Source organism: Diabrotica virgifera, chromosome 8 (assembly GCF_917563875.1).
Source record: "Diabrotica virgifera virgifera chromosome 8, PGI_DIABVI_V3a".
Classification (NCBI taxonomy): Eukaryota; Metazoa; Arthropoda; class Insecta; order Coleoptera; family Chrysomelidae; genus Diabrotica; species Diabrotica virgifera.
In genome coordinates, this window is record NC_065450.1 from 73,870,085 (window position 1) to 74,113,877 (window position 243,793).

General features: G+C 32.9%; 6 protein-coding genes and 1 long non-coding RNA gene across 8 annotated transcripts; 4 read left to right on the plus strand and 3 right to left on the minus strand.

Annotated features, from left to right (window-relative positions):
• Window positions 1-78,347: 78,347 nt before the first annotated feature.
• LOC126889780 (protein CREG1) lies at window positions 78,348-115,926 on the plus strand. Its single transcript, XM_050658369.1, has 6 exons — window positions 78,348-78,470; window positions 93,219-93,352; window positions 102,959-103,113; window positions 111,131-111,250; window positions 113,995-114,076; window positions 115,674-115,926. Exons 2-6 carry the CDS (start codon window positions 93,220-93,222, stop codon window positions 115,850-115,852), a joined length of 669 nt encoding a protein of 222 aa, XP_050514326.1. The 5' UTR covers window positions 78,348-78,470; window position 93,219; the 3' UTR covers window positions 115,853-115,926.
• A 785-nt stretch (window positions 115,927-116,711) lies between these two features.
• On the minus strand, window positions 116,712-117,698 carry LOC126889779 (gamma-secretase subunit Aph-1). Its single transcript, XM_050658368.1, has one exon. It carries the CDS (start codon window positions 117,557-117,559, stop codon window positions 116,831-116,833), a length of 729 nt encoding a protein of 242 aa, XP_050514325.1. The 5' UTR covers window positions 117,560-117,698; the 3' UTR covers window positions 116,712-116,830.
• Window positions 117,699-118,685: 987 nt separating this feature from the next.
• On the plus strand, window positions 118,686-140,973 carry LOC126889781 (puff-specific protein Bx42). Its single transcript, XM_050658370.1, has 4 exons — window positions 118,686-119,613; window positions 132,886-133,137; window positions 137,112-137,508; window positions 140,599-140,973. The coding sequence occupies exons 1-4, from the start codon at window positions 118,839-118,841 to the stop codon at window positions 140,783-140,785; spliced, it is 1,611 nt and encodes a 536-aa protein (XP_050514327.1). The 5' UTR covers window positions 118,686-118,838; the 3' UTR covers window positions 140,786-140,973.
• A 7,091-nt stretch (window positions 140,974-148,064) lies between these two features.
• On the plus strand, window positions 148,065-157,155 carry LOC126889783 (ribosome biogenesis protein WDR12 homolog). Its single transcript, XM_050658372.1, has 5 exons — window positions 148,065-148,198; window positions 148,254-148,553; window positions 153,249-153,433; window positions 153,665-153,981; window positions 156,751-157,155. Exons 1-5 carry the CDS (start codon window positions 148,143-148,145, stop codon window positions 157,144-157,146), a joined length of 1,254 nt encoding a protein of 417 aa, XP_050514329.1. The 5' UTR covers window positions 148,065-148,142; the 3' UTR covers window positions 157,147-157,155.
• LOC126889782 (nuclear pore complex protein Nup214) lies at window positions 157,124-210,070 on the minus strand. The gene is made up of 12 exons (XM_050658371.1): window positions 209,883-210,070; window positions 209,684-209,825; window positions 207,512-207,847; window positions 198,069-198,429; window positions 197,435-197,805; window positions 188,854-189,179; window positions 183,651-184,193; window positions 177,536-177,763; window positions 173,605-173,697; window positions 167,804-171,224; window positions 157,382-157,502; window positions 157,124-157,243 (listed from the first exon to the last, which is right to left on the minus strand). Exons 1-12 carry the CDS (start codon window positions 209,916-209,918, stop codon window positions 157,216-157,218), a joined length of 6,006 nt encoding a protein of 2,001 aa, XP_050514328.1. The 5' UTR covers window positions 209,919-210,070; the 3' UTR covers window positions 157,124-157,215.
• Window positions 210,071-220,586: 10,516 nt separating this feature from the next.
• On the minus strand, window positions 220,587-222,319 carry LOC126889785 (uncharacterized). The gene is made up of 2 exons (XR_007700175.1): window positions 221,746-222,319; window positions 220,587-220,869 (listed from the first exon to the last, which is right to left on the minus strand). It is a non-coding gene; the product is annotated as an uncharacterized LOC126889785 (long non-coding RNA).
• A 201-nt stretch (window positions 222,320-222,520) lies between these two features.
• On the plus strand, window positions 222,521-240,926 carry LOC126889784 (glia maturation factor beta). 2 transcript variants are annotated; one of them, XR_007700174.1, is made up of 5 exons: window positions 222,521-222,818; window positions 222,876-222,975; window positions 226,458-226,787; window positions 230,966-238,915; window positions 240,435-240,926. XR_007700174.1 is itself a non-coding variant. In XM_050658373.1 (4 exons), the coding sequence occupies exons 1-3, from the start codon at window positions 222,816-222,818 to the stop codon at window positions 226,778-226,780; spliced, it is 426 nt and encodes a 141-aa protein (XP_050514330.1). In that variant the 5' UTR covers window positions 222,521-222,815; the 3' UTR covers window positions 226,781-226,787; window positions 230,966-240,926. The 2 variants fall into 2 exon arrangements, 1 of the variants encoding a protein (XP_050514330.1); XM_050658373.1 differs by having other exon boundaries at window positions 230,966-240,926.
• Window positions 240,927-243,793: the final 2,867 nt, after the last annotated feature.

Genomic DNA, 243,793 nt, shown 5'->3' on the forward strand with positions numbered 1-243,793 from the left:
CGTAGAATTCTGCTTTATCTTCTTGGTTTGCTTCTTCGGTGGGTGCATAGCAATTGACTATCGAGATGTTGGCTTGTTTATTTTCTTATGTAAGATATTATCCTTTCATTAACTGCTTTGAACTGTATCACTTTTCCCTCATTTTTTTGTTCACCATAAATGCCGTACCATTCGTTCCCTGTTTGTTTTCTCCCGAATAATACATGCTAAAGTTTTTTTTCTCAATTTTTCCTTCTTTCTTCCATCGTATTTCCTGTAGGGCTATGATTTCTAGTTGGTATTTTTTCATTTCAAGAGCTATTTCTTGCATCTTACCTACTGCCAGCATGGTTCTAATATTCCAAGATCCCATTCTAATGGGTTTTGTTCTTTTCTTCTTATTGAGATTATTTCTTTATTTTGTGTGCGTTATTTTGTTTTCGTTAACCGTTTGCATTTCCGAGTCTTTTTTTGCCATGTCAATATCATATTTCAGCCGCTGTTCTTCGTTTATTAGTTTTTTGAATTTTCTATCAGCTGTTCTCTCTCTTCGTCCCATATCTAGATTTTGCCATTCACTATTAATTTCTTGTAGCCGATTTTCGTTTGCTTACCTTTGCTTCTTTTGTCCTTTGCTATTTTAGTTATTTCCTTTTGTATTTCTTTTTCTTTGGATGTCCAATCGTTGTTTATATAGATACGATCTTTATGCTGTTTTAGTTTACGTTTCTTGTTTAGGATTTCCATTTTATCCGTGAGGGCTTCTGTTTCTATTGCGCATACTGTTTCTCCTATTTTTTTTGCACTTCTTAGTTTTATTTGTATTTGCAACTCTTGGGCTATGAAATTTTCCATTTCTTCTTTCAATTTCTTATAATCATTTGTTTCTACTTTCAACCCAGTTACGATCAAGCTTTTCTTTTTGCTAAATTTCTCCAGTTGCTCCATTCTTTCATGTAGCTGTTTTACTTCTTTTTTTAGTTTTTGATTCTCTGATTTACATCCATTAACTCTTTATTGGTTTGTTGTTATTCTTTCCTAATTTGTTTTATTTCCTGAAGCATTTCATCGTTTTTATTCATTAGCTCTTTCATTATTGTAATCATAACATTTTCCATGTCTTCCTTGTTTTCGTTGCCTGCTTTGCTTGGTGACCGTTTTTTAATTTTACTTCTATTAAAACAATCATCCAAGTTTTCTCTTTTGCGTTTCGTTTCATCATCGGTTTCACTTCCTGTGCCATTTTTTCCATTTTCTAGGAGTGCAGCTAAATACCTGGAATCCCGATATTAGATTATCAACAATACTTAAAAAATGAAAGTTATCAATTCACCGGTAGTTAATGGGTTATCTAAAAATTAGCTGCGCACCAGAGTTGCCAGTTGGCCTGTAATTAGGATGGGGGATTAAAATAGATACGAATTCACCGGGACCCGGAAATATGCACACCCTGATATTCTAGTTACGTAAGCTCGTCCGATTGGCGCATGACGTCAGCAACAGAGTAAAGCATAGTCCCGTCTATGCGTTCGTAATACGAACGCGAATGAAATTTGAGAATAGTACAAATGAATGAATTATGACTAAAAGAAACTAAGTGATTTTTATAGTTTAGAGGAAAATTATTAAACTATTTACTTTTATTTAAATTGATTTTCAGTTATTAGTTCCCAGTTTCTTGATTATATTGGTATCCGGAAAATAAAAATATTCATATAATCGATATCTAATAAAATTATTATATTTCGTTAGTTGGCAAAAATTGATTAGTGGCCTACACATTAGTAAATATAATTTTTACCAAGGGGAAGAAAAGCCCCAAAATAAAACCATAAATTTAATGGATTGATAAAAAAACAAAAATTTTTACTTTTTAAATAATGTATTTCATCAGATTTAAGTTAGAGGCTTGGAAAAGACAAAAATAAGTTTTGCAGTTTTCATGCCATACACTTTATTTAAATTTTGTGCATGTGAAATAGACGTACACCTGGTTCCAAAAAAAACTGATACGACTCTTGACGCGTATTTTGTAGAAAATTGAGCAGTGTATTTTGAAGGATAAATACTTAATATTTACATACTGTCAATGTCACTGCCAAATCTTAAAATTTGTCAGATAGCTTATTCTGTTCCACGGTTATTAGACTTTATTATTAATCTTTATTATTAACACTTTCTCCGCAACTGAGGGTATCTTATCAACTGTATTGTTTTTAAACAACAGATGATAAAATAAAAATATTGACAGTTCAAAAATGTGAACATTATCGCATTGTGTGTGGCCTAAGTTTGGGCTGAAAACTGAAATGTATTACATTTTTACAAAATTTTGGAATAGGTTTAATTACGTAGAACAATTTTAACAGTTGTTTTCAATACAGATTTCAATCATCTACAAATAGTTTCTAATGTCTTTTGATGTCAAATAATTAGGGAAGCTGGAATTCAACAGTTTAAAATTTTACATTGAGTTAATGCAAAATTGTGACGCATGTCAAAATTCTCAATGTATTTTAATTGTATTAATTTTTTTTTCGAATCCTGAGAAAACTAATAAATATTTTTGAAAAATTTAAACTCAGAATGAAAGACTACATTATTACCGAGGGCTGAAAGTCCCTGAAAAATTATATAATATTTATTTTAATAAGTTACAGGGCTGAAAATAAAAAAAAGTGTGATATTTAATTTCAAATATTTCATTCAATAGAAACTGCTTGTTTATTCTAAGGCAGCGTTTCCCAACCGGTGGGTCGCGATCCACTAGTGGGTCGCGGGCGGCTTTAAGGTGGGTCGCGGCGTGGGTCTTACAGTAGCTGAGTAGCGTACAGTGACCGTGCTCCTTATTTTTTTTCTATCATAATGAGTGAGGGATGGGTCGCAAATATGAAAAAACATCAGAAGGTGGGTCGCCAGACATAAAAGATTGGGAACCACTGTTCTAAGGGACTTTCCGCCCTCGGTAATAATGTAATCTTTCATCCTGCGTTTAAATTTTTCTAAAATACTTATTAGTTTTTTCATGAATCAGTTGTTTGTTGTTTGTTTATTTTATTATTTGTCTGTCATAATCAATATAATGTCAGATCAATCAAATACACTGCTCAACATGATCAAATCTTACTAAGAGTCGTATCAGTTTTTTTAGGAACCGGCTGTACATACAGCAACTATGTAGCAGTTTTCATAATTTTTCTTTTATGCAATGTCAGGTTGTCAAGAGACTTGTTTAATTCTTTAATTCGGAAGTACATCCGAGACCTAAAAAATAACTTGTTTGCTTTGTTAGAACAGTCTACAGTTACACTTTTGGACATAAGGTTTTCTAAATAATTTTTAGTTACCAAAATGGAATCACCATTCATGTGGAAGGAAAAATTGTCTCCAGTTACTTAATATATGACAAGAGAGTGTCTGATGGTTTACATAAACCACACTTACTCAAATGATCAACCCACGTGTACGTTGAAACATCTTCGGATTGAATACTGGAGTCCTTCAATTTATGGCAGATATAACCAGCCAAATTCTCCAAACCATCATACTCGAGGTCACTGTTTTTTCATTCTGACTCTCATTGAGAACTTGAAAATCCACAACTGTTTCGTTGTTAGAATCTAGCCTTTGGATCAATTGTCCAGAAATTGGTAAATCTGGGATGTCGTCTGTTTAAACGTTCGAAAATTCGTTCCGTTGTCTTTCCTACCCGTATATAACTTTTATAAAATATAACAAACCTTTTTGTAAACACTTTAAAAAAATTTTAATGGGTTTTCCCCGAAAAGAGCTTCATTTTTTGGTACTATGTATCACGTTAAAATATTTGATTTGGAATTTGAAGGATAAGATCGTCTTTTTTATGAGCTACAAATTTACTTTTACTGGTTCTATAGACTAAGGATATACCATTTTTTCGTTTTTTGTTTATATGCTACATTTTTTCTAAGAATATTTTTTCGATAAAATACTTACTTTTTAAGTATTTGCGAAAAACCGCCGAAAAACGTGTTTTTTTTTATTGAAAAGTAAACATTTTTAGTCGCAAGTGACTCTAGTACCTACTACTGAATTAACCTAGTACCTAAGTTAAAAAAAACTCTATAGAACAAAAGTTGCTTAAAGTTAGTCAGATCTGTTTCCGGACTTATTTTAAACGTATATTTTTTCACCCTCCAAGTAAAAGCAATCAACGGCACAAATTCAACTTTGAAGTGGGGGATGGGTAGAATCTAAATCCAAATTTTCAGGCAATTAGGAGTTGACCCTGAAAATTATGTGTGTTTCTTTTTATCTTTTAAATCATTTTACTTAAAATCATTTTTTAACTACCAAATAATAATTACATATTGAGTTATTTTATTTTTTAAACTTTAATAATAATTATAAAAATTTTTACTTTCTTGTAATGTATTTTTAAAACAAGCAATCATTTAAATAATTATTTTGTAATAATTTGTATTATTTAAGAATATAATAATTACATTTTGGTTTCGTAGTAAGTGTTTTTTAAGAATATTAATGTATAGTTTTAAAATATTGTATTGCAAATAATTATCATTATTAAATGGTTATTATTTGTGAAGTATTCTTTTTCTTTTTTCACACCCTTATGTATGTAACAAAACTAAGGGACCTTCTGAAAGGTAAATCGTAGACGTTAAAGACACAAAAGAAGCGATACTTAAAAGTTACATAAAGAATTCGAGACAACGCTGTTGGTGCCGTCATTGACTCCGCCCGCTATATATCTGTATATCGTGGGAAATATACAATACAACACGAGCTCCAATCGCTCGACTAATACTCTTTAGAGCTGGCATCAGTGTGTGATCTCGCGTTGATCGGTAAATATCTAAAATTTCGTATATAAGTCCTCCCCTTTACTTTTCAGCTACGGATCTCGTTTCGCTGTAAATTTATCAGAAAAATTTAAGTACAAAAATCTTTTCCCCTCTAAGTGTGCCATGATTAATATGTTAATTATAAAGATAGTTATGAACAATATACTCCAATAATTAATTTCCTATTGGTGGATCTCGGGTTGTCCTCGATTTAGTAGGATCTCGCCTTGATATGAAGACGTATATATATATATATATATATATATATATATATATATATATATATATATATATATATATATATATATATTGTTGTGATCTTGATTATTGATATGAGATAATAATTTTATATGTCATTTAATTTAATCAATGCTTTAATAATAATCTAATTAATTTACCAGATCATATATCAATATGTTTTCAATCTCAGGGCTTTTTATAAATTAAGTACTTACATACGTGGCTTCTAAGTATTTCTTAATGGTTCCTAATCGGGATAGGAAAGAAAAGAGTAAAATAATAACACATATGGGTTACAATTGTAATCAAAATATTGTTTATTTTATTTAAATGGCAATCACTGCTTAATATTTGCTATATCTTATTATTCTTAAACATAACATTTACACATGGGAATCTTATTTCCTTTTGGATTCCAATTGAAAGTTTTTATTAACATTTAACTATTATGATTTATTAGCAACAATGCTATTTAAGTTTGATGAAGCTTTTCTGATATTATTGATTATGTTTCTTCAATTTTAAATGTGGTATTTAATACGAAAAACCCATACATTCATGTCCAAACAAATGAGACTGACCTTTTTCTGGTGAACTGAGAATGTCTTCACACAAGACCCGTTTCCTGCTATCCTTGGCTGCAATCAAAACCTCGTCCTGGCTTCCAGTAATGTTCTCCTCTGAAACTAGCTCGTATAGCTCTCGCTTCCTGCTTCTGTCGTGATGCTGTGTTCTACCTTTTTCGAAACTGCAATCAGCTACCGGGAACTCTTGGCCCAAGGAGGTTCTTTTACTCTCAACCTGGCCTACCTCTCGTTCCACGATAGATACTCCACACTCACGGAACTACACCGGCTTTCTCACTCTCCGTACACTACCGTCTACGACTCGACTTCACTTCTCGACAGCTCAAAACATTCTGATCTCTATTTGTCATTCATTCCCCTACTTTCTAAATATCCCTTCCAGATTCACAAATCAAACTTCCACCACCAACTCTCATTCGCAGTATTCCTCAAAACCAATTTTTAAACTTTCTAAATATGCTTAATGGATTTCAAAGAAAATAGTTAATTCCCATTCTAAAATTACTTTCTACTATATACAAATTTTAATGACCTATTCTCTATTTCCACTTAGTCTTATTTAGCATCGGCTAATGATCGATCCTTCCGCGAACAACGATAATGACCTATTAACGATTTCACTTGAGTCTTATTTAATCACTTCTTAAAATTAAATATAACAATTTGTTGTATACAGGTTGTTCTAAATTTATATGCCCGTGGTTGAGAAAATTGAAAATATTTTATATTAAATTGAATTCTGTTTATAATTATCAAATTTTAATTTTCATATCAAATAGAAATATAACAAATCCCCGCCTTGTATTCGATAAAATTTATCTGCATTTTTAAATAAATTTTCTCGAGGCAAAACCAACTCCCTGTATATTTCCTTACTTTAATCTACGTCTTATACCCCTTCTTCTTGTATTACTCTAATTAGTCCCACCTGTAGAGTAATTGTTTCCTTATTTTCAGTGTCCTCATCCTGTGTTAGAGTGTCGGCTATTATGTTGTCTTTCCCTTTTTCCCATATCAATCTTCTGTCTTTTTCCTCAGATTTTTCACACACTTTTACCGTGTATTCTGGATCCTCGTTTTCATATGCCTCCTCTTCAAATGCCACTGTTTCGATCATATCTTTTTCGCTTTCATTTGTTAGCTTTATTTCTTCTTCTCCTGAGCTCATCTCTTCTTTTGAGGAATCCCAGTTTTCTTTTGCTTTTGATACTCTCAATTTTTCTTCTTCTGGGCTCAACTCTTCTTTTGAGGAGCCACAGGTTTCATTTTCTTTTGTCTTTTTCTGACTTTTTCTCTTTTTTTCTTCTTTGTCCTTGCTTCGTTGCCAAATTCATTTCCACTGTTTGTTCTTTACCTGATTCGTCCGTATTTTGTTTCTCCTGTTCCTTGTTCTGTTCTTCTTCTTTTTCTTCTGTTAGATTCATCGTATTATTTTTAAAATCTATCACTACATGTTTTTCTGCCAATTCGTCAACTCCTACTATCATGTCCTGTGACATGTTTGGCATTATTACACATTGTAGTGCATACATCTTCTTACCCAGTCGTACCATTACTCGTTTTGCTTCATCCATTTTTTGTGACTGGAGTTGCATAAGTTGTAATAGTTTATCTATTCCTGATAATTCTTGCTGTTCTGATGCCATGATTGTCGTGTCTAAAATATCTTCTTGGTCTGAATGTTCTTTTTGTTTTTTGTTGTCCTTGCTTTGGCTTCTTGTCACTGACATTTGTTTTCAAGAAGTACTGTCCCCGCCAAATATGAAATTTTACTAGTATGTTACCAAGACGACTTTTTCTCACCCAAATATTATAAATTGTCAATAAATATATCAAATGTAAATATCGTAAAAATAAAATATTAAATCAGTTATGTAAAATTTGTACCTAAAGAGATCTAAAATTTTATGTTATCAAATGTAAGTATCTCACTTTTTACCACAGGCATATAAATTTTCAAATACCGGCTTTACTCTTTCTATCCTTCAAATTTGCCACTAGAAATACTTTACAATGCCCTCCACGTTGGACGACAGTTGTTGTGATCTTGATTATTGATATGAGATAATAATTTTATATGTCATTTAATTTAATCAATGCTTTAATAATAATCTAATTAATTTACCAGATCATATATCAATATGTTTTCAATCTCAGGGCTTTTTATAAATTAAGTACTTACATACGTGGCTTCTAAGTATTTCTTAATGGTTCCTAATCGGGATAGGAAAGAAAAGAGTAAAATAATAACACATATGGGTTACAATTGTAATCAAAATATTGTTTATTTTATTTAAATGGCAATCACTGCTTAATATTTGCTATATCTTATTATTCTTAAACATAACATTTACACATGGGAATCTTATTTCCTTTTGGATTCCAATTGAAAGTTTTTATTAACATTTAACTATTATGATTTATTAGCAACAATGCTATTTAAGTTTGATGAAGCTTTTCTGATATTATTGATTATGTTTCTTCAATTTTAAATGTGGTATTTAATACGAAAAACCCATACATTCATGTCCAAACAAATGAGACTGACCTTTTTCTGGTGAACTGAGAATGTCTTCACACAAGACCCGTTTCCTGCTATCCTTGGCTGCAATCAAAACCTCGTCCTGGCTTCCAGTAATGTTCTCCTCTGAAACTAGCTCGTATAGCTCTCGCTTCCTGCTTCTGTCGTGATGCTGTGTTCTACCTTTTTCGAAACTGCAATCAGCTACCGGGAACTCTTGGCCCAAGGAGGTTCTTTTACTCTCAACCTGGCCTACCTCTCGTTCCACGATAGATACTCCACACTCACGGAACTACACCGGCTTTCTCACTCTCCGTACACTACCGTCTACGACTCGACTTCACTTCTCGACAGCTCAAAACATTCTGATCTCTATTTGTCATTCATTCCCCTACTTTCTAAATATCCCTTCCAGATTCACAAATCAAACTTCCACCACCAACTCTCATTCGCAGTATTCCTCAAAACCAATTTTTAAACTTTCTAAATATGCTTAATGGATTTCAAAGAAAATAGTTAATTCCCATTCTAAAATTACTTTCTACTATATACAAATTTTAATGACCTATTCTCTATTTCCACTTAGTCTTATTTAGCATCGGCTAATGATCGATCCTTCCGCGAACAACGATAATGACCTATTAACGATTTCACTTGAGTCTTATTTAATCACTTCTTAAAATTAAATATAACAATTTGTTGTATACAGGTTGTTCTAAATTTATATGCCCGTGGTTGAGAAAATTGAAAATATTTTATATTAAATTGAATTCTGTTTATAATTATCAAATTTTAATTTTCATATCAAATAGAAATATAACAATATATATATATATATATATATATATATATATATATATATATATATATATAACAAGGAGAGGTTAGCGCGAGTTAATAAATATCGGCATGGCTCGCAATAAGTATGAAAAACAAAATATGCACAAGATGGAATGCAATCATAGACACGTGTTTCTGACTTATTAGTCGTCATCAGTATGATATAGCTAAACAGGAGCAATGCAACCAATTTGTGGCTATAATGTTAGAAGACCCTCAGGATTCGAGAGCAACAACTAACAAATCCACGGAGGAAGCTACAGCTACCTGAGGCGAGGAATGCCAAACGTTTAGAACGTTTTAAACAATCAAACAAGGAGAGGTTAGCGCGAGTTAATAAATATCGGCATGGCTCGCAATAAGTATGAAAAACAAAATATGCACAAGATGGAATGCAATCATAGACACGTGTTTCTGACTTATTAGTCGTCATCAGTATGATATAGCTAAACAGGAGCAATGCAACCAATTTGTGGCTATAATGTTAGAAGACCCTCAGGATTCGAGAGCAACAACTAACAAATCCACGGAGGAAGCTACAGCTACCTGAGTCAAGGAATGCCAAACGTTTAGAACGTTTTAAACAATCAAACAAGGAGAGGTTAGCGCGAGTTAATAAATATCGGCATGGCTCGCAATAAGTATGAAAAACAAAATATGCACAAGATGGAATGCAATCATAGACACGTGTTTCTGACTTATTAGTCGTCATATATATATATATATATATATATATATATATATATATATATATATATATATATATATATATATATATATATATATAATCGGTTCATAACGTTCTACGACGTCTTCCGATTCCCAATCGCCATTGCTCTCGATCGTAGCACATGTCTTCGTTCAAGCCTCTTTCTCCGATTTCCCTATGGATTCCTTCTATCCAGCTTTTCCTAGGTCTTCCTCTCTTCCGCCGTCCTTTTGGTGCCCATCGTAGCACTTGCTTGGGTAATCTGTCTTCTTCCATACGTTGTACGTGGCCAAACCATCTTAGTTGCTTTGTTTTTATATCGTCCATTATTGTATGCTTTACATCCATTATCTCCAATATTCTTGTATTTCTGATTTTTTGTATTCTTGATATACCAGCAGATCTTCTCCAGAAGTCCATTTCAGTTGTTCTGAGCATATTTTCGGATTTTTCTTTAAGTGGCCAAACTTCGCTGCTGTATGTTATAATGCTCTTAACAATGCTGTTATAGATGTTACGTTTATTTTCTTTGGAGATACTTTGGTCCCATAGGATTTTGTTCAATAATGCGATAGCTTTCCTTCCTTGTGTGCACCTTTCTTGGATATTCTTGTCCAACGTTCCATCTTGTGTAATTGTAAGACCCAAGTATTTATATTCCTGACAGTGATTAATAGTTATTTCATTTTCCAACGCTAGATCCTGCTGTATACCTCCAACGCACATATATTCCGTTTTCTTGGTATTCACTTCTAAAAGAAAATTTTAACGGCACGGAAAAGAAAGTACCTATCTATATGGAGGATAAAGTAAAGTGTCTGCACATTTCATGTGCATATTTTTAAATGTTTGTCCTTATTATGTTGCATTGATCGTTGTCGTAAGGTCCATCCAGCTTACTTAGCTGTAAATCACTTAACAATGTGTTTTTTTACTGGAAAGAGTTATAAGCCCAAAGACCAACCTCAAACTTATTGTTGTAACAATTATATTATATTTATACTTTATACATTTTGTCGTAATACACTGTGTACATGATATCATTTCAACACTTTAAGCAAGACGAACTTTCTTAGACATTGATTTTCTTGGGCTTGGGATACAAAACTATTAGGACTTGTGGACGAAATTTTTAGTTTTGGAGTAATTGTAAACAGTCAATTAGTGTCTAGTAGTCAATCTAAAAAAAAAACAAATAGTAAAACATTATGTTATAAAAACAATCACAATTTTCATTCCGTTATTTGATTTTTTGTGGCAAAAATTAATTTACCACAATTTCTAAAACAAAATCATTATAAAAGCTAATTTTTACCCTAAAACTATACGTATGAGGGAAGCAAAGGTGTTCACGTGTAGATGACAGAAGGTGGAGGTGGAGACATGAAAGAAACAGCTGAGGAAGATGAAGCGGTTATCTTAGTATGTTACCTCTCTTTGCCGGATACAGATTTGAAATGTATGACTTCCACCCCTCTTAACACTTGTCTTCACTTTTCATAACAGTGGCGTCACGTAATATGAGTATGGAAAAAATTCTCAAAAATTATTTCCAGTTTTATTTTATAAATTTCCCATAACAGAATTTTTTAAGCAATAGTACCTATCCTGTTTTTTCAGCTAAAAATTATAGTACATTGTGCAACAAGTGCAGAAAGGTACTAATTTCTCACGAGTTTGAAAAGTTGCGGTACGAGCGCAAGCGAGTGCTGCAATTCAAACGTGTGAGAAATTACGTTTCTGCACGTGTTACACACTATACTTTTTCTACAACCACAGTTTTTGCTAAAAATAAAAATCACAATTTCCAAACGAAGATTTAGTATAATAATAAATTATAAATAATTTTAAACTGTATTTAATTAATACTAATCAATTTAAATTCCTTATACTTAAACAAATTACACAGAAATCAGTTAACAAATTAATGCACTGCCTTAATTTGTTTGAATTTAAACTATTTTAAATAATTATTATAAAATAATGTCACATTTAGTTATATTTAGTTAAAATTTTTCCACCAATTATTGTTCAGAAATCATTTTTGTGGCATTTTTCAGTGTGTTTGTGTGTGTGTGTTATTCTTTTATTTTTTAATTTTTGGTATTGTTTTAATTAAAATTTTTGAAAAGTAGTAAGTGTTAAAAATTAGTTTAATATTTAAATAAAATATAAATAAACTGTTTAAACTATATTAATTTCGTTGAAATCATAATAATATAAGTATAACTTCTTACGTGCGTACAAAGTACACACACATTTTTTTTTTTTTTTTCTATAACGGACTCAAGTGTATTAGCTCGAAATGGTGACACATGCTGACTAGTGATGTTGATTATAGTTACTTTCGAGTATTCGTTACAAATCGTTACTTTTGTATAAAGTAATCATTTACAGTATTCGTTACTTTGATTACTATGATTACTTTTGTATTTGAGTACCGGTAATCATATCGAGAATCGTATTTCTCAGTAGGTAGATATTTTGTATAGGTATTCCGATATAACAACGACCTTCACCGATCTTTTTAAGGGATAAAAATGATTTGATTACTATGATTACTTTTGTTACTTTTGCATTTGAGTACCGGTAATCATATCGAGAATCGTATTTCTCAGTAGGTAGGTATTTTGTATAGGTATTCCGATATAATAACGACCTTCACGAAGTAATCAGAGTAATCAAAACAGATACAATAGTCGTTACTCGCTCTGTTACGATTGGTACGAAGTAATCAGAGTAATCAAAGTAGATATAATAGTCGTTACTCGCTCTAATACGATTGGTATGAAGTAACGAAGTAATCAGAGTAATCAAAGTAGATACAATAGTCGTTACTAGCTCTGATACGATTGGTACGAAGTAATCAGAGTAATCAAAGTAACGATTTGCCTCTCTGTATAGTAATCGTTACTTTCGGTATTCGTAAGTAACGAGTACTTTGTAACGAATAGTTACTTTTTCAACATCACTAATGCTGACGATATAGTTATCTCTAACTACTGTTGCAATGTAAGAGCAAGACCAACAATTATTGTTCAGAAATCATTTTTGTGGCATTTTTCAATGTGTTTGTGTGTGTTTTATTTTTTAATTTTTTTTAATTTTTGGTATTGTTTTAATAAAATTTTTTGAAAAGTAGTAAGTGTTAAAATTAGTTTAATATTTAAATAAAATATAAATAAACTTTTTAAACTATATTAATTTCGTTGAAATCATAATAATAGAAGTATAACTTCTTACGTGCGTACAAAGTACACACACATTCTTTTTTTTTTCTTTTATAGTTATCTCATACTACTGTTGCAATGTAAGATCAAGATCAGAACACGATGACGGAATCGAAATTTTTTCAGTCTCGCAAATCTCGCGGATCGCGCGCCTGTAATCCCGCATCACGCGGGATTGGTAAATCACGCGGGATCCTGCAATACCAAGATCTCGGTATTCCAGGATTGGAAACCCTAGATCTGATTGTATTTCATGAAGAATTGGACAGCACAAGACCTCCAAACCTTAATAATAAGAAAAATAGAGGATATAGACGAATTTGCGAAACTCATGAACAACCTGCATTAGAGACGACGCATGTCGTCATGTCGAGTACCAGATTCTAAAGATATTGTGCCCATAAATTCGTAAATCTGACACAAAATTCAAAAACATAACCCATGCTCATGAGAGACTTGCAGGCTTAGCGCTGCTCCATGTCCTATAAAACGAAACCTTTGCCAACCGGCAATGTCGATCGGCATAATGTGAACATTGTGAACGCATCTTTACAGTATAAATTTGGAAGTCAAAGTTTTCAACCTAATAGAAATATTAAAAATATTGAAAAATATTAAAAATATTCCTAAAAGATATTTAATTGAAAACTTATTGGACCATTTTCCTGGTAACACCTTCATGGCTTCTAAAAATTGCAAGCCAAATGGATGCTGAAGCGAAGAATACAAGAGGGAATTCAAAAAACTTACAATTCACGACCCCGTCTGTTCAGCTGGTAAATTCCACAGACGGGGGTCGTGAATTGTAAGTTTTTTGAATTCCCTCTTTTCTTCTTCGCTTCAGCATCCATCTGGCTTGCAATTTTTAGAAGTCATGGAGGTGTTACCACGAAAATGGTCCAATAAGTTTTTAATTAAATATATTTTAGGAATATTTTTAATATTTTTAATATTTCTATTAGGTTGAAAACTTTGACTTTCAGTTGCTAGATGTCGCTAGACACCTACTCCATAAACGTCAGTTGCAATGCGGAGATAAGCTCTCGGAGTTTCGTCACTTGGGACAGAGAGCAGCAAACCTACGCCTACGCCTACGCCTACGCCCGAAAAATAAGACAGTTTTGCCTTCGCATTGCAACTGAATAAAAATGATATACATTTTTATTTTATTTTATAAATTTGGGTTTATTTTAGCTTTTCATTTTTATTTTTCTTGTATTTTTTTCTGGAACTTTGTATGACCAGCACTAGGACTAAGAGGTCCTAGTGCTGGACTTCTTAATCCAACCAGATATTGTCGGAATCAATTACATCGAAGTGGTAAATCATTATATGCATTTGGGAACCGTCATAACCAATTCCGGAGGATGCACCAAAGAAATAAAAAGAAGGTCAGCCATGGCCAAAGGAGTAATGACAAAGCTCACCAAAATATGGAAAACCCACATCATCACCATGGATATAAAGATAAGGCTTGTAAAAACAATGGTATTCTCGATTTTTCTATATGAATCTGAATGCTGGTCTTTGAAGAAAGTTGATAAACGCACTATAGACGCGTTTGAAATGTTTTTCTGGCGAAGAAACATTGTGACCGAAAAAATCACCGCTTACTTTGGTCATGTGGTGCGTAGAGATAGTCTGAAGAAGCTGACATAAGGAATGGTGCAAGGAACGAAGGTATGTTTACCACATTACAAAAAACGTCGGAGCTCCACTAAACCTTAGCTTCAGAGTTGCAGAGGGTAGAGAAAAATTGAGAGAGCTTAAGAGACATCACTGAAAAGTCTAGGTGGCACAATGTTCGAGTCGGACGACCTACTAATAGCCACTTTACACTATGGTACATAGTATTTTCTTGCGCAAGAACATTGTGCAATAAGTTGCAACTAAGTTTCTGCAATAAAGTGATTACACGGTGCAAAAAATTGCATAAATTGACATGGAATCACATGAAATAGACAGAAACTTTGACAAAATAGCATAAATATAAGGTTATGTTCTTTTTATAAATTAAATGTAATTTTTTGAGTGGAGTTATCAGATTTTAGATTAAAAATGTTAGATTATAATTTGAGAAAATTATAATAAAATGTATTATAACAAAATCAATTAATACTTAATGGAAGTATATACCCTATTCCACCAATATATGACTGTTGTGGATTATCTCGACAACGAATATTTTACTGTGCAAATTATGAAGAACAAAAGTAAATTGCAAAATACATTGTTGTTTATTGGAACAATATTAGAGCCATTTACTTTCGCACTTCTTATGTTGCACACTAAAATATTCTTGTCGAGATAATCCAAAACAGTCATATATTCGTGGAATAGCCCATATCTATAAATACATTATTCATTTACAAAAGGAAACAAGTTGTAAGAAATACAAATAGAAAATAGTTTTTTTAATCCTTATGTTGCATAATTAAAGTTATCCACCAGAATAATGTTATCTGTGCAGCGTGAAAGAGTTCCTCTAGTTTTGTTAAGAAATTGTTTAGTTTGAAATTTAGGATGACAGAATGTCAATGTAGTAAAAACAAACAGAGTGTATCCTTAAAAGCCACTAAAAATATAACCAAATTGCAGAAAAAATTGCATGAAAATAGGACATATTATTCTATTTAACTGCAACTTCTTGCAGCAAGAAGTTGCTGCAAGAAGTGCAGCTTTTCTGTGCAATTTTCGTATGACACGATGCAATTTCTATTGCTGCAAGAAATTGTGAAATTAATTGCGCAATTAGTTGCATCGTGTAAAGTGGCTATAAGAAGAAGGACTTCTTATTGTTCTTAATTTTTATTAAATATACTTTAAGGGTTTTTATCAATGTATGAAATAATTGAAATGTTTATTGGGGACGCCGCTGTATCGAGTTCACCACCCCTGCCCATGCGTTCACACCCCTCATTTAGTGCTAAATACTTGAATAGTATTTACTAAACAAGATATTTTACTCAAACTTGCCGACGACTACTGAGCTCTTAAAAATGTCAAACATTAATCATCGGATGGTACTAAAAGGACCGCCACGAAGTGGATGTTGAAGTCAATTTGATATACAAGGTAATTTTCAAATACTTAACTATTCTGTTTAATGATTAAACTCTTTTCTACAAATTTCTATCAAGAGGTGTACAGTTTTTTATCTGGTAATTAAATTAAAAAAAAAATAAGTTGTTTCACATTCAACCAAAACTGATCAAATTAATGAAAACTAAGCGAAAGGCCACACGGGCGATAATTTAAGGCGCCGTAAGAGCAGTAAACCTGACGAGGCATTGGTTGACTAACCAATTGTAGATGAAATAGTTAGTCAACCAATGCCTCGTCAGGTTTACTGCTCTTACGGCGCCGTAAATTATCGCCCGTGTGGCCTTTCGCTAACTTGGTTAGGAAAAGAATATTTTCTTCATTCTTTTCTTCTCCTTATTCTTCTTTCCTTCCTTCTATAGATGTTATCCGTTATAGGACGTAGGCCTACCCTTCTTTGTCTGCATTTGTCTCTGTCCTGTGCTAAGTTCATCCATCTGGGACCGGCTTGCCTCTTCAAGTCATCAACCCATCTCATCGTGGTCTTTCTCTACTCATTTTGTATTCGTATGGTCTCCAGTGTCGTATTTCCTTGTTCCACCTATCGTCTCTGTGTCTGATTTAATGCTCCACAAATTTCCATTTAGATTCGGGTACTTCTTTTACCGATTGGTGATTTATCTTTTGCTATCTTGACCTATGGGTAAAGAATGAGAAATAATAAACACAATAAAAATAAGAAAGTTACAATATCTGAGACACGTAATGAGGGGACCGCGATATGAAATGCTAAGACTGATAATACAGGGAAATATAAGAGGCGGAAGGAGTATAGTATAGGAAGAAGGAGAATGTCATGGTTTTAAAGAATTTAAGGGACTGTTAAGAACTCTTTAGAGCAGCGGTGGATAGAGTAAAGATAGTGATGATGATATCCAACCTCCGATTAGGAGACGGCACTTGAAGAAGAAGATTTTGACCACATTTGGCTCCCCCATTCTGCTTATGTGATTATTACATTCTTTTGTTTCTATTTAGTTTCCATTCATTTATACACTGTACATTTACATTTACTTACTTCTAATGTCTTCACTCCTCTTTCGATGTCTCAGCGTAGTTCCTGTAATTCTTCTCATTACTCCCATTTCTGCTGTTTCTAGTAGCCTTTGTGTTGTGGCTATGTCGGGTCTTGTTTCTAATGCAAATGTCATTATTGGTCTTACACTGACTTTATAAATTCTTGACTTCATCTCAGTGTTGATATGTCGGTTTCGCCATATAGTGTTATTAAAACATCCTGCCAGTCCATTTGCTTTTGTGCTTAATCTCTCACTTTTTTCTGCAGGTATCCATAGCTAGACAGTAGGTAATTCCAAGTATTTTATTTACATTACTTGATCAATACTGATTCCATCAATTTCTATTTTACATCTGATTGGTTCTTTGTTGATTTGCTAGTAATGCTTTGTGATGCTAGTCTTTGCCCTTTGCAGACACTTTTCATCCTGGGCTATTAATATTGCATCGTCTAACTAACAGAATGTATTTTTACTTCTTTGTTTCCTATTCTGAATCCTCTTTATTTGTTGACACTTGTGATGATTTTATCTAATATTAAATTGAAAAGGATAGCACTCAATGAGTCTTATTCCGCTACGTACCTATATCTATAGGTTCTATAAGTTGTCCATCCAGTTCGAATTCTTTAGGCAAAGTGACCAGTCGTATTCGAGTTTTGTGCGTTTATTATTGCGGAAGTGATTTAAAAAAAGAGACAATATAAATTTAGTTTTGATAGGATTTAGTTTAACACAATTATTAATTAGTAAGTAGTAATGTCCGAAAAAAGGGCGGCCGATAAGCCGCCCGATCAAAAAAACAGTGAAACTGATAACACGGAGAACAGGTATGTACAAATCGATTTTAATAATAAATATAGACCAGGCGATAAAGGGCCCTTTTTTGTTTTCGTGCAGCATAAAAATTTGAACCTAGGAAGGTTATTCCCCATTAAGATTGGCCATTTTCTTCTTGTTGATGAGAAATTGAAGAATAATGTAATTGACATTAAACCCGTTGGAATTAATAGAGTTAAAGTTATTTTCAATTCATTAGAAATAGCAAATTCATTAGTTAATCACGATGTTATTCTTAAAAATGATTTAATAGCATTTATTCCTAAATTCTACACTCATAAAAAAGGGGTGGTCAAAATGGTAGATACTTTCTTTTCCGAAGAATATTTATTAACTGCAATCAAATCAAACAGAGAGGTAGTGGGTGTTCAGCGTATGAAAAGGCGGATTATCGACTCTGATGGAAATGCGTGCTTAATTGATAGACAAATGATCATTATTGAATTTTTAGGGAATGAAATTCCTCAATGTGTACAAATAAATTTATGTAACTTCCGCGTTGAACCTTATGTACAACCCGTTGTACAGTGTTTCAAATGTTTGCATTACGGCCACACAGCCAAGCAATGCAAATCAAAAAATCAGAGATGCCGAAGGTGTGCAGATACCAGTCATACGGAAGAAGAATGTAAGGAAGAAAACATGTGCATTTATTGTAATAATACCAGCCATCCTTCAGTATCACGTGTCTGTCCTGTATACACAAAACAAAAAGGGATAAAACAAATTATGGCCTTAGAAAATATATCTTTTAAAGAAGCAGAACACATATATAACAACCCATCATATGCAAAAGTAACGACTAATAATAGATTTTCAATATTAAGTAATGATAATAATTTTCCGTCCCTACCAAACACTTCAGGTAATAGCTCATCTACTTTCACTATTAAAAAACCAAAATCAATGCCTAAACCAAACATTACAAAATCCATTAAGCGATCACATCCAACCTCTCCTACAGCTGATAATATGCCACCTAAAAAATCAAATAAACCTAGTCAAAAATCTAAACCCATTATTCCTAACCCCTACAGAGAAGAGTTTATAGATTATAAAGAAAAAACTATAATGCTAATTACATCTTTTATAAATAAGTTTCAAAAAAATTCTCAATTTTCACTTAATACTCTTACGGAATCCAACATCAGGGATTTTGTTGAGAATGCCTTCGTTTCAAACGATCCGACTGATATTATGGATACATTTAGTGAATCTGATTCAAGTGAAAAACAATTTTTTTAATAAGTACTTTTAATGGCTAACAAACAAATATTTAGAAGTCAATTAGTTATTTTACAGTGGAACAGTAGATCAATAACAACTAACAAAGGTAGTTTATTAAATTACCTTAATACAAACCACGTTGACGTAATCATTGTTTCCGAAACTTGGCTAAAGTCTAATAGTAATTTTTATATAAAAGGTTACAATTTCTATAAAAAATGTCGAGATAATGGTTATGGAGGCGTTGGTATTTTTATTTTACAAACCATAAACTATCAAGAATGTGTAATAGTCCCAAATTTTGAAAACGGCATTGAAGTATGTGCAGTATTTATTCCGGATATGAATATTTCTTTTGTCTCAATATACAAACCCTCTGATATAGTTGTGACAAAGAAGGATTGGTTAAATTTATTTCAACAGTTTAATATTTCTCGTACAATTTTTTGTGGTGATTTTAATGTACACCATTACAGGTGGGGTCCTATCCCGGAAGATCGTGGTGGAAAGGTTTTAATAGAAGTTATAGATATTTTGGAACTAGTTACTTTAAATGATGGATCACCCACTAGGGTAAATCCAAATGGCAACCACTCTGCAGTCGATTTAACCATTGTCTCTCCTTTCTTGGCGGATTTGATAAATTGGTCCGTACGAGAAGATACACTAGGTTCTGACCACTATCCTATACAATTTGAACTTCAGATTTCCCCTACATCTTTCGAAATAAATCCTGCATCCAAATGGAACGACTCTCGGGCTGATTGGTCTTTTTTCCAAGCACTTATTGAAAATGAAATAAATATTAACTTTCCTGTCAATGATCTAGATAACTGTCAACTGACAGAACATTTATTTGACGTTATATCTTCAGCAGCTTCTAAATCAATGCCTGTTAAAAAACCATTTCTTCCTTCTTCGCCAAGGCCCTACTGGTGGGACGAAGAGTGTTCAAAAATAGTAGAAGCTCGTTCCCAAGCCCTTAAGGTTTTTAAAAGACAAGGAAATTTTCCCAATTACCTGGTCTATCAAAATATTTCTGCAAAGGCTAAACGCATTTTCAAATTAAAACAAAGAAATAGCTGGGTGAATTTTATTAATGAACTTAATAGATCTACTCCACTTTCTAAAATTTGGAATTATATAAAATCAATCAGAAACAAATATCACCAACAAAAGAGACCTCCATTAAATAACGATTTAATTGAGGATGTTTTGAATCAGCTTGCCCCGCCCTCAGCCTCCAATGTCAACGTGGAAGATCTAAATAATTTTCATTTTCGGTCTACTTTTGATAGTACTTCTGAAGCTTTCACCTTTTCAGAGCTTTCTTTGGCACTAAAACAAACCAAGAACACGGCTCCTGGTTTGGACGGTTTTACCTATAAAATTTTACACAATCTTCCAGACTCAGCAAAACAAATCATTTTAAAAGTTTTCAACAACTGGTGGTTGAAACAAGATTATGCTGAGAGTCTTAAAAACATTGTCATATGTCTAATACAAAAGCCATATAAAGATCCAAAATTACCGTCATCATTTCGTCCTATATCACTTATGTCGTGTCTTACTAAAACATTTGAACGAATGATTAAATTTCGACTAGAATATTTTATTGAAAGCAATTCTCTTCTACCCATTGCACAGTACGGATTTCGTAGAGGTCATAGTACTATTGATGCATTGACTCATTTGGTTACTGATGCACAAATATGTTTTTCTGGAAATAAATACATGTTATGTTTATTTGTCGACTTAAAAGGTGCGTATGATGTGGTTGATTTGAGTAGGTATCTTAAAACTAAAATTGTGTGGAATGGGTATCAGCAAATGGGTAGCAACTAATATAATAAACTTGTTTTTAAACAGGAAAATATATATTCGTGATCACAAAAATGTACTCCACGGACCAAGAACGGTATGTAACGGTTTACCGCAGGGATCTATATTGAGTCCACTTTTATTTAACGTATACACAGCTGAACTGCATGGTTTGATGGATGACACTATAAAAATTATCCAATACGCGGACGATATTTGTTTTTATACCATCCAAGATTCATATGAACAATGTATTAGAGACTTAAAGCATATTTTCTACTGCATGCGTGATTGGTTTAATAATATGGGTTTTAGTATTTCACAGGACAAGACAGCGGTAATGTGTCTTACCAGACACAGACTAAAAACCTCTGATCTTTGTACCATAGGTGACATTACTATTCCCTTAGTGACAGAATATAAATATCTAGGTGTCCATATTGATAATAAGCTTTTATGGACGAGTCACATAAAACACGTAAAGCAGAAATGTGAAAAAGGGCTTAACCTTCTGCGCGTAGTTTCCAAATATAAATTTGGTGCAGATGTTAATATATCCCTTACATTTTATAAGTCCTACATTCGATCAATAATGGATTATGGATGTACACTTTACGCCTCAACTAGTAAGTCAAATTTATTAATTTTAGACAGAATACAGTATAAAGCAATAAAGATATGTCTAGGAACTATGGTCTCCTCACCAAATAGTGCAATTCTTGCTGAAGCACAAGAACCGCCCTTGTGTTTTCGTAGACAATATTTAGCGAACAAACAAATTATAAAATACAGGACGTTTAGTACATTTATGGTCAAGAAAATCGCAGATGTAGCAGTTCAGAGTTTTATAAACAAATATTGGAGAATTAAAAATTCTCCTCCACTTGCTGATGCCTTTATTTATACAGAAAAGCATAAAAAACTTATATATACCCTAAATAACTATCCATTATACGAAACAAACTTTGAAGCTTTAATACTTAAACCAACCATTATCATACCAAACTATCCGGATAATTCAAATCTCACAAAATTAATGTTCAAATCTGTACTTGGTAATCTAGGAGAAAATAAAACAGTCATATATACGGATGGATCAAAAAATAAAAATAAAACAGGCTGTGCATTTCTCGTTTCAGACACCAATCATGTTGAGGAATTTAAAGTTCCATATTATTTAACAGTTTTTAGTGCAGAAGCGATAGCCATAGGGAAAGCTCTAGATTGGTGCGAGGCTAATGTAACTTCATCTGTGATAATTGTAAGTGACTCTCTTTCAGTGTTGCAGGCAATTAATAGTTCCCCAATAAAACACTATAAAAATAATCTTATATTATCTATAAGAAATAGTATATTTAAACTGCAAGAGCGTGGTATAGGAGTTACACTAGTTTGGGTAAGGGGTCACTCAGGGATATCTGGAAATGAAGCTGTTGATCTTGCAGCCAAAAAAGCATTGAATTCAGAATTGAGTTTAAATATTTATAACTCATTAGATATTATTAATTTGTATAAGGAAGATGTTAGGGATAGATGGGAGGCTCATTACAGAACATCTTCATCCAATTCTGAAAGTCATTATTTTAAAATTCACCCAGCATTACCAAAAATTATTCCACATATTAACACTTGGAATTATAATAGGCGACATTCGTCTATAGTATCTCGTTTAAAATTGAATCATGGACGTTTCCCAGCCCATTTGTTTCGGATAGGTATCATTGACTATCCGCATTGTACCCATTGTCCGGAAAATCCTGTAGCCGATATAAATCATATTTTCTTAGAGTGTCAAAAATATACTGCATATACAGATACGCTGTATCAAGAACTAAGAAAACTTACAAGTCTACCGATTAGTATCACTACTCTATTAGCACAACAAGACAAAGGAATTTACGATATTTTAATTAAATTTATCTTAGAAGCTAAAATAGATATATGAAAAAGTAATTATACCTAGAAGATACAATCAATTTTAAATTAAAAAATTCTGTGGCAAATAGACATGGTCTAATGCCATCCACTCTCTCATCACACACACACACAAGTTGTCCATCTATTCTTAGTTCCTTTTTTTGTAGATGTTTTTAATAGTTTTTATGATACCTAGAGAAACTTGTCTATTATACAGAAGATGGATTACACCATTGAGTCTTCCAGAGTCTTCAAGTTAATCCGACACAGAAATGCGAGTCTACTATACTTTAAAGATTTCTCAGTACATAATTTGCTTTATGGAGAATATTGCATCTGTACACAATCAACAATCATCCAATAGGAGAACCCTGCTGATTATTGCTAAACTTATCCTCTGATTAATTAGTTTTGTTAAGTTGAAGAAGAACTAATTAATCAAATCAAATAATGCAAAGTCTTGTTTAGTTGTAAGATTTAGGGTAGTTAGTATTTAAAAAGTTTACTCGTCTGTAGTTTTCTGGCTGTTTTTATCTCTTTTTTTTATAGTAAAATTAGTTCGCTAGTTCTCCATTCTTCCGGTATTTGATTGTATTTTATAATTCTGTTAATTACTGATATTAATTATTGTTGTTATTGCTACTCAACAATATTCCAGTAATTAGTTTGTTATTCCGTCTTTACATGCAGCTTTCTGTTCCTCAGCTTTTCAATTTTCAAGTTTTTCTCGAACTTCCTATTTATTTATATTAGCTTCGTAATGTGTGGTAATTTCTGGTGTTTCCGGCTCTAAGTCATTTGTTCTTCCTCTGCTGACTGCTTAGAGGTTTTTTAGATAGTCAATCCATGTATCCTTTCCTATGTGTTTTGGTTCTATTGAGTGGTGAGGTCAACCAACTCAGAGTTGTTCGTTTACCTCTCACTTGAGCACTATGTGCAATTTCAAGAAAGGATGAAGTACATCCACATGGTACTCGTATATCATTAATCTTATTACATCGACTTAATGTCGACTACTTTACCATGTTAAATATATCAATAATGTAATTTAGAAGTTTTTACACCTAATGAAATGGCTAGTTTCAAATACTTGTACACCGGACGTTCACACTGATGATGGTCAGTTTTGACCGAAAACGTTTTGTGTATTTTACACTTCCTTTTGGATAAATTTTAAGGAATTTTTTAATAAATGCATATACCTACATCCTACATACAACAGAAGTGTTTGTATTTGTATGATATAAAGTGTGTACAAAAGGGTTTGTACAAAATTGTATGATACTGCAGACTAATCTAGGACAGGGGTAAATACCAAACGTATGGGGGCTAATAAGGGTGGCTTTTGTACCTCAACTTGGCAAAATCGAACAGGAGAAGGCTAAGTCACTGAGGCCTATACGTCTAATGTCATTCGTAATGAAGACATATTGGGATGGTGTATTGGTTGTACGTGTACACGTATCGAGCAGGAGTCTCCAGGGCCGCCGCTACTATGTGTGCAAAGTGTGCATCGCACACGGGCGGCCGATTATAGGGGCGGCCAAAAGCAGTCCACTGATGATAATATTTTTTTAAACGAAAATAAATTCAAAAAACAAATAGTAATGATTCAGATATTTCTATAAACTCTAATATTCCAAACAATCTAAACAAAAATTATTTATGTCAAAATGTTATTTATTATATGAACTGCTCTTTTGCAGCTATAGTAATAAAGTAGTTCCGGGAATGCTTTTACATTCAAAGTGGCTGGCGGTTTTCGGACTTTAAGGATATTTTTACCTACGTGGTCCATATGCGAATTTTTCAAATTCTGAACATTTATGATTTGTTAAGAGTATGGCACGACAATAGGATACTTTCCTAGAATTTAGATAAGTGTTTGTTGAGTTGCTCTCATTGAGTAATAAAAAAGTGTTTTTTATTACTCGATGGTTTAAAAAATCTTTTTTATTACTCGATGGTTGCTGTGTTATAATATTGTTCCTTTATGCTTACGTATGGTTATAGATGGGTTATAGTTCAGTCTAAGTTGAGAATTTGATGATTTTAGACACGCTTTTGATAAACGATTTTGTTTGTAATAGATATATAGTAGTGTACCCGTTTCTTTTGCACACTACTGTATTTCAAATAGGCCTGGATCCCGCGTGCCAAAAAAGTCGATTAATAGCAAGCTGAAAATTTGTTAATAGCTTAACGGTGTCTAGTCGTGCAAACTTTGATGTACGGGAACACTGGAACAGGGGAAGTTTTAATTGTGGAACAGTTTAAAAATTTGGAAAGTCAGATTACGAAAACGTCCCATGTATTTTGTTGGACAGAACATCCAATTGATTTGTTACCCTTTCATTAAACTCTCATGCAAAAATGAAACTGCTATTACTAACCAACATGATTCCTGTTATTTGACATGTTCTTCGTGTTTCATTCATTAAAATGCCCAGTTGGTGATAGACACCAGTCTGATTTTTGCATGAGAGTTTAATGAAATTGTAACAAATCAATTGGAAGTTATGTCCGACAAAATACATGGAACGTTTTCGTAGTCTGACATTCCAAATTTTTAACCAGTTCCACAATAGGGAACTTGCATAAATTTTTAAATATTAAAATGATATTAAAAAACATAAGGTAACATGACCTTAAAACGCTTGCATGCGAAAAAAACAAATATTTTTAACCCGTACGCTAATTACGACGCTTTGAAAATGCTATAAAATTCAAATATCTTAGGAGGCTCTTGAACGTCCTTCTATTGGTTCGACGTCACGGGCCACGGCCAACCGGGCCTAGCAGTCGGAAATAACGCGATTAGGGTAGGTATCACGGGTATAATACATTTTAATCGTCGTTAATGGAAAATTCCTAGGTATTATTTATGTTCATCTTATACATCTGTATATTGTAATAAGTAGTTCCCCAATCAGCTTAGTTTTAAACTGAAATTGATAAAGTTGAGTGCTACTTTGTAAAGGGTTTAAAACGCATAATATGACGGACGACGGACGAGGGTTTTTCAAAAGGTCAATCTGACTAACTTACCTACCGTTGATGTCTTCATGGTGGCAACTTTTATAAAAAGTAGTGAAAGCTATTCTATTGGAGAAATGCGAGGTGTCAAGGCAAATAAGTAAGAGTTATTAATAAGCATGTTTAAACCGTTTATAACAATAGTTTTGTACCATTATATTATAGTATACGGTTTACCCCGTGGGTTTGATCTACCTACCTCTAATCGAAGGATTTCGTATATCCTGGAAAAGATTACGGTGTAATTTGCATTATAAAAAAGATTATATTTTATTGTAACGTTTATTAGTACCTACTGGAGCCTTTCATTATTGTGTTTAAAGCCTTCTTAGAAAAGATTATGGTGATTAGCAGACGTACCGAGAGAACGTGTACATAGCCAACAAAATCCTTACAAAGAAGTATACAAAGTTAATAATACGCATAAATAAGAAGAATCATTATTGTAATTTTACAAGTTAATATCTTTATCATCATAGCTTATACTTATACCGCATCCCTCGGTAGACCGCAAGCTATAGTAGAAACCCGACTGTAGACCGCATACTATAGTAGCACCAATACTTTTTAGTTACTCTTACTTTTATTACTAAAAGTTTTGTTTATTTTTAAGTTACTTGTTTCTTCTTTGTTCTTCAACACAAGAAACGACAAAAGTAATTCCATAAAAAAGAACTTTTTGATACATGTCAACAGAGATAAAATGTTAATATTTTGCCTGTCACAGAATTAATCATTTTTGACAAGATATTTCAACTATATTATTTTTATCTATGGGCAAACTGCATTACATGCAATAGCCCACCGAACGGGCAAACGATTCGAGTGGCCTGTGACGTCAGACCCCAGCTCTCGCTTTTGAAGTTGTTTGAAACGGAAATTTTAGGCGCGGAACTTTGACCATATGTTGTACGTACACTATTCATTGTTAAGACGTAATATTTTGAATATAACATTTTAAAACATAAATTAACAATTTTATGCAAAAAAAATTTTTAGTGCAAGTTCCCTATTAAAACTTCCCCTGTTCCAGTGTTCCCATACATCAAAGTTTGTCCGACTAGACACCGTTAAGCTATTAACAAATTTTCAGCTTGCTATTTATCAACTTTTATATGGTACGCGGGATCCAGGTCTAAAAGTAACGTCGAGATCAGAGCAAGTATTTTTCATATACCCGTTACGGTTACGATGTATCTCCTGCACATTTCTTTAAATACTAGTACCTATGTTGAAACGACTAAAGTGTTAAAAGGGGGGCGGCAAATATTAAGTAGCACACGGGCGGCCAACACTTTAGCGGCGGCCCTGGGAGTCTCTACAGTAACGGCACTGCTTCATCTCGTACAGAGGGTGGAGCACCTTACCTAAGTTCTGGATAACGAAAAGGTAATGTTGGTGAAAAATAAAGATAATACATCCTAACATTTTTTCCTACTTCCACCTTAGCAGAAGTTAAGTATCTGTCTTATGGCTACCCACCTTAAAAATCAAAACTTTTCGGTAGAAATATTTACCTTTTTGTAACATTTGACCGCCTCTATTTTTAAAAAATCTCAATGACAAGTATTACAAATTGACGGATCTTTGTTTTATAAAAATTCAGTCCAGTGCACATTAAAACGTAAAAATACCGATCTATCACTAGAACTAATGCCTGCCTGTTAAATCTGTGGACAAATAAATTTATCGTAATGTCACTCCCACTCCATGAATCCAGTTGTTTCGAATAAATTACTAACTAGTAGAAATTTTATTTTTATCGTAAGGCGTGGTGCCTAACAAAATATCATTTAGGCCAGTAAGAGTAGTGGAATAAAACTGGAATATTTGGGTCACATAACCAGAGGAGAAAAATGTGAGTTGCTGAGAATTATTATGCAAGAAAGGATCCAAGGAAGAAGAAGCAAAGGAAGAATACGCATCTCCTGGCTGAGGAACCTTAGAGAATGGTTTAACTGTAGTCCATTACAACTATTCAGAGCAGCAGCCAACAAAGTGATCATAGCCATTATAATATCCAACCTCCGGTAGGAGATGGAACTTTAAGAAGAAGAAGAGTAGAGCAGTCGCTAACACAAGCAGGAAAATGGTAGAATATTATAAAAATTTGAGATAAGTCGAGAGAAATAGGGTAAAAAAGTAACCTGTTAGGGACTTTGACCTGGCCAGTTACCTGATGAATTTGTTGACTTTTATGGACATCTATAACCAAACCTGGATATAGAGGTAATTTAGTCCTTTTTTCAAATCGGCGATATCGAAAAAGCTATAAAAAAAAATCTCCTGTTTTAGATCATGGATTCTGACGTTTCTTTTTATAATTTGAATATATAGTATTTTTACTACAAAAGCGATATTACGTAGGTCAAAATTTTTGACGTAAGAGAACTGTCAAAACATTAGAATGTGACTTTTCATTATTGCCATGTTTATTATAACATGGCATATATAAACATGGCAATAATGAAAAGTCACAATCTAATGTTTTGACAGTTCTCTTACGTCAAAAATTTTGACCTACATAATATCACTTTTGTAGTAAAAATACTATATAGTATTTTTACTACAAAAACGTTATTACGTAGGTCAAAATTTTTGACGTAAGAGAACTGTCAAAACATTAGAATGTGACTTTTCATTATTGCTATGTTGGATATTGAACTTAAATAATTGGTTTAGAAAATTTATATTATTGATAACAATAAATGTTTTTGGTTATTTAATTAATATAATTAAAAAAATTCTCAATGCAATCGCGATTACGTTTTTCTTATTAAAATACCATGTGGACGCTTATTGGGACCGTGCAAGTTCGGCAAAGCGACCCCTATTTCCACGCTCTATACTAAAATTCGCACTTTTAATTATATTGGCCAATTATATTAGTCCTGGATACTGGATAATTGTCAAGGCCATAGTCCAAAAAAATAATAAGAAGAAAAAATAAGGTTCAGGTTATGTTATGAAAACGTCAACAATTGTATGTAGTAAATAAAATTAGTTATTAAAATGCAGTACTGCAAGCAAAATAAAATGAATTAAATTTACCTTTATATAATAATTGCATATCATATCAATATTGTGGAGCAATATATAATTTTTCTGCTTCATTGACAGAAGGTATGAAATATACGTCAATTTGACAATTTCAATTGACAATATGAATTATTTAAGATAGTTGCAATATTTCTCCGCGACTCGCGCAGGGTCGTTTCTCGTTTCCCCTTCCAAGTACTTGCACTCCGCGAATACAAGATCGGGCAGTTCCGTGTTGGTGTCGTATTTTAGCTGTGCTAGAGAAATTCAATTCTAGAGTTGATGTTATGGAATATCATTATGTATTTTCGTTAACATTAACAAATATTTTGGGATATGAATAATATATTTCCGCAATTGATGAAATGCGATTGACATCATTAATTAGAATAAAGAACTAGAGATATTATTTGTACAGTAAACAAAAACAAATAAAAATATCTCTGACAAGTAATGACATTAACGTGGCCATGATGAAAAGTCACATTCTAATGTTTTGACAGTTCTCTTACGTCAAAAATTTTGACCTACGTAATAACGTTTTTGTAGTAAAAATACTATACCTACGATTTACGTACATTACGAATATGCCGTTTGTAAATTGTAAATTGTTTCATGTTTTTAATGCACTATATGTATAACAGTGGAGTAATTCCCACAGACTGGCTCAAGTCCATCTTTGTCGCAACACCTAAAAACACAAGGCTAGAAAATAGTCAGATTATCAATTAATTAGCCTAATGACCTCACTTATTAAGATTTTCTTAGGAATACGTCACGACAGGATTGGACGCAAATGCATGCGAAGATCTCGAAAATACCCAATTTGGTTTTAGTCCAAGAAGATTTTTTAAACAAATTTGAGAATAATAAACTCATAAATCATATAAAAAACTTCAATATGGCGTTCGCTGAATGTCTATCGTTATTTGTTGCTTAGAAAATTGCAAAATAAATAATAAATTTTGAGATTTTATAAATGTTCATAACTTATGTAAAATTTAAGTTAGAACCTTCTTATTACACGGAATGCTTAGACTTCTTGTGCTTAAATTATATTTTAAATTTCAAAGAAATTGGTCAAATAGTTTAAAAGTTATTTAATTTGTTTATCTCAAATTCATTTTTTTTGCAACACTATAAGTCAGAAAATTATGAGGTTACAGTAATACTTAGGACAGTTTATGAAAGAAGAACATTTATACTATTAACTTAATTTAAAAAATGAGAAAAAGTAATTTTAAATAGTGTAAAATTATTTTGCAAAAACATGTCGATTTTTTGCTTACTTATAAACAATTAGAATAACTTTTTAACCGTTACCCGTAGAAAAATTATTTTTTCATATTTAGAAAGACTGAATTTTTATACACATTTAGAAAGAAAAACAATTGTCCTAGGACAATTAGGGACGAAGTTAGCCCCCCTTTTTTTAATTCAATGTTCTTGCAAAATAATTTTGCAATATTTATAATTACTTTTTGTCATTTTTTTAAATTAAGTTAATAGTGTAAATCTTCTTCTTTCATAAACTATCCAAAGTATTACTGTAACTTCATCATTTTCTGACTTATATTGTTGCATAAAAAATTAATTTGGGATAAACAAATTAAATAACTTTTAACCTTTTAACTATTTGACCAATTGCTTTTAAATGTAGGGTATGATTTAAGCACCAGAAGTCTCAGCATTCCGTGTAATAAGAAGGTTCTAAGTTCATTTTTACATAAGTTATAAATATTTATAAAAACTCAAAATTTATGATTTATTTTGCAATTTTCTAAGCAACCAATAAGGATAAACATATTCAGTGAACGCCATATTGAAGATTTTTATACGATTTATGAGTTTCTTACTCTAAAATTTGTTTAAAATGCTTAACTTTTTGGTAATAGACGAAAAAAGCGAAAATTTACCGTTTTTTATCTTCATTTGTTTATAACTATGTATATCATCAAAATCGGCTGCAGGAAACATATAGGTTATTATTATAGATGTCCATGCTACTCAAAAATTTGGTTTCGGCCTGGAGGGGGAGGGGGTTGTGTCACCAACAGGATATTTTTTCCTTATTTCTCTGAACTAGAAGAAAACAAGTTAATTGGTTAAAATTCATTCGTGAATAGGCTCAGATATCAAACGCAGGACAATTATTTCATGTTGCGGAAGATCAAGAAGCCTTCGCAATGACGTCAGATAATTCTGATATGGTACGTCAAGAAGAAGAAATTTTTTAAACCAGATGAGTCCACCTTTCTTTTAAACGGACACTTTGTAGCGTTTTATTTTTCTTGAATTTAAAAATTTGGTGAGCACTGTACACTGTACACATATAATATTTCGTAGACTGTTTTTATTATTGTATTTGTAATTTTTGCTAAATTAAATTATGTAATACGACACACACCTGGCCTAATTTCCGTGGAGCAAATAGTCATTTTGCTTTCAACAACACCGTTTTATACAATTAATTCAACCTAGAGTGGTCTTGTTAACGTTGACAGACTTTTTCCAAAATGACATATAATACCAGTCACTATTAAAAATGGTTTAGAAATCAGTTACAGACGTTACAATGTTTGTTATTGCATTACGCTTTTGTTTCACTGTAGAATTACAAAATTAATTTATTTCCTTCATTGAATATGCGCTCTTTGGGAAACATGCATTTACACATAATTTGCACAGCATAATTTCTGTGTTAGTTAATTGAAAATTTTACGAGAACTGTAAAAAAAATTCCTGGCACCTTGGAAGTTATTTTTATTCAAACTTGTACTGATCTTTGGTTTTTCTATTCCTTTTATAAGTTCAATTTTTTTTAATAAAATAATAATAAGAATAATAAAATAAAATAAAATACAGGCCAGAATTAACAACAAGCCTGATACCAGTGGAAAGAGGCATACGACAAGGAGACTCATCGAGCCCGGTGTTGTTTAACATCATCTTGGATGAAATTATTCATAAAGTCAAAAGCCTGAGTATTTTGACCGTGCAAGTTCGGAAAAGCGACACCTGGTTTCATAGCTCGGCAACATTTTTCGTACTTTTAATTATATTGGCCAATCATATTGGCCCTGGTTACTGGACAATTGTCAAGGTCAGAGCCCAAAAAAATTATAAGAAAAAAAAGTAATATTAAGGTTTGTTACTAAAAGGTAAACAATTGTATGTAGTAAATAAAATGAATTATTAAAATGCATTACTACAGGCAAAATACAGTTAATTCAATTTACTTTTATATAATAATTGCATATCATATCAATATTGTGGAGCAACATATAATTTTTCTTCTTCATTGACAGTAGATATGAAATATACGTTAATTTGACAATTTCAATGGACGGCCGGAGTGATGACGTAGAAGTGTCAATTTTTATTGACATATGTCATGTCAGATTTTTCCAAACAAACGTTGTTTAGTGTGGCAAATTTGTATTTTTTGTTGTTTTTTCAGTTTTTACAGAGAATATTTCCGTTTTTTGCAATATGTAAGTATTATTATAGTTACTACAACAATTTTACAAGGTTGTGTAAATAATAAAGTATGATGTTTTATATTAATAGCAATAAAATGTATGTATGGGTGAAGTAAGGTTAGAATTTATTTGATTTTTAGAAATTTTAGATTTTATATTTTATTTTATTTTTTTAGATTTTATACTAATTAAAAAGTCTTGAGATTCGGTAAAACCTTACTTTTCAACGTGTTTACAATCTTTGTTTGGAAAGTGATCATCATAACACTGAATATAGCCGCAGTTGGCCGTGACGTCACACTCCGGCCGTCTATTGAAAATGGATTATTTAAGAAAGTTGCAAGATGTCTCCGCTATTCGCACACGATCGTTTCTCGTATCCCCTCCAAGTACTTGCACACGGCGAATAGGGTACAGCCCACGTAACAATGATGTTCGTATCATGTTCTAAGCATATACTACCAACATCCGTCAGAGTATATTCTTTTTAGTATATGCGTAGTACAAGCATAGCATGTACCTTAAAAAACATTCTAAATTTCATGTTCTTTGCACATACTTTAAAGTATATTCTCGTACCGAATATACTGAGTACATTCGTGTACGTAGTAACTTGGAATATTCGTAAAAGTTTATTCTTAGAATGTACCTTTACCGAATATTCTTAGCACATACTTATAAGTACATTCTTAACACATACTTATAAGTAGATACTATTCTCAGAATATACTTTTACCGAATATTCTTAGCACATACTTATAAGTACATTCTTAACACATACTTATAAGTATAAAAGTATAAAAGTATAAAAATTTATGTATGTAGGTACTATTAATTAAACTACCGAATTCATTATTTAAAATTGTTTTAATTGTATGGTAAAAATGTTTAAGAATTAATTGTATTAACGAAAAAGGAGAAATTGTCGTTTCGCTTTCATAACTGAAATGCATTTACTATTTTGATTAAGTTTATTGAGTATTCTTATGAAGAATTTTATTTTTACATGGAATTGACATTCAGGTAAGCTGTGTGGCTGAGCCAAAATCCACAAACAAAGCGGAAACGACCGCTGCATTGGCTGTGAGTTTCGACGGTAGCGCTATCTCGCGGTTTGAAACTTATACTTTTCTGATAAAATTTATGTATGTGAAATATACAAAACGAGAAAAATAGATACTTATCTAGAAAGACACAAATTATGAACTGAAATATTATTGTAACCTGATTACTAAACGAATACACAGAATTAATAGTAAAATTAATTATGTTTTTTTATTTTATTCATTATAATTTTAATATTTAATATATAAGTTCGTGCGACTGGATGATGCTTACGCAAGAGACCATAAAGGTTACCTCTGTTTATTTTTGTGTGCTTACTGCTTTGCTTATTAAAATTTGTAATTTGTATGAATTGTAATTTGTTTGAATTCTATCAAAATGGATATTAAACAGTATACTGGATTCAAGTCTTATTTCCCATGATATCCAATTTCAATCAGCAACACCAAAAAAGGAACGGATTTAGTTGATACAGGACATGTACGCAATGTTTCCGAATATAATAACTACATCCAGTACTGTTATATTCAATATTTTTACATGAATCAATACAAGAGCTGCAATATCTTGTTTTCTTTTTTGAAAAATCTATATTACCCGCCATTTCAGTTTGTGAAGTTTATCAAATGCACAAAACAAAACTGCCAACTGCCACTAACACAGCGTTGCCACATTTTATTTAGAAAATCTACTGTAAGTTTAGCTTACTAAAATCTACTTATCAAAAACTAAAATATGCTATAAAACTTTATTAATCTATTTGTATATAATTTAGGACTTTTTATAATAAAAATAACAGCTGACTAACTAGAAATTTTTTTTATTTAGCTAATGCCTCGACAACTAATGGGCATTGGCATGGTGATGGTACAGTGGATTTTACCAATTAGGTAGCTAGTGTTATATGTAGTGTGTGTGTTGAGTAAGTGTCTTGTTACTTTGCAAAGTCGATGTCATTGTCTTTGCAGAGACGCTAATTATATCCGAACGTCTGCGGTCCCTCCGATGGGTACCGATCACACAAGGATAGAAACTATTTTCATTTATTAATTTAAAATAAACGAAAAATTCTCTACCCTGGTGAGATTCGAGTTCACGACCATTCGGACCTTTCGATCCAAAGGTAGGCGCTCTTACCACTGAGCCACAGAGGGAGTTTAACTAGAAATTAATACGACTGTTTGTAAACAAAAACCAAACTTTTTTATATTTTAACTGGGGAACAAAATGACCAACTATAATTAATTTTTATCAGTTTCATATTTAATATTTTGTATATAATATTTTGTCATCCACTGATTTTAACATCTGCATGTCTGGATCACATTCTTCAAACAATTATTTCGCATTTTACATTAGAAACACGCAAACACAACATTTGTTGTTTTGCAAATATTTTAGTTTTCCATCGTTAGCTTCTAACAGGCTCACCGAATACCAGAACTCTTCAATAACGCCTGAAATAGGTACTGATTGCACTGCTACTTGAAATCTGTAAGTTTGTTACACCAGAATCCAGTTTCATTTCTGTTTAATATTCATCATCTACGTCCTGGGGCTAGATTCCGTGCACTGTAGATATCTACACTTCGCTTTCTATCGATGTCAATTGTCGTGAAAATATTTGAATTTTTAGCTTTAATTGAATTATTTTCTAGTTTTGCTAGTTGATGCTGAAGTGACACTTAGTAAAACAAGAAAATATTTGAATTAAAACTAAAAATTCAAATATATTGACATTGATAGAAAGCGGTCGGCGGTGTTAGCGATTGTACACAGAATCCCACCCCTGAATCTTATTTTCGGTAATGACATTGGGAAATTGTAACAAAATGTCTAAGAATTAATTTAGAAATGGGGTAAATACTATTAAAAAGCAAATTTTATTTTAGTCATAAGAAAATGTTGAAATATACCAAAAATCTACTAAAAAATATTGCCTACTAGAATTTTTTAAAAATTATTAAAAATCTACCAAAAAAGTAGAAATCTACTAAATGTGGCAACGCTGCACTACCAGCGCTGGTGAAAACCGTCAAATCCCCTCTCCTCTACCCATGGCGCGCCATTTAAATTTATCAGATAAATGCACAAAACTGCCACTAACAGCGCTGGCGAAAGCTGTCAAATCCCCTCTACCCATCGGCTCATGGCCAATACCTGCATAGGGGTTAGCGGGTAGGGGGTTGGGAACAAAGGAAAAATACAAAATATGAAAATAGTTACTGAATAGGCATTTGGCATTTGTGTCTACACTTAACACTAACAATGTCTATGCTGTGTTGTGAGGAAGACCAAGTATTTCAACCAGGAATAGGAACATGCATAATTAAACGTTTTATTTTGTTTGCGGTCAACTTACAAATAGAAAATTAATTTTGGTACTTCAATATTACTTAAATAGTAAGTATGTATATAGGTACATATAAGCAACATATAAATTTTAGTTATTTACATACATATGTTACATAATATTTATTTGAGTACGATAGGTATATGAATATGAATATATAAATTTATATATTCAGCATTTTTATTTTTATATGCACATAATAACTAAATATATATACCTACTTACCTATATAATATTGATATAACTAACTAAAATTTATATAATATTTTATATTTACTTTTTAAGTAATATTGTAGAATGTACTAACTACATTCTCATATGTAATATGTAAATTTAGTAGAAAGTAGAACCTAGGATGAGATTCGGTGATGCTGAAAACATGCTTCTGAGCAATATAGCACTTCCTTGTAATATTCTTCCCATATACTAAAAAGTACATTCTTCCTATATACTAAAAGATGTGATGTAGTACATTCTAAGTATATAAATAGAAGGTTTATAGGACCTTCTTAGAATATCCTAAAAAGTATATTCTTGGTATATACTGAGAAGAAGTGCGGTAGTACATTCTAAGTATATACATAGAACGTTTAAGTACTGTAATGTAGTATATACTCAGTATGTGCTCTGCACATTCGCAATGGTAATTACGCATATTCTTAGTATATACTTTTTCTGAAAAGTATGTTCTATGAATCTACTAAGAACATGAAATTGTTATGTGGGAGAATGGGTAAAGAAATGATCTCTGTAGTATGCTATGTAGATGATGCCATACTTATTGCAGAGTGAAGATGACCTTCAGAGACGTTTATATCCATTTAATATAACAGCAAGAAAGTTTAACATGATAATATCACCAAATAAAACAAAAAGTATGGTAATCTCTAAAGATCCAATAAGGTGAAAGCAGGAAGTGGTCAGCCAAATAATCTAGCATAAAGGAAGTATCAGCTATTAGGGAGGACTAATGCACAGTTATGGAGATACAGAAGCGGAAGTTGCCCAACAAATATACAAAGCCAACAGAATAGCAAGATGTCTTAAACACACTATCTGGCACAACGCACAGAGACAAAGGCCAATATTTATAGGACAGTAGTTAGGCAATGAGATAAAAAGAGCACTCAAGGAGATGAAGAATAATAAATCGCCAGGAAAAGAAGGGAAAACTGTAGAAATGCTAAAAAATGGTGGGAAAACAACTAGATAAGTTTTATACATACTTATGAATAAAATTTTAATGGCAAAACAAATACCCAACATTTGGATCGAAGCAGTAACACTGTTACTATTTAAGAAAGGAGATAAAAGGGATCTAAAGAATTACAGACCCATAACTTTACTAAATGTGATGTACATACTATTAACAGTATTAACCAAGATATTAACAAACAGATTAACAACTGAATTAGATGGATACCAGGCAAGAGAACAAGCCGGATTTAGAAAAAACTTCATTACAAGTGACCACCTTTTAACGATGAAGATACCTATTAATCGAAAAAGCTAACGAATATCATATCCCGCTAAACATGGTTTTTATTGACTTCGAAAAAGCATTTGATAATGTGGAACACTGGACAGTAAAGAATTCCCTACAAAACAGCAGAATAGACTGCAGATATACCGACTTAATTACAAATATATACAGGGTGTTTCATTAATAATTGTCCATATAGTAACTGGAGAAACCTTAGCATAAAGTACGAAGATTTAACCTAAAACACTTAAATAAAATGTGGTTACTTACTGAGTTACCGGGTGTTTTATCTACAAATTTAAAAACTATTTTTGCTCAGCATTTTAAAACTATTCGACGTATTCTTGACATACTTGGCATAAAGTGCGACTACTAGACACCCTACTAAATTATGATAAACAAACGTTTTTAACTACTACCAGAGGCGTACGACAGGGGATGGTGAATGGTTAACTCTTCTCAAATTCTACGCCACTGAAGGAATTACTATTTTAGTGCCATTTTCAAATTCTCCAATATGTTCTACGTAAATAATGTACTCTTCATTGGTAACGATAAAGTCATTAGTTTTCGAGATATTTGAAGTTAAATATGAAACGGCACAGTTATTTTGATTAATAATTTATGATATGATTCATATAATTAAAATTTAAAAATTATTTGTACCCAGTACTAAAACTATTTGGCGTATCCTTATCATACTTAGCAGAAAGTGTAGGTACGGTACACCCTACTAAATTAAGATAAATTAACGTTTTTAGCTACTACCAGAGGCGTAGGACAGGGGATGATAGTGGCTGGTTGACCCTTCCCAAATTCTACGCCACTGACGAAATTGCTATTTTAGTGTAATTTTTCGATTTTGCAATACTTTTTATGTAAATATTATACACTTCATTCGTAATTATATATATATCGATATTTGAAATTAAAAGTGAAGCGACACAATACATTAATCAAAATATCCGTGTCGATTCATTTTTAACTTCAAAGATCTCGAAAACTAATGAATTTATCGTTAATAATGAAGAGTATATTATTTTTATAGAAAGTATTGGAGAATCTAAAAATTGAACTAAAATAGCAATTTCACCAGTGGCGTAGAATTTGGAAAGGGTCAACCATTCCCTTTCCCCCGTCGTACGCCTCTGGTAATAGCCAGAAACCTTTGTTTAACATAATTTAGTAGTTTCTGCAGTACCTATACTACGTGCCAAGTATGAAAAGGATATGTTGAATAGTTTTAAAATTCTGAACAAAAATAGTTTTTAAATTTTTAGATAAAACACCCTGTAACTCAGTAAGGAACCACATTTTATTTAAGTGTTTTAGCTTAAATCTTCGTATTTTGTGCTAAGGTTTCTCCAGTTATTATATGGACAATTATTATTGAAACACCCTGTATAATAAGGCAGCAACAACTATTAAGCTAATGAAGCAAACGGAGCCTATAAAAATAAACCGAGGAGTAAGACAAGGAGATAACATCTCGCCCAAGCTATTCAACCAAGCGCTAGAAGATGTGTTCAAACAACTACACTGGGATGGCTTGGGTATAAACATAAACGGGCAATATCTGAATCACTAACGATATGCTGATGATATTGTATTAATAACAGAAAGAAGTGAAGAACTACAAAGAATGATGAAAGAACTAGATAAAGAATCGACAAAGATAGGACTGAAGATGAGTTACAGTAAAACAATAACCATGACCAATCAACAAGAAGAACTAATAATTACAGTGACACAAACAAGAATAGAGCAAGTAAAAGAGTATATATATATATATATATATATATATATATATATATATATATATATATATATATATATATATATATAGTGGATATAGTGGATGTGTGAGTTATTCGTAAGGGGATTTTTCCACATTCTCTATTTCATTTGTTTGATTTCGTACGAGTGGTCGTTAAACCAGTACATGTGGATCTTTTGATCACTGAGTGTGTTTCAAAGATCTACATCTTTTGTTTTTTCATAAACATTATCTTACTTACTCTAAAGTAATTAGGGAATTAAAACTTGAGACTGTCATTTTCAGGTTGGGCGTAGATTTACGCTCCTGTTATGTCTATGTCTCGGATGTTGTTTTTTGATGGAATGTGTCTAAAGATATTCAACCTCTCATCTTTACCGATGAGCCCACGGAGGTTGAAGAGGGCGAAACACATTTCTAAGAACTGGTGTTTGGATCTTTGATTCTATTCGAAAAATTTTTCCCAGCCAGAAATAGTGGATGTGTGAGTTATTCTTAAGGGGATTTTTCCACATTCTCTATTTCATTTGTTTGATTTCGTACGAGTGGTCGTTAAACCAGTACATGTGGATCTTTTGATCACTGAGTGTGTTTCAAAGATCTACATCTTTTGTTTTTTCATATATATATATATTGATGTGATCTTGATTATTGATATGAGATAATAATTTTATATGTCATTTAATTTAATCAATGCTTTAATAATAATCTAATTAATTTACCAGATCATATATCAATATGTTTTCAATCTCAGGGCTTTTTATAAAATTAAGTACTTACATACGTGGCTTCTAAGTATTTCTTAATGGTTCCTAATCGGGATAGGAAAGAAAAGAGTAAAATAATAACACATATGGGTTACAATTGTAATCAAAATATTGTTTATTTTATTTAAATGGCAATCACTGCTTAATATTTGCTATATCTTATTATTCTTAAACATAACATTTACACATGGGAATCTTATTTCCTTTTGATTTCCAAATTGAAAGTTTTTATTAATATTTAACTATTATGATTTATCAGCAACAATTCTATTTAAGTTTGATGAAGCTTTTCTGATATTATTGATTATGTTTCTTCAATTTTAAATGTGGTATTTAATACGAAAAACCCATACATTCATGTCCAAACAAATGAGACTGACCTTTTTCTGGTGAACTGAGAATGTCTTCACACAAGACCCGTTTCCTGCTATCCTTGGCTGCAATCAAAACCTCGTCCTGGCTTCCAGTAATGTTCTCCTCTGAAACTAGCTCGTATAGCTCTCGCTTCCTGCTTCTGTCGTGATGCTGTGTTCTACCTTTTTCGAAACTGCAATCAGCTACCGGAAAACTTTTGGCCCAAGGAGGTTCTTTTACTCTCAACCTGGCCTACCTCTCGTTCCACGATAGATACTCCACACTCACGGAACTACACCGGCTTTCTCACTCTCCGTACACTACCGTCTACGACTCGACTTCACTTCTCGACAGCTCAAAACATTCTGATCTCTATTTGTCATTCATTCCCCTACTTTCTAAATATCCCTTCCAGATTCACAAATCAAAATTCCACCACCAACTCTCATTCGCAGTATTCCTCAAAACCAATTTTTAAACTTTCTAAATATGCTTAATGGATTTCAAAGAAAATAGTTAATTCCCATTCTAAAATTACTTTCTACTATATACAAATTTTAATGACCTATTCTCTATTTCCACTTAGTCTTATTTAGCATCGGCTAATGATCGATCCTTCCGCGAACAACGATAATGACCTATTAACGATTTCACTTGAGTCTTATTTAATCACTTCTTAAAATTAAATATAACAATTTGTTGTATACAGGTTGTTCTAAATTTATATGCCCGTGGTTGAGAAAATTGAAAATATTTTATATTAAATTGAATTCTGTTTATAATTATCAAAATTTAATTTTCATATCAAATAGAAATATAACAAATCCCCGCCTTGTATTCGATAAAATTTATCTGCATTTTTAAATAAATTTTCTCGAGGCAAAACCAACTCCCTGTATATTTCCTTACTTTAATCTACGTCTTGTATCCTAACTTACTATCTACTTCATGGAATTCTGTATTTTATTCGTGATATTTGTATACATCGTGAATATTATAAATTCCTCGGATCTTTTCCGAGTTCCTGTGCCTCAACTCATAACTATTTATCCCATTTTCATTATTCACGATGTACGGGCCTTCGAAAACAGGCATCAACTTTGCGCAAATGCCCCCAGGAAGATTTGATACTCGTAATGCCCTCACGAGTACTTTTTCACCCTTTTGGAAAGTCACTGGTCTTCTTTTTCTATTTTGTTCCTGTCTTTGGATATATTTTTCGTTGCTTCGCCGTAATCTTCTCTGTACGGTTTCAATCACCTGGTGATATTCTTTTGGCTCTTGGTCTTCCCATGGCCTTATCGGCAGTACACCCTTCATGATGTATTCTGGGGTCTCTTTTGTCACTGTGCTCGGAATTGTATTTAGATACCTTTCTATTTCCGCCATTTTCCTGTCCCAGTGGCGATGTTGACCATCTGTTGCAATGCGGAGAAATTTCGTCACTTCCTGTATGAATCGTTCCGAAGGATTACTCTGTGGATGCCTGATGCTGACAAAATTTGTCTCTATTCCTCGTTCTCGAAGTTGTCCCTTGAAACGATCATTTCGGAAATACGTTGCATTGTCCAGTAGAATCTTTTTTGGTGTTCCTACTATGGCTATAAAATTGTCGATTTTTCTTAATATTTCTTCCCCCTTTGTGGTGCGGCAACTATATAATTTTACGTATTTTGAAAACACATCCACCATTACCAGAATATGTTTGTTCCTTTTAGTGGTCATAATTAGATCGCTTAACATATCTATTGCTACCATGTCTAGTTTGTTTCGGGCTTCAATATTTTTGGCAACATTTTCGTTTTTGAAATTCCGACTCTTATATTTTTGACATACATCGCACTTCTGGGTAATTTCCTTTGCAATGCGGTAATCCTGTCGGCTTATGTAATTTTCCCTAAAAACGAGCCAAACTTTTCTGCTACCGATATGCCCATTGTCCTCATGTAATTTCTTTATTATCTTTTCGGCCAATGTCTGTGTCACTAAATATAGTTCCTTTCCGTCTATTCTCTTAAAATATATGTTATTTTCTACTTCCGCTCTTCTTTTCTCTCTTTCCTCTAGGTCTTCCTGGTTTGTCCTTATCTCATTTAATGAATATATCCCTTCTTCTTGTATTAATCTATTTAGTCCCACCTGTAGAGTAATTGTTTCCTTTTTTCCGGTGTCCTCATCCCGTGTTAGAGCGTCGGCTATTATGTTGTCTTTTCCTTTTATATATCGGAACTCAAAATCATACTCCTGTAATAACAGAATGCCTCTATGTATTCTATTATTTACTAATCTATTCTTCATGATATGTACTAAAGCTGCATGGTCTGTTTCGATTGTGAATTTTGCTCCCAATAAGTAAAACCTCAATTTGTTTACGCAATATAGTACACTGGCAAACTCCAATTCTGTAACACTATATTTTCTCTCATGCGTTTTAGTCACTCGAGATATAAAACATATCGGTACTTCTTGGTCGTTTTGTATTTGAGACAGAACTCCTGCAAATTTTTGTATGGACGCATCAGTTCGGAGTATAAAAGGTAAATTGTAAATGGGGTGGTATATTTTCGTTCCTTTTGAGAATTCTCGTTTTAATGTTTCGAAAGCTTCCTCCTGTTCTTCTTTCCAATTCCATTTTATTCCTTTTTTAAGCAATTTTATCAGAGGGATTTCCTTTTGGCTCAAATCGGGAATCAGCTTTTTAAAATAATTTATCGTGCCAAGAAAACCTCTCAATGTTTTCAAATTCGTTGGTCTTGGGTATTCATCTATGAGCTTGACTCTGTCTTCGGCTAATCTTACTGTTTTGGTGTCCAATTGAAAACCCAAATAAATGACTTCTTTTTGAAAAAATTGACATTTTTCAATGTTTAATTTCAATCCCGCTGTGTCCAATTCTTTCAGAATTATTTCTATGTGTTCCAGATGACTCTGAGTATCTTGTGAAAAAATTAATAAATCATCGATATAATGAACTATGAAATCTTCATGGCGATTCAAAATGGTATGTAGAGCTCGGACGAGTGCAGCACAAGCACTCTGCAATCCAAATGGCACTACCTTAAACCGGTAGACAATACCATCAATAGAAAAAGCGGTGTAGTTTCTACACTTTTCAGCTAACGGTATCAACCAAAAACTGTGTTTTAAGTCAATTTTCGAAAATATGTGTGACCCGGTGATTCTTCCAAAAATGGCCTCGATGTTTAGAGGTGATTCATATTGTGATACAGTGTGCTGGTTGATATTCCTGGCATCTAAACATAATCTCAATTCTCCATTGCTTTTCTTTACTATCACAATCGGGTTAACATACGGTGAATCACATCTTTCGATGATTTGATCTTCCAACATTTTATTTATTTCTTCTTTCACCCCTTGTCGATACTTGTATGGAATCGGGTAAGTCTTTGATCGAAAATTTCCCAAGTTTTTCACCTCAAATGAATGTTCGTACTTTTTCGCCACTCTGTTTTCCTCATTGATCAAATTTTCGTAGTTTCTTAACATCAACCGCAATTCTTTTTCTTTCCCTTCTCCACATATCAATTTTCTGTCTTTTTTTTCTGATTCTTCACACATGTTTACCGTGCATTCTGTATCCTCGTTTGCATATACCTCCTCTTCAAATACTACTGTTTCAATCATATTCTTTTCACTTTCATTTTTTAGCTTTATTTCTTCTTCTCCTGAGCTCGTCTCTTCTTTTGAGGAATCCCAGGTTTCCTTTGTTTCTGATACTCTCAAACTTTCTTCTTCTGGGCTCAACTCTTCTTTTGAGGAGCCACAGGTTTCATTTTCTTTTATCCTTTTCCGACCTTTTCTCCTTTTTTTTCTTTGTCCTTGCTTCGCTGCCAAATTCATTTCCACTGTTTGTTCTTTACCTGATTCGTCCGTATTTTGTTTCTCATGTTCCTTGTCCTGTTCTTTTTCTTTTTCTTCTGTTAGTTTCATCGTATTATTTTTAAAATCTATCACTACATGTTTTTCTGCCAATTCGTCAACTCCTACTATCATGTCATGTGACATATTTGGCATTATTACACATTGTAGTGCATACATATTCTTACCCAGTCGTACCATTACTCGTATGCCTTCATTTATAGTTGCCAATGTCCGTTTGTTTGCGCCCACTAAATTTACCCTAGGTATTTTGTAAATTAAATTTGTTAAGTTAACTTCTTCTATTAGTTTTCTGTTGACCAATGTTATTTCAGATCCAGTGTCTATCATAATTTTAATTGGTTTCTCGTTGATAAATCCATCCACAAATTTTAAATTAACTCCATTTTTCTTTTCGTTGTTTCCTGCCAATTTAATAAACTCCTTGGGGTGACAAAAGATTCCTGTTTGATTTTTGGTTTTTAGTGAGCGCCGTCGTGAAAAAACGCCGGTTGCTCATCGTTGTTTATATTTTCGTCATACTGTCTCTCTCCGTCATATTCATCTGTCTGGGTATTATTTACTTCTCTTCTATTTTCTCTTGGTCTGTCGGATCTGTTTCGGTTTTCTCGATATCCCTGTTCATTTTGTCTACCATTATTTCTGTTTTCTTGATTTGAGCGTGTGGTGTTTCTATTCTGGTATTCTCGATTTCTATCCTCATTCCATTGCCTATTTCTTTGTTCATAATTTCCTCTTCCGTTGTCTCTATTTTCGTTTTCCCTTCTGGGATTAAAATCTCGTCTTGTATAGTCCCTCCTATTTTGATTTCTATCTCTGTAATCTTGTGTTTCTCGGGGCCTGTAATCTTCTCGCGACCTTCTTGATTTTCTTTCTCTTAGACGTGATTCTCTTATTTGTAGGAATTGGCATAAACTATCTATGTCTTTGTAATTTTGCAATGTGATATGGTCTTCCAGCGTTTCCTCGAAATGTCTTGCAATCAGTTCGACTAATTGTTCCGATGAGTAATTATATTGTAAATGCTTTGCATTATTGTAAATTTGTAAAGCATATGTCCTTTCTGATACCCCCATCCTATCATTGTATTTCCCATTTTGCAATTCCTTGTTAATTTCCAATTGTTGGACTTTTCCCCAGAAATAATTCAAAAATTTTTGTTCAAATTGTTGCCAATTGCTGAATTCTTCTTCTTTACTATCGAACCATAGGCTTGCTTCATATTTGAGATGGTTTCTGATAGTTTCTTTTGCTGTTTCGAAATTTCCGATGTGCTGTATTTTCTTTTTCAGGCTATTTATGAACGGCACTGGGTGTAATCTTCTTACATCCCCGCCAAACCTTATCTTCACGTCATCTGTGCTATGTATAACCATTTCTCTTCTTTCTCCGACATTCTGTTGCGTCCTGTTTTCGGTGACTTGTTTTTCTATTTCTGTGATTCTTTTTTCCACTTCTTCTCTGTCTACTTGAATAGCATTTTCTAACTTATTTTCCAAATTTTCTAGTTCCTTTTTCTGGCCATTCGTTAACTCCTCCATTTTGTTTTGAATTATCATTTCTTGTTCTTTCATGTGGTCCTTCATTTTCATTTCTTGCTGTTCTATCTCGTTTTTCATTGTTGTCAAACATCCTTTTATTTCCTTTTCATACTTTTCTATGCGTTCCTCTATTTTCTTATTGTTCTCTTCTATTGCTTGTTTTGTTTCCTTTTGATTATCATCCATTTTCTTTGATGTTTCTTCCTGATTTTTATCCATTTTTTGTTGTGTTTCATCCATTTTCTGTTCCATTCTTTGTGACTGGAGTTGCATCATTTGTAATATTTTATCTATTCCTGATAATTCTTGCTGTTCTGATGCCATGATTGTCTTGTCTAAAATATCTTCTTGGCCTGAATTATTCTCTTGATTTGAATGTTCTTTTTGTTTTTTGTTGTCTTTGCTTTGGCTTCTTGTCACAGACATTTGTTTTCAAGAAGTACTGTCCCCGCCAAATATGAAATTTTACTAGTATGTTACCAAGACGACTTTTTCTCACCCAAATATTATAAATTGTCAATAAATATATCAAATGTAAATATCGTAAAAATAAAATATTAAATCAGTTATGTAAAATTTGTACCTAAAGAGATCTAAAATTTTATGTTATCAAATGTAAGTATCTCACTTTTTACCACAGGCATATAAATTTTCAAATACCGGCTTTACTCTTTCTATCCTTCAAATTTGCCACTAGAAATACTTTACAATGCCCTCCACGTTGGACGACAGTTGATGTGATCTTGATTATTGATATGAGATAATAATTTTATATGTCATTTAATTTAATCAATGCTTTAATAATAATCTAATTAATTTACCAGATCATATATCAATATGTTTTCAATCTCAGGGCTTTTTATAAAATTAAGTACTTACATACGTGGCTTCTAAGTATTTCTTAATGGTTCCTAATCGGGATAGGAAAGAAAAGAGTAAAATAATAACACATATGGGTTACAATTGTAATCAAAATATTGTTTATTTTATTTAAATGGCAATCACTGCTTAATATTTGCTATATCTTATTATTCTTAAACATAACATTTACACATGGGAATCTTATTTTCTTTTGATTTCCAAATTGAAAGTTTTTATTAACATTTAACTATTATGATTTATCAGCAACAATTCTATTTAAGTTTGATGAAGCTTTTCTGATATTATTGATTATGTTTCTTCAATTTTAAATGTGGTATTTAATACGAAAAACCCATACATTCATGTCCAAACAAATGAGACTGACCTTTTTCTGGTGAACTGAGAATGTCTTCACACAAGACCCGTTTCCTGCTATCCTTGGCTGCAATCAAAACCTCGTCCTGGCTTCCAGTAATGTTCTCCTCTGAAACTAGCTCGTATAGCTCTCGCTTCCTGCTTCTGTCGTGATGCTGTGTTCTACCTTTTTCGAAACTGCAATCAGCTACCGGAAAACTTTTGGCCCAAGGAGGTTCTTTTACTCTCAACCTGGCCTACCTCTCGTTCCACGATAGATACTCCACACTCACGGAACTACACCGGCTTTCTCACTCTCCGTACACTACCGTCTACGACTCGACTTCACTTCTCGACAGCTCAAAACATTCTGATCTCTATTTGTCATTCATTCCCCTACTTTCTAAATATCCCTTCCAGATTCACAAATCAAAATTCCACCACCAACTCTCATTCGCAGTATTCCTCAAAACCAATTTTTAAACTTTCTAAATATGCTTAATGGATTTCAAAGAAAATAGTTAATTCCCATTCTAAAATTACTTTCTACTATATACAAATTTTAATGACCTATTCTCTATTTCCACTTAGTCTTATTTAGCATCGGCTAATGATCGATCCTTCCGCGAACAACGATAATGACCTATTAACGATTTCACTTGAGTCTTATTTAATCACTTCTTAAAATTAAATATAACAATTTGTTGTATACAGGTTGTTCTAAATTTATATGCCCGTGGTTGAGAAAATTGAAAATATTTTATATTAAATTGAATTCTGTTTATAATTATCAAAATTTAATTTTCATATCAAATAGAAATATAACAATATATATATATATATATATATATATATATATATATATATATATATATATATATCTAGGAAAAATCACTAGATTAAATAAAGAAAATCAGACCGAAGAAATAAAGAGAAGAGTAAGATTGGCCTGGGCATCATTAGCAAAACTGTCTTATATTCTAAAGAACAGAACATACCCCCAATATCTAAAAACAAGAGTCTTCAATCAATGTATACTCCCTGTTCTAATATATGGCTCTCAGACATGGACATTTACAAAGGAAATATGGAAAAAATATCAAGACAGAAAGATCCATGGAAAGACAAATGCTGAACATTAAACTATCAGACAGGAAAATAAACGAATGGATCCGTAACAAAACAAAAGTGAAAGATGTCTCAACCCAAGTAGCAAAGCTTAAATGGAAGTTCGCCGGACACACCCTACATCAGAAGGATGAAAGATGGACTAAGACGAAAAGGGGGAAGGCCACAAATGCGATGGTCAGATGACCTGAAGAAGCACACTGGGTCAAAATAGATGCAAATTGCCCAAGATAGAGAAGCATGGAAGAAGGAAGAGGAGGCCTATATCCAAGGATGGATGTTTAGGGCTGATTAGATAGATAGATAGACCAATTATGACTTACACTGCGGAAACAAGACCTGACACCACAACGACAAAAAGACTGATGAAAACGTGTGAAATAAAAATAGTCCGAGATATCACAGGAACATCATTATGGGACAGACAACGTAGCGCAGACCTCAAGCAAAGCTGCAATACCTATAGAGAACATACGTAAATGACTGGACACTGAAAAGAAAAAAGAATGGTATAGCCATATTGCCATATAAGCAGAATGGGAGAAGGAGGACGGTAAAGATATCACGAGACAGATCACCAAACGGCCGAAGGAGTATAGGAAGGCCAAGGAAGAGATGGAGTGACAATCTGGATATCTGATGAGGAGACATCCGAAGATGGAACAGGCGCGAGCCTATTAAGGAAGCAGGAAGAAGAAGAAGAAATTTTTTCTACAATTTCCTAGTAACAAATTGAACGATAATTTATAAGCTTCTTCTTCTTATATAAATGCTACTAAGTCCATTTTCTTTTTCCATATTAGTCTTCTGCATTGTTTATATTATCACACCATCTCTTCCTTGGTCTTTATGTTTTCAATAAGTTTGCTGTCCTAGTTTTGTTGCTCTTTCTACATTTATTTTTTCATTTAGGATTTATTCTTATAAAACTCATCATATCTTCTTTGATTTTCTCCTTTTCGTTTGTATTAATCTTTAATTCAGCTACTGCAATACCTACAGTTCCTTTTCGAGTCTTTCCAAACTATTTTCCACTTAATTTAGAAGCTACATTGTTTTTCTACTTCCTCCTTTATTTTCAGCTTAAAGATTTTTATGAGTTTTTATTTAGCTGAAATTATATTTCTGTATAACTTATATATTTAGACCGAAAGAAAAATGAAAATTGCTAGCACAGATCTTAGACACTGCTTTCAATGTTGTAGAGTAAATTAGTTGCCGTTGACATTTGGCCACTTACAGTTACATACCACTAGGAGTTGAGTCTCATCACTCACTATAACACATCTTTCTGCTTTTTCCAAGTCTTCAGGGACTCAGCTGTTGGCAGTCAGTCTTGTCAACTCTCGGGAGATGGGTCTTTCGCGCTGTGCCGCTTATGCGTTGCTATTTTAAAAGAATATCCACCTCATAAACATTCCTATTTAATCCCTATACACGGTTTTATACAGTAGCGGATCAAAAAATCAGGAGTTTGTTGTCTTTAATACGTTCATTACACTGAGAAACAATTAAAAAAGTGTGTGTACTTTGTACTTGTACACACGTAAAAAGGTCTTATCGTAAGAAGAATCATATAATACTTCTATTATATGATTGCAATGAAATAAACATATTTCAAACAGTTAATTTGTACTTTATTTAAATATTAAACTAATTTAAATACTTATACTACTTACCAAAAAAATTTCTAAAAATAATACCAAAAATTAACAAAAAAGTAAGGCAAACAACATGAGGTGTTTCCAAGCGGTCATCCATCCAAAACATAACCGCGCTTGACACGGTTATTGGACGACAACCGGTGTAAGTCAGTGTGCTATGGCCGTATCTAGATACAAAAATGAATGATTTTGACAGATTTTACAAATAATATTAAGATCGTTTTTTAAACTTACTTTCATCATATTTTAATACTTATTATTCTATTCCCGACGAAGACGAATTCTATAATAAATATATTTACTAAGAACACCAATATATTTTTTTCACGCTTTATAGGCTATTGATTATGTACTATAGAAAGGAACTACAACGTTAACGGGTTTTTATTATTTCATATGGTCAATGAATCTATACATATAAAAAAACCGGGGAGTGCTACTATTTAAAGGGGTGCGTTTTTGAGAAATGGGTGAATTAGTCCCTGGGCACGGGCACAGGTTACATTAGGGTGAGTTCTATGCACTTTTGGTACAAACACGTCTACATAAAAATTGTTCCTGGTTAAATTTCCTATCTAAATATAACTTTTTAAAGTCAAAGATACTCATTTTTAACAAAAATATATTCAAAAGAAAAAGCACAAAGAAACCCAAAAGCAATTTTGTTTTTGTCCCATAACTTTTGTCCACGAGAATATAGCTATAGACATTGCTTCACAGAAAAAAACTTACATATTTATTTTCTCTTTAAAATGATGTTTGGTAGATGTCATTAGGATTTACAGTTTTCGAAATATGATTTTTTTAAAGTTCGACACTCACAGAAATTTTGGGCAATTTTCCTTGTTATTTCGCAAATATTGTTCTGCAACTTTTTTCTACGTAACCTTAGGCATATGCAATGGTACATGTAAGAAGAATATAAATCAATTACCTTTAAAATGTTCTACTGTATAATGTTGTACGACTTCTTTTAAAGAGGTTATCTTTTTCAAGACTTTATACTTTTAACGAGTTTTTATATTTTTTACGATTATTTTTTAAATTTCCCATTATAATTTTTTTTTTTACATTTAGGTATATATTATATAATAAAAAAAGCTTATTCTGTTTACTTTAAAATGGTGTATTACAAAAAATTCTAGGATTATTTTGGAATAAAATATGCTTTTTCAAAATGTAATAAATACTTGCAACGATTTTTGATTTTAGGATTATTTTTTAAATTCCTCATTATAACTTTTTTATGTGATTGTGTGTTATGATTGAATCTTATTTTTATAGGTAATACTTTGGATCCACTTGATTCGGCCGGGCAAACCTCAAAATATGGATTAATTCCAATATTTACTGTCAAAGCTCCTGCACCACAAGCTTTGCTTGAAAAAATAGCATGTAAATGTACCAAAGGATGTACAAAAAACTGCGGTTGTAGGAAGATAGGAATTAGTTGTTCAATATTCTGCAAAGGGTGAATGTGTATTAGGGTGGAGTGAAAATAAAACAAAATTTTTTTTTTCTCAAATTTTTTCGCCTGTATGCGGAAAAGTGGTCTCACGTGTAGTGTAAGTAGCTTGCAAAAAATGAATTTGATGGGATAATTTTTTCCGGTGCCCCAAGCCACCTAAAAATTAAGATAACGTGAAAATAAAACAAAAATTTTTTTTTCTCAAATTTTTTCGCCTGTATGTGGAAAAGTGGTCTCACGTGTAGTGTAAGTAGCTTGCAAAAAATGAATTTGATGCGATAATTTTTTCCGGTGCCCCGAGCCACCTAAAAATTAAAATAAAGTGATTTTTTTTGCAGCTCTTCGCTTGTTTTCCGTGAAAACAACCCAGAACTCACCACGAGGAGGTGGCTGCAATTCGAGTTCCACCCACCCACCCACCTTTAAAACGTTTATGATTTAATGCTTGAGATTAGCTAAAAACTCAACTTTTGTGTTAAATTTAGGTAATGCTTGTCGGGAAACTATTTGGGACCTTATGAAGCCATCTCTTGCTTCAGGCCCACATACTTTTAAGGATGCCTCTGTTACCAACTTAACGCAGCGTTCTATAGCTTGGGAGTGACAGGGAAAACGTAGTATCTCCATTTCTTCAGGAACATCTTTAATCATCTGTTTTAGATCTTCTGTTGAAATTTTTTTTGTCATTGGAGGTTCGCTTATCACTAATTGTTGCCAGTCAATCATTTCAATGTAGTCATTTGCGTTAAAGTTAATTTCTGGGACTTTAAATTTTCTTATTTCATGGGAGTTTCTGGATTTTAAGATTCGCCGCAAACCTAACTCTCTGATATGCTGCCGTTCATCACAAAGCATTGCTATCAACACATTTTCAGGATGTGCAAAATAACCATTAATTTGTATTATCCTGTCCACTATTTTTTGCAGTTCAGGTGACAAATACCTCGTCCTTTTTACTAAATTAAATAAATGTACTGGTCCATCAAAACAAAATGGTCTTGCTTTAATCTCGAACCACAGTGGGGCATATACGTTTTGTATATAGCATACCAAAGATTTTAGGTTTTCCGAAGGAGGATCTGTTGCTACGTAAAGACGAAGAATTCTGCTTGCAGTTGTTAGCCATCTAGCATGTGAAATTTTTCCCGGTTGTCTTCTTGCTAAGTCACTCGAGATTTTACCGTTAGATACTGAATTACTAATTTCAAATAAATATTTCTGATCCGTGCTAAGCTTCTCGATTTCCTTTGCATCATATTTGGGTAAAACTGATCGAATTTGCTCAAATTTAACTACAGGAAGATGCTCGCAGTTTTGTAGTCCTTTTCCAATTTGTCCTGAAAACTCACGTGGTCCGGTAGTTTCTCCATCCAAGTGCTTTATTAGATGGCGCAGAGGTAGTTCATTGGTATGTAATATGCAAATAAACCATTGCATTGATCGACCAATTGCAAGTTCTACTTTACGGATAACACCATTGTGAATACCTGTATTGACAGCAGTTCCGTCGCATCCAACAGCTACCAAATTATCAAGGTCTACATTTTTATTTAGAAAGTCCAACATTGTCTTGCTGATTTCTTCTGCACTACCCGACGATACACTAATATGTCCTATATATTTTGACTTGGGCTCAGAGACTAAGACAATATGTTCTTCAGATATGGTAGTTTTGTAGTATTTATTATCCTTCATTTCATTTTGTAGAGTTCTATCTTTTCTACCATCAAAATAGATTCCATGAAGAAATTTAAAAATTTTTGTATCATCAATTTTAATCTGGTTGCGCCTTTTTTTTCTCTCCCGCCTAATTTTACTCCGATCTATGATTTTGTCATGACTTTCTACCGAGATGAAACTTAGATCTTGCAACACCGAGTTTGTTATTATGGATGCTACTCTATCAGATACTCCTGTACGATCGCATGCTTGAGCTAAGTTTGGCAAACTAATTCGCATTTGTTTTGTTTTTTTTGTATTCGGTAAATCGTCTTTTGTTCCGGTTTTTGTATTTTTCTCGTAGACACTTGTGGCACTTTCATCTGAAGACTCACTTATAATTTGTTCTACTGGAAGATGTGTTTCGGATCTTGATGAAGAAGATGTAGCTATTGGAGATTGTGTTTCCACAATTTTCCGGTAAATAGAGCGTTCTAGTTTTTTGGTAATTACTTTATCCACCGAACCAATTACCATTTTTCTATCATGCCTCTGATCTTTAATGAAGTCATGCTCTCGAGCCGGTATTTTATTTTTGCATTTGCATAATAAATAGTCAGAACATTTGCATGATGCAATATCAAACAATTTCTTTTCCAATAAATCTCTAAAATCTTTAACCTTTCTTTGCATATTGGCTGAGTTTCTACTTTTCATAGGTTTTTTAATATTTCTGTATTTTTGATGTAATTCCTTTAATTTAGATTTAATTTGTTGATCGGATATTATCGGAATGGATGCTTTAACCCACAGCAATTTTAATTCAACAAGAAGAATTTCATTAATGTCACTAACAGTTGGTTCAGCATTATTTGCTGCAGCTTCTTTCATAAACTGGCGAATACACAAAAAGTTTCTGATAACATCAGCACAGGTCGGTAACATATTGTCTTTAAACTTCCTTGGTGCTCCAAAAACACAACAAGCGACGTCTGTTCGTGTTTTAGGCATGTTTTCTTTTTTTACGGATCTCACGGACACAGTTTAACAACACAGAATAAAACAACGGTTCACTGTATTGCATCTAAATTGATACTAATACAAGAAACGCAGTTTGCTCTCGAATCGAACTACTACCAAAATTAACCAAGTAAGTATTAACGAAGGCGGGCGCATCGGCGCATTACTTTAGTGGGAGGCCAATAGCCTCAAATTTCGAAGTAGTGGGGGCACCGCTAAACGAAGTCCGATCGATTTGAAATTTTGCAGGGTATTACAACAAATATGCAGACCACTTTTCCGCATACAGGCATTTTAAATTTTAAAAGTTGATTTTTTCGCTCCACCCTAATGTGTATGGGTACTAAGTGTGTGAACTCTAAGATAACTGAGGTGTCAGAGGAAGATATTGAAGCTAATGCTAACGAAGAGATGGACTTTGATTTTGAAAATTGTTTAAATGTCAACGTTTAAATAATTTTAACTAAAGTGATATTTTCTAAGACTAATGTTTATGTAATTTTTGTAAAAGAAATAATTTTAAATAATACAGGTAAAAAAATATCAAAGAATCACTCGGTTTCCATTACATATTTAAATATAGATGATACACATATATTCGTGTACAAGAAAAAAAAGTTATAATGAGAAATTTCAAAAACAATCGTAAAAAATGTAAAAAGTAATATTTTTTTATATTAAGTATAACATATAATAATATATAATTTAATATTATATTATATATACTATATATAATATAATATTATATAATATATAATATATTATATAATAATATTATTTTATTTTTAGATTATATTATAACAAATCATTAAAAGTATAAAACTTTGAAAAACCATAATCTCTTTAAAAAAGTCTTACAACGTTATACAGTAGACCATTTTAAAAGTAATTGATTTCTATTCCTCTTACATGTACCATTGCATATACCTAAAGTTACGTTGAAAAAAGTTACAGATCAATATTTGCGAAATAACAAGGAAAATTGCCCAAAATTGCTGTGAGTGGCGAACTTTGAAAAATCATATATTTCGAAAACTATAAATCCTAATTACTAAAAAAAAAATTTTAAAGAATAAATATGTAGGTTTTTTTCTGTAAAGCAATGTCTATACCTATATCCTCGTGGACAAAAGTTATGGGACAAAAAACAAAATTTCCTTCTTTTGGGTTTCTTTGTGCTTTTTCTTTTGAAAATATTTTTGTAAAAAAAATATCATTGACTTTAAAAAGTCATATTTAGATAGGAAATTTAACCAGGAACAATTTTTATGTAGATATGTTTGTACCAAAAGTGTATAGAACTCACCCTAATGTAACCTGTGCCCAGGGACTAATTCACCTATTTCTCAAAAACGCACCCCTTTAAATGGTAGCACTCCGCGGTTTTTTCATATATAGATGTCCATTGACCATATGAAATAATAAAAACCCGTTAACGTTGTAGTTCCTTTTAGCTATCTTATTTTGAATATAATCAATAGCCTATTATTTGCACTGACACAAACGTAACTTGAAAGATTTAGCAACTAGGTAACTTCAGACTGTCCGTGTGCGCGTACTTCTTTTTCTCTTTCATTTTTATAAAAATTCACCCTCACATTTTCCTCAATCGCGCCTAAAGAAGTATAATTTCAAAAAAATTTCTGTTGGATTTGATTTTTCAGCTGTTTTGATATTTACAGTCGGAAAAATGAAATATTACCCATGAACGATCACATCAATCACATATTTTGTATTTGCTGTTTTTTTTCATAAATAACAAACGAGAGAGATAGATTATTAATAATCTGATTAATATGTGATTGATGTGATCGTTCATGGGTATTCTTTCATTTTTCCGACTGTGGGCATGGTGGATTCAAAGCTGAAATACAGTTACATTTTACATCAAGAATTGACAGTCGATCATTATTATCGCAGATTAGTTATTTTTCAATAGTTTCAGCAACAAGTGCTGCTGAGAACGATTTTTTTTCGATTGTGTGCTTTTTGGAGATTAAGATTTGTTGATGAATTTCACAAAAATTGTTTCAGAAAATCCGCATAATTTTCATTACTATACCTACATGAAGCTAAATAGTGCGGCAGATTCATGCAAATATTATAAGAATTGCACATTTAATGATACAAGCATATAATTTGGTACACGTATACAATACACATAAACTTTCAAATTTAGATATGAGACCATCTCAGATTTTGCCTTTTACAAAAATGGCAGGCATTCAAAATGGCGACTATACTATACATATATGTCTAATAGAACGATAACTCTTGAACGAAAAGTCCGATTTCAACCAAATTTGGTATATAGGTATTTTTTTGATGTGTAAGATCGAGGTCTTGAACCGGAAGAATCGGTTTACCAGAAGTTGTGTTCTTCCTGATTTTTTATGTAAAAAAAATGTTGTTTCTTTTTTCATTTTTTTCACACTGTATATATCAATTTTTCAAAAACGTAATACCGCCGTTGAAAAAAGCTTAAAAATATTTTTTAGGGATATTTTGAACTCTTTGGTTATGTTAATTACCAATTAATAAATACATAATCTATCTTCACATGTACCTATGAACCTATATGCGACAGATTCGTGCAAATAATATAAGAATTATTGTGTATTTAATGGTAGAAGCATATAATTTGGACCCCACACACTTCACATACTACAAAGATTCAAATTTATATATGAGGCCCTCTCAGATTTTGTCTTTTACAAAAATGGCGGGGATTCAAAATGAATCTGCCGCATATAGGTACATGTGATGATACGTTATGCATTTAGTAAATGGTAATTAATATAACTAAAAAGTTCAAAATATTTTCTAAACAATATTTTTACACTCTTTTCAATGGCGGTATTACCTTTTTGAAAAATTAATATATACAGGGTGAAAGAATTGAAAAAAAAACAACATATTTTTACATAAAAAAAAAAACAGTAAAAACCAACTTTTGGTAAACCGATTCTTTCGGATCAAGACCTCGATCTTCTTCTTCTTCACGTGCCATATCAGAATTATCCGACGTTGGCGATCACCATTGCGAAGGCTTCTCGATTTTCTACAATATGGAATAATTGTCCTGCATTTGATATCTGAGTCCATTCACGAATGTTTTTTAACCAAGAAACTTGTTTTCTTTCTAAACCTCTACGGCCCTCTATTTTGCCTTTAAGGATCAGTTGTAATATTTTATATTGACTTCCCCTCACTATAATATAGTGTCCCAGATATTATTATGTCCCAGATAAGACATTTTTCGATGTTTAACAGTCTTTAGCAGTTCTCTATCTTTGTTGACCTTCCTTAGTAGTTCTTCATTAGTTTTTCTTGCTGTCCAGGGTATCTTCAGCATCCGTCTATGAATCCACATTTCCAATGCTTCAATTCTGTTCATGATCGATACTTTTAGTGTCCACACTTCTGCACTATACAAAAGTACGGACCAAACATAGCACTTGACCGTTCTTTGTCTTAGTTCTAAACTGAGATGATTATTGCAAAGAAATGACTTCATTTTCATAAAAGTAGTTTTAGTCAATGCTATTCCTCGATCTTACTCATCAAAAAACCTTGATGCCAAATTTGGCTGAAATCGGACTTTTCGTTCAAAAGTTATCGTGCTATTAGTCACATATTATGTATAGTCGCCATTTTAAATGCCCGCCATTTTTGTAAAAGGCAAAATCTGAGATGACCTTATATCTAAATTTGAACCTTTATAGGTGTAGTATATGTGGTAAAAATTATATGCTTCTACCCAACAAACAGATTTGGGCCCAGTTACGTGATGATTACGTTAAATTTACGGCAAATTTCAACGGATACGTAACTCGGTGATTTATGACGGGAAAAAAACGTATTTCAGTGCCAAATCATTCACCTATATATTAGTGCTTCCTTTATACATGTTTAACATTAGAATAATATAAAATCATAATGACGAATATAGTATATGTTTTTTATTATAGATGTGAATGTCGGATACATCGCAAAGGTACGTTTATTTCACGTAATAATCACAAAACAGAAATAACTTCCTTTGGTTAAATTTTAAGAAATATTTTGGAAAACAAAATTTTACAACGGTGTTGGTTAAATACGTATCGCTTGAATTTTAATCACTGTATTTTTTGGACGTCGAAAGTTAGATGTATTTCACGTAAAAGTAATGTAAATAACACCAATATTTAAACAAAAAGTTTATGATTTTGCTTTTAAAATCATTTAGCATAACTATTTCAATCCAACCTTGATTTGAAGCTATTTTTGCTATTTTTTTCTTTAAAAATATCACAGGAGCTAAAATGATGTTGAGTCTAATTTTCAAGTCGCGCGCGGTGATGACGTATTACCAAGCCTTTCTCCTCCTTTAAATACTATCACGTGACCACGGTACGTGACTAACATAGTTGGTTTAAAAACCAAATTAATCGATTTATCGGATAATAGATACGTTTTGATAAGATTATTTTTTTATATTATTCTGGTATTGAAATAGGTTTTTAGTAAGACCAATTAGTTAATAGTAGAAGAAATTTAAAAACAAAAAGAAAATACGTAATACTAATTTAAAGTAAGTAGAATAGTTTAACTGTAATTTAAAAATAATCGATTTTTATAATCGATGATCATAATCTCTAATATCAGCTGCTCACATTTCTCACAACAAAAAGTGAAACGTGAAACGTGAAGAGCTTTATTTCCCTCGTTTTATTTTAGGCGGGTTTATTTATAATAATGTCTTTCGTATTAACGTTTACCTCACTGCTCGAGGGTTGAAGTGCCGATGATGCAATTAGAAAAAACAAGAAAGTGTCCTCCTCAAAATAAAAAGTGACCTACTATGTTGTGCTTTGTGTTGGCAAATTTTTTAATGTGACTTTAGGTTGGTACCATTTTTGGTTCATTATCTTGTATAATAATTATACAAGACAAATGTTTTAAAGTCTCTAAATTCTACTAAATAAATACATTGTTAATACTTTATTTTATATGCTTGTTTTATTTATATCATATGAGGATAATAATTACGTGATTCATAAGTTAATTAAGGTCGAATTATTTACGTGAACCGAGGACGTATCTTTCACGTGAATACTAATATATACATTCCCTAAAAGATATGTTAATCAACACGTATTTGCAACGTGAATTTCCCGAAACATTTTATTGCTATTTAAGGTAAATAACACGTCTATTGAAGACGAGTTATTCACGTAATTTAAAGACGTATTTTCAATGTGACATTCCAACCAAATTTTCACGTGAAATTCACGTAAGCAATTTACGTATATTGGTGACAAATGTACCCAAAATTCACGTAATTAACACGTCGGTCTGTTTGCTGGGTAACTTTCAATGCACAATAATTCTTATATTTGCACGAATCTGCCGCACATAGGTACATGTGAAGATACATTATGCATTTATTAAATGGTAATTAACATAACTAAAAAGTTTAAAATATTTCCTGAAAAACATTTTTACGCTCTTTTCGATAGCGGTATTAACTTTTTGAAAAATTAATATATACAGCGTGAAAGTTTTGAAAAACAAAAACATATTTTTACATAAAAACCAGGAAAAATACAAGTTTTGGTAAACCGATTCTTCCGGTTCAAAACCTAGATCTTATACATCAAAAAAAGAACCTATATACCAAATTTGGTTAAAATCGGAAGTCTCGTTCAAAAGTTATCGTGCTATTAGTCACATATGTATAGTCGCCATTTTGAATGCCCGTCATTTTTGTAAAAGGCAAAATCTGACATGACCTCATATCTAAATTTGAACCTTTATATGTGTAGTATATGTGGTCCAAATTATATGCTTGTATCATTAAACGCTCAATTGTTTCACATATCGGCCGCACTAATATACTATACAAAATTATACATTACTATACTTTAATAACAACAGTCATAGTCAAACTAGGTGGTCTATAAATATTTGAGATGGTATTGTTGGGGACTATATTTATGATTGGCCCACATTTTTAACGACTGTATGAATCGGATAAAAGATACCATACCAGTGAGAAGAGAGTGGGAAGCAAAAATATTGAGAAACAAAAAAGGGGAAGACCAAGACAAAACGGGAAAAGCTGAACAATAAAAAGAAGAAGACTCCCTGATATTTCATAAATTCAGGAGTTCTTGGTATTATGTACTGTATTTCTTATTAAACATTTACTGTTCTATTTTACATTTATTCCCAATTTTCAACTGACATCGATGATTTTTTTCTTCTTTCATTTTCATGATATACAGTGCGTCCATAAAGTAACGCATAAATTCGTTATTTCGTAAACCGGCGATTTTAGGGAAAAATCCCAAAAGAGGTCAATTTTTGTTTTTAAATTACAATTTTTTGGCATATATATCATACTAGTGACATCATCCATCTGGGCGTTATGACGTAATCGATGATTTTTTAAATGAGAATAGGGGTCATGTGATAGCTCATTTGAAAGGGTATTCAATTCTCTATCCAATAATATAAACATTAACATAATTCTTTATACAGGGTGTTCAAAAAACATTTTTTTAATTAAAATAAGTGAGACAAAAAGAAGAATATATGTAATTTATTTAATTCAAAATACATTTTACTACTGTCAGAAAACAGAAAAAAAATTATTTGACAAATAAACATTGACTTTCGCTTAAACGAAATGTTCAAACTGCCAAGAGACAGGTGGGTGGCAGCTTTAACATTGAATTTAAGCGAAAAACAATATTTATTTGTCAAATAAACATTTTTTTCCTGTTTTCTGACAACATTAAAACGTATTTTGAATTAAGTAAATTACATACATTCTTCTTTTTGTCTCAATTATTTTAATTAACAAAATGTGTTTTTGAACACCTTGTATAAATAATTATGTTAATGTTTATATTAGTAAATAGAGAATTGAATACCCTTTCAAATGAGCTATCACATAACTCCTATTCTCATTTAAAAAAATCATCGATTACGTCATCACACCCAGATGGATGACGTCACCAGTATGATATATATGTCAAAAAATCGGAATTTAAAAATAAAAATCAACCTGTTTCGGGATTTTTCCTTAATGTCGCCGGTTTACGAAATAATGAATTTATGCGTTACTTTATGGACGCACTGTATTATGTTTTATTAATAAAATTATTTTTGAAGTTATACTGCTTTAGGTGCGATTGGGAAAAATGCTGAGAGAGATTTTTTATAAAAACGACTGTATGAACTACGCTCACACAGACAGTATAAACTTAGTTGCTAAATATTTCAAGTTACGTATGTATCAGTACAAATAAAGTGCGAAAAAAAAAGATATTGGTGTTTTTAGTGAATTTATTTATTATAATTTTTGTGTCTTTGGATTTGTCTTCCGATAAGTATTAAAATATGATCAAAAGAAGATTAAAAAGCATCCTTAATAATATTTGTAGGTACAATCTGTCAAAATAATTCATATTGGTATCAATTTTACGGCCATATTACACTGACGTACACGGTTGTCACCCGATAACCGTAGTCAAGCAGTGTTTACTGCGATTATGTTTTGAATTTAGGAACACCGCTTTAGGAACACCTCATGTTGTTGCCTTGCTTTACTTTTTTTTTTTTAATTTTTGGTATTGTTTTAATAATTTTTTTTTAATTAGTAAGTATTAAAATTAGTTAATATTTAAATAAAATACAAATAAACTATTTAAAGTATATTTATTTCGTTGAAATCATATAGTAGAAGTATAACTTCTTTACGTGCGTATGAAGTACACACACATTCTTTTTTCTTTTATTTAACTGTTCTTTTATTGTTCTTTAAATTCAGCATAGTATTCATGAAGAGGTCAATATCTTTTTAAACAGTCTTGTAACTTAGGCTTCCTATTAAATAGGAATTTATTTTTCAGTGTCAAGATTAAGTTATTTACGTATTTCAATTTTCTGGGGTAGTTTATCGTGACACAAACTACGAATATAATCCACATTGGAGTTTATAGAACGGATAAAGGCGAGTTGGTGGGGTCATTTACACCGGATAAAAGAATCCATACCAGTGAGAAGAGTGTGGGAAGCCAAAATATTGAAAAATATTGAAGACTAAGACAGAAAGGGAAAAGCTGGAGAATAAAATGAAACAATAATCCCTGTTTCTTCATAAATCCAGGGGTGTTTTGTATTATATTATTATTATGTTCTGTACTTCTTATTAAACATTTAGGTAGTGTTCTATTTTACATTTTTATTTCAGATCTACACCTGCCATCGATGATTTTTTTCGTACATTTTCATGATGTTTATTAGTTTTAATAAAATTATTTTTTCTTTTATTTGACTGTTCTTTTATTGTTCTTTAAATTCAGCATAGTATTCATGAAGGGGTCAATATCTTTTAAACAGTCTTGTAACTTGGGATTCCTATTAAATAGGAATTTATTTTTCAGTGTCAAGATTAAGTTATTTACGTTGAAATGTTTTCCAGTGTTAATCCCAAGTATATTTTTAAATGTACCACAATGGCTATAGATATAATTTTAAACGATTTAACAGTATAAATGCTCCCATAAGATACTCTAAATACTTTAATCTCGATTTCACAATCCCGAGATCCCCTATTAATAAACACAGTCATCACTAAATCTCACCAAATGTAATACAATTTCACTTTTTAATTCCCAAACTCTCGAATGTTTACTGTTTCTTCTGAAAATAACACCATTATTGTGGTATTTTTCTGGCAGTTGTTTTCTAATAAATTTTATAGCGATTTGCAGTCGTTTAACAAAAGAGCTGGTCAACGGTTTAAGACAATGCTCATTTAATTACCTTGTGTATAAAAACCGTCAAACTTTTATTATACTCGTACATTTCTATAGAATTATGAAGTCCTCTTCTTGTGGTGTTTTCTCCTTTAGTGGAGGTTAGAGACTACACTGCCAAATCTGTCACTGTCCAATGCGGCTCTAAACAAAAATATTGAATTAAGGCCGGCCCAGTCTCTAATATTTTTATGCCATGAAATCTGACGCCTACCGGGACACCGTTTTCCTTCAATCTTCCCCTGGATGATCAGTTGTTGCGCGAGGCGGTACTTTTCGTTTTTCACTATGTGCCCTAGCTGTTCTAACTTTGATGATCTTTAGTAGCTCTATATCAGAATCTGTACCTATTCTCCTCAGACATAGGCGTAACCAGGATGATCCAAAGGGGGGGTTACAACTACTGGAAGGTCTCTGAGGGGTATGGTGTTAAGCGTATAGAGCGCAAAGTACATCCCAATGGGGGGGGGTTATAATCCCCAAAACCCCCCTGGTTACGACTATGTCCTCAGAACATTTTTGTTGGTAGTGTGAGTTGTCTAAGGTAATTTCAAGATTATTATGTAAAGTTTATTATTCAAAGGCTTCTAACTTCATTATCAGCGTTATGTTGAGCGTCCAATGAATTGAGAAATAGAACAAGCTATTAATAATTGTAGAATAGATTCGAGATACAGGCAACTAATACATAATATACAGGGTGTTTCATTAATAATTGTCCATATAGTAACTGGAGAAACCTTAGCACAAAATACGAAGATTCAACGTAAAACACTTAAATAAAATGTGGTTTCTTACTGAGTTACAGGGTGTTTTATCTAAAAATTTAAAAACTATTTTTGCTCAGCATTTTAAAACTATTCGACGTATCCCTTTCATACTTGTTAGGAAGTATAGGTAGGTACTGTACAAACTACTAAATTATGATAAACAAACGTTTCTGTCTATTATCAGAGTCGTACGACTGGGGAAAGTGAATTGTTGACACTTTCCAAATTCTACGCCACTGGCGAAATTCCTATTTTAGTTCAATTTTTGGATTCTCCAATACTTTCTATCAAAATAATATACTCTTCATTCATAACGATAAAGTCATTCGTTTTCGAGATCTTTGAAGTTAAAAATGAAACGACACGGTCATTTTGATTAATGTATTGTGTCGCTTCATTTTTAATTTCAAATATCTCGAAAACTAATCATTTTATCGTTAAGAATGAAGAGTATATTATGTACATAAAAAGTATTGAAAATCAAAAAATTACACTAAAATCGCAATTTCGTCAGTGGCGTAGAATTTGGGAAGGGTCAACCAGCCACTATCCCCTGTCCTACGCCTCTGGTAGTAGATAGAAACATTTATCTTAATTTAGTAGGGTGTACAAGTACCTACACTTTCTGCCAAGTATGATAAGGATACGCCAAATAGTTTTAAAGTATTGGGTACAAATAATTTTTAAATTTTAATTAATCAAAATAACTGTGCCGTTTCATATTTAACTTCAAATATCTCGAAAACTAATTACCTTATCGTTACCAATGAAGAGTATATTATTTACATAGAAAGTATTGGAGAATCTAAAAATGGCACTAAAATAGTAATTCCTCCAGTGGCGTAGAATTTGAGAAGGGTCAACCATTCACTATCCCCTGTAGTACGCCTCTGGTAGTAGCTAGAAACGTTTGTTTATCATAATTTAGTAGGGTGTATAGTAGTCGCACATTCTGCCAAGTATGAAAAGGATACGTCGAATAGTTTTAAAATGCTGAGCAAAAATAGTTTTTAAATTTTTAGATAAAACACCCTGTAACTCAGTAACGTACCACATTTTATTTAAGTGTTTTAGGTTAAATCTTCGTATTTTGTGCTAAGGTTTCTCCAGTTATTATATGGACAATTATTAATGAAACACCCGTATATATGAAAATGCAACTATGATAGTACAACTAGACGAAAATACAAATCCCATCCCCATTAAGAGAGGAGTGCGACAAGGAGACGTAATATCTCCAAAGCTTTTCAACCTAGCCCTAGAAGACGTCTTCAAAACTGCAAATTGGTCAACCTATGGCATTATCGTTAATGGCAACAAGCAATCCACCTCAGATTCGCTGAAGACATTGTGATTATAGCGACCTCATTCGAGGAACTGCATAATATGATGGAGGAACTCGCAGGCAGCTCCCAATACGTCGGCATAAAAATGAATATGAGAAAAACAAAAATAATGACAAACATAGATGACCGCAGACGTACAATAATTATTATAAATGGCAGTGAGATAAAAAAAGTCCAGGAATATATCTACCTAGGCCAAATCTGAAGCTTGACAAAGAGAACCAAAGTGCGGAAATTACTAGGAGAGCAAGACTAGCATAAACAGGATTTGGCAAACTTAGTTGGATACTAGTCGGTTCTTAAGTCTTAAGAACCGAAAAATACCCCAATACTTGAGGAGCAAAGTGTTCAACCAGTGTATCCTTCCGATCGTGACGTAGGGGAGACCGGGACAGAACGGGATACTTAAGAAAGAAAAAATCATAGAAACAAAACTAAACTGTGTATTAAAAAATAACAAAGTCAGACAGGATCACTTGCTATTAAGCTTCATAGAAATGACTTTATTTATAATCCACGTTGCTTATTTATTTGGTTATAAATAGGGCTTCCAATCCCGCAGCCTGAGTTCAATCTCGGTATTTGCGGGACTACGAATTTTCAATCCCGCGGGATGTCGGTATTTGCGGGATCCCGCATATTGAAAATAGTCATATTTTCATATAGTCATATATTCAAACAATAACAAATACTGAAAAAACAAAAAATCTATCTTCTTCAAAAAATACACCAACAAAATTTTAAAAATCGACCAAAAAAACCCATTTTCAATTAAAACCGGGAGCATAAACTCCGAGTACGTTCTCATGAGTATGAGCATAATATATAAGTTTATACTACATTGCACATGAATAAAAATATGTTGATGTGATGAGTTTCTACCATAGATATAATAACCTGTAGATTAGGCTAGCTATGGGCCGCTCTGTGCATCGAGGTGTAACGCCGATATCAAGGACACCATTGGTCAATATTCATTTTGAGTGATCTAGCCATCTTTGTCCGTCATATGAGCGGTATCGCTTAGTACAAGAGATCGATAGACCACCGATCAACTGCCGCACGTTACGCTTTTTTGCTCAGTATGCATTGTCTACGGTTAACATGTGTCTGGTTTCTACTCACCGTACATAAGAGTAGATACTACCGCGTGGAGTATGTACTACAAAATTTGGAGTATAAACTACATTCTCATTTTTATTCATACGAGCCAATATCTAAATCTAAACTGTCATCTGCCAAACTCCTGCGTATTTTAGACACAATATAGCCAGCAGCAGAAAATGCCCTTTCGGTTTCCATACGTCGACGGTATTCCTTTTTAGGCTTTATATTAAGGTATTTTCCCATTGACTCCCCAGATTCATTTCTATTTTAATAATGGACTCAAGCGTATTAGCTCGAGATGGCGACGGGCAAAGTAAATACATTACATGCTGACGATATAGTAAACTCTAACTCCTGTTCCAATGTAAGATCAAGATCGGAACCCAATGATGGAACCTTTACATTGTTTCTCACGTGTTTCTTACTTGATCAGCCTCTTTGTCATAATTGCTCTCAGATGAATTTAAAAGGCTGAAGTTCATTCCCGTTACAAAATCATTAATTTCTTTTCGAAGTAAACTTTTCGGTGGTAGGAAAAGTTTCATCGTCACACGAGGCTTGGTAACTACGAGGCTTTTGGAGATAAATCAGTAGTGCAGTCACATTTCTATGTCATTGTAAAATACGGCGCAAAGACAGTTTTTTGATAATTTTAAGCGTAGCTACAGCAGTAATGTACGCTTTTCTAGTCCCGCAAATCCCGCGGATCCCGCGCCTGTTATCCCGCATCACGCGGGATTGGAAAATGACGCGGTATCCCGCAATACCGAGATCTTGGTTTTGCGGGATTGGAAGCCCTAGTTATAAAGAACTTAACTTATCAGTGCGAAATTCCCGTTTTGCCCCGGTTACGGGGCAAAATGGGAAATGCTACGGGGCAAAATGGGAATGTATTTTAGTCAAGCTGGCAGAGTTCACAAATATGAGCACCTTCGTCTTCATCCTCAACATATGCGCAGAAATTATGAGCCCATCCATGGCAGACACTACACACTACCCATCATTCAGTTGACTGCAAATATAAGTATCCGCAGTGGATGCAACCACAATCTTCATCATCTTCTGATGAGTCAGTGTCCATCTCGTTTTCTTCTTTAGTTTTCTTTGATTTTTTTTATTAGTTTCAGTTTTAGTCAGATTCTTCTTACAAAGTTTCAATTATGTAAAATAGTGGCAATTTAGGAGAGGGGCAAGCTGGGATAATATCCCGTCTTGCCCCAACAGACATTATTTCAAATAAAATTAGTAATTTCTAACGTAAAAGCTATAAAACGGTTCGCAGCACGCAATATTAAAACAGTAACATATCTATCATATTTGAATGAAAACCGTGATAAAACTTGCTTACTCATCTTATAGCACTTCTATAAATATGACCAAAATTTTTAAGAAAACAGAAGAAAACGGATTTTATGTCTGTAAAGAAGCAAACTACGTGATTAAGAGTTTCTTTCTAATGACTGAGGTGAGTCAACGCACGTTCGTTCGAATGGCGCTATTGCCGATATTATGACGACTGTAAGTTATGCACACCGATGCATTTCCCGTTCTGCCCCGAGCCTCGTTTTGCCCCGGTCTCCCCTATGGATGTCAAACCTGGACCCTAACCAAGGCAAATACGAATAAACTAGTCACAACAGAAAGAGCAATGGAATGAGCAATGTTAGGTATACAACTGTCACATAAAAGGAGGAACGACTGGGTAAGATCAAAAACAAAAGTCGAGGACATAACAACAAAAGTTTCTAAACTTAATTGGAGCTTCGCAGGCCACACTGCTAGACTAAAAGACCAACGTTGGACGGTTGGAATGCAACAATACAACAATGGATACCTTATGAAAATAAACGACCGAGAGCAAGACCACAGATGAGATGGGTTGATGATATTAAAAGAGTAGCCGGAACAAATTGAAAATATGTTGGTCAGGATCAGGCCCGGACTGGGCCGCCGGCCCACCGGCCCGCGGGCCGGTGCGCCTTTTGCCTCCGTTAGTATCTATCCATTAAAAAAATTAAACGCTGAAATTTTTTTTAATCTTTACACAAAGATTAGGCGGCTACAATTCCCCTAAAAACTGTTTTTACTTAATGAAGAAACAGAAACTGCTACAGAAACCTACATAATAAAGCTAGTAGATACAACAAAATATAACTTGTATCAGGTATCAGATAATCAAATAGCACAAATACGACGCGCGGCGCCCTCGAAGACCATTTTTACGATTCGGGCGCCTTTCGTATGTATCAATATTCGCTGTGTTTATTATAATACATAGGCGCCCTCGAAGACCATTCCTACGATTTGGGTGCCTTTCGCAGGTATCAATTTCCGCTGTTTCTGTTATAATAAATAACTTAGATTCGACGCGCAGCGCCCTTGAAGATCATTTTTAGATTCTGTCGCCTTTTGTAAGTATCAATATCCGCTGTTTCTATTGTAATAAATCGCTTAGATACGACGCGCGGCGCCCTCGAAGATAATTTTTACGTGATGGGCGCCTTTCGTAGGTATCAATTTCCGCTGTTTATATTACCTATTTATAAAAATGGTCTTCGAGGGAGCTGCGCGTCGAATCTAATCCATTTGATTATCTGATACTTGATACAAACAGTGTTACATCCCACAACTGGCCTATAATAGATATGTGTACTTTTCTGCGCTCCATAACTACATTATACATATAGGATTGTTATGCCCCAGAATCCTAAATAATGAAGCCAGTGGGTACAACAAAATACAACTTGTAACCTTGTATCAGGTATTTTCCGATTCAGGCGCCTTTCTATCCGCTCTTTCTATTATAATATAAGAGTGTTACATCTCACAATTGGCCTAAAATATGAGTGCATTCTTCTACGCTCCATAACTACATTATCCATATAGGATTGGTGCACCCTACAATCCTACACAATGAAGCCAGTGGGCATAGTAGAAACGCAACTTTGTCAGAATGCGCAAAAAGTGGGCATTTCAATGTTTGGTATAAATGTTTAAGAAATTCGATACGCCGCCTTTAAAAATACGAGCTTGCCGATATTGTAACATCCCATTAATCATTAGTAGTCAACTTGCATATTAGTACAGTTAAAATTATTAAAGCGTAAATTATTAAGCAAGAGAAATTTTACTTTTTTTCTACTTTTAAGGACAAAAATTTCATTTCCCAATTTCATTAGCGAAACCGAATTCAAAATTATTATACGCATCATTTTTGAAACGCTATTTGGTTAAAATATCTCATATGTATTTGTTGGTAAAAAAATATATTAATTTTTCTGGACTAAATTACGGTTTTGTTGATATCAGAGGATTTGATATTCACACAATGTTGCCAAACTCAATTTTGTTATATTCTGTTTAAATTTTCTAGCGAATACAACAAAATTTAACACACAGCTCGAAAATAGCACGGTTTATGTTACTCACATCCTCGCATCTCTGACCAATCAAGCCGAAAGCATCCTTCTCAAAAACCTCCTCATTTAAAAACCTTTTTAGATCGATATCCCCATCTTTCCGTTTCTTCCTTTTGCTCGTTAATTCAAAACTCACATACTTTTGTAAACTGAGCGATTCTTCTTCAAAAAGAGTCCAAATTATGACCCGATTTAGAAGTGACGTTGAAACCAGCGAGATGTCCAGAAAGGATTCACTATTACCTCTCTCCGAACGTAGGATTGATGTGTGATATTTTCTGCTGCCGGTATACCTTCGAACCTGTCTCAGGATTTCTTTCTTTGTGATATCCCTGTCTATATCAAATATGCCCCCCTGGTCCTGACAGTCCCGGACGTTCTCTATTACGTTTCCCTCCGTGCAGGCCACGATTGTCTTCTTTAGGCGCTCGGCCTGTTCTTTCCATGCCACTTCGAAGTTTAGGCCCCGTTAGTTAGTTTAGGTCCGGTTAGTCTTCTTAGCGCTTTTAACGCCAATTTGACTCTTTCTCGTGTCTGCACTACTTTAGTTTAGCTTGAGGATTACTCTGCGTAGGATTTTCCACTTCCCTTCACGATCACCTTCTGCGTCACTAAGTTCATACTCCTCCAGCGCGAGGTGAAGGTCCATAACCATAAAGACGACTTCCAGGAGCTTCCCGAGGTTCCTACTTCTGTAGCCTTCAGGGACGCCTCTCTAGTCTCCAGTGTCTCCATGTCTTCCCTCAATTTAGAAATAATTGCCAGTAGTGTCTTGTCCCTTTCCATTTCCGTCACCCCTTTCTCTACAGGGACCATAAAAATATTCTGACGATTTCCCCGGTTCTTTTTTTTCTGATTCTACCTTGTAATTGTGATCATAGAATCCTCCGGCAAAAAATTTCGGTTTTTTCCTGATCAGGCTGTGGGACCTTTCCCCCTCACCTAAAAGTCCAGGTTCCAAGACCACTACTAAGTCGCCTGTAGGTTTATTTCCTCTTCCCGGTTTGGCGGCCGTAGAGTAAAGTGATCATCTTCCAACTCGACTTTATAGTGTCGTTAATTTTTTCAAAGCCTCTTTCCCCTGAATTCAGGACCGTTGCGATCATTTGTATCTTTCTTTCACAAGTTATTGGGGGAAGAACTCTTCTTCTGCGTGGACACGCTTGCCGCCTTATAGTCGTTCCTCTTTCACCGCTTTTCTCCACTATTCTTTTTTGGTTCTCAATGCTGCCGAGGGCGACTTCTCTGAAAGTGCCCTCCATGTTTTCGGTGACTCTTTTAAGGTTTTTACCTCATTCTTTATTTCGACTTTCGCATTTGTATGGTCGAACATTAATTTCACTAATGCTCCTTTCAGCTCCTTTACAAGGTTGCCTCCGCTGAAAGATCCGTCTTGTTCAGGTCCCTGACCGGAATTCCTTCAACAGATCCCCTTTTTCCGAAGTCTGCTCCTTCCTCTTTTCTTCTTCGCTGAGTACTTTCCCTTCGTCCCCTTCACTACTTTGAACACCATATTATCATCTATTTCATAGCTTGTTCCAGCTGCATCACCACTGGTGACTCGCTCCATTGTCCCTTCGTTTTGTTTTATTTTTTCCTACGTGATTAAATACTTATCCATATAGTTCCCACGAGTAGGGGCGAATTATACTGTCCGGCGAGGCAGTGCGCCCTTGCCCACGCTAAGGCTTGAATTTCAAAGGGTTTCGTCAGTTCTCCGAGTGCTCCGTTTGCTGCCGTCTGACCTAGGTCATTCACCACTCAGGCATGGATCGTCTGACACCGTATTGTTGCTTATTTTTTATCGAGGTTTACTCTTCTATTATATAGAGTTTCATAGCGCTCTAAAAATTTGAAAAAAATCAAAAAGTGACTTCTATTGAACACCAATCATGATTTTTGTTAAATGTTTTTGAACCAGTAAATTTCTCTGTAGAAGAAGTTGAAAAATTACTCAAACTTTTCAAAATTTTTTTTGGAGTCTCCAGAGAGCACCAAAAAATGTAACGGAGTTAAAGGGATACTGGGAAATAGAAGCTATATTTTTATGGTATCGTAATATAATTTACTATTCTCAACAAAAATAGGAAATTACTTTATGGATTTAAAATAAAATTGAACTTAAAAAAAAATCACAAGTAATATTTACTTATCTACTTTACATGCGCTAGGATTTGAAAAAAATTTGATGTAAAGAAAGGGGTTTTAACACCTTTGTTTAGAGATTCGGTTGGCGCCTTTTTTAGGATTTGGGTTGGCGCCTTTTTTAGGAACCAGTCCGGCCCTGGTCAGGATAGAGACCAATGGAAGGAGTTGGGAGAAGCTTATGTCCAAACGTGGACGATAGAGGGCTAAGAAGAAGAAGAAGAAGTTGAGCATCCAAGCCTCCGTTCCATACAAAAGTATTGACCATACATAGCAATGCATAAAACGACATCTATTAGCCTTGTGACATCCAATATTGGACATAGGCCTCCCCTTCGCTCCTCCATCTTTCTCTATCCTGAGCCATGTGCATCCATTTTGAGCCGGCTTGGTGTTTTAGGTCATCTACCCATCTCATCTGTGGTCTCCCTCTCTTTCGTTTATATGTCCATGGTCTCCACTCTGTAATAATTTTATTCCATCTTTCGTCTTTTTGTCTAATCGTATGACCGGCGAATTTCCATTTTAGTTTAGCTGTTTGACGAGTAGATAAAACGACATATAAGGCTGATATTAATGCTGCTGTTACAAATAAGTTTTTCATTTTGATAAAGCCTTGTCGGGCTACCTCTATCCTCCCTCTTATTTCTTGTTTATAATCAAGTTGATTGTTGAAGCAGCAGCCAAGATATTTGTATTGGTTTAAGTATTCAAGCTGCTGGTTGTTCACATAATATTGGAAGGGGTAAATTTTTGTTCCTTGATATTTTCATAACTTTGGTTTTCGCAGTATTGATTTTCATCCCCATTTTTCACAACTCTCAGTAACCCTATTTAACAGTATCTGCAGACTACGATCCGAATCAGGCATTAATACCGTGTCATCTGCATAGCGAATGCTATTTACTCTTTGTCCATTTATCCTGATACCTTCTGAAGAGTCCGATAAGACGTTCGCAAATATTACCTCCGAGTGCACGTTAAATAGTATCGGTGATAGCACACAACCCTGTCTAACACCTAGCTAGTATTTCAATTGGCCTTGACGTGTTACCATTGGTCTTTATGACGGTTGCTGTCACATTCCAATAAATAGCTTTTATAATTTGAGAATCTCTATTCTTGACTCCGATGTCGTTCAATCTTCCTATCAAGGTCCTGTGCTGCAGCCGGTCGAACGCCTTTTCAAAATCTATACAACAGACAAAAAGGTCTGTTTGTTGACTGTGCAACTTTGTATGAGAGTTTGAAGACAGAATATTGCTTCTCGTGTCCCCATGCCTTTCCTGAAGTCAAATTGTTCTTGATCGGTGACCTTTTCACATCTATGATAAACTGCTCGTCAAAAGTTAGGGATATAGAAAATTCTGCTGAATTTTCATAGTAGATTTTTTCGTGAACAAATTAACAAATTCCGCTAATTTTTTTTTTAGTATTTTAGATTTTTCTTTAGTATTTACACAGTTATGCAAAGGTTTACTCAAACTTTTTTTTGTACTTATACCGGGTGGAAGAAAAGAAATGTTTTTCTTATGTTAAGTTTGAGACGCCCTCTAGGGAGGACGAGGTACAAATGTGAGTATACATCGAAATCGTATTGTAGTCTTATGTTTTCTGGACATTTTGTTTTTTGAATATCCCTGATATCTTCAGAAACAAAAAAAATAGACGGTTTTGTAATTTAACATGTGTTTTAACCGAAACAAAAGTTTGAGACACCTTGTAGGGAGAAAAAGGCACAAAGGTGAGTATACCTCGATATTATGTTGTAGTCTCATATTTTGTGAATATTTTATTTTTTTTAATTTCTCTAATATCTTTAATAACAAAGAAACTAGACGGTATTACTCTTTAATATGTGTTTTAACTGACGACATGCATCACATCACACATGTGAAACATAGAAACACATATTAACGAGTAATACCCTCTAGTTTCTTTGTTATTAAAGATATCAGAGAAATTAAAAAAATAAAATATTCACAAAATACGAGACTACAACATAATATCGAGGTATACTCCTCACCTTTGTGCCTTTTTCTCCCTACAAGGTGTCTCAAACTTTTGTTTCGGTTAAAACACATGTTAAATTACAAAACCGTCTATTTTTTTTGTATCTAAAGATATCAGGAACATTCAGCCAACAACATGTTCACAAAACATAAGACTACAATAGGATTCTGATGTATACTCACATTTGTACCTCGTTCTCCCTACAGGGTGTCTCAAACTTAACATAAGAAAAACATTTCTTTTCTTCCACCCGGTATAGGTACAGAAAATAAGTTTGAGTAAACCTTTTCACAATTGTGTAAATACTAAAGAAAAATCTAAAATAAAAAAAATAGCGGAATCCGTCTGTTCGCGAAAAAATCAACTATGAAAATCAGCATAATTTTCTATATCCCTAACTTTTGATGAGCAGTTTATATTCTGTTAGATATGATTCGGTGGATAACATTAATAACTGGGTAAGAAACAGAAGAATAGAATGGAATGACCACATAAGCCGAATGACAACAAATAGGGTAGTTAGGACAGCGACAGACGGTTCCCCAATAGGAAGACGATCAGTGGGAAGACCACGAAAACGATGGAACGACAACTTACTAGAGGCACATTGAAAAAACAGTCATGTCTATACAAAAAGAAGAAGAGAAAAATATATATGATTCGCAAGAAAAGCTTCAGAATCTTATTTAGTAGACTTGTAAGACGTGAAGATGTTGCACATTAATTATATTTTGTATACTTTGGATAAGCATAAGCATATACATAATATAGTTCAAAGCACCCGAAAAGCTAGGGTGAAAGTCCTGGCATGATTTGGCGTTCTTTTTTGGCAGTGGTATGAAGACGTATTCCAGCCATATTTTAGGGATAGCTCCTGTACTGTAAATGTTATTAAATAGGCCAAGGAGAAGATCTAAGTTTTCCTCGTTGGTTAACTTCAGTAGCTCAGCTGGTATTTTGTCTTTTCCTACAGATTTGTTGTTTTTTAGTTGACGTAGAGCATGTTCCAATTCGGACTTCAGTATTAGAGGACCTTCGTCGTTTTCTTTATTTAATGTAGGAGGGTCCTGATATCATAGAAGAGTTCCTTTATATACTTAGTTTTCTCACATGTTTATTTGTTCTTCCTGGCTTGAAATCAGTTTGCCTTCTGCGTTGGTTAGATTATTTGGTTTTTGTGAGAATAGCATGCCTGTTTCTTAAGTTTCTTATGAAGATGGAAGTCATCAAGATTTTTATTTTAGTCTTCGATCACTGCACATTGTTCTGATATACATTTCTCTTTTGCAGTTCTTATTTTTTGTTTGATAGTTCTGTTTATTTATCTGTTGATTGTTTTGTGTTGTTTTGCATTTTGTTCTATCATCCATTAAGTCTAATATTTCATCTGTCATCCATCGTTGCCTCCGATACTTCGTTGCAACTGTCGTTATAAGAGCGTTTCTGATTTCCTCCCAGTTCTGTTCTATATGATGTTCTGCCAGAGAACAACAACCACAGTTCTGCCTTCTTTGTTGGTAATTTCTTTAAGTTTGTTTGCTCAGCTGCTCGTCCGTTTTCTTTTTAATTCTTTTTAATTTTTAGCACAGCGTGGATTTTCGCCGCGCTGGTCTGTTAATTTTTATTGTCTTGTCCTACGACATAGTTCAAATAAAAGTCTTGAAAAATCATTATATATTGAGAAGAAGAAGAAAAATCCTTTACGTTTAATTTGAAAATTTTTCTACATTTATTGTAAATGCCACGAATTTTTGTTTGCTTAAAATAACCGAAAAAAAAGAACGATAGAAGATCTTACTTCACGTTCACGTCTCTCTTACGGATAGTGTCACTGCGTACAGCTACAGACCGTGTGTGAGCTATTAAAAGAAAGATTTATGTGAAAAAAAGCGTCTTTCCTAAATGTCTACAAATTGTCGTGGCGGCAAATGAGGCACATTTATCTTAACTCTAATACACGCATTGCATATTTCCAACGAGTCGACTTAATTTCATGCGAACCTTATAAATCGAGAGGATTTGTTGACATTTTTATCTGTTTGGAATTTTTTCGGTTTCCAAACTTTTTGCGGAATGACTGACTTTTATTTTTCTTTTCTTAAATTATTTATGGGTAACTTACCGTTAGTGCCACATTTCTCTTACACATTTATCTTTCACTATATTAGCTCTTGTAATACAATATAATAAAAATAGTTTTTATGTAGCGTATGGCATAGGGCATAAAATACGAAGACTTAATAAATAAAAGCAATAGAATAGAACATACATACGTTAGAACATACATAGAACGTTACATGGAGTATTACAAACAAACTTCTATCCAATATAATTTAAAATATTTTCGGTCGCATTCAGGAACTCATCAAAAACTCCAGGGAACCTCCTTCGGGGGCCTTCTTCAACAATGTGACGGACAGTCCAGGGCCGTAAGGGAGCGTTCAAGTATTACGTAACGCGATTTTTGAAGAATTTTGACCCCCCTCCCCCCTACGTAACCCACTGTAATGGGCGTTTAACTATTGCGTAACGCAATTTTTGACCCCCCCCCCAACCTGCGTTACGTAATACTTGAACGCTCCCTAACTATCATTGGGGCAACCGGGGCAGTGCCCCGGGGCCGCCGGCCAAGGGGGGCCCGCAGATGCCCCTTATTTGACCGTACATAGAGTTTAACGAGGAAAATAAAAATATGTATTTTAAAAGCCGATCCCAACGAAATATTTTCAAATGACACAATTTTATAAAGACCTTACAGGGGCACCCTAGAACTGAACATAAAGTTTTAATTTTTCACTGGAGAAATTAGTATTTTCGACTAAAATGCAATTGGAACAGAACCCTTAGAAGGGACCCCTGAGGCCTGAGCTGAGCTGTGGCTCCCGAGACCTTAACCACAATATATACAATAGAGGTTCCACAGTAAAACCACTCCTCTGTCGGCGCTTTGATCTCAAGAAGTAATACCGGCAGTATGCAATTGGTAATTCACCAGTGGTGGATGCGGGTTTTCCCTGTTAAAATCCGTACGTTTCTATGCCACTAGCAATGCGAGAGCGGGGCAAAAGCGACTAAGAACATTGCGCGGCCGCCATGCGCGACTACAGATTTTAATTCCAATTTTTCGGAGAATGGTTCTACTGTCCCTCTTTATACTGTGCCTTAACATAAAAATTTAAATTAATATTTAGGAAATTAGTTATTTCGGCGTAATAAAACCTAAAATGCCATTGGAAGAGGGGCCTAGGCTAAGCTGCGGCCCCCGAGACCTTTCGTAAAGATATAAATTGTCACTGAGGAAATTAGTTATTTTTTTGAAATAAAAACTAAAATGCAACCGGAATAGCGGCCCCCGGTCCCAGCTATTTTGTCTTAACCAATTTACCCCAGACCACATCTTGGTACGTGAACGGAACCACATGGTACCACATATTTAAAAGAAAGGTAAGGGTAAGATGGAATGAGCACATTGGAATCAGCCCTACCAGTACCACAGCATAATAAATCTAATAGCAGTGACGGTATTCGTCTTCGAGAGTGTCACTGCTGAAGGTACCGGATATCGTTTTCTAATATCCTCGTCAAATAGGATTCTGCTCTCATTAGAGCTGTATACAATTAGTTCCCGACGGTCTTCTCCTTTTTGACATTTTCCTATCTCCGTCAATTTTTCTTCCACTTTTTCCATAAGTATCGAATTTTACCGCATTCTTGAATTTTTCTTCCACCTTTTCAATTTTCTGTATCTCCTCAGCAATCTGATTTACTTCTTCCTACATTTTCTCTAAATAAACCTTCATATCTTCATATTTTTCCATTCGGTTTTGAAGTTTCAAGAAATTTTCTTTTTATTGTTTCATTATATTATCTCATTTTGTTTTACTACTTATCTGTTCATTTTGTTGTTTTTCTTTTAAATTTTTTAAAGCGAATAAAAAATAAGGTGATTTCAAATTTTTTTTTGTGTTGGTCAACTAAAATAGCAATATGTAGATTCAAGAAACTTCAGTCATAGAATCCATTAAAATGCGTTTTCAAGGGGTTAAATATCAAACATTTTTCCGGGCCCCGCCTTCCGCTGGGGGCTAAACCCCTTGACCCCCCGGCAGGGGGGCCCCATATCACCTTTGCCCCGGGGCCCCTAACATCGTAGTTACGGCCCTGGGACAGTCTGTCGTTGCGCACCACAGTCACACCCAGGAGTAAGGGCTTTCCCCATCTATATATATATATATATATATATATATATATATATATATATATATATATATATATATATATATATAAGCTGTCAGCACATACACAGAAATAGACGTCCAGAGGTCTACGACATGAAGAACTAGGTAACCGAAAAGGATGCAGTTCAAAAGGAGATGGCCGTCGGGTCGTTAACTTCTTCTACCATTTCCACTTGCCCTTCTGTACGGTTGCGCAAACATACCATTTGCATCCCTTTTTCCAAAATGGCAGCTGGGAAAATTTGAACTTAACCTGAATATTAACCCCCTGAATATTAATGACGAGATACAGAGCGAAAAACCCTTTGCGTCCCTTTTTCCAAGATGGCAGCTGGGAAAAATTTTGAGCTTATTTACCCCCAATACACATTAACCCTTTCGCTGCTACATTTTTTTGGAAGACATGCCTAGGTGCTCACTTTCTACTGGCAATGAAAGTTTGAATGTGCATGTGTCACGTATCCGTGTCGCGCGCACTATCTGAATACTCACTCTGGCACGCATGCGTGCCATGGTCAGTGAAAGGGTTAAAAAAATAAAATTACGTCCTATGGAAAATGCATGCTAACGCCTAAAAATTTTTAATGCATATTTCAATGAACTAACTAGATTTTTCGGAAATACCTCGTATATGGCGGAATAAAAATAAAAACCGCGCTAATATCAATCAACATTGTTGATTATATTAACCTTTGCCTTAGCTCGTGTTAAAAATCCACTGGAAAATCAGTATCATCATTGTTAGTTAGAAAGATAGGTATCGTCTCCTATTTGAAATACTGTTTAACAACAAAGGTAAGGACTACATTTTTTAATCGTAATTTTTACATTTAAATAATTTTAGATCCGTCCAAAAAATTTATTATATAATTATCACTAATATTAAAAAACAAATTGTGTTTTAAAAATTGTTTATTGAGACTATTTATATATTTTCGGCCAATAATTTGAAATAATCTTTGTTTTTAGATAGATATATTTATAGATGTATTTTCCCAAAACAATGAACTTACAATAACAAACACTACTGACTTTAACAAAGACATGTTGACATTGAATGAACAAAGTTATTGTTAATGAAATGAATTGAATGAATTAAAAACTAATTTTTTAAATTTTAATATTTTTGACCAAATTTTAGTATACTGCATTAACCGTTTTTATAATATAATAACACTGGTTTATAGCGTCCTGTGCCCAGGGCCGCGCCGTCCACATGTGCAATCTGTGGGGCGCACACAGGCGCCAGCAATTAAGGAGCGCCACTAGAGTTGGTACAAATAGTTTACGCAGGTCAAAACAACATTTACCGACCTTGCCACTCCGTATATCTCAACTTCAAAGGTAGGGTAGGCATTTGAAGTTTGCCTACATTACCAGTGGCGGTTCTAGCCCACGGCAGGGGAGACAACTGCTCCCCCAGTTTTTACAGAACTTTTGTACTATAATCTTCGTTAAAAAGGCACGTTATCTTGTTTATTCACCGGTTGTGTTCCATTGCCCCCCCCCCACAGTTTTTGAAGTTATACTTCTTTACCGGCGATAGAGGGTGATTTTTTTATATGTTAAAACCTATCAGCCCGGCGCATGCGCATTATAACTTTGTTCTGATTGGATGTTCAAATGACATGTCAAAAATTATCCGATATGGCAGCTGTGGTTTGGAGGTAAAGATAAAGGTAAACAAATGTAATATATTAGTTTTATTGTTGTGAGGACAGAAACAAAAAAGTTTATAATATTGTAGTGACTTTTAAATAGTTTTTAAAAGCAACAGGTACGTAATAATAATTGTTAATGTATCATGGGTATAAACCTACCTATTTGATCTGACAAAATACATAGTATGTATTACTTTTATTTATATAATTTGATTACCATCAAAATTTCTATCAATATTCACCTAATATATTGTTTTTTACTCTATGTTTTGTTGTATTTTTTCAATTCTAAATCATTTCAATTCAAAATTAAAATAATTTGATCAATTTTCAAAATATCAAAATATCACAAGTTTAATCCGCTTAGTTAGTCGATCTTCGTAAATAATGACACATAGTGTCTGTGGCTAAGCGGAGAAGGCGAATGAATTTCAATACCAACCGCTCTTATCAGCGCTGGTTCGAGTCCCAATAGAAACTTTCTTTTTTGTTTTTTTTTTAATACATTTTATGATTGTAAGTATATTTATTATATAATTGTATTTTCAGAAAATACGTATTCAGTTAAAAAAATTTTCGACAATTAATGTTCAGACATCATTTGTGGCTTGTTTAATGTGTTTGTGTGTGTTTTATTCTTTTATTATTTTAATTTTTGGCACTGTTCTAATAAAAATGTTTGAGAAGTAGTAAGTATAAATTAGTTTAATGTTTAAACAAAATATAAATAAAAAGTATATTAATTTCGTTTAAATCATATAATAGAAGTATAACTTCTTACGTGCGTACAAAGTACACACACATTCTTTTTTGGTCTGTACATTACGTTTTGATTGATTTATACAATCTGCATAAACAACAAACATCCTGTGTAAAGACATGCAGCCACCAGTCCAGCAGAATTTATGCTTTAAGGCCATTGTATAAAAATTTGATAGAAATTATGATGCTTTATGTGATATACCTACCTCATTCATGTGATAATACACATTCGGATAAAGATCTTAATTCAAAATATCTCAAATAGATGTTGGACTCAGTCCACATTTATGGTTGGAAGTTCTGATGAAAGTTAACTTCGTCAGCAAAACTTTACAATCAAAAACAATGAATATGCTAAATGCTTTACAAGAGTTAAGGGTGTAGGCAAAATTTCGCGCCAATGTGTTTTAAATTCATTAATTTTTTTCAAATCCTGAGGAAACTAATAGGTATTTTTGAAAAATTTAAACCCAGAATGAAAAATTGCATTATTACCGAGGTCCGAAAGTCGCTAAAAACTTCTATAATGCTTATTTTAATAAGTTATAAAGGTGAAAAAAAAAAAGAGAAAATTTCTTGTGATTTTTAGTTTTAAATATCTCATTCAAATGAAACTTTTCGGTTTGGAGAATTTGTAACAAAAATGAGATTTAATGGTCATCTAGATATAGAGGGAGACGATTTGTTTAAAGAAATTATATATTATACAGCTTCAGCCTTTGTTAAAAGAATTAAATAATGATGTTTGTAAAATTTTAAACTTAAGTGATTTCACTGCTCACTCTGCCCATATCTGCTGCCACTACTGAACGATCTTTTTTTTAAACTGAAACCTGTAAAAAATTATTTAAGATTGACCGTCAGTCAAGAACGGTTGACAAATTGATCTACCATCCCTACAGAGTCGTCAATATTAAATCAAATTGATATTCACCATATTATAAATAGCTATTTGTATAACAAGGGAGGAAAGTGCTACTTTTCCTCCCGAGAATGAATTTACTCACCGACGCGTAGCGGAGGGCAGTAATCATTCAAGGGAGGAAAAGGCACTTTACTCCCATGTTATACATACGATTTTTCCACCTTCCTCAAATAACAAGTAATTTTTTCATTTTTACTTAATTTATTTATGTAACTAACCAACAAAATTTATTAGAACTAAAACTAACAAGTAGGTACAATATAACTGTCAACTGTCAAATATAAGTAAAATTATTAATGTAAACATTGTTAAATCAAAATAACAATTTACTGTTTTTTACCATTCTGTAAAATACAGGGTGTTTTATAAATAAACGTTAAAATGTATAGATACTTACGTAATAGAAAATAGATATTGTACAGGACGTCAATAAGTTATATTTCATAAATGAAATACCATGACGTCACTTTTACTTTTCCTCCCTAGGGAGGAAAAATATTTTCAAGGAGGAAAAGTACAACTTTGCTCCCTACAATCAGGTCCGGAAAAGTATACTTTCGGTAGAGGTATAGGTGGAAATAGCTATTTGTATAACAAGGGAGGAAAGTGCTACTTTTCCTCCCGAGAATGAAGTTTACTGCCCGACGCGTAGCGGAGGGCAGTAATCATTCAAGGGAGGAAAAGGTACTTTACTCCCATGTTATACATATGGTTTTTCCACCTTCCTCAAATAACAAGTCATTTTTTTCATTTTTACTTAATTTATTTATGTAACTAACCAACAAAATTTATTAGAACTAAAACAAACAAGTAGGTACAATATAACTGTCAACTGTCAAATATAAGTCAATTATTAATGTAAACATTGTTAAATCAGAATAACAATTTACTGTTTTTTACCATTCTGCAAAATACAGAGTGTTTTTAAATAAACGTTAAAATGTATAGATACTTACGTAATAAAAAATAGATATCGTACAGGGCCTCAATAAGTTATATTTCATGAATGAAACACCATGACCTCACTTTTACTTTTCCTCCCTAGGGAGGAAAAATATTTTCCTCCCTAGGGAGGAAAAGTACAACTTTGCTCCCTACAATCAGGTCCGGAAAAGTATACTTTCGGTAGAGGTAGGTGGAAAAAGATTTTTCGAACTGAACACGCGAAAAGTTAATTTTTTATAAAATAGCTAAAAGTATTTCATGTTTACCTACCTATATCTTTAGTTTTTTATGCTGTTACGCCAAAAATTTATTTTTATTGAATTTTTTGAACTTTGTTTAATTTCCTGTTGCACGTGTAACAATTTTTAGTTATTTTTTTTGTTGCAATAAATAATTGTTCATTTTAGGCGCCATTAAATGTTTTGCACACAGGCGCTACCACGTGCTGGCGCGGCCCTGCCTGTGCCTTCTGGTTCTTATTTTTCAGCCGCGTCGATCTGTCCAATCTCCTGGTCGTAGATCTCTCTCAGCAGGGCCGCCGAGAGGGATGAGCGGGCCCCGGTAACAAGTGTGGGTCCCCGCAAAAAGTAAAGAGCGAAAAAAATTGTTTAATTGTTATAAAAAATAAAATTATCAATAAATAATAAATAAAAACAAACGTTTCAAATATAACTTTTATTAAATTTTGATTATATTTATAATAGGGAAAACTTTTATTATACAGGTGCTTTTCGAATTTTCTGATTGGCAAAGATTTCTATATTTTTCAAAAAATCGCATGATTTACCAAATCATTATCAATGCATCAAGTTGCTAAGAGAGTTAACGGTCCTATTTCATTGTGGATCTCATAACATTTTTAATGCGAGAAAGACAACTTAGAGAATCCGGCGTTATCGAAATGCCTCCCACTTTTTCAGGTAAATATTTTCATACATGAAATGCCTCCCATGTACAATCGAAATGCCTCCGTTTCTTTAATCATTTAGGCTGATATTTTGTCTATTTAACTCTGTATAATGACACAATGTTGCCAAATCATAATTTAAATAGATAGTATCTATCTATTTTGATTTTTCTAATTCTTAATGCAGTGTATATAAAATCGTCGGTGATTCTGCAAAACCTCGTATGAGAATTTTTTTCCAGAATATAGATTTTTGTCCTGTTTGAAACTCCGTTAAAAAATACACATGTTAACGTAATGAAAATGCCATTTTGTAACTATGTTAACGTAATTAGGTTTCTTGGCATTTTCATTACGTTAACATTTGTATTTTGTATTTTATAACGGGACAGGGCAAAAAACTAAATTCTGAAAAAATTTTCATACGAGGTTTTGCAGAATCACCAACGAAATTTGTTTCACATAAATATTTCACAGTACGACATATTTCTTTTTAGAAAAGGAAAGTTGTAACACGACAATCTAATATCCAGCTTTTCTGGGTAATTCCAATTCCGATTCTAATCTCGTCTTAATGATTCCATAAATAGGTACTTTTACCTTAATCTTTTTAATTGTTTATAATATTCTCTGAGTACGAGTTTATATTCTCTGAGTTTACATATCTGAATATTCCACATTTCCTCTACATCTTTGGGCCGAGCATTCTTTATCTTTACAAAGAACCACAAACCCATGCGAAAGCTTTCATTCCAAGTATGATTCTTCTTTCTACTGCCCTCATCCTAACATTAATAATTTTATTGATATAATTTTACAATTTCAAATAAATATCTACATTAAAATGAATTCTGATTCGACACCAAAAAAAAATTGTTGCGGAAAGTACAGCAAAAATAAATTTTCTAAATAAAAATATTTTAGAATTAAGAGAATGTAAATAATAATAATGTGAATAATAAATAGATTAGAATTTGTCAAAGTAGTATCATATAAATTTAGGAAAAATATTTTGTAATTTTCAAAAAAATTTTTTGTGATGTTATTTTTAATAAATCTATAAATACTTATTATATTTTTGTATTTTTTGTTAAAATATTAGTAACAAAAAATAATGGTTATTATAAAATATATTATAATGGTTATAAAACTAATTGTATATGTATAAGTTAATTGAAATTTATAAATACCGACTAGTGTGAATAATGTTATAATACATAAAGGTTGAAAATAAAATAAATTAAATAACAAAATACCAATTTTGTCAAAAATTTACAAAGGGACGAAGATGTGGCAACGTCTCACCTTCAAATAAAGATTAGAAGCATGTAATTTATTTAAAGCTTGGGAGGCAATTTGTATGTGACCATTTTAGCGACAGGTAAGAAACCCTTTTTTGGGAGGCACTTCATATGCGGCCAGAGAAACTTTCCTCTTCAGCGGGTTAAATTGCTTAATTATTATTGCTTAAACAATATATGAAAATATTAAATATTTCACAGCGAAATATTTCATCAGGCTCAAAATTATCAGTGGTGTCACTATTAGGCCCAGGCATATCATCAAAAATTCTGGCAAGTTTCTTGCGCCGTTTTTAGAATAAAACAATAAAATATATTTCAAAATAGAGGTAAAGCTCATAGTCGACTGTAAAAAAACGGGAAAAATTTCTTTGGTCTAGTCGACGCCGGGCTCCTTACATCGCCGGGCCCCGGTAAAATGTACCGGCTGTACCCCCCTCTCGGCGGGCCTGTCTCTCAGACATTGCTTTCTGGATTCCACTTATCCAGGTAGTTTTCGGTCTGCCCATTTCCCATTTGTTTTGCCTTTGTGACACTGTGACATAATTTCATTCCCCTTCGGGTCATGAAATTAAAACTGTCAAAGTGTCACTCGGAATACAAATCGATAATTTTAAAGCTCTCGTGTAATCACTACTGATTATTTCATTTATAGAGATTCTGGCCAATAGAAAGCTGCAAGAATAAAAATTACAGCGATATTTTTTGATCATTTCCCGTCGTCAAGTATTACGTCAGATGCCCTTCGTTTCTACGAAAAAATGAACATTCAGTGAAATTAATGACAATGTTTTACAACTTGTCAAAGAGAACACCAGGAACAGGTTTAGCAAATACTCAGGCGAAGATATCAATAAAATATTAGTTAAAATGATTTAAAAAAAAACAGTTTTATTCATGAAATTAATGATCTTATCGATTTGTTTTACCTTCGTGACACTTTGACATAACGTCAGTCCCCTTCGGGTCCAGTGGTGTAGCTGAAGATTGCGAGGCCCCCCCCCCACGACAATTTTTGTGGGCCCCCGTATTATAAACATAACGACAACTAATAACAGTATAATTACTAAAATATTAGGTGTAAATAACAATATTTGGCCTTTCTTTAGTAAGTCTTCATTAGTTAGTGTTAATAGATTTTTTGGGAATAGACATGAAAACCTATTATACATGTATATTAATCCGACAAACCTATTAGTAAGTTGTTGCAATATTATGTCTAAATTTATTTACATTGAAAACATTAACTAAATACAAAACTTTTTTTGTTAAAAGTTATTTTTTCGTCGCAGCTGAGCTAATCGTAAATTTTTTTTATACGTTTTATCCTTTTATTTTTAAATTCCGGTATAATACCCCACTATTCTGCTATTCCTGCTACTTTTGCTAAAGTTTCGGAAAACGAATTTCTCATTTCTAGAAGATTGTCACGAGTTTTTTTCAAAAAAGGCGACCGTTAACTCTGTCGTTTCAGATTGCAAAAGTGTTAATGTAAGATTAATAAAGTTAAATATTTTAGATTGAATAGTAACGTTAACGACAAATTCAAAATTATTCATATGCTCTAATAACGCATTAACCATGCATTAACTTATAATTTTTCATCGTTTTTTAGATAGCAATGAAATTTTCGTTAAAGATTTCATTACTTGTCGGAAAGCTCGACGCAAAGCCCTAACAGCATCATGTCTGGATGACCACCGGGTTTCACATACCTAACCTTTTAAGTGTTGACAAACGCGCGATGGATCCAAAGTCATAATAGTACATAGTACATCTTATCTTTTAATACTTGCACCAAAAAAACATAATCTTTTTAATTATATCCTAAAGAAACCAACTCCTGTACACCAACAACGGCATCATTCAACACAAGGTTCAGATTATGGGTTGCACAATGAACATAGGAAGCTGTTTTTTTCAAGATCAGTTAATACGCCGTTGTACGCCTGAATATACACCACTCATAACGCTTGCCCCATCATATCACTTTCCTCTGCAGTTGTTTACGGAAAGGTGCTTTGATTGTATAAATTTTAAAATTTCATTTATAAGACCTTCTGCACTTTGGTCTAACATGCGAATGAATCCCAAAAAACTTTCAACAACTTCTGCTTTAGAAGATAAATTATTTTCATCACAAGTGACATACCGGAAAATAAAATTAAGCTGATCGTGTTTCGAAATATCTCGAGCGATATCAAGAATTATTGAATAAAAACAATTTTTTTAATTAAATGAATCAATTTGTTTTCAGTTTCTTGAGCCAGCAAATTTATAAGCTCGTTTTGTATTTGGGGGCTCAAGTAATTTGTTTTTTTTTAGTTATTGTTAATTGTTATTGTTAATTTAGCTACAACAGGATCATATTTAGCTAGTAAAAGAACCACCGACAAAAAATTACCTTTTTGGGATTCACTTTCATCTAAACTACCAACATGTCCACGAAAGTACGAAACGCTAAATTGCACCCGAAAAGAGTAAGAGTTACGTCAATTACCCGCTTCATTATTTCCTTCTAAATTCCCTATTTTGATGCTTATTAGGAAAATATGTTTTGGTCCCCAATTTAAAGAAAGTAGAAGTATTAAGCTTGAAGGCTTTAAGGGGCCCCTCCTAACGTCGGGCCCCCCGCCTTGCGGGCCCCCCCGCCTTGCGGGCCCTGCGAGCCTGTCAGCTACGCTACTGTTCGGGTCGTTAAATTAAAACTGTTAAAGTGTCACTCGGGATACAAATCGATAATTTTAGAGTTCTCGTGTAATTACTACTGATTATTTAATTTATAGAGATTCTGACCAATAGAAAGCTACAAGAATAAAAATAACACCGATAATTTTTGATAATTTCCCGCCGTCAAGTGAAGACCTAAGTGGAAGAAGGAGGTATGTCGCAAAGCCTACCTGTTGAGATATGGGCAATTAAAGTTTTTATTCTTTTACTTTTATCATGAAAATATTGTTTGTGTTATTTGGTTTTATTTATATTGCTATAAGCATTCCTTTACATATAATGTTGATAATTTGTTTTTATTTTTAGTATGTTTTCTAAAAATAAATAAAAACTGTACATACCGCCTTCTTCCATTAATTTTAGTTTGTGTATAACTATCGCGATATACCTTGTGTATAACTATGCTTTATCTGAATGGATGAACAGGGCCCCCGTAAGGGCTACTGGCACCTGTGTGCAAAAAAGGATTTTTGCGACCCTCTTGGGGCTTTTGGGGCTTTTTATCACGTTTTTTATTGATTTTTTTGAAGGTAGGTAAGTAAGTAGGTGCTTGAAATAAAGCAAAAAACTTAACTTTAGTAGTCATATTTCTGTAACATTTTATTAAAAGTTGGTAAGTCCACCTAGCCTAATTCTTAAATAGAACATTTTGCAAGTTTGAAAGGCCCTCATTGTCGATCTTTTCCCAATTTTTAATAATTTTTAACTTTGAAAAATGACAATAAAAACCAAATGACAATCGATGAAAAGCCCTATTGCACAAGAGCTCTAAAATTATCGAATTTTTCCCGAGTGACACTTTGACAGTTTTAATTTTACGACCCGAAGGGGAGTGAAATTATGTCAAAGTGGCACGAGGGAAACAATTCGATAATAATTTTAGAGATCGATCTGCTGCGATGCAATTTGCTGCGTTTATTTCATGAATAAAACTGTTCAAAACCAAAATTTTATTGTAATTTATTTATGTAAGTCAAATTACTACAGTTAAACACACAGTTGTTATAAATATTTGACGGTTGAAAGTCATCACTTTTCTAACTTTTAAACCAGTAATTGTCATTAATGTCACTGAATGTATTTTTTCCTAGCAAAGAAGGGCATCTAATGTAATATACTTGACGACGGGATATTATCAAAAATTATCGGGTGTAATATCACAAGAGAGTGAGAATAAATTGAAAATAATGCTAAAGTTTTTCGAAAATTTGTTGTCTGGCAATAGACACGAGAGCCTGCAGGGCTCGAGTGGCTATTGCCCGATGACAACAAATTTGAGTAAAAATGAAGCATTATTTTCTTATTTATTCTTACTGTGAGAAAATATTATCTTATTTATACTTACTCTTACGTATTCTCTAATTTTAATCTGATTGGACAGAATTAAACACGTGATCAAATATCTTACTCTACGATTGGAAGTTAAAATCATCAAAAAATAATCAGTTTAATTTTTATTTCTGTAGCTTTCTATTTGTCAGAATCTCCTATGAATGAAATAATCATTCTCATTTAATTAGTCAGATCAGTTTTTTAGAGAGCTTAAAGCTGGATCTATAATATTAAAGAAAAAACTAGTTTAAAAGGCTGCTGAAGCATGAGGGGTTTCATCTCGGTGTTCATAGTCAAACAGTTTAGGTTTAAATTTCCTCTGGACCGTTGGTAAAGGTGAAAAGTCTTCTTTAATTTAGAGAGAGATAGCTACTCTTTTCGCTTGTACAAGAATTTCTTGAAATGATTGGTCAGATTTATATTACTGGAAGTGATTAACTAAATTTTACCCGTGTTGAGCTGCCCCCCCCCCCCCCACTTGCAAAAATTAAAAAACAAATCGCCCTGATTTATGAGCTATTTATGAGCTCTCATATTCCGCAAACTAAAAATTTTGAGCTCGTTCCACTGAGCAGGAATTTAATACCCTAGTGGGGGGGGGGGGGGTGAGTCAGCCCCCCCCCACTACTTAAAAATAGGAATATTGAATCGGTTTTTGCGGCAGAATTACGAGCTATTTATGAGCTCTTGAAATTATATAGTTTCTATTTTTGAGCTCATCCCCTTCACCTCCAAACAACCCTTTAATTGATTTGACTTAAGAGAAAGATGCTGAGAAAACTTAAAATATATCGTATTGCGAATATAATTCCTATAGCTTATATACTCTAAGAATAAACTATTAAATCAAGAGCATTTCGATTATTGAGCTACAACCCCTTCGCCAGAAAACCACCCTATCTTCCCGGCTTAAGAGAAAGTTGTATTTAAAATGCGTTAAACTAATTATTTGGCGACTACATATCATTTAATAATTTATAAGCTTCCAAATTACGCGCATTTAGATCAGTAAATTGCAATTTATTTTGTATAGTGCAGTCACTGAAGGTAAAAATCAACGATTACCTTCAATTTCGGTGAACCTTCATCGATTTTCACGAAAATTGGTCAGTAGTTAGAGGATACGTCAAGAAACAAAGGTGACATGGTACCACCTTGCGCCTTTACCCTGAGGGTGGATACCGCCCCTTCTTGGGGGTGAAAATTATTTTATAAAAAATAAATGCACAAATCAATAAAAGAACAAATTAAAAGCAAAATTTATTATATAAAGTTAATAAAATAAGTCAATACTTTTTAAGTTATTAAAGATCAAAGATTTTAATTATTTGTGAAAAAAATGCATGTTTTGAAAAGGTTTTTTGTAAATCACTGAAAAACTTTAAGTTTTTACAAAAAAGTTAATAGTAGTTTAATTCGTATAGCTTATATTCTAAGAATAAACTCTTAAATCACGCGTGTTTCGATTATAGAGCTACAACCCCTTCGCAAGAAAACGACCCCATATTCCCGGCTTAAGAGAAAGTTGTTCTTAAAATAATTTAAATTAATTATTTGGCGACTACATATCGTTTAATAATTTATGAGCTTGCAAAATATACGCATCTCAATTTTTGAATTGCCATTTTCTTTCTATAGTGCAGTCACTGAAGGTAAAAATTAACTAGTACCTTCGATTTCGGTAAATCTCCATTTATTTTCACGAATTGGCAATAACAACTTGGGGTTTTAGCCTGGGGTATATGTCACCCCTTCCGGGAGTGAAAATTACTTTATTAAAAATAACCCCACAAATCGAGAGATGGACAAATTGTAAGCAAAATTTGTTATATAATGTGATTAAAATAAATCAATACTTTTTGAGTTATTAAAGATCAAATATTTTAATTTTTGGAAAGAAAATGCATGCTTTAGAGCGATTTTTCATAAATGACTCAAAAACTGTAAGTTTTTACAAAAAAGTTTTCATCACTAAAATTGAAGCTAATAAAAAATATAATAAATTGCTTACTTGAAAAACCCTTTAATGTTAATTTAAAGTAAGTTATTGGTAATTAAAGTATATTTTTTTCCGCGACTGTTAAAATCTAAGGGTTCAAGCTTAAATAACGGGAAAGAGATGCATTTTATAACACTTAGGTACTAAATACTTGTCAAAGTACTTAGAAATACCTATGAAAAATAAGATGCAGAAAAAGTTGATAGTATCAAAATCCGCTCACCAATTTTCGTGAAAATGAATGGAGATTTACCGAAATCGAAGGTACTAGTTGATTTTTACCTTCAGTGACTGCACTATAGAAAGAAAATGGCAATTCAATAATTGAGATGCGTATATTTTGCAAGCTCATAAATTATTAAACGATATGTAGTCGCCAAATAATTAATTTAAATTATTTTAAGAACAACTCTCTCTTAAGCCGGGAATATGGGGTCGTTTTCTTGCGAAGGGGTTGTAGCTCTATAATCGAAAGACGCGTGATTTAAGAGTTTATTCTTAGAATATAAGCTATACGAATTAAACTACTATTAACTTTTTTGTAAAAACTTAAAATTTTTCAGTGATTTACAAAAAACCTTTTCAAAACATGCATTTTTTTCACAAATAATTAAAATCTTTGATTTTTAATAACTTAAAAAGTATTGACTTATTTTATTAACTTTATATAATAAATTTTGCTTTTAATTTGTTCTTTTATTGATTTGTGCCTTTATTTTTTATAAAATAATTTTCACCCCCGAGAAGGGGCAGTATCCACCCTCAGGGTAAAGGCGCAAGGTGGTACCATGTCACCTTTGTTTCTTGACGTATCCTCTAACCACTGACCAATTTTCATGAAAATCGATGAAGGTTCACCGAAATTGAAGGTAATCGTTGATTTTTACCTTCAGTGATTGCACTATACAAAATAAATTGCAATTTACTGATCTAAATGCGCGTAATTTGGAAGCTTATAAATTATTAAATGATATGTAGTCGCCAAATAATTAGTTTAACGCATTTTAAATACAACTTTCTCTTAAGCCGGGAAGATAGGGTGGTTTTCTGGCGAAGGGGTTGTAGCTCAATAATCGAAATGCTCTTGATTTAATAGTTTATTCTTAGAGTATATAAGCTATATGAATTATATCCGCAATACGATATATTTTAAGTTTTCTCAGCATCTTTCTCTTAAGTTAAATCAATTAAAGGGTTGTTTGGGGGTGAAGGGGATGAGCTCAAAAATCGAAACTATATAATTTCAAGAGCTCATAAATAGCTCGTAATTCTGCCGCAAAAACCGATTTTTTAGTAGTGGGGGGGCTGACTCAGCCCCCCCCCACTAGGGTATTAAATTCCTTCTCAGTGGAACGAGCTCAAAATTTTTAGTTTGCGGAATATGAGAGCTCATAAATAGCTCATAAATCAGGGCTATTTGTTTTTTAATTTTTGCAAGTGGGGGGGGGGGGCAGCTCAATACGGGTCTAAATTTTTTAGGTAGGTTTGCATACTTATACTTGAATATTAATTGTAGCACTTTAAGTTTCGGAATAGGCAGTAACTGGATGATATACTAATAAAATTTCGTGCGTACTTATACCTATACCTATTCCTATTTAATTTCTCAACATTTAGTTTTAAATTAATTTTTGTTTTGTTTTTTTTTGCAATTTTTGACCCTGGTCTTTGGCGCCCCTAAAGGATGGCGCCCGTGTTCATTGCACCCTTTGCACATATGGTAGCGGGGGCCCTGTGGATGAAGGGGGTATGTTGCATGAAATAATACTCTATAATCAGTTTTACAGAAATTTATGTAATTGAACACAAAATAATCTTCTTCTTCATGTGCTGTGCTCGATTATTGAGCGTTGGCTATCAAATTGGCTATAGTAATTTTGTTAATCGCAGCTCGGTAAAGGGATGCAGAGGATCTGTTAAACCATTCTCACCGGTATCTAAGCCATGACGGTCTTCTTCGACCTGGCTTTTCTTCTTCGACCTGGCCTTTCTTCTTCGACCTGGCGTTTCTTCTTTCGTCTACCTTGCCTTGTATTATTACATGGAGATGGAGTATATTATACAGAGTGAGTTTTATGTATGGAAAGCCTCAATTATCTCGGAATTAAGGGCTTGCATGCACGATTTTTTATAGATTTTGGTGACAAGGGTTTTCTAATGCGACCGATACAATAGTGACAATTACATTGTTGTCAGAAATTCCGTTTTTCTGCAAATCTAATGAATTTTCTTATTTCAAATGGAACACCCTGTATGTTTTTGCGTTTTGAAGTCCTTAAGAAATGCTGATTATTTTTCGTGTTATATTCCCTATATCTAAATGCCATAATTTCGTAGTTATTTAAACAAAATTGGAAACAAAAAAGGTCTTTTGTAATTTTTCTTTAAAGATAATAGTTTTCGAGTTATAAACAATTTAAACCTGAAAAAGACGAAACATGTTTCATTCCTCCTTCTTCCATTCAAGAATTGTATTTTACATGTTATATACATACCTCCTTCATCCACTAGAATATCTCTTATTAAGCTTTTTAGAGGTACAGTAAAAGTGGCATATGATAGTTAAGTTACATACCACCTTCATTCACTAAGAAACTCAAAATTTTAGAAAATGTTACATACCTCCTTTTTCCGCTTAGGTCTTTAAGTATTACGTCAGATGCCCTTCGTTTCTACGAAAAAATGAACATTCAGTGAAATTAATGACAATTAATGTTTTACATTAGAGAACAAAGAGAACACCAGGAACAGGTTTAGCAAATATTCAGGCGAAGATTCAATAAAATAGTTAAAATGATTTAAAAAACAGTTTTATTTATGAAATGATCTTATCGAATTACACTTGAACTCTTAAAAATTATCGATTTGTTTTACCCTCGTGACACTTTGACATAATTTTATTTCCAAACTGTCAAAGTGACACTTGGGATACAAGTCGATAATTTTAGAGCTCTCATGTAATTTCTACTGATTATTTTTAGGATGATGTACTTAACCAGCTTCTTCTTTTCATTTCTGTGTGCGGTCTGCGGTACCAACGGCTTACTAGTCCCACGGGATCCACCTCCCCCATGGCAAGCAGCACTTATGGCTAGATATATTATCCACAATACAGGTATTGTACCCTCGGAGATCGGTGGGGAAATGTACGCCGAAAATAACAAAATTCAGTTTGGTAACACTGTGTGAATGTTGATAGTAACGTATCCCTTTTAAGATAAACAGAACTGTAATTTAGTCCAGACAAATTAATATATTTTTTTGCCAATAAAACTGAGATGTTTCAATCAAATAATGTTTCAAATATGATGTGCAAAATAATTTTGAATTGGTTTCCGCCAATGAGCTTGCTTTTTTGTCATTAAAGTAGAAACAACTTTAAATTTATCAAAAATCAATGGGAAAAGACCCAATAGTTGGCTGTATACCATAGTTTAAAAAACTCATACAGAAATAAAAAACTTCAACTTGCATTCTGGTATAAAATAGTTTATTAAAAAACTATTTAAAAATCATCCAAATGGATTGCAAATAAATAGTGTGCTAGTTTCAAACTACTCAGCAGAATGCACTGAAGATGTTCTGATAGAACGAAAACGTTTTGCAATCCATTTGGATGACTTTTAAATAGTTTTTTAATAAACGATTTTATACCAGAATACAAGTTGAAGTTTTTTACTTCTGTATGAGTTTTTTTTAATTTATCCTTTATAATCATTGTCATCCAGTTCTCGTCTAATTATTTTCACTGAATTATCTTATCGTTAGCGGCTTCTGGAATGTCTTACACATATCTAATTTCGTTGATAAAATGCGCATTCCCACCGATATCCACTTCAACCATAATTTCAAACAGCAAAGAAGTTAATGAATCAATTTTTTATGCTTGTAATGAGTTACGAGGGTCCTTAGTAAAAAAAGAATGTGTGTGTACTTTGTACGCACGTAAGAAGATATTCTTCTATTATATAATAGGTAATTTAACCGAAGTAAATATACTTAACAGGTTATTTGTATTTTATTTAAAAATCAAACTAACTTTCCTATCTACCACTTTCAAAAAATTTTATTAAAACAACCAAAAATAAAAAAAAATAAATCGCCCAGGATTTGAACCCGCGTCATTCCAATCTCAGAGCTAACGCATTACCAACTACTCCAGCGAGATCCTTGTAATTGACATGTAAGTTTCGGATATAATTAAACAACACGGCGACATATAGTGTAAAAATGTTATGCTTACATAATATTTTATTTTACTACAGAGAAACACAAATCCAAAAGCACAAGAATTATAATAAATAATACATTTCCTAAAAACACTAATATATTCTTTTAATGACTTATTTGCACGGTTACAGATACATACATACCTATCTTGAAAGACTAGCAATGAACTACATACTGTCTGTGTACATACTGTCTGCGCAGGCGCGCAGATTTATGTACAATTTTACCCTCAATCGAATCGCGCCTAAAGAAGAATATCTTCAAAAATATTTCCTATTCCACTGAGAAAGAATGCGACGCCGACGTGCTGGGAGATATCTGGCCACGCTGCCTTACTTTTGTCTCGCTGCTTTGCTTAGTGTCGGCCTAGCAGCCTTGGAGGATGGAGGTCCGGTCGTTGTTACCGCCAATGTGAAATTCGTGCTGTGATACGTTTTTTAAATGCAAAATGGATTTCAGCTATTGACATTCATCGTCAGTTAATAGGAGTTAATGGATAAAAGTGCATATCTGTTCAGCATCAATAATCATCAATCAGCCCTGATTTGTCCATTGTTGAACATAGGCCTCCTCCAGATATTTCCATCTTCTTCTATTCTGCGCCTCTGCTATCCAATTGGTCACAATTCTTTTAATGTCGTCGGTCCATCTGGTAGGTGGTCTTCCTCGGCTTCGCTTGTCTGCCCGTGGTCTCCACTCAAGCATTTTTTTTTGTCCATCTGTCGTCTTTCATTCTTGCAACATGTCCCGCCCATCTCCATTTTTACCTTGTAATACGTTAGACGGTAATGTCTTCGACTCAAGTTCTCATACGAACTTCCTCGTTTCTTACTCTTTGTTTTAAGCTTATTCCAAGCATTGATCTCTCAATCTCTCAATCTTTCGTTGTGTCCTCAATTTTTCAACTGATGTTTTTGTGAGAGTTAAGGTTTCTGCTCCGTATGTGAGGACTGGTAGAGCCAGAAGTGTAACAAGGATGATCCTAAGGGGGGGTTACGTCTACTTGAAGGTATCTCAGGGGTATGGAATAAGGAATAATAATGGTGTTAAGCGTATAGAGCTCAAAGTACATCCAAAAGGAGGGAGGGGTTATAACCCCCAAAACCACCCCCTGGTTACGCCTATGGCTAGAGCGCATTGGTTAAAAGCTTTCCTTTTAAAATAGATTAGTATACTCCGTCTAATATACTTACCGTTGCATGTCATCCGCGGCATAGCCCGCGACGTCACATGATACCAACACGAAATATTTAGGCGGTAGGTGTGTTCTATTTTTTAATCATTTTGCCGAGTACACTGGAATTACAGCCACTAGACATATTTTATTATACACCCGTAGAAATAATATTTGAACATTTCTATTAATGTTAACTTAATAAAATACACAATAATATGTTTCATTTAATTTGTATAAATGGATTATAAAGCGTTTTTATGAAGCTCATTTTGTTCGGAACACACTGTAACTGTAGTTGAACGAAGGTGACATTTTGGCATAAATTGGTAACATTTATTTGACAGTTGCGATATTGACATTTCAGATTTGTTTTTATTCTTTACTATAGGTATTTGTCTTATTATATTATTTACTTTAACGTAAGATTATAACTTAATTATTGTTTTCTATTTCTAATGTTTTTATTTATTTACATTGAATATTAATTTGTTTTGTTGTATACACTGTGAGCTCGTACGTAGAGGGGATATTTACACATTCGTGAGCGCCAGTAGTGGCAAGTCTGTAAACGTTTACCGGAAATTTGACATAAATGTCAAAGTGATTAATTTAAAATTAAAATTAAAAACATTAATTATAAAAAATATTAGTTGGTCAAAGCTGTGGTATATATTTTTACCTTAAATATACTTACGTTTTAAATACTGAATTTAAGTTTTTTTAATGTTCTGTAATATGTAATTATATCTAAGCGCCATCTACACGATAATTGTGAAAGTATCCGAAGTAAGAAATTCATATTTTATAAATAGAACGTCAAAATGATTAGAAATCTTAAAAAAATCGATTACAATTTAATTACTTTTTTGCGTTGTAAATATTAAGCGATAACAATTAAATAATAAATTTAAAAATTACCGGTGAAAGTTGAATTAGTAATCCGCTAGGAGCGCCACCAGCGAAGCTCAGAGAGTATAATCCACATCGCAGTAATTATGATGTGATCTATTTGATTTAAAATGGACTCAGGATTTTTTTATACTTTGGCAACTATGTCAACTTAGATCTCTGACGTAGATAATGACGTGCAACGGTAAGTATATTAGACGGACTGTAGATTTGTTTTAAACACGTCTCTCATTTTTCCGAATGCAGCCCATCCTAAACTTATTCTTCTGAGTAGTTCGCATGTTTGGTTGTAGACCAAGAGGCAGCGCTGAAAAATCTCTTTGAATTTACTAAAGCTAAATTTTTCACAGTTGATTACTGTGATTGTGTAGAGAAACATACTGCAGTCGGTCAAGCGAAACGTAGAACAGAGTAGGTTACTGATAGGTTATCAAAGTTGTTTTCCTACGAAGGTAATTAAATCCATTTACTAAGGCTGAAAATCAGTACACACATTCTAAATTAAATACAAATAAAAGTTATTATAGTCGGTCAGCTATATGACGGGACAGAGCCGGTCGGTCGGCCCCAATAGTCGATTGAGGAAATGAAGCATTTTGGCTAGCAATTTTTTCGTCCAGCATGGATTTACTTGAAATTTTCACAGAAGGTAGGGAATAGTCCAAGGATCATTTTCTATATCATGCCGCTATCATATCATACGCTAAAACCTTGGGGTGGTTACCACCCCATCTCGGAGGTGGGAATTTTTTATTAAAATGTTCTTAAAAAAATGTTTTTTACATTTTCTTCGTAAAACTAATAGTTTTTCGACGAAAAAATCGACTTTTTAGAGGGTTTTTTGAGAATACCTCGAAAAATATTCTATATATTTTTGGCGATAAAAAGTTTCTTCAAAAATGATTTTGTAGGATTTTTAAAGAGCTATAAGACTGTGTAAATTAAATTCGATGGAAAATGTGATTCTAAGAAAAAAATGTTTTTTACATTTTCTTCGTAAAACTAATAGTTTTTCGACGAAAAAATCGACTTTTTAGAGGGTTTTTTGAGAATACCTCGAAAAATATCCTATATATTTTTGGCGATAAAAAGTTTCTTCAAAAATGATTTTGTAGGATTTTTAAAGAGCTATAAGACTGTGTAAATTAAATTCCGTAAGGGGGTGTTTGCTGGTAAATAGAGGTTTTAAACAGCTACATCTGGCTAACTATTCTCTGTAATGAAAATCTATGCACTGGGTAATTTTAGTCAATAAAAAAGCTACAATTTAGTTGTTTATATTTTTTTCGCATTTTCAGTATTTTCGGAGATATTTTGAAGTAAAAGGTGAAAAATGCCAAATTGCAAAAAATCAATTTTTCTTTAAACTCCAATTTTTCCAAAATTAGGCATTTTAAATTGGCCAAACTCCTTGAGTGTATTGATAATATAAATATAAAAGGAACTACAGAGAGGTGAAGACCAATTTTGAATTAGTAAGGTAGTTAGGGGGTTGTTTTCACTGATTTTTTCGTAGAGAAAAGCAGGTACCGACATTTTTTTGATTATAAGTCGCTTAATTTTCATGCTAGAAACTTTTTATTATCATTTTTAAAGGTCTAATTGTATACTTGAAAAAATATTATTTAGGTTTTCCTAGAAAAATGCAAATTTTTCCCATTATGTGTCGCAAATTCCTCGGTAGAATGCAGTAGGATGTGGTTACCCATACTGAAAGAGGAAGTCAAAAGAAAGAAAATACCACGATTAGTAAGTCAATAACATATCGAGTTAGTACAAATTTTATATTTTAGTATTACTTATTGTATATCTATGTATTATTAATATTATTTATAATTTAAACATATTAAAGTCAGAATTTGGTATTAGTTTTTTTTAAGTAAATTAAATGTAAGACCAAATACTTACGATGTCGGGATAGTATCACGAGGTTTTTTCCTGGTTTTCCCTCGTGATTTACTATGGAATCTTTAACGCGAGAATTTTACTGTCATCGTTGCATTTGGTTGTCTTTTAAAGACAGATCACATGCTATGATTTTTTTGTGACGGATATTCTTGAATTGGGATTGATTTCATGTAGGGGAAGGACGTCGAAGATGACGCACCTAAGCAAAATACATTTTATTTAAGGGTAAAAAATATTTAAGCTAACTTTGAATGCTACGAGCCTGTAATTTGGACATTTCTATAACCAATTTCTAGGATTATTTTTAAATTCAATAAAAGGAAGTATTTTTTATGCGGCTTTAAAAAAAAACGCTTTTGCGCCATCTTACCTTCCACCGAGGGAAAGATGACGCACAGTGATGGTGAAGATGGCGCATGTAGGTATCTATATTAAAAGCGCAAGTGATATGAAAAGAAAATTTATTTTTTAATACTGAAAGTAAGAAAATGTAAACAAAGCTTTTTTAACATATTAACAAAAGTCACAAATGTAGTTTTCGGGACTTTTGGCTCCACTGCATTCTTTATGCACCCATTGTCGACAACTTGTGCATCTGAACCATGTTTCCGTCTTTTTGCCGAAGTCTCCACATAATATGCAGATATCAGTTTCACCTCCCTCGTTGATTATGTCATCCAACTCATCGTCATTGCAAAGACCTTCTTCATCAAAATCGCTTTCTTCAGTATCGCTATCCTCCAAGATTTTTTTGTTTATTTTTTGTTTGATTATTTTTTGTACTTTGGCTTTCCCTTTATTTTTATTTAGTTTTAATCCTGCATCATTAACCAATACTTGTCTGGTTACTTTTTTCTTTCCTTCTTCCGACTTCGCCAGTTTTTCTTTTTTTTTATTCTCTTTTTCTTCTAAGAATTCTTTTAAAGGGGTGCTTGTTAGAATTTCAGAATGTTGCTTTTGTCGTCCATATTTTCTTTTAATTTTTTTATTGGGCAAAGGAACTGGAGAAATAAGTGAAAGAGAAATATGTGGACGTTTGGTTATTTCATTTTGTTTTGTGGGGGTTGTGTGACGACTTTCAGGAGACTGTCGGCTGGTTGATGGACGTGGTAATTCTGGTTCTCTTATAGATGGTGTTGTTATTAGTGGAGGTGTTCCCTGAGGTGCAGGTTCAGGAGAAACATCTCTATCCAAGCTATCATTGTTTAAATTATCAGCAGGAAAAAAGTCATCTTCTGTGAACTTATCAGAGTTTAACGGAAAAATTCCGCACGTTCCGAAACCAGAAACGGCCTTATCAATATTTGCCACCTGATCATATGCTAACTTAAAAATCTCGGCGACATCATATGGAGTAATTTTATCTTCAAACTCTGAGTTGCTGATCTTAGATTTTAGAAAGGAATTGCAATGGCGACCATACGCATATTTTAATGCAGAAAAAAATGACACATCAAGAGGTTGTAATTTGTGGGATGTGTGGGGTGGAATACTAACCATTATAATCCCATTCTCTTTGCAGTAATTATAAATATCCAGTGAAATATGGCTCGAGTGATTATCTAATACTAACAGCACGGGATTATCTGGACTAGACAGGACTTTTTTTTGGAAATGCTTCAGCCATAATAAAAACATAGACGTATTACTCCATCCATTATCCGTGCAGTTGTAAATCGCACCGCTTGGTCCATTTTTCTGAAGCTGTGGGCTCATCCTCTTCCTGGGAAATATAAATAATGGAGGTATGTAGTTACCGGAGGCACTGAACGCCATTATTACCGTGATATTCTTCCCTCGTTCCCACGAAGAAATGATTCCAAACTGCTTTACTCCTTTGGGTCCAAGTCTTTTACATGATTCTTTAGGAACCGTAGATATACCGGTTTCATCAACATTGTAAATGCGATCTGGCAGAAATTTATATTTTTCTTGCACTGTTTCCAAATTTTAAAAAAAGCGGTCTGCTTCTATTTTATTGAAGGCTGTTATTCTATTAATGCTTGTAGCTTCTGGCTTTCTCAAGGAAATTTGAGGATTTCGTTTTATAAATCCTAGATACCAGTCTTTTCCAGCCATTTGTTTATTCTTATTAAAATTGTGTTTAATTTCATTGCGTTCTGCATAAGCAAATGCCATGGTTCTCAGCTCTATGCAAGTGATACCAAAAAATAAATTGGCCAGCTTGAGAACATGATCTAGTATCTCCTTTTCATGATGTGCCGAAAACAATGGGGCTCTACCAAGAGACTCTGATTTGACTTCCTTTAATAAATTTTTAACCTTAAGTTTTCTCCTCAATGTAGCTTCTGGTATTGAAAATGCCCTTGCCACTTCCCGAATTTTACGACCATCTCTACAAATTGCATTCAATGCTGCATTAAGAGCTGCTGCAGAAAATGATCCTCTCTGTGTTTTTCGTATATATTTTCCCATTTCTAAAAAAGAAAAAGATGCCTCAAAATGCAAAATAGACACTAAATAATAAATATTCTATGCTCCATTGTTATTTAAGGTAATGAACTGAAAAGGCAAAGATGACGCACTATAACAGCAAAGATGACGCAGTCTGCGTCAACTTAGCCTGTTCAGCATAACCTACAAAAAATGGTTATCAAAATTATCCATCATCAAATATTTAACAGATAAATCCTCGCTAACTGAAAATAAATATCACCTACTCCCATGAATATGAAGAAAATCCAATGGAACCATTTTTAAACAACTTACCATTAATATTCGCAGTGTCAAAAATAACAAGAAATCAACGTGTATCGCGTTACTCTGCCTCACAGATACTAAACAGTACGAAAGCTGACCGATGAAGTTTTAAAGTAATAGTAGTTTCTAAAGGAGGGCGCCACGGGTAAAAAACTGCATTTAGTGAAGTACTTGATAAAATACAGAGGTGCGTCATCTTAGACGCTGCGTCATCTTCCCCGTCCTTCCCCTAATCGAATAAACTATCTTTTAGTGAAGTCGTCCCAGGAACGCAACTCATAAATATTGGCGATATCATTTTAAAGTCTTCTACTTTAAAATGTATAGGTACCTAATATACGTCTGAAATGCCAGTATAAATGAGTAAGATTAAATAAATTATTAGAAGAATTTTTTTACTTAGCAACAACATTTTTGTTTATTTTAGTAGTATATTGTATTTTGACAACGAAACCCGATTTGGGCTTCGAAACGTTAATAAAATCATGTTTTTGGTAAAATTGTGGCTTATTTCCCATTGAAAATAGTTGATTATAAAATGCCACAAGGAAATAGCTATTCAGAACAACATTTAGAATTATTTTTTGTAATTTTTTTTTAAATTAAATTAATAGTGTAAATCTTCTTCTTTCATAAACTATCCAAAGTATTACTGTAACTTTATCATTTTCTGACTTATAGTGTTGCAAAAAAATAATTTGGGATAGACAAATTAAATAACTTTTAAAATATTTGACCAATTGCTTTAAAATTTAGGGTATGATTTAAGCACCAGAAGTCTCAGCGTTCCGTGTAATAAGAAGGTTCTAAGTTAATTTTTACATAAGTTATGGTTATTTATAAAAACTCAAAATTTACGATTTATTTTACAATAACCAATAAGGATAGACATATTCAGCGAACGCCATATTGAAGTTTTTTATACGATATATGAGTTTCTCACTCTCAAATTTGTTTAAAATGCTTAACTCTTTGGTAATAGACGAAAAAAGCAAAAATTTATCGTTTTTTGATCTTCATTTGTTTGTAACTATGTATTATATCATCAAAATCGGCTGCAGGAAACATATAGGTTATTATTAGGCAAGCCGCACACCAACGAAACATGAAACGAAAAACATGAAACATAAAACGTAAAACACGTTTCATGAAACTTAAACACGGCTAAACAAATCTTAAAGTCCGCCTACCCATGAAAGGAGTGTGATTCATGCTCATAGCACATTTTTATTTTCGGAAAGTTTCATAAATGGCCGCACGTCTATTTGTTTAGCAGTGTTTTATTTCCATGAAACGTGATTTACGTTTCATGTTTCTTTGATGTGCGGCCTGCCTTATAGATGTGCGTACTACTCAAAAAATTTGGTTTTGGCCTGGAGGGGGTTGTGTCACCAACAGGATATTTTTTTCCTTATTTCTCTGAACTAGTATCACAGCATGAGTTTCACATTGGCGGTAACAGCGACCGGGATCTCCATCTTCGAAGGCTGTCAGGCCGACACCAAGCCCTGCAGCGAGGCCAAACTGGTGGGGTAAGAGAGAGGGAGAATTGGTGTGTAAGGCAGTGTTGCCAGATTTCTCCAAACACTTCGCACTCTTTCTCAGCAGCAAGTGAACCTCTTTTTTACGAATGACCTCGCATGTATATAAGAATGTATAGATAAGGAAATCGTAACTCGCTTCAAAAAATTTTTACTCATTAGTTTTACACAACATGTTCCTCTGATTTTTATACTTATACTTTCATATTTAAAAGTGCTCCTATAATTGTTTTAGGTTGGATCTCAATAGCAACAATATCTACGCAGTCATCAATAAAAGGTTATCCGTTTGTCAGCTTAAAATCCTTAAGTGATGGACCTGTTAAAAATTCAACGGGTATTCCTTACCTCTACATGACTGAAATGGATGTTTCAGGCAAGGATATAGAGGTAAAATAATAAATAATGTATGTAACAATTTAGTACATTCTCAAAGATATATTTGAAATGCCATGTCGTCATTGTAATTGCAAATGGTTGTATCTCAAATGAGGCAACTCTACACAGGGCCGCGCCAAGCCTTTCAAGCGCCCCGGGGCAAGTAATTTTAGGCGCCCCTTTCATCCTCCCCTTGTAAGTAGTTTTTTGCAACTTAGTAAATAAGTCCATTTACTCACGGTTTTTGCTCCGGATTTTAAAGCACCGCTTGGATTGAAATGAAATTTGGCATAAGCGTAGCTAATATGTCAAAGAAAAAAAGTGATTTGTGCTGATGTGTGCTTTTGCTCTGAGGGTGAGTTTACCCCTTCTCGGGCGTGAAAAACTATACGTTTAAAATAAGTACGGAAATGGATAAACTGACTAATTCTAAGCCACTTTTGTTCTAGAGTTTTTTCACTAAGTCAATACTTTTCGATTATTTTCGAGTAAATATGTCCATTTTTTGTCTTTGTCTTTTTTGTCTTTGTCCATTTTTTGTTTTTTTTTAATCAGCGGTAAAAAAAATGTAAAACTGTGGAATTTCGAGAATCAACACCGATGTTAATGAAAATTTGGATTTAAGTTCGGTTGATCCTCTTCTTCAAAATTTACCCTACGCCGAACCGGGCTTTTGCCCTGGGGGTGAAAACAACCCCATCTAGGGAATGAACATTTTTCAATCAAAAGTCGTTAGATTGACCAATTCTGAGTAAATTTTGTTCTATAAATTATTTTTGGAAAGTTGATATTTTCCAAGTTATTAGCGATTGAAACTATCCATTTTTCATTGAAAAACTCACGTTTTATGACCGTTTTTCATGAATAACATATTTTTTTAATGACCTATAAAAGATGTCTCTTGTTTTCCCAAAAAAATTTCACCACATTCGAGTTATTTGAGATTGAAGGTTCTCATAATTCGGTTCTAATAACTTTCAAAGTACTAACCTTTTTAAAAAAAATTTATAGAATAAAATTTACTCAGAATTGGTCAATATATCGACTTCCATAGTTATTTTGATTAAAAATATTTTCATCCCCTAGACGGGGTTGTTTTAACCCCCAGGCAAAAGCCCGCTTCGGCGTAGGGTAGATTTTGACAAAGGTTAAAATCTACCCTACCCTGAAATCGAACTTTATTCTCAAAACTCCACGAGAAAATGTTGATTGGGCAGATTGGACTATAAAGGCCGCGTCCCACCATCAAATAATTTGATCAAACTGGTTTGAGCAAACTGAAAGTGACAGTTAGTGACGTCACACCCTGGGTGTTCATTGTGGATAATAATGAAAAATTTTAATTTTAAATAAAGTACAAACAAGTTAGACAACTCAATACAAAAAATTTGATCAAACTAGACTGATAGTGAGAGCACAGATTTTTAGAATTTCAAAAAAACTGAAATTGTGACGTCACTTTGACGTACTTCCGGAGTTTGCTCAAACTGTTTGATCAAATTATTTGATGGTGAGACGCGGCCTTAAGATATGGCTGTTCAATATTTGCATACTCTCGTGATTAGGGACTCGTTCAAGCCGTTTCACCTACAGCCCTTTCAAAAATAAGCACTTTGAACCGACGAAACTTACAGATAATAGAAATAATACATAAGTAAAGTAACTTGTGAAGCGGCAACGGTTAATTTCATTTAGGATGTTAATTATTAGGGGGTGATTTTCACGATTTTTTTACCAAAAAAAGAGATCAACTTTATTTTGAGTGTAACTTGTTTACTTTTAATGATAGAAACTTTTTTAAACAACAAAAATAAACAAGTTATGATGAGTTTTCCCCGAAAAGTGCTTTTCGTGGGTTTCTAAACGTGTTTTTTTTTGTTGAAAAATGGAGATAACATGATAACATGCACTCGCAAATAACTCGAAAAGTATTGACTTAGTGAAAAAACTCTATACAAGAAAAGTTGCTTAGAATTTGTCAGTTTATTAATTTCCGGACTTGTTTTAAACGTATACTTTTTCACAACAGAGAAGGGGTGAAACTCACCCCTAGGGCAAAAACACATATCAGCACAATATCACTTTTTTATTTGGCAGGTTAGCTATGTGTATGCCAAACTTCATGTCAAGCCAAGCAGTTCTTTAAAATTCGGAAGTTTTGCAATATTTTATTGTGAGTGAATGAGCTAGCGACTAGAATCGGTATTCGGTATTCGCTCCGTGTAAATTTTATAAAAAATGGTAAATAAATGTTATCTATTTATCATATGTTTAACGTCAATTTGTGACCCTATTTATCATATGTTTAACGTCAATTTGTGACCCTTCGCTTCGTTATCGAACGTATTCGCTTCGTATCTGTTTAGTGTACAGATAGCGAATGATCGATAACGAAGCGAAGGGTCAAAAATCGAGGTCCTAGTGAAGCTAGGTGTTGCGTCAGTCATGCACGGAGCGAATACCTACAAACTATTTGTTATGTGTTTAGGAAAGCAATACACCTACCGATAAATTATTATGAATACTATAAATATTTACAAAAAACAACGATTACACCATCAGAGAACAAAAATATGGTTCAGTTTAATAAGAGAAATAACGGTTCGTACAATTATGGGATCAGAGTAATACTTACTGCCATTTTTATACCTACCTACGATTGGTAAGTTTTAAATTTTACAAGATAATAAAATATTACTAATATTTCTGGTAATTTCGGTATTGTAAAAATTTTTTCTCGGCTCCTATTGGCGCCTTTTGAATACGGCGCCGGGGGCTCCGCCCCCCTTCGCCCTTATGGACGGCGCGGGCCTGACTCTACAGGAGAGCTAAAAACATACCTACAACTTTTTGTTATTGCATTATAACTCAATAAATCAGCTGATGACATAAGACATTTTGTTGGTGTGTGTAACAATAAATAAAATATGACATTTTGATGCAATAAAAAAATTCAAAATTTTACATACGACTTTTTTCAATTACAGTGACGATGTATCTGCCACCAGTTTTCAAGAAAAGGGTTTAAATTAATACTCTTTGACACTCACCGAAATACACGTTCTGTCTTGGAATTTCTTGTAGTAACGAACAACACGGAAAACATAATACGTTGTGGAATAAAAAGAGATGAAACTAGTAGAGGTGGGAAATTATCAATAGAGACCTATAAATTTACCACGTGCGAAGCGTCCATGTAACCATTGTTACCATTGGTAACAGTTAAAATTTGTAAATAAATATTTTATGACTACTATGAAATAATTCCATTTATATTTTTTAAAAATAGAAATATTTGTTAATAGTATCTACCTAATTCAGTAAAATAGCCAACTAGACGCACGAAAATATCAGCGAGTTTATGTAAAATCGGTTGCACGTTATTATAATACGCCCTTACTACAGTATAAAGAGGTTCCATATTTATTATACTGTGCCCTTACCGTGCGCCGCGTCGTTTACCACTTCTGTGAGTGGCAACGATAGTAGGATCTTTGGCTGGATCGTCTCTGAAAATTTTGCGGGGACGATGGCTCTGAAACCGCGTATTGGTGTTACCAAATTTTAATTTGGTGACGCTAGGTAGGGCCGGTGTCTATCGGGACAGAAAATACCGACCGTAAGAATATCAGACTTAATAAATGCAATTTTAATTATTATTATAATTATAGGTAATAATTATAATTCCATTTATGAAGTCTGTTATTCTTAGGGCCGGTATTTTCTCGATTAAACTCTGGTTAGTTAACCGTACCGGCCCTTTGGATTCGATTATTGCATAATATCTATGCATTATTAATTATTAGTTTATAACTTGTAACTGTACTTGCTTATTATACAGATAATATATCTATACCTTTTTATGCTATATAAATCATATTAATCGATTTTAATTACTTGTCGAAATATATTAATTAACAACAACATTATTATAATATGACATATAATAATATTGATTATACAGTACATTATAGTGTATAATCAATAAAATAAAAATTATTTAATATTTTAGGCTAAAAATGACAAATGAATGTACTGATTAGTATACTAATTATACAATTTGGATTGTTTAATAAAGTACCTATAAAGGTGATATAATACATATTTTACCTAAAAACAACAAATATGTTTTTAGTTTGTAGATAGGTACTTTATATAATTTCTTAAATTTTTAATTTTATTTCTGTATTTCATCTATTTTTATAATAGACCTGGATCGCGCGTACCAAAAAAAAGTTGATTAATAGCAAGCTGAAAATTCACGGTGTCTAGTCGAACAAACTTTGATGTATGGGAACACTGTATATATAAAAATATTTATAAAATACATTATATATATATATATATATATATATAACAAGGTTGAAATATTGGGGTAGCAGCAATCTCAAAGAAAACTCTTTATAATAATTCCAAGCTTTCGATAATGTTTATTATCATTTTTTTTTTTTCATCTTCAGGAAACTACAAATATAAATATACAGTATTTAACAATTAGTCTAACTAAAATCAATAAAAAGTGTTATCTTTGTGGCATCAAAAATCCAAAACACCATAGTTTTCTCTCACTAAACTAGGTGTCTAGGATCCCCAGAAACACAAAAATAACAAAATATTGCTCTGAGAAATGCAGAGCTAATACTCTCACTATAAACACCGCATATCACAGAACAACCTTACTAAAAAATTATTTATATGTTTTGGTACTTACATTATTTGAGGATGTAGAGCCTAGTTGTTAAATACTGACATAACAATGAAATTTTGTCTTGGTAAATAGTAAATAATATAAATTAAAGTAAAAACTATATAAAAACTTATAAAAATCTGAGTATAAAGCGATAAAAGCTAAAATATTTTTTAAAAAATTATGTATGTCTAATTGGCATTTTACAAAATGTCTAACAAAATGTTATGGATGTTTATTCATTTTTCTTTGAATTCATACGGAAACGTCACATTTACTGAACCAATTACAATTTTGTTATAAATTTCTAATAATTTTGAAATAGGAAAAAAGCGAAATGATAATATAAAAGTTTTAATAAATGCAAAATTGTTTCATAGTCCTTGTCTTTTATTATTATGTAGTATACTGAAAAAATCTACAAATTATGTATCAAATTAAAGAAGAATCTGAATTATTAAATTTAAATTGGTTATTTTTGTCTAAAGTGAGCAAATAAGAATAAATTTCACTGAGATGTCTTACATCTGATTTTTTGTTTATCGAATTTTCTTCTTGAAAGATAAAAGCCATTTCCAAAAAAAGTCTTTTTTTTATGAGTTCTCAGAAGCTAGTACTTTAGTATGTTGATAATCCATTACATGACCCTCTTTGGAAACATGTTCTGCTAAAGCACAACGTTCAGGATGTAGTCTAGAATCACTTTTATGTGAAATTATTCGAGATGATAAAGTTCTCGAGGTGATACCTATATAGCTCATATTACAACTACGACATGGTATATTATAAACTACATTTGAACAAGACAATGCAGGAGTTTTATCTTTCAGTCTAGTAAAAATTGAGTTTATAGATAATGTGATACTATTAGCTATTTTTATGCCACTAATTTGATTAAAGATTCTGCTTAGCTTTGGTGTGATGTTCTTAATGTAAGGGAGTGAAAAATATTTAAAGTTAATGGGTTCCTGGTTTTCTGCAACATTAGTAAGATTATTTAAATTTTGGTTGTTAATACTATTATTATTTGTGTATGAGATGTCAGATGTATTAAAAAGTAATTTCTTTATAAGGGTTTTTGATAGGAATTGTCAATGAATATATTATATAATATTCTTAGATTTGTATTATGAAATGAGTTGTCTGATATTTTTAAAACCCTTGATTTCATTTGTTTTATTAAATTATCTTTTTGAGAAAATTTATGGTAAGACCAGTAATTCATATACCTGCCTGAGCTTATTGGTTTTTGGTACCAGTCAATATTATTATTATTATTAATATTACCATTCATATACTCAGGCAGGTATATGAATTACTGGTCTTACCATAAATTTTCTCAAAAAGTTAATTTAATAAAACAAATGAAATCAAGGGTTTTAAAAATATCAGACAACTCATTTCATAATACAAATCTAAGAATATTATATAATATATTCATTGACAATTCCTATCCAAAAACCCTTATAAAGAAATTACTTTTTAATACATCTGACATCTCATACACAAATAATAATAGTATTAACAACCAAAATTTAAATAATCTTACTAATGTTGCAGAAAACCAGGAACCCATTAACTTTAAATATTTTTCACTCCCTTACATTAAGAACATCACACCAAAGCTAAGCAGAATCTTTAATCAAATTAGTGGCATAAAAATAGCTAATAGTATCACATTATCTATAAACTCAATTTTTACTAGACTGAAAGATAAAACTCCTGCATTGTCTTGTTCAAATGTAGTTTATAATATACCATGTCGTAGTTGTAATATGAGCTATATAGGTATCACCTCGAGAACTTTATCATCTCGAATAATTTCACATAAAAGTGATTCTAGACTACATCCTGAACGTTGTGCTTTAGCAGAACATGTTTCCAAAGAGGGTCATGTAATGGATTATCAACATACTAAAGTACTAGCTTCTGAGAACTCATAAAAAAAAAGACTTTTTTTGGAAATGGCTTTTATCTTTCAAGAAGAAAATTCGATAAACAAAAAATCAGATGTAAGACATCTCAGTGAAATTTATTCTTATTTGCTCACTTTAGACAAAAATAACCAATTTAAATTTAATAATTCAGATTCTTCTTTAATTTGATACATAATTTGTAGATTTTTTCAGTATACTACATAATAATAAAAGACAAGGACTATGAAACAATTTTACATTTATTAAAACTTTTATATTATCATTTCGCTTTTTTCCTATTTCAAAATTATTAGAAATTTATAACAAAATTGTAATTGGTTCAGTAAATGTGACGTTTCCGTATGAATTCAAAGAAAAATGAATAAACATCCATAACATTTTGTTAGACATTTTGTAAAATGCCAATTAGACATACATAATTTTTTAAAAAATATTTTAGCTTTTATCGCTTTATACTCAGATTTTTATAAGTTTTTATATAGTTTTTACTTTAATTTATATTATTTACTATTTACCAAGACAAAATTTCATTGTTATGTCAGTATTTAACAACTAGGCTCTACATCCTCAAATAATGTAAGTACCAAAACATATAAATAATTTTTTAGTAAGGTTGTTCTGTGATATGCGGTGTTTATAGTGAGAGTATTAGCTCTGCATTTCTCAGAGCAATATTTTGTTATTTTTGTGTTTCTGGGGATCCTAGACACCTAGTTTAGTGAGAGAAAACTATGGTGTTTTGGATTTTTGATGGCACAAAGATAACACTTTTTATTGATTTTAGTTAGACTAATTGTTAAATACTGTATATTTATATTTGTAGTTTCCTGAAGATGATAATAAACATTATCGAAAGCTTGGAATTATTATAAAGAGTTTTCTTTGAGATTGCTGCTACCCCAATATTTCAACCTTGTTTCCTAACTGTTCAGCAAAGATTATATACCTGTTATATATATATATATATATATATATATATATATATATATATATATATATATATATATATATATATAGATAATATATAATATATCTGGTATATACTTAATATCTGGTTTTGGTAACACTTTAGAAAAAGTCACGCGTCGTCACTGAAATTTACAATTGTATGTATTGATAGTTTCCCACCTTTAAAAGTATCGGAGTCAAACTGTCACAACACAGGAGAATTTAACAAATTCTCCTGTGACGAAGAGGCAGTCGCCAAACACCTCTGATACGTCTAAAGGTGGAACACTATCAATATAATGTAAATTTATAGGTTTCTATTGATATCATTTCCCATCTCTTCTAATTCATTTCTTTTCATTGCACAACGTATTATTTTTTCCGTCTTTTGTGCTAATAACCGGCAAAGACGAACAAATAACAAATACATAATAAAACAAAATTTAATGTTTTTTAGAGCGACAAGCGAGTTACGATAATGGCTTCCCTTGCAGAAACTGATTATTGTGAAAGTGATAATTTTGATCCACAAGACCCACGATGTGCCAAGGTACTTATTAGTGGAACTTTACTAAAGGTAAGTTGTTGTGTTCTATTCACCCTCATTTATGGCTCTATACGTTCCATTATTCCTTGTATTCTTTATCTTATTATCTCCATTCCAATGTTACTCTCGCTCTTCTTCTTTAAGCTATCTATTGTATCTCTAAGAATTTCGTGGGTGACTAATCGGGATCGTGTGACTAATGTTGAGGTTCTACGTAGAATAGGCAAGGAATGCGAGATTATTAACAAAATCAAAGAGCGCAAACTAGAATATTTTGGTCATGTTATGAGGAATGAACCGAGATATGGCTTGTTGCACCTCATTCTTCAGGCAAGGTATTTGAAAAGAGATCGAGGACCAGGGAGAAGAAAAATATAGTGGCTTTAAAACTCGAGGAAGTGCTTCAATACATCGACTACCGGACTATTCCGATGAATAATAGCAAGAAAACTTAGCATAGCCATGCTGATCGCCAACATCCGGAAGAAGATAGTATCTCTACTAAGTGTTATATAGAGAGTGGACCTTAAGGTTGGAAACACTTAATTATCTTTTAAATTGATGGTCCGAATTGTACAAAAACCAGGATACAAATATTCTGCAATATGAAAATTTCAAATTTGATACTTGCAATGTTGCCAGATTTAATATTTTTTTTATATCATTAGGTACTCACTTTGATGACACATTACTATCATTAAAAACAAAATACCGTCTGTTGAAATGCTACATATTCACAGTTCTGCTCTACGGAATGGAAGCGTGGACACTAACTGCTGCATCTATAAATCGGCTCGAAGCTTTCGAAATATGGTGTTATAGGCGCATCTTACGTATATCCTGGATTGACCGAATTACTAATGTGGAAGTCCTGCGTAGAATGGGAAAAGAGTGTGAAATTCTCATAACCATCAAAACTAAAAAATTAGAAAATCTAGGACATGTAATGAGAAATCAAGAACGTTACGGCCTTCTCCAAGGGAAGGTAAATGGTAAAAGTGGACCGGGAAGAAGACGCATTTCCTGGCTTCAAAATTTACGAAAGTGGTAGGTATAACAAGACTACCCCTGAACTGTTCCGCGCTGCGGTAAACAAAGTCAAGATAGCCATGATGATCGCCAATATCCGGAACGGATAGGCGCTTTAAGAAGAAGACTCACTTTGACTCTTAGTACAACACTCTGTACATAATATGTAAAAATTAATAAAATTAATAAAATATCTTTTAAAATACCCTGTATAGTATTACAAAATCTCATATTTTAAGAAAGAAGATATTGAGGAGAATCCAAAAATGTAAAAATATATAGGGAGTCCTATTTAAAAAAAACCAAGTTATACCGGTATAACCGGAAGTTGCAAAGTGATGAAAATATTTTCATTTAATAGATCATCCCTCAAAACCCCTTGTAGAAATATCTCGAGAACTAAAGGTAACAGAATCATGAAAATTGGAATAAAAGGGTTTTGAGGGATGATCTAAGTATTAAATGAAAATATTTTCATCACTTTGCAACTTCCGGTTATACCGGAAGTTGCTTATAACTTGGTTTTTTTTAAATGGGACACCCTATATATTTTTACATTTTTGGATTCTCCTCAATATCTTCTTTCTTAAAATATGAGATTTTGTAATACTATACAGGGTATTTTAAAAGATATTTACGTTTTTTTATTAATTTCGTAGCAATATTCACACCCTGTAGAATTGTAATACTTTGACATTAAAAACTCTGCTTACGTTTAAGTGATTTCTAATATAGTCTATTATTGTTAAGAATCATTAGTATAGTTTATTTTGAAATTTTAGTATACAGGGTTGGTCGAAACTCGGAATGAATATTTTCTGAGTTTTCTTAAATAGAACACCCTGTATTTTAGTATTGTAATGAAATGATATTTCATAGTACTTTTTTATTTTATAAGTATTCCCTATACCTAACTGCTTTAATTTGTGAGTTATTGGTGATTAAAGCTAAACATTAATTGCAACAAAAAATACGTAAAATTTTATTAGGTTGACCGTGAAAATATTCAATTACAAATAATTTTTCAGAAATAAATACATATTAATCCAGACTGATCCTTAAAATTACCAATAATGGTTTAGCTATCAAAATACCTACGTAGTTAAGATTGTTGGTGCGACTAACAACTAAGCACAAATTAAAGCAGTTAGGTATAGGGAATGCTTAAGAGATAAAAAAGTACCATAAAATATAATTTCATTACAATACTAAAATACAGGGTGTTCCATTTAAGAAAACTCAGAAAATACTCATTCCGAGTTTCGACCAACCCTGTATACTAAAATTAAAAATTTAGCTATACTAAGGATTCTTAACAGTAGTAGACTATATTAAAAATCATTTGAACGTAAGTAGAGTTTTAGTTGTCAAACTACTACAATTCTACAGGGTGTGAACATTGCTACGAAATTAATAAAAAAACGTAATTATCTTTTAAAATACCCTGTATAACATTACAAATCCTCATATTTTAAGAAAGAAGACATAGAAGAGAATCCAAAAATGTAAAAATATACAGGGTGTCCCATTTAAAAAAACGAAGTTATAAGCAACTTCCGGTATAACCGGAAGTTGCAAAGAGATGAAAATATTTTCATTTAATAGATCATCCTTCAAAACCCCTGTATTCCAATTTTCATGATTCTGTTGCCTTTAGTTCTCGAGATATTTCTAAGAGGCCAGTTATCTGCCTCACCCTTGTATTGTACCTATTATTTCATTAAGTTTTATACTTTTTTTTTTAGATCAAGAAAACATCTCCAGAATATCAGTTCGGAAAAGAAGCTTTATTTGAAAAACATCCATCCATGAAAAACTGGCCGGCAGGTAAGATATCTATCAAATACGTTTTTCATCTTTTTAAATAAAAAATACGTAAAATTATTGAATTGAACAGGAGATACTCTCTCTTAGTTCCATCCCTCTTTGTCGAATTTTGGGCGCTTATGCGTTTCTTGGCCAAAAGTGTATGATTTCCGACTGGCCGGGTCAGAGCATCTTACTTGTTTATTCTCTGGATAAACTGCGTAGGTACCTATCTATTTCTTTCCATTCTCTTCTATTTCTTGCTCTGTTTTTTACTTCACCCCATCTTACTTCAATTTTTTTGTGTTCTCTCGTTGTAGTTCTTTTCTAGCTGTTGTCTGGTCTTCCTCACTTGTTTTCTGGTGTTTATTCGGAGTCCTATCGTGTCGAAGTACTGTGCCAACTTCGTCAATTTTTGTTTTCATACAATTTTTGTGTTCAGTTAGCAGGCAGATGTCATCCGCAAATTTAAGATATTTTAATTGTTTGAATATATTCCATCTGATGCATGTTCGATCGTCAGTTACTTTTCTCATTACCCAATCTATCATGATAAGGGATAGGGTAGGGGATAGTAACACAACTCTGTTTGACTCCTCTTTCTACAGCTATTTTTTCTGTTACTATTTCATCTCAATGTTCCAGTTTGGTAGCTATCCCATATAATCTTAGTACCTATATTCCACATTAATTTATACCTTATTAACACTGTCGAAGGTCTTTTCAAAGTTGATAAAACTCACGTCTACATATTTATTCCATTCATTTGTTTGTTCCAAAATAATTCTAAGGGTATAATGTGGTCAATAGTGGAGCGTTTAGCACGGAAGCCTTCTTGGTTGTTTCTCAATTTTTTATCTAGTTGTCTTCAATCTTTCCAACATGATTTTGGTCAACACTTTGGATGTGGCACTTAGTAGTGTTATTTCACGCCAATTATCGCATCTACCCAGTCTTCTTTTTCTGGGTGTTTTTATTATCAATCCCTCCCTTTTTGATAATTCTTGGTCAGTCCATATTTTGTTCAAAAGTTTGTATAACATTTCTATTGATTGCTCAATACTTATCTGTTTTTATTATTTTATTCGGCTTTGCCATTTTTTAGAAGTTTTAGTGTATTTCCAGTTCCAATTTCTTCCCTTGCAATTTGTGGAAATATTCATATTCTGTTTCCTTGTTTATCCTTTACATCTAGTATATTTCTTTGTGCTTTTCCTGTTAGGTTTCGTATGATTGTATATTGTGTTTGTAGGTTGTTTTTTTGCACTGCTATCTCTGATATATTTAGCATCTCATTTATATAGTTTCTTTTATCTTCTCTGGTTTCTTTTTTACTTCTGCGTTTTTTGTCTTGTATTTCCTTTCAAGTGCACTCTCTATGCTGTAGGTATTTATCTCTGTCTCTGTGTAGCAGAACACATAGAGAAAAGTACCTACAAAAATGCCGGACGAGCGGTATGCCCTATCCAGACCTTGAACACCACAAAAGCAACTGAAATTCAAGAAAAGCTTCCTTAGAATTGTGCAGTATGAACCGCCCACTTCCCCAGGTCCCCTAGGTAGTCCTTAATTCTTAAGGTCTTACCATTAATTACTTTTTTTGTTTTTTATGTTACAGATCACCAATTTTATGTAGCGAAAGTTTCTCCGCAACAAATCGAAGTCTTGGATTATTTTGGAGGCCTAAAAATGGTCACAGTGGATGATTACTTCAGTGCCAACATAACTGATCTTATCAATTTAGATTTAGCTAGACCTTTACCTAGAGTATCTGTACTTGAAATAGATAATTTCTAAAAAATCTTTACCTAGTCATATTTTTAGTCTGTGTAATCTATGCTTAAATATAAATAAAACTGTATACTAATTCATCGTTGCTATATTTTTATAACTAGATAATCTTCTCATTATCATAGGTAACTGACTTGAAGTTATCTTCGAAATAAAATACTCTCTGGATCAAATTAGATCCAGAATTGCGTAGGCCAGAGCCACTTTGAAAATGATGTCCAAGTTATTATGTAACAGAGACCTAAATTGCAGATCTGTCTACTTCGCTGCTATGCATTCTTGGTCTTACTTTATGGTGTAGAGTCTTGGACTTTGAATAACAGTGATCTAACTAAATCATTGAGGCTTTCAAAATGTGATACTATAGAAGGATTTTAAAAGTTTCTTGGGTGGAGAAGATCTGAAACTCCAGACATGTAATGGGAGGTCCCAAACATATGTTGCTACAAATTATTATGCAAAGGAAAATAGCAGGCAAACGCAGACCAGTACGAATAAAGACTTCATGGTTGAAGAACTTGCAAGATTGGTATGGTATTGATACAAGCATGCTGTTTAGGATGGTACTGAATAAAGTTAAGATAGCTATCTATGACAGCAACCAACATTCTGAAAGGACATAAAGAAGACTATTACCAAAATGTTCCATAAATATTTAATCTTTATAAGTACCTAATCCTAATTGTGTGGTATTATGTTCATTGAGATTGCAAAAAAGTATGATATATGTCACAACTAACACAATCTAAGGTTATTAACACATTTGCGGACACACTTCAGATGTAGACATGTTTTCTTATGAAGTAAGTGACTTCATATGCAGTTGTGTCCGTGAATGTGTTAAATAAAATAATCAAATCAAAAGTGTTGATTATTATTTTATTTCTATATTAATACAAATATAAATAAATATAATAAAGTAAGTCGGAAATAAAATGTAATAAATACATTAGTAGTTTAAATATTTATTAATAACATATCTTTCTAAACAATAGCCTTAAAATTAAGCCCGTTTACTAACGAAGCAACTGTCCCACCAGCAACTTTAAAAGCTGCACACCCTGTAAACATGAGTATTACATACAAAGTTGTAATTGATCCCCAATATTCATAATGACTATTTAACAACGTTAAATAGGAGGCGACTAAATGTGAAATTACGACATACCCCAAATGTAAGTAATTCCGATTATCACATGCATAAAAGAATATCACACTCCAAAACGTATGCAGTAAAATAAAACATAAACCTATTAATGAACTAGTTATGAAGAACGTTTCTTTGCCAGCTTTCAAACCCATTGTCCCTGGTCCAACTGCATCTGCTAGAACGTTAACTAATGAAAAGGCACCACTCATAATTCCAAATCCTAAGCCACTGACATATGCTAATATGTGTTTGTTTTCAATTAAAGTTGTGCTATTGTCAGTGATTTTCTTCAAGCCATTTTCAGCTTTTCTCAATATTTTGTAAATTGCAAATCTAAAACCTTCTTGGAACAAGACAGTATAAAATATAGCAAATTCCAGATGTGTTTTTAATGGTATTGCAGACCAAATAATTGATGATAACAGTAAAGACACCAACCAGAAGAATGCTGCAGCTATGAGGATTATTATTCTTATTGGATCATGGGCGATTGTAAAAATAAACATTGCAAAGGGGGGCCCGAAGGCCATGAATGTGCATCCAAAAAATTCGGCAACGGTCATTTTGGTTTCTTTAATGATTTTTGTTACTTCACAAATACATTTTCAGTAAATCAATCTATTGTTTAATTTTAGACAATTATTATAAGAACAAAAATAAAGAAGTGATATATCGATTCTACAACGATGACAACTGACAAGTGACAACCGAATGATGAATGAACGGAACACGGAACGATTGTTGAAAGTTGAATCTATTTTGAAACTTTTACTAGAGATGGGATTTAGCTATTTTTAAAGCGCAAAAAATAAAAAAAATATATAGCAAATTGGCGTTGTGTGATTACGAAATATATCACACAAATAAGTTCTTAATTATTTTTAAATTAAGTTCTTAAGTATTTGTTACCATTTTTCATTTTAAGCATAGCCCTCTAAACACAGCACCAATATTGAAATTTAGCAACAATGAATAGAGGGTATCCAAAAATTTTTTTCTGTTGTAAAAACTATTCCAAGAAAAGACTTTCTTTAAGAGAAAGAGCTGTTCCAAAAAATAGGTCCATGACTTCCAAATTATTTGACAAAACAAGAAGATAATGCTAAAAGGAACAGTCCCATGAAAGAGAGAAAAAAAGATTACAAGACAAAGAAGCAGATGCGTGCGGTCCATGGAAGCAAGGGAAGCATTGCTCACCTTTCCCAAAAAGTTATCGGATAGTGGAAATATTCATGTAATCCACCTGTTCATATGTTGATGTAATCAACCATGTGTATTAATACTTGTACTGAATTAATTCAAGTTAAAATACAATCTGACAAAAGACAAACCAAAGTCAAAAGTGATAAAAAAAGTACAAACAAAAGATCTAAATCAAAGTGCCCAGACATTTCTTTGAGTTTAATTTTAAATCACTTACTTTATCTTTTAAAATCGTTTTATTTTAGCACATTTTTAATAAGTGTATTTTGCTTACTAATGGCTGTATATATTATCTAAGTAAAATAAATAATATTTTGTGTTAATTTAGTCAAATGAAACTCTTTAAGATTGTATTTTCCACTATACTTATAATTAGGCCCTCTATTTGACAGCGTTGCCATATCTACTACGACGAACTGGGCCAAGTCACGTGTCGTGAAATGAAGTTGATAGACGTCAAGTGTCATGTTAGAAATGACATTTGATTGATTTCCTACTGACAGGGCTGACAGGGTTAGACGTTAGAGAAAAGAAAACATAATTTACTAATTTATTTCTTGTTGTAGATTGTGGTCATCTTTCCAATGAGTTTATTTAATTCAATATATATTTAGTGTACAAAAAAGTTCTGTTTAAAACATGGAATTATCAAGTATTCTTCCTGCACCAGTACAATCGATTTGGGACCGTGATGATGAACGACGCAAAAAATCAGCATTTTTATCGTCTAAACAGCTAATAAGCACCCAAAACGTTGCGCCCCCATATGGTCAAAGACGTGGCTGGGTTCCCAGAAGTGTAACAGACTTCGGAGATGGAGGTGCTTTTCCAGAAATTCATGTTGCCCAATTCCCTTTGGATATGGGCAAAAAGAAAGATGCTTCTTCAAATGCTTTAGCTGTTCAACTGGGATCTGATGGTAAAGTCAAATACGATGCCATAGCTAGACAAGGACATGGTAAAGATAAAATAGTCTATTCGAAATTATCTGACTTATTACCTGTGGAAGTAGTAGATGAAAATGATCCTAGTCTTGAAAGACCAGACCAAGAAGAAATTGATGATCTGACAGAAAGAACTAGACAAGCATTGATGAAAATTACGAACTCTAAGATAGCAGCAGCTATGCCAGTAAGAGCCGCTGATAAATTAGCACCGGCTGAATTTATTCGATATACTCCGTCACAGCAAGGTGCTGCATTTAATTCAGGAGCAAAACAAAGAGTTATTCGACTTGTAGATGCCCAGGTTGATCCAATGGAACCTCCCAGGTTTAAAATTAATAAGAAAATTCCGAGAGGTCCCCCGTCACCTCCAGCGCCAGTCTTACATAGTCCAACCAGGAGGGTGACAGTTAAAGAACAAAAGGAATGGAAAATACCTCCTTGTATTTCCAACTGGAAAAATGCAAAAGGTAAGCAAACCATTTATTTATTCAGGGGATGATAAATTAATGTGAATTTTGTTTCCAATGAGATTAAGGTTCATCCAGGAGTACCCCAGGGTTCTCATTTGGGGCCCCTGCTATTTAACATATTTATCAATATATTCATATTTAACATATATGATACGATTTAAAGTTCTACACAATTATCAATAATCCAGAAGATTATGTTAATCTTCAACATGATCTTGATCAGTTGAGTGAGTGGTTTGTGTTGAATGTCATGGCCCTAAATACATCCGAGTATTACGATGTTTCTTTTGGACGATTGAGAGTCCAAATAGAATATAATAATATATCGATGGCTTAGTGTGAAAACCTCGTATCTCATTTTTTTTTCGAAAATGACATTTTTGATGGTTTTAGTTTGAAAACCTTGTATCTCACGATTTACAACTGTTAGAAAAAATCCAAATACACAAGACTATTTTCTACAGCCGAAAAAAGAAACCACGTATATCAATTGCTCTCTTGATTTAGTGTGAATACCATGTATATTTATAACCAAGACTTTGGTACTTAATTTGGAGTATTTGTTTGAGAGATTCAACTTGGAGAAATGTTTTTTGTGAACAGTAAAAGGTAGTCCTGCATACAGAAACATTTTATGAACCTTAAATCAAAAGATTTATACTGTATCAACCTAGTATTTGGAGGTGTACAATAAGCTATGAAAAATGAAAACCTCGTAAATAATAATAAACACAACCTCATTTAAGATGAGAAACATGTATATCAAGATATACGAGGTTATCATAGTTACTTAGGCAAAGGCTCTATATACTGCAAGGATATTTACGTGTTTTTCATAGTTAATATTTGTATTTCCAATTTAATTGCAACATTTAACACTTTTAGCTCTAGGCCAATATCAGATATTTGTCTCAATGTGCTCGAATTAAAAATATGTAACGGTAATTTTTGTTTTTAGGTTATATTATGCAAAAAATCAGTTTTTGCCTCTCCTGTAAAATTGTAATTTAATGAGATATGAGGTTTTCACACTAAGCTATTGATATAGAACATTTCTGTTGACTAGGTTACCAAAAATTCGTGATCTGAGAACAACTTAGATTCTAAACTTTTATTTCAATTGCATTATAATGTCAATAATTTCCAAGTCTTTACAAGCTTGGCTCTATAAAAAGATTTTTTTTGTTTTTATGGCATCGACTGGGTGTCAATTAGCCAGTCACAACTTTTTTTTTAAATTCACGTTCATAATATAAAGGAGGCAATGAAATCCTCAGAGTTCCACAGCTCTCTACTCAGTTCAAAAGCTGCAGCTGGCTTGCTATGGACTGTCCAAGTGGCTCACATTTTTCCATTATACATAAATATACATATCAATTATTAGGATTAAGAGGATCGGTACGTATTTTCGGCTGCAATGCTATTCAAATAGGGATTCATTTTTTTCGAATCCTGAGAAAACTAATAAGTATTTTTAAAAAATTTAAACGCAGAATGAAAGATTACGTTATAAGCGAGGGCCAAAAGTCCCTGAGAACTTCTATAATGTTTATTTTAATAAGTTACAGGGGTGAAAGACTAAGAGAAAATTTAGTGTGATTTTTAATTTCAAATATATCATTCAAAATAAACTTTTTATTTATTCTAAGGGACTTTCGGCCCTCGGTAATAATTTAGTCTTTCATTCTGCGCTTAAATTTTTCAAAAATATTTATTGGTTTTTTCAGGATTCGAAAAAAATGAACACAATGCTGTGGTAATATTTTCCAAATCTATCTTTGTCTTACAACGCACTCAGCCGAATATAATATTGTCAGCATATATTGTCAGTCAGACACTGACAATCAGTGACAATTTTAAATATTTGACATTGCATCAGGAATATTTTGAGTTATTGATTAAATGTTATTGATATATAGTGTATTTGATAAATAATTGATTTAAGACGTGAACTTAATAAAAAGTTATTTATTGTGTATTATTTGTGGAAGATCCAAGCAGAGAATACATCAGGATAATATATTCTGTGATCCAAGTATTTTGTTGTTAAAGATGTTCAAAATTGTAAGCGTAAATAACAATATATTATTAAAAAATCACTTTAACACTTTTCCTCTTTTCTCGATTGAGTATTAGTTTTTGTTGTACAAATAAATTATTACAATCACTGAATACATAGTTAGTGAAAAAATTATCACATTTATTAACTGAATTAATAATTTGCAATTATAAAAATAACAGTTATCCAAGAACGTTCAAAACCCATCTCTTTAAATTAATGATGACATTTTCAAGTAGAATGACATTCTAGTAATGTTTACATATCCATACCAGTGTGAATTTTACTACACGTAATTTGCCGTGTAAAGACAGAAAAAGTAGGGATACACGTAAAATATTTCCGAATTATGTACCCATAGCCTTAAGGTGGTATGACACAATGTTAAAATTCATATACTCTTTAGGTACAGTTAGCGTCACTATTTCAAAACCAATCTTCAACATATGAGTATGTACGTGAAGTGTAAACTTTCTATTTTAATAGTATCTAGGTAAAATTTTCAAAGAAAGCAGTAATTTTTTTATAACTGTACTTATAGGAAACAATGTCATAACTTACTTGGTAACCTGCTCTAAAAATTGGTTTTTATGTAATAATTGTTGAACTTAGGTACAAAATAACTACCATAAATGATTAACTATGCAAAAAGCTTTATTTTAAGCAAACGTTCATTATCCAGAGTGCCATAATTTTTAAATTAACTGTACCTAAAGGTAAACATTATAGTTAAAAGCTGCAATCTAGGGATTTTGTTGATAAAACCGTAACAAGTTGGCATTGTTCTAGTGATAAATTAGTTCGGCTATCACTTAATAGATGAGAAAATGAGTTCATGTGTCATTTAGTAGATGGCAGCAGTGATGTATTAAATGGCGACAGATGCGCGTTTGCCGGATTTTAAAAAAATCTGCAAAACATTGAAAACAAGTTTTGTAGCGATAAAAATACGAATCACGAGGTATTGTTTAGAAAAGTGGCCCCTCCCCCTCCCAGTTAACATTTTGTACCTTGTTTGAGTTTCAATCATGATTGTAACCAACTCTGTGGCTCAGTGGTAAGAGCGCCTACTTTTGGTCCTAAAGGTCGTGAGTTCGAATCTCACCTTAGTGGAGAATTTTTCATTTATTAAAAATTAATAAACGAAAATAGTTTCTATCCTTGTGGGATCGGTACTAACCGGAGGGACCGCCATAGACATATTAAGGGTAGACAAGGCATACTGCGCAAAAAAGCGTAGCGCGGAAGTAGTCGATCAGTGGTCTATCTATCTCTTTTAACCAAGCGATCCTGCGCATGTGACAGATAAAGATGGCTAGACCACTCAATCCTTAATATTGGCGTTACACCTCGATGCACAGAGCGGCCCATAACTTGCCTAATCTACTAGGTAATATATCTATAGGGACCGCAGACGTTCGGATACAATTAGCGTCTCTTTTCAAAGACAATGACGTCGCCTTTTCTAAGTAACAAGACATTTACTCAACACACACACTACACATTACATAAGGTACCCGATTGCATACATTCACTGTAGGTACGTACCATGCCATTGGCCATAAGTTGTCGAGGCACCAAGTAAAAAAAAAACATGATTGTAAAACGTCACAGTGAACGCAGACGTTCGGATACAATTAGCGTCTCTTTGTAAAGAAAATGACGTCGACTTTTCAAAGTAACAAGACATTTACTTAACACACAACCTAAACACTACACTGGGTACCTGATTGCAAAATTAACTGTACTATGCTAATGGTCATTAATTGTCGAGGCATATAAGCTAATACAAAAAAAATTATAGTATGTACATATATAGTTAAGCTCTCCAGGCCTTGAAGGCCCATGGCTTGGTTTACTACTCCTTTCCAATCTCTCCAATTTGGTGCTTTATTTTTCCAATTTTGTGTTTTAAAGTTTTTCTGTCCCTTTCAACATCTTTCTTCCATCTGGTTTTCGGTCTACCTTTCTTCTTCTTTCCTCCTATTCCTCCCATCCTCCCGTTAGTATTTTTTCGGGAAGTCTCGTGTTTGCATTATTTAAATATGTCCCAACCATCTCAGTCTCACAAGACTAATAAAAAATTATAGACAAAACAATATTGTGTAATCATCAATTAATTAATGTCAGTACCTACATTTAAATATTTTCGTAAGTGAAAAAAATTATTGAAATTGAGTGGAGTAATACATTCGTACTTGCCCGCAGTGTCGATGAAATTCAGCAACTTATGGACAGGGTACAAAGAGCGAGTGAAGAAAGAGGACTTCTTCTTCTTCTTGTAGTGTATATCCGTTTCGGATGTTGGCGACCATCATGGCAATCTGTACTTTGCACACTGCTGCTCTAAAAAGATTTGTAGTTGTTGTGTTGAACCACGTACGTAGATTTTTAAGCCAGGAAATCCTTCGCCTTCCTGGTCCTCGCTTTACTTCTACTTTTCCCTGCAAGATTAGTTGCAGCAGTCCATATCTTTCACTGTTCCTCATGATGTAACTGAGGTATTCGATTTTGGCTGCTTTTATTTTGATTAACAGCTCTTTTCCAAAAATTCAGCTCCAATAATTACTGGCGAAAGCACATATTTTCCTGCTCTGTTAATGATGTACAATTTAAGTGATATTTATTAGTGTTTAATGTGTTGTTTTGTATCAAAAAATCCGTAAAAGTTCAGACCCTATTAATCTGTAAGTTATCTTTCATGTTTATTAGTGAATGTTTCAGAAATTGCATTTATTTGCAATTAGAAGCACATATTCTCCTAATTGAGTTCAACAAAAACTTAAGTACTCTTCATAAAAAGTTATCAGTACTTCTACAAATAATATATTTTGAAGATAGGCCAGTGCTTGATCATAATTTTTATGAAGTGGCTACTACTCCGTGATCAGGATTAATATTTATATATTTTCGATTAACATGAGTTGTTTTTTGTGCAAGAATGAATTATCTAAAGAAGAATTAAATAAAAAAATTAGATGCGATCTCTGTAATACCCAGTTTTGTCAATCATGTTCTGGGATTAGCTCAACTGAAATAAGAGTTTTGCAACTTGCTAGCACTAGAAAATTGAAGTTTGAATGTGAAAACTGTCAATCATCTGCAACCATTCTCAATCCTGCTATTGATGTTAAGTTTCAGGCGCTCCAAAAGCACTTTGAGGCTTTACTAGATTCGATGAACGCTGGCTATCAAAAATCAGTTGAAGAGCTAAAAAATGAGATTGTTATACTTCGTGAGAGCAACATTCAGATGATTCATACATTAAATGGGTGTAGCGGTTCAATGTCCTTGTTAAACATGAACGCGACATCACTGGCTAAGGACACTGTTGTACTATCCCCTTCAGTTCCTTGTCCACCACCTGTATTCGCCGAAAATGTCTCAGGGATTCCAACTGATTCCATACATGGAACAGCTAAATATAGGACTACTAGTTCAAAGAAACCACCCAATGTTAATCATAAAAACAACGTTTCACGTTCCACTTTTGCAGAGGTTGTTGGTACCGTTGCTGATGCTGATTTTGCCGGAGTTGAGCGAATGAGATTTATTCACTTAAATAATATTAGCCCTGGTGTATCCGAGCATCAGGTTTGTGATTACATAGTAAAAAAACATTCCTTGTTGAAGAAAGATTTTTCAGTTAAACCATTGACATCTAATGATTACTATTGCTCTTTTAAAATTGGTATTCGTCAATCTTTCTTTGAAGCTATGCTGCAGCCAGATGCATGGCCTGCTAGGGTCACAGCTAGAGAATTTGTGTCAAGACCTCCTCGACTGTCTCGCAATGCAGGCAGTTCACGTACAAATGAATGACTTTTAGGTAGTGTCAATTCTGACGAACTGAATATTTGTGGTCAAAATGTTAAAGGTCCACGTGCCAAGTTATCTATACCGAAGCCCAGCATTTCCACAACAAATTATAATGCATCAAATGGCTATTACAGTGTCTATTATCAAAATGTTAGAGGACTACGGACCAAATTATCTATATTGAAGCGCAACATTTCCACAACAAATTATAATATTATTATTTTTACTGAAACTTGGTTAAATGGTGAATTTCACGATGGAGAATTAGGTTTCGATGACTATAATGTATACAGAAGAGATCGTTCCGCAGATACGAGTACCTTACAAAGAGGCGGTGGAGTTTTGATTGCAGTTCACAAGTCCCTCACAAGCCGTCAGTTGGACACTTCTCGAACTATTGAAAACTTGTTTGTTGTAGTTGGTAATAATTGTCCTCAAGTGATAGGTAGTGTTTATATACCGCCAAAGGCATCATTAGATGTATTTGAAACATTTTGTCAGGATGTAGACATACTTACCGAAGAATATTCTAAAGCTTGTTTTCATATATTTGGCGATTTTAATGTTCCTAATTGTCACTGGCGAATGAATAATCTGGCATCTGTAGCTACACCTAATGTACAAGCTAATCTTCTTGAAACTAATGCCATTGATTTATTATCAAATATGGTTGCATTCAATAATCTTTTTCAGTGCTCGAATATTGTGAATGAGAGAGGTGTTCTATTGGATTTAGTATTTTCTCAAAGTCTTCTCATAGTCTCAAAATCAATAGATGATCTCATTACCCCCGATAATCACCACCCTCCACTTGTAACTTCTTTAAGATTTCAAAATACTAACACTGATAACATTCCTGAACAATATTATTACGATTTCAAAAATGCAAACTTTGAGGTTATTAATGATTGTTTAGGTGCAGTTTTGTGGGATGATTTGCTGTTGGGTAAGTCTTTAGATGAAATGATTAATATATTTTACGATGTCTTATATTCAATAATCGAGATTCATGTCCCCATCAAAAAAAATTCTGCTAAGAAATTTCCTCCGTGGTTTACACCTGAATTACGGGAACTAGTTATACGAAAAAAAATGGCACACCAAGAACACAAGACACTGTTGAATTTAGACAGTTACGACAAATTTTCGTATCTTAGATCTCAGTGTAAAGTACTCTCTAAACAATGCTATAATCAGTTTGTGAGTGATGCCCAGTGTTCTATACAGGCTGACAGTAGGTTGTTTTGGAAATTTGCAAATGCCAAAAAGGACCAGAATTCTCTACCTTCTGAAATGTTCCTTGATAATGTTAGGTCCAATTCTACGTATGAATCTGCCAATCTGTTTGCTTCTCATTTCCTATCCGTGTATCGTAAGGACAATATAACTCAACATCAAATACTCGTAACTGATAGTGATCAGATTGTTTCTAATTATTCTGTTAGCATCTCCGAAGTCTATCAACATCTAACTAATCTGAAACCACGGAAAGGTCCAGGTCCTGATGCAGTACCTCCTATCTTATTGAAATACTGTAGTTTTGTATTAGCTCGTCCCTTATATTATATATTTAATGAGTCATTATCATCAGGTCAATTCCCAAGTTACTGGAAATTGAGTTATATAACACCAATTTATAAAAGCGGTAATAAGCATGATATAAAGAACTATCGTCCTATATCTATATTAAGCACCATTCCCAAACTGTTTGAAGCCATATTAACAGAACATCTATCATTAGTATTTAGGCACAAAATAGCGTCTCAACAATATGGATTTTGCAGTGGTAGATCTACAGAAGTCAACCTTCTATATTTTATTAGTTATATAACACAAGCAATGGAGGCAGGTCATCAAGTTGATGCTATTTATACAGACTTATCAAAAGCATTTGACAGAGTTAATCATGAGCTCCTATTAACTAAACTTGAAAGTTTTGGTATCACTGGATCGTTACTAAAATGGTTTACAGATTATATTTCCAATAGAAAACAAATTGTACGTTTTAACAGTATTAAATCCAATGAAATTTCTGTAACTTCTGGCGTACCACAAGGATCCCACTTGGGACCTTTATTGTTTAATCTGTTTATTAATGATATAGTTAAAAGTTTTCACCATGGTGTGGTACTCCTATTTGCTGATGATTTAAAGGTATTTTCTGTAATAAGGTCAAGTGAAGATGCTGAAAAATTGCAAGACGATTTGACTAAACTTCAAAGTTGGTGCATCAATAATGGTATGGAACTGAATACAAGTAAGTGTCATGTCATGCGTTTTTATCGAACCAATAACCCTTTACTATATGATTACAGTATTAATACATCTGTTCTTTCATCACAAACTGTTATCAAAGATCTTGGAATATGGCTAGATACCTCACTAACTTTCCATGAGCACTTTAAAACCATCATTAACAAATCTTTGAGGCTTCTTGGATATATCAAACGAGTTACTTCTGATTTTACGTCCATCCAACCATTAAAGATTCTATATTGTTCGTTAGTTAGACCTCATCTGGAATATTGCTCTTCGGTGTGGTCTCCATATTATCAGTTGTATAGTGATAAAATTGAGTGTGTGCAACATAAGTTCCTTAGACATGTTGCGTTTAAACTTGGCCAGTATATGCATTATGACGATATTTTACAGATGTTAAATATTACTACTTTAAAAAGCCGTCGATTACATCACGACTTAATTCTATTATTTAAGCTGGTTAACTCACAAATCGACTGCCCAGATATGTTAGCCAAAATTGATTTTGCAGTTCCCAACCGCCAGACAAGACAATTGGTTTCATTTTCTGTACCAATGCATAGAACAAATTATGCTCATTATTCGTTCTTATCTCGAAGCCAAAGAATTGCAAATCAATTTCAGGAACTCGACTTTTCCTACAGCTTAAACAGATTCAAGGCCGTATTGTCAAATATCACTTGACGACGCTTATTATCAGATGTAGGTAACTACTTTTTATGTTTATTATTTATATTATGTCTGTGTACTTATATGTTTAATTGTCTTGTAATTTTTAGCTTATAAATGTTTTATTTTGTTTTAATCATACTTGTTTTAAAATTGTACTAAATTTGTAAAATGGGTTCGCCCGTAAATAAATAAATAAAATAAAATAAAATTTTTCTTTTTGCATTCTCAGGAAAATGGCCTCAGCAAAAAACATAAATAAAACAAAATGGCGCTGGTGAGCAAAACTCAAAATCCTGCCAGACAATTGAAAATAAAAAACCAGTTAATTCAACATGTAGACTTATGTGTATACCTTGGAACAGTCGTTAACTCGAAATGGGATCAAACGACCGAAATACGATCTAGAACTGAAAAGGCCAGAGATTTAACAACTTGAGAAATAAATTCACCAAATTCGACATATCTATCTCACTAAAAATACGGCTGCCAAAATGCTATATATTTCCAGTCTTGCTGTATGGAGCAGAGGCCTGGACAATAACGGAGACTGAAGAAGCTAGAAGAATTCGAAATGTGGGTGTACCGACGTATCCTCAAAATATCCTGAACGACTAACACCCAACGTAGAGGTACTGCGGGAAAACAAACAGAAATCTCTTTTACAATTAAGAAACGGAAACCTGAATACCCCGATCATAATATTATGAAACTTAATAAATATCGTTTACTGCAACTGATAATACAGTGTAAAATAGAGAGCAAACTCGGATCCGGAAAAATAATTAGAAATGAGATACATATTCTTTTTCTTCGTACGCTGCTTATCCGTTCCGGATGCTGGCGATCAGCATGGCTGTCCTAACTTTGCTTGCTGCTATTTAGAATAGTCTGTTTGTCGATGTACTAAACCAGTTTCTCATATTTTGAAGACAAGATATTCTTCTTCTCCCTGGTCCTCTCTTTCCATTCCCTGAGAATGATTGGCATTAATCTCTGTTCATTCGTCATAACAAGGCCAAGATGTTCTAGTTTGCGCTCTTTGATGGTGTTAATAATCTTGCAGTCCTTGCCCATTCTACGTAGGACCTCAACATTAGTCACATGATCCATCTACAAAATTCTTAAAATGCGCCTGTAACACCACATCTCGAATGCCTTGAGTTTTCTTAAAGAAGCTTCGGGAAGTGTCCAGGCCTCTACTCCGTATAATAATGTAGAAAATGCATAGGATCTGACGATAGAGATTTTGGTACAAGTGATAAACCGTGACTTCTGAAAAGAGACTTCATCATTATGAACGATGATGTCGCTTTTCCTATGCGTTGTTTTATTTCACTAGAGTGGTCTCATGGACTGTTTATGTTGGTACCAAGGTATCTGTAGCTGTCCACCCTGTCAATTGGTTGTTGGTTAACCAAAAGTTGTGTATTTACTATTTCGCGCTTACTGACTATAGTTTTTGTATGGTATACCATTACTTTGTCTTTTTTTTATTGAAATTGGGTTCATGTTCACTACTTCTATCTTATATGCGCGACATTATTCTTTGCAAAACATCTAGGCTATGTGCAAAAACTACTGCGTCGTCGGCATATCTAATGTGTTGTTTAGATCTATCATCTACTCCCGTTTCCTTCAAGATGGTTGTGAACTGATCATGTTTTACTCTATCTAATGCCTTTTTGTAGTCGATAAAACAAATATGTATATAGGTAAGTCACAGTTGACATCTCTGCATATAAGCACTTGGACAGTGAATAGAGCCTCTCGGGTGCCTAAGGGCAAGGCATTGCGGAATCTAATCTGTGTCCATAATACTTGTTCTTCAAATTTTATAATATATCCTGCTGTATATCGCTTTTAAAAATGTTTTAAGTAAGTGGCTCATTAGGCTAATTATTATTCTGTCCTCGCATGTTGAAATGGGAAAGAAAATGTAAGTGTGAAATTTTCAGAGGAAAAAATTTCCCTGTTGACATTCGATATGAAAAAAATTGTTATTTTAGGAACGCTGTTTTTCAATTGACTTACGTATTTTACATTTCTTAGAAATACTATTCTTATAAATTATAACTCGATCTTCATTCTCTTGATAATTAACATAATCCCATTTATGGTCATTTAGATAGGTACTTACTGAGCAGGTAAAGAAAGTAAAGAATCACGAAGTAATGAAATATTTATAAATGAATGAACGTTTAGTATATTATATTAATGAGAATTTACCCCTATTATATCAGCTCCTACATTATCAGAATAGCAGGTAAAGAAAGGATTAAGAGCTGTCGTCATTAAATACAAAGTACGATCGAGACCGAAATGTGTCGAACGTAAGTTCCAATGCGTGGCATCAATGCTGTCGTTCAGAAAATTAAATAAGAAAGTGAAAATATATGTACGTGCTGCCATCTATTCAAAGAATTGTTAATTAGTTAGTTTATTTATATGTCACACAAATTGACCGTGGCGTTTAAATACCCCCTTAAGTAATAAATTTAAATATTAATTTTACTTTTACAGATAAATTTCATTAGACAATCATATATATTTTTGCTGTTCAGAGACAATAGATAGGATATAGTTATTGAAAGGTGGAAAAACATTACATATTATTAAATTTTCAATTAAATTATAGGTGTACGGAATATATTTTGTGTACTAAAAGAAAGTGTGATTCAAATCTCCCACCTTCGGACATTGAGTACAAAGATTTGAAACAAAACTCTAATTCTTGCTAGATGTAGAGGGAAACATGCATGTCCAAACTTCATTCTAATTAATGTTGTTATATATCTACGAGATACTACATAATTTTTAAACCAATATATATTTGGAATTGAAGGTTGAATCAAAGAATACTGAGATTTGGATTGTTTACAAAGATCTCGCCTTGATTGACTCCACTGATTTTTAACTCCATGCTTAATAGTGTTAATAGGTAATTACATCAGATATTCAAAACTTACGATTATTTAATCAATAGCTTTTTTAGCCAAACTGTCAACATATTCATTATGCATTAGTCTTATGTGAGCCTTAACCCACAAAAAATTCACTCTTCTTTGATTTTTATGAATTTCAAAAAGGATTTTCTTAAGAGCACACAGTAGCGATCAACAGGTAGCAACAAACGCGGTCCAAGATTGCAAAAGTTCTGAGAACTTTCAAAAGTTAGACAACAGTGTGTCGGTAATTCGACACTGACAGTGACGTTTATACTATCAAAAACAATAATTTTTATACACAAAGGCGTGAAATGTTGCTAAGTCAGTGACGTTCGATTTCTTGTTGTAAAAAAATCGATTTTTAGTAGTTCCAATGTGTCACAAAATCTAGGCACGGGATAAAAAAGTTTATTTGAAGAAAGTGTAATTTTTGTCTTTTTTAGTGGCGGTACATTCTCCTTTTTTCAATATTTTATTTAGTTATAGAGTAATTTCCACATACTAACATATTTCTGAAATTGGGCTCTGTACCGCCATTCTTTATTATATTACGAATATGTGTGCCAAATATCTCAACAAAATATTCAAAATTAGAGCCGAAATCTTAGAACATGTTTGTTGCTACCTGTTGCTCGTTACTGTTTGCTCTTAATTAGTAGGATTATAAAAAGATGCACTACAGACTTGCAGAATATGGAAACCATTAAATTACTGTATTGCTCTTTAGTTAGACCTCATCTATTAGAGTATTGTTTTTGTGTATAGTCTCGATCTTATAATATTTATATATCAAAAATTGAGACAGTTCAACACAAGTTCTTGAAATATGTAGCATATAAACAGGGTATACCTTTTGAATTAAATCAAGTAAATTATGATCAAATTGAAACCCAACTTGGTATTCTCTCATTGTATGACCGACAATTATGTGCAAAGATGCTTTATGGCATAATTAATTCTACAGTTTTGTGCCCTCAGCTATTTGAGCAGGTTGGTCTGCATGTACCTCTCCATAGAACACAATTAAATCAAACTTTTTATGTTATTTTTCACAGAACCAACTATGTATATAATAATTTTTTATCTTGAGCACTAAGATGGGCAAATATTCACCTAAATCTAGTTTTTTTTGTACTGAAGGCCGAATTAATTTCTCTGTGTCTCAGGCATGTGGCAGGCATCTTTGAGTGGCTGTGGAATAGGTACCTAGTCATCATTGTGATATATAAAACTAAATCATGTGATGTTTGTATTTTGTGTCTTCATCCGCACTTCCCACTTCCACAGAGGCCCAATGTAAAAGCACCAACTAAGTCAAAGAAATCAAATAAAGGCAGTCCTACAATAGAACCAAATGCACCTAAGCCGAAAACTGCCAAGGCTTCTGCAATTCACCAAATTTTGGTGTCAAATGGAATATACAATTATTTATTTTGTATACTATTAAAAATATCTATTCGTCCAATATCGTGTGTAATAAATATTTATCAAATTGAAGAAAATTTTATTTTTTAGGCTACACTGTGCCACTGGACAAAAGGCTAGCAGCTGATGGTAGAGGTCTACAACAACTACATATTAATGAAAATTTTGCCAAACTGGCGGAGGCTCTGTATATAGCCGATAGAAAGGCCAGAGAAGCAGTTGAAACTAGAGCGCAATTAGAAAAGAAACTAGCCCAAAAAGAAAAAGAAGCAAAGGAAGAACATCTACGTCAATTAGCTCAAAGAGCCAGAGACGAGAGAGCTGGGATTAAGGCAGCTCCTAGTAAGTTTTTTTATTTAGTGAATTTTTATAGTATCGCTAATTTTAATTAGTACTTTTAGTCCAGAATTCTAAATAACTGCACCGATTTTGCAAATAAGCTTAGTTTACCTTCCTCTTCAAAAGTTACATGAGTAAAATGTGTGTACAGTAAAACCTGGATATATCGGACTAATTGGGGGGACTAGGAGTCCGTTAAAGCCAAAAGTCCGTTATATAAAATTACTTTTAAAATAAATCAGACTATTTAGAAATTTGTCCTCAATATGCTATAATAAAAAGTTTATTGAAATTCTTTGTAAATTACAGCGTTTGGGGTCCACGGGAAACCCGTTGTTATGCAGTGTATTTGGTAAGGGCAGGGTTAATAATTATGTATAATATTAACAAGACGTTTTTAATTTTTTTACAATTGATCGGATTTTTTGTCCGTTATATCCGAAGTCCGTAAAATAGAGGTCCGTTATATCGAGGTTTTACTGTATTTTGTTTTTAAACGGTGAAACTACCCTTTTTACCAAAAATTAAAAACTGAATTAATCAAGTTCAAGTATGTTAAATAAATATTTGTTTATCATATGGAAATGTTTCTATGGTTTTAAAGTCTATTAACAGGGTGCTAACCTTGCTCTAGATCCCCTCTTCCTTTATCCGGGCTTGGGACCGGCAAAAGTTCTGTCAAGCTACTTGATCCACCCAACAAAACTGCAGGCGGAGTTAAAGTCTGCATGGCTAAACTGACATATTAACAGTAACACTGAGATGAAGTCAAGAATTTAATAATAAAGTATATAGACAACCAAAAGGGTATTGCATTAAAGAAGAAGACTGGGGAATATTTTTGGCTGGAAAATTCATCTATTATATTATGAGACATACGATTTTGTGACTCTCCCCAGTTAGTCCTGTCGCCAGGGGGGGTACAACGGCCTCCTGTATTCAGATGGACTTACCCAAGTTTTTTTTATGTATTTTGACCCGTAGAACACGAATTTTTTGGGTAACAGTTGATCCGGATGTCGATAAGATTGTTATAAACAAAGAAGTTGAGGAATTACATAACAGCGATTTCTCGGAAAACAAAACATGTTTTTGTATTTTTTGGGCCATTCTAACCAAAAAGTGTTCCTACAATTTTTTTCGTAGGATGCATAGTTTTCGAGATAAACGCGGTTGAACTTTCAAAAAATCGAAAAATTGCAATTTTTGAACCCGAATAACTTTTGATTAAAAAATAAAATAGCAATTCTGCTTACCGCATTTGAAAGTTCAAGTCAAAGTATATCGGTTTTAGTTATTTGCATTGCTAAAAATTTATTATTTTATTGTTAAACAAAAGTATAAACACCTAGTGCTGGAGTGATGTTTTCAATGATTTCTCATTTAAAATCGAACGAGTAGGTAGAGTAGGTACAAGTGCAAGCGAGGCTATTTCTACGTAGCATGCATGTAAACGCATGTATTAGGCACGGGAAATACTATGTGTTTATAGCTTTTTTTAGCAATAAACACATAAATTTTTAGCAATGTATATATTCGAAACCGATAGAATTTGACTTGAACTTTCAAATGCGGTAAGCAGAATTGCTATTCTATTTTTTAATCAAAAGTTATTCGGGTTTAAAAATTGCAATTTTTCGATTTTTTGAAAGTTCAACCGCGTTTATCTCGAATACTATGCATCCTACGAAAAAACTTGTAGGAACATTTTTTGGTTAGAATGGCCCAAAAAATACAAAAACATGTTTTGTTTTGCGAGAAATCGCTGTTATGTAATTCCTCAACTTCTTTGTTTATAACAATCTTATCGACATCCGGATCAACTGTTACCCAAAAAATTCGTGTTCTACGGGCCAAAATACATAATAAAAACTTGGGTAAGTCCATCTGAATACAGGAGGCCGTTGTACCCCCCCTGGCGACAGGACTAAGTAAAAATATGATATTGTCTTCCAAGTTTAATAGCATCACTTCACTAAACTTGTTGTGTAAGACATTTGCACTTAAAATCCTGACTGGAGTATCCTGACATACTTCTTTTAGTCTGGTTTATAATATCCACGATTTTTTTGTGACAGATATTCTTGAGTTGGGATTGATTTCATGTAATCGAATGAACTATCTTTTAGTAAAGTCGTCCCAGGAACGCAACTCATAAATATTGGCGATATCATTTTAAAGTCTTCTACTTTAAAATGTATAATATACATCTGAATTGCCATTATAAATGAGTCAGATTAAATAAATTATTAGAAGATTTTTTTTACTTAGCAACAACATTTTTGTTTATTTTAGTAGTATTTTGTATTTTGACAACGAAACCCGATTTGGGCTTCGAAACTTTAATAAAATCATTTTTTTGGTAAAATTGTGGCTTATTTCTCATTAAAAGTAATTTATTATAAAAATGCCACAAGAAAATAGCTTCAGAACAACATTGGATTTCTTTGTTTCCCACCTTTATGACCTTTACGTACTGCTTCTATTATTTGGTCCATTATTATATTAAAGAGCAGTGGGCTTAATGAGTCACCTTGTCTGACTCTGCTTTGTACTGGTATTAACTGTGTTAGTTTTCCATTTATCTTTGCCTGCGTTCGATTATGGAAGTATATGTTTTCGATGGGTTGTATAATGTTGATTGGTATGTTTCTTCTATATAGTAGGTGTAAGACGTCTTCGACTTGGATACGATCGAAAGCCTTTGTCAGGTCTATAAAATAGATATTTAATGCTGGTTCATTATAAGGCAGTTGATGAAAAAATACAGGAGTAAAGAAACAAACGCTCATATGGTATCCATTGATCTTGAGAAAGCATATGATAGATATGTATGAGAGAGTAACGACTAGTATTAGGTCAGGTGTGGGAGAGACTGATAAATTTCATGTGAAAGTAGGATTGCACCAAGGCTCGGTGAAAGAGACTTAGAACAAAAACTGGAACGGTGGAGACAAGCTCTCGAGAAAAAAGGTTTAAAACTTAGTAGGACAAAGACAGAATGCTCATTTAAAGATGGAGTTACTACAAATAAAATGGTATCTTTGGATGGTGAACTGATTGTAAAAAGCAATAGTTTTAAGTACCTGGGATCGGTATTACAGAGTAATGGAGAAATAGATGGAGATGCATGCAGTAGAATTAGGGCTGGATGGATGAAGTGAAAGGAAGCGAGTGGTGTGTTGTGTGACAGGAAAAATTCCAATGAAGTTGAAGGGAAAATTCATACGGAACTGAATGTTGGGCAGTGAAAAAGAAAGAGGAACAACGAATGCATGTGGCGGAAATGAGAATGCTTAGATGGATGAGTGGAGTGACAAAGAAGGATAAAATTAGAAATAAGTATATTAGGGGAAGTCAAAATGAGAGAGCATAGGTTGAGATGGTTTGGTCATGTTCAATGTCGAGACGTTAATCACCCAATACGAAGAATTGCTTGTTAAATATTTTAAAAGCAAATTCAGAATTAAATACATTTATTTTAATATCTAGGTACACATGTAGATATCACGGAATCCTATAATCAACTGACTAATTAAATACTTTATTTCACCCATATTCGGCCTCTATGCTGTTTGTCAGAACATCTTATTTCCTTTAGTCATCCGTCAGGGCCGGCGTAGCAAATATTCTTTCATGCTGAAATGCAGATTCCTGGAAGGAGTAGGAGAGGAAGACCAAAGAATACCTGGGGGGAGACGATAAGGCGGGACATGTTGGTAAAGGGGATTAATATTGATATGACCCAAGATAGAATTGTGTGGAGAAATGATTTAATGCTGGTTTATTGTACTCGATGGTCTTTTCTGTGATTTGTCTTAGTACAAATACGGCGTCTACGTAGGATCTTCCGAATCTGAATCCTTGTTGGTCATCTGATAAAGTTGTTAGTTTATTAATTTATTATTTAAATGACATAAACATTTTTCAAATTTTTAATTTAAATAAAGATTTAATTTGAAACATGAAAATTTTAGGTCATTCCAAGGGAGGCGTGGACGAGGAAGAACACGAAAGAGACTTGCTTCGTCAAGATCGTCATAAAGAGCGAGCTCGAGATCGTAATTTAGCGCGTGCAGCTCCCGATAAGCGCAGTAAACTTCAGCGAGAGCGCGAAAGAGACATCTCAGAACAAATTGCTCTCGGTATGCCAGCGAAAGGTGCACCATCCAACGACACTCAGTTTGATCAAAGATTATTTGGTCAGGCTCAAGGTCTTGGTCACGGCTATGGGGATGATGAAGCTTATAATGTCTATGATAAACCTTGGAGAGATGGAGGATCCATGGCAAATCACATTTATCGACCAAGTAAAAATATTGATAAAGATATGTATGGTGGAGAAGACATTGAAAAAGCTATTAGAACTAATAGGTATGTTGTGTCAATTTTTATTTCTTGCACAATTTTCTATACTAGTTTTGTTATACAGTCATCTAGGGCAGTCAATGAGGGTATGTGACTCCGAATTCCACCTACTATATCGATTTACGTGATATTTTCACAGTAGGGAATAGCTCAAGAAACAAAGTCTACCCTATGCCGATGTGTGCTTTTGTCTTGGGGCGGTTCCCATCCCTTCTCGGGGGTGGAAATTTTTTTGCTTAAATAACTACGGAAGTTGCAAGAGAACCTAATACTAAGCAAAACTGTTCTATAATTTTTTTTCGAAAACTCAATACTTTTTGAGTTATTCCTGGTTGAAAATTGGCCATTTTCATTGAAACATGACACCTTTTCGAACGGTTTTTTGCGAATACCTTAAAAACTATGCATCTAACTAAAAAACCATATAAAACATTTTTGTAGCTTATAAAATAACAAAGAGATTCTTTCCTTTATGAATCTTCTAGTTATAACACAAAAAGAGATATGGTAAGGGAAAAAAACTTGTTTTCTTGGTGCATGCTCAAATCAGTGTACATATTTAACTTTAAATAACAGAGAAACGGTCGATTTTAGGTGTATAATGCTACCAATAACTTTTGTTGTGTTTGAAAAGACCTTTAAAATAAGCAGTGTTAAATGTCGATTACATTCAAACCATGCGAGATAAACTAAAGAAATTTGATGACTAACGTATTTTAAGAAAAGAATGAGAAGTATATTTAACCCCTCATCCACAAGAATTTAAATGCATCGTTTTTCTTCTACAATACATTTTACTATAGTGTTCTTTTTATGTTCAAAAAGTTGGGCGGGTTTAAAATGAATGGTTTTTGAAAAAAATAAGATCAAATTATTGAGCGCATTTTTAAATTTTCTTAAAAATCTTCCTATTTCTCCATGTAACTCGAAAATGATAAGAGATGCCAAAAAAAAAGATGGCATACAAAAATGTAGGTTTCTTCTAGATAAACATTTTGAGTTTATTTTCTATAACAGTATCTCTTATCATTTTCAAGTTACATTGAGAAAAAGGAAGATTTTTAAGAAAATTTAAATATGCGCTCTATAATTTGATCTTATTTTTTTCAAAAACCATTCATTTAAACCCGCTCAACTTTTTGAACATAAAAATAACACTGTAGTAAAATGTATTGTAGAAGGAAAACGATGCATTTAAATTCTTGTGGATGAGAGGTTAAATATACTTCTCAATTTTTTTCTTAAAATTTGTTAGTCATCAATTTTTTGCAGCATATCTTTGCAGCATATGTCTTAATATTGCTTATTCGAAAGGACTTTTCAAGCACAATAAAAGGTATTAGTAGCATTATACACCTAAAATCGACCGTTTCTCTGTTATTTCAAGTTGAATACACTGATTTGAGCATGCACCAGAAAAACAAACTCTTTTTACCTACCATATCTCTTTTTGTGTTATAACTAGAAAATTGAAGAAGGAACGAATCTCTTTTTTTTTATGAGCTACAAAAATGTTTTATATAATTTTTTTAGTTAGATGCATTGTTTTTAAGGTATTCGCAAAAAACCATTTGAAAAGGTGTTATATTTCAATGAAAATGGCCAGTTTTCAACCACGAATAACTCAAAAAGTATTGAGTTTTCGAAAAAAAATTATAGAACAGTTTTTGCTTAGAATTAGGTTCTCTAGCAACTTCCGTAGTTGTTTAACCAAAAAATTTTCCACACCCAAGAAGGGGTGGGAACCGCCCCCAAGACAAAAGCACACATCGGCATAGGGTAGACTTTGAATAAGGATATATTTTCAGGGTATTCCTAAAATTTCATTAAAATCCATGCAGTAGGATAGAATTCGGAGGTAATAACCTGTTCTTGCTCTCATTGACTGCCCTAATCGTCAAAATTGTTGAAATTTATTGAAAACGTTAATCTTCACAACCTTTCATATTGAATTAAAGAACGGGATGAACAATACATTAACCCTTTAACGCTCACACCGTTTTCTAATAGCGGAACGCTTAGTGGCTAAATATGTATCCACCACGTTAAGGTCGAAAGCGACTTTGATAATTGTCCTATTAGCAATGACAGTATGCTTAAACGTTTGCTGTCTTATTAATAAAAACTGCTTAATCCGAAGTAGTCTCGGACTTTAGTTCGAGATTAAGCGAGTACTAACTTCATTTTAAAAATGTCATTAATAAACATGGACTAAGCTCAAACTAACTAAACCTTTCCTAGTCCTAGTTACAACAAATTTATGTTGGCAACCCTTGCGAAAAAGAAGAAAAATGGAAAGAATTTTACGAAAAAGAAGAAAATTGTAGAGAATTTAACCTCCCTTTCCTTGTATAGGAATTTGACAGCAATTCCACCGAATAGCTGTTTCGTACCATTTCTGTTTTTGTTGGACTTTGTTCTAAGAAGGCGTTACCTGGTGTATTAATATTTTATATTATTGTTTTATATTTCATATTACATAACTGCTGTACCTACCTTTTGAAAATCGGTATTTGCCTTGATATTTACCGTCTAATTATTCTAAAGAATTTTTCCTAATTTTGTATATTTTAATGTGTGTCACAAGAGGAATATCGTTAAATTATTAATAAAATAATCTTCTTTTTTTTAGCTAAACATTTTTAGCCACATTTACTCCACGCACATACATTGTGATTTGTAAATGTAAAAAACGTTGTTATTATAAGAAAAAAATAGAAATCTTAATTAAATGGAAAGAAATGGAAATCTTAATTGTATGTCAAAAAATGCACGATCTACCTCTTAAAAAACACCAAATTTCATTAAAATGTTGCCAGTAATTTCGACAAAATCGTAAAAAATGTATAAAATTTGTTTTCTTCAGCGCCCTGTATTTTGAAAATGGATGGCGCTACAAAAGTTTTTTACTAAGCAAACCCCAATTATTTTTCAGTTTTATACCTGTCCTAGAGACGATGTTACCTTTTCTTGGAACACCCTGTATAAGATTAAAATTTATTAACAGTTTAATTAAAGCGACTATTTTTTATGGACCTTAATATAGCAGCTCAAAATAACACAATAGTAGAAACGCAATTTTTTGTTTTGTTTTAGGTTTGTACCAGATAAAGAATTTGGGGGTACTGATCGTTCTGGAGCAGGCCGATCAGGTCCTGTGCAATTCGAAAAAGAAGAAGATCCGTTCGGATTGGATCAGTTCTTGTCGCAAGCTAAGAGAGCCAGTAAAAGAAAAGAACCTGAAAAGAGAGACGACAGGGATAAGAGGAAAAGAAGAGAGTAAAAGTATTTTACAGTTTCTTTTTGAGACCTTTATAAAATAAATATAGGTATACTGGTATACATAATTCTGATGTATTTTTAAAAAAGTTATATTTGATATTATGTAACTAATTGTAATAGGTAAACTCAACAATACATTTTTCAGATAATTTTTGTGAATTATTGTAATTAAATATCTATAACACACAATATTGGTTTTTTCTATTCTCATACTTTAATACATATATCAATAATTATGATTTCAATAACTATCATAATGGGCTTCATTATGGTACAAATTATCATTACGATACATATTTTTAACCAATAGAAACGGGAGATGACATTCTGTCTCGAAGGTGGCACATGCGCAATGTCAAGTCAAATGCATATACACTTTGATACGAAAGGGATATTGAAAATTTAAACTCTAAATTCATTTTAAGGGTATAGGCGCAATATATCGCTTGTCAACATGTTCAATGTAATTTAAATATATTCATTTTTTTTTCGAATCCTGAGAGAAGTAATGAGTATTTTTGAAACATGAGACGCAGAATAAAAGATTGCATTATTTGGATTTATTGCACACCAAATTTTCTCTTTTTTTTTCACCCCTGAAGTTATTAAAATAACCATAGAAGTTTTCAGGGACTTTCGGCCCGCGGTAATAACGTAACCTTTTATTCTGCGTTTAATTTTTTCAAAAATACTAATTAGTCTTCTCAGGATTAAAAAAAAATGAATACATTTAAAACACATTGAACATTTTGACAGGCGACAGTAGACTCGCGATTATCGGAGATCTCTGGGACCGTGACTACCTCGGATATGGAAAAACTCGGTTAACACTGGGATTGGTTATGTTGATAGAAAAACACGTAAATAACCAGAACTATGGATATTTTAATCACAAAACTAATAACTTTTACTGTCTATAAAAGATAAAAACATTTACCTTATCAATATTACTGTTTAAAAAATATTTGATTGATTTTTGCGTAAGCTTCATTCCTGTTTTTGAGGCGGCGATGTTGCGCCAAGGTTGAAAGTTGTAACTGAGCAGTAGTTATGACTTTTGCCTTGGTTAACCGAGGGGCTCGGATAACCGAGACTCGGATAATCGTCTACTGTAGTAATATTCAAAATATACATGCATTAACAAAATAATTAATTTATTCATATAACTAATTAATATGTTTGTATTACAAAATAAATATTTGAATGTTTTTTTTGTGTAATAATATATACAACTTGCATTTAATTGTCATTGTGATGCTCGTATTTTATACGACACTCGCGGCTTTTGTCGTATCCATCATTAAATGCTGGTTGCATAACATACTATTATATATTTACAACCTATAAGTAATTCTACATTTTCTTGGCTGAAATTAAAGAGATTCATAGTCAAGAAAAGTCTTATAGTCAGTCAACCTTCAAATGCGTTAACAAAAGGCTCTGGTATATAAGACTAAAAGGACAATAAATATTCCCTGATTGCTTCCCTTGCACCTACACAGGAAAGCCAAGAGCAAGTATAAGACAAATTGTTTGAGAGAGAAACTAACAAATAATCTCCTCAAAGAGGACAATACATAATATCTTGGAGATTTCAATACAAAGATTTGGAAGAAAGTAGCGGACAGACCAACAATAGGTAAGCTTAATCTCCATGATGTCAGTAACGATAATGGAACAAGGTTAATAGACCTACACACACAGGAAGAGCAAGTAAAAGATAACTTCTTTGGGAAACTAACAAATAATCTCCCAAAAGAGGATAATTTTCAAACACAAGAGAATACTCAAAGAAACATGGGTCTTTAACGACAGTGTCATCCGAAATCAGATTGATCATGTTCTATTTGCTCCGTGCATGACTGACGCGACACCTAGCGTAGTCGCTTGAAATTTTCGGCGAACACAGTTTGACGTTAAACATATGATACACATGACATATATATGACGTTAATGTAATATTTTTATTTACCATTTTTAAACAATTATTTTTTTTTTATTTAGCTAATGTCTCGACAACTAATGGCCATTAGCATGGTAGGTACAGTGAATTTTTGCAGTTATACTAAATTTACAATCAATATGCAGTAGAAATAGACAAACCAAGACTCGTTAAATGCTACTAGAAGCACTCCTGAATTATAATTTACAATGTATAAACTTTGGAAATCATTATTTGGGATTAACAATGTATATACATACGTTGTAAATTATGATTCGGTAGTGCTCCTAGTAGCATTTAACGTGTCTTGGTTTGTTTATTTCTACTGCATCTTGATTTTAAATTTAGTATAGGTACCTAGTGTCATGTGTAGTGTGTGTGTTGAGTACGTATCTTGTTACTTTGCAAAGTCGACGTCATTGTCTTTGCAAAGAGACGCTAATTGTATCCGAACGTCTGTGGTCCCTCCGGTGAGTACCGATCCCACAATAAACAATTATTATTTAAAGGAGTTTCGGAAATTAGGACGGGTACCAAGCAAGAAATGCAGGGAAAGATTCAAGGAAGGCGCAGCATAGGTAGAAAGCATAGCAAAAATGTCCTGGCTGAGAAATCTCAGAGAATGGTTTGGATGCAGCTCAACTGAACTCTTTCGGGCTATAGTGTCAAAAGTTAGAATATCAATGATGATTGCCAACCTTCGCCGCGGAGATGGCACGTAAAGAAGAAGACCAAAAAACTTACATCTGAAATCACTGAAATGAAACTTACGACGTTCTACACCTTCGTTGCGGGGTATGCCTCTCAGAGGAAAGGGGGGGGGGGGGAAACTTATATGCAAGCGAAAGTTGGTAACAATGCAGTATTTTCACTTTTATTTAATAATGGTACGGTAAACAATTCTCATTTTTTAATATGTTTTTCCTTACAAAAAAAACCTTTAATTTAAGCGCAAATAATTAAAAATCGTAAATTTGAGTCAAAGGTTATTAACTTTTTAAGAATTCCCATAAGAGCCCATGTTAAAACTTAACTTTGACCCTTAATAGTAATTAAACGGCACGGTAAAACAATTTTTAAAAAATCAAGTCTTAGTAGTTTTTTTAAGTAAACTACTAAAATTTCATGCAACTCCTTAATAGGGCTTTTCATCGATTGTCATTTGTTTCGAGCTTCTGTCATACGTCTTTGGTTTGTATTATTACTATGGAGACCTACACAGAGGAGAGGAATCGAGATAGGACGACCTTGAAATTTTTGTACACGATTTTGCCTGTTTGCTTGGTTTCTCGCTAGGGCGGCGGTGGCGTAGAGATAGATGCTACTTTTGCATTGGAGTAAATGTGAAAATTTCGAAAATAATTAATTATTCGTAGTTAATATAAGATTATTGGTTTTGGTGATTAATATTATTTAAATATGAGTGCCAAGAAAGCTTACACTAAAAGAACTTGCTTCGTACCGGGATTTATATCGAGTTATCGTTCCGATAAAAAATTCAAAAGGGAACTTAATGAAGTTAATAAAGACTTTTTATAAATATTTGTCTTTATGTTATTTATAACCTTCATGGATTATACCTATTCGTTTGTATGTTATTTCCTTCGGTGTAAATAAAATGTGTGCCTATTATTGGTTTTTATTTTAACCTGAAAATTATAGTGATAATAGTAGGAGGATCTTTGAAAGTTTTTCTGTCGAAACAATGCATTTTTTGAGACAAAATATTTCACAAAAATTAACATTAATTTTATAAAAGTCAGACTATCGCCTGCGTAGTTTATAGACATACATTTTTATTAACTAAATTTAAACATCTGATAGGTAAGCTTTCAGAATATAGATAAATGATAGTATTCAAAAGAAAAAGCAGTTTAAATTTTGATAAAAAGAATAATTAAAAAAAATTGATCAATAAACTTCAAATTATTTAAATAACTTTTTAAATTTTTTAAAAACAATTACGTACAGTTAAGTAAATTTTTTCAACTAACAAACTTTTTGATATCAATTACAAAGATATTAAAAAATTAATTTGCAGTTGAAATACCATTGATATATAATTGTGGCAGTTAGATAATGTGACAAAATATTTCCGCTTCAAAATAAGCTGTCCTACATATTAAAGTAATGACAAATTTAAATTTGATGTCACATCTCCATCTACAATGGTATAAAAAGAATACACTTTTTACCACACGTCGATATGTTATAAGGTTAAAATAATTTATTTTTGGCTTAAAACATATTCAGCTACAATCCACCAATAAATTAATTTCTAATTACGCTAAAAACAAAAATAAAATGAGTTAAATATTAAATAATTCCATAAGAGCTAATGTATTTGTAGCACCTATTCGAACACTTGCGCCTCTAGCGGCGATTGCTGAAAGTTGAATTAGAGGTTGAAAAGTTAGCCCACAAACGATGCATTGCGTTTCCACTCCTTCTTACAGGTCTCCATAATTATTACCAATAACGTATGACGTAGATATATAATATTATGTGACACATGAGAGAAGCTCGAAACAAATGACTTAATGAAAAGCCCTATTCTTTGCCGAAGGTGTAGAACGTCGTTAAACCTTTTTATGTGTTTTCATTGTAAGTACTCCCCTAAGAAATTTTCTAGATCCGCCACCATTGGTTGCAAGTGCACCAAGTGGGCAATCCTTTTCACAAAATTTCAAGTTATGACGTCGTCAGATTGGTAGAAAGGTGGCCATGAGCCGATGGGTAGAGGGGATCTGACAGCTTTCTCCAGCGCTGTTAGTGGCAGTTTTGTGCATTTATCTGATAAATTTAAATGGCGCGCCATGGGTAGAGGAGAGGGGATTTGACGGTTTTCGCCACAGGTGTTAGTGCAACGTTGCCACATTTAGTAGATTTCTACTTTTTTGGTAGATTTTTGATATTTTTTAAAAAATTCTAGTAGGCAATATTTTTTAGTAGATTTTTGGTATATTTCAACATTTTCTTATGACTAAAATAAAATTTGCTTTTTAATAGTATTTACCCCATTTCTAAATTAATTTTTAGACATTTTGTTACAATTTCCCAATGTCATTACCGAAAATAAGATTCAGGGGTGGGATATTCTGTGTACACGCTTTCTATCAATGTCAATATATTTGAATTTTTAGTTTTAATTCAAATATTTTCTTGTTTTACAAGTGTCACTTCAGCATCAACTAGCAAAACTAGAAAATAATTCAATTAAAACTAAAAATTCAAATATTTTCACGACAATTGACATCGATAGAAAGCGAAGTGTAGATATCTACAGTGCACGGAATCTAGCCCCAGGACGTAGATGATGAATATTAAACAGAAATGAAACTGGATTCTGGTGTAACAAACTTGCAGATTTCAAGTAGCAGTGCAATCAGTACCTATTTCAGGTGTTATTGAAGAGTTCTGGTATTCGGTGGTCGGTGAGCCTGTTAGAAGCTAACGATGGAAAACTAAAATATCTAAGGCCCGGTCTTTTCACCTCCGAATAAAAGTTATTCGGAGGTTATTTGACAGATTTACATGTAATCTGCCGGATAAACTTCCTAATAAATATTTATTCGGAGGTGAAAAGACCGGGCCTAATTATAATATATGTAACTTTGCAAAACAACAAATGTTGTGTTTGCGTGTTTCTAATGTAAAATGCGAAATAATTGTTTGAAGAATGTGCTCCAGATATGCAGATGTTAAAATCAGTGGATGACAAAATATTATATATAAATATTAAATATGAAACTGATAAAAATTAATTATAGTTGGTCATTTTGTTCCCCAGTTAAAATATAAAAAAGTTTGGTTTTTGTTTACAAACAGTCATATTAATTTCTAGTTAAACTCCCTCTGTGGCTCAGTAGTAAGAGCGCCTACTTTTGGATCGAAAGGTCCGAATGGTCGTGAGTTTGAATTTCACCAGGGTAGAGAATTTTTCGTTTATTATAAATTAATAAATGAAAATAGTTTCTATCCTTGGGGGATCGGTACCCACCGGAGGGACCGCAGACGTTCGGATACAATTAGCGTCTCTGCAAAGACAATGACATCGACTTTCCAAAGTAACAAGACACTTACTCAACACACACACTACACATAAAGTCTACTTTACACTACATGATTTATCACGTGATTTATCATATGATTTTGCCCATGACGAGCCGCATGACAATGCTTATGATAAAACACAATGCTTATGGCAAAATCATATGACAAATCACACAGTGTAAACATGTAAATTTTACTCCATGACCAAATCATATGACAAATCACATGATAAATCATGTAATGTAAAGTCGACTTAACACTAGCTACCTAATTGGTAAAATCCACTGTACCATCACCATGCCAATGCCCATTAGTTGTCGAGGCATTAGCTAAATAAAAAAAATTTCTAGTTAGTCAGCTGTTATTTTTATTATAAAAAGTCATAAATTATATACAAATATATTAATAAAGTTTTATAGTATATTTTAGTTTTTGATAAGTAGATTTTAGTAAGCTAAACTTACAGTAGATTTTATAAATAAAATGTGGCAACGCTGTGTTAGTGGCAGTTGGCAGTTTTGTTTTGTGCATTTGATAAACTTCACAAACTGAAATGGCGGGTAATATGGATTTTTCAAAAAAGAAAACAAGATATTGCAGCTGTTGTATTGATTCATGTAAAAATATTGAATATAACAGTACTGGATGCAGTTATTATATTCGGAAACATTGCGTACATGTCCTGTATCAACTAAATCCTTTCCTTTTTTGGTGTTGCTGATTGAAATTGGATATCATGGGAAATAAGACTGAATCCAGTATAATGTTTAATATCCATTTTGATAGAATTCAAACAAATTACAATTCATACAAATTGCAAATTTTAATAATCAAAGCAGTAAGCACACAAAAATAAACAGAGGTAACCTTTAAAATGTTAAATAATTCATATAAACTTATTCTTTTTCTCAATGGTCTCTTGCGTAAGCAGTCATCCAGTCTCACGAACTTATATATTAAATATTATAATTACAATGAATAAAATAAAAAAACATAATTAATTTTACTATTAATTCTGTGTATTCGTTTAGTAATCAGGTAACAATAATATTTCAGTTCATAATTTGTGTCTTTCTAGATAAGTATCTATTTTTCTCGTTTTGTATATTTCACATACATAAATTTTATCAGAAAAGTATAAGTTTCAAACCGCGAGATAGCGCTACCGTCGAAACTCACAGCCAATGGTAGTAGTGAAAAGCTACTTTTTGTCGGTTAATGACAGCTCAAATTCATAGCCAAAAACAAGAAGAAGAACAGGAACCACAGTAAAAACCAACACCCGACAGGAACTTTTTATTCCTAACCTCTAAACAAAACAAGGTGTTTAGTTTTGGGTATTTGTGAAATAAAATATTTAATAATGCAAGGGTCTAGCGAAGGGCAGTTACAAATTAGATTAATAACCAAACAGGATATGTGAGTTAAATGTATTTTATTTACTATTAGAGCAATTTCAGACTTCTATTTTCAGATATGCAGTCCCAGACTTGCCCCTTTCGGTGCCTCAAGCAATAAACGCGAACTCATTAAATGAATTATTAAATCAACTGCTTAAAGAAAGCAATTCCGATTTTCTGAAGCCAAAAGATTTCGACTTTTTGGCTATTGGAGAACTTATAAGACAGCCCCTTATTGATCATTTGCAAGAAAGGAATGTATCTACAGAGACCACTGTTGATGTTGAATATTTGGAACGTACACCTGCTCCTGAACCTAAAGATTCATTGTTACATGATGATTGGGTTTGTGGGATTGAAACATCAGACAAATGGTAAGAATATTTGAGGCTATCAGAGCAACAGTGGCCTAAGCCCAAGAACAAAGTCTTGAGGTAAATGCAATATTTGCATTTGTATTTCCAGGTAACAGGCGTAAAGCAACAAGAAATTATGTAGCGCCATCTAGCCAAATATACAGGTTGTTAGTAAATAAGTATGAAAAATTTTAAGGGCTAATTCTACCTCAAAAATTAATACCAGTTTGCTCTATAAACATATGTCCGCAAATGCTTAGTTTCGGAGATACGTGGTGTTGAAATTTTTATTTCAAACTGCCAATTTATTTATTGCTCTAAGACCAGTTGAGCTATGAAAATGAAATTTGGTGAGTTTTAGGAGGTAGTTATTACGAATTTTTTGACATACAATTTAGAATTTTGTATTCATTATTGGCGTGCCTACAGGCAATGGTCTGAATTTTTTTAAAGAAAAAAATAGTAGGTATGCCACTGAGATATTTCGAATTAAAAATTATTTTTTAATTCCACGTCTAATTTATGATAAAAAACCTTTCTTGCCTTTGTTCATATGATGCACCGTTTTTATGCAGAAAAATAAAACATCTTGGTGCGTATTTTTCATTTCTTAATACATCGTCAAGAACTATCCAATATAATAATACTAATTTAGAACAATAACAGAAAATATTACTAATAAGATTTCAACTAGGTGCAAAGCTGCAAGAAATGTTTAAAATGATCTCCTTTACAGATAACAGAAGAATTTTATATTCATCATTGGCGTGCATACAGGTAATGGTCTGAATTGTCTGATATGTCAAACATAAAATCATTTTTGAATTCCTCGTTCAATTTACGACAAAAAATCTTTCTTTCCTTTTTTTCATATGAGGCGCCGTTTTTATACAAAAAAATAAAACATCTTAACGCTTACCAAGTATTTGAGGTAGTTTCCATATGCACAGAAACTTAGTTCAAATACTTTGTAAACGTTAAGATGTTTAATTTTTTTGCATAAAAACGGCACCTCATATAAAAAAAAGGCAAGAAAGATTTTTTGTCGTCAATTGAACAAGGAATTCAAAAATGATTTTTAGTTTGACATATCTCAGTGGAGTACCATTTTTTTTTTCAAAAAATTCAGACCATTACAAGTACGCGCGCCAATGATGAATATAAAATTCTTCTGTTACCTGTAAAGGAGATCATTTTAAAAATTTCTTGCAGCTTTGCACCTAGTTGAAATGGTATTAGTAATATTTTCTGTTATTGTTCTAGTTTAGTATTATTATATTGGATAGTTCTTGATGATGTATTAAGAAATGAAAAATATGCGCCAAGATGTTTTATTTTTCTGCATAAAAACGGAGCATCATGAAAAAAAGGCAAGAAATATTTTTTATCATAAATTAGACATGGAATTAAAAAATAATTTCTATTTCGAAATATCTCAGTGGCGTACTATTTTTTTCTTTAAAATAATTCAGACCATTGCCCGTAGGCGCGCCAATGATGAATACAAAATTCTTAATTGTATGTCATAAAATTCGTAATAACTACCTCCTAAAACTCACCAAATTTCATTTTCATAGCTCAACTGGTCTTAGAGCAATAAATAAATTGGCAGTTTGAAATAAAAATTTCAACACCCTGTATCTCCGAAACTAAGCATTTGCGGACATATGTTTATAGAGCAAACTGGCCTTAATTTTTCATGTAGAATTAGCCCTTAAAATTTTTCATACTTATTTACTAACACCCTGTATTGGTTATGGAGGCCTCTGTTAATCCAAAAATCTAATGTTGCTGCTTTTATTGATACATACAGTCAGAAAAATGAAAGAATACCCATGAACGATCATATCAATCACATATTAAGATAATTAATAATCTTTCTCTCTAGTTTGTTATTTATAGAAAAAAAAAAAAAAAACAGCAAATACAAAATATGTGATTGGTATGATCGTTCATGGGTATTCTTTCATTTTTCCGACTGTATATTAATCTAAATATGCTCAATTTGTGGCTTGGCCACTGTTGCTCTGAAGGCCTCATTTTATATTGATATGAGTTAAATTTTTTAAAGCGTATAATTATTTATTTCCTGTTTTTATGAGCTTAAAAAATTGATGTAAATTAGTCCATTAGAAACTAAGATAATTGAAATTTTTAAGCGCATTGCTATTTTGAATACTTGGTGTTATTTTTGAGACTGCTGAAATTGATGTTCACCACTGCCCCTCATCTATTTTTTGTATTTTTAACACCTCAGCTACGTTACGAGACAAATAGACCTCGTATTACATTAACGATGAATATATTGACAATAAAATGTCGACTATGGTATTAATGTTCCTTCATCAGAAAACAGAAGACTGTAATATCTGACAATATAACATGTTTAAAATTAGGTATATATTGTAATATTATGTATTTTATAATTGTTTATCATTTGACAATCCCCATTCCGTTAATCACATAATGTTTTTTTGGCATTTTTAACCCCCCCTTCCCCTTGGTGATACATTGTGAGGTTTAAAACCCTCTATATCACGTGTATTGTGACATTTCGTGATTTTTCTAGACCTCACGTGATTAATGCCCCCCGTTTCGAGCCTCACGTGATTAATGGATGGCCCCTTTTCCCAATCTCACAAATTCTCTGTTGACTTTATGTGGCATCACTAGCCCCAACCCCCGACAAATGTGAACAGCTCTATTTTTTATTATATGCTAGTGAGAGCCCACACGACTTTCTTTTTCAGGCGACAAGGGATCACAAACATTTTTTTCAGAGCTCTATATAAAATGCTCTGCCACTGGAACTTTCGATTAAAATACAGAACCAACTAGTGTTGCCAGGTCCGATTTGTTTTTAATCGGTACATAAGCAAAAACAAATCGGGATTTAGGGTTGAAGATCGGGACAAATAAACAACAATAGCCCAGTAAATGACCGTTTTGGAGTGTAATTGGAGTCAACTCCGAATTGCATGAAGATCTGGTTTTAGGTTCTACTTACTGTCTACGTCAAAGTTGAACTTGTACCGTTGGTTGCTTTTACTTGGGGGTGGCAGTTAGGGTTACCCCTGCTCGGGGGTAAAAAAGCGCGCGTTTAAAGTAAGTCCCAAAATGGATCAACTGGCAACTCTAAAAAACTTTTGTTCTATATAATTTTTAAACTAAGTCAATACTTTTCGAGTAATTTTATCGAAAAAAATATTCTTAGCAAAAATGTAGCTTTTAAAAAATCAAACAAAATTGTATGTTCAGAAAGTCTATAAAACCAGTAAAAGCAAAGTTGTAACTCATCAAAAATACGTTCTTATTCATCAAATTCCAAATCGAATTTTTCAATTTGAAATAACCAAAAAATTAAGCAATTTTCGGGTAAAACAAATTAAAATTTTTTAAAGTGTTTAAGAAAATCTTTAATTTTGTTTTATATAAAAGTCTCTAGCATTAAAACTAAGCGAGTTACGCTCAAAATTAAGTGGGTCCCTTTTTTTGGTAAAAAAACTCATGAAAATCTCCCCCTATTTAGCACCCTAAATAAAATTAATCGTTACCGCTTTAACATTTACTTGTGTGTGTGTGTGTGAAAAAATGGCTTGGATGCGGGTCCGTTAGCCACAGATTTTTGGGCATTACTTAACATTATGCATTAATTAACATTTACTTATGTGTATTGTTTATACAATCTGTAAGGTTTACCGGTTGGGAGTGCTTAGTTTGGAAAATTTCCTAAAATATTGGAAAATGCCCTTTTTTCAAAATAACAAAAATAACTTAACAAAATAAGGTATTAGGGATACTAAAAATCTCAAGGAGTAAAAAGTAGGTAGGTTCTGCTTTTATAAATATTATAGATTCATTTAGGAGTGAAAAAAGGAGTCAACTTGATTTTGAGCATAACTCGCTTAGTTTTGATGCTAGAAAGTTTTTTAAAACATAAAAATAAAGCTTTATTAAAAAAGTTTTAATTAGTTTTTCCACCGAAAAATGCTTCATTTCTTGGTTATTTCACGTTGAAATATTTGATTTGGAATTTGACGAACAAGAACGTATTTTTCATAAGCTACAACTTTGCTTTTGTTGGGTCTATACACTTTACGAGTTCACAATTTTTTTAATGTGTGCTACATTTTTGCTAAGAATATTTTTTTTAGATTTTTTTCACAATATTATGCTACATTTTTGCTTAGAATATTTTGTTCGATCAAATACTTACTTTTTGAGTTATTTGTGAAAATCGGCTGAAAACGTGATTTTTTGTCGAAAAATACATTTTCAATCATAAATAACTCGAAAAGTATTAACTAAGTTAAAATTGCTAAGAACTAAAATTGCTTAGAATTAGCCAATTTACCCATATCCGGACTTATTTTAAACGCGCGGTTTTTCACCCCCCAACTAGGAGTGACTGTCGCCCCCCGAGTAAAAGCAACCAACGGCACAAGCCGTCCAAATTTTTCATTCGATTTTGCCGCTTTTAGGAGTGCCTTGTTTTTATAACATAGTTATAAAATTCACTGCAAGTCCTCCTGAAATTGGTTTTCGTGGGTGAAAATCGGGACATTTAGTGTCCCGATCAGGTACAAATCGGTAATCCGCAAATCGGAACACCTGGTAACGCTAGAGCCGACACACGACAAGTGAGAACAGGCTGTTAATCTAATATTTATTAATACATATAAAATATTTTAGTAAATATTGTAACTCTTTTAGGATACTTACTGGATGCTATGACAATTCTGTAAATATATGGTCAACACATGGAAAAATAATTACCTCTTTGAAAGAACATAGAAATGTAGTGAAGGCAGTTAGCTGGATAGACAAGACAGATCCTAGTAAAGGATTCATCAGTGTATCACATGATTTAACGGGACTGATGTGGTCTTTTGAACCTGGTAAGCACATTTTAATTTTTATCACGATCATGGAAAGATTGAGCATATTTGATTTTTGGTGTTAATGTTTACTGCTCTTACTTAGAGCTCTCTGATTCACTTATTGCGATGAAAGCTTGTTGTATGACTTCGCTTTTGTTACAATTTTTCTCCACTAATTTTGGGGACTGTGCATATGTTTTATTAATTAGTTTATAACCCCTTTAGTAAAAATATCTTTATAACTTGTAGGTACTGATAATGTAGTACCCCAAGCAGTGCTAAGGGGCCACGAAAGAGGTATAGACAGTGTTGGAGTTAGTCCAAATTCGTCAAGAATAGCGACAGGTGGATGGGATACAAACTTAAAATTATGGTCAACTTCCATTGAAGAAGAACGAAGTGAACCTTTGCAAAAAAGGAGTAAATCTAGTAATAATTTAGTCACTAAAACTCCTCTTAACACATTGAAAGGCCACAAGGAAACAATTTCGGCGGTGAATTGGATTGACAATTACGTAGTTTCCACTGTCTCTATGGACCATACTATTAAATTCTGGGATGCAGAAGTAAGTATAAGTATGATAGTCAGTATGCAAGCTTTGTAATTTTATTACGATATTTAATTTCTTTCTTTCTTTCTCCCCTTCCTTATACCCTTTTCAGGTGTCGGATTTAGGTTTAGTTTAGTTACATATTCACCCATCTCTTTCATCCTTTTCTGTCTTGTGCTATTAGTTTCATTTCTTCAAGCATTTTCTGTTTAATTTTTCCTGCATCTACTATTTGCTGTATCCATTTTTTCCTCAGTCTGCCTTTTTTCTTTTTTGTAATATTCCTTGTTTCGTGAATTTTCCTTGTTAGTCTACTAGGTTTCACTCTCATCAGATCTCTTTATTGTTTTATTCATTATTGGTTCCTGTTTAGTTATCCCTCTTATTGCCTCATTTCTTATTCTATCCCATTTGGTCTTTCCGGCTATAGCTCATAGATGTCTCATCTCAATTGCATTTATCCTACTATTATGCTTTTTCTGTAAAGTCCAATTTTCGCTCGTATACAGTATCGTCGGTATCACAATCATATTTTTAATTTTTGTTTCGTGAGACAATTCTTTTTTCCTCAGAACTGGCGCTAGCGCGTAGTACAGTTTGTTTGATTTTTTAGTTCTGTTAGTTATTTCGAGGTCTATTTTCCCATCATTGGTAATTATACTTCTAAGATAATCATATGCGGTAACTATTTTCAGTTGAGTATTTTTGCATTTTTTAATTTCTCTATTTCTTCTGTCCATATGTTTATAAGTTTTTGCATTTTTGTCACGGAATCTGCTATAAGGACTATCATCCGCATATAATAAGGCTTCCATTTTTATTAGCTGTAATCTTTGGTATCCTATTACAGTCGACTCTCGTTAATTCGAAACTCTAGGGACTCTTAAAATATTACGAATTATCGAGTGTTTGAAATATCAAATGGTTCGAACTTGGTGAGAGAAAATAAATAAAACTTCGAATTATTAAGTGTTGATTATTTATTAACTGCTACATATTCTATAACGATGACAAAAGTTTAGAGGTACAGTCGTGTACATACATACATGTTTGTATTCCTAATGTGAATTAATCAATCTTTCGAAAGAACTGTATTATACTGGTTTGATTCAAAGCACATTGCTGCTGCTCAGACTGCTCAATAATTTTTTTAAGAGAAAAAGTGCCTGAAATGCTTTTTCATCACTTTCGTTTTGTAGACAGATGGTTTGTAAGGTATCGAATCGCAACGAATCGTAAGGTATCTGTCGCAGATACAATTTCGCCATCGGTTAGTGAACCTGAGACAGCAACATCTTCATCCACTTGAACAAAGTCAGAAAAACTCACACCGCTGATGTCAACTAATGGTGCTATTGCTGGTTCTTCATCATCCACAAGTATTGGAAGATCTTCTGTCTCCAACTTTTTTGTTGCTAAAACCATTGCCAATAAAACACACACACACTCTCTGCAACTTTGAATTGTCGAGTGTTGGACGCCGATGAGTTCGAATTAACGCGTCGTTTTGTTATATAGCAATGGTATTTTTCGTTCGAATTACCAAGTGTATAAAAATGTATTGATTTACTTCGAAATATAAAGAGATTTTGTAGGGAACTCGTGATAACTTTCAATTATAGAGATTCGAATTATCGCAGGTTTGAATTAACGCGAGTCGACTGTATTGTTTTTACTCCCGTATTTCTAGTAAATTCGTTCATGACTATTATGAATAGTAGCGCACTAAGACTGTCTCCTTGTTGTTTGATACCTCTTTCCCAATTGAATTCTTCAGATCTTTCTCCTGCTATCTGTACACATCCTTTTACTACTCTGTATATACTCTCAATTATTTTTATCAGTGTAATTGGTACTTTCATGTTCTGCAAGCATTTCCATATAATTTTTCTTTCTATAGAGTCGAATGCTGTCCTTAGATCTGTAAATGCCAGATTGAGCTTTCCCTCCGAGTCAATACTTCTTTCTATTATATTTCTGATGATGTAAATGTTATCGTTTGTCTGTCTTTCTGGTCTAAACACTGCTTGTTCTTCTCCCAGTTCTTTTTCTACCTCATTTCTTAGCCTATTCTCTACTATTTTCGTGTATATTTTAAAACATACCGATGATAAACATATTACTCTATAATTTTCGCAGTTGACGTGTATCCTCTCTTTTTGTATATTGGCACTATAAAGTTACTTTGCCAGTCTTTTGGGATTTGCTGCTTTTCCCACGCCTCTTTGTATATTTTCAACAACTAGTTCATCCCTTCTTCTCTCATGTACTTGACCATTTCCGGGTCTATGTCATCATCCCCTCCAGCTTTACCTATTTTTATGTTTGATAGTTCCTGTATTACTTCTTCTCTACTTATTTGCTCTAATTCTTTGTTCTCGTTATCTTGATATGTTTCATTTCTATCATCTATTCTATTGTTTCATTTCTAAATTTGTTTTCATAGTATTCTTTCCATATTTTAGCTATCTGTTCTGGATTTGGTTTGTTGTATCCCTTTCGCCTGTTATTTCTTTGTTTTCCTTTCTTCGTATGTCTGATTGTTGTCCAGAAGCTTTTATTATTTGTTAAAAAGTTTTCCTGTAATTCTTCTCCAAACTCTTCCCACGTCTTTGTTTTTGCTTGTCTTATGGTGTTTTTCGCTAATCGTCTCAGCTTTTTGTATTCTTCTTTATCTTCTTCCATCTCGGTTTCAATGTATTTTTTCCATACTATTTTCTTTTTCTTCACTGCTGTTTTAACTTCATTTAATATAAATTTATATTTAATAAAAATCTATTTTAGTTGTGTGGAATCAAAAACGAAATAGTCGGTCAGAAAGCATACCTCAGTTCATCATGGTCACCATTATCCAACACACTTTTGGCATCCTCAGCAGATCGACACATCCGTTTGTATGACCCCCGATCGACAGAGGGATCACTGTGTAAAACCACTTTTACCTCTCATACATTATGGGTTAGTTCAGTGATATGGTCAAACTATGACCAGCATTTGCTTTTATCTGGTGGATATGATTCTGCTGTAAAAATGTGGGACACACGGAGTCCCAAGGCACCACTTTACAATCTTCAAGGTCACCAGGGTCAGGTATTAAAGGTGGATTGGTCCAACAGGAAGTATATGGTATCTGGTGGTAGTGATAATAGTGTACACATTTTTAAGAATAAACATGTTTAATAAAAGTTATACATTCGCATTTTATTTAAAATCTTACCTAATAATATTATATGTAATCTTATTTAACACTTATCTCCAACTAGAAAATGATGAACTCCTGAAAATAAAGAACAATATTAATTAAAAGCTGATATGAAAAAGAAAAAACAATAAATTACAAAAATGAGTAAAGAAAACCCTCCAAGAATAAACAACCCACTCAATAACTGAGAGCCAGCAATCAAAATATACTCACCCCGAGAAAGGTGTAGAAGGTGACGAAGACGCTTGTTGAGCTAAGCTTCCAAATCCAACTGTATTTTGGCTGGCTAAATTTCCAAATCCGGGACTGGCAGCACCAGCATTTCCAAAGTTAGCTAAAACAAATGATTAACTTTAATATTCCATCGTGTTAAAGATGATTTCAGTCCAGCATCTAGTCTGATGGAAAAATACAATGTAAAGATTGTGAAGGTACGTATCCATATGTTGGTGCTCCGTGTAGCAGCTCCACATAGTGGATACGTTGGTGCTCGCCGGTCACCCTCTTCGATTCAACCGGTTTGCAGTTTATATGTAGGGGAGCGCATGCTGTATCCATTAGAGCAGCTACACGGAGCACCAACATATGGATACGTACCTTGAGAGATATATATGAGAGAGTAACGACTAGTGTTAGGACAGGTGTGGGAGAGACATAAATTTCATGTGAAAGTAGGATTTGACCAAGAATCGGTGCTTAGTCCTTATTTTCTATTCTCACTAGTTTTAGATCAGATAACAGCGACACTACAGGGTAAAATTCCCTGGTACTTAATGATGTGGTGTTGGTGGGAAATAGTGAAGATGACTTATACTAAAATCACAATAAAGATGCACTAGAAATAAACAAACCAAGACACATTGAATGTTACAAGGAGCACTCCCGAACCATGATTTACAATGTATATACTGTTATGCTCTACTTTATCTCTTTTATTAGATTGATTAGCAAATTGTTAATTTAATTAATTACTCAATTATTTTAATTTCTGCCTATGTAAACAAAACCAAATTCAAATTAAATTTTCTAATAAACTTTATTCTCAGGGCTTATTTTTGTATTCGATGCAATACCTTTAATTCGTGGCTTCTAGTATCTCTAGTTGCTTACTCCTTCCAGGATAAAACAGGGAAATTAAACAAACACATTCAATATCATATAAATGTAATATATTATTTATTTATCCAATATGCCGTATAAATAAGATTTAAACAAAAATACTAAAATCTAAATTTGTTGCAACAATTTCTTACTTAATAAATCAAGCTTAATTCTGATGTCTCATTGTTTTAACAAAAAATTATTTACATAAATTATTATTTATTCATACTAATTTTAATAAATTTACTTTTCTCCTTTTGAAATTGATTACTTAAAGTTGAAATGACTAAATGAATTATAGAACTGTTCAATACAAAAAAAAATAAGCATATATGGTGTGGATATAAACAAGCTCTCTCCGTTTCGACAAATGATTTGACTAACCTTTTTGTTTCTTCACTCCTTCTTTTCCCAGATTGCGTCGTCCTTGATTCTCCTACACGTACTCTTTCGATGTTGCGAAAAGGTCCCTCTCGTCCAACTGCTTCAAAACAAACAAAACCAGGACTCGCTCGAATTCTCTACTCAGTTTTCTCCTTGCTCGATATCTTGTGCAAATAGATACCAATCAGCTACTCGTTCTAGACAGAACAAAGGAATCTTCCTCGGACACAGGAAAATTTTACTTCTCAACCGGTCAACAATTTCGTTTCAACTTGATTCTGCTCGCAAAGGCCGATTTCACCACTTTACACTGACTTCTCACTTTTCACAAAAACTGGACTGTTCTCCCGATATTCATCACACAGTGTCTATCTTTTCTCTCTGAAATTCCGACTCCACATTCTCATCCCTTCCATCGATCTTTCTCTACCAATCAAAAACAACCTCTCTACCCAAAACATCCATACTTTCCTTTCCTAAGAAAACCAACTTAATTTGTATCCAACTTTCCATTTTGTTAAAATTCTAAGAGACATCAAATTACTATCGTTTTTTTCAAAAAACTAAACAAAAGGCCTTACATTCTAAACTCAATAAAATTTGTTTATCGTTTAAACCTTCTACGAATTATTTACAAAAATACTATTGATGTTCACAAAACGAAATAACATGCACTTTCCAATATTTTCGAACCATTGTCTGTAAATCCTTTCAAAAAACCCATTAACGAAAACCACATTAACGATTTCACCTTCCCCGAAAAAGCACTGTTTATTAACTAAATTAGACTCTATACAATTTTTGGTCATATACATGGCGAAGAAAATCTACGATCTCGTGGTCCCTGATATAAATTTATTTTCTGAATTTTTCCAAAAAACCATTCTACAACAATACATTGTAAATCCCAAATCATGATTTAGAAAGTTCATACATTGTAAATCATGATTCGGGAGTGCAGGAACATTCAATGTGTTTTGGTTTGTTTATTTCTAGTGCACCTTTATTGTGATTTTACTAAAGAATAGAACAAAAACTGGAACAGTGGAGACAAGCTCTTGAGCAAAAAGGTTTAAAACTTACTAGAACAAAGACAGAGTATTTGGAATGTTCGTTTAAAGATGGAGGTTTTTTTCTTCTTCTTTTATGGCCTTTGGGAACTGCGCCCATTTAGCCAGCAACACTTTTTAAAATCAACGCCTAACCAAACCTACCATACACCAAGACCATAAAGATGGAGTTACTGCAAATAAAATGATATACTCGGTTCGCTAAACTCAGACACAACTGGCTAGTGATTTTAGTCGGTATTTTTTTTTGCCAAAATTGTCAAAATTACTAACTATTTAGTAATTATTTTTTTTGCCAATTTTACCAAATTGGCAAAATTACTTACTAAAATCACTAGTCAGTTGTGCCTGAGTTTAGCGAACCGACTATATCTTGGTGAAATGATTGTGAAAAGTGAGAGTTTCAAATACAAATACCTAGGATCGATATTAGAGAAATGCGGAAATAGATGCAGATGCATGCAATAAAAGTAGGGTTGGATGGAGATGAAATGGAATGAAGCGAGTGGTGTGTTGTGTGACAGAAAAATTCCAATGAAGCTAAAGGGAAAATTCTATAAAACAGCCATAAGACCGGCTATGATGTACGGAACTGAATGCTGGGCAGTTAAAAAGAAAGGAGGAACAACAAATGCATGTGGCGGAAATGGGGTGAAGTCGAGTTCGCTCCGCTTCGTTCAGGTATATTTTAGAAGGGTACGAATTGGCTCCCGCATGAATGCGGGTAGGCTCTCATATAATCGCGGAAACATTAGACATTGTTGCCAAATCGTGTAATATTTATACTGCTTAGGAAATTTACATAGTGATATAGACTTTTTATAGGAAAATTATACTTTTAGACAAATACTTTTAGAGTTTGTTTTAGTTTAACATTGGCATATGTGGCAATTTTAACACAAATTATCGGTGTCGGCCGGTATGCACTCGACCGTTTTGAGCTTTTACCTGAAATCGGCCGGTTTGCGCTCTACACTCTAATACCCGAAAGTTAATTTAGGACCAAAGGGTTAGGTCTTCCTCCTTTCCCATAGCTATTTCTAGGAAGGTACCTGTTTCTAACAAAAAGAGAAAATTTGAAAGAAGTGACAACGCTGGGTGATATTTTCGACATGTTTAGGTAAAATAAATTTTGTCTATGGGAGCCAATTCGGGCTCTACCTTTTTTAGTTCAGGTAAAATTCTTACCATTGGGAGCGAACTCGACCCCGTCCCGGAAATGAGAATGCTTAGATGGTAAGTGGAGTAACAAAAAAGGATAAAATTAGGAATAAATATATTAGGGGTGGCACCAATTGATGCCAAATGAGGGAGCATAGGTTAAGATGGTTTGGTCATGTTCAATGCCGAGACGTTAATCACCCAGTACCAAGAATTGCTGAACTGTGAGTTCCTGGAAGAAACAAGGAGAGGAAAACCAAAGAAGACCTGGGGGGACGCTTAGGCAGGACATGCCGGTAAAGGGGATTGATGTTGATGTGACTAAAGATAGAAACTTTTAGATTATGGTAAAGGAATAAAAACAATTTCCCTTTATAAATCCTCTATTGTTGAAAGAAGTTATCAGGACCAACTCCTGATTAGTGTTTATAGATAAATCGGTAAGTTTACCTGTTGTATATCATAAAATAATGTACGTCGTAAATGAAAAACAACTAGTTGAAAAAGTCTTCTGGACTCCATCAAATGTTGTTTTGACAATAGCGAACACTGTAACAAAGGCACATTCCAATAAAGGAAAACGGGTATACCCTATTCCACGAACATACGCCTGTTTTGGATTACTTCGACAACGAATATTTTACTGTGCAAAATAAAAAGAACGAAAGTAAATTGCAAATTACATTGTTGTTTATTGGAATAATTATTAGCGCCATTTACTTTCGTACTTCTTATGTTGCACAGTAAAATATTCGTTGTCGAAGTAATCCAAAGCAGGCGTATGTTCGTGGAATGGCCCATAACGATATTCCACGCCAGATCAGTAGATGGATGGATTCCAAACAATCTGTCTTTATCTACCAAAAACAATTAAAGGGTACAGGGAAAAACGGCAATAGTCCATTGTGATTTTTTTCGAGCAAGTGGAAAGTTAAGATTTAATAATTTATTATAAAGTGAAATCTAAAGTATAACAATATAGTTATTTTCCTAACTAGTGCGGAAAGTGATACTTTCACGCACGAGACTGCCGTTGACCCGAAAGACGCGATAGCAGAGTTCGGGCAAGCAGTCGAGTGCGGGGAAGACACTTTCCGCATGAGTTAGGAACAATATTTTTTCTAAGGCCGTACGTTTGGAAAGAAGCCACAAAAAATAGAGTTATATTCTTCTTTTCATGAGCATTTTTCAGTGCGTCACAAATGATAGAAAAAAAGGTAATCCGTGAAAATATACATTAATGACATTTATTCTAACATGACATTTTAGTTAAATCTGATAGTTGTCACATTTTATTTGCAATTTGGCATAAAAACAAATCAATTGTGTTTATTGCATTTATAAAATGGTACTTTCTTTGATTTGTATAGTCTTATAAATTGTACAGATCATATTCGTAGATATATTATATAATTCGTAAATAATTTTTTTTTGATTATAGCGCCATCTATCGACAACTAGAATAATCACCGAATTAGAATAATTACCATAGTAATCAACGACGTGCCTTTTTTCTGTCACATACAATTTAATGCGTTAGAAAGAAATCGAAAAACTGTGACGCACTGAAAGATGCTCATGAGAAAAAGTATATCAATTTTTTTTTAGGAGTGAAAATACACAAATTAATTCTTTGACAAGGTTGTCAAAACCAAACTTTTAATATAATGGGTTACCACGACGACGATATTGGTTTCCATGACGACGATTCAAAACCATTGTAATTGTCTACCGATCTGACTTTTAAACATTATGTCAAAATAATTTTATTTCATCGAATTATCGCGCTAATTTCATTAAAACATGAACACGATAAAATAAATTTGAAATAAATTAGTAAATAATATCTAAATAATAGTTTAGTGCATGTATTATAATATATTATAATGCCATATTACAAGGTATTTTACTTTCCCGCACGCCGTGCGGGAAAGAAGAACTTTCGGAAACGAAATGCGTGCGGGAAAGTGGCTCTTTTAACACGGCCGTAGAAAAAAATAATAAACACATAACAGAAAATAATGACTACACTGCAGAAATCAAAGTCAGAATCGAAAAAGCACGTTCTAATTTTATGAAATTGAAAAAGGTCCTATGTAGCAAAGATGTAACATTAGCTATTAAAGTACGCCCAACAAAATGTTACGTAAACAGTGTACTATACTATGGAGTGGAATCATGGACGTTAAATGTAGAGACAATGAGACGACTTAACAATGTGGACCTATAGAAGAATTAGGAGGGTTTCCTGGGTAGATAGAGTTACGAACAACGAAGTACATACTGAGAAGAATAGGTAAAGAGAAGGAAGTTGAACTTACAATTAAAGAAAGAAAACTACAGTATCTCGGATATGTGATGCGGGCCGAGAAGTATAGCATTCTGCGACTCATAATGCAAGGAAAGATATATGGCAGAAGAAGCATCGGAAGAAGACGAATTTCATGGCTGAAGAACCTGAGAGAATGGTTTGGATGCAGCTCAAAACAACTATTTAGAGCTACTGCCTCAAATATTAAAATAGCTATGATGATTGCCAACCTCTGTAGCGGAGATGGCACCTGAAGAAGAAGAATAAAATAATAATCACTTAGACTTTATGATACACACACTCAAACTTATATGGAATCACCATGTATTTTAAAGTAATATTTATTTCTTTTGAAAAAACTTGTTATTGTTGTGAAGGATAAAGGTTTTTATTGAAAATAAACAAATACATAAGACAATCGGATAGTACAGCTCGGTACGGTATAGGTTATTTGCTTGAGTTGCAAATTGAACGAAAATAAATAAACTAACTTTTGCGTCCAAAAACGAAAATATGCTTCGTGTGGGGTTATAGAACTTACAACGAGGAACGATTATTGGTCTTGTGGAGAAAGTAATGTTCTCAGAGGGACATAGCTGTAGAGCTAGGCTTAATACAGGGCGTCCTGTCCAAAACCTATGCTAGGTAACAGGAACTAGGAAAGCTCAAAAATAAAGCAAAGTCGCCAAAAGTAATAACGGCTCTCCACGATCGTTTAATTGCCCAATCAGCTGGAAGACACCCAACCATTTCTCACCTGCAGCTCCAAAGGCAGCTTTTGGAAGCTACAGGTGTAACTGTTTCAGTTGAAACGACAAGAAGAAGAGTTCGTACCAAGAAGTATACAACAGGAGACAGTTATGGGTTCCCGAGTTTTCCAGACAGCACAAGATTGATCGCCTAAATTGGTGTCTTCGCCACCAAAACTGGAACATTGGGAATTGACAAAATGTGCTATTTTCAAAAAAAGTCAGGATTTGTGTAAAATCAGATGACCCACTAAATCGTGTACGAGATCTAGGAAGACAAGCAAGAACGAAAACTGTCAGATTTGTTCACAAATATAAAAGGGGAAGTGTAACGTTCTGGAGAGGAATTGTAATCCGTAATAAAACTCCTTTAATTTTCATCCTATCAACTTTAACTGCTCACAGGTATGTTGATAACCTGTAGCCAGGCTCTGGAGAGGTGCAACAGGAGAAAATTAAATTTTATTGCATGATAATGGACCTCTACATACCATTAGAGTGACTACAGACATCATTGAAGCAGAAGGTATCCCGTGTTTGGAGTGGCCTGCTTGCTCACCCGAGCTTAATCCTATCGAGTATTTGTGGGATATGCTTAAAAGAAAAATTAGAGCTCGCTGGGATAATCTACAAAACACCGGATGGCTAGTACAAGCTGCTCTTAAAGGATGGAGCAACCTACCACAACAAAATGTTGATAATTTGATTAGGAGCGTGCCCACGCAAACTGAAGCTTGCATAAGGACTACAGGTGATAATACTGACTACCAAAAAATACAAAAAACAATTTAAACATTATTCGTTTTACATTGAAATTTTGTATGCTATTGACTTTAAAACAACTATTTTCAATTTGTTTGTTAAATACTTTTAGTCTGGGCTGATTATCGGAGAATAGGCCATTTTTGGGAAAAGTTATTTACCAGCAATTTTATTGCTGGAATCGAATTATAAGATCCTATATATTAATAATATAGGTATGCAAAGTCCTCAGATAGTGTGCTACTTTTTTTATAAACAAAATGGCGCCCGAAAATCGTGTTTTTTTCAATTATTGCTCTATAACTCCGAAGATTTTAATTTTACAACAAAAACTCTCAAATAAAAATTCACCGTGATTAAATTCTGCATAGAGACGTGTTTTTCCCGATCTGCTCCGATGAAAATTTTCCTCGGAAAATGGGAGTTTTCCCAACAAAATCTTTAATTTTCAAATAAAGTTTTAGATAAGTAATTATCTACCAATATTTAAATAATTTGGTGACTTAAATGATAAATTTCTTGGTTTAGATTATAGTTCCAGAAGCTAATGCAAATTAAACGAATATTTTAGCAACAATTCAATTGTTAATTAATAATTTACGGTCGCAATAATAACCAAAATAATTATGATACACTGATCAAACTTTGAAATCTTATAAACATGAGATTCCTTTTTAACATTTTGTCGACAAAATATAAATTTTTTATTTTTTTACATAATCTTTAAATGTTTAAAAAAAAATAGTTATAAACAAATTAACGTTTCTCAGAAAGTTTTTATTATATTGTAATTTTAAAAAATAGCTAAAATGCGCATTTCAAATATCTTGAAAATGAATTCTTTAAAACTTTTTTGCAACCATTTACAAAAAAGTTATGAAACAGCAAAGTAAACATACGATTACTACGGTGTTTATATATTTTTTTAATTCTTTCAAAGCGTAGAAGTGAGTATAATGTACAAGCTAATTATTTACAAAAAATATCGATTATCAAATTAATGGTTATATTTTAATTAAAGATTATAAATATATTTTTTTGTAATTTACACGCGCGAAAGTAGAATAATATAGCACTGTAGCTGAAATTTTCACTCGGAGCGACGACCGACCGCGCGAGACGTACACTTTTATAAAATAATATATGCTGCGTGTCAGTCGCTTCGAGTGAACATTTTAGCTCCGACTCTGTATCAGGCCTACTTTTGCGCTAAAAATTACAAAAAAAAAGTATTTTTAATCTTTGATTAAAATATAACCATTGCACTAATTTTTGACATTCTTTGTGAGTAATTAGATTGTACCATAGACTCACGTTTAAGCTTTTAAACAATTAAAACAAATTATAAACAACGGAGATTTTGTATATTTACTTTGCTGTTTCATAACTTTTTTGCAAATGGTTGGAAAAAATTTTTAAAGCATTCATTTTCAAGACCTATGAAATACGCATTTTAAGTATTTTATAAAATTAGAATATAATAAACAATTTCTGAGAAATGTTAATTTTTTTATAACAATTTTTTTTAAACATTTAAAGATTATGCAAAAAATGAAAAATTTATATTTTGTTGACAAAATATTAAATAGGCATCACACCTTTATAATCTTTCTAAGTTTGATCAATGTCTCATGATTATTTTGGTTGTTATTGTGACTGTAAATTTTTAATTAACAATTGAATTGTTGCTAAAATATTCGTTTTATTTTCACCGGCTTCTGAATTTATAATCTATACCAAGAAAGCTTTTATTTCACCAAGCTATATAATTATTGATAAATAATTATTGGCCCAAAAAATTTATTTGAAAATTCGAGATTTTGTTGGGAAAACCCACATTTTCCGAGGAAAATTTTCGTCGGAGCAAATCGGAAAAAACATGCTTCTATGTAGAAATTGGGGTGAATTTTTATTTGAGAGTTTTTGGTGTAAAGTTAAAATCTTCGGAGTTATAGAGCAATAATTGAAAAAAATACGATTTGTCGGCGCCATTTTGTTTATAAAAAAAGTAGCACACTATCTGCGGACTTTGCATACCTATATTAATAATACATATGATCTTATAATTCGATTCCAGCAATAAAATTTCTTTGTACTTTACTAATTAGACCAGCGTATTATAACTATTTTTTTTTTCAAAATTTAAAGATTATGCAAAAAAAAAGAAAAATTTATATTTTGTCGATAAAATATTAAATAAGCATCTCATCTTTATAATCTTTATAAGTTTGATCAATGTATCATGATTATTTTGGTTATTATTGCGATCGTAAATTATTTATTAACAATTGAATTGTTGCTAAAATATTCGTTTAATTTTCACCGGCTTCTGGAATTACAATCTACACCAAGAAAGCTTTGATGTCACTAAGTTATTTAATTATTGATTAATAATTACTTACCTAAAACTTTATTTGAAAATTAGAGTTTTTGTTAGGAAAACCCGCATTTTCCGAGGAAAATTTTCGTCGGAGCAAATCGTGAAAAACATATCTCTATGCAGAATTTAATTGCGGTGAATTTTTGTTTGGGTATTTTTGTTGTAAAGTTAAAATCTTCGGAGTTATAGAGAAATAATTGAAAAAAATACGATTTGTCGGCGCCATTTTGTTTATAAAAAAAGTAGCACACTATCTGCGGACTTTGCATAACTATGTTATTAATATATAGGATCTTATAATTCGATTCCAGCAATAAAATTGCTGGTAAATAACTTTCCATGAATTTTGCTAATTAGCCCAGAGTATTTATTGTTTATTTAATTGTTATGCATTTGTTATTAAATTGCTTTAAAATAAATATTGTTTGACTTCGTGTGTTCGTTTTTCTAAATTCGCACGAAATAGTAAGAAATATCAGATGCTTCCATATAAGTTTGAGTGTGTGTATATTATATTGACTTTATAATAAGTTAATAAATCTTAATTTTCAGTGTTCTCGAGATAAATCCAAATGACTATTGCCGTTCTTCCCATGTACCCTTCAATAATTGTTTTCCGCTTATACCAGAAATTATGCATAAGTCTAGGCACTCCAATTGTTAACCTGGTATACATGACAACTATTTCGTACTTCGATTATGTCTGTTTTTACTCACCTGGTGGTGCATTCGATCCAAAAACTTTAGCGGGGCTTCCAAACGATGGTGCCCCTCCAAAAGCGGGAGGGCTCGCAAAACTGGGACTACTTCCAAATGCAGCTTGTGGCGATCCTCCAAACACGGGTGCTCCCCCAAAACCTCCTTGTTGTTTTTGAAAGCCTCCTGGAGATCCAAAACCGGTCTGTCCTACCCCTACACCGCCTCCACTAAAAGGCCCTGCTTGTGGCGAACCGAACGATTGTTGACCAAAGGTACTTTGTCCAAAACTAGACTGTTGGCCAAATCCTCCAGCAGAACCAAATGTATTCGTTGCAAATATACTTTGGGAACTACTACCACCACCACTGCCAAAGCCACTACTGGTACTACCACTGCCAAATATAGACCCAGTCGTAGAAGGAGTCTCTATGTTGGTAGCGCTGGCAAAGGGGTTTGCATTTGGTTGATTGAAGGTTGGAGCAGCTCCAAAAATACTATTACCGGATGTATTCCCGACATTCAGGTTTCCAAACCCTAAAGAACCCGCATTATTAGCAGCTGAAGCGAAACTAAACGATGAGGATGGTGTAGAACCGAAAACACTACTAGAAGTACTTGCAGCACCAAACGAATTGCTTCCCGAACCAAAAACACTGTTGTTGGATGTTGCTGGGGTACCAAATATTGAACCAGAATTTGAGCCAAACGTTGCCGGTTGAGAAAATGCAGCTGTGGTCGTTGCAGTTGCACCAAAGCCTGAGGAACCAAAAATAGAACCTGTTGTTTGACCAAATCCTGAAGATGTAGTAGCTGGTGCACCAAAAATTGAAGATGAGCTTGAAACCGGAGAAGCTGCTCCGAATATAGATCCTTGTGTGCTGGTAGGACTTGCTGAACCAAATGCGGAAGGTGTCGTACTACTAAATATCGAGCCAGTTGACTGACCACCGAAAACGGAAGATTGGGTAGTGGCAAAAAAAGGTGCTTGTGTAGTCGTGGAGGGAGTACCAAAAACTGATGATTGAGTAGTGCTTGGAGAACCAAAAATAGAAGACTTTGTAGTTGTCGTAACACCGAAAATAGAAGATTGCGTTGTATTTTGAGAACCAAAAGCTGCGGGTGCAGTAAGTGATGGTGCACCAAAACCTGCCAATGGACTAGTTGATGATGCACCAAAAGTAGATGATGAAGTAGCTGCGGGTGCAGTAATTGATGGTGCACCAAAACCTGCCAAAGGACTAGCTGATGATGCACCAAAAGCAGATGATGTAGCTGTTGGCATACCAAAAGTAGAAGTTGCAGTAGATGTTGTAGCACCAAATATAGTTCCAGGAGTAGTTGTTGGGGTACCAAATCCAGAAGACTGTGTGGTGGTTGGCGTACTAAAAATCGAGGGTTGAGTGGTAGCTACTGAAGCAAAAATAGTCGACTGAGTGGTCGTTGAGGTAGAAGTTGGTGAAGCAAAAATTGAAGGCTGGGTGATGGCTGTATTACTAAAAGGAGATGATTGAGTAGGAGCTTCTGAAGTAAAAATAGACGATTTGGTGGTGGTTGGCGTACTAAAAAGAGATGGCTGAGTACTTGCTGGTGAAAAAATGGAAGACTGCGTGGTTGCTGGAGATGCAAAAATAGACGGTTGTGTAGCTGCAGTTCCAAATACAGAAGCTTGTGTAGACTTTGGTGTTTCGACAGTAGAAGTTTGAGTAATCACCGGGGTACCAAATTCAGAAGATGACTGAACAGTAGGTTGAGAAGCAAAAAGCGTAGTCTGGGCAGTAGATCCAGTATTGCCAAATATAGAAGATTCCGTGACTGTCGCGGTACTAGTAAATACAGAACCTTGTGTGCTTTCGGTTTTATCAAAAATGGAACTTTTGCTGCTTATCGATATTCCACTTGAACTTGACGATATAGTCGGAAAAACTGATGCAGATGTACTAGTATTAAAAGTAGACTTTATTGATGTTGCTGGAGGTATGGAGCTAAACAGGGATCCCACTTTGGTAGAAATTGCAGTACCCGGCGCAAACATAGAAGTACTGCTCACAACTGGAGTAAATCCTGATTTAGTTACGCTAATAGAACCAGAAGAACTGGACGGTGTTTTTAATGCACCTATGGATGTAGTACTAGTAGCAATCGTACTACTAATAGTAGCTTCGTCTGTTGTTGAATGTAACCTGTCACCATCTCCTGTTGATTTAACATCACCAAAGGAAGCCACTTTAGCTGACGATGTAAGTGGTTTTGTGCCGAAGAAAGATGTTGAAACAGAAGGAGAGCTAATTGAACCAAACAGTGACGTGGTTGTTGTAGTTAAGGCCACTGAAGCAGTATTTAAATTCATCAAAGGTGTGCTTGGTTTAGAAACGTTTGATACAGAAGTAGTTTGAGGAAGTTGTGCTGAAGTTGAAGTTGTTGATTGAAGTATAGTCAATGGAGCCGTACTAAAGAAATTAGGTTTAGGTGCCGTAAGGAGGCTGCCTGTATCCGCTGTGCCAGGTGTTCCTAATAAGGACTTTGAAGAAGTCGTCGTTGCTACAGTTTGCAAACTTGCAGTGGCAATAGCTGAACTAGCGGGTTTTCCAAATGAAAAGAAACTCTGGGCTCCAGTGTTTTGGGATGGTAACTCAGAAGAAACGTCAACATTTGATTTAAAACTGAAAGTAACTTTTCCTTGACTGGGAACTGACGATTCAGGTTTCGTGCTTGTACTAGTACTATCAAAAGTGTATTGGGACAAATTGGGATATAAAGACTGGGCTACAGATGTCTGACTAGGGGTTCCTTCAACTGCTACAGTTGAAGGTGTTGTGAAAGTTAAACCAGCTGAAGAGGTAAAATTTTTAGTGGCTTGAGTAGTAGGAACGAAAGCTGAAGAGATAGGGGTTTGAGTTAAATTGCTTAAAAGGTTTTTCGTCACTGGATAATAAGTGCTAACGTTAGGAGGCAGTACGTTTTTGTCCAAGCTTTTAAACGTGAAGGTTTTTGAAGGTTCCGGTTGTGCTGGAGTATTTGGAGGTACCAATGTCGGTTTTATATCTTGCATAAGTTTTAAAGGAGTCGATTCAGAAAATTTAAGGTTTTTAACAACTGCCGGTTTCATTACAGGCGACATTTCGGCTCCTAGTATCGAAAAAACGTGGCTTCCTCTAACAGTGGGTGATCTGGTCAGTGAGGTGTTAAGTTTAGGTCTAGCAGCTGTAACGTGGGTTATATCTCTATGTTTGAGGAAGTCTCGAAGCTTCTGCGTTTTCGACGAAGTTAATTTTTTGTTTCTGTCGCGTATTTGCTCATGTAGAATGCGGTAGTCATCATCTGGATCCAAACGAAGGTATTTAAGGTCCTCGATCTTTTTTAATCCAACGAAGAGGGAAGAAGTGTCTTTAGACATCTGTTTTAGGTTGGCATTGCTGCTTATATCTTTTAAAATGTAGTTCTGGAAAATAAAAAGAAAAGTATGATATATATGTCAAAAAATCATATGAAGCTAAAAAATGGCAAAATCTCGCAATTTTTTCGTCCAGCATCGATTTGTACAAAAATTTGGGATTAGACTCATTACACCTTCTAGTTAATTTTCTATATTGAGCCGTTGTACGCTCTTGGTTTTTTAAGGGTGAAAACTACCCCTAATTGTAAAAAATTATAATTTAACATTTCAAATTTTAAATTGTCAACATTTGGTTCTTATTAGTTACATAATGATTGTTTTATGCTTTAAGATATAGTTTCATAATATTTCAACCCTTAAAACCAACCTTGTTGGAGCTATATATAAAAATGTTACTTCTAAATTCTAAATACTAAAAGAATAATTTCGGCTGGCATCGATTTACATAAAAATTTGGGATTAGGATCATCTCACCCTGTACTTTATATTTTATATCATGCTTAAGGGCGTTGATTATTTTTAGGGGTGAAACTACCCCTTATTGTCAAAAATTATATAAAAACAATGTAAACTTTGATATGGGTAAAATTTTGTTTTGATTGGTTAAATAATTATTGTTTTATACTTTAGGATATAATATCATAATACTTCAATTCTTAAAAACCACCCTTAATAATATTACAGTTTTTAAAAGTAGATATTTTAATAGATCTATACAGAAAAAAAGTAGAATTAAAGAATTACAAAAACATTTATTTGCACAAAAATACGAATTTACAAATATGTACAAATACAAATAGTTTTTTAGTCAATTTCCAGTATACGAACCGGTTCTGTGGTATTATACATACATTGAAAATTAACCATAAGAGGACTATCCGAATTTTTCGAAAAAAAAAATTCGTTTTATAAACATAGCTGCTTCATTTTTGGCGATAAAAAGTTTTTTGAAAAATGACTTTGTAGAATTTTTAAAGAGTTATTAAGACTGTGTAAACTAAATTCCGTAAGATCCCTTAGTTTATAATTAGGGTGGGTTTAAAGGGCTCGAATAAGGAGGTGTTTGCTCGTAAATAAAGGTTTTAAACAGCTATATCTCGCTAACTGTTCAATTTAATGAAAATCTATGTACAAGGTAATTTTAGATATTAAAAAAGCTACAATTTAGTAGTGTATCATTTTTTTGTATCTCCAGTATTTTCGGAGATATTTTGAAGTAAAAGGTGAAAAATGGGAAATTCCAAAAAATTAATTTTTCTTTAAACTCCAATTTTTCTAAAATTAGGCCTTTTAAATAGGCCAAACTTCTTGGGTGTATTGATAATACAAATATAAAAGGAATTAGAGAATGGCGAAGACCAATTTTTAACTAGGAGGGTAGTTAGGGGGTTGTTTTCACTGATTTTTTCATAGAGAAAAGCAGGTACCGACATTTTTTTTATCACAAGTCGTTCAATTTTTCTGCTAGAAACGTTTTATTATTTTTTTTTGAAAGGTCTAATTCCATGCTTGAAAAAAGATTATCTAAGTTTTCCTCGAAAAAATGTAAAGTTATCCCGTTATTCGGCTTTGAATATTTCAAATTATGCATTTGACGAAAAAAGCTAACCTTTCACATGCCGTATCTCGGTTCTTATTGGTCATAAAAATATTATAGAAAAATAATTTGGTTTGTGTTACTAAAAGATATAATTTTGATATCGACAGTTTTTTTGATTAAATGCATATTTTTCGAGGTATTCTCAAAAAATCGTCTAAAAAAGTCGATTTTTTCATCGAAAAACTGTTACTTTCAAGCCCGAATAACTCGAAAAATATTAGTTTTACGAAGAAAATATAAAAAACATTTTTTTCTTAGAATTACTTTTTACATCGATTTACATGGTTAAAATGTAATAAGCCCCCGAGATGGGGTGGCAACCACCCCCAAGGTTTTAGCGTACAGCGGCATGATATAGAAAATGATCGTTGGACTATTCCCTACCTTCTGTGAAAATTTCAAGTAAATCCATGCTGGACGCTAGCCAAAATGCATTTGCTAGCCAAAATGCTTCATTTCCTCGACTAATAATTTAAAAATAAAAATCGAACTTTTTCAGGATTTATTTCCAAAATCGCTCATTCACGAAATAATGAATTTATTACATTTGAAATGAGTGAAATGAATGTCGACAAACGAATGTCATTTCATCGTTCCCCGTTAGAGGCCGTTCTAACCATACTCCGGTATAAATATTTCATTATTTATACCGAGCAGAACGGACGTTTTGATTCAGATTGGTCTTCTTGCAAAGCCCTCTTGATAACGGGTAGATCTAGAAACACGTGTCGGTGGATGGGAGAGACCCGATTTAAATCAAAACGAAACCGTTTATTTTCATTTTTATTCCATTTGGCTTTGCCACACTGTATTTCATTAACTCACCTGTTTTTGTAAAAGTGCACCCTGTCTCACCATGGTTTGGAAAATGGCTTCCATTGTTGGCATTTGTACTCTATACGATTTTTTTGTATAATCCTAAAATGTCAATTCATGTAATTAATTTGATATGATTTTAAAATTATACATGTAGATTGCAAAGGCACTTAAACGAGCAGGTTGGTGAATACCAGTGAAGATTCAAAAAGGGCAGATCCACCATAGATCAAATATTCGTGTTGAAAATGATTCAGAGCAGTACGTACGAGCAACAGTTAAAGCTAAATCTCCTCTTTATAGTTTTTAAACAAGCTTACGATTCTGTAAGCTTGTAGGAAATATAATTTCCGATAGAAGGAAATAAAAGGAAAACGGAATCCAGACCGTAGAAGAATGTCACGGTTGCGGAATTTGAGAGAGTGGTTTGGCTGCACCCCTAATGAACTTTTTTGGTCAGCTGTAAACAAGGTCAGGATAGCCTTGATGATTTCCGATCTCCGATAGGAGTGGCACAAGAAGAAGTAGAGGACGATTCTGTGATAAGAAGGCGTCTGACCAGATCTTAAGAGTACTTGGAATTCCGGAAAAGATGATCAGACTAGTAAAAATGACCTTAATGAAGACCGACATTAGAGTAAAGATAGAAGGAAGCCTAACATGAAAATTTAAAGTTAAAGAGGGAAAAGCAGGGAGATCCTCTGTCCACAGTACTCTTCTATTTATTTTTGGAGGCAATATTGAGAGAGTGGAACGAACGAAAGGTATGACCTATGACAACAGAAGCCAGGCTCTGGCCTTTGCGGAAGATGTAGTGTTAATGGCGAAAACTGAAAGGGAACTGCTGATGATTTTCAAACTCTTTGTAGCGAAAGCTAAGCAGTATGAACTGAGTATTAACGATCAAAAAACAAAATATATGGAAATGGGACAGACCACATATACAGGGTGATTGATTAGTAGGGTAAAGCTTAATAGCTCCGCTATAGTAATAGATAGCAATAAAAGTTAATAACAAAAATTTTAGCCACCTTTGAGCTTCACATTACAAAATTAGTTAGAATGTTACAGGGTGTTCGATAACACAGTGGCAGACCAAACTTATGTTTTTTTTTAAATGGAACACCCTATATTTTTTTTAAAATTCTAAATCCTGTTAACTTTTCCATCACAAAAAAATAAAGGTTTGTTATGTTATACAGGGTATTTACAAAGTTATAAATAATTTTATATGAAAATCGTAACAAGTTCAACTCCCTGTATAAATAAAAATAAGCAAAACAACAATGGTTTATTAATGCCATATTTTTTAACGTATTTTCAAAATTTTCAATAATGGTCGATATTGCTAATTTTCTTTATATCAAATACAGGGTGAGTCAAAACGCACGTACATTATTTTCTCAGTAATTTTAAATGGAACACCCTGTATTTTATAACACTATTGAAAAGTACCATTACCGTACTTTAATTTTTAGATAACATTCTTTATGTCCAAATTAATTAGTTTTCGAGATATTTTCATTTTTCAATGGACCAGTAGCGTGGCCACCCCAATCACCAGAATTTAATAAACTGGACTGATTTTTTTTGGGGTTACGTTAATAATGAAGTTTATAAAATACCTCCAACAACAAGGGATGAGATGAAAAATAGAATACAAAGTGTATTTCGATGTGTTAATTTACAAATGCTCCGTAGAGTAAGTAGCTCATTCAATGATCGTTTTTTAGGCGTACATAAATGTGTTAGGAGATAATTTTGAACATCTTATGTAATTAAATATTAAAAATATTTTATTAAAAGTAGCTTCTAATTTTTTCAAACATGTTTTTTTGCAAAATGTATTACTGATAAATTATGTTTCGTTCTTTAATTTGTTACATTGTTACATTTACATACAAAAGTAGTGTTTAATTGTCTTCACAAAATATCGTATTTTGTGTTTGTGTGTTTTTTTGTAAACTTTATTACTAATTTTCTTTGTTTATTTGTTGCATTTACATAAAAAGATAGTTTTTAATTGTTTCAAAAATGTTGCATGTAGGGGTTGTGTTTTTGTTTGTAAAATGTATTACTAATAAATTATTTTTATTTCTTTATTTGCTACAGTGTTACATAGATTACCGGATTGATAATCGGTAATCTTCAATTGTCAATTCAGTCATGGCTTACTTAAAATTTAGATAAATTTAAACACCTAAAATAATTTGCTCTGAAAAATGAAAATATCTCGAAAACTAATAAATTTGGGCATAGGGAATGTTATATAAAAATTAAAGTACGTTAATGTTACTTTTCAATAATGATATAAAATACAGGGTGTTCCATTTAACATTACTGAGAAAATAATGTACTTGCGTTTTGACTCACCCTGTATTTGATATAAAGAAAATTAGCAATATCAATAATTCTTAAAAATTTTGACAATAAATAAAAAAATATGGCATTAATAAACCATTGCTGTTGTGCTTATTTTTATTTATACAGGGAGTTGAACTTGTTACGATTTTCATACAAAATTGGTTATAACTTTGTAAATACCCTGTATAACATTACAAACCTTTATATTTTTGTGATGGAGAAGTTAACAGGATTTCGAATATAAAATAAAATATAGGGTGTTCCATTTAAAAAAACATAAGTTAGGTCTGCCACTGTGTTATCGAACACCCTGTAACATTCTAACTAATTTTGTAATGTGAAGCTCAAAGGTGGCTAAAATTTTTGTTAACTTTTATTGCTATCTATTACTATAGCGGAGCTATTGAGCTTTACCCTACTAATCAATCACCCTGTATGAAGACGCACAACTGAAGACTACCACAAGCAACGATAGTGAAGATTATTACTTCAAAAAGGTGACATAGTTTGAATCGCTGACAGAAGATGAGCAAAGGACTCGCTGCAGAGAGTAGAAGGAAAGTAGAGGAGTATGGTGATACGGGGGTTGCAACCCCCGATGATGGGGTTGATTAAGTTGAAACACTAATTACCGGAATATATTTATTTAAGTCACCATGTACGACAGTAACTAGTTGGTGTAAGGGATGGATAACGTCTCTACTCTCACCACGTCGGTTTCTGAATAATGAATAATCTACATCTTTACTTTATACGTATCTATAAATAAATCGTAATTGTTTGTTATGATTGACCATACTTGAATGTGACCGTGAATTACTAATAGCAGTATAATTGCTGACTTCGGTGTTTTCAAAATGCGTGGCCTAGATTACAAAACCAATGTCACCCATTTACGAAATCCAAACAATGCATGTAAATAATATTTGCTTAAGACTTTTAAAAATTAAATCGATATGGATTAACGCTTATTTTTTGGATGCTAATATAAATCCTTTACAGGAGGATCACGGAAAAGTGCCTAGAAGCGTGTAAGGAAGACCTGGAAACAAACGGAATGTAGTATAGTTGGGACAATCTATATAAAATACGTTTTAAGTTTTAAATAACTTTATCAAAATATAATATAGGGTATTAGCTCGATACGAAGACACTAACTTTTGACCGTGAATTATAAATGTGATGTATTCATATTATGTCGGGTATAAACATGTAGTGTAGGTGAATTTAGTATTAGAGTTATTATTAGATACTTGAGATGTACAAATGTAGTGGTATAGGTAATGTGATGTTATTGTAAACAATTATGGTTGAATCACCGTTTGTTCGATGTAAATATAATGTTAGCCAAACAACAAAGTTTTAATTAATTTGGACCTAAAAGGCATTATGGACAACTTATTTAAGACAGGGATAACAAATTGGAGAACTGCGGCCATCGAGAGAAGAAAATAGAGGAAAACACTGGAGAAATTCCAAGCCATGGGCCTTTAAGGCCTGTGGAACTGTATATATGTATATATAATGGTAGCAAATAAGAAAGAATAAATATAAAAAAAATTAAAGTATTTTTTACCTGAAAATTGTCCCATTGTTCATCTAAAGCTTTGCTGGCTTGAGATAATTGAGAATCCAAATAATACATCATTTTTTTAATATCGGATTGTCGTTTTTCCGTTGCAGAATCGAGTGGTTGGCTCTTCAGAATCAGTCCCATTGTTTCGTCTTTGGAGAGATTGTATCTAGATAAAGCCTCCTCGTACCAAGCCCACGACAAAACTAGGTTTTGTTTTAACGAATGAACCTAAAATTACAGTTTATTATACAGTGTGCACGTAAAGAATGGAAACAAAGATATCTGTGACACCCCGTATGATATATGTAGTAACAAAATGTTGGTTATGTATGTTAAATGGACTATACTGAAGTTTACACTCAGACGGCAGCGCAGCGTTACAGAGATACGCCTGTGCGTTTTACATGGTAGAAATAACTACAATGATGTCAAAGTTTCTAATCATTCGTTATGGATCGGCAATTATAAAAGAATTATAATTTGGGAAATATTTATGAATGTAAAATAGAAAAGTACTAAACTTTTGTGAACTTTTTTTGAGTTTGTCGCTGCTTATTTTAAAAAAGTAGCAAAAGTTACAATGGCAGTAGAATTTGCAACACTGTTATCCTATATCCCAGATAGCATGTACACTTGTGGCAAGTTTGATTCTTCTTTGATTTTAAATTGTTGCGTCAAATATGACGAGACAAGTTTGTGTCAAGTTTGCTGCAATATTGTTATGACAAAGATGATGATTCAAGTTTGTTGCAAACCTACAGTTGCAAAGCCACGGCACGCGTGCCATCTATTTGGTTGACTTACACGTTACGGTCGGTTCGGTTCGGTTTCGTTCGTTACCCTGACTGATGTCACGTCCACGAAAACGACAGTGTTGCCACCGGAGTGAAATTTCCCTTTTTGCGAGAATTTTCAACAGAAAAGGGAAAAAGTTAACTTATAAGGGAATCTTTGCTGTTGCTCCAGTCAAAATTGTAAAATATTTAAAAAAATCAAAATATTTGAAAATAATTCAACATATTTTCACAGATTTTTTAAATAGGAGCATAGGAGGGAATTTTATCATAAAAGTGGGAATTTTTAAGGTAGGTACGTTGAGGGAAAAAGCTTACTCGACAGCTGGCAACACGGGAAAAGTAACCTACAAGCGGTGATAATTTGTGGTTATGTCCTATCCTATCTATGCCGGTTGATATTTTTCTTTGAGTCTTTTACATTTACCGTACGATTCTCCGAGACTATTACCACCTATTACTTTAATTATTATTACTAAGCTGAAGCTTCTTTTCTTCAATTTCTCATAGACCCACCTGCTTGTGGTGATTAGATACAGATTGGTATTCTTTTTGATTTAGTGAAATTGAGGTAAGTTTTTTATATTTTTCGTAGCTTCTAGTCTGTATTTACATACTATCTAAAATAAATTATACTTATAATATTACATTATACATACATTATACATACATTACATTATTACATTATAAATAAGTTTAGGTTTTATTGTAAAATTGTTACTTTAACATCTTTTTATCTCTTTTAATAGCAAACATTAATTCTGTTCACACAGCAAGAGTTTATAACAATTTCTTTTATTTATTTCAGGGCTGATAGACAAAACTGAGCATCGGAACACAACCGGAATCAAGCTAGCGGGTTCTAATAAATAATTTTAGACAATAGATTGTATTTTAGTTGAGTGATTAATAAATAGTTATATAAAATGGTATTGTATTTTTTATTCACCTTATTTTATTCAAATTGTGGCTAGTATGTCAAAACAAACCTTAAGCAAGTTTGTATCAAGTTTGAAAACTTCATGCAACAAAACAAAAACAAACCTTCAGCAAGTTTGTTATATCAAGTTTGTATCAAGTTTGAAAAAACAAACTTCATGCAAGTTTGTCACATTGTAACTAGCAAGTTTGATTTAAACTTGCTGCAAGTTTGCAAAGTTGCCATGGCAAACCTGCAGCAAGCTTTCATGTTGCAAGTTTGAAACAAGTTTATATTGCTATCTGGGATCCGTACACTGCTAGCTGAATGTGACTTCTACTATAGCGATTTAAAATTTTATATATTCGACGTTGCCAAATGTATAGTTTGGGAGATTTATAGATAATATGAGTATTTTTAAATAGGACCGCCCGTATATTTTACATTCTTCTGCTACAGTTTTTATTGCCGATGCAACATATATCCTGTTAATGGCCAATACTGACCATTCATATGCAAAAATTAGTAAAAACATTTTTATTTTGTAATTAATAGAAGATATTGCTGTATAAACAGAAAGCACCTAAAGAAAAAATTTAAGTTGGTGTTCAATATAATCAGCATTATGCATCGTCAATAAAAACTGCAACAAGAGATGGTAAAATATACGAGTGATTCCATTTAAAAATATGCACTTTATCCGTATATCTCCGAAACTATACATTTGGCAACATCGAAAATATAAAATTGCGCTGGTCCATCTAATATACCTAACCCACGCTTCTTAAACATTTAATATGGTTGCCTATTTCGACTAACCAATGAACATTAATACTGTGATTACGTCACGAGAGCACAGTAATTTGAATCGTAATATGATTAATCAGTATTTTTATGTCTTTGGTGTATGGAAAATAGTAAAGATAGTTGTGAAATAAAGATGTTTAGTGGATTATTATACCTAATTACGGAAAACTGTTGATATTTTAATGATTTGGTACTGAAAATTAAACAGGACCGGTTCCTCGCGTTTATCCAACGGTTAATACAAGATTTATGGAAATCTAGGAGTTCAATCTCCATTCTACACTGAAAATGTGTCGCTTATACTGAATTTCCATCAATACTGGATTAACTATTGAATACATACCGTCCTTAGAGGTCAGCTAGGATTATGTGAATTAGAATTACTTGTATAATTTATTGTAAGAGTCTAAATAATAGGTAATAAATTTGGCCACACCACAACCTGTACCTGGCATTCTAAAATTTCATCAAATTTTAACGTTTCAACGTTTATTTAAATTTAAAAATAAGCTTGTGTACTCTTGTGACGTAAGTCAAGTCTCCCCACCACAGTCGGAGTAGGCAACCGCAGTAAATATCTAAGAACCGTGTACCTAACCAACATTTTGTTAATATATTATACGAGGTGTCCCAGCATCTTTGTTTCCATACTTTACGCACGCACTGTATATAAAACTTTGAACTTATGTTTATCTTAGAAATATACGTATAGGGAACTTGCACATTTTTTTATTACTTAATAATGTTCAGTTTTGTATAAAAATGAGATTTTAAAAATTTCACGCTTCAAAAACTCATAATAACTTAGACAAAGGGCCTAGCCGGGTAAGATGATGAAAACTGCCCCCAACTCGATTCGAATTCCATATAGGTCACCGTTTAGCATATACAGGGTGTCCAGAAACTCTACCGACAAACGAAGACAGGAGATTCCTCAGATAATTTTAAGACAATTTAACCCAATTCACCTAGTCCCAAAATGCTTCCTAAGGGAGCTAGAGCTCTTTGAAGATGGCGTCGTGTAATTAGTTTTTCTTAAATACCTCCAGAACGCTTCTATTTAGAAAAACGAAAATTGGTATGCTTATTTACTTTCCAGAAATGAATCGATTCTATCCATAGCGAATTTCTAGTACCGGTGATAGTCGTCCGTTTTGGGTAGGGTAACGGTTATTTTATCGCCTAACTTTTTTGTCTTTAATTTTTAAGCATTTTTGACTGTGAATTATTAAATTGTGAGGTATTCGAGTACTAAAAGGTACTCTTATTTTAAGTCGATAGAATACACCGTTTTCTAGAAAAATCGATTTGAAAATTTTTCGTTCTTTGAATTTCAAAAAAAAAAAGATTAAAAAAACTATTTAGAAAGATGAAAACTGGTACATTTATTTATATTCCAGAGATTAATCGATTTCATTAATGGCGAATTTCTAGTATCGGTCATAGGCGTCCGTTTTGGGTAGGTCAACAGTTATTTTATAGCATAACTTTATTGTCTTTAATTTTTAAGTATTTTTGGCACTAGATTATTCAATTATGAGATATTCGAGTACTAAAAGTTACTCTTGCTTTAAGTTGGTAAAATACATCGTTGTTTTTTAGTTTTTTTCAATATATTTTTTTTCAAATTCCCAAAACTAAAAACTTTCAAATCGATTTTTCTAGAAAACGGTGTGTCCTACCGACTTAAAGTAAGAGTACCTTTTAGTACTAGAATACCTCACAATTTAATAATCCAGTATCAAAAATGCTTAAAAGTAGAAGAAAAAAAAGTTATGCGATAAAATAACCGTTGCCCTACCCAGAACGGACGCTTATGACCGGTACTAGAAATTCGCAATGGATGGAATCGATTAATTTCTGGAAAATAAATATACATACAAATTTTCGTTTTTCTAAATAGAACCGTTCTGGAGGTATTTAAGAAAATCTAATTACATGGCGCCATCTTCAAAGAGCTCTAGCTCCCTTAGGAAGCATTTTTGGACTAGGTGAATTGGGTTAAATTGTCTTAAAATTATCTGAGGAATCTCCTGTCTTCGTTTGTCGGTAGAGTTTCTGGACACCCTGTATAGTGAAACTCACTTTCTGAAATTTTTAGCCTCCTAGGTGGTCATGTGACCCACCTAGAGCCTAATTAGGGTTTTTATGTTTTTATTTTTTATCTCAGTCGCATCGAGAACTAGCGAAAAACTTTAAATAAAAAAGTTGTAAGCTTTAAAAAGTTCTGTCCGAATTTTTTTTTAATTTCTAGCAGAAAATTTAAATTTTAGAACGATTTTAAAATTTTAAATGAGTATAAAAAATAACTAAGACATTCGTTTTCACCAAAAAAATATATAACGTGTATTTTTGCATATTGTTTCACCCTGAATTTTTTCAAATTTTTAAAATTGGTGAAACGCACCTTTAAAAATAAAACACCGCATTTTTTCGGTTTTTTTTTTCGTTTTTTGATACAATTTTATACATGTTTTTGCCTATTCCAGTGACGGTGTTACCCTTTTTGAAAAATATGTATAAAATTGTATCAAAAAACGAAAAAAAAAACCGAAAAAATGCGGTTTTTTATTGTTAAAGGTGCGTTTCACCAATTTTAAAAATTTGAAAAAGTTCAAGGTGAAATATTATTTAAAAATACACGTTATATATTTTTTTCGTGAAAACGAATGTCTTAATTATTTTTTATACTCATTTAAAATTTTAAAATCGTTCTAAAATTTAAATTTCTCGCCACAAATTAAAAAAAAAACAATTTCGGACAGAACTTTTTAAAGCTTACAACTTTTTTATTTGAAGTTTTTCGCTAGTTCTCGATGCGGCTGAGATAAAAAATAAAAACATAAAAACCCTAATTAGGCTCTAGGTGGGTCACATGACCACCTAGGGGTTCAAAATTTCAGAAAGTTAGTTTCACTATATATGCTAAACGGTGACCTATATGGAATTCGAATCGAGTTGGGGGCAATTTTCATCATCTTACCCGACTAGGCCCTTTAAAGTCTTCTGTATTTTAAAATAGTTCAAACGACCCGTGACGTCACATAATTTAACTATATGGTTCCGTTTATGGTTATATTTAGGTATATTCTTCTTCTTCTTCTTTTTCTTTAGTTTATTGGCCTCCACCTACTTGGGTATTTGGCCAGCTCGTCGTCGCGGAATAAAGGAAAAATATTTATATTCTAATGACATTTATCGTATGTCATTGTAATAATATATACCAGTTTGTTGAGATTGGAGTTTGATACAGTTTTTGAAGGAAAGGAAAGAAGGCTTACTATGGAAAATAAAACCATTTTGTAGAAGTACAAATTTTCTATGAATAGTTCAAACGATCAAACACTTGTAACGTCACATAACTGTATTTTCTACTGATGTCTGTAATGTCTAATTTAAAATTATATACAATTTTGTTTACTGTGCTGGTTCAGAATGTAAATATATAACCAGATGACGTCAAAACGCGTTTTGGCCTGGCTGGTATAATTTGAATTTTTAATCGTCTTTAGGGACCAAACGATAGACAAACAAAACTTTTTTATCTTTGATACATGTTTTAAATTATTAGTTTAAGTTTCCTATTATGACTTACCTCGGCACTTTCTCCTAAACTAACATCTACAATTTCCTTAACAAATTCTTGTAAATCCTGCAACTCTTTTATCATCATTATTTTCTCATTTTCATTCCCGATATTAACATTGATCTTTCTGCCTTGATGTAGCAAAGCCTTTAACTCAGATTCCAAGGCTAAACATTCTTCTTTCACCATTTTGGTTAATATAGCTTGAGTCTCACCTTTTACTTGTTCGTCTATAGCTAATTTAGGATCTACATCAGTCTTTTGAATTTGTGGCATTGTAGTCTTCGGAACGTCATGCGGAACATTCTTGGCAGTCTTCGGCGTTACGATGATTCTTGGGGCTTCTGCTGTGGGGAATTTGATAGGTTCGAGTGCCACGAGTTCTGGCATTGGGACAGATCTAGGGTCCGGTAAAACTGGGTGTGCACCTACTGGTTGGCCCTCTTGCTTTGTAGCGATCAGGATTGGTCTTGGATCTGCTGGAGCGGGGATCATACTTGGAGCTTTTAGAGCAGAGTAGATTGCAGAGTATTTCTCGCTCGTTTCAACATTCTGTAAGAAAAATTTGAAGTTGTTTCAATTAAAAGTCGGAAACACGTCAATTTTATAATAAGTCAAATGAATTCAAAACATTTTGTCATGTATATCAGTATCTCCGCCTAAATTAATTGTTAATTGACTATTGGCCGGTTTCACCAACGACAAATAGTAGTTTATTCGATGAATAAAGTTATTCGGCCAATAAAACTGACATATCTACGTTTCACAAACGTCAAATAAGACTTAATTTATTTATTTATCAAATAGTGGTAATGTAATGTAAATATAAAGTTTTCTATGGACAATTTCCCACCTATTCTACTTTCAGCTCTTTTTATTTCACAACGTATTATATTTTCCATCGTTTGCGTTATTTGCCGGTTATTAGTGCACTCATGCTAAAGTAAATGCTCGAGAATGCACCAACCACCTCACCATAAGCCTGATGTCTCACAGACTTAAAATGTTTTTAAAGATAATTCATAAACGCATTTACCAAACACTTGATATGGATATTGAAGAAACCCAATTTGGATTCCGTAGAGGTGCAGGTACCCGTGAAGCTCTCTTTGCATTCAACGTAAAAATCCAGAGATCCTTGGATGTGAACCAAGGTACGTCTGTTTCATAGATTACAATAAGGCTTTCGATAAAGTCCGCCACAAAGAGCTAATAGACGTCCTCAAAGCAAAACAATTACAATACAATGATCTTCGAATTATAACAAATCTAGGTATATTATAAACAGCAGGCACACATACGCATTAACGAACACACATCAGAAGAGTTCGAAATTAAAAGAGGAGTGCGACAGGGGTGTGTATTGTCACCACTACTATTCAATGCATACTCTGAGGAAATTATGAAAAAGCTCTTGAGGCAGAAACAGCAAAAATAAAGGTCAATGGAACGCCAATTAACAACATTAGATACGAGGACGATACTATCATAATACCGGACAACCTCCAATACCTCCAAAAGCTAATGAACAAAATAGTTGAGTATGGAGAAGAATATGGATTATCAATAAATAAACATCAAGAAAACTAAATTTATGAGGATATCAAAAACCCAAAATAATGTTGAAAGTCTGACAATTAACGGTAAAACTTTCGAGCAAGTTGAAAACTGCAACTATCTTGGCACAATAATTAATCACACAAACGATTACTCCAAAGAAATCAAAGTTCGAATAGAGAAAGCACGAACAAACTTCAATAAAATGAGAAAGGTACTTTGTGCAAGAGAACTGAAATTAGACTTGAGAGTAAGGCTGGCAAGGTGTTATATTTTCTCGACTCTGCTTTACGGAATAGAAGCATGGACACTTAACGCGTCGACTGCTTAAAAGTGGGAAGCATTTGAACTGTGGGTGTATAGAAGAATCCTGAAGATATCATGGACCAAGCATGTAACAAACAACGAAGTCATGGGAAGAGTCAACAAAAGAATGGAAATATTGGAAACCATCAAGACACGAAAGCTGCAATACCTGGGACATGTTATGCGTAATAAGAGGAACAACATACAGTAAAACCTCGATAGAACGGACCTCTATTTAACGGACTTAGGATATAACGGACAAATAGAATGTAAAAAAGTATGAAAAATCTAATTCTGGAAGAAAAATCAGCAAGGGGAGAGATCGCATAGATTGACTCCTCTAATTGTTGGCAAATCTCCTAAACCTAGAGTTTTAAAACATATTGCATCATCTTCCTGTTTCATATTAAAGCTCTAATAAGGCAGGTTCACCTAAGATATTGCCAAAAATTGGTTTTTTAAAAAATTTGTACCTGCAGTGAGAAAATTCCAAGAGAAGAAACTGGGAATACCACCGCCGGAAGAGGTGAAACGCTCCTGCTCATTCCTCTAAAAATATTCTACGTTCAGAAGAAGTTGTTCCATTTTATCTTTGACCATGCGTCATGCTTAATTTTCAAACAAATAAATTAAATCAAAACATAAAGTGAAACGTACGTCGATGTGTGTAGTATATAGTATACACAATATATAATATACACATCGATGTACGTTTTACTTTATTAGTTGATTTAATTTGTTTGAAAATAAATCATGACGCATGGGCAAAGATAAAATGGAACAACATAGCAACTGTGGTTATATGCTTTTACAAAAAAATACAACATCGCTTATTCAACCCATGGATCAGTGAATAATTTTGGTAACCAAACGAATATATCGCAGAAAGCTTTTAGATGAAGTAGGTAATGGTTGTATTGCATGATGAAGATAAGAAAACGACAAAAATTTGCTACAGCATGGAAAGGGGTGAAAGAGCAAAGATTAAAAAATGGTTGGAAGAATTTGTTTAGTGGCCAAAATGCAGACACAGATTTAGAAGGGTTGGAAGTTCCTGATTCCTGTAGGACAATATATAATACCGGAGAAAAAGTACCTAAGGAAGATGTTTTACAATGACTAGAAGTAGATGAAGGTGACTCTGGGCATAACAACATGACTGAAAGTGCAATAGCATATGAAGTTGTGAACCTAAAAAATGAAGATGAATGGAAGTGAAGATCGCGAAGAAAAAAAACAGCACTGTCAAAAAATGAAGGTGTATCAGAGGTAAAATCTCATCTCGAAATATAAGAACATTAATTGATTATTCGTCAGATAACGAAGTTCAACTGTATTATACACATTTTCGTAATTTTAGAAAGTTGATTATAAAAAAACAGCAAACTTCAAAAGTGGACACAAAACTTTTTTCTTGTTCAAAGCAGGATTACCAGAAGCATCGATATCAAACAGCAACGTCACTTCACAACGAAGACAATGTCAGCTAATCTAGAAAGCTCAACGTAGGTGGCGCTCGTGTAGTTGGAGGTCACGTCAACTTACGTCAACACTTCAAATCAATATATTTCCAAGTAAATATTGCATATTTGTTTCGCTGTGTGAATTAAACTCGAAAAAATAAAATCCCTCAATGTTGTGCTATGCATTTGTGCTTATCGAGAACATCAGGACACAGGTTTTTCAAAGATATTCTGAAGAGAAAAAAATGGATTGTAGCAATAAGAAGGGATACATATGTTCCGACTATAAACGCACGTATCTGCAATAAACATTTTGTTGAAACAGATTACGTATTGCTCCTAGATTCGACTGTAAAAAATAGAATACTTTACTATAAAATTCAGATCAAAATTTATTATAAACGCACGGATTAAGATATGCAATTTTATATAGACATTCACACTGTTGCCACATCTACAATCGCTTTTTATGGAGTGAACATATAAAAAAATTTATATTTGAAGCAATAATAATAATATAGAAAAATGTGAAATACTAATTTTAAATAATTCTAAGTTCTCAATATTTTTTAGGGACTAAAACATAACCTGACGAAACCTAACCTAGCGTCATCGAAAATAATATAAAAAAGTTAATAACTGAATTTTAGTGACATATAAGATATCTTTAAAATATGCTTTAAAATGACTAAAACATATCCTGATCAAACCTAACCTATTCGAAAATAATATAAACAAGTTAATAACTGAAAATTAAAGTGACCTAGTAGGTACCATTCAAATGTTCTTTAGTGACTAAAACATAACCTGATCAAACCTAACCCTAAATTTTTCTAATTTCATCTTAAATTTAAGGTCGCTTTTCACGTAGACAAACACCCAAATAATTGTACTTAATTAAATTAACACATTCTATATTTCCATAAGGAATTATATTTTTTTTAAATAAGACAACATTGCACAATCGACTACGCTCAACCCATACTTAAACCAAATTTACACCAAATGCGCAATTGTCATGGAGGCCAGATTTTGAAAACATCACATTTTTAAATGAGATAAACACAAAAATTAATGCTGAGCGCACTTAATTGTGAATTTTAAATTGATAAAAAAGTAAGGCAGATCGCACATATCATATTATTCACAGTTGTCAGACTCGTGTGGGGAGCGAGTCAATAAAATAAATACCCTCTTCTGAGCTATAGAAATAAAACATTGAGACGATGATTAATATAGTTTATCATTCGATAAGGGCTTCCTTTTTCCAGTAACTCTCGCATTCCTTCTCAATTCGTTTTTCAACGCACAAACAGTCTCCAAGATCCATATATTTCAGCCATAATTTATTATTTATTAAATCGTAATCAAAAACACCATATACAATCTTCACGAATAGTCAAAACGTTGACCTCCAACTACACGAGCGCCGCCAAGCGGGAGAAACGGCGTACATAGGTGCCATTAAATATAATTTTGTTTGGGTTTTGTCTTTTTTATTTATATCTACCTAAATAAAGTGTACGTATTTCCAAAAAAACGTTTTTTGATTTATTTTAAACTAATTTTTATATAACGGACTTTCGGCTTTAACGGACACCCCGTCCCCCGTTATATCGAGGGTTTACTGTACTTCAATTAATTATACAAGGGACAATCCAGGGCCAGAGAAGTGTAGGAACGAGAAGAATTTCATGGTTGAGTAACTTAAGGGAATGGTACGGATGCACATCAATCAAACTATTCGGAGCAGCAGCATCTAAGATCCGAATAGTCACGATGATTACCAAGCTCCGTCGCGGAGATGGCACGTAAAGAAGAAGTGCACTCATCTCTGTATACCGAGTCATTCATGATATTGTAGTTATGTTCTATATTTTACTTACCTGTGGTTGCGATTTGACAGGTGTCAACGTAACAGCACCTCCAAAAATCGAAGGCGCGCTTATTTGTGGTTGCTGCTTTACAGGAGTTATGGTAACTTGTGGTCCTAGAGATTTATCGAATAACGATTGTCCAGGAGGCACCGATCCTTGCGGTAGCCCAAAAGGCGGAGTCGGCTGAGTTACTATGGGCTTGATTATGTCAAAACTGGGCTGGGAAGTCTGCGGTATGACTTTAGCAGGTGCTGGTGTAATTAAAGGTTGAGCAACCGCAACTGGCTGTGCGACGTTCCCAAACGAAAAGGGTTGTTGTGGTTTTGGAGGTGTAGCTAAAAATATTTTATGATATAAATAACAATATTCATGAAATTCAGGCAATAAATGATTATAGTTAAATTAATATGGATTATAGTTAAATTACTATAAATTATTCGGCAAGTTAACAGTAACACTTTTATTTTTTTTTTTGGTCGGAAGCGAATAAATGTCTTTTGATTCAATAAAATGGGATCCCTGATCCCTGTATTGCTTTCTCAAGATCAATAAACATCATATGGGCGTTTGCCTCTTTATTCCTGTATTCTTCCATCAATTATACCGGAATAAAGAGGCAAACGTTCATATGGTGTTCATTGATCTTGAAAAAGCATATGATAGAGTTCCTCGAGAGATTCTGTGGTGGGCACTCAATCAGAAAGGAGTCCCTGGTGAATATGTAAAGATTGTGAGAGATATGTATGAGAGAGTAACGACTAGTGCTAGGACAGGTGTGGGAGAGACTGATAAATTTCATGTGAAAGTAGGATTGCACCAAGGCTCGATGCTTAGTCCGTATTTATTCTCATTAGTTTTGGACAAGATAACAGCGAAACTACAGGGTAACATTCCATGGTTCTTAATGTATGCTGATGATGTAGTGTTAGTAGGAAATAGTGAAAGAGACTTAGAACAAAAACTGGAACAGTGGAGACAAGCAGTGGAGGAAAAAGGTTTAAAACTTAGTAGGACAAAAACAGAATATTTTTGGAATGTTCATTTAAAGATGGAGTTACTTCAAATAAAATGGTATCTTTGGATGGTGAAATGATTGTGAATAGCAATAGTTTTAAGTACCTAGGATCGGTATTACAGAGTAATGGAGAAATAGATGGAGATGCATGCAGTAGAATTAGGGCTGGATGGATGAAGTGGAAGGAAGCGAGTGGTGTGTTGTGTGACAGAAAAATTCCAATGAAGCTGAAGGGAAAATTCTATAAAACAGCCATAAGACCGGCTATGATGTACGGAACTGAATGTTGGGCAGTGAAAAAGAAAGAGGAACAACGAATGCATGTGGCGGAAATGAGAATGCTTAGATGGATGAGTGGAGTGACAAAAAAAGATGAAATTAAAAATGAGTATATTAGGGGAAGTCTAGGTGTGGCACCAATAATTGATGCCAAAATGAGAGAGCATAGGTTAAGATGGTTTGGTCATGTTCAACGTCGAGACGTTAATCATCCAATACGAAGAATTGCTGAAGTGCAGATTCCTGGAAGGAGTAGGAGAGGAAGACCCAAGAAGATCTGGGGGAGAAGATAAGGCAGGACATGTTGGTAAAGGGGATTAATTGATATGACCCAAGATAGAATTGTGTGGAGAAATGCAATTAGGGAAGCCGACCCCACATAGGGATAAGGTAAAGAGAATGATGATGATTAGATCAAAGGAGTGGACAAAGCATCAAAGAAAATTATTGCAGGAGGATAGACTGGAGTATATATCTCACAAGATCCTGTGACAATAATAACGGAGAAAGCCAAAAGCACAGAGAAAGATATAACTAAAGTACCAAAGAAAGCCAAAAACAAAGCACCAGGACCAGGGAACATAAAAATGGAACTGCTGAAATATGGACGCACAAGGATCATATCCTTTATACGAGTGTTGTTCAATAAAACCGAAGCAGGAGAGGAGATAATTAAAAAAAAATAAACAACGAATTATGAACAAAATATTAAGCCAATAGTAATCTAAAACATGTTTTGATTACATACCACTAAAATCTAATGGCCTATCAGTACTTCTTCTCTGTATTTTCATGATATATATGAGTTAAAATATTTAAAAATAAATAAAAATAAAATAACACAATTATTATATCACACAATTAAAAACCTTCAAAAACAATAAACACAGAAATACATGTAATAAACTTTTTAAAACACCTTAAAATTTATATCTAAAAAGTGTATTGAATACCTCGAAAGTCATTAATTAAAGTAAACATAAAAAGTAACTACAATATATAGTGGCAGTGGCGCACCAAAAAGGTTTTAATATATCAAAACTAAAAATACACTCACCGGCACAAAATTCCGCCAATAAAAATATTTGATGAAGTTTGACAATTTATAACTTTATTATGTGTACTCCGATTTCCAAGATTCTTGCAGAAGTTTGTAGGTACATGTATTGATATCGTTTGTTATTATTATGGTAACAAAATTTTTTTTGCTTATATGGCATTATACGGTGGTGAACGGAAACGTTGTATTTTCTCCTAACTTTAAAAAATTCTGTGGAAAAATTGATTTTGTTTCATACTCCTTTTGTATTATGTCGGAGGCATCATTAAGATTTTGTTTTTGGAATTATCCGAATATCTCTTTTTTTGTGGGTCAATCTGAGCCAAGTGGTCCAAGTGGTATTTTTAATATATTTTATTTTTCTACCTTTTAAACTTCAGTCTATTAGTCCAGAAAGCCACTGCGCATCCGCAAGGAAAAATATTACGATTCGGATTTTTTGCACAATCTTACTCAAAAAGGACTTCTTTTAACAAATTTGCATGTTGCCAGGACCAAAAGTGGGTCAAAAATTTTTTAAACGTTTTTTTTTGGTTTTTTCTTAAAATTATTTTTTTTTGCATCGAACAAAGTTTTTTTAAGTTTTTTGGATCATTCCAAACAGAAAAGGTCTTTAGTGACATTTCTCTAAAGTTGATAGTTTTTGACATATAAGCGATTAAAAATTGAAAAATTGCGAAATCGGCCATTTTTAACCCTCAAAAACTATGTGAAAAACTGAAAATCTGAATGTTGTTCTGAAGCTATTTTCTTGTGGCATTTTTACAATTTTAACTATTTAGAATGGGAAATAAGCCACAATATTATTAAAAAATGATTTTTATTAACGTTTCGACGCCCAAATCGGGTGCCGTTGTCAAAATACAAAATACTATTAATATAAACAAAAATGTTGTTGCTTAGTAAAAAAATTCTTCTAATAATTTATTTAATTTGACTCATTTATATCGGCAATTCAGATACATATGATACATTTTAAAGTAGAAGACTTTAAAATGATATTGCCAATATTTATGAGTTGCGTTCCTGGGACGACTTTACTGAAAGATAGTTCATTCGATTACATGAAATCAACCCCAACTCAAGAATATCCGTCACAAAAAAATCATAGCATGTGATCTGTCTTTAAAAAGACAACCACATGCAACGGTGACATTAAAATTCTCGCGTTAGAGATCTCATAGTAAATCACGAGGGAAAACCAGGAAAAACCTCGTGATACTATCCGGACATCGTAAGTATTTGGTCTTACATTTAATTTACTCTCAAAATTAATACCAAATTCTGACTTTACTATAATTTTGTTTAAATTATAGATAATATCAATAATACATGGGTATATAAGTAATACTAAAATATAAAATATGTACTAACTCGACTATTGACTTACTAATTGTGGTATTTTCTTTCTATTGACTTCCTCTTTCAGTATGGGTATCCACATCCTACTGCATTCCACCGAGGAATTTGCGACACAATTGGTTTCGTTTAGCATAATTAGAGCCGCTTCTTTGATTTTTCTCTTTTTACTATCTGTTTCTTTCAGGACTATACTTGAATCTCTCCACTGAACTCTATGTTCATTATCCCATGCGTGTTGACATATTTGAGATCTATCAAATTCTCTATTTTTAATATAAGATTGATGTTCACTTATTCTAACGTTTAATGGTCTTGATGTTTCACCTATATAAAACTGTTCGCATTCACAAGGTATTTTATAAATACAATTCTTTGTCCTTTCTTGTTCATTTGGGTACAACGGCACCCGATTTGGGCGTCGAAACGTTAATAAAAATCATTTTTTAATAATATTGTGGCTTATTTCCCATTCTAAATAGTTAAAATTGAAAATCTGAATGTTGCCAAGGTAGGTAGATATTCGTTAAACATCGATTGATTTTTAAACATCGAAGAGTTTTTTGCAATACAATATTCAAAACTCCTTTGTTATTTAATTGCTAATCAAGCGTGTGCGACACTATTTTCCACCGACAGTATGGTGCAAATGAAAGGAATAAATTCGTTATTTCGTAAACCGGCAACTTTAAGGAAAAATCCCGAAATAGGTCGATTTTTATTTTTAAGTTATGATATTGTGGCATATATGGTATACTAGTGACGTCATCCATCTGGGCGTGATGACGTAATCGATGATTTTTTTAAATGAGAATAGGGGTCATGTGCTAACTCATTTGAAAGGTTCTTCAATTCTCTATTTAGTAATATAAACATTTATATAATTATTTATACAGGATGTTCTTCTACTTCTTTTTTTGTCAAATAATTTAATTTAATAAAAATTTTTTGGACACCCTGTATAAACAATTATGTAAATGTTTACATTACTCAATAGAGAATTGAAGAACCTTTCAAATGAGCTACCACACGACCCCTATTCTCATTTAAAAAAATCATCGATTACGTCATCACGCCCAGACGGATGACGTCACTAGTATACTATATATGCCGCAATATCATAACTTAAAAATAAAAATCGACCGGTTTCGGGTTTTTTCGCCGGTTTACGAAATAACGAATTTATTCCTTTCATTTGCACCATACTGTATACACATGCAACGGTGGAAAATAGTGTAGCGCACGCGTGATTAGCAATTAAAAAACAAAGGAGTTTTGAATACTGTATTGCAAAAAACTCTTCGGGATTTCATCAATCGATGTCTAAAGAATATCTACCTACCTTGGCAACATTCAAATTTTAAGTTTTTCACATAGTTTTTGAAGGTTAAAAATGGCCGATTTCGCAATTTTTCAATTTTTAATCGCTTATATGTCAAAAACTATCAACTTTAGAGAAAAGTCACTAAAGACCTTTTCTGTTTGGAATGATCCAAAAAACCTAAAAAAAACTTTGTTCCATGCAATAAAAATAATTTTAGGAAAAAAAAACAAAAAAAAACGTTTAAAAATTTTTGACCCACTTTTGGTCCTGGCAACATGCAAATTTGTTAAAAGAAGTCCTTTTTGAGTAAGATTGAGCAAAAAATCCGAATCGAAATATTTTTCCTAGCGGATGCGTAGTGGCTTTCTGGACTATATAGAGAGTACAAAATTATTGTATTCATTTTATTTTTAAAAAAATTATTTTGCCGATGACGGCCGTTTTTGTTAAAACGTATCGATCATTTTCACGGAAAACATGGCTTCGCTCTTTAGCCAATATTTTCACTAAGGTTTGTCCTAGAACAATAAATTACAAATTAAACTTTTTAGAAAAGAACGCTCTAAAAAAACGGCATATAGCATTATTTCATTTTAAACTACTCTTAAGGCCTGAAATGAACCTCAAAGTTTGAAAAGGTAAACTGATAAAAAGCCATTTTAAGCATTTTTTTTAACAGCTTAAGGTAAGCCGATAATGGTTTGTATTTTTTTTTTTGGAAAAGACATACGTACATACTACATATTTTAAATAAAAAAAGTTTGAGCTTTGAGACTTTAATAAATTTTTTCAAAAAAAATCTCAAAAATGTAATTTTTTGAAAAATCTCAAAGTTTGACCCCTTATATCTCTGATGGGCACGCATGAAAAAATTTGAAATTTGGCGGATTGTTAGCTCCTACATTGCTGTTATTTCACAAATAAACATTTCTTTTCGCTTAAATTAAATCACAAACAGCCTCCCACCTATCTCTTGACAGTTTGAACATAATTTAAGCGAAAAGCAATGTTTATTTGCCAAATAAAATTTGTTTTTCTATTTTATGACAGCAATAAAATGTATTTTGAGTTAAATAAATTACATACATTTGTCTTTTTGTGCCAATTAATCTAATTCAAAAATTACTTTTTTGGCCACCCTGTATAAATAATGATATTATTGTTAATATTACTGAACAGAGAATTGAACACTCTTTTAAATGAGATAACATACGACCCCTACTCCCATTAAAAAAAAAAGAATGTGTGTGTACTTTGTACGCACGTAAGAAGTTATACTTCTATTATAATATAATTTCAACGAAATAAATATATGTACCTACTTAACAGTTACAATACAAAAAATTAACAATAATTACCAAAAATGAACCAAAACTTAACAATGCCAAATATTAAAAAAAAAGAAAAAAATATGAAATATATCATAGATAAATATTTTGACTTTTTAACACGTTTGTAGAAAAATATATTTAAAAACACCAATATATTCTTTCCACGCCTTTTCTGGACTGATACATACATAAATTAAAACATTTTGAAGTATAACTTCAAAAATATAATATGAAAACTATTTAAAAAGGCAGTATAACTATTAACTAACCTTTGTTGTTTCTCTTCCCACAAATTTTAAAACGCAAACAACCATACATAACCAAACTGTCAACCGTCCAAACCACAGCTGCGCTACAGCTGCCATATTGGATAATTTTTGACATGTCATTTGAACATCCAATCAGAACAAAGTTATAATGCGCATGCGCCGGGATCGTAGGTTTTAACATATAAAAATTCACCCTCATATCGCGCGTAAAGAAGTATAACTTCAAAAATCATCGATTACGTCATCACGCCCAGATGGATGACGTCACTAGTATGTAATATATATAATAAAAATCGACCTATTTCGGCATTCCCTTAAAATCTAATAACTGCCAAATATCAAGGTGAACTGTTTTCTTTTGCCAACCCTGCATAAATTTGTATTCATTGTGAAACCTGGTGAAAATACATTAATTTTTAATTCATTAGACAGTTTATTTGAATTTTAACTACCCTGCCCGCAAACGCTCAAATTTTGACCATTTTGATTTTTGACCATTTTTTCAGGCCTGTAACTCCTATATGACGTAAGTCAACAACAAAGTTTTTACTCCTTATTCTACTTGCTAGGGGCTAACATTCAGCCAAATTTCAAATTTTTCATGTGCGCCCATCAGAGATATAAAGGGTCAAACTTTGAGATTTTTCAAAAAATTACATTTTTGAGATTTATTTTGAAAAAATTTACTTAAGTCTCAAAGCTCAAACTTTTTATTTAAAGTATGTACGTATGTCTTTTCCAGAAAAAAAAATACAAACCATTATCGGCTTGCCTATGCTGTTAAAAAAATGCTGAAAATGGAATTTTATCAGTTTACATTTTCAAACTTTGAAGTTCATTTAAGGCCTTAAGGGTAGTTTGAAATTAATAATGCTACAGGCCGTTTTTTAGAGCATACTTTGCTAAAAAGTTTGGTTTTTGATTTATTGTTCTAGGACAAACCTCAGTGAAAATATTGGCTAAAGATTGAAGCCATGTTTTCCGTGAAAATGATCGATACGCTTTAACAAAAATGACCGTAATCGGCAAAATAATTTTTTTTAAAATAAAATGAATGCAATTTTGTACTCTCTATAGACTGAAGTTTACAAGGTAGACAAATAAAAAATATTAAAAATAGTCAAGCAACCAACTTAATTGATATTGGACCACTTGGCATGGATTGACCCTTGTAAGAACTGCGTAATTTTTTGTAAATAAAACACTGAGAATATCTTAAATATAGGTTGGATTGATAAGATTAGAATGGCCCGCATGCAGCCCAGATCTTAATCATATCGAGCATTTATGGGAAGAATTGAAAATGGCTATTCGCCATCATCATAGGCCTCCAGAAAATTTGGTACAGTTATGACCCTGGTAGAGGAATATCGGGCTATTCTCCAGGCAAGGATAACATATCTTTATTCGATGCTAAACAGATTGTGAGCAATCGTTCTTGCAAGAGGTGGACATATCCGTTATAGAATTGTTTTGTTATGTTGTAAATTTTGTTTTTTTGTTGTTAATTTTAGTGCGTTTGAAATTTTTAATTAAATAAACCTTCACAGCAGTGTTTTTATTTATAACTTTTACAAGAAAAGAGATATTCGAATAATTCAAAAAACAAACTTTTAAGGATGCCTCCGAGATAATACGAAAGGAGTATGAAACAAAATCAGCTCTTTAATTTTTCCACCGAATTTTTTAAAGTTGGGAAAAAGCACAACGCTTCCATTAACCCCCGCATAATGCCATCTAAGCAAAAATTTTCTGTTGGCGGAATATTAACAAACGATGTCGATACATATACCAACAAACTGGTGCAAGAATCTTGAAAATCGGAGTACAAATAATAAAGTTATAAATTGGCAAACTTAATCAAACATTTTTAGTGGCAGAATTTTGTGCCGGTGAGTGTACATAGTAAGATGGGGGTTTCTGTGCAAAACTCGATAATATCTATTCGCTTACCTGCAACTTCGGCTTGTTGAGTCTCTAACACAAACTGAGCAAGTCCACTGCTGTCAGCAATAGCATCAGGAGGACTATTTATACTAGGAATACCCTCCTTCAAATTAACTAAGTTATAGAAATAGAGAACTCCAGTGTGGCTCAGTAGCAGCAAATAAGGGCATGGTGGTTTGAGACCTTCGCCCCAAGGCAACGGTTTCGTGTTGCTTATATCTAAAGCCATTCCCACAGGAAGCGTTTCTTGTTTATCGGAGCCTAAAGGTAATTCCGCACGAGCAAAATCTGGTACATTCCACTGTGTCCAGATTTCGGAAACTAATCCTAGTAAACCGAGTTCCATACTATTCGAGGAGGCTATCATTAAAAGATTCCTAAAAAATTATAAAAAATTATACTACTGAATAGAGTATTGAATAATCTTTAAAATGAGCTAGCACACAACCCCGATTCTCATTTAAAAAATCATCAATTACGTCATCACGCCCAGATGGATGACGTCACTAGTACATATGATATACATATATGCCAAAAAATCATAATTTAAAAATAAAAAATAACTTGTTTCGGGATTTTTTCTTAAAGTTGCCGATTGAATTTATTCAATTTGGCTTTGCCACCATGTATATTTACTTACCAATGCTGGAGTAAAATTAGATAAAATTGAGAAATTCTAGTGGATCCGCTATAACAAACGTCATCATAATTCGTGTAATTGGTTTCTCCAGTCTTTGGAGCATCTACCACAATCAGCTTAGCATCTTCTGGAAACTGATACACTCCAATAAATTGAAAATTCGAAACCCAACATAGAGATATTAGCGAAGGAGCAGTTTCAAAAGGGGGCGCCTCAATTTTGCGAACAGCTTTTAGATCTGGCTTGTATTGAACAATGGTGCCAGTTATAGAACCTACGGCAATCTGCTTTCCTTTGGGGCTCCAACTGAAACTCACGCTGCCTGCAGCTGCTGGTAGTTCGTTAATTTCTACAGAACTGCCTGTAAATAGAAGTTTATTTTTAATCACATTAATATATAGGATAGTAAGAATAGCACGAGATAAGTCACCAAATGGACAAAGAAGTATTGGTAGACCAAGAAAAAGATGGTGCGATAATTTAAACAATTTAGGAGGCTAATGTTGAAGAAGAAACAGGCTTTAAAGCCTACATACAAGAAAGAAGAAGAAAAAGAAGGCATTAATATATTTATTTTTTAACAAAATTACATTGTCAGGTTACATTATCAGAACATATGTGAAATCACATCTTCTATGAATGCAGCCAGGTGCATGAATGACATATTTTCTCATAAAGTTACAGATCTTACTAAGGCCTTTGATCGGGTGCATCACGGTTTGTTACAGCAAAAGTTATGTTCATTAGGAATCAACGGCAGTGTTCTTAACTGGCTTGTTTTTCTCATCGCTGTTATAGGGGGGAATTAAGAGGTACTACATCTGATGAATATCTAGCTCTATCTGGTGTGCCACAGGGTTCCCACCTGGGACCTTTACTCTTTATCTTATTTATAATAGACCAGTAAGGATCTGCGAAAAAACGTCTATTTTTAGATGTGAGAGGTGGCATTCGGATTTTTGCAGATAAAGTTAGGTGACACCTTCAGTAATAATAATTGACTTATGCTCCTTCTCAAATATGCCCGGAACATTAATAAAAAATTAAAATATTTAAAAATTTCGAAAAACATCGATTTTTTTCTGCTTTCTTTGCTTATAACTTTAAAACGATTCGTTTTGGAACAAAGTTGTAGAGAAATAAAATAAAGATAATTGAATTTTGTATGATATACGATTGGTAAAAAATGTCTTAAGGTATTACCTTTTCTGCAATATAGCAATAAATACAAAATAAGGGGGCAAAATACGTCTGTTATTCAATATTTTTTAACCACTTTGGTGGTACTTAGAACCTTAGTAATTCGCTTAGGAAATTCTTTGTAACATACTTAAATCGTGTACCAAATTTCATTAAAATCAACCTAATAAATTTTGCATAATAAAGCGATCTAAATGTTTTTAAAAAAGTTCAAATTTTTTAAAATCTTTCTGAACAAAAAGTAGACCATTTAGAAGTTGGCTAATTTTTTTACATATAAAGAGGTGCTCTACCTATCTAATACACTTTACATAATTAAAATCGGATTATTTAAGGGGCCCCAGCAATGTTTTAAATTTGGCATAAAACCGGTATAATTTGACTTAAACCTTCAAATGCTGTCAGCAGAATTGCTATTTTATTTTTTAATCAAACGTTATTCGCGTCCAAAAATTGCAATTTCTCGATTTTTTGAAAGTTCCACCGCGTTTATCTCGAAAACTATGCATCCTACGAAAAAACTTGTAAGAACATTTTTTGCTTAGAATTACCCAAGAAATACAAAAAAATGTTTTATTTTGCGAAAAATCGATGTTATGTAATTCCTCAAGTTCTTTGTTTATAACAATCCTATCGACATCCGGATCAACTGTTACCCAAAAAATTCGTGTTCTACGGGTCAAAATACATAAAAAAACTTGGGTAAGTCCATCTAAATAAAGGAGCCCGTAGCACCCCCTCCTGGCCACAGCACTAATTTGTTTATAAGCCAAAAAGTTGTTTATAACTTTAAAACATTGCTGAGGCTGCTTAAATTAATCCGATTTCCAATAATCCGTGGAGTACTTCTTTATATGTAAACAAATTGACAAATCTTTGTATGTCCTAGTTTTTGTTGTGCAAGATTTTAAAAAATTTTAATTTTTTAAAAAAGTTTAGATTGCAAAATTATTATGCAAAATCTAGTAAGTCAATTTTAATGAAATTTGGTGTACGGTTTTAGCACATTACAAAAATTTTCTAAGCGAATTAGGAAGGTTCCAAGTGTAACCTAAGTGATGGAAAATCATTGAATAAGGACAGGCTTGTTTTGCCCCCTTATTTTATATTTACTGCTATTTTGAAGCAAGGGTGATAAATTAAGACATTTTTAACTAATCGCGTCTGATAGAAAATTTAATTATCTTTATTTTATTCCTATACGACTTTGTTCTAAAATGAATAGTTTTTAAGTTATAAGCAAAAAAAGTAGAAAAAAAAAACGAAATTTTTTGAAATTTTTAAATATTATTTTTTTTATTAATGTTCCGGGCATATTTGAGAAGGAGCATAAATCAATTATTATTAACGAAGTTATCACCTAACTTTATCCGCAAAAATCTGACTGCCACCTCTCACATCCACCTAAAAACAGATCCTTACTGGTCTATAAATAATGTAGTACAATGTATTAAAGACTGTAAAATACTAATTTATGATGAAGATATTAAATTGTTTCGAATAATTGAGAAGACATCTGACTGTGTACGATTGCAGGATGCATTAACATGTTTGCAGGACTATAGTATGGTATAACTAGACCCAAACCTAGACATCCAAAGTGAAAGTTATCCTCCAACACATAAATAAATAAACACCAAATTGTTCTATATGGTCCACATAATGTTCAGAAAAAGTCACACCATTTTGAGCGTCGGGTTGGGTGGGGGAGAGGGGGGGAGAAATCGGTAAATTCGTAGTTTTTTACGATTTTCGTAAATATTTCTAAAACTATGCGGTTTAGCATGAATAACCTATACAAAAATGTTCTAGATTAAATTTGAAATAAAAAAGGTCCTATGCATAATCCTACTAAAATGAACGGTTCAAAAGTTACGGAGGTAGTATAGTATAATGAGTCTAGTACACTTCCTGACATAAACCGTATCCCAGTGATTTGCACAGATTCAACTTCAAAGAGAATGATCTGTGTCAAGGTTGACAAGTCGGAACACCAGTGCATGTACGGTCCAAAAAAGGCCTAACCCAGACATCCAAAGTAAAAGTTTTCCTTCAACATTAAATTGTTCTATATGGTCCACATATTGTTCAGTAACAAGTTACAGTATTTTAAGCGTCCGGTTGGGGGGGGGGGGGAGATGGGGGAAAAGTCGGTAAATTAGTAGTTTTTTTACGTTTTTCAATATTTCTAAAACTATGCTTTAGCAAAAACAATGTTCTTTACAAAAATTTTCTACATGAAATTTTTTTTTTTTTTATTATCTCCCTTTATTGACAATCAGATATAAAACAAACATCTATAAGTCAATTTGTTGGTCTTACATTAAATTAAATTATTGTAAATGTGGTGACGTGGAGAGGTAAACATCCAGCGATGTTTCCTCAGTTACCTCTTAGGTCGGAGGGCCAGCTTCTTCTTAGTCTTCTATTGTGGACAGGTTGCAGTAGTGGATGAAGTAGTGGATTAGGATGGTCTTCTAGTTTGTTGTGGTGTTTTCTGTTGTTTTCTCGGATGACTTCGGTTACATATGGAATTTTTAGATCTGTGTGTAGAGTTTGGTTTGATACATACCATGGTGCATTAACTATTGCTCGAAGTATCTTGGATTGCGCTCTCTGGATAATCACAGTATTGGATTTGCTAGCACAGCCCCACAGTTCAATGCCATAAGTCCAGATTGGCTTTATCACTGCTTTATATATTAGCAATTTGTTTTCTATTGAAAGATGGGAATTTCTTCCAATGAGCCAGTAAAGTTCTTTGGTTTTTAGGTCAAGTTGCATTCTTTTCTTTGTTATATGGTGTTTCCAGTTGAGTTTATTGTCAAAGTGTAGCCCTAGATATTTGACTTGATTACTTTGTGGTATTTTTATTTGATTGATGGTTACTGGTGGGCAGGTTCCAGTCCGGAGAGTAAATGTTATATGGGATGATTTTGTTTCGTTTACCTTAAACTTCCACTTCTTCAGCCATATTTCAAGTGAGTTTAGATGCTCTTGGAGATTTTGTGTTGCTGCAATAGGATCGTCATGCTTGGCAAAAATAGCAGTGTCGTCTGCAAATGTCCCGATGGTTGTTTTATCATTTGTAGGCAAGTCATATGTATATAGTATGTACAATAATGGTCCTAGTATGCTCCCTTGAGGTACGCCAGAGTGAATAGGCTTGTATTCCGAGACTTCTTCATTAACTTTTACTTTAAACTGCCGTTCGTGTAGGTAGGCTCTCAGTAGGTTGTAGTAACTTGCTGGAAGAATTCTTTTTATTTTGCATAACAAGCCTGGATGCCAGACTTTGTCAAAAGCCTGACTGATGTCTATAAAGGCTGCTGTGCAGTACTGCTGATTTTCAAGTGACTGGTTAATGGCGTTGACTATGCGATGGCATTGTTGTATCGTTGAATGGCTTTGTCGAAATCCGAACTGATGATCTGGGATCCAATTTTGTGGATTTATTTCTGCATTTATTCTGTTTAGGATAAGTCTTTCAAGCAACTTGGAGATTGTTGGTAATAAGCTGATAGGCCTATATGATGAGACATCTAGAGGGTTTTTGCCAGGCTTTGGTATCATAATTATTTGTCCAATTTTGAGTGCTTTGGGCCAGTAGTCACATCTAAGTATTGCATTGAATATGTGCAGTAGTTTAACTATGCCCTTTTTGGGTATTTCTTTTAACATTTTTGCGGTTATCAGATCTTCGCCTGGTGCCTTCTTTGGGTTTAGGGTGGCAATTACGTCTCTAATTTCTTTTGGAGTAAATAGTTTTATTCGGTCCTGTATCTGTAGTGGTTCTTCTAATATTTGGTTCGCTTCTGGTACTTGGTCGTCATTTAGTGGAGTAAAAACTTCTGCTAAATACTCGGCAAATAGGTCAGCCTTTTCTTTATCACTTTTTGCCCATGGTCCTGGTGGTGTTGAATTTTTACGTATTGGAGGTAATGCTGTTATTGGCTTTCTCTTACTTTTTATGGGCTTCCATATAGAGTTGTCTTGTCTTGAAAGATTGGTGATATAATTCGTAAATGACTCATTTTTGACTTCTTGCAGCTTTGATTTTAATTTGTTGCTGATGCGATTGTATCTTGTTCTGCTGTCTGGTGTGTGTGTTCGTTGCCATGCAGATCTGGCCTTTCTTTTTTCAGCTACCAGTTTTTTTATTTCTAAAGGTATATTACTTATGTTTCTGTTGGGACTACTTTGTGGGGTAGCTGATTTAGCTGCATACTGTAGTATGTTTATAAATTTGTTATAGTCCTCTTCTATTTCTTCCGGTTTTTTCAGCCTCGTTGTTATTTCGATAGTATCGTGAATTATTTGTCGGTAAGTGTCCCAGTTTGTTTTATTGTTGTGCAGGTGGAGTTTTGGTTTTTTAGTGATAACTGTTGTACTTACCGTTGCTATTATTGGGCTATGGTCAGTATTTAGGTCATAGCTTGGTGTTATATCTGTATAAGTTATACCGATACCGTTTGTTATGAAGAAGTCCAATAAATCTGGTTTTTTGTTGGGATCGGTCGGCCAGTATGTTGGTGTTCCCGTTGAGATAAATGAGTAATTCTTATTTTGTATAACATGTGCCAGTTCTCTGCCTTTTGTTGTTATAAGTCGTGACCCCCACAAGGTATGCTTGCTGTTGTAATCTCCCCCAGCAATGAATTTTGGTCCTAAAGTTTGGAAAAATTCTTCATAGTGTTCTCGTTTTAGATTATGGCGAGGAGGGCAGTACACAGCTGTTACGTTGACATTATATGGAAGTGCTTCAACGCTTACTGTCGTTGCTTGTATGTGTTCTTCTTTGTACTTCAGTAGTTCATGATGTTTAATATTTTCTTTGATGAGTATTGCTGTACCTCCGTGGGCTGTGCCGTCAGGATGCTCAGTATGATATAGTTTATATTTAGGTATGTTAAAATAAGTTCTGTTTGTGAAGTGTGTTTCACTAATTAAAAATATGTCAATTTTATTTATGTCTAGAAATATTTTCACTTCTTCTGTATGGCTTGGAAGGCCGTTGGCATTCCATTGGGCTATTCGAAGAAACTTAGCCATTTATTTCATTTTGTTCATAAGCATGGTAAGCATGTTGAGGACCATGCTATTTTGTTGGATTAGTTGGTTGAATAGATTCTTGAATTCTTCCAAAAACTTGTTTAACACAGTGGTTGTATCTTCTGTTTGGTTGCGTTTAGTTACTTCAGCATAGCTCATGCCCTGGGGCAGTGGATTGGATAGTTGTTGTGTGTTTCTTGTGTATATATCATTTGTGTAGATTGCTGATGGGTTTTGATGCTCTCCATTGTTTTTATTGCTTCCTTTGGTAAGTTTCTTATAGTGATCACATCCCTTGTAATTGGCTGGGTGGCCTCCATTGCATAACGCACATATGGCTGGCGTCTCCTTTGACTTTTTGCACGTGGTGGTATTGTGTGAGCCTCCGCATTTTACACAGACGTACGGTTTATTACAATATGATTTGGAATGTCCATATTGTTGGCATCTCATGCACTGTATTATACTGTTTTTTTGAGTTCGTGGAGGTTCTATGTGTACTACTCTGTTCTGTAGGCCTGTTATATTATAGACATCTTTGTTGTTTTGCGCGGGTTCTAAATCTACAAAGAAGAGATTAAGTGGTTCTTTGGTTTTTTGTTGTTTTACATTAACTATGTTTCTCACTTTGTGCCCTAACTGAGATAGCTCACTTTTTATGTCATCAGTATTGGTTGAGTGATGTAAGTATCTGATCACGATTCTGTAGGCTCGTTCTTCTTTTAGTTGGTACGTGTGATGGTATATATTTTTTTCCTTGAACTCCTTAACCAATTTTCGGTATATTTCTGGTGTTTCACAATTTATTTTGACAACGTTGTTTATTAAACTTTTTGTCTGGTATTCTTCTTTTTTGGCTATTTCCTCTAATTGCTTTGTCATCTCTTTGAAATCCTGTACCCCGTGTACAAATATTGGTGGAGGTTTTGGTATTTTGTTGGTTTCGACGTTTCCAATATTTTCTTCTGTTTCTTTCGACAGCGGTTGGAATCGGTTACCTGTTTCAATTTCGCTTGGATTTGGTTTGTTGTTATGTATTTTCTTTCTTTTATTGCTTCCCATGACTTGCCAAGCGTTTTTACTGTTTGTCTGATTTTCTTCTTAATCTTCACTGGTTGATGTCATATAGTGAGTTTCTCAGTCTTCGATATTTGCACTATTTTTACTTGATGTCGGCATTTGCTGCTGAACTGGTTGAGAGCTGAACTGGTTGGTATTTACTGTCTGTATAGGAGTTGTATGATACTGTTGTTGCATAGTTGGCATATTCATGTTCATTGCATTTTCTGGTTGCTTCATCATTGTTGGCTGCCACTGTAGTTGGTTATTGGTTGCTTGTGGTATTTGTAAATTTATTGGATCACTCTGTATGTTTTGTTGTTGATAAACTGGTTGTCCATTTCTGAACCCAATAAGATTCCCCGAAGGGAACATATTGTTTTGTTTTTCTCACTTATTGCTAATGGGTTTTTTTTTTTATTGTTGTTGATAAGATAATTAGAATTCTTAATCACCGGTTTTTCGGAGCGCTTTAACGATGTTTACACCTCGATGGCCCAGCGACGACTTTACATGAAATTTAAAACAAGAAAGGTCGTATACATAATTAATCAACGGTTCCAAGTTACGGAGGGTAAAAAGTGGAGGTTTTCTATACTTTTTATATTCTTTGGGCAATTTATAGAAATTTTCTTTAACAGGAATGTCTTTTGTAAATAAAATTTGCTATTTCAGTGGCCGATTAAATGTTAGTGATAAGCCCTTGAAGAAACGTCAACCTCACCACCCAAAATCATCATCAATTGCCCAGATATTATAAAAAGTATCGAAAACCTCCACTTTTCACCCTCCGTAACTCTGGAACCGTTGATTTTATAAGCAAATTTGTATAGGACCTTTTTTGTTTTAAATTTTATGTAGAACATTTCTGTATAAACCATTGCTTACGCTAAAGCATAGTTTTAGAAATATTGACGAAAAACGTAAAAGAACTACTAATTTACCGACTTCTCCCCCATCTCCTCCCCCAAACCGGACGCTCAAAATGGTGTAACTTTTTACTGAACAATATGTGGACCATATAGAACAATTTGGTGTTGGAGGAAAACTTTTACTCTAGATGTCTGGGTTAGGCTTTTTTTGGACCAATTATAATATACTACCTCCGTAACTTTGGAACTGTTCATTTTAGAAGGATATAGGATCTTTTTTATTGCAAATTTAATGTAGAACATTTTTGTATAGAAGGTTGTTTATGCTAAACCGCAGTTTTAGAAACATTGACGAAAAACCTAAAAAACTACGAATTTACCAATTTCTCCCCCCTCTCCACCCCAAACCCGACGCTCAAAATGGTGTGACTTTTTTCTGAACATTATGTGGACCATATAGAACAATTTGGTGTTGGAGGAAAACTTTCACTTTGGATGTCTGGGTTATGTCATTATTTGGATCAATTACATATATCATACTACATACTATTGTTCTATCACAAATTAAATTTGAGTCCCTCTAAAAATGCAATGTACTACATTGTACTACTGCAAAATTTTGCATAAAATTTAATATTAATATTGGGGAATATTAATAACTGTATAAGAAACAAAAGAGAAGAATGGAATGACCACATAAGCTCAATAACAACAAATAGAGTAGTAACAACAGTGAGAGACGGTTCCCCAAAAGGAAGACGATCAGTGGGAAGACCACAAAAATGATGGAACAACAACTTACTGGAGGCACATTGAAAAAACAGACAGTCATGTCTATATAAACAGAAGAAGAAGAACTTTGTTACATACATTATTCATCTTACCTTTTAGTTCGTAAACACCCAAGATTTTATCATTTTTACAAGCCGTAAATATCCCTGGAATTTAAAGTCCCTCTAAAAATGCAATGTACTACATTGTACTACTGCAAAATTTTGCATAAAATTTAATATTAATATTGGGGAATATTAATAACTGTATAAGAAACAAAAGAGAAGAATGGAATGACCACATAAGCTCAATAACAACAAATAGAGTAGTAACAACAGTGAGAGACGGTTCCCCAAAAGGAAGACGATCAGTGGGAAGACCACAAAAATGATGGAACAACAACTTACTGGAGGCACATTGAAAAAACAGACAGTCATGTCTATATAAACAGAAGAAGAAGAACTTTGTTACATACATTATTCATCTTACCTTTTAGTTCGTAAACACCCAAGATTTTATCATTTTTACAAGCCGTAAATATCCCTGGAATTGCAGGATTCCAACCCACTTCAGTGATGAAGGTTCCTGGTGTAGCAGACAGTCTTACCTCCTTTACAACCACTACATTTTGTTTGTAGAATGATAAAACGTCATAAAAAATAACAACAGGGCAATTGTCCCGTTGTATAACTACTGCTAATAGGGTACTGTCACAATTCACAGATACATGTTTAGCAGGAGAAGGTAACGGAATAGTTCTTCTTGGAAATTGTGAAATTTCTTTATCTTTGTGGGTGAAATTTTCAACAGTCTTAACTTGAATAACTGAAAAATATTATTCCTATTATAAATAATATTAATATGAAAAATATAACTTATGAGCGTAGGCGCAAATTTCGGACAAATGCTTTTTCAATGCATTCATTTTTTTTAATCCTGAGAAAACCGATAAGTATTTTTGAAAAATTTAAACACGAAATGGAAGATTACATTATTACCGAGGGCTGAAAGTCCCTGAATACTTCTATAATGCTTATTTTAATAAGTTACAGGGGTGAAAAAAAAAAAGAGAAAATTTAGTGTGATTCTAAAATACAAAGAAATAGCTCATTCAAAAGAAACTTTTTGTTTATTTTAAAGGACTTTCAGCCCTCGGTAATAATATAATCTTTCATTCTGCGTTTATTAGTTTTCTCAGGATTCAAAAAAAATTATTGCATTTAAAAAGCATTGGTCTGAAATTTTGCACCTACGCTCTTAATAAGTACATAAAGTTATAACAAACCATACAAACAAGTTTGACCTGAATTGAATTATTTTTAATAAATCGAAATTCCCAATTCTATAATATAATATACAAAAATATTGCATATTTTATCTTCAATCATTAGTTTTTGTTTATTTTTTATCTTTCAAATGTTACATATTTTTTAATGCTGAATATGTTATGCAGAAATCTTTTACATATATTACAATTTCTTGCAGATAAAAGAATGCTGATACATAGTCTTTATAGCAGATGATGCAATAATGTCATCAACTACCAAACATTGAATATGGGCCATTCCATGAACATACGCCTGTTTTTGATTACTTCGACAACGAATATTTTACTGTGCAACATAAGAAGTACGAAAGTAAATGGCGCTAATAATTATTTCAATAAACAACAATGTAATTTGCAATTTACTTCCTTTCTTCTTATTTTGCACAGTAAAATATTCGTTGTCAAAGTAATCCAAAACAGGCGTATGTTCGTGGAATAGGGTATAGTATGCAAATTGTGCTTTGGCAACTTACAATGATATTTTATTTCTTGGTATTAAAATGTTAGATGATGTCAGTTGTAGTGTTTTATTTTGTGATTCTGTAGTTTTAATGCTGATATGCCACATTTAAGTGAGTTAGTATGTGTTAAAATTGTTACTGTAGCTAATGAGGGTTACAGACAAGAATATATTGCGCAAAGACTGCCTATATATCAATTGAGTGTTTCTCGTATAGTAAAGCAATACAGTAGAGCGTTGATAATCCGAACCCTGGTAATCCGAACGTTCGTTAATCTGAACGCTCGAAAAAAATTATAAAATTAAAAAATATGATAGGGGACCAAATTTTTTAATTCAGGTAATATGACAATATGGACAAAATGTGACCGCGGATTTTTGTTTTTCGTTTATGCAGAAATACATACAATATATTTGTTTATTATGCAGGTGTTTTATTCCTTGTAACTAAACATATGTAAATATGTACTATGTTTATGACCTTTGTAGGTATGTATTTTGAACATATGTTCGATAATCCGAACAATTTGATAATCCAAACTACCCCTGTACCAATTAGTTCGGATTATCGACGCTCTACTGTACAATGAAACTGTAGAATACAAACAGCTACCTGGTCAAGACCGAAAAAGATTTTATAACATCAAGAGGTGAGGAAATGTAAATGTAGATGGGAAATATGTAATATTTTTGCCTGTGAGTGTAATTTACAACTAGCGGCATTTCAAGTAATGCGAACAGTGAAAATATAGTTCCTCAAATTTGTTCAGGTCTGTTTTATTTGTAAACTTCTTGTTTCCATTGAAATGGCGATTGTACGACTTTAGCATTTGTATTAAATAAACTTTTGTTAGAATGTATAAACAACACATACCCTTTAAAGATGGTGAATTTGACCCAGCAAATAATAGACCATAACGACTGGCACAAGAAATTAAACTGTTATTGTTTTGAAACGTTTCGATACTACTATTATCGAAAATCTTCAGACTGCAGTGTAATTTGAATTGAATATCCTAGAATAGAAAACATAGGGTTTTTTATAAGTCTAATAGTATTTTTATAAAACTTACATTTATATCTACAGGATCAGGACAAGTTTTCAACATCTTTCTTAGTTTTATTAGTTGGAAATATTATTTCTTATTCTATACTGGGTTTTATATTTTAATTATTACTCTCTACCATACACAATTTAAAAAAATTAATTTATGCTTCTCTCTTCACAAAACTGACAAAAATATACACATAACCACAAACAATTTGAAATATAGTTCGTTTGACATTTGACAGGTGAAGCTTTATGTCATTCATAGTTCATACAGCTTGCCAAAGTAGAGATGAGAATTTTAACTTGTTAACACTGGGAATGTCCACTTTACATCAACAATAAATTGGACAAGAAATTGACCAAGTTATTCAAGGCCAAATTTGACGTGTAAAAGCACACTTTGACATCTAAGTTTGTTCGTTATAAACTTCACGTGAAGAAATTGACGAAAAAGAAAATTGTTCTATTTTTTCATTTATTTGGCGTGAATTCAGTGTCACCAACCTGTGTCCATTTGGCGGAAGTGGAAGTAGAGCTGTAGAGCTTTTTGTTTATTATTATTTGTTGAGGTTGAGTCTTTCATGTTCATGACAACCTAAAAATTTTGATCGGAAAATGCATATAAGATAAGGGGGTGGGAAAATGGAAATTAGTGGCTTTTTTGCAGTTCTGTCTGTTAGTTTTGCTCTGGCTGGGTCTAAATTTACATCAACAATAAATTGGACAAGAAATTGACCAAGTTATTCAAGGCCAAATTTGACGTGTAAAAGCACACTTTGACATCTAAGTTTGTTCGTTATAAACTTCACGTGAAGAAATTGACGAAAAAGAAAATTGTTCTATTTTTTCATTTATTTGGCGTGAATTCAGTGTCACCAACCTGTGTCCATTTGGCGGGAAGTGGAAGTAGAGCTGTAGAGCTTTTTGTTTATTATTATTTGTTGAGGTTGAGTCTTTCATGTTCATGACAACCTAAAAATTTTGATCGGAAAATGCATATAAGATAAGGGGGTGGGAAAATGGAAATTAGTGGCTTTTTTGCAGTTCTGTCTGTTAGTTTTGCTCTGGCTGGGTCTCTTTTGTTTAAACAATTATGTAAGTATTATAAAAACGTTTTCAATTTTCTGTATTCTTTAGGAAACGAATTATTTATGCATATTATTACCTGTAAATAGTAATACCTATTTCCTATTTCTTTTGATTTTTAATTGTAAAGAATAGAAAAATTACCATTCATTTTAATTTTTTAGAATCAGCTGAAAGTGGTCTACAAAAAAACCAGGAAGGAAACGTATTATAGCCTTGTTGTGGCTATGAAAGGCAAAAGAAAGATACCTATAAAAAGTGTATTGACTAGTTGGAAGAAACTCCACATTGTCGATGCATAATAAGATATTACTTTATAAACAAATATCAAGACCTAGGAATGGAACCTGGATAATATAGTCATCAAGAAGATAGCAGGAGGTCATGAGCAACAACAACTTCATAAGTATGAGAATATTGAGGAAATCCAGCTCCTCGATATCTACTACTGGACAAACTAGAAGATTGAAGAGGACAAAGCCTTTTGAACTAGTTTGAGTGATAGGTGATAGTGAAAAGCAGAGCGTAGTGCTTGTGTGCCTGTGTATGTTAGAATAGTGCACGATCTTGTTAGATTAGATAAGAGACGCTATAGGGTAAGCTCTTCATTTTAAGGAACAGTAGTAATTTAGGTTAAATTAAAATTGCTCATTGGTCAGTTATGACCAGATTGTAATTCTCTGATGTTTGGCAAAAAGGGCTGAAGTCAGAATTGCACATCAATAATGTTTTGATGATTTCTGGACCATAAAAAAAGTGTTGCAGACTTAAACTGTATGTACCAATAAAAAGAGCCGATTTTTCTGGTCCAGAAATCATCAAAACATTATCGATGTGCAATTCTGACTTAAGCCCTTTTTCCCAAACATCAGAGAATTGCAATGTACAATTCAATACAAATGAATCATCATCGTAGTGATGATTATGGAAAAAAATATATATATATATATATAGAAATATATATATTTTGTGCAATAAAAATGTTTATATTTATCAAGGATGTATTATTTGGTATGGCCACATATACTTCTGGTATATCGTCGGTGATGTGACAATACCTCCTATCTGCTTTTTCATGAATTTTGTAGGAGACGAAAAACCATTTTTAGGGTCATCTGTTTTCACATGTAAATTTTGACATGTTTTGTAGTAAATAGATAATTGAATTTACTACAAAACATGTCAAAAAATATCATATGAAAACAGGAGGTGACTGTAAAAAAAGTTTTTAGTCTCTCTTACAAAATGGTTAACAGTTAATAGAGACAGATAATCGAGGTTCCACTGTATAGTGAAATTTGGACACCCGACACCCCATACAAATTTTATGGGGGTTTTGTTCGTTTAAACCCCCCCCCCCCCCCCAAACTTTTGTGTAAGTTACAATTGAATTATTATTGTGGTACTATTAAACACAATGTTTTTAAAACTTTTCTGCCTCTTAGTACTTTTTTGAAGTCAGTTTTTATCGTGATATTTTGAATATTTGTCAAATCCACCACATATTTGTATATGGTTAAGTACGATTGTAGAGACTAATAATATGAAAATTTATTTATGATTTACATTTTTAGGTATATTTTGAACCATTTTAAAAAGAAGCCATATCTTGATAAAAAGAGCTTTATCGAAAAAATAGAAAGAGGTAAAAAAGTTTTAAAAACACAGTGTTTAACTAATGGTACCGCAGAAATAATTTAATTGGAACGTACCCAAAAGTTTGGGGGGGTTAAAGGGAACAAAACCCCCATAAAATTTTTATGGGGTGCACAAATTTCACTATAATTTTTCTTTAAGATGTTACTGCAATAATATTGCTTCATGTCCATTTTCAATAAAAAATCTTTAATAGTTTTCGATATATTCGAAAAAATCGAATTTTCATTTTGTATCTTCAAAGGGCTGTAACTTTTTTTGTGTGCATATTTGTACTAAGGTAAGTTAGGTTCATTCAAATTATTTTTGGTCCCAGAATATGTGATTTAATTTACGACCAATCTTTTCGGGACACCCTGTATAATAAATGGGATTAGCTGGCTTAAAAATTCATAATCTACGTTCTGTAGAAAATATACAGTTTTTGGTTTCTTTTTAACTAGATCTTAATATCTAACCAAGCATTTTAAGACCTTTTTATTATTTTTTCGATGATATATTCATGTTTTTAGTTTGTTCAAAATATTCTAGATGATTGTACACTATAATAGATAGCCAACTAAATAAACACAAAAATTTTATTTTTGTTACAGCCTGTATATAAGTTTACCTATATATACAGTGCATTACGCACCACCTTAAAAATTGGGCATTTTTGATGTCTCGAATTTCCTAAACCTGTTGTCCCATCTAAGTGATTTTTTTATAATAATATAGCCTGAGGCTATAGGTTACTGCCTTATGCTTGTCATGCACGGGGAGCTATACTGTAATATATATTATATCACGTCGCTCTCTATAGTAATGAGTGAGCCTGCACATACGGAACCATTAGTTCCCTGTCTGCAGGCTCACTCATTACTATAGAGAGCGATATGATATAATATACATATATTACAGTATAGCTACCAGTGCATGACAAGCTTAAGGATGTAACCTATAGCCTAGGCTATATTATAAAAAAATCACTCAGATGAGACAACAGGTTTAGAAAATTCGAGACATCAAAAATGCCCTATTTTTAAGGTGGTGCGTTAATTTCTTGGAGAAGTGTATTGTAATTTAATGTAAATAATGTAATATCCAATAATTGTAATTTAATATAAGATGTAATATAAGTTCCTTAAAAATATATTTTTTATTTCCCACCATACATTCTCCACAGGTCTAAATATCGATGCTAGACGTCCACCGGAGGTCCTCTCAGGACGTTAGATGGACGTTCGGCAGCAAGACATTGGACCAAACTGGGACATCCTATGAAGGTCCAATTGACATTCACTGAACGTCCCCTCGGACGTTAGGTGGACGTCCATTGGACGTTTGGCAACGTGGCATTTGGACCAAAATAGGACGTCCTGTTAAGGTCCAATTTACGTCCCCTAGGACGTCCGATTAAGGTCCAATGTACGTCCCTTCGGACCTTAAGTGGACGTCCAACACATTCGGTACCGCGACATTTGGACCAAAATAGGACGTTCCTTGGACGAAAACGGACCTCCCTAAAGTCTGTGAAGGACATCCTTGTGCTATTAGGGATGTAGGTATATAGTATCTTTATTCTATTATATTCTACTCTATTTCAAACCTATTCTATATAAGTATCTACACATTACACCTATTATCATCATCATCATTCTCTTTGCCTTATCCCTATGCAGTGTCGGCTTCCCTAATTGCATTTCTCCACACAATTCTATCTTGAGTCATATCAATGTTAATCCCCTTTACCAACATGTCCTGCCTTATCGTCTTCTTTGGTCTTCCTCTCCTACTCCTTCCAGGAATCTGCACTTCAGCTATTCTTCGTATTGGGTGATTAACGTCTCGATGTTGAACATGACCAAACCATCTTAACCTATGCTCTCTCATTTTGGCATCAATTGGTGCCACACCTAGACTTCCCCTAATATACTCATATCTAATTTTATCCTTCTTTGTCACTCCACTCATCCATCTAAGCATTCTCATTTCCACCACATGCATTCGTTGTTCCGCTTTCTTTTTCACTGCCCAACATTCAGTTCCGCGCATCATAGCCGGTCTTGTGGCTGTTTTATAGAATTTTCCCTTCAGCTTCATTGGAATTTTTCTGTCACAACACACCACTCGCTTCTTTCCACTTCATCCATCCAGCCCTAATTCTACTGCATGCATCTCCATCTATTTCTCCATTACTCTGTAATACCGATCCTAGGTACTTAAAACTATTGCTTTTCACAATCATTTCACCTATTATATTATATTTTACTTTATTCTATACTATATATCTATTCTAATCTATCTATATATTTCATTTAATCTGTTACATTCTACTCTATTCTGTTTTAAATCAAATACTTTATTAGTAAGTATCTACATATATATTACATCTATTCTATTATATTCTACTCTATTCTATTTCAGTTTATTTTATACTATATATCTATTCTAATCTATCTCTCCATTTTATTTATTTTATTAATCTGTTCTATTCTATTCTGTTTCAAATCAAACACTTTACTCAAACAAAGAAACAAACGACATTCAAAAGCTTCTAATAAAAAAATCATTGCATTGGTACTACTGAAAATATTGACATTTTTACAACATTTATTCCAAGTTCCTTCAATTTTTTTGAGGACAAGAAAATTTTGCTTTCAAGAAATTCCATAGAGGTATATATTAACATAGAGTGAGCCTTCACTCCGCCACCACTGACGACAAGATCTCTTGGACTGGTTTGCGGTATCTCTTTCTAGCACAATGTATCGAGAAACATAACATGAAACTAAGTGGGGGTACGGGACGGCAAGTGAAATAAGGAGAATTACCTTCTTCTTTATTTATTATGACAAGTGACAAGACAACATAACCCAAATGCAAATAATTTAATCCAGCCCTATTTCTATTTTTGAACAAAATGCTGGAAATTGGAAATATCTTAGTTTATTTTTAGTTCTAGCTTATTTACGGCTAGATTGAAAATCAGAATTTTCTAATATTGGTTCATGATTATCATCAGGGACTTGATTCGGTTCTTAAACAGGTAAATTTTCTGTCTCATCTGATATTGATTTGGTAGTGGAATTCTTTAGTGTATTATTTGGACTTTCATCTTAATCACTATTGTGATTCAATAATTTTAGGTCACTTCTAGGAGCTGAGTACTTCGTTGCAACTGTACTTTTCTTTCCGTTTAGATACTGTATTAAGGCATAATCTGCATTGGCTTCTAAAAGATAATCCTCTTCAACTAAAGGATCAAACTTACTCATTCATACAAATTTTCTTAGTAATACTGTGTCTGAATCTTTCATGAAGAAATAGAATTTCTGCTAGTTGATCTTCATTGATAAGTAAACACATGTTCATGATGTGTACAATTGGTTGCTGTAGACAGTAAACTTCATATAGAGTGCAGAGCATCTGGTATATATAGGGTTACCATACGTCCGGATTTGAAAGACGTCCGGATATGAGAAATGTCCGGATTTTTTTCTTTACTAAAAAAAATATTAAAAAAAACATATTTAACAAATTACTCGAAAAACTCAAAGATGCAAATTTTATTACGGTTATAGTTCAAACAGAAACGAAATCAAACTGACTCCGGTATGTGTTCGTTATTTTAAGCAAAATGAAGGTGTCAACGTGAAACTTTTATTTTTTGATGAACTTCCGGGTGAAACATCTATCTTTTAGTAGAACATGTTTTAAAATGTATTAAAAAGTACTTTATTGATTCAAAAGTAATTTGCGTTTGTGCTGATAATACCAGCACTAACTTTGGGGGTGTCAAAAGGGAAGGGCAAGGATATGTTTTTTTCCTTAGACTACCCCTGTCCGGATTTGGCCTTAATAAATTATGGTAACCCTAGGTATATAGAACATTTTTCCATTTAGTGATGTCTAAATTACTGGTTTTCAATGCTAGATTCACTGCTTTCCATATAACTCCATTGTATCTTTTAACTTAACCATTTTCTTATATGGTGTTGTTCTACTTGAAGATATTCCTTTAGAGTGTAGGTAATTAATAAATTCTTGATAAGTAGAGCTAGTCCCCCTGTCTGACTGGAAGTATCTTAGCATGGAAATCTTGAAAATTCATAAATTTTTTTTGTTCAGAATCTGTGAGGATACGTGAGAAAAAAGTAACGGGTCTTCCAGATTGACTCAGCATGATAGCAATAGCAAATTCATTCATGTATCTGTTTCAACAATGAGAATTTATTTTTCATTAATTACTGTCCATAGAAGTGCAATATTGTATATCCCAACATATTTATAACTTTTGATTGTAGTGACATTTATTTTGATTTAAAGTTAACCCATATTTTTTAACGGCATTTAAAAACTTCTGTAAATTCAAATCATAGCTATCTTGATCCTCACCACTAACTGTTACGTCATCTAAATAAGCGTAAACCCCTTGTAGATTTTCTTTTTTATTGATAGAATCAATGGCTCTCTGAAAATATGATACTCCATTGGTCACCCCAAGAGGAATACAACAAAATTGGTAAAGGCATCCACTTTCCTCAAAAGCTGTAAATGGTTTGTCAAATTCATGAATTGGTATTTGATGATACGCGTTTTTTAAATCAACTACCATCTGACGTTTATGATTTTCGTTTTTGAAAAAAATGATGTATCACAGACTTAAAATGCGTTTATCTCAAACACAGTTAAATTTAGCGAGATGAATGTAGTATACTTTTTTAAATAAAAATATTAACATAATAAAAATTTTGATTCAAAAAATTGAACGTATTAAATGAGTGCTGAAAGATGTATATAGCTCCGTTTGGAAAATATATCATTTTTGGTGGCGAATTTAGCTTTCTCGTCCCAAAAAACCCCCGCTTACCAAATTTAGTGTTATTATCCCATGCCTGTTAGGAAATATTCAAGAATAAATAAAATAAAAGTTTAACTTTGACACCCTGTATCTCGGTTATTATCAACTTTCGTACTAAGGTAAGTTAGCTTAAATCAAACTATTTTAACCCCAGGAATCTAAGGTTAAGCTATCGCCCATTCTTTACCAAACACCCTGTATATCGTACTAGTGACGTCATCCATTTGGATGTGATGATGTAATCTACTATTTTTTTAAATGGGAATAGGGGTCGAGTGCTAGCTCATTTAAAAGGTTATTCAATTCCATATTCAGTAATATAAACATTAACATGATTAATTATACAGAGTGTCCAAAGAATTTTTTTAAATTAAATTAATTGACACAAAAAGAAGAATGAGCTAGCACACGATCGCTATTCTCATTTAAAAAAATAGTCGATTACGTCATCACGCCCAGATGGATGACATCACTAGTATGTTGTATACAGTAGAACCCCGAAAATCCGAACCAATTGGGGGGACAGCCTGTTCGGATTCTGAAAAGTTCGGATTATCTGAAAGTCAGCCTAACTAGTAATTCAAAGCTCTCCTGCAAAACGTGTAACCTGACTATGAGAAAACCGAAGTAAATTTATGTTTAACCTTTATAAGAGATGTTCAGCAGACATCAAGAAATCATTACTTTTCTATTCACCCATTATTACCCAAATGTATACCTCATTTTAACTACAATTATAACAAAGTACATTCCTCATTAATAACCCGGCTAAAACTTACCCATGGACTTTTTCCAGAGCATCTACATAGGATTGGAATCTATGAAACTCCCTTCTGTTCCTGTAACCATGAGTCCATCGGGGATCTGAACATGTATTCTTTGATTGTCTTAATCATAGGGATCAGACTCAAAACTTATATTTAGGTTTAATTAACCTTAACATTAGCCTTCCAATTAGCATCAGCAATGTTTTATCTTATTCTGACAAATCTATATTTAATATCTTAATCAAGTTTATAAATGATTCTAAGATAAAAATTTAAACATATCTATAACAAAATTCTGTGGCAAAAAGACTCTTTGTCTAATGCCATCTCTTTGGCGCGCGCGCTCCACACACACACACACACACACACACACACACACACACACACACACACACACACACACACACACACACACAAACACAAACACAAACACACACACACACACACACACACACACACACAAACACACACACACACACACACACACACACACACACACACACACACACACACACACACACACACAAACACAAACACACACACAAACACACACACACACACACACACACACACACACACACACACACACACAACCTTTATAATCATTACATATAAAGTACCTACGTATTTATTTTTAAGAAATTTTAAATGTCAAAGTCCTACTAATCCAATATTGTTCAATTTTCTGGTTATACTCTATATAATAAACATGTATTTAAGTTTTTGTCTTAAATTTTAAAAAAAAATTTCACTTTCCGTTAGTTTGGATTTGCGGGGTTCTACTGTATGTCAAAAATATATATGGGGGGGGGGGGTCAAAATATAGTGAATAACCCTGTACATCAAGAAATTTACTACCAACGTCTCTGTTACTGAATATATCACTAAGTACAGGGCAACCTATTTAAAACTTAAAGAATCAGCTAAAAAATTATACTATCAAAATCATCTGAGAAGCTTTAAAAGTGTTGCAAAAGAAATTTGGTCCATAATAAACAATCTTCGAAATCAAACTCACACAGCTTAAACATTTTCCCTTCCAGACCATGAATACTTTATTAAGGTGAGTAAAATTATAACATCAACTATTTTGTCACAAGAGATCAATTTTGTTAAGATCCGATTTCCTATCTCCCTAATTCAAGAAAGGTCTCAAATTCATTATTTATAAGACTAGTTGATTAATCTGAACTGATCCAAACAATCAATAGTATCAAAAGCAAATCTTCCTGTAGTACTGATGGACTATCCATAAAAATTGTCATAAAAATCTCCCAGAAAATGTGTTGGAGTCCTCATCCCACTAACGACTCTTTTAAGGGGCTATCCTAGTGTAAAAGAACGAAATTCACATACTTTTTTTGGGAATATCTAAAATAAAAAGTACTGTACCAATTGTTTTGAAAATTTGCATGACCATTTATTATAAAAAGAAGTACAAGTAAAACAATTTTCATAAAAAAAAATAATGAAAATTTAACGATTTATGCCCTATCTACTGGCACAGTGAAAATAAACAACATGGCTCCACTGCTGCAGTGATTGGGACTAATGGAGATCCTGAATTATAAAATTGCAAAGTGATTATTGAAATATAAGTTATTTCCTATGTCCTATACCATCAATTAGGATTTTTGGAAAAATGACAGTGTTGAAATTTTTTTTAAATTAGCTAGAACATTTTCAGTTTCAAAAACCGCCAAATTGACATTTTTTATCCGATTAAAAAATCCCTATTTGATGGTATAGAAAATAACCTATATTTCAATAATAACTTTGATATTTTATGTTTCAGGATCTCTTTTAGTCCCAATCACTGCAGCAGTGGAGCTATGTTTTTATTTTCACTGTGCCAGTAGATGGCGAATAAATCGTTTAATTTTCAATATTTTTTTATGAAAATTGTTTCACATGTACTTCTTTTTATAACAAATGTTCATGCAAATTTTCAAAATAATTGGTACAGTATTTTTTATTTTAGAAATTCCCAAAAAAGTATATGAATTTCATACTTTTACACTAGGATAGCCCCTTAAGAAAGGTAAATTTCTAGAGCTGCCTAAAGACAGCCATCATTATTCCTCTTCATAAGGGTGGTGAAAAATCTAATGCCTGCAATTATAGACCTATTGCATTACCACTGGTACTCTCAAATAGGACTCATAATACACAAGTATAAAAACTTGTTGCTGGTATGAGCACATTGTGTAAATGTTAGGATTTAAAGAGGATATAAAAACCTTCAATACGATTATGAGTGTTAGTCTCTTTATATCCTAACATTTTTTTGTTATTGTTTTAGTTTATTATTGTTTTTTATGACTCTTTGTAAGTTTTGTGTATAAATTGTACAATTTTCCATGACAATAAAGCATTTTTCTATTTTAAGTTGTCTATTTGTTAAACCAAAGCATTGATTATTATTACAAAATATTAATATAATCAATTAAATAATAATATTAATCTCACAAACAACGTAGGAAGTATAGTTAAAAAGAATAAACATAGTAATCCACAATGAAATAAATCTGCACATAGCTATAGCCCAAAGTAACTTCTGTTGTTTATCCAAATCTTCAATAGTCAAAAACATTTGTGTAAAGTTAGGTTCCAGCAGTTTCTCCTTTTCCTACATTTAAAATAGCTGGTGTTTATTCCTAAAAACAACAAATACATAAATAAAAACTCTAAATTGTATACCATAAAAAAATCATACAAATATGACAAAATATCACATGAGTATTTTAACATTATTTAAGGACAATTGCCATAATAAGCCACAACAAAAATGTATTAAGCGAAAAAGCTATAGAGCTGAAACAGGAAGTTGCTATGTTTGGTCTATATATTAATGAAAGTAAAAAAAATACCTATATGGAGTGCACAAAGTCGAATCCACATGAGAATCTGAAGGTAGACAACCATACCTACGAATATGCCTCCACTTTTCCCTACCTAGACTCAATAATAAAAAATGACAACAACACCTGTCAAGAAATATAACAACGGATTCTTATCGGTAATAAGAAGTGTTTTTATGCATACAAAGACTTAATGAAAAGTAAGTTACTGTTACTGAATCGTGAGTATAAGCTTAGAATCTACAAAACAGTAATTACACCAGTGGTCACATATGGATGTGAAATGTGGACCATCTCAACCACTAATGAAAATCGACTAAAAATATTTGAGCGTAAAATACTAAGGAACATATTTGGACCAACACATTGTAGAGATGGTTCATGGAGAATTAAAATGAACCACAAGCTGAATCAACTAATGCAGAGCGCAGATATTGTTAGATTTGTAAAGTCTAAAGAAGATTTAAGGACAGTTTAGGCAGGCTATATGCATTAAGGCATTATTAAGCTTTGCATTTAACCATATTGTAATACACTATATCTTACATGATCAAGCATGATTTTCTTTACATAACCCTTGTTCTAAACTAGAACCGAATTGGTAAGTACATGTATATTATTATTGTAGACATTTCAAAAACTTATTACTTAGTTGAATTACTTTAAACTTACCACTTATAAAATGTTTACTGTATACTCTCATATTTTAATTTGAGGTCTGTTCTCCTTATTGCTTTTATCCAATGTTCCTGCCTTTGTTTGGATAAAATTCATTTAAATGTATTGCATGTGGGAAATGTATAGCCTTGGGAACAGTAAAAAGTGAGGATTTTATCCCTGTCTGTCCTATTCCCGCAATTTACAGGATTCACAAGAAAGCCCTTGCTACAAGTCGGTCAAACACAAGGAAAGGTGTTTTTTCTTTTTTAAACAAATTGACACAAACTGATAATTACTATGGGATAATTCAGTTCTGTAGGCGATAAACAACTTTATATTTAATTTACTATCACAATTTCGCTGCACAATTAACAATCAAAAACAAAACCAAACAGAATATTTGTCTAAAAACATCTACAAATTACAAATAAATGTAAACAGTGACTAAAATAAAATAAAAATAACACGAAAGACATCAGCTAACTTCATACTTCTCCTAACTTAAAAATGACGTTTATCATACTGTCGCAGCTTTACTATGTGTAAGAGTGAAGTAGCACTAATCCAAAGAAAAAAGATGGTGTCGTCACTTAGCTCCGAATGACACTCTCTCTATGTCAATATATACCTCTATGAGAAATTCACGAATTTATTGGCGTCAAGTTAATAACGAACAAACTTGGATGTCAAATTGTGCTTTGAGAACACGTCAAATTTGGCCTTGAATAACTTGGTCAATTTATTGTTCAATTTATTGTTGATGTAAAGTGCACTTTTATAAATATTTTTGACATTTGTCAGCTACTTTGCAAAAACAGCAATTCTTCAAAAATTCAAAACACATTCTTGAATAACTTGTGCTGTTGGCCAGTTTGTAAAATATTTCCTCAATACCACAAATCCGAATCCCAAAAATATGATGAGTTAAAATTTCCCGCAACTAACAACACACAAAATTTAAATTACAAACATCAAACATGTCATTCCAAGATATTTTAGGTTAGATTAATGTTTTTATATCAAAATTTACAAGAAAACAATTTATATAGTCGAGGAAAGCCTTTCACATTTATTTAACAATAATGGTAAGTGATAACTGTTTGATATATTGATCTAAAATAATGTAATATATTTATTTGCAGTCAGGCGGAAGCGTGAACATCTGCAGTGTAACTACAGAAGTCAAACAGGCATTAACAGAATTCAGATTTAGAAAAGCAAATGATACAGCTGCATTAGTTCGTAAGTTTTTAATATTTAGTTGTTTAAAATTTATACAACACAGTTTTCTTTACGTTACTAATTGATGACTCATAATTTTGATCAGATAATTGGGAAACACCCCTATTGTTAATCATCCATATGACAACACAATAAGACTTATCATCCCCAAAAGATATTTTACAGTTTTGGATTTATTTAATATTAATATATGTTTGAAAAATGAGAAGTTGTCAAAAATAAATTTAAACTGTGATTCCTACAAACAAGCATAATACTGCACTGCTTAGTAAAAACGTATGATCTACAATTTTCGTTTTTTTTTCGTGATAAGGTTAATAGGACGTTTATTCTAAGTATAACGACTATTAGTTATAGAAAGGACAAACAAATTTACGCTTTTGTACGATTTGAGATGGCAGAAAAGGACTTTCTGATTAAGCAATAAGATTGTAAATGTCTAATAGTAGTGGAATATAACCTTATCATGAAAAAACGAAAATTGTAGATCAGACGTTTTTACTAAGCAGGGCAGAATAGACAATCTGCTTTCAATTAATAACGAGCGATCCACAATTATTGGGATCAAAGCTAGCTGTGCAAAAAATTACGTATGTCTTGTTTTAATCTGAATTTATATCATTGGTTTATCAATTAATTTTGATTAACATTATAAAACATAAACAACCAGTCAAAACCTTTAACACAGAACTTTAATCAAAAATAAAAAGAATCAACAAAATTATAAGTAACAATAATAAATAAAATCAAACAAAATCTGTATATGTCCACCACCAACATCTCTACATAACCTAACTTTTCTTGTTAAGATGACGTACACTGCAAAGTTTACCTAAACTGGAAAGTATATCTGAATTAAGAATAGACATGCACTGTATAGCTATCTCTGTCGTTCAGAGCCACCTATAGTGACAATAATTTTGGATCACACGTTCCGTTTCCGATCATTTCATTATCATATCGTTGCCTTAGTAGGTACTATAACTTAATAGTTGATAACTCCAAAATTGACCTTTTTGAGATAACTAGTTCACCAGATGTATTTTATTTGTCTCCATATTGTGTAAAAACTTGATAGCTCGCTCCAAACAGGTTAAGTATTTATTTATGATTGACGAAAGTTGATAAAACTCAGATGTCCCTAATATTCAGTGCTAAAAGTTGACGAGATAAGTTATCAAGTTATTATTTAAAAGAAATCATCGTGAATACGACATACGCTGAATGCTATAACTAGATAACTCGAGTTATCTAGTTGTAGCACGTGTTTTTCTGAAACCATTGAGCTTACCACATAATTGCTATCTGTTTATTCGGTTCATTTTAATGCAAGAATTCGAGAATTGTTAGTAGATCTGGCAACCTCCATGGCAGAGGGCTAATTTTCAACAAAATAATGTTTAAAACTATAGTTGTGTTAAAAAGTTCACTTATATGCAACTTGGCACAACATGCGACATTACCAAATGTTAACATTATGGTAGTGCTAAAAGTTGATAACTTTAATTTTTCATGGTTTTTTCCATATTGGAAAACAAATTTGCACCGTATTCCTAAATACACTACGCATCATGAGAAAGAGGCCACCTAGAATTTTATAAGAGTTTTTCAATAACTTTAAGTCTATACAATTTATTCTATTGTAACTACATTGCCACAATGCAGAAACACTTTTAGTGTCTTTTAGGTACCGACAAACGGTGCCGACAGGTCAATTAAGGGTAATAAGTTTGCAGAATTGATATCAGTTTTACGACTTCGGATAATGCATGTGTTGTTTGTACCGTATTTTTCTTGGAATATGGCTATTCTGCTTTTCAAATACCTTTCACTAGTGCACAGTTGTTCGAAGAGTAAACTTGTGCAATTTTTGAATTTCAAACTATGGCTGAAAAATTTGCTAGATCTGTTCAAATTGTTACTTTGATTGGTAATGGAATGAGTCAAAGAGAAGTGGTTAGACAGCTTGGAGTCAGTCGTTGTATGGTCCAAAAAACTTACCAACGATTCATAGAGACTGGATCATCTCATGAACGACGACAAGGATCATCTTCTCAGGTCCGAGAAGAATCAATACGGCCAGAGAAGACTGTTCTTTACAACGCACTTCTTTGGAATATCAGTTCTTTACAGCTAGAGCAATCCAAAACCGTTTTCAAAATGCTCACAGGTGGACATTAAGCACTTCTACCATGAGAAGAAGGTTGAGGGAATTTGGTCTAAGAGCTCGCTGTCCAGCAACAGGACCTTTGTTAACAGCAGCACATCAACAACGTCGACTACAGTTTGATAGAGACCACGAGCATTGGACGATAGAAGATTGGAAAAATGTTTTGTTTAGTGATGAGTCCAGGATGGTTCTTTATGGCTCATATGGTCGCATCAAAACATACAGAAGACATGGGGAACGATATGCAGCTTGTGTTCGAATAGCTTGTATTGCTTTTGGAGGAGGTTCGGTAATGTTTTGGGCAGGCATTTCATTCGAAGGCTGTACTGATCTCGTATTTATTGATAGAGAAGCGTTGAAAAGCGGAGCGTAGAGGAAAACTTTATTTTCATGCAAGACAACGCGCGGCCACACCTAGCCAGGATGGTAACGCAATACCTGGAAACCGTCGGTGCCAAAAATGAACTAGCCGGCTCAAAGTCCAGATTTGAACCCGATTGAACATGTTTGGGACCAACTCAAACGATGGGCAAGAAACAGAATACTGCTCCAATAAATCGTGAGCAGCTTCGGTTGGCGCTCATGGAAGAGTGGGAAGCTTCTCCTCAAGTGGACATCCTGAATTTGATCAATTCAATGCCAAATCAAATGAGGAGTGTAATTCACAATAGAGGTGGTAATACACAGTATTAATAATCACGACTTAAGTGTAATTTTTATAAAAAAAAAAACAGAAAAATGTACAGTGTTAATTTTTTTAAATTTTCCAATAAAATCATTATTTTGGAAGAAGTTATTTTTTGACATTTGTTATTTAAGAAATAATTGCATACTGCTTTAGAACATATTCTTAAACATTACACAAACATCTAATGACAATCATTTTCTTGTATGATTCGTAAAAATTAAAAAATGCCAAAAATTTTAGGTGGCCTCTTTTTAATGACGCACAGTGTAGATCAGTTGCCAAAAAGTTAAGGAACAGTATTTTAGAGCCGCAGACTGAATTCCGTATTTACCAACATCATGGTAGCAGCACAAATATCTTTAAAATCTTTAAACTCGTTTATCTCAAAACTACTAATTTGGAGTTATCAAGTTATATAGTATTAAGGCGACGATATTACTCTAGTCTCCAGAGACAAAAATGCCACTGAACTGCTAAAAATCCATAACAACAAGCTGAATTTTGCCGAAAAAAAAAATGTTTATTAGCACTTTTTGTATAGAATCAACTGTTCTCCCAAAAACAATGCAATACATATGTAAAATTTATAAATGTATTTGAAAATTTGATAATTTTGATTTTCAGTTAAAGTTGATAGAGAAAAGCAGGAAATAATTATAGATGAAAAACTCGAGGACATTTCCATTGACCAGCTTCAAGATATTTTACCTAGCCATCAACCTCGATATGTAGTGCTATCTTATAGACAAGAACACAGAGACGGAAGAATATCGTACCCGTTATGCTTCATATTCTTTACACCAAGAGATAGTCATGCAGAATTGCAGATGATGTATGCTGGTTCAAAGATTGCGTTGCAAAAAGAAGCTGAACTTACTAGAAGCTTTGAAATAAGAGAATTGGAAGATTTAACTGAAGAATGGTTATTGGAGAAGTTGGGGAATTAAGGAATAAGTATGATATTTTATGTTTTATCACCTTTCTTGTGTTACAACTGATAGGAAGATCAATGTTCTCTTCAATACTTCTTCTTTAATCATACTGATATTTCCTATCTAGTAGGTATTTGATTGTGGGACCTTTGTATCAAATCATAACATTCCATTAATCTTCACTAAGAAGCATTATGTTCTTGATATAATCAAAGCAAATTCCTAACAGAACATTTTAAGAATTTCTCCAAGATTATACCTCACTTCTCCATGGCATTGTTTAGCTGATTTGACAAAATGCCTCCATTTATTTCTGTTTTGTGGAATCTGCTTCCAATTCTTCATGCCCGCCCACAGTTTTAAGGTCTCCTGCTATATTATCTCTCCACCAGAGTCGAAGTTGTCCTCTTCCAGTTAGGATTTCTACCCATACCAGTCTTATTCTCCTGCTCACTGGTGTCTTCTGGACTATATTTATTTTATTATGTTGGTGATGCAATAATTCTTCCAGCTCCTTGTTAGATCTTATCCTATAATCCTACATTGTCTTATGACCCATCAAGTGCTGGCCCAAAGATCTTACTTAGGATGTTTCTTTTTCAAACACATAGTCACCGAATGCGTCTTGTTAAATTTATTTCGATTTTAAAAGGTTTTTAAGAGCGTAAACAAATCTGTTACCAGCTTGAGTCCTATTGTTTATTTCTTGTGATTCATTATTATCTTCAGTTATTGTTGTTCCAAGATACTTAAATCTTCTGATGCGCTTAAAGTTAAAGTCATTGATTGTAATATTCTCTCCGATTCTATCTCTCTTTCAGTTATATAGTTATATAGTTTTGTTTTTATTTATTAGCAGACCCATCTTCTCTGCCTCTTTTTCGAATCTGTCTCCTTCATCCTTAAGCTGGTGTTTCCTATTAGATCGATATCGTCTGCAAATGCCAGCAGTAAGTTTGGTCCTTGTCGATGAAAAACTGAAGTCAATTTTTTTATTCCTGCACTACTGATTTATGTATTGGAACTGACAGTGAACATACACAATTTTTTTGTATACTTTTATTGACTTCTTTTTGTTGTTACCTGTTTTATTGATTGATTTTCTTTTGTTTATACAGCGTGTCTACTTAAGTTGGAAACATATGGGAAACTTTTTTGTTATTCATTTTACGAAAAAAAGTTATTCTTTATAAAAAGTTCTGCATGCTCTAAAACCTAAGATTCAATCATCAGATATCAAATTTTTTCAATATTATACGAGGTATGTCAAAAAATATGAACTTCGGTCAAGAGTAAAGTACCTTTATTTCTCTCAATATCAAAAATTCTTATTATGAAAAGTTGTTTGGAAATAAAAAATAATATCAAATATGCAATTACATGCTTCTAATTGGAAAAAAATATTTTCCAAATTTTTCTCAAATTTATTGATACTAACTTCGTTTTTATTTATTACACATACGATAACTCTTTTATTATTACTTTTACGAAAAAAGGTATTCTTTATAAAAAGCTCTGTATGTCCTAAGACCGAAGATGAAACCATCAGATATCACATTTTATTAATTTTATACGAGGTATGTCAAAAAATATGAATTTCACTCAAGAGTAAAGTACCTTTATTTCTCACAGTATTGAAAACGGTTATTAAAAAAGTTGTTTAGAATTAAAAACTATGTTTCAATATGCAATTACATCCTTCTAATTGAAATATGAAATATAAAGGTACTATAATCTTGAGCGAATTTAATATTTTTTGACACACCTCGTATAAAATTAATATAAAAGTTGATATATCATGGTTGTGTCTTAGATTTTAGACCATGCAAAGGTTTTTATGAAGAATAACTTTTTTTCGTAAAATGAATAGTATAATTAAAGTAAAGTAAAGTACACACACTTATCATATTTGTAATAATTAAAAACGATGTTGGGTATCCATAAATTTGAGAAATTTTTTTGAAGTTATACTTCTTTACCGGCGATAGAGGGTGAATTTTTATATGTTAAAACCTATCAGCCCGGCGCATGCGCATTATAACTTTGTTCTGATTGGATGTTCAAATGACATGTCAAAAATTATCCGATATGGCAGCTGTAGGACAGCTGTGGTTTGGAGGTAAAGGTAAAGGTAAACAAATGTATAATATATTAGTTTTATTGTTGTGAGGACAGAAACAAAAAAGTTTATAATATTGTAGTGACTTTTAAATAGTTTTTAAAAGCAACAGGTACGTAATAATTGTTAATGTATCATGGATATAAACCTACCTATTTGATCTGCCAAAATACATAGTATGTAATACTTTTATTTATATAATTTGATTACCATCAAAATTTCTATCAATATTCACCTAATATATTGTTTTCTTACTCTATGTTTTGTTGTATTTTTTCAATTCTAAATCATTTCAATTCAAAATTAAAATAATTTGATCAATTTTCAAAATATCAAAATATCACAAGTTTAATCCGTTTAGTTAGTCGATCTTCGTAAATAATGACACATAGTGTCCGTGGCTAAGCGTTGAAGGCGAATGAATTCCAATACCAACCGCGCTTATCAGCGCTGGTTCGAGTCCCAATAGAAACTTTCTTTTTTGTTTTTTTTTTAATACATTTTATGATTGTAAGTATATTTATTATATAATTGTATTTTCAGAAAATACGTATTTAGTTAAAAAAATTTTCGACAATTAATGTTCAGACATCATTTGTGGCTTGTTTAATGTGTTTGTGTGTGTTTTATTGTTTTATTATTTTAATTTTTGGCACTGTTCTAATAAAAATGTTTGAGAAGTAGTAAGTATAAATTAGTTTAATATTTAAACAAAATATAAATAAAAAGCATATTAATTTCGTTTAAATCATATAATAGAAGTATAACTTCTTACGTGCGTACAAAGTACACACACATTCTTTTTTTTTTCAATTAGAAGCATGTAATTGCATATTTGATCTTAGTTTTTAATTCCAAACAACTTTTTATCATAAGAATTTTCGATATTGAGAGAAATAAAGGTACTTTACTCTTGAACGAAGTTCATGTTTTTTTGACAAACCTCATATAATATTGACAAAATTTGATATCTGATGATTGAATCTTAGGTTTTGGGGCATGCAGAACTTTTTATAAAGAATAACTTTTTTTCGTAACATTAATAATAAAAATTTTTCCCATATGTTTCCAACGTAAGTAGACACGCTGTACGTAAAAAAACTATTTAAGTTAGAAATTTTTTTGTATATTAGGTTACCTATTTGGAAAATAAAGATATCTATCTGTATTCCAGAGCTATTGAAGCATATTCTATCGTCGGTGATGTGACAATACCTCCTATCTGTTTTTTCATGAGTTTTGTAAAAACTTTTAAGACTAAAAACTTTTTTTATGGTCACCTCCTGTTTTCATATATTTCTTTACTTGTTTTGTAGTAAATTCAACTATCTATTTACTACAAAACATGTCATAACTTACATATGAAAACAGGAGATGACCCTAAAAATGGTTTTTCGTCTCTCCTACAAAATTCATGAAAAAGCAGATAGGAGGTATATATTATCACATCACTGACGATATTTTCAGATGTTTTCCAAGTATTGTTGTCCAACTTTCACCTTACATCATAGCCCTTCCTTTTTTGGTAAGCTATGTTCTTGCATCTCTGCACAAACTCAGCCTGCACACTTCGTCAAATGCCTGTTCAAAATCTATGAACGTCTGATGAAGCTCAAGATCAAACTCTCAGCATTTTCCATTATCTGTTTTATAGTGAATATCTGGTCAATAGTAGAGCGGCATGATCTGACTCCTCATTGGTAATCCCCAATGACTTCTCTTGTGTATGTTTTGGTTCTTTCTAGCAAGATGTTTGCAAGGACTTTGTATGTGGTATTTAGAAGCGTTATTCCCCGGTAGTTAATACATTGTTTTTTGTTTCCTTTTTTGTGGATTGATACAATAACCATTTCTTTCCTTTCATCTGGCATTGTTTCTTCTTGCCAAATACCTTGAAATAGCTTGTAGAGAAATCTGTACATCGAGGAGAGTTCAAAAATGTAAAAATATACAGGGTGTTCCATTAAAAAAAGATGTTCTCTATTTGGACTTCCTCGAACTAATTTCACACCCTGTATATTGACTTTTCTTGTTTTCTCTTAAATATAACAATATTTATATCGAAAAATTGTATTTTGCAGGAGCAGCAAATACATCAAGACATCAATAGTTCCTTTATAAATTATATGCTTTGTTTGTGTACAAATCATTATTTTTATATTTCCTGCGCAGTAACTCCATAACATGAATTATAAACTGGCGGTGAAGTACGATAATAGCTTTCATGAACGTTCTTTATTTTATTGCATTGATAATGATTTAAAACACTAGGAATTGAATATTTCTACAAAAAATCAGAAAATTGTGAATTAATGTCAGTAAACCTACAGATAAGTTAACCTATAAAGTCCTGTCATGCATATTTTGATCTTAAATAAATAAAAGTGGGAGCTCCACAGGCTATTATTCTATATCCATTCCACGCAAAAGAAGCTCAAGGCAGAGATAGGTGGAACATTTTACGGGAGGCCTATTCTCAGCAGTGGACAAATATAAGCTAATTTATGATTCCACACAAAATTCATTTTTTTGTAGCCAGAGCGTTTGTGGACATCCCTTACAGTGTTGGGCATATAATATCTGAGATTATTCTTTTATCTGTGGAAGAAATCGAGTCAATATATTTTCTAGCAAACAGCATCACAATTGTAACATCGCCGTATCACCGACAGTTTATAAGAAACAAAATATTAAGTTAAGAAAAGTAACATATGTAACTGATTATGAACAAAATTAGTATAAGATTATTTTATTATATATTTTAAAGTTTTTATTAAAAATATTGCATTTAGTTTATACAATCAGAAAGTAGTCACTTTTATTTTAAACATAAATATACAGATCTTGATTGAAAAGCAATAAAATGATCTCAAAAATGTTCTCATATCTTATAATATATACCGTTGGTATGTTGGAAAAATATTTGGAACATTTAAAAACTTTTTGTAATAAGAGTGTGATGCAGGTTTAAGAAATTGCTGGTATAGATCATGGATCTGGGGATTAAACCGGGAATCTATGGTACTGGTGTCGCCAGTACCACTTAAGTGATTAAATACTAAGCCCAGACCAGTCAAAGGCCAGACCAAGACTCAATTCCTTCTCCTACGCCTCGATCATCTTTTCCTGACAGAAAAAAATAACACTCCCCGCCTGGGATCTGATTTAATTTCGCTTCTCAATTATTGTCAATGTAAACAAACACTTATCGCTCTGCTAGCGGCAATTTCCAAATCAAATAAATGATTGGATTTTGTTTATCCTTATCAACGAGACAATAAAAGTGTTTTTCTTTGAAATTTTTTTTAAACACTCAAATTAAAACCTTGTACGGAATGGAACAAAAAATGATATAATATACAATAATTTTCTTCGGAAATAAATACATATTTCTGTTGTACTATAATATATTATATTTTTGCAACATATTAACACTACGCAATATTTTGTTGGTCTGTTTGGTACAATGTATGTTTATTTTTTGACACAAAAGTAATATGACATGTGTACATTAATAATGTACATATCCGTCCATTCTTCCTTCATTTTCTAATGAACTCATGTTGCAAAGCATATCTTTAGTAATTAGATCTCGTGAGAAACGATAGTGCTATGCCAAAAAGAAAACCTACAGCGTTTGTTATGTTGTTTAACAGACCAATATGTATAAAAATTAATTTTCACAATGCGAAATTGTACATTTTTTACATACACAGAATTTATTTGTTTTAAATATAGGTACCTGAAAATATAAGTGGTTCAGTATTTATGCGTTGGGCAATCGAACTTTGTCAAATATGGGACCATGGTTATAATTGATAATGCGATATAAAATTTATAATAAATGATAAATTGCAATTATTACATTTTTTTAAATGGTTGATTTTAAAAGATAAAAGTAAAATATGTGTGGCAGCAGTCAGCACACCATTCAATTACAAGTTGTAATGTGGGCACCACATCCTACTCCGATTATTTCTTTCCCTAAACTATGTTGAAGATGTCGCCACAAATTATTTTTCCCTTTTCTAGCGGCCCCACCAAAATTTGTATTAGTGTTGTCAGCACACATAGCTACTAATTTTTCCTTAAGGTTTTTGTTTTTTATTAGTTCCTCAAGCATTTTGCTCTGGGTATCAGATTGTTCGTTTGGAAGCGAAGAAAATGAAATCATTTTAACGTGGACTCCGGATAACGGCAAAAAATAACGAACAAGTACAGGAAAACATTTTTCTGCCTTTTTGTTTGATGCGTCTATGCTGAGAGAAATAGACCCACACGTACTCAATTCTTCGTCCACTTCGTTAATGGATAATGGAGCCAAGACATTACATACGATTGCGTCACTTTTTGTCTTTCCAGATGAATATTTTGGCTCATAAACCTTTTTAATGAGTTTGGAAAGACAGTCATTTGTCCTAAAGCTGTGTCCATGAACAACTGCATGGTAGGCGAACATGCCTTCTTGTGCAGAGATTTTATCATCGGTGTCCTTTTTTAAGATGAAATTCTGTAAATTAGAAGAAGAGCTGACAGCTTTCTCAGCATCTTTATGTTTTTTCGTTTTTGTATGTTGGGTAATATCATTTCTTCCTCCATGAGCGACAGAAAAATGGACACCACAGGTTTTGCATAGTACTTTTGATCTGTCAGCGGTAGAAATGTCAGTTTTAATAAACTTAAATTCTCTCTCCAAATCTTCATTGAAAACACATAACCGTTTTTGTTTTTTTGAGAGTGACATTATTCGCAACACAAACACCAATTAATATTAATGATGACACTTTCACAAGTACGCTAAAACTGAGCAGCCATGCGACCGTATTCACCGAAAGAGAGACACAATACAACTGGCACTAAACTCATGCACGCACTGGCGACTAGACCTTTAGGTAGAGAATTTTGCACTTCTGTCGAATGTGCATGTCGGTAGGCGCACCTGACGGTACAGTGTACAGTCAACAAGAAAAGCTTCTCGTTCATCGCGAAGTACAGCCGATGCAACAAAACACGCATTAAGTAGCACATACACGATACATTTTCATGCACTTTTTAAAACTGTACTAGTTTTTTTTAAGCTTTTATGAATTGCGATGAAACTATTAATAAATTATTATCTTTGTTAGTAAAAATATACATTTTTTTATTTTTGCGTGAAACCGGGACATTTTAGGGAATTTTCTGAAACCGACGGGACGCCCTCAAAAGCGGTCAAAACCGGGACTGTCCCGGCCAAACCGGGACGTATGGCCACCCTAATTACAACCGGTCAGGCATTTAATTGATCAGATATCAAAATTTTAGATATAGAAAATAACTACAAGAAACGATTATTTCTCGAAATGTACCACATCAATAAAACTAAGAATTCAATTAATTACAAAACAGATACCAGCAGTTTGAGTGATATTTATTGCAATATTTTACAATTCTAAAAATAGCAAAAATACTTAACAGCTGGTTCGATAATAGACTTGTTGACTCTTTAACACATCTTGAAAAAATTATTCGTCTCAGTGTACGCTTAGCACTGGTGAAAACGATGTGTGGTTCGAAGCCACATTGCTGTATATTAGAATAGATTTACAACATTTCGTAAGTCATATTATTGTAATATGTATTATAATTGTATCTAATTGTTAATTAATTGTGTAGTTTGTTCCTGAGGAAGATGAAAAAATAAATTATTATCGAAATATCGAACTTAACAGAAATAAATATAGTTTCAATCTAAGACACAGCCCACAATTTCCGATAATTCAACACCATTCCATAGTGTTATACAACATACCTCCACAGTCGATAAATACAAAGAATTTTGTAAGTCAGTTCTATATATATAATATATTTATATAGTTTATTATTATTACTACATTTATAATCTATGGGATATACTACATGCATTTAACTACGCAGTTTGTTTGCCAATGCATCTAAATATTGAACGACTTATAATATTGAACTGTTTAAAAAGTATTATATATCGATGTAAAGCCTTAATTTATGTATGAATTTTATATCTTATCCACTGCAATTTTGAGGGTGTTTATTCCAAAAGAAATAATGTAGCACTGCCATAACCTTTACTAAAAAATGAAGTTTTGATATGTTTTATTATTTGACTCTGTATGAGAAAGAAAAATATAGTCGATTGGTACTGTTGCACAGAGTTGTAATATACTTTTGATGCAATTGTTGATATTAACCCTAGCCCTAGAAGGACCAATGAGGGTTAAAAGTTAAAAAGTATCCACAACATTGCATTACATCCGATTTTCTAAATTCCTTTATTCCTAAAAATCTCAAATAATTAGTAGTTGTCGGTATACTACTGCCCTATTAGATGGTATAATTAGCATTTCTATAATTTAATTCATTTCCTCATACTTTTATAAAAACTTGACAGTGGACTATAAATCGACACCCCCATCGAACAAGGTTGTAACTCAGTTTTAATGATTTTACAGGAGAGGCAAAAAACGAAAACATGACTTTTTAAAAATTTGTAGCGAAATAATTAGACTTTTTACACTAATGTGATATGATATTTATATCATAATAAGGGATTACTGTGAGATGTATGTTTTGTAATTTTAATAGCTATTGAAAATCTTGAGTTTGATTCAGATACAACCTTGAAATTAAACATGAGTATTCGTAGAAAAAGGTTGTAAGTCGCCTAACAACTATTTTACACTCTCTGTGTTAATTATTTTTCCCGTTTAACTATTAAAAGGTTGTATGTTTTGAATTATTTGCAATATAGCTAGGAGAAAATAAGTTTTTAAGGGATATTTAAACAAAATATCAACTAACAGTATTCACAATTTTAATTGGAAATTATAAATTTCACAATAACAATAATATTCTACCACTATGAAAAAATCATGGTATAAAATATCTCAAATTTTTCGCATTTTCATTGCGTATCTGTAAATATTTAATTCTAGACCATTTTACTTGATTAATTTAGTCTTTTAATATTAATATCTACATCAAAATTAACATGTGTGTCCTTAAATATGTTAAAATTTAGAATTTGGTTCTGATTTAATTCAGTTACGGATTTAGGCTTGCCTGATACTTTGGCATATCGTATCATGGTTATCCATTGGTCTGGAGCATATACGACTTAATGTTTTTTACGTTTTTGTATAAGGGCATGCATTGAATCACCCTCTTTTGTGAATGTGCTATTTCGAAAAATACATGTGTAATGTTAATATTACACTGTTTCACTATATAGAAGTATGTACCAACAACTATTCTATTCCACCGCAACTATCAAAATGGAAAAAAGTCCTTAAATCCTTTTTTTATTTTCATTTCGATAAATTGACTTATGAGATACACCATATGTTTAAATACTTAATAAATTAAACATACGTGCAACAAAGTTGTAACTCATTTAACAACCTTGTTAATCGTCAAGTATAAAGAAAGTAAATATTTAACATAGGGAGTATCCAGTGTTACTGCCTTTTTCACGCTAAAATGGCACACGTAAGTTAAAATACAACTTTTTTCAATGGAGTATTAGCCAAACTATTGAGAATTAAACTATGTCGTTTATATTGACGTTTGGGCAATTTTTTGCTGAATTCACCTGTGTTGAAATCTGAAAATAGATGTAACTTGAGTTACAACCTTGTTCGATAGGGGTGTCGAAATAATCCCCTTGAAAACCTACATCACCATCCCAAAATGGAAAGGGACGATATCATTCATGTGTCAAATTAGCAAAATCTAAAAGAAAAAAAAAAGGCCAATAAGTGGGCAAAAACAACCATAGTTTGTTCAAAATGCAAGTATGTATGCGGTAAGCACAGCAAGAAGTCAAAAATGTTTATATATCCTACGAAGATGCCAATTCCACTGAAGCCGAAGACTCCGGGTAAATTATAAATTCGTATCTTTTAACTGTCCCATAAACGTCTAGGAATAATATAAAAGTGTTATTTTTAAAAAACTCTAAAATGAAGTAAAAACCACTTCTATGTAATTGGTATATTTATTAACATCTAAAAAAATTTTTAATAAATATACCAATTACATAGAAGTGGTTTTTACTTCATGTTAAAGTTTTTTAACTATATGGTATACAGCCAACCTAGGGAACTTCCCTTTTAGTTTGTTATTTTTAAATTAGTTTAAATAAAGAAGCACGTTTTTGATTAATCTATGTGTGGACATTTATTATACGAGTATATAAACATTGTATTAAACTATGTGTGGACATTATGTATAAAAAATGAAATGTTATGTGTGGTCTATCCTATTGTATGGTTGTGAGACATGGACGTTAAAAACCACAATGCTAAACAAAATAGAAGCATTCGAATTGTGGTGTATCGACGAATCCTAAAGATATCGTGGGTTTCGCACACTTCCAATGAAGATGTTCTTCAAATGCTGAATTCAGAACGTCTGCTCATAAGCATCATAAAGAGGAGAAAAACAGAATACTTCGGCCATATAATTAGAGGATCTAAATACCATCTGCTTCGCCTTATAATACAAGGAAAAGTGGAGGGAAAGAGATGGATTGATCGAAAGAAACTTTCATGGCTGCGTAATATTAGACAATGGTGTGCACAGTAGAAGAATTATTTCGCGCAGCAGCCGATAGAGAGATTTCAAGAAATTGTAAACATGATGACGGCCAACGTCTGAATACATACACGGCACCTAAAGAAGAAGAAGGACATTTATTGACCCTCCTTGGTCCTCGCTGTTTCTACTAAAAGGTTGGTCCTGCGAGGGTTAACTATTCTTTATAACTTTTTCGATTTTAAATATCTTTTTACAAACCTGGAGCACCTGCTACAGTTCGTCCTTATTCTGGTGGTGAGTGTTGCCCAGATTCGTCTTGATTTGTCGAAACCTGGCTTACTTGTAACACGTGGCGTATTCCGGTTGGTAGGTGTTGCATTCATCTCCGAGTACTCGACTTTGTCTAAATTGTTTTTAATTACTAATTTTGCAATTTGTAGAAGAGAAATAGTTCTAAAAATGAATGCTTCTAAGACAAACATGTATGTTAGTCGCCAACCTCACTGAAATACTATACATGGTCAGTGTTACTACATGACACATAGACTTGGACTCTGAAAGTTGATACGATCATTCGCCTAGAGGCATTTGAGATGAGGTTGCATGGAAGAATGACCCAAATATCCTGGAGAGGCATCCATACCAACGAAGCTGTGTTAAATAAAGTTCGTTGGTTATTGAGAACTGTTAAAATAAGAAAAAAATTCCTAACGAGGGCATGTTCTTAGAGGAGACTAATAGTACAGGCTCATTCGGCTTATCATGAAAGGTAAATCTAGGGCTGCAGAGGAATTTGAACTAAGCAGATGTCATGATGATGTTCTTATTACAACCAACCAAGAACTAGCCACAATGTTGACTCAACTAGCACAAGCGTTAGAAAAGATAGGGTTAAAAATGAACATGAGTAAAACAAAAATCATGACAAATACAAACGTAAATAACATACAGCGTTTTTGGAAAATTAAGATGGATACTAAAAACCACACAGATACAACAGTACCAAAAAAACAGTAAAAATCCGTGTATTTGATCAGTGCATCCTTCCTGTTCTGACGTATGGCTCAGAAATATGGACATTAACAAAGGTCAACATAAACAAAATAGAAATAACTCAAAGAAAAATGGAAAGATCCGAGACAGGAAGATAAAAGATGGAATGCTGAAATACCAAACTGGAGACCGTGGACAGGAAGACCTCAGATGCCATGGAAGAACGATATTGTAAAAGCTGCAGGAACTCACTGGAAAAGCGCAGCCAAGGACAGACAGATATGGGGAAGGCCTAGGCCAAAATTGGATAGAAATGGGCTAAAGAAAAAGAAGGTTTCATGTCTGAAGAACATTCGCGATTGGACAGGAATACGCAGTGCCGAAGAACTATTCCGATTAGCAAGACCGTGAACAACTTGCTAATGTAATCGTTTTAAACTATCGTATTTTCTTCTTCTTTCTAGCATGATCCATCATGCTAGTTAGTCCAGAAAGCCACTGCGCATCCGCTAGGAAAAATATTCTGATTCGGATTTTTTGCACAATCTTACTCAAAAAGGTCTCCTTTTAACAAATTTGCATGTTGCCAGGACCAAAAGGTGGTCAAAATTTTTTTAAACGTTTTTTTTTGTTTTTTTCCTAAAATTATTTTTTTTGCATGGAAAAAAGTTTTTTTAGGTTTTTTGGATCATTCCAAACAGAAAAGGTCTTTAGTAATTTTTCTCTAAAACTGATAGTTTTTGACATATAAGCGATTAAAAATTGAAAAATTTCGAAATCGGCCATTTTTAACCCTCAAAAACTATGCGAAAAACTGAAAATTTGAATGTTGCCAAGGTAGATATATATTCTTTAAACATCGATTGATGAAATCCCGAAGAGTTTTTTGCAATATAATATTCAAAACTCCTTTGTTTTTTAATTGCTAATCAAGCGTGCGCGACAGTATGGTGCAAATGAAAGGAATAAATTCGTTATTTCGTAAACCGGCGACTTTAAGGAAAAATCCCGAAACAGGTCGATTTTTATTTTTAAGTTATGATATTGTGGCATATATGGTATACTACTGACGTCATCCATCTGGACGTGATGACGTAATCGATGATTTTTTTAAATGAGAATAGGGGTCGTGTGCTAGCTCATTTGAAATGTTATTCAATTCTCTATTCAGTAATATAAACATTTACATAATTATTTATACAGGGTGTCCAAAAAATTTTTATTAAATTAAGTTATTTGACAAAAAAAGAAGTATAAGGACACCCTGTATAAACAATTATGTAAATGTTTACATTACTGAATAGAGAATTGAAGAACCTTTCAAATGAGCTACCACATGACCCCTATTCTCATTTAAAAAAATTATCGGTTACGTCATCACGCCCAGACGCATGACGTCACTAGTATACCATATATGCCACAATATCATAACTTAAAAATAAAAATCGACCTGTTTCGGGATTTTTCCTTAAAGTCGCCGGTTTACGAAATAACGAATTTATTCCTTTCATTTGCACCATACTGTCGGTGGAAAATAGTGTCGCGCACGCTTGATTAGCAATTAAAAAACAAAGGAGTTTTGAATATTATATTGCAAAAAACTCTTCGGGATTTCATCAATCGATGTTTAAAGTATATATCTACCTTGGCAACATTCAAATTTTCAGTTTTTCACACAGTTTTTGAGGGTTAAAAATGGCCGATTTCGAAATTTTTCAATTTTTAATCGCTTATATGTCAAAAACTATCAGTTTTAGAGAAAAGTCACTAAAGACTTTTTCTGTTTGGAATGATCCAAAAAACCTTAAAAAACTTTTTTCCATGCAAAAAAAATAATTTTAGGAAAAAAACAAAAAAAAAACGTTTAAAAAATTTTTGACCACCTTTTGGTCCTGGCAACATGCAAATTTGTTAAAAGGAGTCCATTTTGAGTAAGATTGTGCAAAGAATCCGAATTAGAATATTTTTCCTAGCGGATGCACAGTGGCTTTCTGGACTAAGTAGGCTACTGACTGTTCATTGCCATCAAGTTTCCCCCTTCCGATGAGGTCCAGCATTCTCACCATCGTTTTGGTGTTCTACCTACTGGGTACTATTGTATCATTTTCAATAAAGTCTTTATCTATTTAAAGATTTTACTGCTCTATGTGAGACTCTTTACATATCTACTCATAATTTAAAAATTAAAAATGTGATTTTTGCTGCCATATTTCAAAATGGTTCTAAATCAAAACTTCATTTTTTTATCACTATACTGTTTATTGATTAAACATGTGATGATAGTCTTGCCTTATAGACACTCTTAAAACTTGTTATCCATGTAATTTTTATACTAAAATAAATAACAATTTGCCAAAAACTGTAAACCGCTAATACATTCCAAAGTTAACCAAATGTGTAGTATATTTGTACAGAGTTGGTCCAAAAATCAATAATTCCATAATACCTGTTAATACGATGTACATGAATTTTTAATAAACAATTTATTAATCTTAACTATATATATTTTTTGATAGATCTTGTTTGAAATCCCATAAATTAATTTGGTTGTGTGAATAGTTCGAAATCATATCCCTTTTACCCATGTCGACACCCGTGTTCCTTTCTACCACCGAATCGAAAGTATTAAGGTCGCCTCATATTATAATGCACGTCGCGTTTTCGGCACGTAGCGTTTCGTTTGCGAAAAATATAATTGTAAAATATATAATTTGAAAAATATAATGGTTTTTAAATTGAACCATTCATATTGTGCGTATAAGACACGTAACGTAGCGTATAAGACACGTTACGTCTGCGTTCGGTTCATTCGAAAACAATATTTTTCGGATGTTGACAGCTACGGGTCGTTTTCCCCTCGTTGTTTATTTAGGTATTTCTTTGAATTTGATACAGAGTATTTAGACCGGTCAGTATCGTCGCCCTCGCTAGCGAAATTTTTCCTATTCGATTTTTTGCACAAATTTACTCAAAGAGAGGTTCTTATAACATATCCACAGGGTGCCAGACGGTGCCGTGGTCGAAAAATTGTTTAAACAATCTTTTTTAAACAAATTCACAAAAATATTTTTTCATTCGAGCAATATTTTTTTTTAGATAATTTGGGTAATTCTGAGCAAAAAAGGTTTCTTGTCATTTTTCTCTAAAATTGCGAAAATGGCTATTTTCAAGGCTTAATAACTCGATTAAAAATTATTATGAATTTCAATAAGTGACCAAATCAAATTTCAAACAACTTCTTCAAGGTCCGGAAGAGATTTTTGTCATTATTTTATTACAAAGCTGTTATTTTTAACTATTAACAATTACCGCTATAGTCCAACTGTATCGTTGCCCTCGTTAGCGAAATTAGATTTTTTTGCACAAACTTACTCAAAAAGAGGTCCTTATAACACATCAACAGGGTTCCGGGTCTAAAAATTGTTTAAACAATTTTTGTTAAACAAATTCACAAAAATAATTTTTTATTAATAATTTAATTAAACCCAAATTAATAATAATTTGAGTTATTCTGGGCAAAAAAGGTCTCTTGTGATTTTTCTCTAAAATTGATTGTTGTCGAGTTATATGGCCATTTCCGCATTTTTGCAAGATACGTTTTTTGCTAAGAATAACCCAAATTATCTAAAAAAAAAAATCGTTCGTAATGAAAAAATTATTTTTGTGAATTTGTTTAATAAGAATTGTTAAAACAATTTTTTGACAAGGGCATCGCCCGGCACCCTGTGGATGTGTTTGTTATAAGGACTCTTTTTGAGTAAGTTTGTGCAAAAAAATCTAATCGAAATAGTTTCGCTAACGGAGGCGACGATACAGTTGGACTATAGCGCTAATTGTTAATAACTAAAAATAACAGCTTTGTACACTTTGTAGTAAAATAATGACAAAAATCTCTTTGGGACCTTGAAGAAGGGGTTTGAAACTTGATTTGGTCACTTATTGAAATTCATAATAATACTTTTAACCGAGTTATTAAGCCTTGAAAATGGCCTTTTCGCATTTTTCAAATTTTTAATCGCATGTAACTCGACAACAATCAATTTTAGAGAAAAATGACAAGAGACCTTTTTTGCCCAGAATGACCCAGTTTATCTAAAAAAAATATTGCGCGAAATGAAAAAAATTGTTTAAAAAAAATGTTTAAACAATTTTTCGACCACGGTACCGCCCGGCACCCTGTGGATATGTTATAAGGACTTCTTTTTGAGTAAGTTTGTTTAAAAATATCGAATCGGAATAATTTCGCTAGCCGGGGCGACGATACTGCCCGGTCTAATTTAAAAAGTAGTTTTCGAGGCAATTTGTCATGTAAACATGTGTTGTGACAATAAACACATCTGCACCGCACCAAACTGAAAACAACGTAAACGTTCTATGTATGATAATGTGAATGGGCAGTCCGATTGCCGGTCTGCAAACGCTACGTGCCGAAGACGCGACGTGCATTATAATATGACGCGACCTTTACATATCGCGGTGGCGGCGTTCGTGGTCGGGGTACCACTTGAAACCAGAAATTCTTTCCCCATGCGATAAGGAACACAGACGCATTCAGACCAGAAGTGTGCACACATCGTTGTTCGTTGATTCCCTGGTGTTTCGAATTCGACAAGTTATCGGTAAGTGGTTTTAATTACCTTTTATATGTTATTATCCCTTTATTGTTTTTTGAGTTATTTAGAAACCAATTTGAATTTGTGTAAATTATATTGCGCTAAAGAGAAAATAAAAAACATCATGCCCGATAAAAATCAACTCGTAAATAAAGGAGTCGACGAAATCAATAACATTCTAACACAAACATTACTGAAAGCCGGAAAAGAAGTGGCACCCATGAGAAAGAAAAGACAAGAATGGATCTCACATGAAATAAAAACATTAATGGAAAAACGGAGAACACTAGCTCAACAAAACAAGAGATCAACAGCAGAGTATTCGAAGATAAACAAAAGCATCAAGAAAAAGGTAAAAGAAGAGAAAAGAAAGAAACAAGAAGAACAAGTTGAAAAAGTTATTCAACAAAACAAGAATATGAAGTGCTAACGACCAAAACCGGGAAAAACAGAAATAAATGCCATCAAAAATACTCAGGGAGAAGAGACCAACGATATACATGAAATATTAGCAATAACACAACAGTATTACTTAGACTTATATCAAGAAAAGCAACCACCGACACAAGAAACTCTTCAAAAATTGAAAACTAAAATAAAAAATGCTAACTCTGACCTACAACCAGAGATTAGCAAATCAGAAATAAAGAAAGCCCTGAGAGAAATGAAAAATAATAAATCACCAGGAAGAGACGGCATTACAGTGGAGATGATTAAAAACGGCGGAAAAATACAAGGGAATTCTTATAT

Coding starts and splice junctions, on each gene's coding strand:
- LOC126889780 (XM_050658369.1), top strand. CDS start 93,220: ATGATGTACTTAACCAGCTTCTTCTTTTCATTTCTGTGTGCGGTCTGC. Junction 103,114..111,130: donor TTTCAGGCAAGGATATAGAG/GTAAAATAATAA, acceptor AATGTTTTTTAG/AGCGACAAGCGAGTTACGAT. Junction 111,251..113,994: donor TTAGTGGAACTTTACTAAAG/GTAAGTTGTTGT, acceptor TTTTTTTTTTAG/ATCAAGAAAACATCTCCAGA.
- LOC126889779 (XM_050658368.1), bottom strand. CDS start 117,559: ATGACCGTTGCCGAATTTTTTGGATGCACATTCATGGCCTTCGGGCCC.
- LOC126889781 (XM_050658370.1), top strand. CDS start 118,839: ATGGAATTATCAAGTATTCTTCCTGCACCAGTACAATCGATTTGGGAC. Junction 133,138..137,111: donor TGGGATTAAGGCAGCTCCTA/GTAAGTTTTTTT, acceptor TGAAAATTTTAG/GTCATTCCAAGGGAGGCGTG. Junction 137,509..140,598: donor AAAGCTATTAGAACTAATAG/GTATGTTGTGTC, acceptor GTTTTGTTTTAG/GTTTGTACCAGATAAAGAAT.
- LOC126889783 (XM_050658372.1), top strand. CDS start 148,143: ATGCAAGGGTCTAGCGAAGGGCAGTTACAAATTAGATTAATAACCAAA. Junction 148,554..153,248: donor ATTGAAACATCAGACAAATG/GTAAGAATATTT, acceptor TAACTCTTTTAG/GATACTTACTGGATGCTATG. Junction 153,434..153,664: donor GATGTGGTCTTTTGAACCTG/GTAAGCACATTT, acceptor TATAACTTGTAG/GTACTGATAATGTAGTACCC.
- LOC126889782 (XM_050658371.1), bottom strand. CDS start 209,918: ATGTTGAAAACTTGTCCTGATCCTGTAGATATAAAT. Junction 177,764..183,650: donor GTTTAGGAGAAAGTGCCGAG/GTAAGTCATAAT, acceptor CTGTAATTTTAG/GTTCATTCGTTAAAACAAAA. Junction 171,225..173,604: donor GTGCACTTTTACAAAAACAG/GTGAGTTAATGA, acceptor TTTATTTTCCAG/AACTACATTTTAAAAGATAT.
- LOC126889784 (XM_050658373.1), top strand. Junction 222,976..226,457: donor TGATACAGCTGCATTAGTTC/GTAAGTTTTTAA, acceptor TTTGATTTTCAG/TTAAAGTTGATAGAGAAAAG.